At 38.5% G+C, this 225,812-nt stretch overlaps 13 protein-coding genes, 3 non-coding genes and 1 pseudogene across 30 annotated transcripts; 11 read left to right on the forward strand and 6 right to left on the reverse strand.

Moving 5' to 3' along the window:
• The first annotated feature begins 1,526 nt into the window (after positions 1 to 1,526).
• On the forward strand, positions 1,527 to 1,598 carry trnah-gug (transfer RNA histidin (anticodon GUG)). Its single transcript has one exon. It is a non-coding gene; the product is annotated as a tRNA-His (tRNA).
• Positions 1,599 to 2,018: 420 nt separating this feature from the next.
• On the forward strand, positions 2,019 to 22,533 carry tbc1d25 (TBC1 domain family, member 25). Its single transcript, XM_051654150.1, has 7 exons — positions 2,019 to 2,382; positions 4,995 to 5,104; positions 5,295 to 5,449; positions 9,187 to 9,311; positions 10,645 to 10,833; positions 19,004 to 19,279; positions 19,389 to 22,533. The coding sequence occupies exons 1-7, from the start codon at positions 2,338 to 2,340 to the stop codon at positions 21,105 to 21,107; spliced, it is 2,619 nt and encodes an 872-aa protein (XP_051510110.1). The 5' UTR covers positions 2,019 to 2,337; the 3' UTR covers positions 21,108 to 22,533.
• Positions 22,534 to 25,350: 2,817 nt separating this feature from the next.
• Positions 25,351 to 25,423, reverse strand: trnav-cac (transfer RNA valine (anticodon CAC)). Its single transcript has one exon. It is a non-coding gene; the product is annotated as a tRNA-Val (tRNA).
• A 348-nt stretch (positions 25,424 to 25,771) lies between these two features.
• trnaf-gaa (transfer RNA phenylalanine (anticodon GAA)) lies at positions 25,772 to 25,844 on the reverse strand. The gene has a single exon. It is a non-coding gene; the product is annotated as a tRNA-Phe (tRNA).
• A 4,665-nt stretch (positions 25,845 to 30,509) lies between these two features.
• Positions 30,510 to 47,179, reverse strand: LOC127414612 (properdin-like). Of its 6 annotated transcripts, none has more exons than XM_051652780.1 (13): positions 47,086 to 47,163; positions 46,887 to 46,960; positions 46,657 to 46,722; positions 46,363 to 46,428; positions 45,972 to 46,116; positions 44,812 to 44,978; positions 44,551 to 44,721; positions 44,182 to 44,376; positions 43,829 to 44,002; positions 43,457 to 43,648; positions 42,976 to 43,087; positions 42,623 to 42,745; positions 41,867 to 42,539 (listed from the first exon to the last, which is right to left on the reverse strand). In XM_051652780.1, exons 4-12 carry the CDS (start codon positions 46,415 to 46,417, stop codon positions 42,643 to 42,645), a joined length of 1,314 nt encoding a protein of 437 aa, XP_051508740.1. In that variant the 5' UTR covers positions 46,418 to 46,428; positions 46,657 to 46,722; positions 46,887 to 46,960; positions 47,086 to 47,163; the 3' UTR covers positions 41,867 to 42,539; positions 42,623 to 42,642. The 6 variants fall into 6 exon arrangements, with proteins under 6 accessions (XP_051508744.1, XP_051508739.1, XP_051508742.1 ...); XM_051652781.1 differs by having other exon boundaries at positions 46,657 to 46,713; positions 47,086 to 47,156; XM_051652784.1 differs by lacking the exons at positions 41,867 to 42,539; positions 42,623 to 42,745; positions 42,976 to 43,087; ... (6 more) ...; positions 46,363 to 46,428; positions 46,657 to 46,722 and adding exons at positions 30,510 to 31,967; positions 32,051 to 32,173; positions 32,401 to 32,512; ... (6 more) ...; positions 35,771 to 35,836; positions 36,064 to 36,120 and having other exon boundaries at positions 46,887 to 47,179.
• Positions 47,180 to 54,821: 7,642 nt separating this feature from the next.
• Positions 54,822 to 68,552, forward strand: LOC127414985 (peroxisome proliferator-activated receptor delta-like). Its single transcript, XM_051653414.1, has 8 exons — positions 54,822 to 55,224; positions 58,542 to 58,979; positions 60,106 to 60,257; positions 61,653 to 61,791; positions 61,988 to 62,187; positions 62,478 to 62,681; positions 65,957 to 66,200; positions 66,989 to 68,552. The coding sequence occupies exons 2-8, from the start codon at positions 58,598 to 58,600 to the stop codon at positions 67,234 to 67,236; spliced, it is 1,569 nt and encodes a 522-aa protein (XP_051509374.1). The 5' UTR covers positions 54,822 to 55,224; positions 58,542 to 58,597; the 3' UTR covers positions 67,237 to 68,552.
• A 1,603-nt stretch (positions 68,553 to 70,155) lies between these two features.
• Positions 70,156 to 74,188, forward strand: mkrn4 (makorin, ring finger protein, 4). The gene is made up of 8 exons (XM_051653845.1): positions 70,156 to 70,322; positions 70,786 to 70,917; positions 71,004 to 71,281; positions 71,357 to 71,490; positions 71,590 to 71,831; positions 71,924 to 72,034; positions 72,118 to 72,232; positions 73,422 to 74,188. Exons 1-8 carry the CDS (start codon positions 70,252 to 70,254, stop codon positions 73,536 to 73,538), a joined length of 1,200 nt encoding a protein of 399 aa, XP_051509805.1. The 5' UTR covers positions 70,156 to 70,251; the 3' UTR covers positions 73,539 to 74,188.
• A 1,706-nt stretch (positions 74,189 to 75,894) lies between these two features.
• LOC127415385 (uncharacterized) lies at positions 75,895 to 85,719 on the forward strand (annotated as a pseudogene).
• Positions 85,720 to 86,789: 1,070 nt separating this feature from the next.
• LOC127415386 (60S ribosomal protein L10a-like) lies at positions 86,790 to 88,983 on the forward strand. The gene is made up of 6 exons (XM_051654101.1): positions 86,790 to 86,818; positions 87,333 to 87,404; positions 87,519 to 87,599; positions 88,012 to 88,160; positions 88,424 to 88,596; positions 88,760 to 88,983. The coding sequence occupies exons 1-6, from the start codon at positions 86,790 to 86,792 to the stop codon at positions 88,928 to 88,930; spliced, it is 675 nt and encodes a 224-aa protein (XP_051510061.1). The 3' UTR covers positions 88,931 to 88,983.
• A 136-nt stretch (positions 88,984 to 89,119) lies between these two features.
• On the forward strand, positions 89,120 to 96,896 carry si:ch211-163l21.11 (inositol 1,4,5-triphosphate receptor associated 2). 3 transcript variants are annotated; one of them, XM_051652480.1, is made up of 13 exons: positions 89,120 to 90,715; positions 91,312 to 91,378; positions 91,464 to 91,530; positions 91,944 to 91,971; positions 92,245 to 92,385; positions 92,499 to 92,630; positions 94,234 to 94,381; positions 94,467 to 94,510; positions 95,295 to 95,345; positions 95,464 to 95,585; positions 95,992 to 96,126; positions 96,509 to 96,634; positions 96,751 to 96,896. In XM_051652480.1, the coding sequence occupies exons 1-13, from the start codon at positions 90,713 to 90,715 to the stop codon at positions 96,881 to 96,883; spliced, it is 1,197 nt and encodes a 398-aa protein (XP_051508440.1). In that variant the 5' UTR covers positions 89,120 to 90,712; the 3' UTR covers positions 96,884 to 96,896. The 3 variants fall into 3 exon arrangements, 1 of the variants encoding a protein (XP_051508440.1); XR_007892802.1 differs by lacking the exon at positions 95,464 to 95,585 and having other exon boundaries at positions 95,992 to 96,634; positions 96,751 to 96,771; XR_007892801.1 differs by lacking the exons at positions 95,464 to 95,585; positions 96,751 to 96,896 and having other exon boundaries at positions 96,509 to 96,632.
• Positions 96,897 to 99,171: 2,275 nt separating this feature from the next.
• On the reverse strand, positions 99,172 to 122,470 carry inavaa (innate immunity activator a). Of its 2 annotated transcripts, none has more exons than XM_051652476.1 (10): positions 122,378 to 122,470; positions 112,085 to 112,203; positions 106,577 to 106,710; positions 103,878 to 104,000; positions 103,385 to 103,616; positions 103,167 to 103,220; positions 102,438 to 102,663; positions 101,920 to 102,075; positions 99,488 to 100,193; positions 99,172 to 99,306 (listed from the first exon to the last, which is right to left on the reverse strand). In XM_051652476.1, the coding sequence occupies exons 2-10, from the start codon at positions 112,137 to 112,139 to the stop codon at positions 99,214 to 99,216; spliced, it is 1,779 nt and encodes a 592-aa protein (XP_051508436.1). In that variant the 5' UTR covers positions 112,140 to 112,203; positions 122,378 to 122,470; the 3' UTR covers positions 99,172 to 99,213. The 2 variants fall into 2 exon arrangements, with proteins under 2 accessions (XP_051508436.1, XP_051508435.1); XM_051652475.1 differs by having other exon boundaries at positions 101,920 to 102,078.
• A 1,437-nt stretch (positions 122,471 to 123,907) lies between these two features.
• On the reverse strand, positions 123,908 to 137,464 carry zgc:195245 (uncharacterized protein LOC565483 homolog). Its single transcript, XM_051654102.1, has 7 exons — positions 137,417 to 137,464; positions 133,890 to 133,905; positions 129,046 to 129,097; positions 126,796 to 126,830; positions 126,471 to 126,615; positions 124,990 to 125,134; positions 123,908 to 124,015 (listed from the first exon to the last, which is right to left on the reverse strand). The coding sequence occupies exons 1-7, from the start codon at positions 137,462 to 137,464 to the stop codon at positions 123,908 to 123,910; spliced, it is 549 nt and encodes a 182-aa protein (XP_051510062.1).
• Positions 137,465 to 138,555: 1,091 nt separating this feature from the next.
• cfap276 (cilia and flagella associated protein 276) lies at positions 138,556 to 145,686 on the reverse strand. Of its 5 annotated transcripts, none has more exons than XM_051652489.1 (6): positions 143,132 to 145,686; positions 141,718 to 141,823; positions 141,418 to 141,534; positions 140,989 to 141,038; positions 138,801 to 138,916; positions 138,556 to 138,654 (listed from the first exon to the last, which is right to left on the reverse strand). In XM_051652489.1, exons 1-6 carry the CDS (start codon positions 143,155 to 143,157, stop codon positions 138,584 to 138,586), a joined length of 486 nt encoding a protein of 161 aa, XP_051508449.1. In that variant the 5' UTR covers positions 143,158 to 145,686; the 3' UTR covers positions 138,556 to 138,583. The 5 variants fall into 5 exon arrangements, with proteins under 5 accessions (XP_051508449.1, XP_051508446.1, XP_051508448.1 ...); XM_051652486.1 differs by having other exon boundaries at positions 140,989 to 141,104; positions 143,132 to 145,684; XM_051652488.1 differs by having other exon boundaries at positions 138,801 to 138,964; positions 143,132 to 145,681.
• Positions 145,687 to 146,662: 976 nt separating this feature from the next.
• elapor1 (endosome-lysosome associated apoptosis and autophagy regulator 1) lies at positions 146,663 to 153,431 on the forward strand. Its single transcript, XM_051654103.1, is given in 15 exon segments — positions 146,663 to 146,931; positions 147,371 to 147,413; positions 147,415 to 147,527; positions 147,530 to 147,545; positions 147,816 to 147,960; positions 148,045 to 148,125; positions 148,202 to 148,307; positions 148,439 to 148,588; positions 149,084 to 149,193; positions 150,028 to 150,073; positions 151,438 to 151,468; positions 151,470 to 151,529; positions 151,695 to 151,796; positions 153,286 to 153,354; positions 153,356 to 153,431. Coding segments are annotated over 15 exon segments (1,371 nt in total). The 5' UTR covers positions 146,663 to 146,708.
• Positions 152,810 to 171,952, forward strand: si:ch211-163l21.10 (basal body-orientation factor 1). Its single transcript, XM_051652490.1, has 5 exons — positions 152,810 to 153,466; positions 154,341 to 154,511; positions 154,820 to 154,985; positions 170,801 to 170,865; positions 171,783 to 171,952. Exons 3-5 carry the CDS (start codon positions 154,845 to 154,847, stop codon positions 171,877 to 171,879), a joined length of 303 nt encoding a protein of 100 aa, XP_051508450.1. The 5' UTR covers positions 152,810 to 153,466; positions 154,341 to 154,511; positions 154,820 to 154,844; the 3' UTR covers positions 171,880 to 171,952.
• Positions 171,953 to 173,606: 1,654 nt separating this feature from the next.
• mapk14a (mitogen-activated protein kinase 14a) lies at positions 173,607 to 199,783 on the forward strand. Of its 2 annotated transcripts, none has more exons than XM_051652482.1 (12): positions 173,607 to 174,015; positions 176,272 to 176,401; positions 178,211 to 178,269; positions 187,545 to 187,656; positions 187,771 to 187,800; positions 190,118 to 190,165; positions 190,297 to 190,411; positions 192,396 to 192,467; positions 194,390 to 194,469; positions 197,710 to 197,788; positions 198,376 to 198,549; positions 198,789 to 199,783. In XM_051652482.1, exons 1-12 carry the CDS (start codon positions 173,897 to 173,899, stop codon positions 198,854 to 198,856), a joined length of 1,086 nt encoding a protein of 361 aa, XP_051508442.1. In that variant the 5' UTR covers positions 173,607 to 173,896; the 3' UTR covers positions 198,857 to 199,783. The 2 variants fall into 2 exon arrangements, with proteins under 2 accessions (XP_051508442.1, XP_051508441.1); XM_051652481.1 differs by lacking the exon at positions 194,390 to 194,469 and adding an exon at positions 193,826 to 193,905 and having other exon boundaries at positions 173,608 to 174,015.
• Positions 199,784 to 200,264: 481 nt separating this feature from the next.
• Positions 200,265 to 224,790, forward strand: srpk1a (SRSF protein kinase 1a). 2 transcript variants are annotated; one of them, XM_051652473.1, is made up of 16 exons: positions 200,265 to 200,332; positions 201,009 to 201,063; positions 203,175 to 203,302; positions 203,668 to 203,776; positions 203,909 to 203,996; positions 204,189 to 204,276; positions 204,525 to 204,631; positions 206,141 to 206,306; positions 207,821 to 207,846; positions 208,254 to 208,470; positions 210,231 to 210,563; positions 211,784 to 211,884; positions 213,184 to 213,291; positions 213,395 to 213,464; positions 220,550 to 220,642; positions 223,010 to 224,790. In XM_051652473.1, the coding sequence occupies exons 1-16, from the start codon at positions 200,320 to 200,322 to the stop codon at positions 223,192 to 223,194; spliced, it is 1,887 nt and encodes a 628-aa protein (XP_051508433.1). In that variant the 5' UTR covers positions 200,265 to 200,319; the 3' UTR covers positions 223,195 to 224,790. The 2 variants fall into 2 exon arrangements, with proteins under 2 accessions (XP_051508433.1, XP_051508434.1); XM_051652474.1 differs by lacking the exons at positions 220,550 to 220,642; positions 223,010 to 224,790 and adding an exon at positions 219,808 to 220,537.
• The last annotated feature ends 1,022 nt before the right edge of the window (positions 224,791 to 225,812 follow it).

The raw sequence follows: 225,812 nt of genomic DNA on the forward strand, positions 1-225,812 counted from the left end.
AACGCCATTTTTCATTTTACCATTTACCATTTTTCAGTCACATGTCCTCAGCTGACAGCTTCATTGAATTCTACCCGCTCAACACCAGTTTCATGTACAACAGTAAAGAGAAGACTCAGGGGTGCAGGCCTTATGGGAAGAATTGCAAAGAAAAAGACACTTTTGAAACAGAAAAACAAAAAGAAAAGGTTAGAGTGGGCAAAGAAACACAGACATTGGACAACAGATAATTGGAAAAGAGTGTTATGGATCTTAACCCCATTGAGCTTTTGTGGGATCACAAAATTAATTTAATAAATTCACAGTATGCCCACCTCTTCAGACACTACTACACCACTGGCTATTACTTGCTATATTTTTGACTCTTAGTAAAAACAAATAGGCTGGTTGTCTTCAACTCTTTGAGAGCTTTCCAACAACATATGACACTGATTACAATAATATGTACAGTGCATTTTTTTTTTTTTTTTTTTAATAAATGATCAAAACGGAGCACTTCTGATTTGTCTGCAGATTTCAAAGCACTTGTTCAGTTTTGGTCATAATGCCTTCATGCATTGTAAAGTAGAGCTTCTAAGCTTTCAAACGATACCTATTTTGTTTTGGTCAAGACTGTAGTTTTTAATATTTTGACAATTTATTTTTTCTCAAGGGCCCATCCGAGCTTAAAGGTCTTTACCACAACTTTCACACCTTCCCACGTGGACCGGTGTTAGAGTTCATGTTATATTGTAGTGGAGGTCTTTATATTATGTTTACTTAATTGTTGCAGGGCATATCACAGATCATTTCTGTTTGCAGGTATACTTCTTGTTCTTCTTTGTCTTATACTTTAAATTTTTCCATTGACTTACTTTATTAGACGAGACAAGACTCTGTTCTATTAGTTTCAGGACTTAGTCCACGGGTATATCTTTAGAATGATTTACTCAATATACATATCTAATCAAACGTTTCATTTCTGTATTATTGCATTTATTCAATGTTTTATTTGATTTTTATTTGATTTATTGGTTTACAAAATTAAAGTTGTTATTCCTTCAACAAATCATCTGATTTATTGCAGTTATTTCCATCTGCTGGATCATCATGCATCAATATGTATGTACAGAATATTTACTATGCTTTGGCAATGTAAACTTCTTTTTCTTGAGTCTAGACAGAGAGAGAGACGCGGAAGAGCCGATTTACTGGCGCAGATTCTGGAATTACAGTTAACAAAATATTGTTTATTGATTTAATTTTTTCATCTGTATGGACTGATTACATAATGTTAACTGGTTTTAACAAATCAGTGAACTCATTATTTTTTAGCCACTTTATTCTTAAACTTAACGCTCTAACAGTTCTGTTAGCATGCAATATAGTTACCATATTTTTATTTTTTTTAACCACATTTAAGACTTCTTGTATTTTAAGATATTTAAAACTTTTTATAGCTTTAAATATTGAAGTACATTTGCCCGTAGCCTATGTACCATCATGCTGACTGAATCCTTCGTTGTATGTCAACTGCTGAGTTGCATGCCGTGATCGTATAGTGGTTAGTACTCTGCGTTGTGGCCGCAGCAACCCCGGTTCGAATCCGGGTCACGGCAGATAAATAAGGCAGAAGTATTTTGTTTATGCCATTTACAATTAAACACATCTGACATATATTACATTAAAATATTTATTTATGTAGTAAAAGTGTTTGTTTGCGTAAAAATATTTCCTTTAACATATCTAATGGTATGAGACTGATTGCATGTATTAGCGTATAGCATTTCAACTATTTGATTTAAGGGAGGAATTCGTTTTTGTTTTTTTTAAATGCAAAAACGACAGCATTTTTCTTCTTACAGCCGCTGCATTTCTCTTCATTAAAGTGCATTTTGTGTTGCACATCATATATTCCCTCATAAGTCCAATGATGTAATGCAAATGTGACGTCATATCCTGTTTTTCAAAGTGGGTCGAGGCAGCAGTGGTCCGATTTCACCTCGAAAGGCTTCGCTGTGGCAGCTGCAAAGGCAATGTTCTCTAGTAGTCCATGTTTTATTAAATAAAGTTATGCATATTGGTAACTCCCCGAAGTACTGCGATACAATTGTTAAGTTTCTACATACTAGCTGTCGTTAAAATATTTTATTCATTGGGGCTTTTATTTTGAAATTTGTCAGCAGGGTATTGTTTATGAGTGTCTTACTAACGTAATTTTCACCGTACCTGCCGAAGCAGTAACAGAAGGCAAAACGGGTACCCGCATCCATTGTTATTTATTTCACTTTATCTCCTGGATGACGACAACTCATCTCTGAACAGAAAACCCCCCTCCACCAAAGCGGACTACCCACCATGTCGGCTGAGGAGGAGAGGGGGGTAGTTCGTGTCAAAGTCAAGGTGAGAAATTGGGGGGTTTGAGCGGCGTGTTGACTGGAGAGACCCCAATCACACGCAGAGCAACACAGCAGGATGGAAACAGTTACTCACAGCAGACCAGACAGTCCAGCAGACATTGTTGCTTTCATCTCGTGGAGCGTTTATCAGCCCTATACTTCCTTTTCATCAATGTGCTTACATGACGTCTTTGTTGTTTACACATCGTGACTGCCTTATAAGTGCATTCTCTTCATAATGTATCGTGGTCATATTGTCTGCATTCTTAAATGACATGTTATTATAATCATTTATGTAGATATTTACTAAAAAAGCGCTTTATGTGAGTTTGGTAATATTGTTTTGCTCACATAAGGAAGTTATATATAATGTAGCCACTATATTTGTTCGACAGAATAGTGTGTGTGTGTGTGTGTGTGTGTGTGTGTGTGTGTGTGTGTGTGTGTGTATGTGTGTGTATGTATTCGTTTCAGTTGGTGGAGTCGGTTACGTCGTTAAGATAAACAATAAGTGAGTTAAATTTAAACAAAGACCTATGATTATTGTGAGTCATATGTGCGCTTAAGCGTCACATGATCAACCAGCCTGCCACGAAGTGTCTCACTTGATTTCCAGTCATTTCTCAGAGGTACAGTGTACTTTTATGAATAAATAAAGCCACGTGGCCAATGTAGCTATAAGTCGAATGTATTATTTCAAATGTTGTCATCCGAGGAACGACATAAATGATCTGGGGGCCCGGATAGTACACGCTGAGTACAACGGGGCTAAAGGCACTTTTGATGTAATTTTTTTCTATCAAAACAATAAACAGCAAAAAAAAAAACAAACACAGTACTTTCCTAAACACCTGTTTGTCACAATACACTACAAAAATGTATAGAGTTTGATTTTGAGGACATTTGATCTAATATTTTATCATTGAAATGTTGCGAATTTATGTAGCAAATGAGAATCCCTGAAATGATCACATTTATTTTGAGACCAATTTTTTCTGTCTTTTTCAGTTTTGTTCAAGGTGATTAAATCAATAGTTTTTTAATAACTGTCCAATAAGTGAAAGGATAGTATTTGGGGTATAAAGCGCCCCCTGTTGCAGGGGCTTAAGGCCCCTATAAAACTCTGTTTTTCTTATTTGGGGAGATTAGATTTGTTATGAAGTCTGTTCAAAGTGGGTTCACATTGATTGATCCAATCAAAATCAAGATTAATTTGTTTGTAGAATACTTGAGATGTTATAAAATGCCAAATGTGATTGAAAGTAACAGGAAATGTTGCACCCTTTTTCCGAAGTGGTTATTTTGAATAAGCATTATCTTAATTTGTTCCTCAATAAAAGCATCTTAAAGTTGAAAATGTTTACCCTAAAACTACTGTCCCTATATTTACACAATATCACAATAACACCCCTGGGGGCCTCAAGTTTGGGGTAAAAGGCTCCTTTGCCACCTTTAAGAAAAACAACAAAAAAATGTTTTAATCCAGACAACCTTCCGTTATTATTTATTTTCACATTCAGCAAATGTCTTTGAGACGTTTATGATTTATGTATTTAAATCTGATCTTTTAAAGGTGTTTATGAGATATGAATGCAATGCTTTCCAGATGAAATGCTCTTAAATAGACATCTCTTAGATGTACTTGTTCAACTTATGGCATAATGTTGATTGCAACAAAAATTCGGTTTGTCCCTCATTAAAATAAGCAAAAATCATGGTTACAATATGTAACATGGAAGTGGATGGGGCCACCCCATAAAGGTTGAAATTACACACTGTTTCAAAAATTACCTACACTACATTACCTGTTTACATGACTTATTGTGATAAAATCGCTATAAAATCAGTAACCATGTCTGTGTAAAGTTATGTCCAATATTACACCTTGTGGCTATTATTTTGAAACTGTGTGCCTTTTACGGTAACCATGATTTATTTTTTTTAAAAGGGAAGAGTCAGAACTATTTTTTGTGGTAATCAACGTTATGCCACAAAAGGTGTCAATTGAGCTTAACTTGTATTTAACCTGGAACATTCCTTTAAGAGCAGATGGGTGGTAAACATTTGTTTCTCTAGAGATAAGGATTTTGGTCAATTAATTGAATAAAATCAAAGTGAACTTGTGGTTAACCAAATAACATGGTACTGGCAATGGTCATATAGTTTTGTATAATAAATTGTAGGTTTAGTGTGAACCTCAACAGATGTGCTGCACATGGGACAGATGACCTTGCAGTGCTGTGTTGCAGGTGTTTCAGCTCATGATAGTAAAGTTCAAAGTAATCTGTTTAGCCACAACCAGTTTTCTCAAGGGTTATCAGGTTCAAAGGTAGTGGCAGTTCGACAGAGACTCGACAGGCACAAGTCTTCCTGAATAAAGAAATCATCACCTTATCTGAGAAATTTGCATTTCAAGGGATTTTTTTTAGTGATTTGCATTGTAGCAACCAAAGATTAAGCTAATTCACAAATTGTGCAATATTTTCCTTTCCTCTCTCTCTCTCTCTCTCTCTCTCTCTCTCTCTCTCTCTCTCTCTCTCTCTCTCACATTTTCTCTCTCTCTCCTTTCATTCCCTCTTGCACAAGTCTTAATTTTCTTTGTTTGTGTGCTCACAGAAGTGTGAAGGAGTGTTGCCAGTGGAGTTCCGGTCTTTTGCTGTTGATCCTCAAATAACCTCATTAGAGGTGTTGCAGCATATCCTAATTCGAGCCTTTGAGCTAAATGGGTGTGTGTAATTTCTAAATCATGCTGATTTTACGGTCCATTTAATTAACTGTTTTTTATTTATTTTATTCTTTTAGATCTTTTAATTGAAGTATTTGCTTGATAAACAATCCCATTTTGATGGTTACCCAATAGCATTTACAGATCAATAAATTGCAGCGAATATAAATTATTTCCTCTGGTCCTTGTAGGAAACGAAACTTTGGGATTAGTTACCTGTCCCGTGACCGCGGAGGTGTGGAGGTCTATGTGTCTCTGCTTTCTGACTGGGATTTAGATGCAGCGTTTGTCAGTGCAGCAAAGCCATTTCTCCAGCTCAAGATGGACATCAAAACATCAGAAGACAGTGAGTGAACTGCACATCCTCCTATCTGAAGGGTATTAAATGTCTGCCAGTCACAGTAGATCCTGAAAATCTTCAGCTACTCTGTCTTTCAGGTTGGAGATTTTCCCTCATGAGTTCTCCATTTTAACCATTCATTATCCATGAATCAATAATCATCAATTATAAAAAATAAAAAAAAATTATAATAATTTAAATGATTAATAAACTAATAATATTAATTATTTGTATTGGTGCAAAACAATGCAGTAAATTACAGTTCTAAATAGCAGTTCTTTCCTGCAAGCCCACCAAAGAAAGGTGAGAGGAAAAATTAAATAGATCCAGTCTAGACTTCAATAAAATACAGATTTTTAATTGGCTAGATTTACATTCAAAACTGCACAAGGAGATGAGGTAGGAACAGCAGGTATTTTGCACTGTGATTTTGCAAGTATGTGAAAACATATGGGTGCCTCTTATCAGTTTTATGTGACTATTTGTAAGTGGTTTGGCTAAAAGCAGTTTTATTCAAATGATTATTAAACCAAATGGTTATATATATATCAGCCGCGGGCTGTGCATTTTAAGTCTAGGCCTTAAGTGTGATTCATGTCATTAAGAAAACACAGTTTCACAATGAATAAGACGCCATATTCCTATCATACATTATGTGGCAGTCAACTAGTAATACCAATTGACATTTTAAAAACACGTCCACGCATGAAAGCCAGAACTTGAAACGACACTTAATGTTCAAGCAAGCCTAATTTTAACTGCAGCATGACTGTTTTGTGAAATGAACATCTCCCAAACAGACATTCAAAAATCATAATTTTTCATATGAATCTACCAAGGAGGTCTATAATACCTGGAAAATCGATCTAATAATATTTGCGATTTAAATGTTGCTTGCAATAAATTTCGTTGGTGTGTTTGGCTTCCCATAGTTATGCTGCGTTCCATTCAAGTTGGATGTGGGATATTCCTACTTGATATCTCCAACCATAAATGCATTCCATTCCTCGATATTCGGAACTGCATTTGTGCTTCAGGTGTATGATTATCAAAAGAGATTATAATGTTTTATATACATTTGTTAAACAAGCTTTAATATCATGTAATGTGGAAACAAACTCATTTATCGATATTACTTAATAAAGTGAATGTTTATCACTTACTTTGTATATCTCCCTGAGTGTTGACATGTTTGTGTGACATCATGCCCCTGCATCTCGGAGCTGAGAATTTCTGCACGAGCCTACAAGTTGTAATTCTGACTTCAAGATGCATTCCACTGCACTTTTCCTAGTAGGAAGTTGTAAAATCTGACTTTCCGAGTTGAATGGAACTCAACACTACTTTTCAAAACTTGATCCGACACTGAATGTTCAAGCAGCCTAATTTACACTTAGAAAACTCCTGATGTTGCTATAACAATGCAAAAAGCACTTACCAATTTACTTGAAGTGAAAATCAGTCCTCCTTTCCTGATTAATAAATTAAGCAATCACATGGTCATGCAGAACATCTCCTGTTTGCAAATAAATCAATCTGATTGGCTGATGAATCTGACAGTCTGACTTTAGTTGCTCATTCATTTGCACTGTTGAGGGATTCTGTGGAAATTCTGAAGGCCTGAGGGGGTGGAGCTCAGACTCACACGCTGCTTCAGGCATTTGATTTGTGAAACAGTTGTCACACTTTGCTTGTAAGCATCAAGAAATACATTCTGACTGGATAAACTTTTCTTTTTTCTCTATTTGTTTGTAGATTAATTAAGAGTGGAAAGTGATTAAAAATACATAGGCAAAAAGGTGATTGAGAATGAAAGGATGAAAAATATTTATTTATTTGGCATGTTAGGCCAGCAGAGAAGACTTTGCTGGCCCTGAGAATTCGCCACTGATATATACAGGTGCTGGTCATATAATTAGAATATCATCAAAAAGTTGATTTATTTCACTAATTCCATTCAAAAAGTGAAACTTGTATATTATATTCATTCATTACACACAGACTGATATATTTCAAATGTTTATTTCTTTTAATTTTGATGATTATAACTGACAACTAAGGAAAATCCCAAATTCAGTATCTCAGAAAATTAGAATATTGTGAAAAGGTTCAATATTGAAGACACCTGGTGCCACACTCTAATCAGCTAATTAACTCAAAACACCTGCAAAGGCCTTTAAATGGTCTCTCAGTCTAGTTCTGTACGCTACACAACCATGGGGAAGACTGCTGACTTGACAGTTGTCCAAAAGACGACCATTGACACGTTTCACAAGGAGGGCAAGACACAAAAGGTCATTGCAAAAGAGGCTGGCTGTTCACAGAGCTCTGTGTCCAAGCACATTAATAGAGAGGCGAAGGGAAGGAAAAGATGTGGTAGAAAAAAGTGTACAAGCAATAGGGATAACCGCACCCTGGAGAGGATTGTGAAACAAAACCCATTCAAAAACGTGGGGGAGATTCACAAAGAGTGGACTGCAGCTGGAGTCAGTGCTTCAAGAACCACTACGCACAGACGTATGCAAGACATGGGTTTCAGCTGTCGCATTCCTTGTGTCAAGCCACTCTTGAACAACAGACAGCGTCTGAAGCGTCTCGCCTGGGCTAAAGACAAAAAGGACTGGACTGCTGCTGAGTGGTCCAAAGTTATGTTCTCTGATGAAAGTAAATTTTGCATTTCCTTTGGAAATCAGGGTCCCAGAGTCTGGAGGAAGAGAGGAGAGGCACACAATCCACGTTGCTTGAGGTCCAGTGTAAAGTTTCCACAGTCAGTGATGGTTTGGGGTGCCATATCATCTGCTGGTGTTGGTCCACTGTGTCTGAGGTCCAAGGTCAACGCAGCCGTATACCAGGATGTTTTAGAGCACTTCATGCTTCCTGCTGCTGACCAACTTTATGGAGATGCAGATTTCATTTTCCAACAGGACTTGGCACCTGCACACAGTGCCAAAGCAACCAGTATCTGGTTTAAGGACCATGGTATCCCTGTTCTTAATTGGCCAGCAAACTCGCCTGACCTTAACCCCATAGAAAATCTATGGGGTATTGTGAAGAGGAAGATGCGATATGCCAGACCCAACAATGCAGAAGAGCTGAAGGCCACTATCAGAGCAACCTGGGCTCTCATAACACCCGAGCAGTGCCACAGACTGATCGACTCCATGCCACGCCGCATTGCTGCAGTAATTCAGGCAAAAGGAGCCCCAACTAAGTATTGAGTGCTGTACATGCTCATACTTTTCATGTTCATACTTTTCAGTTGGCCAAGATTTCTAAAAATCCTTTCTTTGTATTGGTCTTAAGTAATATTCTAATTTTCTGAGATACTGAATTTGGGATTTTCCTTAGTTGTCAGTTATAATCATCAAAATTAAAAGAAATAAACATTTGAAATATATCAGTCTGTGAGTAATGAATGAATATAATATACAAGTTTCACTTTTTGAATGGAATTAGTGAAATCAACTTTTTGATGATATTCTAATTATATGACCAGCACCTGTGTGTATATATATATATATGGGTAATTCAAGTTATTCTGAAATTTATTGTATAATAGAGTGCATTTCTTGATTATGCATACTCTTTTCAGTAAGTTGTTTTGTGGTTTTTACAAGCTATCTTTATTGGACAAAAAATATCATTTTAAAATAATATTTTGCATTGACCTTTAATTAGGTCTACGCCTGTCTGCTGTGCTGTTTTCTGTCCTATAATATTCATGTTTCTGTATTCTTTCTAAGGTCCTATACTAGAGGATTGGGACATAATCAGCCCGAAGGATGTAATTGGTTCTGACCAGCTGCAGGGAGAGAAGAGATCGCTGGCATCTGCTGCACTTCCCTTCACACAGTCGCTGCTATCCCAGGTCACTCATGATGTTCTTCACCCTGTCAGCCAGCTGTTTTACCAGCCAGTCTCTGCTGCGTTCAGTCAAGTTCACCATCCGCAGCCTTTATACAGTAATTAATGGCAATTGCCCTCCAAAAATTACAGGCAATAGATATTTCAGGAGTCCTTGGAGGTGTAAGCAGGATTGATCTTTTAAAAAACATTGCATCTTTTGTGCTGATACGACAGACTAAATGGCCCGAAATACTTCTGGAGGAGTTCTAATTCATTCTTTCTTCAGGAGTAAAAAAAAGTTCTAAACAGCTCAGCAATGGTATACTGTTTGTGAACATTCAGACATCTGCCACACCTCTGTGGGAGATGTTTAGAAGTACATTTAAACATGAGGACGCTACATATAAAACCTTAAAAATGTGTTATCAATAGGGAGCCTGGGTAGCTCAGTGAGTAAATACGCTGACTACCACCCCTGGAGTTTGAATCCAGGGCATGCTGAGTGTTTCCAGCCAGGTCACCTAAGCAACCTCCTCGTGGTCACGGTGGGGCACGTGGTGAGTTGTGCGCAGAGGCAACTGAGATTGGTCCTCCGGGATTGAAGCGAGTCACTAGGCCACCACGAGGACTTAGAGCGCATTGGGAATTGGGCATTCCAAATTGGGGAGAAAATAAATAGTTTGGTTATCAATGACTTTATGCCTCATAAGTCTATAAGTAGAATTCACATGAGGTCAGTAAAAAACCACTCGATGATGTTTTAAAGTAATATACTGTAAATACAGTGGAAAATGTTTAATTTGTCTTGTTTACATTCAATTCATGACGCTAATGCACTAACACGCTATATGCGGCCATAATTTTCACCGGTTACACTTTGTTATTGTAATTTATGATGACACTGATACTACTGGAAAGATGGGTGTATAAAAGTGTTGATGTGCTGAATAAAGACAAAAGAATGATGAAAGGCTTACTTTGGGAAAATGTGTTTAGCAGCCGGTAAGAATTTTTCCTAAAAGTTCGCCCCGCGAGCTGTTACGAACCACCGAAATGAATGCAAAAACGCCTTCTTTTTGACCAGATTTTGTTCTAAATGACATCACACACATTAGTTCTTTACTTTCGTATAAAGTATATCGGGGCCTTAACTGATTTACTGATGTGAAGATTTGAGCAATAGATGTAAAAGGTAATATTTGCTGCAATTCACTGAAAGCGATGGTTTATTTAATCTTGTATCAGATATTTGATGCTCTAGTAATGTTTCTTAGCACTACAGATTTTGCTAGAGGTCTGTCTATACAAATAGTGATCATTTCAGTTCCTCACTTTTTACCTTCTCACCCATTCAGGTGGGTCGTACTCTATCACGGGTGCAGCAGGCCTTAAGCTGGTCCTATGGGGAAGAGGTGAAACCATTCAAGCCCCCTTTAAGTGATGCTGAATTCCACAGTTACCTGAATAGTCAAGGTCAGCTGACACGACCAGAAGAACTTAGACTTCGTATCTATCATGGAGGGGTTGAGCCATCCTTACGCAAGGTAACCAGACTACCATACAATTGCTTGACTAAGCTTCCATGAGAAGATGATTAAATCATTGTAATATACCAAGACCTTTCCAAAGGCATTTTTGTAGGATACATTAACATAATATTTTTCATTCGCACCATTCAGTTAATGAAGTGCTTTTTTTAAATGCGATATCCAAAAATGTTAACCACATAGACCGTAGCAGCCAGTGATGTGTCTTAGTACAGTTGAAGTCAGAAGTTTACATACACCTTAGCCACAAACTTAGTTTTTCATAATTCCTGACATTTAATCATAGAAAACATTCCCTGTCTTAGGTCAGTTAGGATCACTAATTTAAAGAATGTGAAATGTCAGAATAATAGTAGAGATAATGATTTATTTCAGCTTTCATTTCTTTCATCACATTCCCAGTGGGTCAGAAGTTTACATACACTTTGTTAGTATTTGGTAGCATTGCTTTTAAATTGTTTAACTTTGGTCAAACATTTTGGGTAGCCTTTCACAAGCTTCTCACAATAAGTTGCTGGAATTTTGGCCCATTCCTCCAGACAGAACTGGTGTAACTGTGTCAGGATTGCAGGCTCCTTGCTCCCACATGCTTTTTCAGTTCTGCCAACAAATTTTCTATCGGATTGAGGTCAGGGCTTTATGGCCACAACTTTGGAGGTATGCTTGGGGTCATTGTCCATTTGGAAGATCCATTTGCGACTGAGCTTTAACTTCCTGGCTGATATCTTGAGATGTTGCTTGAATATATCCACATAATTTTCCTTCCTCATGATGCCATCTATTTTGAGAAGTGTAGCAGTCCTCCTGCAGCAAAGCACCCCCACAACATGATGCTATCACCCCCATGCTCCACGGTTGGGATGGTGTTCTTCGGCTTGCAAGCCTCACCCTTTTTCCACCAAACATAACGATGGTCATAATGGCCAAACTGTTCAGTTGTTCAGTTCATCAGACCAGAGAAGATTTCTCCAAAAAGTAAGATCTTTGTCCTCATGTGCACTTGCAAACTGTAGTCTGGCTTTTTTTTATGGCAGTTTTGGAGCAGTGGCTTCTTCCTTGCTGAGTAGCCTTTCAGGTTATGTCGATATAGGACTCGTTTTACTGTGGATATAGATACTTGTCTTCCTGTTTCCTCCATCTTCACAAGGTCTTTTGCTGTTGTTCTGGTATTGATTTGCACTTTTCGCACCAAACTATGTTCCTCTCTAGCAGAATGCATCTCTTTCCTGTGCGGTATGATGGCTGCGTGGTCCCATGGCGTTTATACTTGTGTACTGTTGTTTGTACAGATGAACGTGGTACCTTCAGGTGTTTGGAAATTGCTCCCAAGGATGAACCAGACTTGTGGAGGTCCACAATTGTTTTGTTTTTTTTTTGTTTTTTTTGAGGTCTTGGCTGATTTCCTTTGATTTTCCCATGATGTCAAGCAAAGAGGCACTGAGTTTGAAGGTAGGCCTAAAATACATCCACAGGTACACCTCTAATTGACTCTAATTAGGCTATCAGAAGCTAATTGGCTAATTGCCTAAAGGCTTAACATCATTTTCTACAATTTTCCAAGATGCTTAAAAGCACAGTTTACTTAGTTTATATAAACTTCTGACCCACTGGAATTGTGATATAGTTAATTAAAAGTGAAACAATCTGTCTGTAAACAATTGTTGGAAAAATTACTCATGTCATGCACAAAGTAGATGTCCTAAACGACTTGCCAAAACTGTAGTTTGCTAATATGAAATCTGTAGAGTGGTTAAATTAGTTTTAATGATTTCAACCAAAGTGTATGTAAACTTCTGACTTCAACTGTATATCAGCTGTAAGAATCTACTGAGAATTTAGAAATGTAGACCTTCAGTTTATATTTATTCAACCCTAGAATGCATATGCAATAGGGCTGGGCAATTATGCAAAGTTTATAAAAAAAATAAAAAAAAATACTGCGATATCCAATTACATCGCCCTCCCAGTTGAGGGATCGGTGAATATTCTTGCTTTATTGATTTTGCTTTAAAAATTCAATTAATTTATTAAAACACAAAAAACTTAAACCAAAGATATTTCTAAATTGCACTTAAAGCAATTAAAATAACGAAGTGGTTGAAAAATCGTATAGGCTATAACCACCCTTCCATTTGCCTTAATGTAAGTATCTGTCTACAACAGTGGAAAATTACTAATATACAGGTGCATCTCAATAAATTAGAATGTCGTGGAAAAGTTCATTTATTTCAGTAATTCAACTCAAATTGTGAAACTCGTTTATTAAATAAATTAAATGCACACAGACTGAAGTAGTTTAAGTCTTTGGTTCTTTTAATTGTGATGATTTTGGCTAACATTTAACAAAAACCCACCAATTCACTATCTCAAAAAATTAGAATATTTTGACATGCCAATCAGCTAATCAACTCAAAACACCTGCAAAGGTTTCCTGAGCCTTCAAAATGGTCTCTCAGTTTGGTTCACTAGGCTACACAATCATGGGGAAGACTGCTGATCTGACAGTTGTCCAGAAGACAATCATTGACACCCTTCACAAGGAGGGTAAGCCACAAACATTCATTGCCAAAGAAGCTGGCTGTTCACAGAGTGCTGTATCCAAGCATGTTAACAAAGTTGAGTGGAAGGAAAAAGTGTGGAAGAAAAAGATGCACAACCAACCGAGAGAACCGCAGCCTTATGATTGTCAAGCAAAATCGATTCAAGAATTTGGGTGAACTTCACAAGGAATGGACTGAGGCTGGGGTCAAGGCATCAAGAGCCACCACACACAGACATGTCAAGGAATATGGCTACAGTTGTCGTATTCCTCTTGTTAAGCCACTCCTGAACCACAGACAACGTCAGAGGCGTCTTACCTGGGCTAAGGAGAAGAAGAACTGGACTGTTGCCCAGTGGTCCAAAGTCCTCTTTTCAGATGAGAGCAAGTTTTGTGTTTCATTTGGAAACCAAGGTCCTAGAGTCTGGAGGAAGGGTGGAGAAGCTCATAGCCCAAGTTGCTTGAAGTCCAGTGTTAAGTTTCCACAGTCTGTGATGATTTGGGGTGCAATGTCATCTGCTGGTGTTGGTCCAGTGTGTTTTTTTTTGAAAACCAGTCACTGCACCCGTTTACCAAGAAATTTGAGCACTTCATGCTTCCTTCTGCTGACCAGCTTTTTAAAGATGCTGATTTCATTTTCCAGCAGGATTTGGCACCTGCCCATACTGCCAAAAGCACCAAAAGTTGGTTAAATGACCATGGTGTTGGTGTGCTTGACTGGCCAGCAAACTCACCAGACCTGAACCCCATAGAGAATCTATGGGGTATTGTCAAGAGGAAAATGAGAAACAAGAGACCAAAAAATGCAGATGAGCTGAAGGCCACTGTCAAAGAAACCTGGGCTTCCATACCACCACAGCAGTGCCACAAACTGATCACCTCCATGCCACGCTGAATTGAGGCAGTAATTAAAGCAAAAGGAGCCCCTACCAAGTATTGAGTACATATACAGTAAATGAACATACTTTCCAGAAGGCCAACAATTCACTAAAAATGTTTTTTTTATTGGTCTTATGATGTATTCTAATTTTTTGAGATAGTGAATTGGTGGGTTTTTGTTAAATGTCAGCCAAAATCATCACAATTAAAAGAACCAAAGACTTAAACTACTTCAGTCTGTGTGCATTGAATTTATTTAAAACGCGAGTTTCACAATTTGAGTTGAATTACTGAAATAAATGAACTTTTCCACGACATTCTAATTTATTGAGATGCACCTGTAAATTAATATCAAAAACACAATTTTAAATGTAAACAATAATAATAATAATAATAATTTAAACATAAATCAATTTTAGGTTCAAGGTGAACTTGTTTAGGTTGTATACATATGTCTAGGATATAAAATGACCCTGCCGAGTTGCGTTCAAAATGCATGTTAAGCCCGAACTGCCCAGTGGAAATAAAGCAAACTAAACTTGCATGTGCTGAGATGGACTGAGGCATTCTTATAGACAACACTATTCTTGCAAACAGCTTTCAGACAACTGAAACAGAAAAGAAAGAGTGATAACCCTTTACATGCACGTGTTCCACGAGACAAGCTCCCGCTGCACACACAAACAAACAGCGCATCACAGACGTGCATCGACGGCTTTTCTTTCACCTGTTCTTCAAAATATAATAAAGTGTGTTTCTTCAAGCACTTGTCTTTGTGTCTAACAGCAGTTATTGTCACATGTCATGAAGTCTTGCATTTAGCCCACCACAGTGGCGAGTAGATGAGGAAAATTACCCACCATGCGCATGATAGAGGCAACCCGCATTTGGTGGGTGCTAATTTCAATATTTGGTGACTTCTCTGCTCCATTGTTTGTAATTTCCGATATTGTCGATCATCGTCTGTCAGTGATTGTCACATTTAGTATTGGGATAATTGTCAGATATTGTCAATATATCATTACATCATCCCTTCGCCCAGCCCTAATATGCAACATTACCCCCATAAAATACATATGTGGATCTAAAGAGACCTAGTTGTCATTGAATGGACGTACAACACATTCTTTCATTGCAGTGTTTGTCATTCACTCACATGTCTAGTTATTGGAGCATAGCCTGACAAAACTTAAGGACAATATATAAATACCAATATATACCTGTTCCTTCTTTATTAGAGGGTTGGGAGGGTTTAAAGAAGTGGCCTCGTGTTGTATGTACAGCCACAAACCACACGTTGTCCATAAACTCTGTAAGGACATCGCGACTTTTGAACACAGTTCACCATCAAGACATATATCTGGTGCTGGGGGCCTTCAGAACATCACCAGTTCAAAGCCTATATGTAGAGGCTAATGAACTATCTCTAGAGCACAGATGTCTCAAATTAACCCTGCAATGCACAACAAAATTAAAGACCAACAAAGGACATCAATCATATCATGCAATCTTCTCACCCCAATTTTCATATCTGTATGAGAGAAAACCAAGGCATATCCATCCTCCTGGCCTACAGATTAAATCTCATCTAGAAAACATAAAAGTTGACTAAGCATACTGGAACGGATATAAACTCAGCAAAAAAAGAAACGTCCTTTTTTCAGGACACTGTATTTTAAAGATAATTTTGTAAAAATTCAAATAACTTTACAGATCTTTATTGTAAAGGGTTTAAACAATGTTTGCTCCATGCTTGTTCAATGAACCATAAACAATTCATGAACATGCACCTGTGGAATGTTCATTAAGACACTAACAGCTTACAGACGGTAGGCAATTAAGGTCACAGTTATAAAAACTTAGGACACTAAAGAGACCTTTCTACTGACTTTGAAAAACACCATAAGAAAGATGCCCAGGGTCCCTGCTCATCTGCGAGAACGTGCCTTAGTATTCTGCATGGTGGCATGAGGACTGCAGATGTGGCCATGGCAATAAATTGCAATGTCTGTACTGTGAGACACCTAAGACAGCACTACAGGGAGACAGGAAGGACAGCTGATCATCCTCGCAGTGGCAGACCACGTGTAACAACACCTGCACAGGATCGGTGCATCCGAATATCACACCTGCGGGTCAGGTACAGGATGGCAACAACAACTGCACGAGTTACACCAGGAACGCACAATCCCTCCATCAGTGCTCAGACTGTCCACAATAGGCTGAGAGAGGCTGGATTGAGAGCTTGTAGGCCTGTTGTAAGGCAGGTCCTTACCAGACATCACTGGCAACAATGTCGCCTATGGGTACAAACCCACCTTCGTTGGACCAGACAGGACTGGCAAAAAGTGCTCTTCACTGATGAGTCGCAGTTTTGTCTCACAAAAGGTGATAGTCGGACTCACGTTTATCATCGAAGTAATGAGTGTTACACCGAGGCCTGTACTCTGGAGCAGGATCGATTTGGAGGTGGAGGGTCCGTCATGGTCTGGGGCAGTATGTCACAGCATCATTGGACTGAGCTTGTTGTCATTGTAGGCAATCTCAATGCTGTACGTTACAGGAAAGATATCCTCCTCCCTCATGTGGTACCTTTACTGCAGGCTCATCCTGACATGACCCTCCAGCATGACAATGCCATCAGCCATACTGCTCGTTCTGTGCATGATTTCCTGCAAGACAGGAATGTCAGTGTTCTGCCATGGCCAGCAAAGAGCCTGGATCTCAATCCCATTGAGCACGTCTGAGACCTATTGGATCAGAGGGTGAGGGCTAGAGCCATTCCCCCCAGAAATGTCCGGGAACTTGCAAGTGCCTTGGTGGAAGAGTGGGGTAACATCTCACAGCAAGAACTGGCAAATCTGGAGCAGTCCAAGAGGAGATGTACTACAGTAGTTAATGCTGCTGGTGGCCACACCAGATACTGAATGTTACTTTTGATTTTGAACCCCCCTTTGTTCAGAGACACATTATTTCATTTCTGTTAGTCACATGTCTGTGAAACTTGTTCAGTTTATGTCTTAGTTGTTGAATCTTTTTATGTTCATACAAATATTTACACATGTTAATTTTGCTGAAAATAAAAGCAGTTGAAATTGAGAGGACATTTCTTTTTTTGCTGAGTTTATTTCTGCAATATCCCACCCTGATATCTCAAAAAAACAAAAATAATCCTAGATTTAACAAGAAACAAAAAATCTGAAACCCATCTGAATGGATACCTTCAACAACTCCTGGATATCAAAGAGATGTTTCCATCACACACACCTATATATACAGATGGATCGAAGTCTGGAGATCATGTGTCGGCTGTATGTGTGATCAATCACCTAAAAAGCGTAATTAGGATCCCCAATCAGAGTTCAATTTTTACAGCAGAGGCCAATGCTTTTATTCTAGCACTGGATCACATTAAAACCTCATGACAGAGATATTTCTTAATAATAATAACAGATTCAAAATCATGCCTTCAAGCTCTTGCACCACTCAAAAATGTAAAGATTTTAACCAAATTGTCAGCTCTGGAGGCACAGAATTTTAATATTTACTTTTGCTGGGTACTGAATGGGATCAATGCATTTCAAACAAATTGCATGAAATCAACCTTGTAGTGGGCAAAAGACACATCTTTAATTTCAGTAATTTGCTGGGATCAGATCATTTACACCTGTTGCCGAATAGGACATTCCAGACTCGCACATACATTGATCAGTCACAACATTAAAACCACCTGCCTAATATTGTGTAGGTCCCCCTCGTGCTGCCAAAACAGCACCAACCCGCATCTCAGAACAGCATTCTGAGATGCTGTTCTTCTCACCACAATTGTACACAGCGGTTATCTGAGTTACTGTAGACTTTTTCAGTTCGAACCAGTCTAGCCATTCTCTGTTGACCTCTCTCATCAACAAGGCATTTCCATCCACAGAACTGCCGCTCACTGGATGTTTTTTATTTTTGGTACCATTCAGAGTAAATTCTAGAGTGTGTTGTGTGTGACAACCCCAGGAGATCAGCCGTTACAGAAATACTCAAACCAGCCCATCTGGCACCAACAATCATCCATGCAATTATCTAATTAGCCAATCGTGTGGCAGCAGTGCATAAAATCATGCAGATACGGATCAGGAGCTTCAGTTAATGTTCACATCAACCATCATAATGGGGGGGAAAATTTGGTCTCAGTGATTTGGAGCGTGGCATGATTTTTTGCTATTTTAGTGGAGTACCCATGTCAGCTGAGCCTTGAGTGTGTGCTTGTCATCTGTGTCACTACATTTTGGTATCAGACACAGTGAAGAAGATCTGCAAAGTTCCCATACTTGTATTCGCCTTTTCAAATTTTCCGATTGGACTGTTATTTCCTTTTAAAGCTAGTCTTTGTCTTTGGATCATTGGAATCCCAACTTAATACCAGCTGTAAATAGAGTATAAAATGACTGCAGCCTGAGCTAGCAAATGCTATAGAATGACTTCTGGCGGAAGTTGCACCCACGTCCGTTTCCCCAGTCAGACCCCCAGGAAAGAAATATTCCCCTAGATTTTTACAAAGTCAGTTCACATGATCAAAGATGCTTAATTGAGGAATTCCTGGAGTGTCAAATCAAAAGACCATTTCATGTTGAAATTATATTCAAAAAGCCATGTCTTTATGGACGCACATATGCATTTTAGTGTTAAATGTTAAATATTGTAAAAATGCTCTTTAGTTTGTCTAATGGTTTCTCCATCTCTGGGATTTCATGACAGGTTGTATGGCGGTATCTCCTTAATGTGTACCCAGATGGTCTTACGGGGCAAGAGAGAATGGACTACATGAAGAGGAAGACGAGGGAGTACGACCAGCTGAAGAGCGAGTGGAAGGCACGTGTCAGCCCTGAGGATCTGGAGTTCATCCGGGGAAATGTTTTGAAGGATGTTCTTAGAACGGACCGAACGCATCCTTACTATGCGGGCTCAGAGGACAGCCCACATCTCACAGCCTTGACAGACCTTCTCACCACCTTTGCTATTACACACCCACAGGTAAGCACACAGTTGTACCCATTGATTATACCAGGCGTGTGTCTGTCATCACACTCCTGTGTAATAAACTGTACATCTGTAATAAACTGTACATGTTCTGCTTTCGCAGGTGTCTTATTGCCAAGGCATGAGTGATATTGCCTCGCCAATTCTCGCCGTCATGGACAACGAAGCTCATGCTTTCATCTGCTTCTGTGGCATTATGAAACGCCTTGAAGGCAACTTCCGCCCTGACGGACAACTCATGTCCATCAAATTCCAGCATCTCAAGTTGCTACTACAGTATTCAGACCCTGAGTTTTATGCCTACCTTGTCTCTAAAGGTGCAGACGACCTGTTTTTCTGTTACCGCTGGTTACTTCTGGAACTGAAGCGGGAGTTTGCTTTTGATGATGCTCTACGAATGCTGGAGGTCACCTGGAGCTCCTTGCCACCTGACCCACCTGAGACAGAGGTGGAGCTTCTTGGGCCACTGCTTGAAACAGATCAGTGCACCAGTTCACAGAATGTTCCTCAGAATTTGGAAATGGAGGAGATGGAGGCAGGAATGGAACAGGCGGAAAGGCAGAGGAGACGCCACATGCTCAGACCATCTCGAGAAGAGGCAGATGGGGGACGTCAACTGGATATAGAGGAGGAGAAGGGGTCCCGGAGGGAAGCCGAGGGAGAGTATAGTATGGATAATGTGGTGAAGAGTAATGTGACAACTCCAGCTCCCCCCTTCGAGAAACAGGCCAGTTTTGGGGACTTTAAGTACTATAGCAGTCGTAACAAGGATAGTTTTGAGGTGAATGAGAATGACTGCTCTGATCCCACATTATCTCAAGTGCAGTTTCAGTCTGCACACTCCACATTGCCATTCTCGGTCCGCCAGTCCACAGAGGAAAGCGAGGAGGACCCTGGAGAGAAAGAACCTCTTATCTTGTCATTTCCAGGGCAGAGAGACTCTCCAAATGGACAGGCAGCTTCTCCAGCATCATCTCATCCTTCCAGTCTGCCAAACTGGAAATCTAGCTCCACTCAGTCACTGGAAGCATCTAATTCTCCATCCAGCTGGAGAACAGCATCTCCTGATGTCCTATCTAAATGCATATCCTCATCATCATGCGGGGAAAAAATAGTGTCTCCTGATAAAGCATCTGGTGGTTTTGCATCCTCACAAGTAGTATTAAATGGAACTGGTAGTCAGTCCCCATCAGTGGTCCCAGGGAAATCATTACTGGCATCTCCATCAGGTTATAATGGTTCGCTTCTCTCTTCCCCAGTTTTAACTTTTGGCAAGTCACCGTCTTTGTCCAAACCATTCTCCAGCAATCTCTCCTCGCCGTGCAAACCCACTGGGATTGACACAAGCTCTCCAAACACTAACAAACCAGAAGGAGGTGGAATTAAACCCTGCTCGCTTCCCCCTCCACAAGAGTTTGGGAAAGGGAATCCCTTTATGCTATTCCTTTGTCTCTCTATCCTACTGGAGCACCGTGATCACATCGTTAAAAACAGCCTGGATTATAATGAGCTGGCCATGCACTTTGACCGCCTTGTCCGTCGCCACAACCTCGGGCGTATTCTGCAGCGAGCTAAATCCCTCTTCGCAGACTACCTGCTGAGTGAGGTATGGGACTCGGAGGAAGGAGATGAGGTCAGCATGGACTCCCCGACTACAGCTGCGGCATCTCCCCAGACGCCCACCACTAGACCCCCTTTCCTCAGTGTACAGCCCTCTCAGGGTACCTTCCCGAATTCAACCTATAATCTGGCTAATACCATTCCCTCCCCAACAACTCCCATAGTTTCTCTCCCTCAGCTTCCTGATTCTGTGCACTGGTAGTTTATCTCCAGCAATCAACTTCAACCACAAACAGATTCGTAATAGACGTTTTACCATACCTTGCCGAGTCACAGCACACCTTTTGTGCTTTACACATGCTTTATGGAACTTGCTTTATGTTTAAAACCAAAGCTGGGTTACTTTCTTATTTTCTTTTTTGCCTTATCTAACCCTCTATTTCATCGTACTGTATCCTTTTTATTGCACTTTATAATTTGTCCTGTGAAAGGGACAGGCCTGTTTGTGTCTCATTTCTCTTTGTAAATAACACTTCGGCACTGCACATTATGAACATGTAAAACCTCTTTATATTAGCCTCACTTATCTGAGACAAAGTAACAAATGTATGCTGTTATTTATTTATGTATGTGCAATCTTGATTTTTGATGAACATGATCTCATCGACTTTCTCTGAGGTTATCACAGCTGTTATGGCAGGAAGGAGAATTTTTACTCAAGTAAAGCTTTTAAAACACCCTTTGAAATTTGTTTGAAATATTGCCAGTGTATTTGGTATCATGATAATTGTCCAGTGTGCTTTATGAAAACCTTAAGCCTTGACCTTTGTATGTACAAAACATTTGACCCGATCCTTTGACTTTCAGTATGAGATGAAGGTGCTGACATGTTATCTAGTGTCCCATCAATGTGAAACCTTCAATTGAAGTAGGACATTTTGAGAGTAGGTAACATTCAGTAACAATCTTGAATTGCTCAGAGCAGTTCTCTGAACTGCTGTTAGGACTCTCCTCTTCTCTAGTGTAGAACAGCTGTTTTACATGTAAGCTGTAGACCTTTGGTAAAGCACCAATCCTACTAGGGTCTACATCTTTTAGATATTTCCCTGCAGTCCTGCATTTATATATTTTAAGTCTCTTGCAGTCTAATAAAGTTGAGGTTAATGTACTGTACATGAACAGACAGTACTGTTAACACTGTTGTGAACGATGGATGTTGATTTGGTTTCACTTATCCTTGCCTTTGTGGGAAAAGTGCCTCATTTCAGTAAATTGAAAATGTTGTCTCTTATTTAGGTATATATAATTTAATTGTGTTAATCTATCATCCACCAAAGGCTTGTCTGTTCATTCGTTGCTATAGCGACTTTGTTTTCAAGAGACAACAGTCAAGGAGGATCCCTGCTGATTAAAACAAAACGGCAGAGTATTATAAGTGTTTGAAGCCTTTAAGCAGACTGCTGTTCGAAGGAAACTTTCTGCACTTGTTCTTTATGTCTTAATACCAAGTGTTCTTTTTCCATTTATTCTTATAAGTACTAAAATTATAATTTATCTGCACATGGACCAAAAAAGGATTTTCCTGGAAAGTGCAACAGTTATGAGTTCATCTCATGAGTGTTATGTTTAAAACATGTATGGTGTATGTTACTATGATTTTGTTTGGTTATTAATGATAGTATTCTTTACTCATACTCCTGGAGAGATTTACTGAATTGAATGCTTGCAATACTCCCAATTTGTACAATAAATTCACTAAATATTGATGGTCTTTGATAAATCACTCTTCTTTTATAAATCTTGCAGCTTTATAAAAATAAACTTTTAAATATTACCCTTCACATAGAGTTTCGTAATTATCAATAAATTAAAAGGTTTGAATTTTCCACTTTCAAAACAAACTGATTAAATGGATAGTGGATGTAACACCTTGGTTTGCCATAAGTCTGCAAGTGGTAATGGTACACTAGCCCTCTAAAACATAAAATGTCTTAATTTACTTTAAAAAATACCAAGCAGCTTTAACTTAATGCCAACATTTGAAGAGGTGTCTGTGGGGAGTTTGGCAGAGTTTAAGGAATATTCCAGGTTCAATACAAGTTAAGCTCAATCAACAGCATTTGTGGCATAAAGTTGATTGAATGACTCGTCCCTCCTTCTCTTCAAAAAAAGTAAAAATCGAAGTTGCAGTGAAGCACTTACAATGGAACTGAATGGGGCCACTAATTGGTTCCATTTAAAGGGAGAAATGTGAAGCTTACAATTTTATAAAAGCACTTACATTAATTCTTCTGTTAAAACTCATGTATTATTTGAGCTGTAAAGTTGTTTAAATCATCTTTTTACAGTCATTTTAAGGTTTGTTGACATTGTCATGGAAACAAAGTTGTAAAATTGGCTTTACCTTTACACAGAAAAGGTTAGTGAGTGATTTTATTACACTAAAATCATTTTAACACACATAGTTTATGTCTTGTGGCTATAATTTTGAAACTGTGAATATTTTAATGTTTACAGATTGGCCCCATTCACTTCCATTGTAAGTGCCTTACTGTAACCCAGATTTGAGCTTTTTTGAAAAGGAGGGACGAGTAAAAATAAATGTTTGTGGTAATCAATATGATGCCACAAATGCTGTCGATTGAGCTTAACTTGTTTTGAACCCAGAATGGACCGTAAGTAGACGCATAGCATGGTAAACTTGAATGGCGGTGAATAAAGGACAACAGCAAATTTAATTTTCGCTTACCCGTTTGCTCCAACAGCAAAAGTAAAAAAATTATGACTATGCTTTCACAGCTTTGCAAAGGAAGATCAAAATATACAGCGCTGGTTAACATCAGTAAGAAGAGAGAAACAGGCCAAATTTTCTGTCACTCCCTCATCGCAGCTATGGTAACTGTTTTTTTTTTAAACATATTCCAGGTTATACATTTACAAAAATTTTACATTTTTTAAATTGGAAACATAAAAAGTTTGCTACATTTACGTTGTTAAAGAAGGCGGAAACGCGTCATAATAGGTCTCTGAAAAGGGTCCATTCCTTTAAAGGTGCTGTAAGTGATTTTAACAGTTCTGGAACTTCCACAAGACAGTTCAGTTAGACACGCCCCCTCTTTTCAAAACACCACTCTTCAAAGATAGCGTTGAGACCCTCACCATAGTACAGAAGTGCGTCTTCTCACGGTTGTCCAACACAAAAATAGCGCCCTCAGCTGACAACTGTCATAAATCTGAATATGGTCTTAAACCTGAATGTTTCGCTTTTACTACTACACTTTGAGAATGTGCCAAATGAATGACAGGCAGACAGTACATCAAAGTCTTCTGATTGGCTGATCTCATAATGTGTCTGTAGCCACAGTCACATTTGTGTTTGCTGTAGATATCTCAGGACACTTATTCAGTGAGAAGGAACATTTTCTGTATCCCATTCCATAAAAATCGCTTACAGCACCTTTAATGTGCTTTGTATTTGATAATATTCTTGGCCACTACATGTCACTAGTCCGTCGTATCGGTGTAAACGTGCCGATTAAAAAAAAGGGGGTTGAAGTGTTGAAAAACGTGTGCGTTTGTTAGCCATCGCAAGCGTTCGTAATCGAGGAGGGAATCCGAGTTTTACCTCGCTAACTGGACGCCTTTTGATTATGTGGTTCTGTGAACAAGCATTTGAAGTAAATATCTGTTTGTCCAAGCTTGGACAAATCGAGAGGTTTAGGCCTAAAGGGAAAACACCTGCTGGTGCGCGAAAAACTTGTTTTTTAATTTTTTGCTGCGTTCTATCAGAGAATATTTTGTTCTGTAACGTTATTTGTTGCTTTTAAGCGTGCTATGGAATTTGATTGTTTAGAAAATAATGTGTTGCTGAAGAAACGTGAAGGTTTTTATTTTGTTATAACGGTGTTATTAATGGTCAGGAAAACTGCGAGTCTTAGAAGCGTTGATGGACTTTTGTAATACCTGATTACTTGATTTAAAAGACTTTAATGCGCAGTGGATAACTTTAAAAGCTAATTTCGACAGCCATTTCGACGTTTTGTTTATTTTGGTAATTTGTTAATTTTGTCATGAAATGCTCGTGTGATATCAGTGACATGAGTGTTTAACAAGCAATTCGGCTATTTAGTTGAGTGACTGTCGTTTGTGTATAATTGTGTTGATTGGTGCCTTCCAGAATGATGTGCTTGTAAATGTGACTCGTATCTCTTTTAAGGTGCACACCTTTGTTAATTAGCCTACCTCTAAAATACATGTAATGTGCTGTTTAAAGATTCAACACAACGATTGTGTTACAAATATGCGCTTTTGACTGTGCAGAAGTCCTGATTAGCACCGTACGGTTGTTGTTTTTAACTAGAGGGCGCTCTTAAATGTACTGGTCAGCGGATTGTACTGGAATGACCAGCTCTCGTGCAGCAGCAGTATTAGTAGAAAGTGGGTTTTGGTGTCTCGCCCCTTTTATCCTGTGTAGTCAAAATAGTTAGGACCGGGAAAAATAAAGTTGTTTCCGCCCGGTTTCGAACCGGGGACCTTTCGCGTGTGAGGCGAACGTGATAACCACTACACTACGGAAACACGTATTATACATCTTATGGTCCGTTTTTGAAAAGCATAGGTCTAGACATATAATGGTGTTTCGTACAATATAGTGATTAAACAAAATTATCGTTATTTTAGAGGTCATATGTATCTGTACGCAGTAGCAATCCCTTTATCAGTAACAAGTAATATTCGTATCTTAAACACCAGCAGTAAACCAGAGAGTACTCATATCTTGTAAATTCTGTAATACGCTTGTGTTCTTCATTGTATGCAAGTAACGGTGTAAGGGGAAATTTTACATTTTAATATTTAAATGGGTTGAATTATGAATTTCGTTGCCATAATATCAGTAGTTATAATTCGTAGAGTGAATGAACAAAATGCCGAAACCCGGGATCGAACCAGGGACCTTTAGATCTTCAGTCTAACGCTCTCCCAACTGAGCTATTTCGGCTGATGAATACCTTTTGGTTGAAATGTGTTTTTTTACAAATGCCGTAATTTGTAGAGAACAGTCAGCCCAAATATGAAATCACAGTTGCATTGATCTAATTTGCATACTTCCATGTCGTTCGAAAACTGTATATCCTTTTTTACTGATCATATCATAAGTAAAACTACTAACTGTTATTATATATATTTAAACACGTACTGGCGGTGTATCATGTGGGTTCCTCTTTTATTAACTGCGGATCAGAAGATTCTATTAAAGACTCCTGGCTATATATATATATATATATATATTTTTTTTTTTTTTTTACAATTTCTAATAGAAGGTATGACTTAATTGCTTTAACCAAATGTTGCAATTGTGGTGGTCATAAAAAAAGAAGAAAAAAACAACAACCATTAGATAGTTTGAGAAAATGTGTATTTAATATACTGGTTATGTCGATTTATTTCTGTTCAAAATTGCTTTACAATAATATGTATTTGTTATGGTATTTGTTTGTTCCAGTTTGTTGTGGTGCAGAAATTCTTCTACAGCAATTTATTATTTTTGCCTTGTGAGTGTTCACCTGCAGAGGGAGATGAAACGTTGCTCAGTTAAAGGAATATTCCCGGGTTCAATACAAGTTAAGCTCATTCGACTGCATTTGTGGTTATGACAATGTTGATTACGACAAATTTTTTTAGACTTGTCCCTCCTTTTCTTACAAAAAATAAAAAACTAAAAAAACTCGAAGTTACAGTGAGGCACAATGGAAGTAAATGGGGTCATTTTTGGAGGGTTTATTTTATAAAAGCACTTGAATTATTCTGTGTACTTGTGTATTATTTGAGCTGTAAAGTTAAATTACGGCATTACGTCGTCATTACAACGAAGTTGTCAAACTGGATATAACTTTACACCGAAAAGCAGCCGCGGGCTGTGCATTTAAAGTCTATGCCTTCAGTGTGATTCATGTCATTAAGAAAACACAGTTTCACAATCAATAAGACGCCATATTCCTATCATACATTACGTGGCAGTCAACTAATAATACCAACTGACATTTTAAAAACATGTCCACGCACTAAAGATAGAACTTGAAAAGACACTTAATGCTCAAGCAAGCCTAATTTTAACTGCAGCATGACTGTTTTGTGAAATGAACGTCTCCCAAACAGATGTAAGGGGGAGGCCACCCACTGGTCCAAGGACGGTATCCAATGGCATGGCTGAAGGTCTCCTGTGTGTTCTGTCTTATCGTGCGTATTAAATAATACTTTGATTATCTGATTTGAGTTCCATGTTTTATTAATCTTATCATTAATTATATTCTTTATTTCATCTGACTCCAATTATGAAAAACCTCGTTGATGTATCTATGCTCTGAATTTAAGTTTTGTATCTTATTATTTTTAGTAATTCTCTCTTCTAGACTGCATTTGTTATTTCAATGTTATTTGGGTCCTGTGCCAGCCAGACGCAGGTCCTTTTACTACAAAACTCATCAGTTTCAGATATTTGTAAGTTTTAGTCTAAGTCCTTACAGGTTCTCAGCTTTATCCGTTTAGTCTTATTTGGTTAAGTTCATATAGATTCTTGACTCACCGTTTAGCCCCAGTCAATTAAGTTCTGTTTTACAGATTCTCGGTCCTACCCTTAGTATTCCCGTTTAATTACATTTACATTTATGCATTTGGCAGACGCCTTTATCCAAAGCGACTTACAGTGCACTTATTACAGGGACAATCCCCCTGGAGCAACCTGGATTTAAAGCGCCTTGCAATGGTGATGGCTGTGGGGATTGAAACTTCTAATTACCAGTTATGTGCTTTAGCCCACTTCGCCGCCACCACCACTCCTAATTCTATTTGGCTAAGTTCTATTATAGATTCTCGGTTTGCCGTTTAGCCTTTTACATACTTAACTAATGGGTTACTTCTGAAGTAGCTTAGTTAAGCCAACTCTGACCATAGATTTGTAGTTAATAAGAAATATACTAGAAAACAGTCCTTTAGAATGAATCATAATGACAATTTATTTTACCAGGTAATAGTAATACATTCAAACAATCCAATTAAAATAATAAATCAAACTCAAATCTATCAGTGAATCAAGCATAATAATATAAATAAAGTTGCATTCTATTCAAACATTTACCAAACATAAGAAATTCAAATTGCAATTACCTGGTAGAGAAAAACTACACACAATGTTTTCTGTGTGGGTCATCTTGCCACAGAGACCCTGAGCTCCTCTGCCACCCTTCCTTAAGTACCAAACGATTCTATTGTTGTTTCAGATGTGTATGTTTGATGTTATTTAGGATTTGGTTTACAATTTAGGGAGTTGTAAGTCGACCTTTGATTGAGTAGGTCGTTTGATGTTTACAAAGAATGCATCTAATCTGCATACAGCATCTGGTCCCTGTGAGAGACTTGTATAGTAGATTTTTATATCAACATGAACTAAAAACATAGAAAAGAACTAACATAGAAAGCCTGGACTTTGTGTGACCCTGGAGAGGGCATATGAGGTTACTAGAAGTGTGGACTTTATGTGACCCAGGAGAGGGCATATGAGGTTACTAAAAGTGCTGATGTTACAAAAAACACTCCGTGTCCTCAGAACAATTGTACTGAGTCATGAGAAAGCTCTGGGAAAGTACAGCAAAGTTAAAAAATTAACACAACCAATAATAAATGAATATTCATGAATTAATGAATTTAAAATGCTATTTTAAAAAAGCCAGGTTCCCAGCATTAAAAAGTAGTCAGAGGCTCTGTTAAATAATGGTGGGAAACAGAATCCATTGGATACAAAAAATATTAAGAGGGCGTTGACATGAGGTAATGCTAGATAACAAACTGTAGAAAAATGGAGGGTTTTGACCTAGATAGTCAGGTCTCAGCTGACATCTCGGGTTTGTTGATTTGGTCAATAAACTCTAACCTTTTGACACCTGGAACTCCTGACTTCGAGAGCTTTCTTACAGAGAGGGGAGAAAAGTCTTCCCCACACTCCACAACACTTGGGAGGGGCATGCCCCAGATAGAATACAGTATTTTACTAAGTTCTTAAATCTTACTTGTGATTTGGCTTTGCTGAAAGGGAATGAGACCGTTTTACCAGTTGCACTGAGACCTCTTGAATGATACCAAACATGTATGATCAAAAAACCTTTTACATTACAGAACAGGAGAAGTCATAACTTAGTTTTTGGTGTCCTTAAAGTGACCTGAGGTGAGAGAGGGAGAGCAGATGTGAGTGTGATTTGTGTTTTATGGACCCTAATCAGTGGGGGGTGTTGTCTCAGGTGGAGATGTTTTCTGTGTTAGAGTTTTATGAGGTTGGTTCTCGCAGAGTTCTTTGACTTTTACCGGAAGTTATGCATACAATTTTGTGCCAGTCTTACACAGACATTCAAAAATCATAATTTTTCATATGAATCTACCAAGGAGGTCTATAATACCTGGAAAAATCTATCTAATAATATTTGCGATTTAAATGTTGCTTGCAATAAATTTCGTTGGTGTGTTTGGCTTCCCATAGTTATGCTGCATTCCATTCAAGTTGGATGTGGGATATTCCTACTTGATATCTCCAACCATAAATGCATTCCATTCCCCGATATTCAGAACTGCAACACTCCCATTAGCTTAGCAGGGGTTTGACTCTCATTAGAGATGTCTCCTAGCAACCCAACTGATAAACAATGTTGCAGCGCTAGCATTTGTGCTTCAGGTGTACGATTATCAAAATAGATTATGTTTTATACACCTGTTTCTGCAGGCGTTTGTTAAACGAGCTTTAATATCACGTAATGTGGAAACGAACTCATTTATCGATATTACTTAATAAAGTGAATGTTTATCACTTACTTTGTATATCTCCCTGAGTGTTGACATGTTTGTGTGACATCATGCCCCTGCATCTCGGAGCTGAGAATTTCTGCACGAGCCTACAAGTTGTAATTCTGACTTAAAGATGCATTCCACTGCACTTTTCCTAGTAGGAAGTTGTAAAATCTGACTTTGAGTTGATTGGAACTCAACACTACTTTTCAAAACTTGATCCGACACTGAATGTTCAAGCAGCCTAATTTACACTTAGAAAACTCCTGATGTTGCTATAACAATGCAAAAAGCACTTACCAATTTACTTGAAGTGAAAATCAGTCCTCCTTTCCTGATTAATAAATTAAGCACTCACACGGTCATGCAGAACATCTCGTGTTTTTAAATCCATAAGGATCTCTTTCTCAACGGCTATACCAGCATTGACAGCTGACTCGTCAGCAAGATCTCGTGCTTTTCGCTCTTGAATTACGTACATCACTTAAAGCATGATTGCGTCACTCAAGGCCAGCTAGAAGGCCTCGACCGGGACATATCCTAAAGACCACACCCACAAAGAACAAATAACTCAATCTGATTGGCTGATGAATCTGACAATCTGACTTTAGTTGCCTATTCATTTGTACTGTACATTCTGAAGGCCTGAGGGGGTGGAGCTCAAACTCACACGCTTCTTCAGGCATTTGATTTGTGAAACAGTTGTCACACTTTGCTTGTAAGCATCAAGGAATAAATTCTGACTGGATAAACTTTTATTTTTTCTCTATTTGTTTGTAGATTAATTAAGAGTGGAAAGTGATTAAAAATACATATGCAAAAAGGTGATTGAGAATGAAAGGATGAAAAATATTTATTTATTTGGCATGTTAGGGCAGCAGAGAAGGCTTTGCTGGCCCTGAGAATTCGCCACTGCAGAAATGGTTTGTAAGCGATTTTTATCACACTAAAATCATGTAAACACGCACATTTTTTACATCTTGTGGTTATACTTTTGAAACTCAGAGTATTTTTAATGTTTAAGGATTGGCCCCATTCACTAATCATTATCATTGTAAGTGTAAATATTCATTTAATAAACTATTCAGCCACTAAAACAGCAGCTGCCACACCAGCTATACATACGTTACAACTTAGCCTAGTTGTGGCATAAATGGGCACTAAGTCACAATTTACACACTACTAAATATTTGAGCATTGCACCATTAAACTTAGGTAGGACGTAACCCGACCAGGCATAACGGATGGAATAAAAAAGCAGACTCATTTTATGACATCAATGAACTCATGTTTTGCGTGACAGGCTTCAATCCTTTCGACATATATGATGATGTTGGCATTTACACTCATTTACATTTACGAGAGAGAGAAAAAAACGTACTTTTAAGCGGCTCTTCAGCATGAAACCGATCTAAAGGTGCAGTTTTCAGGGTGCATCGCCTGGTGTCAAGTTTCAACACATTCAAAATATTTATAGGATATTAAAATGAAAAAATATCTATTTTCCCAGCCTGTTGTATTAGTATTTATTTATCACCCCTTATTTATTTTAGATACAGTTCCTATTTATTGTTATTTACACAGGGCAAATATACTATTTATAAAATGTAGCTACTTTTATTACATATCGTATTTTAATGGGGATATAATTTATTACAGCTGACATTTACGGGTTACAAGGTTTGATCATCAACCATAACAATATCAAACTGAAGTTCACGGCTTTTTAACACTTCTGTGTACAAATTTGAAGGCTTCTTATTGGATCAATACAGGTAAACGTCATATTATGCGACTACGCATTACTTTACGGAGAGCTTACGACCTACTAGCTAAATCTTGCCTTAAGAACAGGTGGTGCAACCAAATTAAGCACTGACTTAGTTACAAACTAACTAGTAGTTACTAAGCCCTTAGTGTAAACTTTACATCCTAACTTATGTGAGAACTTACACACAGCTGGTGCAACCCTACCCAGTTGTTTTTAAACCCCTTATATTCTCCTCTTATACAATTCTGCTACAATGGGTCTCTTAGGGCTAATATTTTATCACATACACTAGATCATATTGCATTATTTTAATACTGTACTTTGGTACTGTAGCAAAGCAGAATTCATAATAAAAGTGCATTAATCAGCATTCCAAAAATATCAATTCATACCATATTACAAAGGCTAATAAAACAGTTCTGTCATAATGTATTTCATAAGACAACAGCTTTGCGTGATGAGGTTCCTCCAGCTGCTGAAGGGGTTATTGAGTATAGCCACTGGTCCTCTTATCTTCAACAGCTGTGGAAATGGTGAATAGGGAATACGTTGTTAAAACCTTTTCCCTTTGAATTCATATACTTCAGATATGAGAATAATATTACCTGAATACTGCAACCTTATCCTAACACTCAGGGACATTTTTACATGCTCTTCTCTGTGTTTCGTTTGGAACATCCTTGCAATCAATAACTGGATTTCCTGAGAAAAACTGGATGTTTTGGACACTTTGGGAGACAACAGAAACAACAGAAAATGTAACTGATTTTCAAACAATGTACAAACTATGCATGTTAGTGGTATTGCAATCTGTGATTTTTGTGTTGCTGTGTGTGTGTGTGTGTATTTGTATGTGTGTGTGTGTGTGTAATATACTAGAGTTCTTTTTGCCCATTTTTAATAGCTACATTTTAAAAGTAATTTTATTTGGGAGCATAATATGTGACTCTCCTACCTGTATGCAGAGATGTCCACAATACACACTCTTTCTCTTGTTTGTTCGGATTTTGACCCACAATTAGGTTTGCAATCACTCCATTTACTCCACTCAGACAAGACGGCATTCACTGATCACAGTGATAGAGAGAAAGAGTCTTATATTAGTTTTTAAAAGCTGACATTACACCTGTGATGGTTTGCATTGCAATATCTAGATTTTGATGGAAATGAAGACCACACCCCATCATCTAATATCAGTATTTAATAAATGCTTGGAGCCTAATGGTGTACAGATTTACACTTAGGCACTTTTGGCTCCAAGCCCTTGCATATACTGTTTGTTTGAAATATGAATGCATTAATCACTCAATTTGTGAAACATTACAACTCCAGATTATATACAATGGAAAAAAGCACAAGTTATGTCATTTTTGACTGAAAGGGAAAAAAGTCCCTTTCTATGCTCCTTGTTCAGGAGGATTTTTCTTTGCACTCACTGTCACAGCCCTCAATATCATAGCAGTTGCCGTGTTGCACAATCTCTCCCTCACAAAAATTTCCCTCGAAATCTCTGCCAGTACAGTCCCTCTCTCTCCTTCGGGTTCCCTCCCTGTTCTTGCAACGGATTGTTCTTTTTGAAGGCGGTTTACATTCACCCCATGGACCCCATTCAGTCCATACCCCATGTGCTGAGAGAGAGAGAGAGAGAGAGAAAACTTGGCACTTTCAGTGTGAAATCTTATTTTTCAAAATGTTAGGATATTAAGCAATCAATTTGCTCAAATGCTTTATCATACATGCATTTTTGTTTAGATCAATCTTTCATTGTGTACTTACTTGGACAGCGGACTGGAACAGTGCAGAGACCAACCTTTTGGTCATCACCTTGGCACTGTTTGCCACCATATTTCGGTTCAGGAGAATCACACATCCTTCTTTGTTTCTGCCGGCCCAGCCCACATGTCACAGAGCAGGCTGTTAATTCTGACCAAGGGCCCCAGTTTCCATCACCTAAGGAAAACATTCATATTTGTGTACTGTCTTTGTTATTGCTATATTTTTAGCAGAGATGTAAAGGTCTGCTTTCTATAGGCTACATAGTTATCAGCCATTGGACAGGCAGGCATTGGGTAGTGTAAAATGTAGTGTTACTTTCAGATAATTGTTTAATTAAAGAAAATACAGTATGTTACGTGCGCAAAAAGGTAGTCCTGTGCAAAGGCGGCTGTCTGTGTCAGAGCCTTCACAGTCTCTGCCACGTGGAACCGTGGATGGACGAGGTTTAGTGCATGTCCTTTTTCTAAGCTCTTTTGGGGGTTGGTGTCCTTCATGAGTACAGGTTCCTCCACAAGGACCCCAGCTTCCCCAATCAGACCACCCACCATGAGCTAGGCATCAAAACAGACCATGTTCTCAATTTTTGGTATCCAAAATCATTTATTTATTTATTTTGTCTTGTCGAAAGCTTTGTAGTTACTGATCATGGATATTGTCATTTAGTCTGCATGAACAGGGCAGTGATTAAATCTAATTGATGATTTCAAAAATAAAGAGAGATAAAAAGCATTCCTTACTTGGACAGACTACTTCAGTTTCGCAATAGGCAGTTTCTTCCGCTTTACCGCTACAGGAGCCCCCACATTGTGGAGGCGGGTTAGAGCATGTTCTTTGCCTTTTTTTAATTCCGTTTTCACATGTGACCGAACATGGCTGCCAATTGTCCCACTCTGTCCAGCCTCCGTCCACTGAATTCACAAATAAATAAAAACATTAGAAACATAACAGAGACCTACTTATGCCTAAATTGTAATATTGAGCTTTGCTGTCCTTTTTACCTGGGCAACATTCCTTTTCCACACATGGTTCAGTTTGAAGACTTCCCAGTTCCTCAGGGTCTGAGCAAGACCCAATTCCGTAACACAAGCGGTGCCTTTGCCTAACTCCCTCTGTGCAAGGCACCGAGCACTTGCCCCAGGAAGACCACTCAGTCCATGCTGCCCGCCTGGAGGTTATCAAATATAAATAAAACTTTCTTAGTGATATTTGAATTATTTTATCTCTGTGATGCTTGGATCAGCTTTTTATGTCTTAAATTATTAATAAATATGGGGCCAGATTGTGGCAGCAGTGCAATGCATAATGTTCACATCAACCATTAAAATGGTGAAAAAATATGATCTCAGTGATTTCGACTGTGGCATGTTTGTTGGTGCCAGACGGGCTGGTTTGAGTATTTCTGTAACTGCTGATCCCCTGGGATTTTCATGCACAACAGTCTCTAGAGTTTACTCAGAATGGTGCCAAAAACAAAAAACATCCAGTGAGCGTCGGTTTTGTGGATGGAAACACCTTGTTGAAGAGAGCGGTCAACAGAGAATGGCCAGACTGGTTGAGCTGACAGAAAGGCTATGGTAACTCAGATAACCACTCTGTACAATTGTAGTGAGCAGAATAGCATCTCAGAATGCACAACACATTGAACCTTGAGGCAGATGGGCTACAACAGCAGGCACTTTATTAGGACCATTGTGTTCCTAATAAAATGCTCAGTGAGTATATTTCCTAATATGGTCACAGTTACTTTGAAATAATTAAGAATAATTAAAATTAGCATATGATAGTATTAATGCATTTAACCCTTTGTTCATGTTTCATGAAGTTAAACATATGCATATACTTTAGTTTCCTTTATAAAATATATCCAGGTCATACTGTAGGTATCTCAGGTTACTTCAAGCTTAAGTGTGTAACCTTTTCAATGTTAAAAGTACCTTCTCCTTTTCCAGCATAATATGCAGAGACAACTATAAGTAAGCCATTCTTAGGTTCGTTTTAGAAGCCTGACAAAGTACATTACTGACTTAACCAGTGGTGTGAGTTTGGTGCAGATATTACTCACATCAGCTTTAACCATGATATATTCCAATGCACAATATATATAAAACGTTAAGTTGAATTAACATTATCACCCCATGTATACATCAATTTAACTTACCTACAGGACTTGCATACTCCATCTGCTGCTATGTAGCCATAGTTGGGGTTCATGCAACATTCATCCTGTTTAACCTCACCCAACAGATCATTACATATTCCAGTGGACAGGGAAAATACTGAGAAACACTGCACTACCTGTGAAACTTCAGAAAGACACAAAACTAATTAAAGAATTAAATATTTATTGAAATAATAGAGAATGACACATTTTTGGTACAGCACAGACAAACTTGTGTATTAGCATTCAACAAAGAAAGGATTGATTCAGTTGTTTCAGAGATTAAATATATTGGATTGTAATATAGTAGTAGGTAAAGGTAAGTTCAGTAGAAGGATGTATAGTATTTATCTAGTTCCAGTGGGCTACATTGTCACTCAAATTTACCAACCTGATTGCTGGACTTGTGTCCCCAGGAGCACAACCACCCACAAGTTCAGATTCATGGTTTGATATCCTAAGATTAAGTGAAAGAAATTAAGTAAACAAAAAAAAAAATGGAAAAAAATCTGACTGGTAAGAATGCAGAATACAGAAGCACTCAAATCGCACACAAATGTGGGTGCAGGTTTTTTGGATAATAGTCTTGATCATCAGGCATTTCATTAAAACGTTTATTATAATATTATTACAAATATTAAGTTCATACATTATGAGTTTAGTATTAGTTTCACTAATACTTACCTTACACGGTTTTCTTCCTCTTCTTATGCTAGTTCCAAGAGACTGACAATGACTGGTCTGCTCAACCTCCCCATACAGTGACTTTCATTTGGAGATAAATTTTTTTTTAACAGTTTATTGTGAAACTTGTTAACCAGCTTCCCTTACAAGAAACATAATTTTGCAAAATTATCATCACTGACCTGTTGTTTTTTAAAAAATAAAACCATTTCAGTTCCACCCTTCAGCATTTCATCACAGCAGTTGCGTAAAGTCCTATAAGTTCAAAACGTTAACGTATTCGGAAGATACACCCAAAAGGTCTCTGCTAATTTCTTTATACGTGTATAACTCACATACATATATTTGTGATTAAAGCCCTATAATACATGAAAATTTAACTCGTCGAAATTCAGAATAAAAACATAACACTTGCGTGATTTGTGCAGATCTGAGTTTTTTCAGGGGTGGTGGGGGAGGAGTCCAGTTTTGCCTCATTTGTTAAACTCCAAATGCAAAGGGGTGCAATCTCCCTGCCCTTGCTGTGTAGATACAGACTCATATTGCAGAAAACAGCTGGTCCAAATTAAAGGGATAGTTCACCCAGAAATGAAAATTCTCTCATCATTTACTCACCCCCATGCCATCCCAGATGTGTATGACTTTCTTTCTTCTGCTGAACACAAACGAAGATCTTAGAAGTATATCTCAGCTCTGTAGGTCCTTTCAATGCAAGTGAATGGTGACTAAGCCTTTGAAGCTCCACAAGACAAAGTCAACATAAAAGTAATCCATAAGACTCCAGTGGTTTAATCAATGTTTTCTGAAGCAATCCAGTTGGTTTTGGGTGAGAACAGACCAAAATAAAACTCATTTTCACTGTACATCTTAGTCTCGAGGCACAATCATGATTTCAAGCTCGATTACACTTCCTAGTGTTTGACATGTGCAGAGTGCTGGATGCCGCTATAGGAAGTGTAATCGAGTTTGAAATCATGATTGCCAAGGAGACTGTTGTCAAGAAAATGTATTTATTAAATATTTCAGTTAATTTGATTATGATTATGCTTTATTCTACCAATAAGAGTAGCGAAAAGCGGGGCACAAACTAAAACTTTTTGGTTTTCTTAAGTTTGTGTAAATGCACTTGGGGTTTAAAGTATTTTTCTTTTTTCACATTATTTTACACAAGTCTGGTACAAATATGTGGTCTTGTTTCCTGAATAGGGTAGAATGAGTACAGTTGTAACACTTTTTGCTTTACTGCACTATTACATAGCAGAATAAACATGCCATTTGTTCACATGAGATACCTTTAATATGACTACTAACAAAATAAAAGCCAAAAAAACCTGCATTCATTGTTCCTATTTTCTACAAGAAGTGTTTGAAGACAAGGAGCCCTTTTGTTACAACTATCCCCATACCAGGTAAACTACCCCGGGACAGCTGTAACACTCATTTGTAAAGTGCTAAATAATGAATTTGTATTGTTCTAATTTGCACACTCTCATGTCGTTCGAAAACTGTATATCCTTTTTTTAATGATCATATCATAAGTAAAACTACTAACTGTTATTATATATATTTAAACACGTACTGGCGGTGTATTATGACATGAAGTTACACTGTATAGTGTCATGTGGGTTCCTCTTTTATCATCAGGCCAGTGGCACAATGAATAACACGTCTAACTGCGGATCAGAAGATTCTATATAAGACTCCTGGCTAGTTCGTTTTATATATATATATATTTAATTTCCTAAAGTTTAACCAGTAGAAGGAATTGCAGACATAATTACATTTTGAAGGAGATGAACCCTCAGAGTGCCAAGCGTTGATATTGATGAAATGTTTCCTTTTCCCCCCTTGTAAGTGTTTTAAGAAGCCACTGATTATAATAAAAAAAAAAAATCTGATTTTTTTTTTTTTTTTTTTTTTTTTACAATTTCTTATAGAAGGTATGATTTAATTGCTTTAACCAAATGTTGCAATTGTGGTGGTCATAAAAAAAGAAGAAAAAACAACAACCATTAAATAGTTTTAGAAAATGTGTATTTAATATACTGGTTATGTCGATTTATTTCTGTTCAAAATTGCTTTACAATAATATGTATTTGTTATGGTATTTGTTTGTTCCAGTTTGTTGTGGTCCAGAAATTCTTCTACAGCAATTTATTATTTTTGCCTTGTGAGTGTTCACCTGCAGAGGGAGATGAAACGTTGCTCAGTTAAAGGAATATTCCCGGGTTCAATACAAGTTAAGCTCATTCGACTGCATTTGTGGTTATGACAATGTTGATTACGACAAATTTTTTTAGACTTGTCCCTCCTTTTCTTACAAAAAAAAGCAAAGAGTCGCGTGGCGCCATGCGAGGGTCGGACGTGTGAACGGTGAGCTCTGCGCACTTTGCTAGTTTTAATACTTTTTATGTCATAAACCGGTGAGATTCGATACACTCTGATTCTTGACTGTTCTAGGAAGACAATATGTCAAATAATTCAAAATCATCGGGCTCTGGAGACATTAAAAGACACTTTCGTGCTCAAGCTGATACCCCTGGCAAGGCCGCAGACCAGGGACTCAATTTGGACAGTGCGGTGAAAGAGAGTCAGCATCAACTGTTGAACATGTAGGCAATGCTGGCGAAGGTCGTTGTTGACTTGGAGGATCTTGCTGTAATACTTCGATCGATCACTGCCATGGAGACGAAATTCACTGAGATGGTTACAAGAGTGTCGGATGTTGAGAAACGGATCGATTATCTGGAGTCATCAGAGAGGGAATTAGCTGCTAATCCTCTAGCGACCAAGATAGACTTGGAGCGTGTTTGGGAAAAGTTAGAAGACCTTGAGAATCATAACCGGTGAAACAACGTCTGAATTGTTGAAATTCCTGAGGACGAGGCAGACAGAGATAGGGATAAATTCCTAGACGGGCTCTCCCGAGTCTGCTCAACATAACAGGCCATAAGCTGAGAGAGACAGGCCCGGATCAATTCTGGTCAAATTTCTGAGATCATCCGATAAAGATCTCATGTTACACGAGGCAAAGAGTGAAGGAAGGCTTTCTTGGAAGAACCGCAACATTTTCTTGTTCCCAGATGTTGCGAATTCGACAAGAGAGAAACGTGATCGATTCAAGGAATGCAAGAAACTTTTACATCAACGGAAGGTCGCTTTTGCACTGATGTTCCCGGCCAAATTATACTAGAATAGATACTAAGGATGGCTGCAAAATATTTACATGCCCACAGCAAGCGATGTCCTTCATAAAGTCAATGGAATGAGTAGGTTATTGTGTGATACTCTCTATGAAGCCGAGTGGGCCTGACTCAATGAACATTCACTTGACTGTCCAAGGAAACTGATCGCCTTCTTTGTTTCTTTTTGTGCTGGTTCCGCCTAGCTGCTGGAGTTTGTTTTGTGGAGGAACACACCTTTGGAACATTTATGTGGATGAATCTACATGTTCTTTGTGCTTATGCCTCCTATTGGCTGGAGTTTGTTTTATAGATTATTTTCTGTTGTGTAATTCTCTCTCACAAAATTTGTATAGAAGCACCGGACTTGAGCAATCCGACGGCAAAGTTGTCACGGGGGCTCTCGTAGTCGTACATGGACTGTCTGAGTTTAGATGGATGGACGCCAGTTACCGCTGTCGTGCACAGGGTTAAGTTCTGTTTGTTTGGTTCTGGGGGAAGTTTGGGGTTTGACTGTTGCACTAATGTCAGAACGTGGTCGTTATAATTTTATTTTTGACACACAATCTATTTGTTCTAATATGTCAAAATGTCAAAGGTTAATATGAGTGAATTGTCTTTCTTCACGTGGAATGTGAATGGGTTGAGGCACCCCACAAAAAGAAGAAAGGTTATTTCTACATAAGAAATATGATATAGTGTTTCTTCAAGAAACACATCTTTCCCCGCAGGAAGCTGAAAAATTTGGGAATATATGGGGTGGACATGTTTTCTTTAGTGCTGGCTCAAGTAAGAACAGGGGAATCGTTACATTGATAAGTAAACATCTACAATTCAAATGTCTCAAACAGATTAAAGATAAATTAGGAAGAGTCATTATTGTTTTAGCAGAAATTCAGGGGCATAGGTTGATTTTGGCTAATATTAACACACCTAACACTGATGATCAGGGCTTTTTTATAGATCTTGAAGGGATTTTGCAAGCCACTGGCACCCCTCATGATATAATATTGGGAGGAGACTTTAATCTTTTGATGGACTCAGTCCTTGATCATAGTGAAGCAAAAGTGTGTAAGCCCCCTAGAGCAACAGTGACACTTCACAGGATGTGTAAAAATCTTGGTCTTACAGATATCCAGGGTTGGGAGGGTTACATTTGAAATGTATTCCACTACAGGTTACAGAATACATGCTGTACAATGTAATTTGTAACATATTCTGTTAGATTACTCAAGGTCAGTAATGTATTCTAAATACTTTGGATTACTTCTCCAGCACTGGTAGATTTTTTCACTTGTTTTGACTATAAAACTCTGCTAGTACAGTAAGACAAAATGCATATTAAAAATACATTCTCTGAAAAACCTAAATATCTTATGCAGTGTTGATTCTAAAACAAGATAAATAAAATTGATCTTGTTTTAAGGATTTTTAGATATTTTTACAGGAAAACAATACAAAAATTATTATCAAGAATATGATTTTTGCCCAAATATCAAAGGTCTTACTAGAAAAAAATAAATTATGATCTAACGTGAATTTTCTTGATAAAAAATATGATCGTGCCTGGTAACATGTGCATGTAAAATGGCAATAAATAGCATTTTAGCTTAGCATAAAGCTGACAATTTACACAAGGTTTATTTCTTCTGCTCCAAACTTCAAACGTACTTCTCTGTCTGCTCGTATGAATGTAACACATCATAAGAAAGTGTTTATGGTGTGTGGAGATGGGGAGGGTGGCAGCTTTCGAGGAGGTGGCAAGTAGAAGGCTGGGTATGGGGAATTGTTTGTTAGGAAATGGGGCAATTATTTAGTGTTTTTGGGGGACTCTCGGGGAGGGGTTGTGGAGAGAGAAGTTTAGTTTATGTATGTTTATTATATATATATATTTTTTTCTTTTTTCCCCTTTGTGTGTGTGTGTGTGTGTGTGTGTGTGTGTGTGTGTGTGTGTGTGTGTGTGTGTGTATTATGATATGTGACCACAGGGGTGTTCGTTGGGGGTCAGGTGATTGGGGAGGGATATTAGTGGGGGTTAAATGTTAAATGTTGATTCGATATGTATGTGTTGTGTTTTTCTCTGTTGTGTATTTCTGAATCAATAAAAAATGTTAATTGGAAAAAAAATAAATCATAAGTTCATGTTAATGTTCATGTTGATTTTGGCTGACGCAGTCACTAGAGAAAAGGGAAAAAGTTTTTTTTGTGTTTTTTTTTTTTAAATACCGGATTAACTGAATACTAGCCAATTATGACAGCGATTGCTGATGATCTAATATTGATGAATGATGATCTACTGTGATGAATTACTGCTCATAGACTTTATGACAATATTACTTCATAACGTTTATATTGTAATATAAAACAGATGATTGTATGAGTGCATGTTTTGTTTCCAGTATGTGTTTGTGTGAGCTGGAAGCACAGACATTTCAAAACAAGAGTCCCCTGTGTATTTTGGGCTTGTTTATAGTTAAAAGTCACACATTATGCACCAAATCTTATTTTTCTTATTATTATTATTGGTATTTTGGTTGCACAATAAACTGCATCTGTGATTTAATAAAAAGCAAAAAAGCAAAAATCAAAGTTACAGTGAGACACAATGGAAGTAAATGGGGTCATTTTTGGAGGGTTTATTTTATAAAAGCACTTACATGAATACTGTGTACTTGTATATTATTTGAGCTGCAAAGTTAAATTACGGCATTACGTCGTCATTACAACGAAGTTGTGAAACTGGATATAACTTTACACAGAAAAGGTTAGTAAGCGATTATGATCACACTAAAATCATGTTAAAGCACATTCTTTACGTCTTGTGGTTATACTTTTGAAACTGCGATGATTTTAATGTTTAAGGATTGGTCCCATTCACTAATCATTATCACTGTAAGTGTAAATATTCATTTAATAAACTATTCAGCCACTAAAACAGCAGCTGCCGCACAGTGTCCTGTTGTTTTTAAACCCCTTATATTCTCCTCTCATCAAGTGGTTGGGGTGTTACACAATTCTGCTACAATGGGTCTCTTAGGGCTAATATTTTATCACATACACTAGATCATATTGCATTATTTTAATACTGTACTTTGGTACTGTAGCAAAGCAGAATTCATAATAAAAGTGCATTAATCAGCATTTCCAAATGAATCAATTCATACCATATTACAAAGGCTAATAAAACAGTTCTGTCATAATGTATTTCATAAGACAACAGCTTTACGTGATGAGGTTCCTCCAGCTGCTGAAGGGGTTATTGAGTATAGCCACTGGTCCTCTTATCTTCAACAGCTGTGGAAATGGTGAATAGGGAATACGTTGTTACAACCTTTTCCCTTTGAATTCATATACTTGAGATATGAGAATAATATTACCTGAATACTGCAACCTTATCCTAACACTCAGGGACATTTTTACATGCTCTTCTTTGTGTTTCGTTTGGAACATCCTTGCAATCAATAACTGGATTTCCTGAGAAAAACTGGATGTTTTGGACACTTTGGGAGACAACAGAAACAACAGAAAATGTAACTGATTTTCAAACAATGTACAAACTATGCATGTTAGTGGTATTGCAATCTGTGATTTTTGTGTTGCTGTGTGTGTGTGTGTGTATTTGTATGTGTGTGTGTGTGTGTGTAATATACTAGAGTTCTTTTTGCCCATTTTTAATAGCTACATTTTAAAAGTAATTTTCATTTGGGAGCATAATATGTGACTCTCCTACCTGTATGCAGAGATGTCCACAATACACACTCTTTCTCTTGTTTGTTCGGATTTTGACCCACAATTAGGTTTGCAATAACTCCATTTACTCCAATCAGACAAGACGGCATTCACTGATCACAGTGATAGAGAGAAAGAGTCTTATATTAGTTTTTAAAAGCTGACATTACACCTGTGATGGTTTGCATTGCAATATCTAGATTTTGATGGAAATGAAGACCACACCCCATCATCTAATATCAGTATTTAATAAATGCTTGGAGCCTAATGGTGTACAGATTTACACTTAGGCACTTTTGGCTCCAAGCCCTTGCATATACTGTTTGTTTGAAATATGAATGCATTAATCACTCAGTTTGTGAAACATTACAACTCTAGATTATATACAATGGAAAAAAGCGCAAGTTATGTCATTTTGGACTGAAAGGGAAAAAAGTCCCTTTCTATGCTCCTTGTTCAGAAGGATTTTTCTTTGCACTCACTGTCACAGCCCTCAATATCATAGCAGTTGCTGTGTTGCACAATCTCTCCATCACAAAAATTTCCCTCGAAATCTCTGCCAGTACAGTCCCTCTCTCTCCTTCGGGTTCCCTCCCTGTTCTTGCAACGGATTGTTCTTTTTGAAGGCGGTTTACATTCACCCCATGGACCCCATTCAGTCCATACCCCATGTGCTAAGAGAGAGAGAGAGAGAGAGAGAGAGAGAGAGAGAGAGAGAGAACTTGGCACTTTCAATGTGAAATGTTATTTTTCAAAATGTTAGGCAATCTGTCAGGATATTAAGCAATCAATTTGCTCAAATGCTTTATCATACATGCATTTTTGTTTAGATCAATCTTTCATTGTGTACTTACTTGGACAGTGGACTGGAACAGTGCAGAGACCAACCTTTTGGTCATCACCTTGGCACTGTTTGCCACCATATTTCGGTTCAGGAGAATCACACGTCCTTCTTTGTTTCTGCCGGCCCACCCCACATGTCACAGAGCAGGCTGTTAATTCTGACCAAGGGCCCCAGTTTCCATCACCTAAGGAAAAACATTCATATTTATGTACTGTCTTTGTTATTGCTATATTTTTAGCAGAGATGTAAAGGTCTGCTTTCTATAGGCTACATAGTTATCAGCCATTGGGCAGGCTGAAATCTGCAAAAAATGTAGTGTTACTTTCACATAATTGTTTTATTAAAGAAAATACAGTATGTTACGTGGGCAAAAAGGTAGTCCTGTGCAAAGGCGGCTGTCTGTGTCAGAGCCTTCACAGTCTCTGCCACGTGGAACCGTGGATGGACGAGGTTTGGTGCATGTCCTTTTTCTAAGCTCTTTTGGGGGTTGGTGTCCTTCATGAGTACAGGTTCCTCCACAAGGACCCCAGCTTCCCCAATCAGACCACCCACCATGAGCTAGGCATCAAAACAGACCATGTTCTCAATTTTTGGTATCCAAAATCATTTATTTATTTATTTTGTCTTGTCGATACAGATAATGGATTTTGTCATTTAGTCTGCATGAACAGGGCAGTGATTAAATCTAATTGATGATTTCAAAAATAGAGAGAGATAAAAAGCATTCCTTACTTGGACAGACTACTTCAGTTTCGCAAGTGGCAGTTTCTTCCGCTTTACCGCTACAGGAGCCCCCACATTCTGGAGGCGGGTTAGAGCATGTTCTTTGCCTTTTTTTAATTCCGTTTTCACATGTGACCGAACATGGCTGCCAATTGTCCCACTCTGTCCAGCCTCCGTCCACTGAAATCACAAATAAATAAAAACATTAGAAACATAACAGAGACCTACTTATGCCTAAATTGTAATATTGAGCTTTGCTGTCCTTTTTACCTGGGCAACATTCCTTTTCCACACATGGTTCAGTTTGAAGACTTCCCAGTTCCTCAGGGTCTGAGCAAGACCCAATTCCGTAACACAAACGGTGCCTTTGCCTAACTCCCTCTGTGCAAGGCACTGAGCACTTGCCCCAGGAAGACCACTCAGTCCATGCTGCCCGCCTGGAGGTTATCAAATATAAATAAAACTTTCTTAGTGATATTTGAATTATTTTATCTCTGTGATGCTTGGATCAGCTTTTTATGTCTTAAATTATTAATAAATATGGGGCCAGATTGTGGCAGCAGTGCAATGCATAATGTTCACATCAACCATTAAAATGGTGAAAAAATATGATCTCAGTGATTTCGACTGTGGCATGTTTGTTGGTGCCAGACGGGCTGGTTTGAGTATTTCTGTAACTGCTGATCCCCTGGGATTTTCATGCACAACAGTCTCTAGAGTTTACTCAGAATGGTGCCAAAAACAAAAAACATCCAGTGAGCGTCGGTTTTGTGGATGGAAACACCTTGTTGAAGAGAGCGGTCAACAGAGAATGGCCAGACTGGTTGAGCTGACAGAAAGGCTATAGTAACTCAGATAACCACTCTGTACAATTGTAGTGAGCAGAATAGCATCTCAGAATGCACAAAACATCGAACCTTGAGGCAGATGGGCTACAACAGCAGGCACTTTATTAGGACCATTGTGTTCCTAATAAAATGCTCAGTGAGTATATTTCCTAATATGGTCACAGTTACTTTGAAATAATTAAGAATAATTAAAATTAGCATATGATAGTATTAATGCATTTAACCCTTTGTTCATGTTTCATGAAGTTAAACATATGCATATACTTTAGTTTCCTTTATAAAATATATCCAGGTCATACTGTAGGTATCTCAGGTTACTTCAAGCTTAAGTGTGTAACCTTTTCAATGTTAAAAGTACCTTCTCCTTTTCCAGCATAATATGCAGAGACAACTATAAGTAAGCCATTCTTAGGTTCGTTTTAGAAGCCTGACAAAGTACATTACTGACTTAACCAGTGGTGTGAGTTTGGTGCAGATATTACTCACATCAGCTTTAACCATGATATATTCCAATGCACAATATATATAAAACGTTAAGTTGAATTAACATTATCACCCCATGTATACATCAATTTAACTTACCTACAGGACTTGCATACTCCATCTGCTGCTATGTAGCCATAGTTGGGGTTCATGCAACATTCATCCTGTTTAACCTCACCCAACAGATCATTACATATTCCAGTGGACAGGGAAAATACTGAGAAACACTGCACTACCTGTGAAACTTCAGAAAGACACAAAACTAATTAAAGAATTAAATATTTATTGAAATAATAGAGAATGACACATTTTTGGTACAGCACAGACAAACTTGTGTATTAGCATTCAACAAAGAAAGGATTGATTCAGTTGTTTCAGAGATTAAATATATTGGATTGTAATATAGTAGTAGGTAAAGGTAAGTTCAGTAGAAGGATGTATAGTATTTATCTAGTTCCAGTGGGCTACATTGTCACTCAAATTTACCAACCTGATTGCTGGACTTGTGTCCCCAGGAGCACAACCACCCACAAGTTCAGATTCATGGTTTGATATCCTAAGATTAAGTGAAAGAAATTAAGTAAACAAAAAAAAAAAATGGAAAAAAATCTGACTGGTAAGAATGCAGAATACAGAAGCACTCAAATCGCACACAAATGTGGGTGCAGGTTTTTTGGATAATAGTCTTGATCATCAGGCATTTCATTAAAACGTTTATTATAATATTATTACAAATATTAAGTTCATACATTATGAGTTTAGTATTAGTTTCACTAATACTTACCTTACACGGTTTTCTTCCTCTTCTTATGCTAGTTCCAAGAGACTGACAATGACTGGTCTGCTCAACCTCCCCACACAGTGATTTAAAAAAAAAAAAAAAAAAGGAAAAAAAGAAAGAAATTGGAGATTAAAAAAACAGGATTTTTTTTTAAACAGGAATTGTTTATTGTGAAACTTGTTAACCAGCTTCCCTTACAAGAAACATAATTTTGCTAAATTATCATCACTGACCTGCTGTTTAAAAAAAAACAAAAAACGTTTCAGTTCCACCCTTCAGCATTTCATCACAGCAGTTGCGTAAAGTCCTATAAGTTCAAAACGTTAACGTATTCGGAAGATACACCCAAAAGGTCTCTGCTAATTTCTTCATACGTGTATAACTCACATACATATATTTGTGATTAAAGCCCTATAATACATGAAAATTTACCTCGTCGAAATTCAGAATAAAAACATAACACTTGCGTGATTTGTGCAGATCTGAGTTTTTTCAGGGGTGGTGGGGGAGGAGTCCAGTTTTGCCTCATTTGTTAAACTCCAAACGCAAAGGGGTGCAATCTCCCTGCCCTTGCTGTGTAGATACAGACTCATATTGCAGAAAACAGCTGGTCCAAATTAAAGGGATAGTTCACCCAGAAATGAAAATTCTCTCATCATTTACTCACCCCCATGCCATCCCAGATGTGTATGACTTTCTTTCTTCTGCTGAACACAAACGAAGATCTTAGAAGTATATCTCAGCTCTGTAGGTCCTTTCAATGCAAGTGAATGGTGACTAAGCCTTTGAAGCTCCAAAAACTCTAGGCACGATCATGATTTCAAGCTCTATTACACTTCCTAGTGCTTGACCCATGCCCAGAGCTAGATACCGCTATAGGAAGTGTAATAGAGATTGAAATCATGATTGCCAAGGAGACTGTTGTCAAAAAAATTTATTTATTAAATATTTCAGTTAATTTGATTATGATTATGCTTTATTCTACCAATAAGAGTAGCGAAAAGCGGGGCACAAACTAAAACGTTTTGGTTTTCTTAAGTTTGTGTAAATGCACTTGGGGTTCAAAGTATTTTTCTTTGTTCGCATTATTTTACACAAGTCTGGTACAAATATGTGGTCTTGTTTCCTGAATAGGGTAGAATGATTACAGTTGTAACACTTTTTGCTTTACTGCACTATTACATAGCAGAATAAACATGCCATTTGTTCACATGAGATACCTTTAATATGACTACTAACAAAATAAAAGCCAAAAAAACTTGCATACATTGTTCCTATTTTCTACAAGTAGTGTTTGAAGACAAGTTGTTACACAATGTTTCATCTGTCCCCCTTTGATTACCTTGCATGTTTGCCTGATTTTCTCCATGACCTTACATCCTCGGATGTCCCAAAATGTATTTCTTGAAGTTAGACAATCAATAATTACAACAAGCAAAGTTTCCTTTCATGGTCATTCAGAAATAATGATTTATTCACAATGAAAATAAGTAAGAAAATGAAGAAAAAAAAAATTACCCCTCAAAACTGATGTTCTCTAATAATTTCTCATCAGTGTGGACTATGTTCTTCAAATTTCCCACACAGAAAGAGGATGCTAATGTGAATTTGCATACAGAAGATTAAAGTTCAAACTTGCATTAGGATAGAAATATTCAGTGTTTCAACTGTCCCTCTGTTCCAACATACTCGCCTTACCCTACAGCAAATACTTTTTAACCATCTACCTGGAAAGAAGTGACGTTAAATGTTACAATGTGCCCCATAGGCAGGCACGTTCTAACAGGTGAGGGTCACATTGTAACATGATCATATTACAGCTTAAAATCCCCCTCTAACAACTGTAACTGATCTATTTAAAACAAATAGAAGATAAACCAAAATATTATGTCAATAAAAGCCATTTATTGTCTTTGTCATATATATAAATAATTTACTATTAATTTTACAACAAAGCCACAACTTTGCCAAAAAGATGCAAGGATTGATGACACAACACACACACACACACACACACACACACATAAAGGGAAATTATGTAAATTACATATCTGACTGCATGGAATTGCGTATATTTTGTTCTAATTGGGGCACTTTGTAAAGCAGATTTTCCCCCAAAATATGCACAGAAAAAAAATAAATAAAAAAAAATAACAATACATCAAAACATGATACATGCAAGAAATTTGTTTGCATATAGCTGGAAGGGTAGCACTCTCGACATCATATAAGGAGAAGAAGAAAGAGGAGGAGAAACTGCCTGAAACTTCACTGATCCTCATGCGTATCGAGTTTATGATTTTTTAGTGCAAACCAACTAAATGTTCAGTCTGTTCATCCCACATAGATATCATTTGGCTTAAGAAGACTTGAAAAATAGTACTCAATACACTCAATTGTATGGAAAACAGCAGCTTGGACATTCTGCTAAATATCACATTTTGTTATGTATGATTACATTTTGTTTTACTTTGTATTGCAAAGTCCATTAAGCTTAATTTATTTGACTTAAAGGGATAGTTCACCCAAAAATGAAAATTGCCTCATCATTTACTCACCCTCATGCCATACCAGATGTGTATGACTTACTTTCTTCTGCAGAACACAAATAAAGATTTAAAAAAAAATATGTCAGTTCTGTTGGTCCATACAATACAAGTGAATGTTGACCATAATGTTTAAGCTCTAAAAGGACATAAAGGAAGCATAAAAGTCTCCAGTGGTTAAATCCATATATTCAGAAGCAATATGGTAAGTGTGAGTGAGAAACAGATAAATATTTAAGTCCTTTTTTACTATCAGTCTCCACTTTCACATTCTTCTTCTTTTGTTTTTGACAATTTGCATTCTTTGTGCATATCACCACCTTCTGGGCAAGGAGGAAAGTTGATAGTAAAAAAGGAATTAAATATTGATCTGTTACACACCTACGCTTATCATATCACTCCTGAAGATCTGGATTTAACCACTGGAGTCGTATGGATTACTTTTATGCTGATTTTATGTCCTTTTGGAGCTTCAAATATCTGGTCACCATTCACTTGCATTGCATGGACCTACAGACTTGAGATATTCTTCTAAAAATCTTCATTTGTGTTCTGCAGAAGAAAGAAAGTCATACACACCTAGAATGGCATGAGGGTAAATGATCAGAGAATTTTCATTTTTGGGTTAACTATTCCTTTAAGGCTCCAGTTTACTGGCCCCATCTACAGGAACATGTGAAACTTACAACTATTTTATGGTCATTTAATTGCTTTTATTTTAAGCTAATGGTAGCTATTACTAACACATTAAATTAAAACTACTTGATTTACATTTAATTTAGTAGTCTACTCAGAATAGTACACAGAAGTAATATACTATACTGTGCATCAGACATTTAATTTTGTGTATCACTTGCTAACTAATACTTTATTCAGTTAGCTAAACAATATTGTAAAACATATATTTACACCTACGTGAATTTACCGATCGTTAGGCTTTAAACAGTGTTGCAAAACGTATAAGATTTTGTTATAAAAAGTATTCTACAACATAAAAGTAATCATCATTCATTTTCGTTCATGATCATGCAATCATCATTCAATCAGTGTACAATGATTGTTACCCCACAGAACATAACCATTTGTTGAGAGAACCATTGATTTGAATGGACCAGCCTGTTTCGAAACAATTTAAAGTCGCGGGAAATAATATTTGTTTTGAATGTGACATGATTTAAACAGCCTCGTTAATTTTCATCGTTTGTAAACTGACTGAATCTAACCACCTTACATTACGTAACATCCATATGGAAAGCCAAGAGGGTAGCAGTATTGGTATCGCCGTATTAAGCTTTGAAACGCCGTTTTCTAAACCCCGTAAGGCGTTAAGTAAACGGCGTTAGGCGTTACATAAACGCCGTGCGCCGTCACGCGTTAAGTTAACGCGTGTTATTTTAGCGCCTCACGTAACTTAATTAGCGCATTCATTTGCTCATGTACATAACTCCTCCTCTATCGCGTTTGAGGTATTTACGGCAAGTCGGAGGATTCAAATCATTAACGGCAACGATTTATTTTGTTTCACAGTGCAAACGCGCATTAAATGACTGCACCTGACTTTTGTTGACAGATAATCCAGGACCTGATGTCCTTCTGTCATCACTTAATAGGTAAGGATTTTGTCTCCGCTGTCCAGAACTGTTTATTCAACTACTCACGCAGAATTTGACTCAGGGTTCGAGTTCAGGTTTAACAGCTAGGTGACTATCTAAGCTGGCTATTGGTTAGTGATTACAAACTCCTGACAAGTTTTGTGTGTGTGTGTGGCAAGTATTGGAAAAGTATTGATGTACTCATTCTCATAACTATTTTTACATTTTCAGAATTGAAACCATGCATAGGAGTCTGGAGTGGGCAATGGGGAGGTTTATAAATGCTCAGGCTGCAGATTAAATAGTCCATGGGAAAACAGAGTTTATTCAGATGGTTCAGAATTTAGACAGGAGAGCACATGAAGGAAAATGACATCACACTGAAATGAAACTCATTCAAAGATTAAAATAAAAAATATTTTCTTGTTGGGGTTGTTCTGAATAGTAATTATTGAGACAATCATAATATCATTCATAAATCATATAGTTCATGGAATAATTGTTTAGTTTGCTTTGCTACTCACTCAATACATTAAAACAAAGCATAGCAGAATAATATTTCTTCAGATGGATCTGGGTATCGACCGCCATTGGTTAGTAGTGGATCACAGGGTGCACCATCTTATGCCATTACTCAGAGTCAGCTGTCATTTCAGAGGTGTTGCAGTTTTACAGTACCGCAGATGTTCTCCACACATCTTTATCTACAAATGATGATTAGGGTAAACTGTGATTGTATTACATACACTGTAAAAAGTGGTAACCTGCAATGTTTACTTGCTCTTCATTCATGATCTAACCCATAACATTTGTTCTTTTAATTAATTAATTGTAATTTAATTAATTTAATTAACTGTATTTATTTATCACACATTATACATTTGCACATATACAGTGAAATTCTTTTTTTTTTCACATATCCCAGCTAAGCTGGGGTCAGAGTGCAGCCAATGTTCTGTTGGTGTAACAATGTATTGAGGTTGATTCGGTCATGTTAAGTCATATTTTTGAGTTTAATAAAACAAATTAATTTTCATTTTACTACATGCACACATTTTAGGTTAACAATTTTTTGTCAATAAACAAATATTTATACAACAGCTAGTTCCAGTCCTCTAATCTGATTCACACACTTGAATATTTAGTTTTTGCATCATATAAAATTGAAATAAAACAAAAGTTAACATTTCTCTTGTAAAATCACTTAAAAAGGGCAATCTTAAAATCTGCATTTTGCTTATTACTGCCCTGATGAAGCATTGACAGATATCTACTTACTGTAGATTACACAAAACAAAATAACTGCATTTACACAAATTATCCTGTTCAAAGGTTTATATCCCTTTGATTCTTAATTTTGTGTGTTGCTTCCTCGATCAGTGACTGTTTGTGTCTTTTAGGATAGTTGTGTGCGAGTCCTTGATTTGTCCTGAGCATTGAATCTGCCCACAAAAATCCATAATGGACTGCATATTCTTTGGTTTCCCAGCACCTTCTGCAAACTGTAGTTCTTCTCAAAAATTACTTGTCCACTAAAGACAATTAAAGCACTGAAACATAACTATTTCAAAAGGCACAAACATTCATTGATTCTCAATAAGGCAACACACTACATTAAAAAACAAGTGGATGTTATCTGAGCCGTAGCCTTGTGGGCAATGATCCGACATGGTACAGATGAATCACGGGTGACCTGATTTCAAATCCAGGGTCGTGAGGTCCTTTCCTGATCCCATGCCCTCTCATCTCCCCTGTCATTTTCTGTCTCCTCTATACTTTCCCTAATAATTATTTGTGGGATTTATGTACATATCTGTTATGCAGCTTATAAAGGGCATTACTACAGTACATTAAAATGTTCTCATATCTCTAATATTTATATAAATTATGAAAGATGTGTTTAAACTTATGCTATTGACTGTAAATAAAATGTTTAGTACTTCTGGAAAAATATGTTTGAAATGATTTTTGACCATAGTCAAAGCAGTAGTCTAGAAAAAAAGTTTGATACTACAAGATACTAATCACTTTCTTGTTGTAACCCAGACCCCCACTCACATGACAGATAAGCTTGCCAAATAAAGTATGTTTAAAATGGTATTGTTTGGTTTTGCATCATGCTACATCCACGCTGATACTGAAGTCTGAGATCATTGTTGTATCAGACAGCAAAACCAAAAAATTATTGAATGTACATTGGATTACTCATTTCAATTTTATGTGATGCAAAAACTAAATATTCAAGTGTATGAATCAGATTAGAGGACTGGAACTAGCTGTTGTATCAATATTTTTTTACTGACAAAAAATTGTTAACCTAAAATGTGTGCATGTAGTAAAATGAAAATGAATTCATTTTATTAAACTAAAAAATATGACTTAACATGACTGAATCAGCCTCAATACATTGTTACACCAACAGAACAAATGTTATGGGTTAGATCATGAATGAAGAGCAAGTAAACATTGCAGGTTACCACTTTTTACAGTGTATGTAATACAATCACAACTTACCCTAATCATCTTTTGATTGTAGATAAAGATGTGTGGAGAACATCTGCCATCTGTGGTACTGTAAAACTGCAACACCTCTGAATTGACAGCTGACTCCGAGTAATGGCATAAGATGGTGCACCCTGTGATCCACCAATGGCGGTCGATACCCAGATCCATCTGAAGAAATATTATTCTGCTATGCTTCGTTTTAGTCTATTGAGTAAGTAGCAAAGCAAACTAAACAATTATTCCATGAACTATATGATTTTTGAATGATATTATGATTGTCTTAATAATTACTATTCAGAACAACCCCAACAAGAAAATATTTTTTATTTTAATCTTTGAATGAGTTTCATTTCAGTGTGATGTCATTTTCCTTCATGTGCTCTCCTGTCTAAATTCTGAACCATCTGAATAAACTCTGTTTTCCCATGGACTATTTAATCTGCAGCCTGAGCATTTATAAACCTCCCCCTTGCCCACTCCAGACTCCTATGCATGGTTTCAATTCTGAAAATATAAAAATAGTTATGAGAATGAGTACATCAATGCTTTTCCAATACTTGCCACACACACACAAAACTTGTCAGGAGTTTGTAATCACTAACCAATAGCCAGTTTAGATAGTCACCTAGCTGTTAAACCTGAACTCGAACCCTGAGTCAAATTCTGCGTGAGTAGTTGAATAAACAGTTCTGGACAGCGGAGACAAAATCCTTACCTATTAAGTGATGACAGAAGGACATCAGGTCCTGGATTATCTGTCAACAAAAGTCAGGTGCAGTCATTTAATGCGCGTTTGCACTGTGAAACAAAATAAATCGTTGCCGTTAATGATTTGAATCCTCCGACTTGCCGTAGATACCTCAAACGCGATAGAGGAGGAGTTATGTACATGAGCAAATGAATGCGCTAATTAAGTTACGTGAGGCGCTAAAATAACACGCGTTAACTTAACGCGTGACGGCGCACGCCGTTTACTTAACGCCTTACGGCGTTTAGAAAACGGCGTTTCAAAGCTTAATACAGCGATACAAAACACGTGAATTCTGACCCTCTTGGCTTTCCATACATTCACGCCATGTGTTACGTGTGCTGTGGTTTTGCTGTCAACCACACAAACGCCTGTAAAAACCTGGAAAGAACAGCAAGATTGAACTACACGCCTGGATTTGAGCAGCCATTGGACGGATACATGCCACGTGACAAGATCATAAGTCAAACCGCGGTGTGGAAAATGTATTGCACTCAAATTCACTCAGCTGACAAATTTTATAGTGTTGGGCCTTCTGCGCGTATTTATTTTACTCTGACTGCGCTGTCTTACACATCTGGCATTCTTGAAGGTTGTTATAGATGTTGTGGTCAAAGGAGTTCGCTCATTTGACTTGCCCCAGTCGATGACTTTAGGCCGAGGAGCGCCCCCTGAAGGCGAATTATACACACACACACACACACACACACACACACACGCAGCTATTCTAGTTAATTTATTTCTGTCCTCCCTGACAACCGAGTAATCAAAGTGAATGGAGTTACTAGACCAGATTGAGCAAAAGTTAGTGCTAGAATACCAGTGCGTTGGCCATCGTCTGCTCCGTTTTAAAAGGATTTTCCAGCAAAGTGGATACAACATACATTTTGGAGGCAGAAACCTATATTTCTTATTTTAAACATACCTGACAGTAATTGTTTTGGCAAGGATATTTTTCAGCGTGGGCAAAAAAATAAGGAAAATATTTTAGCACTAAGCTAGCTGGTGCTAATATCAGGCTAGCATGTGTGGGATGAGATACATGGGGACACCGTGATGGTTAAACTGATATAAACCGACGGACTATGAGCTCTTCAGAGTCTAAAATCCACTTATCGCCACACACGAAGACTATATTCATTCCCGTTTGGAAACTTCGGAACTAGCCCATAAAACCAAGGTAATCCAAAACTGCTAGTTAGGCAATATTCAGCAGTTATACTTAACTGATAACAAACAGTAGGGGTTCACATCAGGTTAAATATATGCTGTTGTCTGCCGAATGGTTAATGTTACCGTGTCAAGAAACGTTTGTTGTCATGTTTTTCTCAGTGATATTTGGTGTGCCTGTCAGCCAAGCTCATCTCATTCTGACTAGCTTTTTGGCTAATTTGTATTATTAATATGGTTCATTACAAATTTGTCAAGGTTCCATTAACAATGTGTTTATCACATTTATGTAATTACTTTTGGTGCTTGATTAGCTGTATCCTATATCCACAATCTAGGAAAACTATTCCACAGCTAACTATTAACATACAGTAAGACCAGGACTTCCAGGATACATTAGTCAGCACATTCTACATAGAACAGCTATTTTGACTTTGTTTTGCAATAACATTCTTATTTCCAAAGGTTCAAACACTGGTGACCGGTTACTAACAGTAACATAATATTAGGGCAAATTTGAGCACTGCAATGCCTGCAGCTGTCATATCAAGTACACTGTTTTCTGGATCAAACAGACAGTGTAATTGTTAAAAGACTGAAGAAAGCTTTAAAAGAGAGAGAGAAAGAGAGACTAGGTTATAGCTTGTTGCACATCTTAAAGTTCATAGTACTGCAAACAATGTTTTAAAAAAGTTTGTGATTTTGCTACATGTAAGAGTATTAAGTACCTTGACCTTGTGTTCACAGGGGTCAGGCAACTTTCACTTTAATAATATAGGTTACAAACTAGTATTTGGCAACATTTGTCTCACAAAGGTATAGCTTGCCATTGCGTAATTTTATAGTGGCTTTAACTTGCACCTTGTAATAATACTCCTAGTGTCTTTAACTATTCACAACATCTATGAAGCAACTGAAAGTGTCCAGACACTGGAATGTGTGTCTGTCAAAACCTACGCACTGTGACTCATTTAAGTTCCTCTGTGCGGGTAGGCTCTTGCATGCAACCTCGGTACAAAGTAGACAACCTGAGAACCTGCACGACTGGTTGCTGACAAGTCTCAACAGTAGCTCAAAGCTTTTGTTATCGGTCCATTTACTGTATGTCAGTTAACGTAAAGCCTATTAATATATATGGTAGGCTTGGTCTTTTTCCAAGCTCCCCTTTGTGGTACAGTAACAACTAAAATGTCTCGTTGAATTAAATTTCATTGTCTTTGTTATGGGTTAGTCAGAGCCTAATGTTACCACTGGGCTGGGTAATCCTCTTGTCAGGATTCAAGGATTACTAACACAGTCTGTTTGGCGGTGGTCACCATCTTCCACATGACCAGATACTCCCACATCTGTTATCAATGTCTTCCACACTGAGAAGAACCAAGGACTTGACCGTATTCAACCAATGAGCCCACTTCCCCTGTGCGCTTCATCTTGCTTAATGCATGTTGACGGTACGGGACCAGTACACAGATTACTCATGAATTGTGAACTCTAATTCTGCACATTCAGTTGTTTTAATACGTTCTATGAACACCTTGACTGGTAATGTACACGCTTTACCACATGAAACACAATCTACACTCACTCAGCACTTTCTAAGGAAGACCAGTACACCTATTTTTTTATGCAATTATCAATCAGCCAATCATGCGGCAGCAGTGCAATGCATAAAATCATTCAGATATAGGTCAAGAGCTTCAGTTAATGTGATCTCAGTGATTTAGACCGTGGCATGATTGTTGGTGCCAGACAGGCTGGTTTGAGTATTTCTGTAACTGCTGATCTCCTGGGATTTTCATGCACAACAGTCTCTAGAGTTTACTCAGATTGGGGCCAAAAACAAAAAAACATCCAGTGAGTGGCAGTTCTGTGGACCGAAATGCCTTGTTGACGAGAGAGGTGAACGGAGAATGGCCAGACTGGTTCGAGCTGACAGAAAGGCTTCGGTAACACAGATAACCACTCTTTGTAACTGTAGTGAGAAGAATAGCATCTCAGAATGTACAACACATCGAACCTTGAGGCAGATGGGCTACAACAGCAGAAGAACACATTGAGCACTTTATTAGGACTATAGTGTTCCTAATAAAGTGCTCAGTGAATGTATCTTGGCCTTTGTGTGGACAGGTTATGGTTTAACTTGTTTGCTCATGCAAATAGGTAATAGAACATTTTTCTTGTCAATGTTTTTATTTCAATGACATGGCAATTTTAAAGCCAATCCGGTTTATTTTATGTGACCCTCAATTTATATGCATCCTATGTGTACACAGTGACTAAATGCATGTGCACTCATTAAAGGTGCACTCATTCAAACGCAATAATTTCAAGTGACCGATGCCACTGTAGAAATTCACTATTCACAGTCAGCCATGAATCATTTAATCCATGAATTAAAGTGTCCAATAACAGGGCGGTTACTGAGATAAAATTAGTTGTGTTCGGCTGGTCATGTGATCCTAAGATGGCAGTCACCATGAGGAGACCCTCTCAGTGTAGAATAAAGCAGGTTTTATAAGGTTACTGATATGATTAGGAATTTCATCTTATTTAAGAGTACATGATTTTAGACATATGTTTCAAAATTACCCTTAATTTCTTTAGGAGTAAAACCATGAATGAGAAAAAAATTATTGAGTGTACCTTTAAATCGGAATGTGCACACTATTTGCACTTTTCTTTGTTTTATTTTCTTTGATGCATCATACTTTTTGGCCATCTGATCAGGTTTAAGGACATTTGATTATGTAAGCTTTGTTACAAAAAAGTATTTTGGTTTGTCTTCATCTAATAGACATACCACCTTTTCACTGAAGCTTTCTTTGCTGGGTTATCTTATCTTTTAAAGTAAACAAGCAAGCAGAGCCTTAATTGATTTATCACCTCTCATATTGTGTAGACTAAATATACCACTGACCTGAAATCACTGACGGCATGTTTTGCGTCTGACTGACTCAAAAAGATAAAGGCCACGTAGTGGGAAGTGGTGAATTAATAAATAGCCAAATAGAGAAAGAGAAATGCATGTGCCAGATAGCTAAGACAATAGTTAGTTAGCCACTTCAGTTGCAGATTCTCTACATTTGTGTATCTTTTTCCTTTATGCACAACATTTGAAGTATAGAAGTCGTTTTTGAGCATTTGAGCCAAATTATTCATATTTCATTCAGCTAATAATTTTCAATATCATACCTTGCATATGGACTGTCAAAAAGCCCTTATATTGGATAAAACGTGGGATCATTATGATGACGGTCTTGTTTCGATACAGTAGTTTGACATTCTATTACAATAAATGACTTCTCTTTTCTTCTCTTTTCTCTGAAGAGTGGCAATGTCACGTGATGGATGGTTATGAGTTTTAGCGGCCAGACAGGAGAACCATGGAACAGGTTGAGCAACCTACCTCAGAAATTAAATGTGACAGCCCTGTAGCCCAAAGTCATGTGACAGTGACAGGAATTATGGAGGGCCAGCCCTCTCCACGGCCGGACTTGAACTCTACACAGATTCTTGAAGTCACAACATGGATAGCTACTCAGGAGGCTGAGTCTGCATCCTCGGATTGTGGAGGTATGTCAGATCTGCAGGAGCCGGGCTCAGCATCAGCTGAGGAGGGCAGTGAGGCATCTGATGCTATAGGAATAGAGGCCTCACCTGGCAGCAAGGGATCATGGGGGGTGAATCTACAGAATGGAGATGGAGCAGAGCAGGAGAGTTCTCAACAGAAAGGCAATGCTCCCATAACAGCTCAGACTTTTTCAGGTAAAATGTCTTAAAATGTGCTTCGGCACATCAGAGCCAGTAGTAGTATGATATGCCATTTATGGCATTATTCTGACTTTCTCACATGCATGCAATAGTTCTACTTCTCATATTCAAACACAAAGCTATTGCATTTAAATGGCTGGGCTTTATCAGGTGATGGCATTAGCCTATCCTCTGTGTTTATTCTTACTATACACCTCTACATATAATATAGAAATAGTTTCTATTAGGGGTGCACTCATACAAAATTTGTGTTCCGATACCATTTATTTACAACACCATCTGCTGATACTAATAGTTCTGCGGTTCTGCTTTTTTATGCTACCATGTTTCAATTAACTGATACTTAATTACACAACTTCATAAGAAATTTAAATAACTATTCTATATGTCACTCGGTTTCTGGAAAAATGGTCATAGTATAAACAAAATACTGAAACAAAAACCACATTATTAACTCACATTAACATTCTTAGCTCGCATTATCTCAATTCTGAATGGCCTCCTGTTAGGTTCACATTAAATTGGCAAGATTTCTTAACTCACATTAACGCAATTCTGAATGATGAAGTAGCCTCCACTTTAGCTTTAACAAACTCATCATATTCCTTGCTGTGTCAAGCTTTTAGGTGAGAAGTCACAGTAGTTTTAACAGTAGTTCCACCTCGTAAAATCTTTGCTGTCATTGGCACCTTATTCAAATTAATTCCACAGAAGAGACGTTTTTTTTCACACACAACACAAGTTGTAGACTAATTATTTTCCATGCCTTTTTACAGGAAATAATCAGCCTTGATTATCAGCTGTTTTTAAACAGATGGCCGATGTCCGATAGTTCAGATAATTGTTTAAATCAGCCAATACAGATGTTTGGCCAATACATTGGTGCATGTCTAGTTCCCAACATACACAACTATGGTAAAGCCACTTTTATCCCTTTAAAACCACCAAACAAATTCTGTTAGAAAGTTCTACAGATGGTGGTACCAGCTCCTGATTTGGTAGCACTGAGGTGGGGGGCCTTAAAAATGAAAAATTATAGGACATAAGCCAGTAATAGTAGTGTTATCATTCTCATACGAGACTTCGGTAAAAGTAGTCTCTGTCTTTGTTTCTTTCTCAGATCCGTTACAGGTTCCCTCCCTCTCATTGTCTGACCAGTTACAGCTGGGTCGGGATGACCCTAGCAGTTTGGGCCTAAATGTTGAATGCCGCATATGTGGAGATAAAGCCTCTGGATTTCATTATGGAGTTCATGCTTGTGAAGGCTGCAAGGTAATTTTGCTGAGCTTGCAACTACTGCAGTCACAGTTATTCTAAAGCAAACATTCACGTACCATACTACTGTAGGCCAAGAACCAGTTTATTCATTTTCAACCTTTTTTAACTTTCTAAGACCTGGATGAGATTGCTGTGTGAATTTTCCATTTCCCTTTATGATTTGTAACTAGTAGGACCTTAATACCATGAAAACAAAGCGATTTCTTGGAACAGCAAATATTTTGCCTAAAAAATGTATGTCCTCATATGGGGACAGTGGGTCTATGTTTTGGAATTTTCAATACCAAGTTATAGAAAATCAGCTTAGTGTTTTTCTCTTCTTTGGCTACAAAATTTTAATGTTCTCTCATTGCATTGTCAAACAAACAAGTAGTAGCCAGTGCTGTAGCGTTTGAAAAATCCAAAATTATCTTCAGTTCTGAATCAAAGTAATTGTCAGTATAGTCCAATGACTGCCAACCATGTTGGAATCAAAATTAACTTAATCAATTCTGAATCTGTGTTCTGTTCAACATAGTACAATGACTGCCAATCTTGTCGTTCGGTGCAAAATGTCTTCTGCAGCCTGAAATTGAACTTCTTTCTAACCTGATGTCTGGAATGAATGCACTTGGCTGCATAGGAAATCTATAGGCAGCTGTGTTGCTCCCAAATCTGTTAATGGCTTAACCTACAGCATTTTAAATAAATGCACCGATCTCAGAATAAGGCAGCATTTGTCAGCTTTCAGACGCAGCCTTTGACTACCAATAGTGATCACGCCCACTGACATCATCATGAACAGTGTGCTGGTTTGTGATAAATCATTGGAATTTTCAAATCGGCACATCAGATGAAACTTGATGTTACTCTTTTGACGCAAACTGGTTTAAACTTAATTAGGTTTCTTATCAGATGCACTTTTGTTTGATCTGCTCACATAGAAGCATTTCACTGAAATTAGCACCATCTTGTTTTGTCATGTTACATCATGCTTTGATAATTTAATTGAACCCTTAAATGAAAGCCTAGAGTCTCCTGATATGAGGTCAGTCTGTTGAAATGAATTTAAATTATGTATACGGTATACAGAAAAGCCAAAATTAAATGTCCTCATATGAGGACGCGGGGTTGCACAAGGTTTAATACAAATGAAATCACTGGAGTTCCTAATGCTTGATATGAGGTCAGTCGGTTGAATTGAATTTCAGTTATGTATAGGGTGTACAGAAAAGCCAAAATTAAATGTCCTCATATGAGGACGCAGGGTTGCACAAGGTTTAATACAAATGAAATCACTGGAGTTCCTAATGCTAGAAGTTGCACTTCTGTGATGAAATAATTCAGCAATCTATGAGCATGTGTGCCTTGCTCTTTTCCAGTTACTTTAAAAAAAAAATTTTTTTATAGGGATTTTTCCGACGCACAATTCGCATGAAGCTGGAGTACGAGCGGTGTGAACGTGCCTGTAAAGTCCAGAAAAAAAACCGGAACAAATGCCAGTACTGTCGTTTCCAGAAGTGCCTGGCACTAGGCATGTCCCACGATGGTGAGCAGCCCACATACATGCAAACACAATTTAAAGCATCCATGAAGGGCAGCTTAGAATTTTACCACTCGCTTTGCATGCACTAAAATGTGAGGTCTTCATATGCGACCATAAATTGCTGCTTGCATTTTGAATGTGTGCTGGGTTATGTTGTTGCACAAAATAAACTAAGCTTGTTTTTATTTCTCTCCCTTAGCGATCAGGTACGGACGTATGCCAGAAGCAGAGAAGAAAAAGCTAGTGGCAGGGCTCCTTGCTGGGGAGAACCTGCAAAGCTCTGGGGGGGGTGACCTCAAAACCCTGGCCAAGCATGTCAACACGGCCTACCTGAGGAACCTCAACATGACTAAGAAGAAAGCACGGAGCATTTTGACGGGCAAGACTAGCTGCACAGCGGTATGCATTTAGTTTTTAATGAGATGCCCCAGACAATTTCAGTTTTATCATGGTTTATTGCAGCTTGGTTAAGTTCAGTGTGGTATTGTTTAACTGGGTTGCTGGAGGAGCTTTTACAGTTTTACAATGTAATATCAATTTGCAAAAGCACTTTCCTTGGCAGCGAGGGTCACCATTTTTTATTGTGTACCTTTGGTTGCCATAGCTAGTCAAATAAAAAGTTGTGTTTTCATGATTGATCTGCTGCTTTTTTCAATCCTTTATTAATCAGATTCTCATTTTATCACCAGCCATTTGTGATCCATGATATGGACTCACTATGGCAGGCAGAAAACGGGCTGGTCTGGAACCAACTTAATGGAGCGCCACCAAACAAGGAGATTGGGGTACATGTCTTCTACCGCTGCCAGTGCACAACAGTGGAAACTGTACGAGAACTCACAGAGTTTGCCAAAAACATCCCTGGCTTTGTGAATCTCTTTCTTAACGATCAGGTGAGAAACATCCGGGTATACTGTGACATCTCCCAAAATTGGTGACCATCGCTGAATCCTTGATAAACATCGGTGCTAGTTGCCAAATTAGACTTGTGGTCTGAATTTTGTAATCAATAATCTGTTGTCAGTTCTATTCATTGTATATGTTTGTAAATAGAGGTCAAATGATAGTGGATTTTGCAGATACTGATAACTAAGGTGGTGGAAAAGGCCGATAAACCAATTAATGAGCCAATAGTTTGTTCAGATAGATTTATAGAATGATCAAAGATTCTTCATCATTCTTTACTATGATGGACATTTACATTGAGGCTACAAGAGTCCAAAATGAATTAAATCCCAAAAGCAGTTTAGTGTGCTAGCAAAATACTAACAAGAATTTTAAACGAGCCTGAAATACACCAGGGAATTTTATTTTAAAAATGACAGATACTTGACTCAGTTACAATGCCCTATACTGTATGTAAATATTTAATAAATTAAAGATTTTTGTTGCCGACAGTATATATTCTCCAGATGAAGAGTTTTGTGTATATACAGTTGAAGTCAGAAGTTTACATACACTTAGGTTGAAGTCATTAAAACTCATTTTTTAACCACTCATCAGATTTCATATTAGCATACTATAGTTCTGGCAAGTCGTTTAGGACATCTACTTTGTGCATGACACGAGTCATTTTTCCAACAATTGTTTACAGACAGATTATTTCACTTTTAATTGACTATATCACAATTCCAGTGGGTCAGAAGTTTACATACACAATACAAGTTAACTTTGCCTTTAAGCAGCTTGGAAAATTCCAGAAAATGATGTCAAGCCTTTAGGCAATTAGCCGATTAGCTTCTGATAGACTAATTGGAGTCAATTGGAGGTGTACCTGTGGATGAATTTTAAGGCCTACCTTCAAACTCAGTGCCTCTTTGCTTGACATCATGGGAAAATTAAAAGAAATCAGCCAAGACCTCAGAAAAAAAATTGTGGACCTCCACAAGTCTGGTTCATCCTTGGGAGCAATTTCCAAACACGTGAATGTACCACATTCATCTGTACAAACAATAGTACCCAAGTATAAACGCCATGGGACCATGCAGCCATCATACCACTCAGGAAGGAGACGTATTCTGTCTCCTAGTGATGAACGTAGCTTGGTGCGAAAAGTGCAAATCAATCCCAGAATAACAGCAAAGGACCTTGTGAAGATGCTGGAGGAAACAGGTAGACAAGTATCTATATCCACAGTAAAATGAGTCCTATATCGACATAACCTGAAAAGCTGCTCAGCAAGGATGGAGTCACTGCTCCAAAACCACCATAAAAAAGCCAGACTATAGTTTGCAAGTGCACATGGGGACAAAGATCTTACTTTTTGGAGAAATGTTCTCTGGTCTTATGAAACAAAAATGGAACTGTTTGGCCATAATGACCATTGTTATGTTTGGAGGAAAAAGGGTGAGGCTTGCAAGCCAAAGAACACCATCACAACCGTGAAGCATGGGGGTGGCAGCATTATGTTGTGGGGGTGCTTTGCTGAAGGAGGGACTGGTGCACTTCACAAAATAGATGGCATCATGAGGAAGGAAAATTATATGGATATATTGAAGCAACATCTCAAGATATCAGCCAGGAAGTTAAAGCTCGGTCGCAAATGGGTCTTCCAAATGGACAATGACCTCGAGGATACCTCCAAAGTTGTGGAAAAATGGCTTAAGGGCAACAAAGTCAAGGTATTGGAGTGGACATCACAAAGCCCTGACCTCAATCTGATAGAAAATTTGTGGGCAGAAATGAAAAAGCGTGTTTGAGCAAGGAGGCCTTCAAACCTGACTCAGTTACACCAGTTCTGTCTGGAGGAATGGGCCAAAATTCCAGCAACATATTGTGAGAAGCTTGTGGAAGGTTACCTGAAACATTTGACCCAAGTTAAACAATTTAAAGGCAATGCTACCAAATACTAACTAAGTGTATGTAAACTTCTGACCCACTGGGAATGTGATGAAAGAAGTAAATGCTGAAATAAATCATTCTCTCTACTATTATTCTGACATTTCACATTCTTAAAATAAAGAAGTGATCCTAACTGACCTAAGACAGGGAATGTTTTCTACGATTAAATGTCAGGAATTGTGAGTTTAAATGTTGGCTAAGGTGTATGTCATTTAGCAGACGCTTTTATCCAAACCGACTTTCAAATAAGACACATAGCAAGCAATTTGTCATACAAAGTTTTACAACATCTGCAGTATAGGACTGCCAAGTTCTCACAGTGGCTAGAGTAGTAAAGATGTTAGCACAGAAGAGACAGACAAGGAATTTATTTTTATTTATTTTTTACATTAAGTGTATCTTGAGTGCAGTGGTAAGTACAGTTAGTGTGGGTTGGTTAAGTGCTCATGGAACAGATGTGTTTTCAGCTGGTTCTTGAATGTTGAGAAGGTAACAACAGATCGTGTGGAGGTTGGAAGCTCATTCTACCACAGAGGAGCCGAGAAAGTGAACGATCGTGAAATAGACTTTGAGTCTCTTTGTGATGGGACCACCAAGCATTGCTCATTCATAGACTGCAGAGAGCGAGTTGGAGCATAGACTTGAAGAAGTGAATTAAAGTAAGAGGATGAGGTTCCTTTGGCTGTCCTGAAAGCCAGAGTCAAAGCCTTAAATTTGATGTGGGCAGCTACAGGTAGCCAGCGGAGTGAAATCAAGAGTGGGGTGACATGAGCCCTTTTTGGCTGATTGAAGGCCAGATGCGCTGCTGCATTCTGGCTTAATTGTGTTAGCTGGAAGGCCACCCAACAGAGCATTGCAGTAGTCCAGTCTTGAAATGGCCAGAGTTTGGACCTGGAGCTGTGTAGCATATTCAGACAGGAAAGGTCTGATTTTCTTGATGTAGTAAAGCGTGAATCTGCAAGACCGGGCAGTTGATGAGATGTGTGCAGTGAAATTAAGCTAGTCATCTACCACCACTCCCAGGTTCCAGGCTGTTCTGGTTGGTGTTAGTGTAATTGTACCAAGATGAAAAGTGAGGTTGTGGTCAACAGATGGGTTGGCTAAGGTCACAAGGAGTTCTGTCTTGGCAAGGTTGAGCTGAAGGTGTCGTTCCTTCATACAGGCCAAAGTGTCCGAGAGGCAGGCAGAGATACGAGCTGAGACAGTAGGGTCATCAGGCTGGAACGACAGGTATGTAAATTCTGACTTCATCTGTATATGTGTGTGTGTGTGTGTGTGTCTTTGAGTAATCAATTAGGTATTGACACACATTCTCTTCATTTCTCAGGTAACGCTGTTAAAATATGGAGTTCATGAGGCCATATTTGCGATGCTCCCATCTCTCATGAATAAAGACGGGCTGCTGGTGGCCAATGGGAAGGGCTTTGTGACGAGAGAGTTCCTGCGTAGTCTGCGCAAACCTTTCAGTGAGATCATGGAGCCCAAGTTTGAGTTTGCGGTCAAATTCAATGCTCTGGAGCTCGATGACAGTGACCTTGCTCTGTTTGTGGCAGCCATCATATTGTGTGGAGGTAAGGGCTTGGGTCTTTGAGGCCACATCCACACTAAAACTTTTTCATTTGGAAACGCATTAATTTTGCTAAGTTTAGGCCTTTCATCCACACTGAGATGGTGTTTTTGTCCATTGAAAACTGAGCTTTTCGCAAAATGCTCTCCAAAGTGGATACATTTGAAAACGTCGTCTTTGTTGTAGTGTGGACAGGGAAAATGGAGATATTCAAAAACGATGCAAGTTTGTTGTCATGTTATCCATTCAACCAAAAAAAAAATCAAGATGGTGGCCCATGTTGTTGTGCCTGCTGTCCACAATGATAGCATTGTTAAAGATAAATGTTACTTTGTACAACCTTCACATTCCATTCCTTTAAAGGCGACGGGAAGTTGTCGCGGAATTGCTTTCCAGCGGCAGAACACGAGGACAATTGCGTTTCAGACCATACATGGAAATGACGCAGGGCTACGCTTCTTACATTTTTCTGCATTTGCAGTAAGGGGATTTAAGTGTTGTCAGAGGTATCAGTGTGGATGAGCAGCTTTTGAAAAATGGCAGTGTGGACAAAGAGCATTTCGAAAAGGAAAACAGTTTTTTTTGTTTGTTATTCATACAATTTACATCTACAAAAGAATCTGACTTTGTTTTTGGTTTGTTTTGAAAATAAAACAAACTAAGCTTTTACTAAGTACTCATTAACCAAAACAACAGGAAAACACTCTTAGTTTTGTTTATACTAGATGTAAATAGTTTTATTTTTTTATTTTATTTTTTTAAGTAGCTGAGGATTGTCTCTCTTTGCTCTAGATCGTCCTGGACTGATGAACGTGACACAGGTAGAGCAGATCCAGGATGGTATCTTGCAAGCTCTGGACCAGCATCTTCAGGTACACCACCCCGACTCTACTCATCTCTTTCCCAAACTACTTCAGAAGATGGCTGACCTAAGACAACTGGTCACAGAGAATGCCCAACTTGTTCAAATGATCAAAAAGACTGAATCTGAGACCTCCCTCCACCCGCTTTTACAAGAGATCTACAAAGACATGTACTGAACACAAGACTTAAGTTATGCTTTCATTGACTTGACAGGAGTATGAACTCCAGAATTCCCTCCTGAATGGAGAGAATGCACACATCTAAATGGGGCTGGTGGTGCCATGGGATTTTTTTTAAATGAATTTTGTAAAGGACTTTTACAAATATTGAGTTTGATTACTGACTTTTTCTGAGATTGTGAAGCGTTTTTTATTTAAACTCAAATCTGTTCTTATATACAGGACATTAGACAGTTATCATCTAGTTATCATTTACTACTACTGTCATCATGTTGTTCTTCATTTGCTTGATGAGGGCTAACACCTTTAGAAGTTGTCTTTTTCATCATAATTTTGTTTTGAAAGTACTTTAAAGTGATATATAGTATGTATATGTTTTTTTTATTTTTTTTATTTTTTTTTTAAGACGGAGCACAAAGCAGCTCAGAGCACAGTCTAGCTCTTAAAATACCACTTATGGATGTGTTTTGTGTTTGTAGGGCTTTTATTTTTGTGATTATTTTACTTCCCCTCTTGATTCTGTTTGATTAGGCACTTTTACTTAAGTAAAAGATATACTCCACACAAAACTTCACAGCAGACAGTTATATTATTATAGAAATTGTGTTACTTTGTTGAGGATGTTGTGTTCAGTGTCAGCTGCTACAAATATATATTTGTATTGAAACTAAGGACAAATCTGTTTATTAATTTACTTGGTATTCATGCAGACTTTAACTCTTCCTTTGACATAAACCTTTAACAGTGTGAAAACACCATCTTTTCAGTTGTATGGAAGGAAATGTTGGCTCACTTTGTTCATAATATACATGTAAACTGTTATGATGTGCTGAGCCCTTTTTTATGCATTAGTAAGATAATGATGCTTGTATTAAAGCATTCTGTCAGTTATAAGCTTAAGGTTGAATTTACTGAATTAAGACATGACATCAGTTATATTTCATTGTCTACTTAATAAACAGCTGTATTAAGAATGTCTTCCATAAATATATTGAAATTTCACTGCTTAGGAGTTTTTAGTGGGCAAGAGAAATGGCAATTAGAAAATATTGATTGAATGTGTTCTGTGGATTTGTATTAAAAAAAAACAAGCAGGCTATGGTTACATTCAGACTACAACATTATGCACATAAATGTAAAATTAATTCTCAATCAGTTTTATTAACAAGAAAAGTGTCATGGTGCATCGATTAGTAATTTGGGCATTTCCAAAACGGGTCTTGTCACAAAACAGTCCTGAAAAACTGGGGGTTCAATGCAAACATGTTGAAAAATATGCCAACACTGAATTAAATGAACTGATGTGAAACACATCTACCATTCAAAAAAGATATCTGAGATGTTATTTTATAGCTGAAATTTGCTATTCTGATTTGTTTAGTCTATCAGTGATGTATGGTCAAACTTGTTACTGTGAAAGAGACATGAAATTACAACTAGCATACTGTACTAAAGCTTATTCCCATGCCATCCTGGACATGTTTTATTATCATAGTTGCATCTTAGTAAAAAAATCCACCAATATCTTTCTAACTTTCCAGTCTAAGCCATCTTTGAGGTCAAGATGCACAGGTGTTATAAGTCGTTTAATATTTTTATAGATCTTAGTAAAACAGTTCCAGACACTATACAGTATTGTGTGATTTATCAAAAGCTTCACACATGCCAATATTTCACAAGCATTTTGCAGTCATATTAATGGGAATGTTCATCCAAAAATGAACATTTACTCACCCTCATGCCATCCCAGATGTGTATGACTTTCTTCTGCTGAAATACATCTCAGATATACAGATATTTTCAGAAGAGTATCTTAAAAAGCGATACGATAAGTGCGGGTGAAACACAGATCAACATTTTAAGTCCTTTTTTAACCATAAATCTGTCAAAATGTGAAAGTGGAGATTTATAGTAAAAAAGGACTTAAATGTTGATCTGTTTCTCACCCACGCTTATCCTATCACTTCTAAAGATATTGATTAAACCACTTGTGTCTTATGGATTGCTTTTATGTGGCTTTTATGTGATTTTTGGAGCTTCAAAGTTCTGGTCACCTTTCACTTGCATTGTAAGGACCAACAGAGCTGAAATATTCTTCTAAAAATCCTCGTTTGTGTTCTGCAGAAGAAAGAAAGTCATTCACATCTGGGATGGCATGAGGGTGAGTAAATGATTAGAGAATTTTCATTTTTGGGTGAACTATCCCTTTAGATTGTTGTAAGTCAAGTCATTTGATTTGTATAGAACTTTTCACAACACTCATCGTTTCAAAGCAGCTTCTATTATGCTGGAATGTCTTGCAGTTCTCATTGAGCAGTTTAAATGAAAACGTGATTGAAAATAATGCTTTAAAAATTCTGTGACCTTTTAGAATTAATCAAACCAAATTAAATGTGAACATTTGGTAATTATTTATATAGATAGGCCTATATTTGATTATTTAACATTAAACGAAAATAACACATATAAAATACTATTTTATATGAATAATCCTGGATATAAAAAAAAGTGTATAAAAATGTTGCCAGTAAAAACAAATGCATGCCTGTCTTATCGCAGGTCAAAATGGGGAGGCCCCGCCCAACAATTATAAAAGTGTGCATTTCATTAGGCCATTCATCAGGCAAAGAGGGTCAAGCAACAAGATGGAGAGGGACGCACATTCCTCCAAATACTCAGGTGGCAACAGTGCAATATGTAGGTGGGTATGTTTATCAGCTGTTTACATATGCAGATTAGTGATATGGACTGTTGCAATCCCACCAGGCAAACAATTTTGCCAATAATGTATTAAATAAACGAAATCAAGGTCTGGCAACACATGTGCTAGTTTTCTATAGATGCCATGCTTTGAAGTCAGTTTTTCTTTCGAAACGTAAGTTTCCCACGGGCGGCCCTGGTTGGTCAGCACGCGCTCTGCGTGACGTGGGACTCCTTCACTCTCTCAAACACTCTTATCCGTTTACTCGCTCCGCCAGCCATATAAAAAACAGTTTTTAGAGGCTTTATAAAATGGATCGGTATAGTAGACCGTATAGACGATCGAAAAAAGGCGGCTTGAATGTGGAAAGAGAAATCTGCTGGTATTTTGTGCTTTTTATTGGATCAGAAGTTTGTTTTCAACTCCGATCATCTGTTTTAAAGTGACTTTTCCTGCTTCGTTTCTCGCGCAGATGTTTACATCCGGTTATGACACAAAGTCGTTCTAGTTTTAGTAGAGAGACTAGTGCAGTTACGAACTTTATGGCTTTAAATGCGAACTTTTATCGCAGATTAGTGGGGGAAAATACCGTGGCAAAATTTCTTCGCTTTTGAATGTCTAAAGTCTTACGGTTTCCGTGTATCGCTGTCGTCAATAACAACACGAACGGGTCCCTTGAGGGCTCAACTTTTGTTTTATCATATATTTATATATTAATCCGAAGTTTGATTTAATCGGAGGTTTAACATCAAGTTACAGTCCGTATCCTTTTCGAGAACTTGTGAAATGCCTGTGCTGCATTTAACAACAAATGTTATGTAATGGGCATGTTACTGTGTTTACAGGCAGTTCATCAATGGATGTTGCCGCTATGGTCAAAGCTGTTACTATCTGCATGAGTTTCCTGCAGTACAACCATTCCAGGTTCAGTGCAGGTACTTCCAGAAAGGTGGTTGTTGGTTTGGGGATCGTTGCAGGTAAAGAGCCAGCTGGTTTTAAGTTCGAGCAGTGGTTTGTCAAATGATGTTGAATTGTTAATTCGCTCCCCTGTTTCAAATTGCAGGTATCTCCATGTTCCTCAAGGAGCTGAAGGGTCTTCAGAGAGCAGCAGGCGTGGTTCAGCACCTGCAGTGTACCCCCCTCCGTTGGCAGGCCGTGCTATGGCAGACCGTCGGGGATCTGAGCCCTCTCTTCCAGCTCAAGGGGCATATAGTCTGAATCGGAGAGGTTCTGAACCCCTGGTCACAAGTGTGAGCGTGTTACAACAGAATTTCGAACGCTTAACCACAGGCATTGCAGAAGAGGAAGAGTTTGGAATTGATGATGCACCTCCCCAGCATGGTATAATAATTTGTACTTTATTTTAATTAGAAGTTGGCAACAAAGATTTGTTTACCACATTTTCCCTTTCCTCAGGTGCATTAAGGCATATGCAACAAAACAACGCTACCTATTCCAATCCTTTACGCAACGGTAGTTCAGCAAGCTCTCTGCCTGGTGCAGCACCTGCTGAAGTCCATAAAGTAACCATGTCTAAAGCGGAAACAAAGGTCTGTATGTGTATTGAAAATCGCAGGCATTTCAATAGCTGCTATACATTGATTTTGGGTCTCAATGGCCAGGGTTTAAGTCATGTTATTGGATTATAGGCAACCAGTCTGACAGAGAGACCGGATCAGGGTGGTGCTGCAGTTTCGACTGGGCAGCAAAACTCTGGGATCTTTGACCAAAGCAAAGATGTGGTCTGTGGCATCTGCATGGACAAGATTTCTGAGAAATCCACTGCACAGGAGCGCCGTTATGGCATCCTACCCAACTGTAATCATGCTTTCTGTATTAGCTGCATTGTTACCTGGCGAAAGACGAAAGACTTCCAAGAGGATGTCATCAAGTGAGTTTTCTCCATGTTTTATTTTTGTCTTCTTTTTTTTTTTTTCCTGTTCCCTTGTGCTTGTGTAATGCATTTTATTTTTCAAAAAACAGGGGCTGTCCACAGTGCAGAGTAAAATCCTCCTTTTACATTCCCAGCAAGCACTGGGTCAGTGATGGGGAGGAAAAGGCATCACTGATAGCCTCTTTTAAAGAGAAGAGCAGGTTAGAATTGTTTATTTGTGGGTTTAGGTCTTTTACAGTTTGTTTGGCTTTTTAAATTAACTATGAAATTCTTTGTTCTTTAGTAAATTAAAGTGCATGTTCTTCATGCGTCATGGATGCTGCCCCTTTAAGTCAGAGTGTATCTACAGTCATGATGGGCCCCCCGTCACACACCGTAGCAGGCGCTCTGCACCCAGGGTAACACTTGTTTGTCCACATCCTTTTTACCATTCTTTCTTGAACTTGCATTTTGTATATCCCATGTTTGTAAGCGGTGCATAATACACTCACTGACCACTTTATTTGGAAAATGTGATTCATGTGATTATCTGATTGGCCAATTGTGTGGCAGCAGTGCAATCCATAATCATGCAGATATGGGTCAGGAGCTTCAGTTAATGTTCACATCAACCATCAGAATGGGGAAAATGTGGTCTCCGTGATTTCAACTGTGGCATTATTGTTGGTGCCAGATGGGCTGGTTTGAGTATTTCTGTAACAGCTGATCTATGGGATTTTCACACACAACAGTCTCTAGAGTTTACTTAGAATGGTGCCAAAAACAAAAAAACATCCAGTGAGTGGCAGTTCTGCTGACAAATGTATTGTTGATGAGAGAGGTCAATAGTGAATGGCCAGACTGGTTCGAGCTGACAAATGCTACTGTAACTCTGATAATTGCTCTGTACAACTGTATCAGAATCAGCTTTATTGCCAAGTATGCCTACAAATACAAGGAATTTGTCTTGGTGACAGGAGCTTCCAGTGCACTACAATACAGCAACAAGACAGAGATAATAATTAAAAAATAAATAAAATAGAATAAAATAAAAATTGAATAGAAAATAGTGTGTATATATAGAATACACAAGACAAAAATGCATACACGTATACATATACACTTGCGTAGTGCAAATTTAAATACAAATCTGTTATATACAGTGCAAGGGAATGTAATGGCAGAAGAGGTAGGATGTGTTGGATAAATATAAAAAGACTAAACTGTGAATTGCACATAATTTTTGCTCAATGGAGCAGTTTTAACTGTTCATGATGGAGAGCCTGAGAGACTGTAGTGAGCAGAATAGCATCTCGGAATGCACAACATGTCAAACCTTGAGGCGGATGGGCTACAACAGCAAAAGACCACGTCGGGTTCCACTTCTGTCAGCCAAGAACAGAAAGCTGAGGATGACGTGGAAATATAGACGTTATTTTAATTCATTGAGCAGGGAGAAACTTTTTTTTTTTTTTTTTAATAGAAAGTAATTAGTAATGTGATTTTTCTCATTAAGGATTGAGTAGTGTACTGTTATTTGTTTTAGATAAGTAATTTGAAGTGGATTGCTGTTTGTTACTTACCCAACAAAATGTATCATCTTTTCAGAACACCGTTGAGGTGCTGGAGGATTTGGACATTGATGGCATCCAACTTTGGAGCTACATTTTTGCCCTAACTCTGTTGGATGACGAAGATGATGACCTTCTGGATTTTCTTGACTAAAGACCTTCTTGAGCCATGTATATATCAGCTTATCAATCTTGAGTGAGCTTGGGTTATTTTCTGCACTGAAATCTAATTGTCCCTTTTTAGGGTTGGCTTGATTTTAGGTACCCCTCCATGTATGGCTAATTGTTTAGCCGTGTAGACTTGTGTGAGTGACTGTGTTTTGTGTATGTGAGTGAAAGTCTTTTGCCTTAAGTTTGTGAAAGAGGTTGAAAAATAAGTTTTGAACATTCAGATCTCAGTAAATGGAGTCTGAATCTTCAGGTTTTTGTGGGATGGGGACCAGAGCAAAAAAAAAAAAAAAAAGTGTAAGTTGATACATTGCATGGTTCACTTATTTCAGCTTGCTTTTTTTCACTTATTGATCATTTAATACTTCCAACTGTGCTGCTTCCTGATTGTTGGACCCTCTTGTCTGATACCTTTATATGAACTCTGATTTTAATTATTTGTTACTAGTGCTTAGTTTATATTGTGTCAGTATTCAGCCAAACACTAAATGTGCAACCTGTTGGCAGGCTTTTGATATACTGTTCTCTTTAGCAGTGTTAACAGGTGTTAGTTGTACTTGATGCCATATTTTATTACTTTTAGTACATGTTTGTATTCACTTAAAGAGAGGTGAAAATAAAAAATGTTCCACTGTTTGCCTCTCTTGATCCTCTTAGTCCTTATTTTGTAAAGTGTGCTACAATATAAGTCATGTTATTCATGAAGAGGAGTACTTTTATAAGGGGTGGGTTGCATACGAGTTGTCTAAAATCTGATGGCATGATGCATTTGATTCATGATAATATGATCTCTGAATAATACGTTTAATTGATATGGCTAGTCGCATGAATTATCAAATCTTAATTCCACTCTAAACCTGTAGGAGTCAGTAATGTACCAGTGTTGGTTCAGTGTTTGTGTAACGCTACAAAGAACCCAATCGAAAAATGTAACTTGTACACTTGTCTGAGTTTTCAACAGTGTTCTGTCAGTGTTTGAAAATATTTGTTACCATATACACTATATTGCCAAAAGTATTCGCTCATCTGCCTTTAGACGCATATGAACTTAAGTGACATCCCATTCTTAATCCATAGGGTTTAATATGACGTCGGCCCACCCTTTACAGCTATAACAGCTTCAACTCTTCTGGGAAGGCTTTCCACAAGGTTTAGGAGTGTGTTTATGGGAATTTGACCATTCTTCCAGAAGCGCATTTGTGAGGTCAGACACTGATGTTGGACGAGAAGGCCTGGCTCGCAGTCTTCGCTCTAATTCATCCCAAAGGTGCTCTATCGGGTTGAGGTCAGAACTCTGTGCAGGCCAGTCAAGTTCTTCCACACCAAACTCGCTCATCCATGTCTTTATGGACCTTGCTTTGTGCACTGGTGTGCAGTCATGTTGGAACAGGAAGGGGCCATCCCCAAACTGTTCCCACAAAGTTGGGAGCATGGAATTGTCCAAAATCTCTTGGTATGCTGAAGCATTCAGAGTTCCTTTCACTGGAACTAAGGGGCCAAGCCCAGCTCCTGAAAAACAACCCCACACCATAATCCCCCCTCCACCAAACTTCACAGTTGGCACAATGCCGTCAGACAAGTACCGTTCTCCTGGCAACCACCAAACCCAGACTCGTCCATCAGATTGCCAGATGGAGAAGCGTGATTCGTCACTCCAGAGAACGCGTCTCCACTGCTCTAGAGTCCAGTGGCGGCGTGCTTTACACCACTGCATCCGACGCTTTGCATTGCACTTGATGTATGGCTTGGATGCAGCTGCTCGGCCATGGAAACCCATTCCATGAAGCTCTCTATGCACTGTTCTTGAGCTAATCTGAAGGCCACATGAACTTTGGAGGTCTGTAGCGATCGACTCTGCAGAAAGTTGGCGACCTCTGCGCACTATGCGCCTCAGCATCCGCTGACCCCGCTCTGTCATTTTACGTGGCCTACCACTTCGTGGCTGAGTTGCTGTCATTCCCAATCACTTCCACTTTGTTATAATACCACTGACAGTTGACTGTGGAATATTTACTAGCGAGGAAATTTCACGACTGGACTTGTTGCACAGGTGGCATCCTATCACAGTACCACGCTGGAATTCACTGAGCTCCTGAGAGCGGCCCATTCTTTCACAAATGTTTGTAGAAGCAGTCTGCATGCCTAGGTGCTTCATTTTATACACCTGTGGCCATGGAAGTGATTGGAACACCTGAATTCAATTATTTGGATGGGTGAGCGAATACATTTGGCAATATAGTGTATTTAGGAACTAATATCTTTTGGAACGACAACATCGTTGATGTCTATTCGCGACGTTCTTCTGTCAAATAACTGACCCCAATGCTTGCTCTAAGCAACTGATGGATCTAAAAGCCACGTTGCACCGATTTGACGGACGATCGCGGTTGCTGGTTCACGCTCTGCTCTGATCTGCTCTCAGGGGCCTCCGGTGCGAGCAATGCACAGACCGTTTAGATTAAACTCTCATTCCGTTTTGGAGGCTCTGTGCCAGCAGGAAGCCTGTGTGAATGCGGACGCTCTAGTTTCGTAAGTAGACTGTTAAAAAAACAAAGCTATTGGTAACAGAGATAATGAATCACAAGAGAAAAGTATATACATTTTTTTTTTTTTTAAACAAAATAATCATCCCACTCATTTTTGTTTTCACCAAAACTCGTGGTATGGATGTAACAGCACCATGAATGGATAACATTGTTGGATGGCTTTTAAAGGTGCACTTTCCTCCTGAAAAATTTTAGGCTAGTTTTGAAAAATATATATAAAAATCATGACCACTCACATGAGATGAAAACTTATAAAAGCTGTTTCATTCTATGGGGAGAGTGTCCCCTTATGGGGCGGCCATGTTTGAATCACATGGCCAGCCGAATAGTGTTTGCTTAAAGGGATAATTCACCCAAAAATGAAAAATCTCTCATCATTTACTCACCCTCATGTCATCAGACTTTCTTTTTGCAGAACACAAATAATGATTTTTAGAATAATCTTACCTCTTATCTCAACAAAAACTTTGGAGCTCCAAAAAGCACATAAAGGTAATCAATAAGACTCCAGTGGTTTAATCCATGTTTTCTGAAGTGATCCAATCTGTTTTGGGTGAGAACAGACCAAAATATAACTCCTTTTTCACAATAAATCTTGACAGCAGTCTCCTAGGCGATCATGATTTCAAGCTTGATTACACTTCCTAGTGCAATCTAGCACTCTGCGTATGCACCAATCACTAAGAACTGTAATTGAGCTTGAAATCATGATCATGCCTAGAGACTGCAGTCACAAGATGTACAGTGAAAAAGTCTGTTCTCAGCCAAAACCAACTGGATGTCTTCAGAAGACATTGGTTAAACCACAGGAGTCTTATGGATTACTTTTATGCTGCTTTTTTGTACTTTTTGGAGCTTCAATGTTTTCGTACCCATTCACATGCATTGTAGGAACCTACAGAGCTGAGATGTTTTTCTAAAAATCTTCATTTGTGTTCTGCAGAAGAAAGAAAGTCATGCGCATCTAAGAAGGCATGAGGGTGGGTGAGTAAATGATGAGAGAATTTTCATTTTTGGTTGAACATTCCCTTTAATCTCAGTAACCGCCCTGTTATTGGACACTTTCACTCATGGATTAAAATAATCTTGACTGATTTTGGATTATAGTAAATTTCTTCAATGGCATCAGTAACTGAAAATTATAAAGTCTGAATGATGCTACATCCATACCTGTCAGTGTACATTCAAGACGACTTCCATATTGACCAGCACAATATAAAACCAAAAATTACTGAGTGCACCTTTAAAGATCGGTCCATTGTAGTGGGCACCTCTGCTTTAAATAATTCCTTGCCGTTGTTTTACAGGAAACCTTTTGTGTACCTGTTTTCTGAGGAATTCAAACGGCTTTCTGCATCTTATTCACTCTGGGCTGCCCAGAGACAGTATTCTTCAGCTTCTTCAATGTCTGACTCAGGACCATAGGGAAAATCAGTGGGTTTGTGCTTTAATCAAACAGCTCCATAGAGACATTGAGGGCACTTGGAAAGACACCCTTCTCACTTCAAAATGTACAGAGAAATTAAAGAGTCTCTGTGAGAGATTTCAGGATACAAATGCAAAGGGAAGATGGGCGTCTTGTTTTGAGGAGCTTAGAAAAGAGGGTCAGCAGGCTGATAATCAAACTGTCTTCTCAGTTCTTTCTCAGAAAAAGTGAGAGCATGGATCATGATGTGCAGTTGAAGTCAGAAGTTTACATACACTTAGGTTGAAGTCATTAAAACATCTCAGTTACATACATAACCTCTGTTGCCTGAGACAATGGGAACGAGACATTGCATTTATTACATTTACATTTATGCATTTGGCAGACACTGATTACAGGGACAATCCCCCTGGAGCAACCTGGAGTTAAGTGCCTTGCTCAAGGACACAATGGTGGTGGCTGTGGGGATTGAACCAACAACCTTCCGCTTATCAGTTCAGTGCTTTAGTCCACTACACCACCACTCCATTTTTATTAATGCATATGGGAGTGTCTTCTTGCACGACCTAGTTGAAACCTCTAATATTCTAATATTGGCTATGGTGTTTGAGCCCCGCCTGTTTTGGCGCAAAACTGTCCGCTATAAAAACAGGTGCACAAACACAAACAGAGCGAGGTGGGCGCTGGTACGGCTGCATCCGTTTGGGCCACGGCTTGTGTGGCCTCACCGGTGGCTCGGCGGCAGCTGGTGCCATCGCTGAGGCAACAGGTATGGGGCTTTTAGTCGGGCACTGCCTCGAAACAGAGCGAGGGCGAACCGGCTGTGATGTACTCCGTTTGGGCATAAAGTGTCTCATAGCCTGTGACTGCTGCTGAGTCACGACGTAACGCTCAGCAAACATATTCATAAAGCCACCAAAGAGGCCGGCTGGAAACACTGGAGCATCCAACAGAGTGGCTTTTTTCCTATCACTTATTTCTGTGAGGGTCAGCCATATATGTCATTCCAGAACTTCCAGGTTGCCCATGGACATGCCGATGGCCTGCGCAGTGACTTTCATGGCACGCAGCGCTTAGTCTGTAGCGGTGTGGAGCTCTTTGAATGTCTCTGGATCGAAGCCTTACTCGTCCATTTGCTTGAGTAGCTTGGCTTGAAATACCTGGAGCACTGCCATCTCGTGGAGTGCTGAACCAACTCCTGCTGCTGAATAAGCTTTTCCAGCCAGTGCGGACATTTGTCGACACGGCTTGGAAGGATGTATGGGGCGTGATTTCCACGCCCTGTTATTTGCCGGGTAGAGGTGTGCCGCTACCACCTCCTCCACAGGGGGTAGTTGGGCATAACCGTTTTTTTCCCCATGATCCACATTAGAAAGGATGGCATCAATGCACGAGCGTGCTGAGAAGGGCGCGCGCCAGGACATAGACTGTTTGTTATGAACTTCGGGGAAGAATGTGACAGATTTGTGTTTTTGCCAGAACGTGGCCGCTTGACGGCATCCGCACTGCAGGAACAATTCATCGAGGCGAGACTGTTCAGGTTCCTCTGGGGGAGACCACTCAAGGTTAAGCTCTTCGACCACCCTTGTAAGGATGCGGAGTCCCTGTCAGTGGTGCATGTACGCTCCTCACCCTCACTGGGGGAGGGGTGGCAGCATCATCCACTGACCACTTGCCTGATGCAGCGAGAGACATGACATCATCATTATCATCCCCAGTGTCAGAACCAGTGAACGAGATGAGGCCGCGTGCTCTTTCAGAGGGCCGGAGCTCGTCTCGCACATAGCATATTGGAAAACATGCGCTTCGTGGAGACTGAGGGGCTCACGGGGTGTGTGCCAGCATGAGGACCACCTTAGATTCATCCTGCTCGAACTTGCGGCACCGTGGGAGGCACGTTAGGCTGAATTGTCCCTCAGAACGAGGGCGATTCGCAAGGGAAGCTTCTTGAGACTCATGCCCTCACAGTGTCTGCTTGAGAGCTGACTCTGCATGGGCGTGGCCCAGACAGTAAACGCAGCTCTCATACTGATCTGATGGCGGGATGTGCCTCTCGCACAAGGAACACTTACGGTCTTTAAAAAGACGTGAACACGTAAGTGACTCTTTTAGATATATCAATATATAAATAAATATATATTTATATTTATATCACACAGTATACAATACACAATATACAATTGCTTTGTAATGATACACAACACCTGCCGAAGGGCTGCGGGGAATCAGGATGCTGAGGCCTGTTCACCAGTGAAGCATCGAGCGGCAAGGCAGAGTGATGTTCGCCGGAGCACTGCAGGGGAGCGGAGAGTCTTCTCGTTGCCGTGAAGATTCCACCCGCTGAGTCGTGTATATCAACGGCGAACAAGAGGGCTTCTAGACAAGAGATGATTGCTGTCTTGAAGGAAGAAATTCTGAGGAAATGGTGTGCACCTGTTTTTATAGTGGACAGTTTCGCACCAAAACAGGCGGGGCTCAAACACCATAGCCAATATTAGAATATTGGCGTTATTGTAGAGAGGTTTCAACTAGGTCGTGTAAGAAGGCACTCCCATATGTGCTAATAAACGCAATGTTAAGTGTACTGAGTCGTAAAGGAACACATTTTTTAACCACTCCACAGATTTAATATTAGCAAACTATAGTTTTGGCAAGTTGTCTAGGACATCTACTTTGTGCATGACATGAGTAATTATTTTCAACAATTGTTTACAGACAGATTGTTTCACGTTTATTTGACTATATCACAATTCCAGTGGGTCAGAAGTTTACATACACTAAGTTAAATGTGCCTTTAAGCAGCTTGGAAAATTCCAGAAAATGATGTCAAACCTTTAGAAAATTAGCCAATTAGCTTCTGATAGGAGGTGTACTGAATTGGATGTGTACCTGTGGATGTATTTTAAGGCCTACCTTCAAACTCGGTGCCTCTTTGGTTGACATCATAAGAAAATCAAAATAAATCAGCCAAGACCTCAGAAAAACATAGTCTGGTTCATCCTTGGGAGCAATTTCCAAACGCCTGAAGGTACCACGTTCATCTGTACAAACAATAGTATGCAAGTATAAACACCATGGGACCACGCAGCCATCATACTGCTCAGGAAGGAGACACATTCTGTCTCCTAGAGATGAATGTAGTTTGGTGCGAAAAGTGCAAATCAATATCCCAGAACAACAGTAAAGGGCCATGTGAAGATGCTGGAGGAAACGGGTAGACAAGGATCTATATCTACTGTAAAAACAAGTCCTATATCGACATAACCTGAAAGACTACTCAGCAAGGAAGAAACCACTGCTCCAAAACCACCACAAAAAAGCCAGACTATAGTTTGCAAGTGCACATGGGGACAAAGATCTTAGTTTTTGGAGAAATGTCCTCTGGTCTAATGAAACAAAAATGGAACTGTTTGGCCATAATGACCATCAATATGTTTGGAGGAAAAAGGGTGAGGCTTGCAAGCTGAAGAACACCATCCCAGCCGTGAAGCATGGGAGTGGCAGCATCATGTTGTGGGGGTGCTTTGCTGCAGGAGGGACTGGAGCACTTCATAAAATAGATGGCATCATGAGGAAGGAAAATTATGTGGATATACTGAAGCCAAAATTCCAGCAACTTATTGTGAGAAGCTTCTGGAAAGCTACCCAAACATTTGACACAAGTTAAACAATTTAAAGGCAATGATACCAAATACTAACAAAGTGAATATAAACTTCTGACCCACTGGGAATATAATGAAATAAATAAATGCTGAAATAAATCATTCTCTCTACTATTATTCTGACATTTCACATTCTTAAAATGAAGTAGTGATCCTAGCTGAACTAAGACAGGGAATGTTTTCTATGATTAAATGTCAGGAATTGTGAAAATCTGAGTTTAAATGTATTTGGCTAAAGTGTATGTAAACTTCTGACTTCAACTGTAGATGGCCAGGAAGACATTCGTGAAAGTAAAAGGGTGAAGATGGATTTCTCACCAATAAAAGAGGATGGGAAGTTGCCTGAAGAAGAAGAATCACAGCTGGACCAAAGTCCTGCATCTGACTCAGAGACACGCTCTGATCTGTTGGGCTCTTCAAAGATCTTGCTAGACCATATAAAGGTAAGGTGGAATTTATTAACAATGTTAATCAAATTGCAGTTAAATTATCTTGATGTGGCCAACATACTCATTATAGATGCAAAAAGCCTATTTTCTACATAAATGTGCAGGATTGCTTCTACAAAACCTTAGCTCTTACAAAATGTAGTTCCATTGAATTTACAGACAGGCCATTCAAATCTCTCTCTTTATGCATAACACCTAAGGAAAGTTTCTGTTGTTCAACATAAAGGATGGTGGATTAATGTTCTTGTGTTTGAATTTATAGAAGAATTGATAATGTTTTGACTTACTTTTTCAGGCCGCTGTTCCTATGATTAAAGAATTACTATATACAGAGTCTGGGGTAAGAGATCCTTGTTGTATTATGTAAATGTAACCGCTATTATCAGCATCCCATTCATATTATTTTGATTCCTGTTTTTATTTCACAGTGGGATGAGAATTCTGTGTCTGCTCTTAAAATATTGCATGAATGTGACCCAGATGAGGTTTGTGTTCGGCTGTTTTCATTTGAAAATGAAACTCTTTTTAGAATTTTTATTTAGCTGTGAAAAGTGAGAACAAGCTTGGTTTTTGTTTTTGTAAACTATTATGTTTATGAAATAATATGGACATACAAAGGGTATTTTACAGATACATTCAGTATAATAACAGAATTAAAAGAATAGTTCACCCAAAAATGAAAATTCTCTCATCATTTACTCACCCTTATGCCATCCCGGATGTCTATGACTTTCTTCCTTCTGCTGAACACAAATGTAGATTTTTTGAAAAATATCTCAGCTCTGTAGGTCCATACAATGCAAGTGAATGGGTGCCAATATTTTGAAGCTCCAACAATCACACAAGTCAGCATAAAAGCAATCCATACTACGGCAGTGGTTAAATCAATGTCTTCAGAAGCGATCTGATGTGGGTGAGAAACACATTAATATTTTTGTCAATTTTCTAGTGTTATAATACTCAAGACCGATATTTTCATATTCTTGGTCTTGTCATAGACTCGTGAGCAATTTGACTCGGTCTTGACTCGAACTCGAACAAGTGTGAACTCAGACTTACATTTATTAATTTGGCAGATGCTTTTATCCAAAGCGACTTACAAAAGAGGAATACATTATAAGCGAATCATCTTAAGGAGACAGTGGTATGAAAAGTGCTGTATTACAAAGTTTATTAAAAGTCCCTTTTAAAAAAATATACAGTGAAAGCTTCAACTTATCTGAGAAACATTTTTGACTGACAATATCAGAGATCTTGACGTTTGTCCCGTATTTCAGTCTGCTGCATAGAATCAGAACTACTGGTGCCCAGTTCACAAATAAATCATTCTGTAGAGTCGGTTTTTTTCAGCGAATTGGCCAAACAGGTTACCAAAATGGTTTGAATCGATTGGCTAGTCAGTCTGATAAGTTCAAACTGCTATCTCACTGATGAATTTGCCGCAGTTTCTCACTCATTAAAACAGCATATGGATATTTTTGAAAAAGGAAAACAAACATTAAGTGAATATTTACCTGCAGTCAACAAAATACTTTTTTGAGAGGTAATTTTGAGAAACGTCCATTGGTGCTGTGTCTTGTTTATAAGGGGCTGTTCACACCAAATGCGTTATTGCATCCATCAGTTTTTCAGTTGTTTTTCTAAGTAAACGTGCTAAACGGATGTATTTGACTGTTGCATTACGTATCGCTGTGTTTTTTCCATCTCATGCAGGAGTGGCACAAATTCTTTTGTCAAGTTAAAAAGAACATCAGCTGTTAAAAACGTGTCTCGAGACACTTGTGTTATACTCTATTCCCTGACAGCACACGTACAACACACATACTATTTGATGAGTGTTTACATCTGGAAGACGTCTATTTTGCGTTGTTTGCTCATTTGCAGTACATCTATAAGACATGTCAGTAAGCATGTCTTGGATGTCAATAATTCATTCATCAAATGTCTTTGAGACGGTTATGATTTAGAATGATTGTAAATCTGATCTTTTTAAGACATTTAGCAGATGTTAGATCCTTTCCAGATGGAGAGATCTAAAACAGACATCTCGGAGACATATGTGTGCTATCTGGGTTTGTTGCACTGCATTTGGCCTGTAGTCTTTTAGAAATGCTTTAGCCATTTGTTACATGAATGCTACACATACTGAAGAAAACATAAAGATACTTCTTGCAATGTCATCAGAATTGAATGGTTTCTGGATTAAAAAAAAAAAAAAAAAAAGTTTCTGTGCATACCCCAAGATGAAATCTTGCAGGCAGAAGTAAGCAGAATTGCTTACTTGACTTACAATGAATGAAATATAGTAGTGCAATTGAGGAAATTATTAACAAATTTAATGTAAATGTTTATATTCACTTTCTGCATAAACATTGTCATATTTAATACATTATTGTTAGGTTTTTAGGCCCATTTTGTAAAGCAGAAATGTTTACTTGACTTGAATGGAATATAATAGTATACATGAGCCAGTTTTACGGAAGGGACAAAGAGGTATCAGGGTTTTTTTTTTCCCCACCTGATTTCAAAGTTATTATGTATATACTATATTATATTTTAAGATCTTTATATACTTAATCTCTTTGATCTAGTTTAATCTTTTTGATTAATCTGATTTTCTTTAGGAAGTGCTCAGGCAGAGTTACTGTGTAGACTGGTAGAAGATTGCTTTGAGCCACATGACAGGCTTCTTGTATTCCGGTTCATCAGAATTTCCCAATTCAGCTTTTAAAAAAAGATGGGGCCCCTGTTATTTCTGAAATATAGTATGATTGGTATATTAAACACTTTTTTTTAACTGACAAAAATGTCTCCCAGATTCATAGGACAATACTTGAAGTTTCCTGGGATGGTGGTGTGTTATCAGTCATCCATGCATTTCTGGATTCAAAGGTTCTTCTAAAATCTTTTTAGAAATGCAGCCTTGTACATTAAAGAATGTTTAAGTTCTATGTTAATGGTTTTTATGCATTTAATTTGAGTTGTTGTTTTTCTTCAAAGCTTGAAATGAGTGAGAATTTCTCTCTTTACCAACCAACTCTGCAGCCAGTCTCCACATTTCAGCAAATCATTGAAGTTTGCCAAGATGATGCTGAGCATCTTGACCAAGTATCAGTCACATGTGAGTAAAATAAATAATAATCAAATTATTATTGTAAGTTATTCATAAATCATTGGTACTTAAAAACTAATGTTATTGTTTACTGTATTATCTATAAAGTTTCAATTATGAATAAACACTGATATTATAGTGTTATGGTTAAATCCCCAGTCTAGGTTGGGTTAAACCATAACAAAAGTAAATTAGTCGTTTATATGAATAAAGGAATCCTGGACCCCCACCTCCCTACAAAAGCTCCCAAAAGTAGCTAACAACTTTAAGCTTTACAATAATACCAATTAACACCTTTATACAACACTCAATAGTTGTACAACAAGTCACAAAACACAAAGTAGCTCAGCACATCTGAAACAGAGAATGGCGTTTCCCAACAGCTTTTATACCCACAGCTCACAGCCAGACCAATCCAGGCACCTCTCTTTAGCAGTCTCACCTGGTAGTCATTAGAGTTATAGATCCAGTGAGAGAGGAGACAGAAAACAGGGAAAACACATGCACACAAAATAATTTCCCACTCCAAAATACACAACCAAAACAAATGATATAAAATGTGCACTTGATAACATCTTAGGATGTAAAAATATTAACTTTATTATAATAAAGTATCTTTACATGTTAAAGTATTTATTAACATGTTTATATTAGTGGGGAAACTGTATTACATTACATATTATAACAATACTTGTGTTTTTGTGTGTGTGTGTGTGTGTGTGTGTGTGTGTGTGTGTGTGTGTGTTTATGTTTCAGGTGAATGCTGCATGCCACCACACACTTTCCAGTTTCCTGTCTTTCCATGAGACTTTTCATAAAAAATCCCTCCAGGTTGCATTAAAATGGATTTCCATTTCCATTTAGAATATTCTTATAGTTAAATTGTGCATGCTATGGATTTCAGTTGATTCTGTTGTATTATTTTGTAAATATATTTTCTGAATTTAATATAAAAACTGTTATCAAAGTATAAAGGTGTAACTCTCCAATATCAATATTTATTAAAGAAATATTAAACTGAAAGAAATGTCTGATTATTTTTTCAATGCCCTGCACTGAACATATTTGAATGCTTGGAGATTAATTATTGTGAGTTATTGAATTTATACATTTACAAATGTAGATGTATTTGATGTAATTACACATACCAAACCCACAGTGTTTTGACACATTCAAAAACAGGACATTAAAGGGATGGTTCACCCCAAAATTAAAATTCTCTCATCATTTACTTTCCTTCATGCCATCCCAGATGTGTATGACTTTCTTCTGCTGAACACAAACAATGATTTTTACAAGAATATTTCAGTTCTGTAGTTCCATACAATGCAAGGGAATGGTGTTGGCCAGACCTTTCAAGCTCCAAAAATCACAAAGTCAGCATGAAAGTAATCCCCATGACTTCAGTGGTTTAATCCATGTCTTCTGAAGATATTCAATCACTTTGGGTGAGAAACAGATCAATATTTAAATCCTTTTTTACTATAAATCTACATTTTCACTCGTATGGATTACTTTTATGCTGCCATTATGTGATTTTTGGAGCTTGAAAGGTCTTGTCACCATTCACTTGCATAGACCTTATTCACAGTAGCACCATCTTAGATTTTTAACAGGAATGAAAATGAGGCAGTTTTCAATGGCATGCATGGTATAAAGCTGTATAAAGCTCTTAGATTCCATTAGATTTTTCAGAACTGATGTTGATGATTTTTTGTCTACTGAATGTTCTCGAAAAGATGTTTTTTCAAATTTTGTCCACAGAATGATCCAGAAACAATTTAAACTGCATTACAACCCATTGAAGAGACTGTACATCTTTCCCACTGCTGTGAATACAGTCTTTTGTAAGGACCTACATAGCTAAGATATTCTTCTAAAAAAATCTTCGTTTGTGTTCAGCAGAAGAAAGAAAATTATCTGGGATGGCATGAGGGTGAGTAAATGATAGAATTTTCATTTTTGGGTGAACTATCCCTTTAAAGGATATTTTGGACATTAAAAACGTCTTTCCTAGTAGCTTGTCTTTTGCCACAACAACTATGGCGGCTCCGGAAGTCCATCTTTCACTGTGAGGCGCATATATTTAGCGCAACTTCCCCTTGCACTTCCTTTTTCGAGCTCCGTGTGAGAGGATAGAGATCTCGGCAAAATGAGGCATGTGAAAACTTTCAAATAATCTTGTATATAATATATTAGGATTTTAAATATTTTTATTTTAATGTTTAACAGTTATTTATGCAAATATATTGCGTAACGGACACTATAGTGAATTGTCTTTGATGACCATGATCCGCCGTTTGAAGCGTAGTAGATCGCGTGAAATGCAATCCAATGTAATCTGAAGATTATTTAACATAATCTGAAGTTGTAGCTGTTTTGTCGCTTACTATTCATACGTAATATCAGTAATATGGGTATATTGAAGTAAAAAAAATATTTTAGGGGGCATATTAGTGATGTGTTCACCGACAGGTCTGCTAACGCAGTCATCGCGACTTGACATCAAAGGCGATACTTATGAGCCAAGTGAATGAGCACCAGCGGCCTGTATGCAGTTAACACCGTTTTATTCTCTTTTACAGCAAGGTCTCAAGAGACACGCTGTACGAGTCGGTTCGGGAGGTTCAGGCTGGCTCCAGGGCCAAGAGGAGAAAGTAAGGGTTTTGACACAGTATGGCAGACATTTTAGTGAAAAGCCTAGTGCATACTAAAGATATAGCTGTTACTTAATACAAAAGTGTTGTTGATTTTTTTTTTTCTATTTGTAGGTTTCTTGAGACCGTTGAACTGCAGATCAGCTTGAAGAACTACGATCCCCAGAAGGACAAGCGTTTCTCAGGCACTGTCAGGTTCGGACCTTTACTATATCACCCAGCCTTCTCTCTGTCTGCCCTTTGCTTTGCCTGAACTAAACTCCAGCTCTCTTGTCATTGATAATTTAGCCCACTTTATTAAACCATATGAGTGGGCAGGTCAAGGGCAGACATTGGAGAACAGCCCCGGGTAGTCTGTCTGAACCACATTTGAGTTGGTGAAGCAGACGGACCACTACCCTGGGTCTTAAAACATGAGGGGAGGCGAAAGGTGAGGCGTTTACGCTGTCATACCTAAGCCGACCATTTTTGTTGTATTCCTGTACTATCTACACATGATGCCAGCTGAGGTGGCATGGGTAAGATTCTTCTGTTCTGCCTCGTATGGGGTCAAAAGGGGTCTCTTATACCTATGTTGTCAGTCAATATTGTTCGTTGACCCTTGTAGGCTGAAGACTACCCCACGCCCCAAGTTCTCAGTGTGCGTCCTTGGTGACCAGCAGCATTGTGATGAAGCCAAGGCAGCAGGTCTCCCACACATGGACATTGAGGCTCTCAAAAAGCTCAACAAGAACAAGAAACTGGTTAAGAAGCTGGGTGAGTTTCCTCAAGATGCTGAACTCGGATAGTGTTTTGTTTGAAGGTGCTCTCTTTAGGTAGTTCATTGAAACATATGTTGTAATTTACTCTCAAACCCATATGGCTGACTGACTTCCATGGAACACAAAAGATGATGTTAGGCAAAATGACAGTCTTATTCACCACTCATTTTCGTTGAATGGAGTATAGACACAGTGAAAGTGCTTAGAGCTTCAATATAGCACTTATATTGAAACATTTTCTTGTTGGTTCTGCTTCAGCAAAGAAGTACGATGCTTTCCTAGCCTCTGAGTCCCTGATCAAGCAGATCCCTCGTATCCTGGGCCCTGGTCTCAACAAAGCAGGAAAGTTTCCGTCTCTGCTCACCCACAACGAGAACCTGGGCACCAAGGTGGACGAGGTGAAATCCACCATCAAATTCCAGATGAAAAAGGTATGTACATAAGTGTTCTCTTTACTGCATAGTATTAGTGTTTTACAATACTTTCTTGGGGAGTATATGGGAAGCCCTAAAATTGTGTATATACAAGATGTGTACATGCTTATTTTCAAGACCTTTATTAAAAGGTAATAACCTTTGTCCCTGTCATTGTCAGGTTTTGTGTTTGGCTGTGGCCGTTGGTCACGTCAAGATGACTGAGGAAGAGCTGGTCTACAACATCCACTTGGCTGTGAATTTCTTGGTGTCTCTGCTGAAGAAGAACTGGCAGAATGTCAGAGCACTCTACATCAAGAGCACCATGGGAAAGCCACAGCGCCTCTATTAAGGGACTCTGGCACTCACTTTTCTACAATAAATGTGGAGTTGATCCAAATCTCATCTGTTTGTCTCTTTCTTTCTTCTAAGTCAATGACCCTATAAATAAATATGCTAAATATATGCCTCTGTTTGATCAAAATGTTATTGCATTGTCAAATTACTCTGCTTTTATGCTTGTCAAATGCGCTGCTCCTCACTTGTTAACCAAATTAAAGGAATGTTCCGGGCAGGGATGCAAACTACTTACCTTTCAGCTAAAGTCACCTTTTCTTAAGCTAATTTTCCCAAGTTGTTAGGTAAAATTTTCCTTAAAATCACTTGAAAGGGTTACTTTAAGCGTAAACAAAATCATTACAACAAACAAATCAACATAAATTATAAATCTGGGACACCTGCTAGGACTTTCTCACTTTTTTTCCATCGCTCATGAGTTTGCATCCCTGGTTATGGGTTCAATACAAGTTAAGCTGTATCGACCACCTTTGTGGCATGATGGTAATTACCCCAAAAAAATTTGATTTGTTCCTCCTTTAAAATAAATTGAAGTTACAGTTTTAGGCACTTACAATGGAAGTGAAATGAGGCAATTTTTTTTTTGAGGGTTTAAAGGCGGAAATGTAAAGCTTATTTCATAAAAACAAAGTAATTCTTCTGTTAAAACTTGTGGTTAATTTGTGCTGTGAAGTTCTTTAAATTGCCGTTTTAGTCACGTTTGTGACTGTCATTACGACAAAGTTGTAAAATTGGGTAACTTTACACGGAAAAGGTCAATAAGTGATTTTATCACACTAAAATTATGTTAACGCATGTTTACATCTTGCGGCTATATTTTTTTAAACTGATTATTTGAACATTTACTGATTGGCCCCATTCACATTCATTATAAGTGCCTCACTACTGTTACCCAGATTTTTTTTTTTTTTTTTACATAAAGAAAATGGACATGGGGCCTTTATGTGTATCTTACCTTTTGGAACGTTCTTCATGTTGGGAGTGTGCCTATTTTGCTTTATAGTGCTACCTATGTAAGCCAATAACCAGGTTTTGGTTTCCTTTTATTATATTAGGTTTGTACAGAGGAAATACTATTCCTTCACTGAGCAGATATTATTAAGAGGTGACAATCACCTTTCCAGACTCCTACTTGTGTGTGTATTCTGAGTCTCAGCTGAAAAACTTATGATGTCATTACAGTAAATGTGCTTCCTCATCACCTAAGCTGTCACAGAGTCATACCTCATCACTCAAAGGGGCCACTGACCCAACTAAACTCATGATATGTCTGGATGATGTGTTGAAGTTTTTGTGTAACTTGTGTAGACATTATCCAATGTTATTTCACTTATCCATTATTTGATTTATACCAAAAAAGTAAACTGTAATGTTTGCAAGGCCACAAGAACTATACTGAACAAAAATATGAACGCAACATGCAACAATTTCAAAGATTTTACTGAGTAACAGTTCATTTAAGGAAATCAGTCAGTTGAAATAAATTCATTAGGCCCTAATCTTGCGTATGGAAAATTTCTGGGATCTTTTATTTCAGCTCATGAAACATGGGACCAACACTTTACATGTTGCGTTTATATTTTTAAGTGTATATATTTTCTCTCAATCCTGGCTATGTCATACTAGTTTAATATGTGGCAGTGGGAGAGCAGTCACATGTCTAAAATGAGCTCATTGGCCTTTGCAGTGTTCTTGTTCGTCTATCTCTTAACGAGATTATGTTGAACTTGTAAGCAGCAAGGGGACAGGTGAAGAACTAGAATTCACAGCAAACGTCATGGTAAGCAAGCCTGTGTTTTCATTCCATAGACTTTGATTTATATGCATTGTGTACTGAATACATACTCAATATTTGCTACATTGTTTTAATAAATGACCAGTAGAGTCAGGGCAATAAGTCGTGGTTGGAGTAAAATAGCTGTTAATGTTGCTTTTGAAGGAATTTGTCCAGAAAAAAATATATGTAGAATTAACATTTAACTGTAAATTAAATTAACAGATTTAACATAAAGCCTTTTCTATGTAAAACTTTGATACTGCAGTGTTTTATGTCCATTCTCCATTGTGAATTTTGTACTGTATAGTGGTGAGATATAATTCTCTTGAGTGGCACTGCAAAGTATTCTCTCTTGATATATTTTTTTCCAGCTGACACTGAAATCAGTCCATTCTTAATTCTTTTGCATCATGGAAACAAGTTGAGTAATGTTCCTAAACTAAATGGGCTATGATGCCTTTATTTTCAACCATATTTAACTGATTGAACATTTTCACTAAAACTCAGTTTACATTACAAGGTAAAACAGTCCTCTCTAAATCTATAAATCTTGTGGTTTAAAATGTATGCATTTTGTCTAAACAATAATGAATGGTTAGGCCTGTGAAGACCAACAAGTGCTCAGCAGCAACAGAACAGAAAACAGCGAGAATGGCTCAGAGGAAGGTACCACCTCAACACAATATTCTGATTATTTAATTAAAAGGGTATATTAAATAATTAAGAAGTGATTTTTTCTTTCTTTCTTCAGAGTCAAGACAAGAGGACCAAATGGCCTGGGAGGAGCTGTCCATTATGGAGAGGCTCAGTTCCAACAGGTGTTTTATTTTTTTATTTTTTTAGGCAATATAGACCCTTTCTCTTTTTTGCCCACAGTCATCTTTTCAAATATACAATCCTTGCCTGCTGAAACACATGCTACATGGACTACTCCAGCTATCTTTGTACTTATAAACATAGAAGAGTCACAAGATTTGAAGTGTCTTGGAGTGTTATTTTGCAAAGCACTTCCTGCTGTACTGTGGTAACATTTCAGTCAACTTATTCATTTAGTCAAAATCATTTATTAATAAATTATGCTTTATGTTGTTATAAAAAGTTATTATTTTTTTTTATAAGGATGTTTTGTTTTATTAGGAGATTATCAATGGTATGTGGACCTTGGATATCCAAATTTGATTGCTTTGTAGACATTGATTATTATAATGTCTGTTATTTCTCTCCATCATAGTGTTGACATGACGGAGGAAGAATTAGAGGTCAGCTCTAAATAATTAACAATAAACTGATAAATATTCTCCCCATTAACTTAATGTGATGTTTTGAAGAGTATCAGTTGGTCTTTTAAGTGTACCTTTAGTAAAAAAAATGTCCTTCTCTTTTTATCCTAGTAAATGTATTTTTGTAGCTGACCATATTCAAATGAATTCAGTCATGTGTTTCCCATTTTTTTGCACTTGGTAGTAGGGTTTGCTTACTTTCCTTTGTACAGTACTATAGATATAGTGATCATATTCTTGCTGTTGTCACAGACTGCTTTCTCTCAGCTGTCCCTGGCTTTCCGCTGTGACCAGTACACCCTGTGCCAGAGACTGGAGGCTGAGGAACATGCACGGGACAAGGCTGAGGACAACCTCAAACTGGAAGTGGAAAGAGGCATGGAAATGCTTGAGGTGCGGTCTTGGAATAGCCAGTCTTGGAATAGCCTTTCTGGTTTGCTTACTGGCATTTTTCTGTTAGAAATCATCCTTTGCCATTTTTTATGCATGTTTCTCTTTTTCACTAGACTCTTAAGGGAATGTGTTTAGACATCAAGCGGGCCAGGCTTCTCCAGCAACTTGAGCTGTGTCTTAGCATAATTGGGGGCACCATTGGACGAATCTCCAGCACAGCAGAAGTTCTTGGGGCTGTGCATAAGGTATTGGACAGTACTCTGGTTAGAAAAGCATGAGAACATTACAGCAAGTCTCCATAGGTTGGTGTTGATTGAATAGATCTAAACCACACTAACTATCAATATATGAGTGTTTCTTGAACTTTTAAGCAGTGTGGACTTTTAGAAAGTAAAGTCTCGTTAAAACATTTTGTACACTTTCACAATTTTTTTAGTTTGTCTACTAAAAATATCCAACAGTGTACATGCATCACAGGACATTTGTAATTTTTGAAATTTTTTCTGAAAGTCATGAAAATGTGTCATTTCCACCACATCTCAAATTGTGTATTGGGTTTAACAGAATTCTGTGGTGGAAATGATGGTGAAGGACATTACAATTTTAACGTTTTTGGAATTGTTAAATAATATTTTCACACTAATATTTTGTAATTTGTCAAAATTACAGCATTTGAAATGATGCCCAATTTGACTACCACCTCTGGAGTCATGAGTTCGAATCCAGGGTGTGCAGAGTGACTCCAGCCAGGTCTCCTAAGCAACCAAATTGGCCCGGTTGCTAGGGAGGGTAGAGTCACATGGGGTAAACTCCTCGTGGTTGCGATTAGTGGTTCTCACTCTCAATGGGGCACCTGGTGAGTTGTGTGTGGATCGCGGAGAGTAGCATGAGCCTCCACATGCGGAGTCTCATGCACAATGAGCCACGTGATAAGATGCGCAGATTGACGGTCTCAGACGCAGAGGCAACTGAGACTTGTCCTTCGCCACCCGGATTGAGGTGATTAACCTGCTACCACGAGGACCTACTAAGTAGTGGGAATTGGGCATTCAAATTGGGAATAAAGGGGATTAAAAAAAAGAAAAAAGAAATTATGCCCAATTAAAATAACATTTTAACAGTACATAAAGTAACATTTACTTTGACTTTTCTTTGTATTTTTTAAACATCACTTGTCTCATGGTTAACGAGAACAGTCACTAACTTTTGAAAAAATTTATTAGGGGCATTATTGTTTGATGTGATGAAAAGGACATCACAACTGTGGAACAGTCGTAATAAAAAAAATAAAAAATAAAAAATAAATGGCTATATCGTCTGACCGGGGGTGGAACCGCCCCTGCACACATATACAGTATTTGGGCCAATGTAACATTTAGACTAAGGCATTATTGTTTTTTGTACAATACTGTGCAACAGTTTTAGGCCATCAAAAACAATGCCAATAATAAGTTTGATTTATCAATTACCATCATAAAGTTTAAAAAAGTAGGCACACTTGCGCACAGCTATTTAAGTTTGTTGGCAGATAGGTTGTTCCAAGCATCTTGGAGAACTTACAACAGTTCTGTTTAGGCTGTCTCAATTGCTTCTGTCTGCTCATTTATTCGCAGACTGACTCAATGATGTTGAGATCAGAGCTCTGTGGGGGCCATACCACCTTTGCAGGACTCCTTGTTCTACTTCTATTCTATACTGTTTGGAAATCTAAAATTAATATTTTGTATTATAATAACATCTTAAGACAAATGTTTTTGTGAAACATCAAATGTGCCTTAGACTTTTGCACAGCACTGTATCCTAGGAAAGCAGCCTTGTAATGTTAACAGACAGTTCATGTGTGTGTAGGAGGCCAAAGTGAGCCGTGCAGTGGAGCTGATGGTGGCTCATGTAGAGAATCTAAAGTGTCGTCATGAGAGAAACAGTGCTGAACTGGAGGAGATAAAGAAACAGGTGGAGAAAAGTAGCATAAAGGAACAGGCATGTGAGCAGAGAGGTAAGTCAACACACTCATTTGTTTCATGGTATAAAGTTTTTGTAGATCCACTTGCATTTTAAGGGGAAATTGTGTCTTACTGCAGAGGAAATTGAAGCAACTGAAAAGATGGAAAAGGAATCACAAAAGGTATTGATTAGTTGTGTGTTAAAAAATATATATATATATATTTTTGTTTGTCTTTTTTTTTGTTTTTATTTTCAAAAGTTTAAAAAAAAAAAAATTAATTCATGCAGATACACTCACTGAGCACTTTATCAGGAACAATATGATCCTAATAATGTGCCTGACATGGTCTTCTGCTTCTGTAGTACATCCGCCTCAAGATTCGACATGTTGTGCATTCTGAGATGCTATTCTGCTCACTACAATCGTACAGAGTGGATTTCTGAGTTACCGTAGCCTTTCTGTCAGCTCGAACCAGTCTGGCCATTCTCTGTTGACCTCTCTCATCAACAAGGCGTTTCCGTCCACAGAACTGCTGCTCACTGAATGTTTTTTGTTTTTGGTACCATTCTGAGTAAACTCTAGAGACTGTTGTGTGGGAAAATCTCATGAGATCAGCAGTTACAGTAATACTCAAACCAGCACGTCTGGCCCCAACAATCATGCCATGGTTGAAATCATTGAGATCACATTTTCTCCCCACTCTGATGGTTGGTGTGAACATTAACTGAAGCTCCTGACCTGTATCTGCATGATTGTATGCATTGCACTGCTGCCAGACGGGCTGGCTGATTAGTCACATGAATAAGTAGGTGTACAGGCGTTCCTAATAAAGTGCTCAGTGAGTGTATGTTGATAATTTATAGATCAATTGTGAATAATGTGTTCAATATCTTTGTAATTCAGGGGTATTTATTGGTCATCATATTGATTATACATGTCTCTCTTTCTTCTGTCTCACTCCCAGCCACATTTACGGCGTAGAATCAGCATAAATGTCATCTCAAAGCAAGACCAGGTCAGCGCTTAAAAAGTCTCATCCATTCAATTACTCTTTAATCACAGTCAATAAACATATGACAATATCAGTCTACATTAAGTTAAACTGTACCTGTGGTTTATTTTGTAAAAAAAAGAGACAAAAAGTAAAGGAGCCACAAGCCACAACATTTTCAGTGTCCAATGATAACAATGAAGTGAGAGAATCAAGCACAAACAAACCAGACCAAACAGAAGATTGCCTTCAAATGGACAGAAGGTAATTTGGATACATTTATAAAGTCAACATGAAATCAAAAATGACCCTTGACTCCAGGTCTTATTGCACACTCCATTGTTATTCCAAGAAAATGCATAAGAAAATAAAAGGTTTGTCTTTTAATTCTTCCATCAGAATGTAATAACTTGCTTCACCTCTGAAACAACTGTCCTTTTCGTATAACGTGACCAGTCCGTTTTAATTTTCAACCCCTCCTAATAGAAACCACTTTTCATGATCCAATTCCTTATGGATGAAATCAAGTATTGCCCTGTTTTTCACATTGAATATCACGTTTCACTTGGAAATATGTCACATTACAGAAGTTATATGGGTTGAAAACCGTGTGGTATACTGTGATTCAGGGACCATATCCAAAGAAACAGCATATCCAACATTTCTTTAGGCAAGTATTTCCAGAGGAGAATTCCTTACAGACTGCTGACAATAAAGCACCAAAGGAGACATCCTCTCTTGCGTCTGCTCAAACTCATTCTAAACAAATCCCAAGATATGAGACAGACCCACACTGTGTAAACAAGTAAGCAACCTTATACATAGACACACGCATATTCCTGTTGAAAGTCATGGAGAAACTCTTTTGAGAAGAAATTCTTACAAAAGCATTGCAAATCATATTAATACTTTAATGTAAGCTTAAAGACATCTATAAACCATATGCATTTGATTTACACGTATGCATTTGGGATGTACATTTATCAGGCCATGTGTTCCCAGGGAATTAAACCTATGACCATGGTGTTGCTAGCGCTATTCTCTAACAGTTGAGCTACATGATGCTAATGACATTTGATGCTAATTAATTACATTTGATGCTAATATTCAGAAATCTTAAATGTCTGCTACAGTCAAATAGTTTTTAACTACTACTTTTAACTATTTCATATTTATTAAAATACCAGAAATGCCAGTTCACCAGTAGCATTACATCATCAAAGGAGGAAAGCAGCAGGCCTGGAGCGTAGCCACGCCTGGCTTAAGAGATCAGAGAGCTACCTCAGAAACTGCGATAGATGTGTCATTAGCTTGTAAGTTACATCAGTATTCATTCATACTGTTTTTTCAGTCATTTACTAATTTTGTTACTGAAGTATTAATTCATCCATTTACTTATCACTTTTGTACTATGTGACTCCATCTGCAGACAGCGCCCCCTGATGCAGTGGCTGTATCACTGTCGCTGGCTAATTCTTGTCATCTATCTCATAGTTCTTTGCTCAGTTATAATATTAGCCATTTTAGTGTGGTTTCTGCAAACTCCTGTATTATGGATGTGAAGGAATATATGAGAATAATCATAGATATATCATTGTTTTTTTTTTTGAACAGATGGTTCAAGTATCTTTGAATCAGATGATAACTTTTGGTTACCTTTTGTTAAATGTTTTAACTTTGTCTTAGAGCTAACTATTTCATATATAAAAAATTGTGTCTCACAAAATAAATGTGAAATCCAGACCTGTTGCCTAGTGATCTTATATAACACCTCAAGACTATAACTGTGGATCTAGTATTAACACTAAGTTCTCATTGTGTTTTTAAAGATTTCCTGTATCAGTAGCATACACAAAATGAATTATAACTTGATAAAATAAACAAGGAGGGTCAAGTTTTTGGTATAATTTAAAGAAAATGTAATTTGTTTATTATAATATAGATTATGATATATCCTGAGACTCTCATTCTAAGAATCTGCTGATCTGACATCTCAGGGTGGAAAAAAGGTAGCTACGAATTTTTATTGTTCACAATCATGTCATCTGTGACTGAGTACAAATTTGTGTTGATACAACAAAGCAATCAAAAGTTATAGCATTACAAAAATAATTTATCCTAGTGTCCAAAAGCCTCTCCAAACAAATGAACATAATAATTGTACTTAAGAACTAATTACACAACAATGACTAAAGGTATGCTCTCTCTCCAAAGGATGCAGGCATGAGTAACGAGATTTCATTCAGTTCCATTCTGTGTTATTTGAGCCATCGAGTCTTTGCGCCATCATTGTCATGTACTTGGTGCAATCTCCTGGTGGCCATATGTAATTAGAGTGAACGATCCTTCTTTGCCCATATTTCAATGACTTCCACCTCTGGTTGCAGCGATCTGAATCCTAATACGATTGGTTTAGCGCTCCATGATGCTTGACAACATACTACATCATTTCCAATGAAGTCATCTGATCCAGGAAAGCTAATGTTTTTTTTAGACAGATACTGTGGTACATCATGTGTTGTGTGCACATTGTGCTTCACGTAGATTATTTAATGATCTATGTATTTGATTACATTGTGTGTGGGCTCAATTTAAAGATAATAGCCTCCTCTAAGTAATGGTATGTGATATTTTATGTTCCATTTATTTTTTGTAAACTTATAAGCAAAACTGCAGCATATAAGCAACACCTGTTTACATGTAACTAGTATGTCAAAGAGATAAACTTAGCTATTACTCACTATATTTTTGTCTGTGAGTACAACAAATAGGCTGGTTGTATTCTACTCATTGAGGGTTTTCCAATGACATACGACACATGGCTATTTGTTCAGTGTGAGGTTTTTACAAATTACAATAAAATGTGCAGTGCAAAATTATTAATAAATTATCAAAACAGAACACTTATGATTTGTCTGAAAATTTCAAAGCACTTGTTCAGTTTTGATCTTAATGCCTACATGCATTGGAAAGTACAGCTTTGAAGCTTTAAAACGATACCTATTTTGTGTCATATTTTGATAATTATTTTTTTCTTGCCGGGCCCATCCGAGCTTAAAGGGTTAAAACCTTAATCATACAATAAAGACAGCTGAACCTGCACCAAAACGTTTTACATTTTTTTTTTTTTTTTAAACCTCAGGTATAGTTAAACTTCCAAACTATCCATTTATGAAGTTCCTGTGGTTGTAACAAATGTAATGGCATGACACACTAGTATGGATCTGTGGTTATGTTTATTAAAGTGTATTATAAAATAATATAAAATATATTTAATAAGTAGTTAGTATACAAACATGGAGGAAAATATCTGCTTTTGGTATTAAGACTCACAGACATGTAAGATTATTCTTAAAATGAATTATACAGTAGCATAGCAACATTTCTGAGACATTTCAGTAAATTAAAAAAATGTGTTAGGAAAGGGGCAAAATTAATGTAAAAATAATATGCAAACATAAATAAATTAAATAATAATGTATTACATGAGATAATGGGGAAACTAAGACAAAATATTTTAATTCTAATGAATCGTGTACCAGACACAAATACATACAAAATGATGTCACTTTCAAGGCATTCAGTAAAAGTGGGCCACACCCTACTGAAATCAATAAGATTGGAATTATATTATACATTCATCATAAATATCTGGCATGATGCCTTACAAGGAAGTCTTTGACTTTCAATTTAGTCAGGTGTTACAAATGCAGGTGTACGGAACGGAGGCTTACCATAATTCATTGGCTCAGCTACACTTCTTGGTCAAAAGGGCTTGTTGAGAATTAATATAATTTTCACTATGCATCAGTGAGTCCATTGGCTCAATTAATAAAAATAAAGAAGGTATACATTGAGGAGATAGTTTGTGCTCTGTGCAGTTTCTTCCAAGTCACACCTGACTCACAATCTCGGCATCTTCCCCTTCATACCACTGCAGCGGAGTTCCGTCTAAAGCCCTTTGCAGAATCACTTTCTGAGGAACCTGGAAAAAGACAAGTGTGTTAACCCTTAATCTGTGTTTTCTAGTTGGTGTTACTAGTGGCAAGAAAGTACACACTATAGCTTTAACTAAAGCAACAGTTTTAATGAAATGAATGACATTGAATTTATGAAACTATTAGTGACTGACTCATGTATAGAACAAACATGCTTGCAGTCTTTACCTGGTTGTGAGAGGGAATCTGGTGGTAGGGTGGAGGCTCTGGGCACGTAATTCGGATAGATCCTTGCCGTTCAAGTAAGTGAGGCCTGAACGGACCTACATTGTTTTTCTGGTGCCAGGTTTTAAGCTCCCCCGATACCACATGTCGAGGAAGTGCCTGGCCTAGATGACTGGGGTATTCTCTTAGTGATGTAGTGCGGACCACCTTTTTATATGGTGGGGGTGGTTTGAGCATCCGTTTAGGCGATGTAACCTCCACGTGTTGGGGTTTATTTGTGGGTTTGGAGTTACGTGCAGTACCTAGTGGGGAGTTTGGTTCAAGCTGCAGCCTTTCCATGTTGGCTTCCAGTGATGTCCCATTGATAACCTTCACTTGTTTGGGGCTGGACACAAGGTGAGGTAAGTTGTTGTTGTTTTTAGGTGGCCTGTGGGCACTGAGCTGGCTCTGTGGTTGATTTGGGGAAGTGCAGTGGTAGCCATATGGAGGTGGACAAGGTTTGGGTGCCTCGGTGGTCATTTCTCTGCTGGACGAGCTGCTGTAGGAGGAAATGGAAAGCTCAGAGCTGCTGTCATCAGAGCTGCACTGGTACAAACGCTGAACTGAGTAGGCCAAGGCAAAATCTGTCACTCGTCGATGTGGTAACTTGGTCCGGCCCCGCCCCAGGTCTGAGTTGGTCTTGGTCAATTCTGGTTTACTTTTGGTGAGTCTGTTAAAGAGGTCATTGATCATTGAAGTAAATATCACTTCTCTTATTCACCAATGACTGAGCCACTCTAGATTACACAGGGTTTTCACTGCTCACATCATTTTCACATTCACAATCATGTTTACTGCTTGTAAGTTGTAGCATGCAACATCCTGCAAACTAGTGAAATTGAATGTGCCACATCGAAGTACGGCCATCTAATTTGCATAGCCACAAGGTGATAATACAACGAGTGATAATTCAGTGGTTGATGATAATAGAGACGGGACAACATCTGATGGTTAAACGTGAGTGAATGATTATCTGAAGGGAAAAACTTGAGGGTAATGTTTATACTTTGGATAATTGATAATCATTATTTGATGATTAACAGAGGTAATGGTTATACATTTGATTAATTGATAATCATCAAATTATTTACCATTATCAATTATTGTATTACCATTAACCACATTTGTTGCATTTTGTATGCCATAGATATAATGCTGTTTCAGTTATTATATCAATATGCGTTCCAGAATTTTTAAAAAAATGTTTTACTAAGCAAAGACATTCACTCAACCTTATTTCACTTCACAGTTTTGAATCACAATTGCCATAACATTTATATATACACTGATGAGCCAAAACATTATGACCACCTGCCTAATATACTGTTGGTCCTCAGCGTGCCACCAAAACAGTGCAGACCCACCGAGGCATGGACTCTACAAGACCCCTGAAGGTGCTGAAAGAGGTTACTGCCATTATGGAAATTAAGGGGTGTACCTGGTCTGCAACAATGTTTAGGTAGGTGGCACGTGTCAAATTGACATCCACATGAATAGCCAAATCCAGGGTTTCCCAGCAGAACATTGTCCAGAGCATCACACTACCTCCACCAGCTTGTCGTCCTCCCACAATGCATCCTGGTGCCATCACTTCCCCAGGTAAACGGTGCACATGTACACGGATGTAAAAGTGATTTAAAAGAAAACGGGAATCATTGGACCAGGCGACCTTATTCCACTGCTTCAAGGTCCAGTTCTGACGCTCGCGTGCCCATTGTAGGCACTTTTGACAGTGGACGGGTCATCATGTGCACTCTTACCAGTCTGCAGCTACGCAGCCCCATAAGCAGCAGGGTGCAATGCACTGTGTGTTGTGACACATTCCTCCCGTAACCATCATTAAAATTTTCTGTGACTTGTGCCACAGTAGACCTTCTGTCATTTTGGACTAGACGGGATAGCCTTTGTTGCCCTCGTGAATCGATGGGCCTTGGGTGCCCAACATTCTATTGCCAGTTTGTGGTTTGTCCCTCCTTGGACCACTGTCGGTAGGTACTCACCACTGCTGACTGGGAGCACTCCACAAGCCTTGCCGTTTCAGAGATGCTCTGACCCAGTCGTCTGGCCATAACAATTTGGCCCTTGACAAAGTCTCCCAGGTCTTTACTCCTGCCCATTTATCCTGAATTCAACATGTTGACTATGAGAACTGATTGTTCGCTTACCATCTACTCAGACCATGACATGTGGCCTTGTTAGGAGATGATCATCGTTATTCGCTTCACCTGTGAGTGGTCATAATGTTTTGGCTTATCAGTGTATTATACCAATGCCTCATTGACTAGGTAACTGTACAATGTCTAATCATAATGTAGAATTTATAGCAGTCATTAAAGACCAAAAATATTCAGACAATAGTGAAATACTGATGCCTATTAATGTATGGTTTTGTTTACCTGAAGGATTGTGAGAACTGTCGGCGCAGTGGCAGCTCTGGAGTGGAGGGGGTGCTGTTTGGCTGATTGTTCCGCACCGGCAGGCTCTTAAACACAAACTGAGGTGGTGGAGGAAGCTCTGCCGGTCTAATGTCTGTTGGCGAGGCTGTTGGACTGCTGCTGATACAAGGAAAGCCATGTGTGAAAAATCATGAAGATTTTAAAATGATCGATATTTATAAAAAGGACTCAATTATTAGTCTTGGTCGATTTGACCTCAAACCAACATTAGATTCAACAGCACTATTCAGCAACTTCTTTGATTAGAAGAATTAAGTCTGATTAGTTAAGTCATGGCTATGCAAGAGATATTTACATACGAACCATATGCTCTACCAAGTGCCCTTAAAAAGCTCTGAAAACACAGAGCAGTGCCTATAATTTCAGAAACTGAGCTTGCACAGTGATATCAATGTGATACAACTGAAACTAAAACACTCATCAAGTGGCTCCTTCAAGGCTAGAATATCTCACAATACCTTGAGCGGCTGCTGCATGCAGAGAAAGACGCCTTTTGTTTCTGATAGGGTTGGTCCAGGCTGGATTCCTTCCAAGGAGAGTTCTGGATGGGTGAGGGCTCATAGTCCAGATGGGAGCTGGAGCTTGATTGCTTTGGGACATTATTGGGCAAAAGTGTCAGACGCTGGAAACCACTGTCTGTAGAAGACCCCAGAACAGCAAGAGACAAGGGAGTGGTGTCTGAATCTGTTGATTAAGGGACAGTTTTTTTTTTTTACATTAGTGAACAATTCTTAGACAGTTCTGAATAGTATGCTTACTATGCACAGTATGTACATTTTCTGTATGCATAAAATACCTGGATGACCTACTACATTTGCCAAAATATGCATTGAATAATGTATCCCACAATCTAATGCACTTGACTTGCCCTTCCATTTCCATTGTGATGGATGAACTGAAAGCAATCAACACAATCTCTTTCTTGACTATTTGATTAAAATACAAAATGCCAAGACATTCTTACACAAAAACGGGATTAAAAATGCAAAATAACAATTTTTATTTCCAAGATGATAACTGATTTCCAAGATGATCAACTAAGATGAGAAATAATGCCTACTGTCAGCATAGGGTGTATACTGAGCAGTACTTTAGTAATCTAGTTTTCCTTTCTGAACATAGAGATTCGATTTTCACATAGGATACTGATATGCAGAGTTAAAGCTTTTTAACTAGTGCTTATGTACCATCATCCAAGTCAACAGCGTAAGACAGCGAGCTGTCATCTGACATACACATATCTGAAATTGACACACAAATAAGGTTGATTGTTAGTAATTAAAGTCATTGTGATTTCAATAACAAAAATACAGTCATTCTTATATTTAGAGTGCTCAATCCCTCTATTCAAATATAGTTTATTATATGAGAAACAGGGTAACTCAGTGACATTGGATTTGCTGACCTTTTTGCCTGGATGAATAACATGTCTGTGAAGAAACACAGTCATGGTTAATGCAGTGTTTCAGTACAGTATCCTGCAGCTCTTTCAGTTTCTTCTCTTCACGTTTACACTGCAGCAGTCGGCTTTTTCTCACTGGTTTGCTGATGTGCTCCTCGAGGGAGAGCTTTCGGGCTGCCTCATAAATCTGCCGCTGCAGGGCCAGATCAGTCTCCAGTGCATGCAGCTCAGATTCCTAGAGAAAAAGCATTTCAGGGGGTAACCGCATGACTACAAGCAAAGAAATGATGAATTATGTACTAAATTCACTGTGTAAATATCTTTGGCTAGTTGTTTAAACCAATATGTAAGTGGAACGTTTTTAGTAAATGAGTGCCTGGACTATAAATAATACCACTAATCCTGGACACTGTAAAACTAGCCGGGTAGGGTCAAATAACAGCCAGGTACAGCATAGCAATCAAAATAGTCTCTGTGCAGGAAATGGGGTCTGTACCTCGCCATCTTGTGAAATAAAACCCTCATCCAGTTTAAAAGCAGTTCCGATTCGTCGGCGGATCTGCGGAGGCTTCTCGCCAGGCAGTAGAGGGTAATCGGAGGGCAGTTTTCCCGTAAGCTCCTGTTAAAACAAAGACCATTTTTAACACGTGCAACCTTGGAGAATAGCAACAAAGAAAACAGCTTTAGCTTTAGTTTTTAAGTAAATACAAAACATCTTTGAGCAAACAGATGCTCGTCTTTAAATTGTCAAGGTGTCCACAATAGAGGGTTTCTGTAGTGTAATGATTGGGCACTTAAATCTTCTCCCTGCTCACCCAATGGTGAATGACAGACATGTGGGTGAACGTGTTTAGAAGCATCTGTTTCTCTGCCATTTGCTTTAGTGTTTCTATTGAAGACTTCTATTCAGAACAAGAGAAAAGCCTTAGAGCAATCTGATTTACGCTTATGGGCCAGCTGACTGAAGAATTACTAATTTAAGCTGTGATACAATAATTTGTGAAATTTAATTCAGGGGTTTTCAAACTTTTTGATGCCATGGACTCCCAAATATGTTGATTCCCATTGCGAGGGACACCCTTCCTAAAATATAAAGGCAGCTGTATACTTTCATGTATAAAGACCCATTGCTAATGTGAGAGAGAAACAGTAAGCGTGATATAATAAAGACAGAATGTTGTTTGCTAAATTAAATATTTGGTGTTTATGTTATCATTGTACTAAAGCCAAACTAAATTATTAAACATTGTCATACATATTTTTACTTTGTATGTAGATTATATCTATTTTTGTACCCATAATTAATGTTAGATGTCTAAATCTCAGGAGAATAATGTTCAATTCAATGCACATTTATTTGTATTACATTGTTTTTGTAAAAAATATCATCCCAAAGCAGCTTTACAGAGTATATTGTCTTACAACCCCATTGAGAAAGGTAAAGGCAACAGTGGTAAGGAGAAACTATGGCTGTCAATAAAAATAAAAAAACAATTCACAAATAATCTTTAGAAAGCATAAAAGGAGTAATGTCAAATATGTATGCAGTACTGTGAAAACTGTTGAATAGTGAGGATGTCTTCAAAAATAATGACAAATAGTTTTCATTTATCACTTAATGTCACACAAAGTCTAGTAAACATAAAAAAGCAAAATCAATATTCGGTGTGACCACTTTTGCCTTTAAAACAGCACGAATTCTCCTAGGTACACCTGGACACAGTTTTTCTTGGTTGTTGGCAGATAGGATGTTCCATGCTTCTTTGAGAATTCACAGTTCTTCTATCTATTTAGGTCTCAGTTGCTTCTGTCTCTTTATGTAATCTCAGACTGACACAATGTTCAGTGGGGGACTTTGTGGGGGCCATGACATCTGTTGCAGGGCTCCCTGTTCTCCTATTGCAATCTTTTCTATTTGCAAAAGTAATGTTTGGGAGTCTAACATTTATATTTCCTATTGACACACTAAAGCTGAAGATATAAATAACCATCTTAAGACAAATGCTTTTGTGAAACATCTTATGTGCCTAAGACTTTTACACAGTACTGTAAAAAAAAAAATTCTCATCTCCTTTTCTCCCCAATTTGGAAGGCCCAATTACCAATGCGCTCTAAGTCCTTGTGGTGGCGTAGTGACTCGCCTCAATCCGGGTGGCGGAGGACGATTCTCAGTTGCCTCCGCGTCTGAGACCGTCAATCATATTGTTGAGCGCGTTACCATGGAGACATAGCGCGTGTGGAGGCTTCACGCTACTCTCTGTGGCATCCACGCACAACTCACCACGTGCCCCACCGAGAGCAAGAACCACATTATGGTGACCATGAGGAGGTTACTCCATGTGACTCTACCCTCCCTAGCAACCGGGTTAATTTGGTTGCTTAGGAGACCTGGCTGGAGTCAGTCAGCACGCCCTGGATTTGAACTCGCGACTCCAGGGGTGGTAGTCAGCGTCAATACTCGCTGAGCTACCCAGGCCCCTCTATATTACCTTTTTAACTTTATTTGTTTTTTTAAATATATTTTTTTACTCACTATACTCTTTATTTTCCCGTGAAATTTTCCATGCACCACTTAGCACCCTCTCGGACCCCAGTTTGAAAACCCCTGATCTAATTTATGCTTCATTACATGGAATATAATTGTTTTATTTGATATAAATGTTTTATCTTAATTATTGCATTAAATATATATGTTTTATCTGATTAAAATGAATTATGTATTGTTCGTGTAGTAGGCAAATTAAAAACAAAAACATTTGATATGTAAATGTTCAGACAGGCAGCAAAAATCTAATTTTTTGGTTTATCCGACACAAATCAGTTTAGTTAAGCAAAAAACAAAACAATAAAACAAATAAAATTCAATTTTACAAATCTGATCCAATACATACATATGGTTTGAATGTGTTTCAGCCTAAAGGTCAGATTAGATAAAGTGTTTACAGATGAGTCCCAATTCACTAATTTCTGCTTAGATGTGGTATTCACTTTGTATTGAATGGTGAATGAATGGACGAATGTGTATTTACAGTAATGCATCCGTCACTTGTGTTATTTAATTTGATCAGTTCAGATATAAGCAGATGCAAAAAAAATTGATTTCCGTCCCACGGTCCTAAAGATCAAATGTAATCATCAGTGCCTTAAGACTGCTTGCTTTTAAGGAAGTGTTTCAGCAAGGATGGAGTCACTCACAGCCTCTCTGATGCAGAGTTTCTTCAGCTCCAGGACACACAGCTCCAGTCTGTCTTCCAGGGCCTGCTGCTTCTGTCTCATAGCACGTGTATGAGTGCTCAGATTCTTCACTGGGGATGTGGGACTGTCCAGGCCTGAACAACAGGGGAGGTTTCATTACACCAGGGCAAACACATTTAGGGCACATTTTTATTTTCAATCAAAATATTTTGCCGGACCTGTGGCTTAGTGGTTACTGCACATGCTCTGACATGTTGAGCTGTTGTGTCCATGGGTTTGTGTCCTGGCTTGCATAATTTCCAGACCACATTACCACCTTGTCTCCCCATCATCTCTGTCCTCTCTATAATATCTCTGTAATTAAAAATGGCCACAAGGCCAATTTAAAAATTAAAAGACATTTAACCCTTCTGTGGTCTTGCAGAGCTTTCGGACCCATTTAGAAATATTTTAAAAACTGGTCAAAATGACCTGCAAGACCACAGGAGGGATAAAATCTAATTTTAAGAAAAGACTCTCATTTAAAACTATATATTAAGCTGGAAATCTTCACCAGTGTTCCTTCTTTCTTACACTGACAAAAAAATGTTCTCACATGTTGAATACTGATGTCACAGCCTGGTTTATTTTGTATGTTTTGTTATTTTCTCTCCCTAGCGTCTCACAGGAGCAGCCAGCATGCATGATCGGTGTTTCTATGGGAGCATTGTTCTCAGGGGAACGCTGATCATGCCACTGATTAGCGTGCTGAGCAACACCTGTTCTCCTCTAATTCACTCCCTTCTTAAGCTCTTCGTGTTCTCAGTATCTTTGCTAGATTGTTGTTTGCTGTTAAGGAACTAACCTCACTTTCTCTGCCTAGTTGGTCCTGTCTGGTGTAGCTGTTGGTTGCCTGCATGTCGGGTGTGTGGTTGCCTTCCATTTTGCTGCGTGTCAGCGGATCTTTCACGGAGGATACTTCTCTGCTCATGTGTCGAGAGTGTGGATGCTTTCCAGTTTGCTGCATGTCAGCGGATCTTCCATGGAGGATACTTCGTCTCTGCCCATGTGTCAGGAGTGTGGATGCTTTCCAGTGTGCTGCGTGTCAGCTGGTCTTACACAGAGGATTCCACAACTCAGTGACTGTTCATATTTATTGTAAATAAATCCTCTGAACTGTTCCTCTGCATTTGGGTCTGTTTGTCTCGCTGGCGCACGTTACAGAACAATCAAGCCAAGTATGGACCCAGCAGAGTAATCCTCTGTTCGCTCCGCATTCTCTCAGCAGGGAGCTTTTCCGGGATATCAACAGGATCAAATCTCCGCATCTAACCGGGCTCTGGAGATGATGGCTTCGCAGCTCGCTGAGCTCCCCTCTGTTGTGCAGCAGCTCCGCCTACCTCCCAATGCTGGATGCTCAGAGGCTCTTATTCCCCCTCCAGCCCCGTATTCAGGTGAGACTGAATCCTGTAGCGCATTCCTTTCACAATGTTCCCTGTTCTTCATGTTACAGCCCTCTACTTTTGCATTGGATACGATGAAGGTGGCTTGTGTGATTACAATTCTCACCGGAAGGGCTGGTGAATGGGGCACTGCCATGTGGGTCATTCAGAAATCCCTGCTGCGCTTGATCACACTTTTTCCACGGAGCTCCACCGAGTTTTTGATTGCTCAGCTCAAGGTTGGGAGGCGGCCAGGGTCTTATCTGGACTGTCTCAAGGAGATCAACGAGTCTCAGATTATGCGATCGAGTTTCGCACCCAGGCTGCTTCTTGTGAGTGGAACGACCACACCATCTGGGATCATTTTCTGCATGGGCTTTCCGATGATATCCTGGACGAGATTTACTCTGGATTTGCCCCCTCACTTCGATTATTTGGTGGATCTGGCTATCCGAATCAATCAACGCTTTACCCTACACCGTCGCCACCATCGACGGCGCTCTTCACTTACCAGGGTGGCTGATCCTCCTACCCGGTCTTCTTCTCCAGCCAGGTTACCAGAATCACTGCCCAACACCGACCCCAAATCGGAAGAACTCAAATCCCACGTAGAGAGAAACAGCGACGCCTCATCAATGGACTATGCTTTCATTGTGCTCGGTCTGATCATCTCTTTGCTTCTTGTCCAGTAAAGAGACACTGGTCGTCAGTAGGAATGGCGTTAATGGCAAGCGCAACACCACTGGACAAAACCCCTGGACTTTGGACACTTCTCCTGACCCGGCTGCAGTATGGATCTGCCTGTCACACGGTTTCTGCCTTGGTTGATTCCAGAGCTGAAGGGAACTTTATAAATTTCGACTTGGCTTCTAAATGCAGCTTCCTATGGTCCAGTTGGATAAACCCATCACACCCACACCCTCAGTGGCACGCCGCTGTCCGTCATCACTCAATCCACAAAGCCGGTCGCCTTCATCTCTGGGAATCATACGGAGCAGTTGTCCTTTTATCTCCATCGGCACCGGTAGTGTTGGGGTGTCCTTGGTTGGTAACACACAACCCACACATAGACTGGTCAACTAACACTGTTCTTGCTTGGAGTCCTTATTGTCTGTTGCACTGTCTTAACTCTGCTGTTTCCCCTGTCCAGTCTTGTGTTTCATTGCAGGATGAACCGGCAGACTTATCCAGAGCACTGTTGATGTGCCATGACTTCAGGGTGGTGTTCAGCCGATCTCGCACCATGACCCTTTCTCCTCATCTCCCGTATGACTGTGTGACTGAAATGCTTCCTGGCACCTCGCTGCCTCAGGGACGGCTATATTCGCTCTCGGCTCCCGAGAGGGAGGCCATGAACAGGTATATCAATGATTCTCTGGCAGCCAGTTTCACCTGCCCTTCCTCGTCACCAGTAGAGGTGGAGTTCTTCTTTGTGGAGAAGAAGGATGGCTCGCTTAGATCCTGTATAGATTATCGGTGAAGAATCTCTATCTTTTGCCGTTGATGTCCTCAGCCTTCGAACTCTTGCAGGGAGCATCTGTCTTTATGAAGTTGGACTTATGCAACGCTTGTCACCTTGTCCGGATTAGGAAGGGGGATGAGTGGAAGATGGCTTTTAACACCCATAGGGGGCACTTTGAATATTTGGTTATGCCTTTCGGATTGGTCAGCCCCCCCGCCGTCTTCCAGGGGCTTGTAAACGACATGCTTAGAGACCTGGTTGATCATTTTGTGTTTGTCTATCTTGATGGTATTCTGATCTTCTCCCAGAATATCCAGGACCATGTTCAGCATGTCAGGCAGGTGCTTCAGCAACTGCTAGAGAATCGGCTGTTCTTCAAGGCGGAGAAGTGAGCTTTTCATGCACAGTCGGTTCCGTTCCTGGGGTTCATTGTTTCATCCAAGGGAGTGCGCATGGACCCGGCTAAGGTTAAAGCCGTCTCCAATTGGCCAACCCCAGATTCTCGCAAGGCATTGCAGAGGTTTCTGGGGTTCACTAATTTTTATCGGAGGTTTATTAGGAACTACAGCACCTCTGACGGACCTCACCTCCACACGCACTGACTTTTGTTGGTCCACGTGAGCTGAAGCTGTGTTTTCTAAATTAAAGAAGCTTTTTTCTACCGCACCCATTCTTGTAACTCCCGACCCTGCAAGTCAGTTCGTGGTGGAGGTGGATGCATCTGAGATTGGTGTCGGAGCTTTTTGAGGTCGAGACCTCCACCGTCCCACCACTCGTGTTCTACCATTCTACTTGCCACTCACGTGGTGGCCGTGGTATCCTGGGAGGTGGAGACTATTTTTCCGCGATCTTTTCGGACGCATGTACTACAGTGGGGTCACTCATCCAACGTCGCTTGGCATCCAGGGGTGACACGCACCCAGACGCTCATTAGACAGCGATTCTAGTGGCCATCCCTAGCGCAGGACGTACATCGATTCGTAGCCACTTGCCCTGTTTGTGCAAATAATAAGACATCCTATGAACCCCCAGCTGGGCTCCTCCAACCACTGCCTGTCCCTTCGAGACCCTGGTTGCAAATAGCCATGGATTTCGTAACTGGTCTCCCCCCCTCTCGTAGCAACACATAGTCGTTTTGACTGTAGTGGACCGGTTCTCGAAGGTGGCTCATTTCATTCCCCTCCCCAAATTACCTTCAGCGAGGGAGACAGCAGTAGTAGTCATTAACCACGTCTTCTGCATTCATGGCCATTTGTGTCACGTTTTTGGGCAGAATTCTGTCGACAGCTGGGGGCTACAGTGAGTTTGTCCTCTGGGTTTCATCCACAGACAAATGGGCAAGCGGAGTGGATGAATCAGGAGCTGGAAAAGGCCCTGTCACGGCTCCGGTTAGTTTGCCAGTTTGTTTTGTATGTTTTGTTTTTTCTCTCCCTCATGTCTTGCAGGCACGACCGGCATGCATGATCAGTGTTTACATGGGAACATTGTGCCACTGATTAGTGTGCCGAGCAACACCTGTTCTCCTCTAAATCACTCCCTTCTTAAGTCCTTCGTGTTCTCAGCATCTTTGCTAGATTGTTGTTTGTTGTTAAGGAACTAACCTTACTCTCTCTTCCTAGTTGGTCCTGTCTCGTGTATGTGTTGGTTGCCTGTGTGACGGGTGTGTGGTTGTCTTCCAGTTTGCTGCATGTAAGCGGATCTTTCATGGAGGATACTTTGTCTCTGCCCACGGAGGATTCCACAACTCAGTGACTGTTCATATTTATTATAAATCCTTTGAACTTTTCCTCAGCATTTGGGTCTCGCTGACACACGTTATCACTGAAATGCCCACTTCTAAATATTAGTTGTAATTTACCATTAACATACACTGTAATAAATTGCCATGATTTTATTAGATTTAACAGTAATTTGTCACAATAAAATACTGTTTTCAATATTTTACTGTAAAATCAATGCAGGCTAGGTCAATTTCTGTCACAACACAACAAATTACTGTGAAAATATCGCACTGCATTATGGGAAAATTGTGTTTCGTGTGAAGTCACCATTATGGTGTTTAGTGTTCCCTTTGGATGGGACCTTATCTTATTTATTTCTAATAAAATTTCTCCCAGTTGGTGCAATTGTGTTTAAGAACACAATTTATTGTACTGTAATGTATGGAGAAAACAGTCAATTTAGTGGTTGACTTTATGTTGGCCCATGACGTATAAACTACACCATATGATGCATTTGAAAGTAAAGAAATAGTATCATTTTAAATGAACAATGAGGAAGGGATGTTTGCAAAGCTATGCTGTAATGTGGTTGTTATTATCGCTCATTAACTATTTATCATGAGTTGTCAATCTGGCATGCTCAACGATGGTGACATTTAACATTGTAGATAAAAAAATTACAGATGAGCATTGTGATTCTACAATACAGCACTGCTACATTACAGTAATTTCTTGGTCCTGTTCACTGTGAAGTCACAGTATACAGTTGTCTTTTAATTGTAATAAATTGTAGAAATACTACTGTAAAATATACTGTGAAAGTCATGCAACTAGTAGTCAGGAATTTACTGTAAACTCACACTAAAATTATTTACAGTGTAAGAATGAAATCATAATCACTCACCAGAGTTTAAAATGATCCCGCTGTCAGAGTCACTGTTCTCCTCTTTACAGTCCATGTTTATATTTATAATTCTTTAGATTTTCTTTTGAAAATATCCCAGATGATTCTCCAGATGTGACCTGGAAAAAAGAAAATATTAAAATCTGTTGTTTGATTACAAGCACTCTCCATTTATTTAGTCCGACAACCACTAGGTAAATTTGCCTTCCAAATAGTGGCTTGTGGCCGTGCGATTATGTAAAAGTCAACCTCCTGAGGAGAATTCTGCAGGCACCTCAGTGTCTCCTCCACATCTGAGGATTACAGACAAAGCAACTGGTCGTTTTGCCTCGTCCACCCCTATTTTAGTCTATAATCAGTATGCATGCACACCCCCAAATCTCTGAATGCCTCAAAACACAATAGCCATACGCCCGCAGTTGACCGCACACATGCGGGGGTCTTATCCACCCCACACAGCTCCATGGTGACCTGGATCACTATGACCGAGCAGGCGTGTGTGAATTGTGATGGAGTGTGTTTAGGAGAAAACTAGATGCCCCAGAAGTCAACAGATGGCAGAAGGGACTCTCCCCACTCCAAGGCTGCACCTGTTCTTTAAGACCCCCTCCCTTTCTTTCAGCGTCCATTTGATGAACCTTTGAAGTGAAACAATGTCTCCATGCTGACTTGGCCTCAGGCAGGAGATGATGATAACTCAGATATCCATGCATGGCAAGGTTTCTCTTATTACAATGAATGAATAAAACGTACAGGCAAAGTTATTCTTCTGTTACTGGGCTGTTAAGTTTTGTAAGAAGTAACATTTGGGGATCTCAGCGATCTCATCATCTCCACAATTGTGGTGTCTTAAATTTCACAGGCCTCTAAAGGAAGACATGCTTCTGTGACATTCACATTGGAAAGTTCTGTCATATTATTGTAAATGACCATGTTAATGCATTAAGTTTGATACACAAATTTGATTCACTTACAGATCATGTTAGATTCAACAGGAATCAAACAGGTTGGAAACTTGCATCTAAGTTTACCTTATTGACCATAATCACTCTACTTTAACATTCAAATAGTTTACAAAGGATTCTTTCATATCCAGTTACATGATTTGAGGATGATATTATCTTGTCTTATGACAGATTATCTGCAACACTGCTTTTTTTTTTTATGCACAAAAAAGTCAGGTGTAATTTTAATTTCCCGAGAGAGACAAGGCAAGATACTGTCGCACAGATGAGACCAGAGACCTTGTTATATCTAATGAAAAAAAGTGTCATGCAAAAAAATATGTGAGACACCAAAGATATTTTTTATTCTTTTTTGTTAAGCTAGTAAATAAATAGTTTTTATTGCCTTTGGCACTAATTATATCATTTCTACTCTTCTTTGTGTGTGTTTTTGTTGAAAATTAAATTTTAAATAGTTATTTTTTCAAAAGCACTTATAACAAGCACTTTGTATATAATATATTTGTGATATAATATATATATATATATATATATATACATATACATATATATATATATATATATATATATATATATATATATATATATATATATATATATACACATATACATATACATATACATATATATATATATATATATATATATATATATATATATATATATATATATACACACACACACACACACACACACACACACACACACACACACACACATACACACACACATACAAGGTTGGAGAATAACGGAATACATGTAACGGGATTATGTATTTAAAATTCAAAATATAAGTAACTGTATTCCACTACAGTTACAATTTAAATTTGAAGGTAATTGAAGGTAATTAGAATACAGTTACATTTAAAAAGTATTTTGATTACTGAAGAGATTACTTTGCATTTTATTGTCATTTGTTTCATTTAATATTTATTACTTTCAGATAAAAAACATTTATACATATAAATGATGTGATCCAAAGTGCATTTGAACAGTGGTGAAACACTTTCTTATGATGTGTTACATTCATACGAGCAGACAGAGAAGTAAGTTTGAAGTTTGGAGCAGAAGAAATAGAAATAAACCCTGTGTAAATTGTCAGCTTTACTCTAAGCTAAAATGCTATTCCTAGCCATTTTACATGCACATGGCACAATCATATTTGTTTTATCAAGAAAATTCATGTTGTATCATAATTTCTTTTTTTCTAGTAAGACCTTTGATATTAGGGCAAAAATCATATTCTTGATAATTTTTGTACTGTTTCCCTGTAAAAATATCTAAAAATCCTTAAAACAAGATCAGTTTGATTTATATTGTTTTAGAAACATCAATGCATAAGATATTTATGTTTTTCAGAGAATGTATTTTTAACGTGTATTTTGTCTTACTGTACTGGCAGAGTTTTTATAGTCAAAACAAGTGAAAAAATCTACCAGTGCTGAAGAAATAATCAAAAGTATTTAGAATACGTTACTGACCTTGAGTAATCTAACGGAATACGTTACAAATTAAATTTTACAGCATGTATTCTGTAATCTGTAGTGGAATACATTTCAAAAGTAACCCTCCCAACCCTGTATATATATATATATATATATATATATATATATATATATATTGTGGAGATCTTGGCTGGCTGATTTCTTTTGATTTTCCCATCATGTCAAGCAAAGAGGCACTGAGTTTGAAGGTAGGCCTTAAAATACATCCACAGGTACACTTCCAATTGACTGCAATTAACCTATCAGAAGCTAATTAGCTAAAGGCTTGACATCATTTTCTGGAATTTTCACAGTTAACTTAATGTAAATTTATGACCCACTGGAATTGTGATATAGTCAGTTAAAAAGTGAAACAATCTGTCTGTAAACAATTGTTGGAAAAATTATTCGTGTCATGCACAAAGTAGATGTCCTAAAAGACTTGCCAAAACTATAGTTTGCGAACATGAAATCTGTGGAGTAGTTAAAAAATGAGTTTTAATGACTTCAGCCTAAGTGTATGTAAACTTCTGACTTCAACTGTGTGTGTATGTGTGTGTGTGTGTATGTATATATATATATATATATATATATATATTTATTATACATACACACACACACACACACACACACACACACTACTGGTCAAAAATTTTGAAACACTTATTATATTCTTTTTAATTCACATTTTAGATTAATAGTAAAGTCATTAAAACTATGGAATATCATAAATGGAACTATGGGAATTATGTTGTGACTAAACAAAATCCAAAAGAAATCAAAACTGTGATATATTTTAGCATCTTCAAAGTAGTCACCATTTGCCTAGAATTTGCAGACATGTACTCTTGACATTTTCTCAACCAACTTCTTCAGGTATCACCCTGGGATGCTTTTTAAACAGTATTGAAGGAGTTCCCATCTATGCTGGGCACTTATTGGCTGCTTTTCTTTATTATTTGGTCCAAGACATCAATTTCAAAAACTTTTTTTTTTAAATTAAATTTTAGTTTTGTAATGAAATAAATTAATATGGTGGCACAATTATATTTTTGTCTACAAAACTAATTTCAAACATTTAAGCATACGCCTTCAGATCAAAAGATTTTTAAGATCATGAGAAACATTTCAGTTAAGCGTTTCAAAAGTTTTGACCGGTAGTGTGTGTATATATATATATACACACATACATACACACACACACACACACACACACACACACACACACACACACTATATGGTATAAATATTTTATTTATATTTTATACCAACCCGGACCATGACAGTACCGCAAAATAATATACACTGTATTTAAATAAATGCTATTTTCAGCTGAAATCTAGATGACCAACCACATCAATAGTGACAAAATCCCTGCTAATGAGTCAGCATGGATCCTTATCATCACTCTTCCTGAGAAGTGATAAACTTTGTTCATATGAGAAAATTGGACAGGATGTGATTGTGGAGCTCCTAAAGGCTCTAACCTCATTCAATAGAGATGTGGCTTAGCACAATACAAACCAGCCTGCTCCATCAGACACTCCAATGACTGAAAAAATACCATCAAATCCCTGTTTCAACATCCCAGTGTGGTCAGTGTTCTGAGAGGACGGTATCTGCTGATACAATAAACCTCAGCCAGAAAGAGAGAGCAAAAAGAAACTACTGCAATAATTTTATGTAAAAATGTTACAGTGAAAAAACTTCAATAATATATTTAACAAGACAATATATGTAATTTTATTGTAAAATAAAAAATATATATTTTTTTATATGTAAAAAGCATGATTTTACTGTATAATTAATGGTAAAAATGTATATTGTGTTTAACAAGAGAATACACTCGTATCCGGTAAACTATTGTTAAAATTATGGTGAAAACCATAATTACGGCAACTGACATGAGTATGCCACAAGTGAATGACCCTCATGGTCAGCCAGGAGGGGAACACTCAGAATATATGAACTATGGTCATACAGTATGGAACCCAGTTGGAAAGGAAGTTTATTTATAATAAAGTGCCTGTAACTTTGGGAACACAATGGTCCGAATGCAGGCGGTTGTGTAAAGTGACAGGGAGCCCGTACTTAAAAAGAGGGGCATAAGTACATATTTGGCCAATAAAATAGCAAGCGCTCTAGACAGAGAGGACTTGTTTTGAGAGACATTATGTCTAGGTTGTAAAACCTTGTGAATATGTTTTGAGAAGACCATCCTGCTGCAAAACATATGTCTTGTAAGGACACACTGTTCGTCCATGCCCATGAAGAGGCCACGCTTCTAATTGAGTGTACTTTAACAACAATTGGGCAATTCGCACTCTGTGACTCATAAGCCAGGGTGACCGTATCAATGATTCAGTGAGAAAGTCTTTGCTTGGAGATGGACGTTCCTTTCGTGCATCGTCCATAGCACACAAAGAGTTGGTCAGACAGTCTGAACTAGCATGTGCGCTCAACGTATGTGTGTAGCACTCGCAAAGGCCATAACAAATTCAAGGACTGTTCCTCATCCGAATTAAATGGAGGAGGGAAAAAGCCTTGAAGGTGAACCACCAGCGCCAACACGTATTACTGAGGCCAAAGCCAGCATTTATGTGGTATTAAGAGAAAGCACACGTAATTCAACATAGTCCAGAGGCTTGAAGGGAGGCCCAGAAAGCACTTTTAGGACCAAGTTAGGTCCCAAGTCGGGGCTGTAGCCGGGCGAGGGGGATTTAGCTGCCCCATCCCCTAGGAATTATGATTAAATCATGTTTTTCTATAGAGGTGCCGGATTCAGGTGCGCGATACGCAGATATAATCACCACATAAACTTTGAGCATAGACAAAGTGAGCCCTGCGTCCAATCACTCATAAGAAATGTACGAATTTCAGGTATGGGGCAGTTCACTGGGTCTTGCCATGTGAAAAGCACCAATTAGTGAACACATTCCATTTCAGTGCGAAAAAGCGTATCGTGGATGGCGCTCAAGCCTGTAATATGGTGTTCATAACCAACCAAGCCAATTCTGGCTCGTCCGCTGTGCTTCGTTCAAAGGCCACACGTGTAGGCTTCACAGCTCTGGCTGGGGATGCCAATCCGTGCCTTGTGTTTGAGAGAGAAGATCTTTCTTCAGCTGTATTTCCCATGGAAGCCCGTCCAGTATTTCTATCATCTCCAGAAACCAGGACTGACTGGGCCATTTTGGCACAATTAACAGAACTGTTTTCATGTCCAGTCGGACTTTGCTAATGACAGAATGGAGGCGGCGCACCGGGGGAAACGCATATTTGCATTTCGCCGGCCATACGTGGGCCAGCACGTCATGGCGACATATATAGGCCACTACTGTTGTGTTGTCCGAACTAATCAGAATGTGGTGATTCATAATATCGGAATGAAAAGCTCTCAAAGCTAGAAAGACAGCCAATAGCTCTAGGTGGTTGACATGTCACAGCCGTTTCGCACTTGACCAGGTTTCGAAAGTAGGGCGTCTATTACACACCGTACCCCAACCTGTGTTGGATGCATTTGTGATCAGCATTTTCCTTCTGAAAACTTGACCCAGCATAACACCCTGTTGGTAGTTGTCCATGGTGCTAGAGCAGCCAGACAATGGCTAGTCACCGCAATGCGCCTGAAAATGAAATGACTTCAGTGGTAATGTTTTTTCAGTTTGAACTGAAACAGACACCGAAGGATGGTCTGTACGCACTCGTTCATGAGGTGTGCATGCATGAACACCTGAAAAGGAGATTTACTGGCTGGGGAAAAGTGTGCTTTTCGCCCAGTTGACATTAGATCAGATTTTCCATATGGACAAGCAACAAGTCTCTGTGTTCGCGCAGTAATGCCTCTGATTGGCTAGTAATAACCAATCACTGAGGTAATTCAAAACATACACACCGTTCATTTTCAATGGGGTGAGCGCCGCATCGATACATTTCGTGAACGTGCAGGGAGCCAGAGACAGACTGAAATGGAGGACTTTAAATTGATATGCAGTTCCCTCGAACACAAATCTGAAAAGCCGCCTGTAACGCAGTGCAATTGGTACATGAAGTACACGTCCTTCAGATCTATTGACGCAAATCAGTCCTGAGGACGGAAGATTATTTCGGCTCACAACACCGGCACGTCTTCGGATGGAAATGTGGAAGACAGAACACTGAAAAAGTGTGAAAAAGCTCTTTATTGAAAAAGTGTGAGCATCTCGTGCATGCGCAATGAGCGCTGTACTCTTTTTGCAATCTTTGTATATTCATACATGATATAATGCGCCGCTCACCATTGGGAAGCAGTTGTGCATAATGTGTAAGCTTTGAAGTGGGAAAGCCCTTTATTGAAAAAGTGTGAGCGTCTCATGCATGTGCAATGAGCGCAGTACTCTTTTTGCAAACTTTGTATATTCATACATGATATAATGCGCCGCTCACCATTGGGAAGCAGTTGTGCATAATGTGCAAACTTTATTGCATGTGATTAATGTGAGACACAGAAAACATATTGAACAACATTCTGAACAACAATATTCCTAAGATCCTGCCCACTGACTCGTGCATGTCGACGGCGAAGTAGTAGAGGGCTTCTAGTCGAGAGATGAATCGCTGTCATGAAAGAAGAAAATTCTGAGGAATGGTGTTTGCGGACCTGCTTTTATAGCGGAGAGCTTCGTGCCTAAAAGGGTGGGGCTCAAACACCATAGCCAATATTAGAATATTGGCATTATTGTAGAAGGGTTTCAACTAGGTCTTTTAGAAGGACACTCCCCATGTGCGTCAGCAAGGACGCAATGTCAAGTGTACCGAGTTGTAAGGGAACTACCACAGTACATTCCTTAACACCTGTTTGTCACTATACACTGCAAAATATTTCTGATTCATTAGATCTTTGTGTGCAATGACTAAAGTTTGATTTTGATGCAATTTGATCTAATTTTTTATCTTTTTTTAAATGTTGCATATGTATGTACTGTAGCTAATGAAAATCACTGAAATTAACATTTATTTGGAGACAAAATACTTCAATTTTGTTCAAGGTCATTACATCAAAGGTTTTTAAATAACTGTCCGGTAAGTGAAAGGATGGTATTTGGGGTAAAAAGCCCCCTGTTGCAGGGGTTAAAGACCCCCATAAAACACATTGGTTTAAGTGGGGCGAATGGATTTGTTCTGAAAAAATTTTCAAAGTGGGCTCACATTGACTGATCAAATCACAATGGAGATTAATTAGTTTATAAAATACTTGAGATGTTATGAAATGCCAAATGTGTTTGAAATTAAAAGGAAATTGTGCACCCTTTTCTGAAGTAGTTGTTTTGAGTAAGCATCATCTAAATGTATTACTAAAAAAGGCATCTTGCTGTCTCTGAATTATTTGCATTAGTTGACTAATTTTGCACTATATCTTTTGCCCCTATATGTACACTATCACTAAAACCCCCCTATAGGGGGCTTTTACCCCAAGTGTATGGGCCTTTTACCCCAAGTCTTGGGTAAAAGGCTCCCTCACCACCTTTTTTTAAAAACTGAATTTTAATCAAAACAACTTTCCATTATTATTTTCACAAAAATTATGTTGCTCCATCAATATTCAATGAAAATACATTTTTTCATGGATAAATTTTCTGACCAGAAAAAAAAAAAAAAAAAAAAAGCTAATTTTCCATAAGGTGTGCCTTAAACCCCGTTGTACACTATATTTTATGGAAATAGTTGTTTAGTTTTATTTTGATATAAGTTATGTACATTGTGGTGTTCTATGTTATGTAGTTAAAATTTATTGCAATATTTTAGTGTCACATGTTGCCCTGAAGGTGTTTGGAACACTGTGAACTGTCTCTACATGTGTATAAATGTTCGCTCCTGGAACGGCCCCTCTTGATGAACTTAGTTTTCATGTGGCCTTCTGTGGTTAGCTTACTACAGTGTTTAACAACACATTTAAAGTGAAATAACTCCAGAAGTTTAATAAACTAAGTTATTATAATGTAATAATATAAATGGTAGTGTACTGTAAAATATACAGGCATCAAAATAAAATCCTGTTATGCCTGAAACAAGGTCATTGTTTACGGTGAATTTCTAGTAACCACAGAAGCCAGTAATTTTCCTTAAATTTAACTTTATTATTTATTTTTTATACAGTGTACGTTTTATTAAAGGGATATTTCACCTAAAAATTACAATTATGTCCTTATTTACTCACCTTCATGCTGTTCCAAACCTGTATGACTTTCTTCTGTATGGAACACAATAGATGTTACACAGAATGTTAGTCTCAGACACCATTCACTTCATCATATGGGGAAAAAAAATAAAAATAATATATATATATAAAGTGATTGGTGACTGAGGCTAACATCCTGTCTAACATCCCCTTGTGTGTTCCATGAAAGTCTTACGGGTTTAAAACAACATGAGGATGAGTAAATGGTCACAAAATATTTATTTTCGGGTTAAGTTAAACCCACAAACTGCACTTGCAGTGAACTCATTTGTCCAGTCTTAATTACAAAGCTCTTCAAGTTCAGATGAGCAGACAGGACGTATTCTTCTCGACAGTAGAAGGATAACACTACAGATCCACCCATCCTCTCAGCACAGTCAAGCGTAAAGATGAGATATCAGCGAATCATGCTGTTCTCTGCATCTCCTCCAGATTCTCCAACACCCTTTCCCATGAGCCATTAGAGCTGTGATCTATAGGAATGCCTTCCCAGCCCATTTCATTACCACTGTGGCCAGGTCTGGAATTCCCAGAGAGGACCAGAGCTTGGAAACTCTGACAGGAGACTTGAATGGGACCCAGAATGCATGTGGAGCCTATTATTATAGGGATGCTGAATCGGGTGGATGCAGATGTTATAAAGCAACTGAATTTACTGTGTGACTTTTTTCCCCCACAGCTGGTGCAAAGCCAAAAATGAGTTGAATGCTAATGAAGCCATGCAAAGCATGGTGGAGAAAGCGAGAACAGAGAAAGAATTGAAAGGAGAGAAATGGAATCACCAAATGCCGCTCAATGCAGATGAATGGATGAAACACAAACTATATTACAAAAAGACCATCACAGATGAAAACACATTAGCAAAATTAATGAGAGTAAAAGTTATCTGTCTGTGTTAAGTACACACACCCATGATCCTGGCCAATCTGTGTCCAAGCACAAAGCCAATTAGGTTAAAATGTGCCAAATGATCTGCATGTCTCTGGGTAGTACAAACGCTGATAAGGGTGATCCTTTTCCTTAGGCAAAGTTTGACTTCAAAATTCATTACTAACTGATGCAGTTAGAATGGCTAAACCGATCTGGATCAATACTAAACTTTTGCAAGCACTAAGTAGAAAAAAAAAAGTGCTTTACAGATATTTACAGATACAGCATTTAATAGAAAATGTTCCTATTCTGAAAGCCTGAAGCATATAAATCACCTGTTTACATTGTGGAAAGCAGTAGTAATCCACCTATCCAACCATAATAAAATCATGCAATCAATATCAAAGCCTCAGGGCACACAAATGTCATGCGATCCTATTTTCTTAAACTGATAATCTATATGATTTGCATGTTTTAAATAAGAACTGGATTACCTAACAAAGCAGTACTTAAACTGCACTACCTCCAGTGAAATGATCAGCGTTGCAATGTTTACTTCTAAATGTCTATTGTTTGCTACCATAATAAGGTTGAGGAGCAATACATATTTAAACAAGCCAATGTTTACAAACGTTGTGTATAGGCTATGCCTTACCCTTAATATAATTCCCATAGCATGCCATACTTTCATATACCACAAAAACAGGTGTAAGAAAATAAACGGCCTCTAGGTAAATTGTTACCATCTTCATTATCATACCTTTCTTTGCAGTATCCAGGCCACGCCGTTACTCCATTCCTGCAGATAAGCGTGTGCCGGTGGACTGTACAGTGATGGGTTGCGGCTGTAAAGGGTTTTTTACTCAAACTGGGCGAAAGCTACTGGTCTGTACCATACCGTGTCTGTGTGGGGGAAGCGTAACATTTAACCGTAACAATCCTCAGTTTGTATTTACAGGATAACATACATATTCACATTAACAGAAGCCACCATGTACTCTTTAGTGAGGCAAACAGTCAACTAACGCTTCAATCAAGTTCAGAGGATCAAAACACGAACGTACCACTGCAATTCTACCCTATCCCTACACGCTTTTTAAGCGTGCGTGATCTTTTGAAGGCAGCTCACGCTTCTTCACCAGTAGGCGTGTTCAATTATGAATAGAGCCAGCGGGAGAAACCCAAGACAACACAAGTCTAACAAGAGGCGGGTGAACGGGACAGCTGGTGAATAGTCCTCTGGACTTTATTAATAGTGTCTAAAATGACACACTGCCACAATTTTATTGTTTTGCTGCGTGGCACCATGCCCGATACGATCTAAAACCAAGTTGCTGCTGAAAGATACTATTTGACGTTACTGTAATCCGTACAACATAGCTCGAGTCTCTTCTGAGGGGCTGTTCAGACCGAACTCGCACTCGTGCCCAAAAAAAAAAAAACAAAAAAAAAACCTAGACACAGCGCAACGCATATTAGAACGGATATGCCTCGAGACGGGATTTTTACAATTTCACGTTCTTTTAAACCTTACACGACGTCCGTGTAGCTCGTTTACACCGATAAACATAAAACAAAATAATAATAATAATAATAATAAAAAAAAAATAATAAAAACATTACGGACGGACAAAATAAAAAAAGTTTGTGTGTGAACGGCCCCTTACAAACATTCCTTTGTCGTTCTCATTTACCTCCTGTTTTTATTTTGCTTATAAAAGCGGGCTGCGCCAGATGGTCAGCTTTCACTCCCCGTGCCTCTCCATGAATTTAAAAATCAGCTAATTAAACGTGTCTTTATTTACATATGAAAAGAAGTCCATGGAGATTTCTCTCCAGACCGAAAGAGTGCAGATTTTGCAGAAGTGCCACCTGTAAGTGCAAAGGCGGCCAGAATCAAATTTCTAGTGCGAGAAAAAACAAATTAGTTAAATGATAATACTGCTGAATGTAACCCATCATGAGGTTGTGAATAATATTGCAAGGTAGCCTATACATTCCAAGGAGGAGGTTTTTGAACACTAAAAGGTATACACAATGAATTGTGATCTTATTTTTATTTATTGTTGATAATTTTGGTAAAAATCAACGAAGTGAGCACAATATAATACAAGACATTGATAGCTTTAATTTAACTCAAAGTTTACTGCACACTATTGTAACAATCTTTTAATATAAGGCTACATTAACTGCATGAAATGCATGCCACATTACAAAATACAAGACTTTTTTTTTCTCATCAATGAAACGGGTTGTAAAAATGGCAAGGCACATCCTCCCCACTCATCCTTCAGTCGTTTTGTTCAATAATCTGTATGCGTCGCAGATTTTCTTTCACTCGTACAAATTCTGGAACATTCTTCTGGTCTTCTATACGCCTCTGTTCCTCCATCTCATACTGTAAAAACATTATACTATGTAAAGAGTATTAATATTTGTAATTGTCATGGTTACTGTATGAAATTAAATGGATAGTTCACCCAAACTACTGTCTCTCTGTTACCATTCACTGTCAATGCATTTTTTCCATTCAATAAAAGTGAATGGCGTTTCTAACATCTTTTGGGTTCCATAGAAGAAGAAAAAAAATCATACATGTTGGGAACAACATTAAAGGGAGTAAATATTGACAGTTTGTGTTTTTGGGTAAACTTCCCCTTTAAAAGGGATGGTTCACCCAAAAATGAAAGTTCTCACCATTTACTCACACTCATGCCATCCCAGGTGTATGACTTTCTTCTGCAGAACACAAAGAATTTTAGAAGAATATCACAGCTCTGTAGGTCCATACAGTGCAAGTGAGTGGTGACCAACACTTTCAAGTTTCAAACATCACAGCCTAAAAGTAATCCATAAGACTCCAATGGTTAAATCCATATTTTCAGAAGCGATATGATAGGTGTGGGTGAGAAACAGATAATATTCAAGTCCTTTTTTTACTATAAATCTCCATTTTCACATTCTAAAAAGTGAAGATTTATAATAAAAATGGAAAATATTGATCTGTTTCTCACCCAAAGTGATTGCAACATTTCAGAAGACATACAGTATATTAAACCACTGGAGTCTTACGGATTAATTTAATAAATTGTGACTTTTGAAGCTTGAAAGCTTTGGTCACCATTCATTTGCATTGTATGGACCTACAAAGTCTAAAAAGTACTTTTAATAATTTTCCATGTTTCCATTATTTCCAAAACCCTAAAAAGGAAAACAGATGTCCGAACAACAGCCCTCTACCCACAATCAAAACGTATTACCACACAATTATCTGTTTACCAAAGAACCAAAATGTACCACCATACATCTTGCAAAACCTTGACCTCTCTTTTAGTGATCAGAAACATTATTTTGATAGAGAGTGATCAGTACCTCCTGTAGTTTCTGCTGTCTCTTGCGGAGCTCCTGTTCCAGGTCAGAAGGAGGTTGGAGGGCGAGTTCCTCTTCCCTATTCAGGTCAAGTCTCCTCTGCTGTAATACACAATGCAATTCTGGTTTCTCTTCCAACAACAGACCTCTGAGAAAGAAAGAAAAAAAAAAACAAACCTCAGGAGGGGCCTTTAGCTTAGTTGGAGTTGGCTAACCTGTTTGAATTTGGCTTATTTTGATTTTATTCTTAGCAAAAATGTACACTACCAAACACTTTAATTTTAAAGCATATTTATTTTTTCATTTAGATCAGGGCTCTTCAAATCCACTAATGGAAGGCCACCATTCTGCCAACTTAAACTCCAACCTTAATCAAACACACCTGAACAAGCTAATGCTGTGGTCACACTAGGGTTTGAGCATGCCAAATTACTTTGGACCCCGCAACACTGCAAACCATGCAGCTTTGAAGTTAGTGTTCTTTGAGTTCAGCCAAACATTTACATTTTTCCATTTAACATACCCTTTAATCAAAGCGACTTACAAATGAGAAAAATACTAACAGAAGCTATTAATTTAAGATTTAGAGAGGTCAATCGGTGATGTTTGGATCCCTTTTTGATAGACAAAGACTACGCAAATTTGCAGGTCAGAATTAACCAAATTTTAACTTTGGTACACAGAGAAAGATACTTTTTCGTATAAGCTTCTTCGTTTCCAATCTTATGCGTTTACATGTGTATGAATCGAAGTGAATGAAGCTCAAATTCAAGTGTGATTGCACTTAGGTCTTCAGGGTTACTTTAAAATTACAGGCAAGTGTGTATGAGAGCAGGACAGGAACTAAGCACTGCAGGATGGTGGCCCTTCAGGAGCAGATTTGAAGGGTGCTTCTCATTTCTTTAATTGTGCATCCTTGTTTCCTTGCTCCTCCGTCCGAGACCATGACCCGGAAACCGATGAAAGTCTGCCATCATTAAGGACGTATCAATTCACTAAATGCACCGCAACGAGGCGAGGACGGAGGAAAGAGGAAGCTTCCCGAGGATGCTTGAGCCAGGAAGCACTGGAACATCCTAAGTAAGTATTTTTGTTGAAGCACCTGATGCACACATAACTTCTCCCCTTTTACATCTGGTACAATAGTTTTAATTTCCCCTTTACGGTTTAAATAAATCATAATTGTCACATACTTCAACAGTGCATCTTGAATTATTTTAATTTATGAATACATTAATAAAGTTTCAATGACAAATGGAAAGCACACGAGGTACTGCAGCTGTGCAGAAACGGCGCTTTGAAGTGACTTGCGAGTGAGCAGGACATTCTAATTTACAAATACATCTTACTTTAATTCCCCTGTCCTCGTTTCCTTGTTTCCTAAGAGGGTGGAGCTAGGAAGCAAGGAAAGGAAACGAGGATGCAAAATTTTAGAAAATGCAAAGCATCTGAAAAGTCCTGCTATAGATCCTACTCTCCCTCACTTCATATGGCCGAGTAGAAGCTCCTTATGGAGATTCTGGTGATTGGGAGACTCGCTGGGTGAGCCATACAGTTTCTTAAACTGAAGACCTTCCTCTCCACTGTCTGAGCTCTGCTGGGATGCAGGAGAATGACACGCATATTTCTCTACAGGGAGAAAACAAACATTTAGTCTCAACTATGAGTCAGTAACAAATCATGGGTTATTTATGCACATTAACATTTTAGTTTACATGAGATGAAAGTCTAAGATGTATAAAAATATGTAGTTTAACAGATTAAATATATAATGCAATGTGAATTTAAGTCAGATCATAGTGTCTGTACCTTCTCTGTGATGTCTAAATCCAGGCCGCTGGACAAAAGGACAAGATTGTTAATACCAACATTTTACCAAATTAATACACATGTATAAAATAGATGTAACCAGATCAAATCTCTGTGGACTGAGATGAAACCTGCTTGGTCTCCAAACTGATGTCAGCTTGATGTACAAACACAAAAGAACTATTTTCCATTTCATATGCAACGAATGATTAAAAGATTGTAAGTAAACCTGGATTTCCTTAGTCCTTAAGATTTGCATATTAAAAACACACTAGAGGAAGACCTAGTATCATTAGTCGTGAAAATTTCCTGTAATCAGTGTGAATATGGATCAATAAATTATGCAAGATCAAATTCAGTTGGAAAAAATAGCCTGCCTTTTGCAAATTATTTTCTCTAGTCATAAAAAGGAACTACCCACATTTAGGAATAAAGTAAATCTCTAAATTTCATAACCAAAAAAAAAAACACAATATAAATACAATTGTTCCTTGGGTGACTCAGTGGAACCCCACTGTTTTAAAATAGTCTGCTCTTTTAGAATATACTTGCTGTTCAAATGATATCATGCACCTCAGCTTTGGAATTAGCGATGGACTATCAGTAAGCAGTAAGGGTTAAGTGTTTTTAGATGAAAGCTTTGACCTAGGCAACATCGTTGCCATTAATTTTATGGTCATTAATGTTCTCTATGTTATTGTTTTATGCACTTATAATTAGTGGTCGACCGATATATCACCGAAGCCGATAAATTGTCCGACATTCTGACTTTGTGTCGGCCGATAAATGTTCCTCTTTGACCGATTTGTTTCTTGAGGGCGACCGAGACATGTAAACGTGCAGTCATGGTTTGTGTTGTTACGTGCCATCATGTTACTACAATAAGACTAGCACGCAACACAATGTCATTTAAACTGTTTGAGCTCATAATGTTAAAGTGCTCGCCTGTTTCATTCTCCCTCTCTCTCTCCTAAACAGTTCCCTGTAACTTTTTTTTTTTTGTCTTGTCTAATGACAAAAAGGCAAATATCAAACTAATATAAATCTTCCTCTGAAACACGTATTTTGGGGTGACCAGACATCCCCATTTCCGGGGACAGTCCCCGACTGGAGCGGTCCCCAGAAGTGTCCCCGTTTTTACTGCGCGTTCAAAACAGTCTGCAAAGTGAAACACATGGCAAGAAAGTCGCTATTGAAGCCTACCGGCAACAAGGTTAATCGTGTGCAGTTTATTTTTACCAACAGAGGGGGCTGCTCCCTATAGCAGCTTTAAGTCATTCATCTTCCTTTACGGATTACTTGCTCGTGCCAGTTTTACCATTAAGAACTGACCAGGGAACAAGCGCAATTGAAAAGAAACATAATCGTTATCAGCTTGAGGTGAGGCACATACTAGCTAAGTTATATTGTTATGTATTATATAAAATGTATGCATTTATAATAAAACATTAATAACATGGAATAAATAAAATGTATAAAAAGTATCTGCAAAGAACCACGCTAAATGCAAGTCAACACATTACAGCATAGATTACTTTGCGCTTTGCTAGGAAACAAGTGACTGAAAAGAAGCATCATAATGCGTTGAGCTGATCAAAATAAAAGGTATAATTAAGAAAAACAGGTCCATGGGATATACAATGAGATAACGGATAGAACAGTTAGGTGAAATAGGTGTAATAATAATTACACATGTTGTCACCCTATTCTATACCTACATTTTTGCATGAAATGAATACCAGAGGCGCTAAAACAATGAGGGAGAGGAACGTGCACGCGCCACTGACAGGCGGATGCTCCGCGTCCTTATAAGGGTGGTCGAAGAGATTCACCTTGAGTGGTCTTCCCCAAGAGAAACCTGAACAGTCTCGCCTCGATAAATGGTTCCTGCAGTCCGGACGCTGTCAAATGGCAGTGTTCTGCAAATCTGCCCCATTCTTCCCTGAAGTTCATAATGAACTAAGTCCTGGCGCGCGCCCTTCTCGGCGCGCTCGCACAGTGACGCCATCCTCTTTAATGTGGATCATGGGGAAGAAAATGGTTATGTCCAATTACCACCTGTGGAGGAGCCGGTAGTGGCACACCTCTGCCCAGCGAGTAACAGGGCGGGGAAGTCACGCCCCATACATCCTTCAAAAACAGTGTCGACATATGTCCGCACTGGTGGGAAAAGCTTACTCAGCAGGACAAGCTGGATCAGCACTCCACACAATGGCAGTGCTCCAGGTATTTCAAGCCAAGCTCCTCAGGCAAACGGACGAGCACTGCTTCGATCCAGAGACATTCAAAGAGCTCCGAACTGCTACAGACTTAGCGCTGCATACCACGAAAGTCACTGCGCAAGCCATCGGCAAGTCCTTGGGCAATCTGGCAGTTCTGGATTGACATATATGGCTGACCCTCACAGAAATGGGTGATAAGGAAAAAGCCACTTTTTGGATGCTCCAGTGACTCCAGCCGGCCTCTTTGTTGGCTCTGTGAATAAGTTTGCTGAGCATTACGTTGCGGCTCAGCAGCAGTCACAGGCTATGAGACACTTTATGCCCAAACGGAGTATATCACAGCCGGTTCGCCCTCGCTCCGTTTCGAGCCAGAGCCCGACTAAAAGCCCCATACCTGCTACCTCACTGGCACCTGCGTATCAGCATGCGCAGCAAAAGCGCTCCTGCCGAGCACAACCCTTTGATGCAGATTTTCAACACCACCGACTCTAGAAGCATGTGGCAGTGAATTAATATCACGGACTTCAAAGGGAATAAAAACTCCGCCATGAACACCGATGCCTCTCTCCCGGATGAGCTTAATATTTTTATGCTCATTTCGAGGGAAATAACACTGCCCTCGCGGAGAGAGCTCTCACTGCCGAAGGTAGAGGTTAGTTCACTCTCCATCTCTGTAGCGGATGTAACCGGATCCTTCTGACGGGTGAATATCCGTAAAAGGCGCGGGTCCAGATGGCATTCCGGGCTGCGTCAGAGTGTGCGTGAACCAACTGGCTGGTGTTTTTGCGGAGATTTTCAACCTCCCCCTCTCCTTGTCTGTGGTCCCCACATGCTTTAAAACATCCACCATTGTGCCTGTACCAAAGCAATCCAAAATCACTTGCTTAAATAACTGGCGTCCTGTTGCTCTGACCCCCCATCATCAGCAAATGCTTTGAGAGACTAATCAGAGATTACATCTGCTCTGTGCTGCCTGCCTCAATGCAGTTTGCTGCAGTATGCAAACTCTCCACTGATGATGCCATTGCATCGACACTACACACTGCTCTCTCCCACCTGGAAAAAAGGAACACGTGAGAATGCTGTTTGTAGACTACAGCTCAGCATTCAACACCATAGTGCCCTCCAAGCTTGATGTGAAACTCCGGGCTCTGTGCTTAAACAGCTCACTGTGCAGCTGGATCCTGGACTTCCTGTCAAGCAGACTCCAGGTGGTTAGAATGGGCAGCAACATCTCATTACTGACCCCCAACTCTGGAGCCCTGCAGGGCTGTGTTCTAAGCCCACTCCTGTATTCCCTGTACACACAACTGTGTGGCAACACATAGCTCCAGTGCCATCATTCGTTTGCTGGATACGACGGTGGTAGGTCTGATCACTCACAATGATGAAACAGCCTACAGATAGGAGCACAACCTCTCCCTCAACATCAGTAAGACCAAGGAGCTTGTGGTAGACTTCAGGAGAAAAGACAGAGAACACAGCCCCATCAATGGAGCACCGGTGGAGAGGATCAGCAGCTTCAAGTTCCTCGGTGTCCACATCACAGAGGAACTCACGTGGTCCGTCCACACTGAGGCCGTTGTGAAGGCTCACCAGTGCCTCTTCTTCCCGAGACGGCTGAGGAAGTTTGGAATGAACCACCACATCCTCACACGGTTCTACACCAGCACTGTAGAGAGCATCCTGACAGGCTGCATCACTGCCTGGTACAGCAACAGCACTGCCCTCAACCGCAAAGCCCTGCAAAGGGTGGTGCGAACTGCCAGACACATCGGAGGTGAGCTTCCCTCCCTCCAGGACATATATACCAGGCGGTGTGTGAAAAAAGCTCAGAGGATCAGAGACTCCAGCCACCCGAGCTATGGGCTGCTTTCACTGCTACCATCAGGTAGGCGGTATCGCAGCATCAGGACCTGCACCAACCGACTTCATGACAGCTTCTTCCCCCAAGCAATCAGACTTTTGAACCTTGATCGCTCACGATCAATATACATCAGCACTGCACTTTATTAGTCTTACACTGGACTGTCAAATTATAATTCTCTTTACACACTGGCAACTGACTATCAGACAGCCTGAATGTCAATACAGCACAATACAACCTACTCTCTATTTTATATATACTATTTTTATTGTATACTGTGTATTCTATATTGTGTGTATTGTATACTGTACATTATATTATTTGTATATTGTGATGTAATTGTATATAATATGTAAATTGTGTTGTGTAAATCTGATGTTTATTGTAAATTGGTATATGTCTCATCACTGTCATGACTGCTATGTTGCTCAGAACTGCACCCAAGACTTTCAACCACTGTTGCACTCGTGTATATGGTTGTGACAATAAAGGGATTTGATTTTGGAAAGCAGAGCACGCAGTTCCCTCTGGGTCTGCTCCAAAAAAGTCACGATTGGAGACACAAAACACTGTTCCCCATCTACCCACTACTGTTTGCCGGGAAAGGAATATTGTTGTTCACAATATTGTTTCTGTGTCTTGCTCTCAAATAAATGCAATCAAAAAATGCAATGAATGCAAAAAATACAGTACTGTTGCAAATGCACGAGATGCTCATATATATTCTCAGTAAAGAGCCCTTTTCCTCTTCAAAGCACACACATTATGCACAACCGCTTTCCTATAGTAAGCATCGCATCATGTCATACAGTGAGCAAACCAAATTGTCCTCGGTCCCATTACGTGGACGTGTGGCGAGCCCTAACGGGTATTTCAGAATGGGTGCAAAAAACGATCGAACATGGTTATACGATCCAATTTGTTTCAACAGCATTCCATCTTCCACGGTTTCACTCGAGGACGCGGCAGTGTTACGAGTCGAAATACAATCTCATCGTGGAAAAACACAAGAGATGCGCCAAATTTTCAAGCACAAAAAGGGTTTTACAGCCGTTATTTTGTTGTTCCAAAGAAAGATGGCGGACTTCGGTCAATCCTGGATCCGAGACATTTAAATTGCGCACAAAAAGTGCCCATTCAAAATGATTACTCAGAAACTGATCTTATTGCATGTATGCCCACACGATTGGTTTGCGTCAATAGACCTGAAGGATGCGTACTTTCATATCCAAATTGTATGACATCACAGGATGTTTTTGAGATTACGCTGTTCCCTCGAATGCAATCAATTCAAAGTCCTGCCCTTTGGACTGTCTCCGTCTCCTCGCACAAAGTGCATAGATGTGGTTCTCACCCCTCTGAGACAGAGCGGCGTGCGCATCTTGAACTACCTCGACGATTGGCCGTTACTGGCACAATTAGAGGCTCGGTTATGCTAGCACAGAGACTTACTGCTTCAGCATCTAAACAGTTTGGGCCTCAGTGTGAACTGAGCGAAGAGCATGCTCTACCCCCCAGAAAAAAAAAAAACACACTCTCTTTTTGGGAATCTGCCTTGACTCAGAGCAGGTGTGCGCACCTCATGAGCGAGCGCGTTCAGGCTACAGTGTCTGCCTCAGTTCAGACTGGGTAGAACACTTCCACTGAAGCCATTCAGAAAACATTGGGATTTATGGCGGCGACATCTGCGCTATCAGCTGTATTTCTAGCCTCAAAGGCTTTTCAGTCAGAAATAGCAAACTGTCATGTCCTGGTTCACTCAGACAACATGACAGTTGTGGCATATATAAACCGCCAAGGCAGATTTCAGGAGACCTCAACCAGTATTGAGGATTTGGGAAATATTCGGAAAGCGGAAAATCGATCCATTTGCCTCAGTGGATAATTCCCACTGTCCCCTCTGGTACTCGGAGTCCCAAGCCCCACTGGGAACAGACGCAAGGACACACAAATGGCCAGCGAAATGCAAATATGCGTTTCCCCAGTATGCCTGATTCTCTCCGTCATATGCAAAGTCCAAGATGACAAGGAAACGATTCTATTAGTTGCGCCGAAATGGCCCAACCAGCCATGTTTTCCAGAAATTATGGAGATGCTCTACAGCTCACCATGGGAAATACAGCTTTGGGGGATCTCCTCTCTCAGGTGCAAGGCATAATCTGGCATCCCCAACCCCAGCTGTGGAACCTGCATGTGTGGCCCCTGAATGAGGTGCACTACACATGGCAGAACTGACGTGTTCAGTCATGAACACCATTTTACAGGCCAGAGCACCATCCACGAGACGCCTCTACGTGCTAAAATGGAAGGTGTTCACTGATTGGTGTCTCTTACAGGGCAAGGACCCAGTAAACTGCCCCATATATGAAATTCTAATATTTCTTCAAGAGTGATTAGACGCAGGACTCACCCCGTCACTGCTCAGTGTATGTGGCAACTATATCTGCATATCATGCACATGAAGCCAGTGCCTCTATAGACAAGCATGATTTAATCATAAAGTTCCTTAAGGGAGCAAGGCAATTAAACACACCTCGGCCGGCTACAGTCCCGACATGGGACTTATCTTTAGTCCTAAAAGCTCACAGGGCCCCCCCTTCGAGCCTTTGGATTCTGTTGATTTGCGCATGCTCTCCGTTAAGACCGCACTACTACTGGATCTGACCTCAGTAAAACAGGTAGTGCATGCAGATCACCTATCAGTCGACAATTCATGTCTGGAGGTTGGACCCGGTCTTTCAAGAGCCACTGTCAAACCCAGGAAAGGCTATGTACCCAAGGTCCTAACCACGCCCTTTAAAGCGCAAGTGGTTCACCTTCAGGCTTTCTTCCCTCCTCCATTTAATTTGGATGGAACAATCATTGCATTTGTTATGCCCTGTGAGGGCACTACATGCATACGTTGAGCATACTTGCCAGTTCAGACTGTCTGATCAGCTCTTTATATGCTATGGAGGATGCGTGAAAGGAATGTCCATCTCCAAGCAAAGGCTCTTTCACTGGACTGTCGATGGAATTGCCCTGGCTTATGAGTTGCAGGGTAAGACTTGACCAACTGGTGTTAAAGCACACTCAACTAGAGGCATGGCCTCCTCATGGGCATGGACGAATGGTGTGTCCTTACAAGACATGTTTTGCAGCAGGATGGTCCTCTCAAAACACATTTGCAAGGTTTTACAACCTAGACGTAACGTCTCTTTCTTCACAAGTCCTCTGTTTAGAGCACTTGCTATTCATTGGCCAAATTATATAACGCGCGCGCGCACACACACACACTCGCACACATGCCCTTCCGCAAGGCACTCCCCATGAGTTACTACGCAATGTCTCATTTCCTTCGTCTCAGGGAACTGAGGTTATGTAGGTAACTGAGACATTAAAATTCACCATACAGTCCATAAAGCGATTTCACGAACCATACTGCACGTTCCATTTGAAAACAACGGTCCAAATTAATTATTTTATTACGTCTCCATATATGCCTATTAATAGTTATTGAAGTGAATAGAGCCAAAAAAAAAAAAAAAGTGCGATTTGTTTTTCCATCAGCATGGAAGCTGTCTAGACTGAAGTACGCTTCTCACGCTAGTATTTGGACAGGAGAAACTGACCAGCAGTTACAGAAAAACTTCAACTTTATCACGGAGTGGCAATCGGACGCAATAAGCAGTGGATTGAGCGAGCTATATACAAGTGCAATTAAACGCTGATTTTTATATTTCCATTGATTTTCCACTCATGCCTGACAAGCAATTTTGGGAGTGAAAATGTCACTTGGGGAGGCACTGCCCACTAATGGCCATCCCTGGTGATGACTACATCCATTGACTGCAGTTGGGCGTTCTAATTTTCCCCCATTCATTTTAATAGAAGTGGCCCGTCTCTGCTAAATAGTCTCTGGTTCAACTTCAAAAGTAAAAGCTATAAGTAAATGTCTTATTCACTATGCACTGTATGTACAATTGGTTTGATTCTATATTTTTTTGGAGAAAAATGCAATTGCTAATATGGACATGCCATCTATGGTTGCTGGACTACAGTGTGTACTGTTATTTCCTTCCTAATATTAATTTCTTCATGTGCAAATAAATAAAAATTTGATGACTATAAAAAAATCAGAAGAAACTGCTATACCATTTAAAATACAATTAAGTTAAAGTTTTGTGTGAAATGTGCACCTGTATATACCAACTATAGTGCTAAATAGTTTATTTATTTATTTTTTAGCAATTTTATGTTTGTTATTTACTATATTAAATTGTTATATCAGCATTGTATCGGCCATTAAAAAAAACCCATAACTTAAACTGAACTTGATGTCTCAGCATTTTGATCTATAAACGTCATTGCTGTTAGATTTAATATTCATTTCATTTATGTAATGTTTAATGCTCTTTTTAAAAATGTCATAAGTTTTATGAGGCTGTTTTTGTTAGTAATAAAAGAGAATGGAATACATTTTCTTCCTCTTTGTACTTTTGCTAAAATTATCCTCAAATGCATGGGACAATAAAACAGAATTAGGTTGAAAGTAATTGGATTATATTACCCCAAAAATTTAATCTGAGAATACATCACTGATTGCTTTTGTCATGTAATTTGTAATCAGTACCTTATTACAATTCACAAGTAATCCACCCAGCACTGTTCCATCAAGGTCCTCTCACTTTCAACTGCTTTTATTTTCAGCAAACTTGTAAATATTTGTATGGAACATAAAAGATTCAACTACTAAAGACATATACTGAAATTTCACAGACATGGAATAATGTGTCCCTGAAAAAAGGGGGGGTCAAAATCAAAAGTAACAGTCAGTATCTGGTGTGGCCATCAGCTGCATTAACTACTGTAGTGCATCTCCTCCTCATGGACTGCACCATATTTGCCAGTTCTTGCTGTGAGATGTTACCCCACTCTTCCTCCAAGGCACTTGCAAGTTCCCGGACATTTCTGGGGAGAATGGCCCTAGCCCTCACCCTCTGATCAAACAGGTCCCAGACATGCTCAATGGGATTGAGGTCCAGGCTCTTCACTGGCCATGGCAGAACACTGACATTCCTGTCTTGCAGGAAATAATGCACAGAACGAGCAGTATGGCTGGTGGCATTGTAATACTGGAGGGTCATGTCAGGATGAACCTTCAGGAAGGGTACCACATGAGGGAGGAAGATGTCTTCCCTGTAACGCACAGCGTTGAGATTGCCTGCAATGACAATAAGCTCAGTCCGATGATGCTGTGACACACCGCCCCAGACCATGACGGACCCTCCACCTCCAAATCGATCCCGCTCCAGAGTACAGGCCTTGGTGTAATGCTCATTCCTTCGATGATAAACGCGAGTCTGACCATCACCCCTGGTGAGACAAAACCACGACTCATCAGTGAAGAGCACTTTTGCCAGTCCTGTCTAGTCCAGTGAAGATGGGTTTGTGCCCATAGGAGACATTGTTGCCGGTGATGTCTGATAAGGACCTACCTTACAACAGGCCTATAAGCCCTCAGTCCAGCCTCTCTCAGCCTATTGCAGACAGTCTGAGCACTGATGGAGGGACTGAGTTCCTGGTGTATCTCGGGCAGTTGTTGTTGCCATCCTGTACCTGTCCCACAGGTGTGATATTCGGATGCACTGATCTTGTGCAGGTGTTGTTACATGTGGTCTGCCACTGCGAGGACGATCAGCTGTCCTTCCTGTCTCCCTGTAGCGCTGTCTTAGGTGTCTCACAGACATTGCAATTTATTGCCCTGGCCACATCTGCAGTCCTCATGCCTCCATGCAGCATGCCTAAGGCACGTTCACGCAGATGAGCAGGGACCCTGGGCATCATTCTTTTGGAGTCAGTAGAAAGGTCTCTTCAGTGTCCTAAGTTTTTATAACTGTGACCAATTGCCTACCATCTGCAAGCTGTTAGTGTCTTAACGACTGTTCCACAGGTGCACGTTCATTAATTGTTTATGGTTCATTGAACATGCATGGAAAACATTGTTTAAACCCTTTACAATAAAGATCTGTAAAGTTATTTGGATTTTTACCAAATTAAAAATACAGTGTCCTGAAAAAGGGACATTTCTTTTTTTTTTGCTGAGTTTAGATTTAACCACTGGAGTCTTATGGATTACTTTTATGCTGCCTTTATGTGCTGTTCGGATCTTAAACATTTTAGTACCCATTCAATTGCAAATCTTTTTTTTTTTTTTCAGCAGAAAAAAAAAAGAAAGTAATACACACCTGGGATGGCATGAGGGCAAGTAAATTGTTCATTTTTAGGTGAACTATTCCTTTAAAAGAGATGTCTTAGAAGGCTGAAACAGTTTAAAGCAGTTTTTCCAAGTGTTCCCCTTGCTTCAAGGGACCCTTTCAAGTGAGGTTTCATTCAAAAGGAACAACAAAGAAATAACTGGACACCATAAACATTCAATAACCACTGCTCTTCAAAACACAATTTAATTAAACTAGACAGCCATAATGATTTACTCTCTCTACCAAGCATCAGCAGTCATTAATGGTTCATAATCGACCACAAATAAACTCACCTCACCACATACAGTTGACTGCTTTCTTGCTGTGTTTAAGTCCACCATTGTTCGACTGGTGTGTGGAGACTGTACATTGCGTTGAAGCTCATTACGCCATTCAAGATTAACCTACACGAGGCACGCAGGATGCCAGATTATCTAATTACATAGACATCAAAGCTGATTTTAATTGCCTTTTTTTGAATGGAGACATGAACTCTTGATCTCTTTATTTCTTAAGTTAGAAATGAGAATATCTACATTAATTCTGCACAGCTAGTCGTTTTATTAAAATACACTAAAAGCTTGTTAAAAGTTATTATTTATTAACAAATGTGACAGTCTGCTTTGGACATGTAGGCCTGCAATTTTCAGGGGAAAAATATTTGCAAACAGATTGATTCTTCCACAATTAAACCAGGTTTAAACCTTATTGGGGTTAAATTGTTAATCCGTCCTACTTTACAAAATGCTATTACGTAACAATAAGAAAATATTGTGAAGTATGCAGTATGCTGTTTACTGATACCTAAAATACCTTACCACAAGCGACCACAAGAGGGTAGTGTAGTTTTTTAGGGTGGTTGAAATGTTTCCCACGATGTAACAGTCCTACTTAATGACGTCAACCAGGATGTGAGCGATCATTTGAATGTCGTGTGTGGAGTGCTTGTGAGTATGCGAGAGTGATTGCTTGCTTGCTTGAATGTTTGTGTTTTGTGAGTGTGTGTGTGATCTTATTTGATCTGATCCAAGTTTTGCCCTACTTGGATTTAGAGATGATAATAGCCGACTCGAGAGCTTCTGTAGCGATGATCGTGAGGCATTTTCACATGACTCGGGGCAGCCACAATTGAATTTGTGGTAAGAAATGATGAATCGATCAGATATACTAGAGCAGGCAGGGTGCTGAGTTTCGGCCCAGTGTTTCCTGTTTGTTCAGTGAGTATGCAGGCGATTCTGATCTCTCCAAAACTTCTAAAATTGAGTCCCTGAGGTCAGTGTTGAGCATCACAGAAAAATGTGTGAGTTAATGTTTTAAACCGTGTAGCTTTTGTCTTGGAAAGCTACCTGCGTTGTTTTTTGTTGTTGTTTTTTTTTTCAAGCCCGTGGCAGTGCAACTATGTTTTAAAACAATCAAACTGTAAGTACGTGTAGTACATGTGGTCATCTCATTTTATTGCATTACAAGGTGTAAAATCCGCCATCATGCTTCCTTGAATAACCTCGGTTTGTAGAGGCGGTGTGGTGAGACTCTGTAAATTAAAGAAAAAACTGTGAACTCATTGTATGTAAAGAGAGGCCATGTTGCTGTTTATAAAACTTTTTTTTTTTTTAAAGCACATAATTGTTTCAAATCCAGATTTTACTGACTTGAACAAAGTCATTACACAATCCTCACCAATTGTGCCTTTAATGCTGTATATAGAAGCTTTCTGGGAGTCGACCCACACTTTCATTCCTTTGTTTTCATTCTCACACACTGGAGTTTCCAATTGTTCTCTGTTTTTCAGTGTCCTGAGTGAGAAAACATCAAGGTGGCTGAGAGATTCAGCCTTACGGAGTCTTTAGAAAAAAAAAAAAAAAGAAATAACAGACTTTGTGTATGCAGTTTATCCTGTTTTTACTGTTTTATGTACTTTTAGCTAAACAAATTCAGGCCCGATAGCAAACGTACATCTCCAAGATGTCTGTTTTAGATCTTTTCACCTGGAAAGAATCACAGTCTAATTAACATCTGCTAAACATCTAGAAAAGATCAGATTTACAAACAGTCTAAATCATAAACGTCTCAGACATCTGAATGTCTTATTGATATCTGAGACATTTTTTAACATGCGACTTGCAGATGAGCAAACAACGCAAAAAATTATGTCTTCCAGGTCAGATGTAAACACACACATTGTCTGGGTGATGTACGTGTGCTAGGGTTGCCACCCATACAGGATTTTTCAGGATCTTCCCTGTTTTTGGCCAGCTCTCCTGGAACATTTTTATTCCATTCCGGGATGCAAAACGTTCCGTAATTTAAATCTTTTCCTGACATGTTCACACATATGAACCCTTGTTTGTAAGAACACTATGCAGTGAGAATCAAACACATTCTCATATGAAAGTCATTCATTTTAGTGAACTGGTTTTTTGGATGATTGAGATTTTTCACTTTTGTGTGAACAATCCTTTAAACTTCTGTCTACTTAACTATAATGCATTAATATTCTGGAAAACATGTTTTTATAAAGGAATGTCTTTCCTTTTTCATGTAAGATCTCTTAGGTTTATAATGGCCAACACACAAAAAAAAGAGCCTATTTTTTAAGATTTACGTATTTCAATTTAATAAATTTCCATCAAAAATTTAATTTTGTGATCCTTAACAAAATTAAATTAGTGAAACTTGAAATATCCAATTTATTTTTAGTTAATTTGTTTAAAGATTTGATGGAAATTTGTTATGAAATTAAAATGTAAATATTGACATGCATATTGTAAATATTGAAAAAAGAATGCGATTGAATTTTTATGCACGTTTGATTTCCTTTGGTTAAAATGTACGAATGTGTGCTTTTTTTTTTTTTACTTTATACATATAAGTTTTTTGTTTAATATAACACAATTCATTTTGATGGAATTTTATGAAATTTAAACACGTATCTTAAAAATAGGCTAAATAGTATTAATGTTATTGTTTGATTGAATTATATGCTATATATGTGGTAATTTCCATATCAAACAAGGAGTAAACAACCATAAATGTTTTATTTCTTGTATGATGGCCAGCAATATGTTTTTCAGTCATTGATCTGGTGACCAGGAATTTTACAGGGCCAAGGTGGCAACCCTAGTGCTATCAGGTGGGTTTGTTTAAAGTAATAGTTCACCCAAAAATTATAATTCTCTCATCATTTACTCACCCTCATGCTATCCCAGATGTGTATGACTTTCTTTCTTCAGCAGAACACAAATGAAGATTTTTAGAAGAATATCTCAGCTCTGTATGTCCAGACAATGAAAGTGCATAGGTGCCAATATTTTGAAGCTCCAAAAATTACATAACTCAGCATAAAGGTAATCCATACGAGTCCAGTGTTTAAATCAAAGTCTTCACAAGCGATCTGATGGGTGTGGGTGAGAAATGCATCAATATTTTAGTCAGTTTTAACTAAGTTCTCCACCCTGCTTTGTCAATCTCCACTTTACCTTTCACATTCTTGTGTTTTCGGTAATTCACATTCTTCATGCATACACTCCCTACTGGGCAGAGAGAAGAAGTTCTAGCAAAAATGTACTTATATTGATATGTTTCTCACCCACACCTATCATCTCACTTCTGAAGATATGGATTTAAACATTGGAATCTTATGGATTACTTTTATTCTTCTTTTATGTTCTTTTTGGAGTGTAAAAATGTTAGCACCCATTCACTTGCATTGTAAGGACATACAGAGCTGAGATATTCTAAAAATCATAGTTTATGTTCAGCAGATGAAAAAAGGCGTATACATCTGGGATGGCATTAGGGTGAGTGAATTATGAGAATTTTCATTTTTGGGTGAACTATTACTTTAATATGTTAGAGACTTGCTTACGCATGGTTCTCGGCAACAGTTTCCCTCTGTGTCAGGGTTTGGCTCTTGTTCTGAAATAATCCAAGATGGTTATCATATGTTGATTTTAGATGAATGTCCAGACTGTCCTTTGGTGCCTTGTAACAATTATAGAAGTCAATGGATAGCAAAACCTTTATTTCCAGTGATTTTAATAAGAATTTGGATGATACAAGTAAATCACAGGCAATAAACCTTATTCACAGCAGTGCCATCAAATGACAGGCGCTGTGTAAACAATCAAAAAGCTCCTAGACCACATTTAATTTTCCACAACTCACCCAAACAGCCTCGTTGTCATTCCCGTCTAAAATCAAATATGGCGCTCCTGTAAATAAGGTCTATGGTTTGTTCATACATATATATAAAACCATTAAACTAAAATCTTCCTTTGAGGGCAAATCAACTCACTGTAATATCACGATAGAAGATATTTCGACGGGAACTAGCCATTGTTCCCGTGTTATGGAGTCTCCTCCAAGGTTCATCATTTTGGGCGAGATGAGCTGGCTTGTCATAGGGCAGTTTCTGGTCATTTTCCACAAACGAGACCAAAAGAAGTGAGAAAAATATAAATAAAATATAGGCATTAAGGTAACCAGAAAAAACAAAACAAACAAAAAAAAACTTTATTATGAGAGAACTAGATCTGTAATCTTGTAGGCTATCCTGTTCCACTGAAACCAGGCCAATTTTCAAGTTTAAAATTACCTGAATTTCCTTACTCCCATTGAAAGTATGGTCGTTCTCAAATCTTGGAAATGGAAAAGGATCTCGTTCTCGTGGCATATTCAAACAAGTTTTCCAGCTCAGTGTTCTGGAATGTTACAGATCGATGGTTTAGGATATTTTTTCTAGCAACATTGTTGTCCCTCCCACCGTTGCTAAGAGACCACCTTTGCGCGTCAGTTGCTAGTTTTTGGATGTAAACTTTTACATTAACAGAGTTTATTAACGGGTTTAATGCAATTTCACTATTGTGCGTATAGACGCTAATAAGGAACGTGCACGTTAATATGGCGTTTTTATGTTGGCTATTAAAATTACTTAGTGTTTTCCCAATTGTAGATAAACAGAGACCTCCTATTCTCATTCCTGTAACGTTACTCAAACCACCTGACAGATGGTTCTGACCACCTGTCTTCTTGTTACTCATAAAAGTCTATCAGAAAATAATCTACCGCTTTGTTTTACAATTGTTGAATGTTTTCAATCTCAACTTAAGTTAAATGCATATAAAATAGAACTCCATCTAAAAGAAACCGACCAATAGGAGAGCTCAGCTAGTTTAGTATGTGCAAACAAAGAGTCTCACTGCTTTCCTGTTCTGTTACACGCCTTGACAGGGAATAAAACTTCTGGAACAACAATTTTTAAGCCATGTACTTTTTCACTGTTAGTACGCAAGGCGTTATTGTCATATTGGGACTCCTTTTATTTATAGCGGAGGGAACGGAATTACCCAGCTGCAAAGAGGTAGGTTGCAAAAACAGTTTGTCACTTTTTTGCGCATTAGACAGATGTACCGAGACTGCAATACAATAGGCTAGTCTTCAAAAAAAAAAAATAAAAAATAGTCTGGCTGCTTCCATGTAATAAAAGCACATAATTTATTGACTGGCAAACTGTAGCCCACTGGCAGAACCCACATTGACATAATTATGTCGATCCTTTATGGGCCTATTGGTGATGGAATATTGATCACTATAAACACAAACATTATCATAAAACTATGAAGTTTGGAGGGTTACCCCGCTTGGACAGTACTAACTCTTGTGTGTAAAATAAAGTGTTGATGTCAACCTGCTTTACAGAGCATGCGTTGAATGAATTTCTTCAGAATACACTTGCATAAGAAACTTTTTTATTAACCATGTTGATCATAATAATCAACAACAGTGTTACAGGATGGTCATGTAATTGTTAGAACATTGTTCAGTCACAAGATACATGTATGTATTCAAGATCACATGATGTCATGTTACAAGACTTCTATGTCTAGAATCAGCCACTTCTGTGAGGTATACACTATTTTAGATCCATAAATGGAAATGCACTCAACATAGTTTGTCCACAGTTTAGAAACTGAATGACAGAGTTAAATCAATCACCATTTTGTACTCACATTGAGAATGGGATTGGACTCATCATCAGACGAAGAAGAGGTCAGGTGCTACAGTGTCAAGCAACCTTTACAAATTAAGTCTCACATGATGCCATTTTGCAAACAAGGGCAAACCACTGCACAAATAGATTTAAAAGGAAATGAAGTGATGCAGTCTGGATGCATTCATAGCCAACAATCGAGCTCTTGCATCAGCGTTACCTTTAAGTACACTTGCACAAAATGATAAAAGAGGTTTGGAGTTTTACTAGTTATGGTTTAATTTATTCCCTCAAGATGGTCATGTTTGAATAAGAGTTAGCATATTCGTGGAAATGGGACACCCAAGTATGTTATAAAATCCATTAAAGCTTGTCCATTGTCGTTTGATAACTTTGTGAAAAAGAGTATGTGCCATTATGACAAAGGACTTTCCTATTAATAATTCACATATTGGAATATTTCTAATCTGCAGTTTTACCAAATGCCTCATATTGCATTTTTTGGTACTGGCAGTGACACACAAACATTGGATTGCACACATCATTAGATCTATACAATTTTTGTTGTTGTTTTGTGTGCAGAAAACAGACTGGTTCGCTTGTTTATTGGCTTGCTCAAAATCTGACCAGTAACCTGACAATCTGTATGACTGATGTAATCTAGTGACATTATTTTGACAGAGACTCACACAAACAGAATTTGGGCTCTTATAGATATTTCTTCACATTGGTTTAAAAATTAATAGTGTATTTTTTATTTGGGTGTTAAAATAACATAATTTGTAATGACTTCACATTGATACTAAATCCTTTTATCCAAATGAAAGAGGATGAAGAGACCTTTCCACTCACCCTGTGGAAAACAACAACAACAACAACAAGGACTGCTCATGTTTTTTATTTTTATTAATTTTTTTGGTGTAAGATATTCATCAGTTAATCTGGCCTGCAAGAGACACCATAGAAACAAATGTCACTCTGTTCAGTGGCCTTGGTTTATATATACTTATATGGATGTGGGGATTACGGTGTGGACTGCCTGTCCAGGACATATTAACTTATTTCTTTCTATGAACATAATAAATGTAGCTGAACTAACGCAAACACTTAGAGTGCACGGTCACTTGTCCTCTAATAGTGAGGTTTTGTTAACGATTAATCTGTTTTATCCCACATGGACCATTCATCTTTGCTCTGTTAAGTGTCACCTGTCAGGTGGTGCTCAGATACTTTAATTTAGATAGGCTCATGTTCCTTGTCAGCTGCCCAGTTTTTTCTCTCCAGGGGACCAGTCAACACATACAAACCCACTAAACATTTGCCTATTTAAGCAACACCTTACAAAGACATCTGTCATGAACTCAGAATCCCAGCAGTCACAACAGCATTCAAATATGGCCACCCCGGACTCAAATTCCCATGCACCACCTCGATCTCAATCACCAGATTTCTGATCAGCCACAACTGCACATCATTACTACAGCAATCACTGCACCCTTTATAAGAGAATTTGTCACATTCAGTCCTTGCAAAGTATATGCTCAATTTCCTAGTGTTTGACATTACTAAGCTTACTTAATTCTGACTGATTCTCTGTTGTTATACTTTTGCCTGTTTGTTGACCATGAGTTTGTCTCTAGCCTGTTTATGTCTGTTTGCCGATTGCCTGACCTTCTGCCTGTACTTACTGTTGGATTTTTGCCTTATCTTCATTAAAACTGTCCTACTGCACTTGCATCCTCCTCTCCTGGTGATTTATCTGACAGAATACTTTGCCAATTCTCATGGATGCAGCAGGCGACATGGATTGAAAACAAGCCTTCACTTATCATGGACAGTTAATGAAACAACAACACCACCTCACTGATCTCAATGCCAAGGTTGATCTCATCACATAAACTATCTCTGCATTACCTCCACCACATGGATCATCGCTAATAACCCACCCATGCCCAACAAATTCTCAGTGCAAAGGCTTTTACTACAATGCTCCTTGAATTTCTCCAGTCAAGAAGGATTGTCTGAACCTAACAAGATTGCACATTTTATGAATTGCTCACTGGGAAAGCATTATTGTGGGCATCTGCCGTATGGGGAAAGAGGAGAATCGGTTTCCTCGTATCAGCACTTCACTGAATTATTTAAACGTGTGTTCGATCATTCATCTGATGGCAGAGAAATGGGGGAGAAACTCTTAGACCTCACTCAAGGAAATCGCCGTGTGTCTGATTATGCCTTGGAGTTCAGAACAATCTCCGCAGGAAGCGGTTTTAATGACAAGGTGCTAAAGTCCATATTTCGTCGAGGTTTAAACCCAGAGATATTAACAGAGCTAGCGTGCAGAGATGAACAACTTTCCCTTGACTCATTGATTTATCCATTCGTCTTGATCTTCTGCTGTTAAATCGTCCTTTGCCTATCGTCAAGAAAACACTACCTCCCAACAAAACCATGGAACCCATGCAAATTGGACATGCACGATTAAATGAAGCTGTTGGTCAGAACTCCACACAGCCACCTTGTGACACTCAATTTGAAATGACTGACCTCTGGTCTATCATCTGTCATTTGTTGGATGCAGAGGAAAGGTGGCTTCAGTCCAATAAGATGAAGAAAATTATCTGCAAAAATGTAGTGAGTACTTTTCAAGGAGAAAAAAGTACTATTTTTTTTTTGTTTTGTTTTTTTCCTTTGGAAATGTAATTAAGTAAAAGTGCAAGTATTACGTTTACATTGCACTTGAGTAAAGTACAAATCCCCAAAAATAACTTAAACATAATACTTAAGTATTTTTACACAATTACTTTACACCCCTGACTTTGCAATACTCTGTTTCAAGTAAATTTTACCCACTTTTTGTTTGTACATTTTGCTCAATGTAGCACTAGTACTGGCATTTTAATGCTTTTTTAATACACTTAATCATGTACCATATGACACACAGAAGCCTTCCACTGGGTAGTGATAGGTAATATCCTTGCTTTAATGGTTTAAGCAGCATGAGTTTGAGTTGCACATGCAGACCTCAGCACTTTGTACATAAAAGACAATGACGGTAACAATCAACAGATTTTTTTTTTTTTTATCATGAATGGGTAATTTTGAGTCTAAAATTTAATTAAAACTTCACAAAACAAAAAGTTACCAAATGTAAGAACAAAATCAACAATATAATTGATGTAAATCAACTTGCAAACAGTGAAACTATGCAAGCTCATTCATTATTCAAGCCTAGTGCATGCTGGGAAAACCATCTTCAAAAAGTTACATTTACTTTTACCTGTGAAATTTACTCATTAGCAAATAAACATGACAAGGTTTTCTACTTTAGGATTGATACATGATGATGCATAACAAAACAATGATAAATAATATTTATAAGCTAGAGCATTAAGTTTTACATGTTTGTATTGAGTACAAATGTAGAACTTCATATTTTCAAGTTCACACTTTAACTTATGTAATGTAGAAAGTATTTAATCTTTTTTGCTATATTCACCACAAAATCTTTTTTTTTTTTTTTTTTTTTTGTGCTGGCAGAAATATCCAATTAAGGTAACAATTGCAGGTTGCCACTTTGTACAGTGTACCAAAGTATGCTAATTTTTCCTTCTACAAAACTTCAAGGTCCTAGTTTAAAACCAAATGTCAAACAAGTGTTTATTGTTAAAGTAATTGTAGGTGTGTTGTTGTTGCAGTCAGATTACCATTTTGAGTACACAGATTGTGATGTTTTGGGCTCTCGATGGAGAGTTGCGATACCCAACAAGCCAGACACCTGTTCTGGTTTACCTGATCCAGTCAAAGGCACCCAGTGCAGTGAGTATTTTTAACACTCACACAACTTCATATCTACTGCTTGCATTCTATTGCATATCTATTGCTTTACTGCATTCATACATTTGGCAGACACTTTTATTCAAAGGGACTTGCAGTGCACTGAAGATATACACTCACTGAGAACTTTATTAGGAACACTATGGTCCTAATAAAGTGCCGGACGTGGTCTTCTGCTGTTGTAGCCCATCTGCCTCAAGGTTTGACATGTTGTGTATAGGAACATTTAGCAACTAAATGCATAAATTACTTATAGAACTGTCTGTTACTTTCCAAACCTATCAAGATATCAGATATCAAAACAATGTGATATTATTAGAGGGAACATGTGAAATTCTCCTCTGCCACACACTTTATTGTATTCACTGGATGCTAACAGTATTGTTTTTCTCTAACCTTAAACTGCTCTCCGCATTGACAGCGTTCACCTGTAATGAGGGGGAATTTCTGGACATGAGGACTCGAGTGTCAGAAATGTGTCGCAAGTACCTGTTCTCTTGGGACAGGTGTGGCCTTCGATGAGTGGGACAGTTTGCCGTCTGGCTTTATCAGCCATGGCATCAACATGAATATTGGTGACACACTAATTGCTCCAAGTGAGTGACTCGTATATATCTATGGAGAAATTAGAACAGCTGCTTTTTGCATATGCAGTGGTGCTTGTGTTATTAGAATTCAAGATCAAGTGTCTGGATGAGCTATTCAACATTCACTCAAATGTAACTGAAATCGCATGCACAAGTACAAGAGTGCTTGACGAGTCAGGACCTTGAGTTAAATTTGAATTATATTAAACTGGAGATTAGACATTCTTGGAAATTTGGTTTAATGGACACCCATTATGTGTGTCTCTTGCTTCCATGCAGTTCAGCATGGATCCTGAAAGGTGATTACATTGCATTTAACACAGATTAGTGTACTTCAACTCTGTCATATGCCGTGAGTCTAAAACCTGGTTCTGTGTCCTTCCACTACCTCTATCCAGACAACAATATCTTTTTTGAATTCTATGTGAGTACTGCAGCTTCAGCCATGTCATTATTTCCTCTGTTCAATGAACTGTATTAGAGAAAATAATGGCAATGTGTGTTACAGGTTCGGAATGATCAGTGCCAGTCTACAGACTCTCAGTGTCGCTGGATGAAGATATCAGAAAGTGACTGGGATTATCACTATGTAAGTATGCAGATTAGTATGGACAGCAGACATGGAAGCCTCAGGGCTGATTTTTTTTTCTGTGCTGTCTGAGCAGGTGCAGCTGAGTAGTGGGAACAATGTCTTGTACTGAAGAACTACAGGTTTCACTCTGGCTGCAAACACTGCCAAACCAGTTCTGCTGAAGAACATTGCCATCTCAGGTTTGAATCCATCACAAATTGTTTGTACACCTCAAATGAACATGGAATATATTGTGCATGTTGGAAATGTTCTTTAAATACAGGTGAAAACTAAAAGTATTTTTCTACTAAAAATGACCTTGTCTCTATAGGGGTTTCTTACACGTCTGAGTGTTTTCACTGTAAGCCTGGTACATATAGTGATAAACCAGGTGCTGCCCATTGTATCCCATGCCCTGCTAATACTTACTCTAATAAAGGAGCCACAGTGTGCCAACCATGTGAGGCAGACAAATATTCAGGTGAGCATTTTCAGAGAGTAATGACAATAAATATGAATTTAGTTCTTTATCACCAGTGGTCATTTTGCAGAAACAACCTACACTGAAAAGATTATTAGTAAGATTTACTTTTTAAGTAAATTGTAATGGTATACAGTTAAGGAAATTCTACTTAAAGGTGCTATAAGCATTTTTGTAATGGAAAGGTATGCAAAAAATTTTCCTACTCCCTGAAATATATTCATGAAATAAGTGTCGTGAGAAATCTCAACGGTCTCTGTAACAGCTTTAGAGCCTGTAAACTACAAACAAAAAATGTGTCCGCAGGCTGTGGTCTCTGATGCTTTCTGCCTGCCAATCATTTTGCACGTTCTCATAATATTGTAGCTGCAGCAAATTATTCAGGCTTAATGACATATTTATACTATGCTGTCCATAACAGTTGTCAGTTGAGAGCACTATTTTGCTGCTGTTGTTTTCAACAACTGCTTCTGCTTGGTGTTGGTCTCAATAAAGCTAATTTGGTACCTTTTGAACTGGGGGTTTTGGAAAGAGGGGACGTGGCTAATCCAACGGCTCAGTTTGTGGACATTCCAGAATGGCTAAAATCGCTTACAACACCTTTTAACTTCATGACATAATATTGATGAAAGCAAGTGAGTAACTTTCACTTACAAATCAGATGAACGTTTTATTGGAACATTTCAACATTTTGTTTTAAACACAAATTTGATCATGTACAACATGACATGCATATAGTGAGTCTTCACAGGACTGCTTATAGCATATGCTGTGTAGTCTATTAGACAGCCCCACCTGCCGTTAGAAATAAGATACAGTGCTGCACATGAACACGTCAACAGTTGGTGCACAAAACACGATGACGGTAACAGTCAACTGATCTTTTTTTTTTTTTTTTTTTTTTGATCATGAATGGTTATTTTGAGTGGAAAATGAACTTCAGTTTTACAAAACAAGAAGTTACCAAATGTAACAAAATCAACAAAAACTGTGTAAATAAACTTGCAAACAATGCAACCATGCAAGCTCATTAATTATCCAAGCCCGGTGCATGCTGGGAAAACCAGCTTGAGAAGTTACATAAAATGTACTTATTTTGTTTACTAGTGAAATTTACTCAATAGTGAATAAATGACAATTAATTTAGGATTTATACATGATGATGCATTATAAAGATAACAAACAATCATAAATGATATTTACTTTTAAGCTAGAGCATTCATTTTTACATGGTTGAATAGAGTACAAATGTAGAATTTACTTAATAATTAATAACTTCAATGTAGAAAGTACTTACGCTATATTTACTTCACAAAATTATTTATTTTTTAGTGGCGGCCACAAGTTTAACAGTTGCTAGTATTATTTGCTCCTTTGTGCTCCATGCCATTACACCATTATCGTAGCTCAAAGTTGTATTATATTTCCATTTTATTTAGCTGATAGTCTACTACTTCCCTGTGGAAGGCTTCTGTGTGTCATATGGTACATGATTAAGTGTTCTAAAAAAAGCATCAAAATGCCAGAACACTATTAAAGCATGGCTTGATTCAGTGCTACATTGCGTAAATTGAGTAAAATGTACAAATAAAGTGAGTTATTTCCAACATGCATGTATTATTTAGGTGCAGTTTAGCCAAATACAGAAATTACCCTGAACTTTGTTAATTGTTATTTTATAATTACATATGAAAGAGGCTTGATTGTTGCACTTCCATATCTGTTTCAATATATTCAGAGCATTTTGAGGTCAGACTAACAAAATATGAAGCATTTTAGTATAATGTATCACTTAGCATTTGGGCAAAGGTATTGTTTTGTGATGATGGTTGGTGAATCTCATTGAATGTTACATCTGCATAGATGTGATCGAGCATTTGAATGTAATCTAGGGATGGGCGGATCGATCCTAAAGTATAGAAACTTCCGATACTGATGTTGTATCAAAAATATCGATCCTCACACAAAAATATCGATTCTAAAAAAAATTTTTTAACTAGGGATATTATTTGGTTACCATGAACAAGAACAATAATCTTCAAAGTGAAATAAAAAGGATTAGGCTATATTAGCAATTACTTGAGCAGGATGGGAACTATTTCTTCTTACGCTCATCTTAACATGCTTGAATTCTGAAAGACACAAGCAGACGAGCGCTTGCGCCGCCACAACGCTCGCTCAAAGAGGGAGCAATGCCATGCTGAGGTAATGAGAGAAAAACAGAGATACTGCTTCTGGAGTAAATTCACACTAAATAAAAACATATCTAAAGGTGACATTTATTATAATGTGTTTATGTGACTTTGTTACAGGTTTATTTAAAAGTTGTTAGAATTTTGATAATTTTCTGTATTTGTTGTTAATAAATAATAATATTAATAATAAACTCTAACCATGGTTTCACATAAGTAATATTGTAGTAACAATGACTGTTACTACAATTTTTTTGGTGGAAACCATGGTTTTACTACAATAACCAAGTCAAACATTAACCATGGTTAATTTTGTGGTAATTATGGTTTAACTAAATACCATGGTTAAACTATGGCTACTGTGGTAAAATCATGGTTAATTTATTTAAGGGTAAACAAAGCAGAATTCCAATAATTTTGTTTAGGCTCATAAATGTAAAAAAAATAATGACTTGAATTATGACTAAAATAATATTTAAAATTACCCATTTTATCCCAAATTCATAGAGGTATCATATTGGTATCGACGATATTGGACTTGATATTGTTATCGGACTGAAAAGAAAATAAGTGGTATCGCCCATCCCTAAAGTGAAGAAAAACCGTTTTGAATTTTATTCTAATTCTATTTTTATGGCAGTAACACTTCATATTCAGGTGTGACAACTGAATCCAAACTGGATGATTTTATCTTTGGACGGCAACTTCCCCACTGAATCAGAGCTACTGGATGTTATATTCTACTACAGGTGAGACAACCTGTGTCCAATGAATTGAGCTAAACACTCAGTTTATTAATGTGCTTTTATTATTTATGTAGTATTATTTTAAGACCTTAGCTTGATGTCTCACATTTACTACTTCAGCTTGATCTATTATATTATGTTCTTTTTTTCCATTAATGGTGTCAACAGATCTAGACAAACAACGAAAGCATGTAAAAATGGAAGATCGACCTCCATCAGGCTCCAATGTGATCCCACAGTAACATTGAAAGACCATGTTTCCTTACCAAGGTACACTGTGAAAACTGTTTTTCACATTTGGGGTTATGTTTAGCAGTGTTGGGGAAGTTACAAAAAGTAACTACTTTTCCAAAAATTTTAATCAGATTACTGATTACTTCAATTTATTTAATTTACTTTTAAAGGGATAGTTCACCCAAAAATGAAAATTCTCTCATAATTTACTCACTCTCATGCCATCCCAGATGTGTATGACTTTCTTTCTTCTGCAGAACACAAAGATTTTTAAAAGGATATCTCAGCTCTGTAGGTCAATACAATGCAAGTGAATGATTACCTGAACTCCAAAAGCTCCAAAAAGGAAATAAAGTCAGCATAAAAGTAATCCGTCTGACTCCAGTGGTTTAATTAATGTCTTCAGAAGTGATCCAGTTGGTTTTGGGTGAGAACAGACTGTACGTCTTGACAGCAGTCTCCTTGGTGATCTTGATTACACTTCCTATAGCACCATCTAGCGCTCTGTGCATGTGTCAAGCACTAGGAAGTGTAATCGAGCTTGAAATCATGATCATGCCTAGAGACTGCAATAGCAAGATGTACAGTGAAAAAAAGGGTTAGATTTTGGTCTGTTCTCACCCAAAACCCATTGGATCACTTCAGAAGACATTGATTAAACCACTTAAGATTTATGGATTACTTTTATGCTGACTTTATCTCCTTTTTGGAGCTTTGAGTAATGGTCACCATTCACTTGCATTGTATGGACCTACAGAGCTGAGATATTCTTCTAAAAATCTTGCTTGTGTTCAGCAGAAGAAAGTAATACACATCTGGGATGGCATGAATGTGAGTAATTGATGAGCCAATTTTCCTTTTTTTGGTGAACTATCCCTTTAAGTTACTTTCTAAAACAGGTCACAAATGTTTTTGTTTTTCTGCTCAACAAATTCATAATAATGTCTTTTTTTCTCCTTGTTCACTGTCACAGAAATGCAAACAGACGTAAATAAGAATATATGAATTCACATTTTAACTGTATTGCATATTAAATAATATTTTTTGAAATATTTGTAACCCAAGTAATGTACTTTAAAGTAATTACATTTATTGAAATTCAGTAACTGTAATCTGATTACAAGAAATTTAAAATTTAATGTATCACACTATTTGTGCCTGAAATTAGATTACAGTAACATTACTTTGTAATCCGATTACACCAATCATTGTTAAGGATACATATAAAATTGTATAGAGTGTAGTGCACTGTGGACATGGAGGACAGTTCCAACAAAAATAGAAATGGAAACAAAACAGTAGCAGATATTTCTGTGTACACTTGAATTTAAGCGTACAATGAATGGTGTTTTTTGGACAGCTCTACTAGACTATTGGTTTTAAATTGCTGACATGACATCTTGTGGTGAGTGAGAGAAACTGCAGCTCAATAATGCAGTATTCCTACTTGGAAACAGAGTATGGAGGATACTGTCAGTATCTCTGTTTATTAATTTACTTTTCTCTGAATTTGTGTTTTGTGCAGTAACTGCACAGAGGGCACCTGTGATGGCTGCTCCTTCCATTTCTTGTGGTGCTCCCAGCATGCCTGTCCTCTGTTCTGAGAGGAACTATAAAGAGATTGTGAGTGCCTGTATCCAAAGAATTCAGGTGTATCGACTCACAACATAATAAACCTCATAATGACTGAAGGAGAATGACTCCAGGTCAGGTTTAATTCATACAAATACATAGTTTCCCCTCTGATTGATTTAATTTCACAATTATTTTTAGACAAATTCTGTCCATTTTGTTTTATTAGGATCACTTTAAACTATTCGGAGTGACTATTTGCACTAGGTGTAAATAGTACACAATGTGTACGTGGCTATTTGCACTCCAGTAGTCTGTTGGAAACACAGAAATTAAAGACAAACTGCACCCCCCAGTGTTACTGCACTGGCATAGCTTCTAAAGACGGTGTAAATGTGCTATTTTTTTTTTTTTTAAATCGGCGGACCCGGGTTCGTTTCCCCCTTTTGCTCCACTTATTCCCATCCTGTTTACAGTCTCTACGTTTAATATTACCTTTAATACTACTTATAATAATGAATAAAATTATGAAATGTCGATTGCCTCGCAATGATTTGGTCCCGGTAAAGGTCAGGTAGTTGAGACAAAGGTTTGCTCCAAGTAAAATTATCCATGGTTTTACTATAGTAATATTGTAGTGACCATGTTTTTTTTGGTGGAAGCTATAGTTTATTGCAATTAACCATGGTGTTACTACAGTAATATGGTGTTAATAAGGTAACCATGTTTCATTTTGTGGTCACCATGGTAATACAATGGTTACTGTAGTAAAACCATGGTTAATTTTTGTAAAGTAAGGTTAGGGTTAGGTTTAAAGGTGGGGGTTGGTGTAGGGTGTCTGTGGGACTTTAAATAAACTCAAACACATTGTAGGGATATTGTATGTTAGTATTTAATAAGGGGTGTAAATAGCATCTAACACTATTTGCACTTAGTGTGAATATGCTTTTTGTTATTTAAACTTAGTGCAAATAGCCTGAGCCTAAATTCTCCATCCATTATCTACAGCCGCTTATCCTATGCAGGGTTGTGGGTAGTGCTGGAGCCTATCTCAGCTGTCTCGGGGCCTAAACTATTTTGAAGAAATCCATCCATCCATCTTCTATAGCCGCTTGACCTATGTATGTGTGGCAGCAGCCTCTGAGGTGCACGGGCGGGGTGTCGCTGCCCCCACAGAAGGTCAGTGCCTGTGTGACTCTGGACTTCTGGCTCAGGTTTGGCGTTTCCATTGGAACTGTGGCCACTGTGTGCTCATTACCCTTAGCTGCTACTTCTGGAAAAGGACACGCAAGTGTCTCAGAGGGACATTAGTGTAGTTTTCAATGTAATTATTGAAGGAAAATGAGTATATGAGAATCAAACCATATTATTTGGTCAACTAATTCAGTTCATAAAGTCTTAAAGTTCTGTATATTAATGATTTTTATATCAATTAATAGTGGGGGAAAAATCCCAAAACACAAACTTTAACAGTCCTCTCTCTGTAGGCTGCAGTACAAGTACTCTAAGCTAATGATGACTACAAGAGATAAGGAGTGTGAACTCCCAGCTGCAGATAGCTATGCCATCATGGAAGGAGAAGATGCAGAGGATGACCTCATCTACCTCTCAAAGAAATCATTTTTCACTAAGACCAAGTCATATTCAAGAGAGGTGAGGTCACAGAAGATGGCAACACAAATAGACAATCCAGTCATTTCTAGTTATATATTCCCATTTTAGTGTTTTAAATGTATCTTGCCTTAACAGCATATAGACATTTAATCACAAAATGTTGCTCTTTAGCAGAGAACATCAGACGGCTTTGACTCAGTTCACCTAAAATCTTCAGCTACACAGGAGATGGACATGAGCTAGAGCCTTTTAGATTCAAGGACCACCAGCAGGACATGTTTGACAAAATTCAGTGACTGAAAAATCTTGACATTCACATGACTTTCTTACTGAGATGACACTATTGCATCATAACTGGTATTACCAGATGGACTAGAGAAGCTCGATAAATGATGCAACAATATTGCACAATAAGTGCCTGCTCAAGAGCACTCCATAATCCTTTTGTTGGTCTCCATCGGGTGTCCACTGGATTCAGCAAATCCAGGCTTAAGATGCAGACTGGAGGCAAGATTGGCATGATGGCATTTTAAAAAAAAAACCAGATTTCTCAATGTCAGCCTGTACAAGCATATTTTGCACATCTGTTTAAGCTCTTTTTTTGGCATTGTTAGTGTTATGATAATTGTAGCTAAAGTCATATATATAATGATAATCATATAATGATAATTATGATGTGTTGCCACTTTCTCCCATATTGATGTCTTACAACCTTTTTTTCAGTGTCTTTATTGTATTTTAGGAAACATTTTTTATTTTTATTGCATTAAAGTAATGCCTACTTGACAGTGTCAGTTGTTTACCAGACCCAACTAAATTCGTTAAACACCTTTATAGTATTCCAACTTTTATTTTGTTGCTTCAGTTGTACAGCTCAGCTGCTCTGACAGACTATTTCCATAGTAACTACTGTAAACTCAGTGTAAAGCCACTGAAATAACCCTCATCTGCTCTAGAGAAAAGATGCAAGGGGAAAGGTTTAGGATGAAAAATATGTCTGCGTCCAAAATCCATACTTAAATTAGATAATTGATAGTACAATGTCGAGGGCGTCGAAGAAAGACACATGTTTTCCTCTAATTTTCTTTACAATATACATTTTCCCAGAAAAGGTAAGAAGGCAGGCAAGCAAGCAGGAATCTAAAGTCAGCAACGGTTAGTTTGGACAAAGCAAAACCTGAGTGTTCAAAACGTCACACAAATACCTCTGAACCCTCAACCAAAACTCCTGGATCTTAACACACCCCCAAAAGACATGGGTAATGTCTCCAACTTCTGACTGGCATCGCCAGCAAGTGGGTGTGTCTTTAAGACCAAGCCTATATAATCTAGAGGGGGTCCAATAAAATCTATGTAAAATCTTAAATTGCATAAGGCGAACCCTTGCATCTCTAGATACAGACTTGACATTTTTAAGAATCTTAGTCCACACTCCATCCTCCAATACCAAATTCAAATCTTTTTCCCATACTCTCTTGAGAGAAGTCAAGGCTTCATCCCCCAGACTCTGAATTAGTAGGGAGTAATACACTGATGCTTCATGGCCTTTTCGAAAAGCAGCAATCCACTCCCAAAAATAGTGCAGAGTAGGTGGCGAAGCTGTAAATACTTATAAAACTGAGATCTGGTAATGCCAAAATGTTGAACCAAATTTTCGAAAGATCTCAATACTCCACCCTCATGTAGGTCACCAAGTGCATTAACCCCCCTCACAATCCACTCTGACCAGCAGAAAGGGGACTTATTAATACATAGTTTAGGGTTCTGCCATATGCTCGAGGCAACATTTAAATAAATATCAGAATTAAACACTCTGGACACTTTTGTCCATATCGAGTGCAAATGCAAAATAACGGGATGCGACTTAACCTCTCCGGCTAGTTTAATCGAAAGGCTATGCAGTGGCGAGATAGGGGCAAGAACTTCCTTTTCAATACAAAACCAGGGAGGGGCCCTCTCAGGTGGAAGCGACCAATGAGCCAAATATCTAAGACCGAACGCATAATAATAAAACAAAATCTTGGGTAGGCCTAGCCCTCCTCTGTCAATTGGCCTATGTAACTTACTGAAATTTAACATGGGGCGCTTACCATTCCAAATAAAGGACTTCGCTATGCTATCAAATTGCTTGAAATAAGAGAGGGGGACATCTACAGGGAGAGACTGAAGCAGGTAGTTTAATTTTGGAATACAATTCATTTTAATAACATTAACTTTCCCAATCATCGATAAATGTAATGAAGCCCACCTGCTGACATCGCTCGAAAACCTTTTTATTAAGGGATCAAAATTAACTCTAACTAAATCAGACAAATTTGCTGGGAATAAAATCCCCAAATACTTAATGCCCTGTTTGGGCCACTGGAAAGCGCCCGGCTGGAAAGCCGTTTCTGGGCAGTATGCTGTCAGCGCCAAAGCTTCGGATTTAGACCAATTGACTTTGTATCCTGAGAACTTGGAAAAGGAATTAATAATTCTGTGGAGGCAAGGCATAGATCTAGTAGGTTCAGAGACAAATAATAAAATGTCATCTGCATAAAGCAGAAGCTTATGCGTCACACCTCCCGCCACCACCCCTGGAAACTCATCCTCCTTTCTTATCACTGCTGCTAATGGTTCCAGGGCAAGACAGAACAATAATGGGGAAAGAGGGGAACCCTGTCGAGTGCTCCTATCCAGAGTAAAATAATCTGAAATTAATCCATTTGTTTGTACCGCTGCTACAGGGTGTTTATAAAGTAACTTAATCCATCCAATAAATGTACTCCTGAACCCATACATTTCCAAAATCTTAAAAAGATAATCCCATTCTACCATATCAAACGCCTTTTCGGCATCAAGTGAGATGGCAGCAACCGGAGTCTGATCATCCACCACTGACCACATGATATTGATGAGACGCCTGATGTTATCAGAAGAGCTACGGCCCCGAATAAATCCCACCTGATTTATATGTATAAGAGATGTCATAACCTTACTTAATCGGTTAGCCAAAATTTTTGACAATATTTTTACATCTAGTTGGATCAGGGAGATTGGACGGTAACTTTTACACTCGCTTGGACCTTTGTCCTTTTTAAGAATCAGACTGATCCGGGCTTGTGTCATGGTTGGAGGAAGCTTTCCATTCTTTAATGATTCCGTATAAACCTCTAACAAAAGTGAGGCCAATTCTGTAGCATAGGATCTAAAAAATTCTGCGGCAAAACCATCTGGCCCCGGAGCCTTCCCAGTAGGTAGGGACTTAATTACCTCGTTAAGCTCCTCCAAGGTTATCTCTGAATCAAGAGAGTTTTTTTGCTCAGTCGTCAGTTTAGGGAGATCTAATGGTTCCACAAAGTTTCTAATATCTTCATCAGTAGATGAAGACATGGAACTATAAAGATCAATATAGAATTCTTTAAAGGCATTATTAATATCAATGGCTGAGGTAAATAATAATTTAATAATTTAATAATTTATTTCACCACCAGCAGATTTCACTGAGGGAATGGTAGAAAAAGACTCTCTCTGCTTTATATATCTAACCAAAAGCTTCCCTGCTTTGTCACCCGACTCAAAGTATGACTGTCTTGCCCTGAATAACCAAAACTCCACTTTCCGCGACAAAATAGTATTATATCTATATTTCAATCGGGTTAATTCTCTGAGGCCATCAGATGACATTCGGCGCTTCAGCTTTGCCTCGGCACTTTTAATATTTCCTTCCAACTCCACAAGTTCTCGTGCTTTGGATTTTTTGATGAATGAGGCATACTGTATGATCCGGCCCCTAAGAACCGCCTTAAGTGCCTCCCAAGCCACGCCCACAGAGGATACTGAGGACCAGTTGGTCTCCATATAAACATTGATTTCAGTCTTTAACATTTGTTGGAAATCAGGATTTTGTAAAAGGGACACATTAAGGAGCCAACTATATGATTTCTTTTTCTCTATATGTGGCATCACCTCTAAACTCATCAGGGCGTGATCTGAGACTAAAATGTTTCCAGTTGAACAATCAACAACAGATGAAATAAGGGATTTGGATATCAAAAAAAAATCTATTCTAGAATAAATCTTATGGACTGATGAAAAAAATGTATAGTCCCTACCGGATGGGTTCAAAAGTCTCCAAATATCTGAAAGACCAAGATTTTTACACATCCTGTGAAGTGTCAATGTTGCTCTAGGAGGTTTACACACTTTAGCTTCACTATGATCAAGGACTGAATCCATCAAAAGATTAAAGTCTCCTCCCAATATTATATCATGAGGGGTGCCAGCGGTTTGCAACATCCCTTCAAGATCTATAAAAAAGCCCTGATCATCAACGTTAGGTGCGTAAATATTAGCCAAAATCAGACTTTGCCCTTGAATTTCAGCTAAAACAATAATTACTCTTCCTAATTTATCTTTAATCTGTTTGAGAAATTTGAATACTAAATGTTTATTAATCAATATAATGACTCCCTTGCTCTTAATTGAGCCAACACTAAAGGAAACATGCCCAGCCCATATCTTCCCAAATTTTTCAGCTTCCTGCGGGGAGAGATGTGTTTCTTGAAGAAACACTATATCATATTTCTTACATTTAAGAAAAGTAATAACCTTCCTTCTTTTTATGGGGTGCCCCAACCCATTCACATTCCATGTGGAGAGAGACAACTTATTCATATTAACATTTGACATATTGATATAATAAAAATAAAAAGTGACATCCCATTCTTAATCCATAGGGTTTAATATGACGTCGGCCCACCCTTTGCAGCTATAACAGCTTCAACTCATCTGGGAAGGCTTTCCACAAGGTTTAGGAGTGTGTTTATGGGAATTTTTGACCATTCTTCCAGAAGCGCATTTGTGAGGTCAGACACTGATGTTGGACGAGAAGGCCTGGCTCGCAGTCTTCGCTCTAATTCATCCCAAAGGTGCTCTATCGGGTTGAGGTCAGGACTCTGTGCAGGCCAGTCAAGTTCTTCCACACCAAACTCGCTCATCCATGTCTTTATGGACCTTGCTTTGTGCACTGGTGTGCAGTCATGTTGGAACAGGAAGGGGCCATCCCCAAACTGTTCCCACAAAGTTGGGAGCATGGAATTGTCCAAAATCTCTTGATATACTGAAGCATTCAGAATTCCTTTCACTGGAACTAAGGGGCCAAGCCCAGCTCCTGAAAAACAACCCCACACCATAATCCCCCCTCCACCAAACTTCACAGTTGGCACAATGCAGTCAGACAAGTACCGTTCTCCTGGCAACCGCCAAACCCAGACTCGTCCATCAGATTGCCAGATGGAGAAGTGTGATTCGTCACTCCAGAGAACGCGTCTCCACTGCTCTAGAGTCCAGTGGCAGCGTGCTTTACACCACTGCATTCGACGCTTTGCATTGCACTTGGTGATGTATGGCTTGGATGCAGCTGCTCGGCCCTGGAAACCCATTCCATGAAGCTCTCTACGCACTGTTCTTGAGCTAATCTGAAGGCCACATGAACTTTGGAGGTCTGTAGCGATTGACTCTGCAGAAAGTTGGCGACCTCTGCGCACTATGCGCCTCAGCATCCGCTGACCCCGCTCTGTCATTTTACGTGGCCTACCACTTCGTGGCTGAGTTGCTGTCATTCCCAATCGCTTCCACGTTGTTATAATATCACTGACAGTTGACTGTGGAATATTTAGTAGGGAGGAAATTTCACGACTGGACTTGTTGCACAGGTGGCATCCTATCACCTAGTACCACGCTGGAATTCACTGAGCTCCTGAGAGCGGCCCATTCTTTCACAAATATTTGTAGAAGCAGTCTGCATGCCTAGGTGCTTCATTTTATACACCTGTGGCCATGGAAGTGATTGGAACACCTGAATTCAATTATTTGGATGGGTGAGCGAATACTTTTGGCAATATAGTGTATATTAAACAACTGGAGTCATGTGGATTCTTTTTATGCTGCCTTTATTATTCTAAAAATCTGGAATTAAGCATCTATGTAGGAATCGAAATAGACTGTAAGATATAGGTAAAATATTTGGAATAGTTTTTCCATCAGATATACAAAATCTATGTAAACAATTTTAGATATATTAAACCATATATGCCACTAAAAATACACATTGCAACAATCAGTGACGTCTTCTTCCATACTGATTCACCTTGAAAAAGAAGCCGAGCAGAAGATCACTCAGCTTGCAGAGCGGGCACATCAAGAGTCCATTGTGTGAGCAAATTTCTTTCAATCCCTTCATTCCAATTACAAACAATTTTTACTTTGCAAATTGTGATGTGGTCACTCTACCAATGATTGCTTATGCAATAACATGCATAAGTACAGTACATGCATATGAAAGACTCTTAAATGTATATGATTTGTATTTGTTACTGTGTATATGTATGAGTCACATCTTCAGTTCTGGTGGCTCTCAACAGGCAGTTGGGTAAAGCATCGCACACTGTGTTTAAGAAAAATGTGCCACTGAATGAGGCCCTGAGTTATCATGAAAGAGGCGGAAGAACTGAGGACAAATGCCGCCTTAACGCCTTAACAGAGAAGAACACTTCCCTTGTTCTGCAGAAGGTGCCTTCAGTGCATATAATAAAATATGGAATGTATTTTAATATTTGAGATTAAGAGCTATGACACAAGAAAAGATGATCAATGTAATATACTGAAACTACAACTGCGCTAGTTTGCAATGTCTGTAGGAGACAAATTAACTGATGAGTAAGAAAGGCAATTCCCAGTTAAGAGCCCAACAAAATGAGATCTCAGAGCTACGGCTAAATTGGTCACACCTGAGCAAGCTCTGGGCATTATGGCTGGGGAGTTTGAGCAGGAGAAAGAAGAGGTAGAACAGTGCGATATAGTCAGCATGCAGGCCAACATCAGAGACCTTGAGAGGCTGGAAATGCTTCTAGCTGCCCACGAGGAGTTTAGCCAAGTGAAACGGCTAATACAAAGCATCATTGAGCAGCGCAAAGAGCTTGAGCTCTCCTTTCATGAAGCTCTTGACAATGTGAAGAAAGAAATAAGAACACAACAACAGATTTACAAGTTAGTTGTAATTATGCAAGCTGAACAGTGGTCCAATTTAACGATTCATTATTTTAGTGCTTTGTAACTTCAGTATTTGGAAAAAATACTCAAATGGTTCAAATTAACTTCACATTGTACACATTTGAAGTGCTTCTTGCACATAAAGATGATTGTGTGTGTGCAGACAGGAGACTCTTAAGGCATATAATCACTCATTAAGAGAATCTCTAATCAATTTGATTGTGATAATGGTCTTTAAATCTCGACATAACAAACAACTTTTAAGCAATGGCTAAGGCTTGCATGACAAGTTAGTAACAATAATGTTGTGCCATTTAATAGGAGTAACTTGAAGAGCTCCAATTTGGACATTTCCGATCTGACCTGGGAGCAGAAAGAGAGACTGCTCAAGCTGCTCTTTGCTAAACTGAATGGCCAAAAAATTATGTAAGAATTAAAGAGATAGTTTTCCCAAAATGATGATTTTTGGGTAAACTACCCCTTTAACAGTGACTTCATACAATTTTTTTTATTGTAGTTTAGGAACAAATATTAAAGAACTATTGTGTGTCCCTATTTAAATGCATATACATGTTCTCAAAATGTTGTTTATTGAAACAGACTGCTTAAAATGACAGTTCCAAGTTCAAGGAGAAAACAATCTTTAGAAACTTTTAGTAGCCCTTTCTGATTAACACATTTATTGATTCACAAAATTGACGAAGAAAATTAAAACATATATTCACAGAATCAACATTTAACACACGAGTATACACACATAAAAAAAGAAGAAAAAAAAGAATAATAATAACACACATTTAAAACTATACTTCTCTATCCACTGCCCCTCCCTGAGAGCCCTCCAAGGAGGCCAAATAGCTGCCCCATGTTCTATCAAATAAATCTAATATAAACCCAGCCTTCTACATGACATTTCCTCGAACCCCATCTCTGTGCACCACTCTTGAAATGAGGGTGCACCACCCGACTTCCATCCCCTTAGAACAATCTGTCTGCCGATCATAACACTGGCTAGGACCCAATTTTTTATGTGTTTATCCCCTATATTAATGACCGCCCCATTGCCTAAAATACAGAGTCTAGGGCAAAATGAAATTTGAGTACCCAATATGTCAAACATAAAACTCTGAACCCTCAACCAAAATTCTTGGATCTTAACACACCACCAAAAACCATGGGTTGTGTCCCCATCTTCTGATTGGCATCGCCAGCAGGTGGGTGTGTCTTTCAGACCAAGTCTATACAATCTAGTGGGGGTCCATTAGAATCAATGTAAAATCTTAAATTGCATAAGATGCACCCTTGCATCTCTAGATGTAGACTTGATGTTTTTTTAGAATCCTAGCCCACACTCCCTCCTCCAAAACCAAGTATAAATCTTTCTCCCATAATCTCTTGAGAAGTTGAAGCTCCATCCCCCAGACTCTGAATTAGCAGGGAGTAATACACTGATGCCTCATGACCTTTTCCAAAAGCAGTAATCACCACTCCCAGAGTATCTGCCACTTTAGGGGGGTGTATGGTACTCCCAAAAATAGCACAAAGCAGGTGGCGCAGCTGTAAATACCTAAAGAATTGAGATCTGGGAATCCCAAAATGTTGAACCATATTTTCAAAGGATCTCAACACTCCACTCTCATATAGGTCACCTAGCGTATTAACCTCCCTCTCAATCCACTCTGTCCAGCAGAAAGGAGACTTATTAATACATAGTTTTGGATTCAACCATATGCTTAAGACTACATTTATTTAAATGTCCGAATTAAACTCTCTGGACACTTTTGTCCATACCGAGTGCAAATGCGAGATAACGAGAGAACCAATTAGTTTAGTGGAAAGGCTTTTCAATGGCAAAATAGAGGCAAGAACTTCCTGTTCAATACAAAACCAGGGAGAGGCTCTCTCAGGTGGAAGTGACCAATGAGCCAAATGTCTGAGACTGAATGCATAATAATAAAAAAAAATTCTTGGGTAGGCCTAGCCCACCTTTGTCAGTCGGCCAATGCAATTTACTGAAATGTAAACTGGGACTTTACCATTCCAAATGAAGGACTTTGCTATGCTATCAAATTGCTTGAAATAAGAGAGGGGGACATCTATAGGGAGAGACTGTAGCAGGTAGTTGAATTTTGGAATACAATTCATTTTAATAACATTAACCTTCCCAATCATAGATAAATGTAATGAAGCCCACCTGCCCACATCGCTCAAAGCTTTTTATTAAGGGGTCAAAATTAACTAATTAAATCACACAAATTTGCTGGGAATAAAATCCCCAAATACTTAATGCCCTGTTTGAGCCACTGGAAGGCACCCAGCTGAAAATCTGAAAATCTGCCCAGCTTCGGATTTAGAACAATTAACTCTGTATCCTGAGAATTTAGAAAAGGAATTAATAATTCTGTGGAGGCAAGGTATGGATCTATTGGGGTCAGAGACAAATAATAAAATATCATCTGCATAAAGCAAAATCTTATGCGCCACACCTCCCGCCATCACCCCTGGAAAATCATCCTCCTTTCTTATTGTGGCTGCTAATGGTTCCAGGGCAAGACAGAACAATAATGGGTAAAGAGGGCAACCCTGCCAGGTGCCCCAATCCAGAGTAAAATAATTTGAAATTAATCCATTTGTTTGTACCACCGCTACTGGATAAATTAATCCATCCAATAAAAGTATTCCCGAACCCGTACATTTCCAAAATCTTAAAAAGATAATCCCATTCTACCATATCAAACGCCTTTTCGGCATCAAGTGAGATGGCAGCGACTGGAGTCTGATCATTCGTCACTGACCACATGATATTGATGAAATGCCTAATGTTATCAGAAGAGCTACGGCCCTGAATAAACCCCACCTGATCTATATGTATAAGAGATGTCATATCTTCTTTTATACAGAATTGTTGACAATATTTTAACATCTAGCTGGATCAGGGAAATTGGATGGTAACTCTTACATTTGCTTGGATCTTTGTCCTTTTTAAGAATCAGACTGATTCAGGCTTGTGTCATGGTGGGTGTAAGCTTTCCATTCTTTAATGATTCCGTTTAAACTTCTAGCAAAAGTGGAGCCAGTTCTGTAGCATAAGATCTAAAAAAATGCAGTGGCAAAGCCATTTGGCCCCAGAGCCTTGCCTGTAGGCAAGGCCTTAATTACCTCGCCAAGCTCCTCTAAGTTTATCTCAGAATCAAGAGAATTATTTTGCTCAGACGTCAGTTTAGGAAGTTCTAATGGTTCCACAAAGTTTCTAATATCTTCATCGAAGTAGACGAAGACGTGGAACTATAGAGATCAAGATAGAATTCTTTAAAAGCATTATTAATATCAATTGCCGAGGTAAATATTTCACCACCAGCAGATTTCACTGAGGAAATGGTAGAAAAAGACTCTCTCTGTTTTATATATCTAGCCAGAAGTTTTCCTGCTTTGTCCCCCAACTCAAAGTATGACTGTCTTTCCCTGAATAGACAAAAATCCACCTTCTGCAACAAAATAGTATTATATCTGTATTTCAATTGGGTCAATTCTCTGAGACCATTAGACGACATTCGGTGCTGCAGCTCTGCCTTGGCACTTTTAATATTCCCTTCCAATTTCACGAGTTCTTGTGCTTTGGATTTTTTTGGTGAATGAGGCATACTGTATGATCTGGCCCCTAAGAACCGCCTAAAGTGCCTCTCAAGCCACGCACACAGAGGATACTGAGAACCAGTTGGTCTCCATATAGACACTGATTTCAGCCTTTAGCATTTGTTGGAATTCAGGATTTTGCAAAAGGGATACATCAAAATGGCAACTATATGATTTCTTTTTCTCTGTATGTGGCAACACCTCTAGACACACCAGGGCATGATCTGAGACTAAAATGTTTCCAATTGAGCAATCAACAACAGATGAAATGAGGGACTTATATATAAAAACTATTCTAGAGTAAGTCTTATAGACTGATGAAAACAATGTATAGTCCCTACCAGATGGGTTCAAAAGTCTCCAAATATCTGCAAGACCAAGATTTTTACACATCCTGTGAAGCGTCAATGTTGCTCTAGGGGGCTTGCACACTTTTGCTTCACTATGATCAAGGACTGAGTCCATCAATAGATTAAAGTCTCCTCCCAATATTATATCATGAAGGGTGCCAGCGGCTTGCAACATCCCTTCAAGATCTATAAAAAAGCCCTTATCATCCGCGTTAGGTGCATAAATATTAGCCGAAATAAGACTTTGCCCCTGAATTTCAGCTGAAACAATTATTTATCTTTACTCTGTTTGAGACATTTGAATTGTAGATGTTTACTTATCAGTGTAATCAGGGATGGGCAGTATTTCAGATACAAGTATTTAAAATACAACATACTATTTTGTACTTTGTATTTTAAAGTCTTTGAAAAAATCAAATGTAATTTGTGTCTAAATACATTTAAGTTTGGTATTTGTGTATTTTCGAAATATATAAAATACTTTGTGCCAGTCAACCTCTTTATTGGGCTGCTGATTTCCTGTATCAGCTAGTCCAGTCATGCCCCCCAACCCCAACTTTCATGCACAGGAGTTGCAGATATCAGAGAGAACGGCACCATCTAGCATTGGGTGAGCAAATTTTCTGTGTTCCTGCAAGGAAATATGTAGTAAGAAAAGGTGAGGATGTGATGGTTGATTCTACTTGTTGCAAAAAACATAATTGCTGGCAACTGTTATTTATTTACCATCAAAATATTGAGGTAGCTACCATAGTTCTCGCTAGGGATGGGCACGAGTACTCGAGTACTCGGGTACTAGGACGTGGCAGCAATGATCGATGGTGATCATGCATGATGTGGCTTTTCACTTAATTCGAAATTTAGTGACAATAACCTGACGACTTGACACAAACGTGTCAAAGAGGAACTTATTTTAAATTTTGAGATTGATAAGGTTGTGGTTTTGAGGTGTACACTGATTGTCAGAGATGTCTTATAGCAACCAAACTGATATACGGCGCTGTAATGCTGTCGTTACACTCTTTTGACTGTTTTGAACACCTGTTTCTGCAAAATGTTTGCTAAACACGTTTTTATTATCATTTAATGTAAGAACTTTGACTCATTAATGGATATTATTTAATAAAAGTGAATGTTTGTCAATGACTGTAAACCTCCCTGCCCTTGGTGCTGCAATGTTTGCATGACGTAACACACACCTGCATCTCGACGAAATGGGAGATGAAGATTTCCGCGCGAGTTTCCTAGTTAGAAGTCTGACATAATGTATCATTCCATTGCACATTAGAGTTGAATGGAACGCTTCATGAATCATCACAGCAGCAACAACACGGAGTATCGCGGCTTTCCCCACAGGAGCGAACATTTGGGGAGACACACACACACCAGGCGTGTGGCAGTGGACTCAACGCACTGAAGCATTTATATACAGCAGGCGAGTGTTTCAAACTGCAAGACAGAGCGCAGCTAAATGGAACAGAATGCAGTGTCTTCAAAACTTAACTTCAACTTAACACGCATATTAAAAACGCGATGGTTATGGCGTCTCCTGTTAAGCCAACTGTGATTTGAAAATAGACTGTTCAGACAGTTAATAAAAAACCTTGTGCACGCTTACTAAGATTACTACGGTAACCTGAAGGAAGACCAGACAGACGCGCGTTGTGCACATACTTTCATTGAGTTGGGCAGCAAATCTTCACAAAATGACAATATATGATGCATTATATTTTGATTATGTAATCTTTTGTACATTTTGTAACAGATTATTTTATAACAGCCTATAATTATGAATAGATGATACACTGGAACAACAAAACGCAATGCAGCAGCCAAATACATTTGTCAGACATGTTATTATTTATACAGTTATGTACATGTCATTGCCCCTCGAGTACTCCGAGTATTTAGTCTGAGTACTCAAGTAGACAAAATGACCATAACTAATTCTTGCCAGCCAATGCAATGTGTGTCAACAGTGACGAAATCAAAACTAGTGGGAGGTGTTAATCACTTGACTGTCGAGATTCCCTGCTGAGTTAAAAGACAGAAAAAACACATCCGTTTGAAAAAATAATTCTGTCACTGAGGCAGGGTCTTGTGTTCTGGCCAAGTGACCAATGAGGTTCTTCTTATACTGAAGAACTGACAAGACATGAAGCTGATGTGAATGTTTTCATCACACTCAGATTCTGTCACCAAGCTTTTTCGTGCACTAAAATGAGCCAAAACAGTCTGTTTTTATTGGATGCATTTCTTTACTCACTGAAAGCTGCATGTTGACATGCATTCTACGACAAGCCTCGATTGGATAAATAAACAATCACACACTTTCACAAGGAAAAGTACTCCATCTTCATCACTTCTTTTGTGTTGCGGCAGAAAAGACACAGGAAGAGAAAGAGAGAGAGCTCCGTGAATGTGAGAACAGGTACTTTTCAATGCAGAAATGAAGCAAAAGCAACTAATGACGGATAAAAATAACCACAACTTAAATGTTCAATTTTTGGTCCGTTTTAATATATAACCTTGTGAAAGCCGACTGTACCTGCATTTGGATGAGAAGCTTATTGCTCTTTGGAGTCAACAAGTATGTTTTTATTACATATCTAATGTCATATCATGACAGACTATTAAAAGAAAAACATTTCTGGCCAGATCTTTCCACAACGTGACTATAAATGTGTAAAACTTTTTACATTTAATAGTTAGGTCTTATTTTATTTTTTATATGGTAAACATAAGCTTATATAATACCTAATAATGGTACTTCATTGAATGGAAAATTTTACATGTATGTTGTGTATTTTCAAGATATAAAACACTGTATTTTATTTTGATGCATTTAAACTGAGGTATTTTGTAATTTTATGTTAAATACATTTTCATGTATTTGTGCCCATCACTAAGTGCAATAACTCCCATGCTCTTACTAGAGCCAGCACTATAAAAAAAAAATGCCCACCCCATATCTTTCCAAATTTTTCCGCTTCCTGCGGAGAAAGGTGTGTTTATTGAAGAAACACTATATCATATTTCTTACACTTAAGAAATAAGTGCAATGGCCCCAACCCATTCACATTCCACATGGAGAGAGACAATCCACTCATATTAACAATTTACATTTTTACATATAAGAAAAAATAGAGTGTGTCAAAAACAAGATTATAAAGACCACATTCCAACACTGGTGCGATCATTAAAACCCGAACATCCCCCGGAACAAAACAAACAGAAAAAAGAAAAACATGAGCATTAACCCTGCAACAGTGCCAACTGGCATACATCCCTCCAATCTCAAAAAAGTCCATGTATGCCTACGAGGACCCCCGCGACAACTTTGCCGTTGGATTGCTCAAGTCCAGTGTTTCTATACAAATTTTGTGAGACAGAATTACACAGCAAAAGATAATCTATCAAACTCCAGCCAATAGGTGGAATAAACACAAAGAGCATGTAGATTCATCCACAAAACTGTCCCGAAGGTGTGCCACTCTGCAAAATAAACTCCAAAGAAGAACCAGCACCAAAAAACAAAACAAAACAAAGCTCCGTTTCCTCAAACAGTCAAGTGAATGATCAGTGAGCCGGTCCATTCGGCTGCAACGCGAGTATCACAAAATGACTTACTACTTTGTCTTTATGAAGGACATCGCTTGCTGTGGATATGTGAATGTTTTACGGCCCTCCTTAGCATCTACTCTCAATTTGGCTGGGAATATCAGTGCAAAAGTGACCTTCCGTTGAAGTAAAAGTTTCTTGCATTCCTTGAATCGATCATGTATCTCTCTTGTCGAATTCAAAGTCTGGGAAAAAGAAAATGCTGTGGTTCTTCCAAGAAAGCCTTCCTTTACTCCTTGCCTCGCGTAACACAAGATCTTTATCGGATGATTTCAGAAATTTGGCCAGAATTGATCAGGGCCTGTCTCCCTCCACGGATCTCTGTGCTGTAACCCTGTGAGCTCGCTCGATTTCCAGCTTATTGCCTGCTATGTCGAGCAGATTTAGAAGGAGCCCATCCAGGAATTTCACCATATCCCGGCCCTCTTCGCCTCAGGAATTCCGACAATACGGACATTATTCCACCGGCTATGGTTCTCCATGTCCTCCAACTTCTCCAAGACACGCTCCAAATCCCCCTTGGTTGCTAGCGGATTAGCAGATAATTCAGTCTCCGATGACTCCAGATAATCGATCCGTTTCTCGACATCCCCCACTCTTGTAACCTTCTCAGAGAACTTCGCCTCCATGGTAGTGATCGATCGACGTATCACAGCCAGATCCTCCAAGTCAGCAACGACCTTCGATGGCATTGCCGACATGCCACGCAATTCTCGCCGCATTTCCCGCATTTCTCCAACCAAATTGAGTCCCTGGCTCACGGCCCTTTCGGAGGTATCAGCTTGAGCATGTAAGTGTCTTTTAATGTCTCCAGAGCCTGAGGATTTTGAATTCTTTGTCATATTGTCCTTCTAGAACAGTTATGAAACAGAGTGTATCGAATCTCATCGGTTTATATCATTAAGTGTTAAAACTAGCAAACTGCACAGAGCTCGCCGTTCACACGTCCGATCCTCGCATGGCATCACATGACTCTCCATCTTTTAGTAGCCCGACATGTTGTCATATGTGAAATTACAATCATATTTTGCAATCCTACAAATCTGGCTGCCTCTTCCCCCTCTGGCAGTTCAAATGCTCATGGTTCATTTCAGCATAAAGTGAAAGTGCCCTGGATACTGTCAAGACATATAATGTAACACAGTACTACACGGCCTTCACTCTGTGCTCTCTAAATTTAAAAATATTTACTGTTTTTTTTTCTATACCCCCTACCAGAAAACCGGCCCCTCAGCTCTACCAGCCACTTCCTCTGATGAGATCCAGGTTAGCAGCGATACAGGGTAAGGCCCCAGCGTCATGAGATGACCATAAAAGGAATATTCTGGGTTCAATACAAGTTAAGCTCAATCAACAGCATTTGTGGCATAATGTTGATTACCACAAAAATTAATTTCGACTTGTCCCTCTTTTTCTTTATAAAACAAACAAACAAACATCTGGGTTACAGTGAGGCACTTACAATGGAAGTGAATGGGGCCAATCTGTAAATGTTAAAATACTCACTGTTTCAAAAGTATAGCCACAAGACATAAACAATGTACGTTATAACATGATTTGACGATGAAGACATCACTTACTAACCTTTTCTGTGTTAAGTTATATCCAATTTAACTTCGTTGCCATGATGACATAACACCCTAAACCGACAACAAAAACAAAGATTTAAACAACTTTACTGATTAAATAATAAATTAGTTTTAACAGAAGATTTAAGTGCTTTTATAAAATAAGCTTCACATTTCGGCCTTTAAACCCTCCAAAAATTGGCCCCATTCACTTCCATTGTAAGTGCCTTACTGTAACCTCGTTTTTTGCTTCTTCTTTTTTTTTTTTTTTTTAAGAAAACAAGATATGATTTAAAATAATGCAATCATTGGTTGAGTCAATGTTGTTTGTTGGGCTGGGGGGCTGCTCAAACAATTTTTATAGAGCCACAGAGACACCGTGTTTACAGTTTCTGAGAAAACTACTCTACAAATGGCTTATTATAGTTGTCTCTGAATATTAAACTGGGAAAGGAGAAAGTGTTTTAACACCAAAAAAGTGCTTCAGTTTTAACATATTCTTTTGCAAAGTGCTTCCTTTTTAAGTTGCATATTTGCATTTGGATAATTCTGAATAATAATTATATTGTTATTGTGTTGTCTTTTAAGCTATGCCTCCCCATAATTATAATCAATCAATCTGTCTTTCCCAGGTTTACAGAGAAACACAGCCTGACCTTTATAACCCAGATGCCAGTGGTCAATATGACCTCTGACTCCTGTGTTCTGCCAACCATCAAGAGCATCTGACTGTATAATTCATACAGCACTGTATATTATTCAAATTATAAAAGAAAAACCATCCAAGAAAAAGTATAATGGATTTTCGGCTCATTAAAAATGAATAAATACATTAAGATCAAGATATTATTAAAATAGCTAAGCTCAGTTTGTGGTCTGTATTGATGATAGTTCAGAATACTTTCTATGTTTTCCAACTTCTGTTACTATGCAAAATAAATAAAAAAAATAAAAATGTGCATCTGTATGTTCTGTTGTCATTGTGAACTGAAAAGTTCAAATTACTCAAAACCTTTTATAATTTCTTGAGTTTGACCCTAACCCTAACAATGGCTGAGATTTACACTTGTGGCCAAAAGTTTGGAATAATGTACAGATTTTGCTCTTATGGAAAGAAATTGGTACTTTAATTCACCTGAAGTGGCATTCAACTGATCACAATGTATAGTCAGGACATTAATAACGTGAAAAATGACCATTACAATTTGAAAAAAAATTCAGAACTTCTTAAATTACTTAAAAGAATAATAAAAAAAATCCTCCACGTGCAGCAATGACAGCTTTGCAGATCCTTGGCATTCTAGCTGTCAGTTTGTCCAGATACTCAGGTGACATTTCACCACATAGATGTGGCTGTCTTGTTGGGCACTTCTCACGCACCTTACAGTCTAGCTGATCCCACAAAAGTTTAATGAGGTAAGATCCATAACATTCCTTTTCCAATTATCTGTTGTCCAATGTCTGTGATTCTTTGCCCACTCTAAACTTTTCATTTTGTTTTTCTGTGGCTTTTTCTTTGCATTTCTTCCCATAAGGCCTGCACCCCTGAGTCTTCTCTTTACTGTTGTACATGAAACTGGTGTTGAGCGGGTAGAATTCAATGAAGCTGTCAGCTGAGGACATGTGAGACATCTATTTCTCAAATTAGAGACTCTGATGTACTTATCCTCTTGTTTAGTTGTACATCTGGCCTTCCACATCTCTTTCTGTCCTTGTTAGAGCCAGTTGTTCTTTGAAGACTGTAGTGTACACCTTTGTATGAAATCTTCAGTTTTTTGGCAATTTCAAGTATTGTATAGCTTTCAATCCTCAAAACAATGATTGACTGAGTTTCTAGAGAAAGCTGTTTCTTTTTTGCCATTTTTGACCCAATATTGACCTTAAGACATGCCAGTCTAATGCATACTGTGGCAACTCAAAAACAAAGACAATGTTAAGCTTCATTTAACGAACCAAATAGCTTTCAACAGTGTTTGATATAATGGCAAGTGATTTTCTAGTACCAAATTAGCAATTTAGCATGATTATTCAAGGTGTTGGAGTGATGGTTGCTGGAAATGAGGCCTGTCTAGATTTGATCAAAAATGACCTTTTTCAAATAGTGATGGTGCTGTTTTTTACATCAGTAATGTCCTGACTATACGTTGTGATCAGTTGAATGTCACTTTGGTGAATTAAAGTACCAATTTCCTTTGAAACAGCAAAATCTGTACATTATTCCAAACTTTTGGCCACCAGTGTACATATATGTTGTATATATTTAATATAGAAGATGTATTATAATTTGTTATTATGTTTTCCTGGTATTTCTCTGATTATGTTGTCGATCTGTGGTCTGCGTTGTATAATATTAAAATTCTTTTACACATCCTTCCTGCTGTGTTGTTTTTAAATGATCCATCTACGTGTGCATGTGTGTTGCAGGGGGCGCGCTTGCGAGCTTAGTTTGCTTTTCTGTGACTTTCATATGCAACAGGGTGAGACACAGACGGGATAGTGCTTGATATTACCGCGAGCCGGAACTTCCGAACAGTTACATTCAACGATTATTATAACAGCTGGCATGAATTAAACATTGGCGTTGATCGTTTTTAAGCGTCCGCGTGCATGGCCGATTTTATCGGTCATTTATTACGTACTTCATACCTTTTTTAACTGTTACAAGTCAAGTTAAATGCTTTGAATCGTAGGCGACTCAGGGAAAGCAGAAGTCTCTCAACTCGCCTCGGGGGCTCGTTCTGCAGGCATGTCGCAGAAAGACAGACCCACTTTCTATCGACAGGATGTCAACAAGACGATCTGGGAGGTCCCTTTACGCTATCAGAACTTGTCTCCCGTCGGTTCGGGTGCATACGGATCTGTTTGGTAAATATAAATATGTTGTTTTCAAAGGCGGAACGCTGTGTCCCATTCATTCTTACAGGCCCGCACAGCGTTGCACTGCCTAAGCAAACTTTCTAATAAGACCAAAGTCCCTTGTCTGTTATACAAGAGATATTGATAGTAGATTGATGGCCGGTTAGAAGTGTTTGTAGTGTTGCAAATAGTTTTAACTTATGTGATTATGCTTTTGTAATGGCCTTCATGCATGCATACCACTTCAGTTTCAAAGTGATGGTGCTTTGCGGTGGATTGGCTGCGTGTTCATACAATGATGCACTTATGATTTTGTGGCACACATTTAAACCGATTCAGCATAAACAGGTGAACGCCATTTTTGCTGTAGATTGCAGTGTTTGTGTATGACATAGTAGCATTTATTCGCCCTGTTCTGTGGTGTTGTGTGGTCTTAATGCGGACGTCTGGTGGGGTCTGTCTTGAGTGATACACCATGGCTGTGCCTCAACCTGGTGAGCTGCCTACATAGAAAGCAGTTTTGGGCAAAAAACTGCTGTCTTATTAGGGGCCGTTCACACCGAACGCGTCCTTGCGCTGTAAAAAGCTAGACGCAGGTGTCTCAAGACACGTTTTTACATGTTGAAGTACTTTTAAAGGAATATTCTAGGTTCAATACAAGTTAAGTTCAAACGAAAGCATTTGTGGCATAAGGTTTTTTTGTTTTTGTTTTTGTGGAAATCAAAAGAGCAAAAATCTGGGTTACAGTGAGGCACTTACAATGGAAGTGATTGGGGCCAATCCGTAAACTTTAAAAATACTCACAGTTTACGAAATATAGCCACAGGATGTAAACAAAATGGGTGTTAACATAATATTAGTTTGATAAAATCACATACTACCTTTTCTGTGTTAAGTTATTCCCAGTTTTACAACTTCACTGCCATGACGGCGTAACACCGTAACCCTAAAACGATATAAAAACTATGATTAAACAACTTTACAGCTCAAATAATATATATATTTTTTTAACAGAATAATGAATGTAAGTGATTTTATACAATTATAAGCTTCACATTTCTGCCTTTAAACCCACCAAAAATTGTCCCCATTCACTTCCATTGTACCTCAAGTGCCTCACTGTAATCTCAATTTTTGTTCGGTGTAAACATTCTCTTTAGTCTGCAGCTCACTAGGATTTAAAACACAGTCCTTGAGTCAGCTGCTTGTAATTTTACAATGGTTGTCAGTGATTCATGGAACTTAATTTCTTGTTTGCGGGTAGTAACACAAAGGATGAGGTGCAACACTAAGCAGGGCTTATCTTATTTTGCTATATCTTAATCTCATGATTGATTCCTCTGGATTGCTCTAATTTTTGTGTTTAATTGTGATGATGTTGGTGGTTTGTGCTGAGAGTTCCTCACACAGTTGGACATGTGAGATGTGACCAATTTTTGTCCAGTCATATTTGTAAACAATACCCAAGTATTACCTCACTCATTAATGTTTGCTAAAGATTTCAGAAAGGTGTCTTATCTATATTAAACAGCCAGGCTCATGTTTTAATAACTCTTTTTTTACTCCTGGGTAGACCTGTTGTATATGCACAAAAGTGACTGTTAGAAGTTTTTGATGCTAGGCGACTGTGCTGTCTGAATGATTTTTCACAGGGCCCTTATTGTGTCCATGTAATTGAATATGTGACGAACCGATTGCACAGGGTTTGAAGTAGCAGGCTCATCTCTTAGTCTGTGCAGTGTATTCTGCTTCATATTATTCAAATAAAGAGCACTAGGATTTAGTTTGATAAGATCTATTACTGCAGGTCTCTGGGCCAAGTAGCTATAGGATGTAAAATTTGTGGTGTCTGAAAATTAAGATTACATCTTAACAGTGTGATGATAAATTGACAACCTTCCTTTTCCACACAGTTTGGCTTATAGCCTGTCTGACAAATGCTTGAACATGTACATTTTGTTCTTTCAAAGGTACTTTTGTTGCAGTAGGTTTCACACTTTATTTCCTCCTTTAGTTTATTTAGCCTTTATGGTGTTTCTCCACGAGGAAGTGAGAATCTGGCCGATTTTTGTTACGTGTGCTTAAATCTAGGGGCAGAAACATGCAATTCAGTGCCTTCAAAGCGTATGCTGACTCCTACCTTTAACCGGCTTTAACTTTGTGCACAATGTCCTGTTGCAGCATGTTTGAGTTCCAGTTGTGCAACAAAGCAGTGTTTTATGCAAAGTGTGCCAGCATTGAACTATGTCTTCCTGTGTGTTTCAGCTCAGCGTATGATGAAAAGACAGGGTTGAAGGTCGCTGTAAAGAAGCTGTCAAGGCCGTTTCAATCCATCATCCATGCCAAAAGGACCTACCGGGAATTACGGCTACTCAAGCACATGAAACATGAGAATGTGAGTTTGGATCCCAGATATTAGCAAATCCAAAAGGGCCTGCTGTATATGCAGAGGGGTGGCGGTAGCCTAATTGTCACCCAAAATGAAAATGGTAATCATTTGCTCAACTTCATGAAACACAAAAGAAGAAACATTGCTGAATGTTCAGTGCTCTTTTTCATAATTGGGACTTGGGCTTTTAATTTCTGAAGATTTTGCCATAATTCTGTCTGTCAGTACAGATTAATACAGATTATAATTTTTCTTTCACTTTAAATGCTACTATGTGTAATTTTATCCATGTTAAAATACTTTCTCCTATCCAAGTTTAATGTGCAGGACAACTATAAGAAAGCCATTCACACTGCAGGTTAATTTTCCCATAAATTAAGGATGGGGCTCTGTGGCACTTTAAAAATCACTTTGTTTGTTTGAATTGCTCAACCATTGACTGAATAGTCCGAGGCGGAGATAGTGTTTGGGAAACCTATTTGGAAACATTATTTTTCCAATTTTGTTTGCTGCCATTAATGATGCAGAAATTACTCACTGCACCCTTAATTTCTTAATCCCATTTTGGTTTTCCTGTCTGACAGGCAATTCTAGAACTTTATCCATGAGCCATTTTACATGCACACCAATATGCTGATAAAACCTAAAAATCATCTTATTTAAAAAATCAGACAAGGCAAAAAAAAAAAAAAAAAAACGTTTACATGACATTTTAAATAGCTAGTTATTCTCTGCTTTTGACGTGAAACTGTGAAGAGACTTGGGCACACTGGATAAGCCTGTAAGAATGGCGGTAAATGTGTTTACATGCGACGTGAAATCGGGGTAATGGGCAAAAATAGACTCGTGTCGATCAGTTTATTCTTAGCCGTTTATGAGTTTACTGCGATACAGGAAAGCGTTTAATGCGTTTACATGACCACACACGTTGTTGGCTTATTAAGCATAATCAGTGTAAGAATGTGCATGTAAACATATTTAGTGGTGGTGGTTTTAATCGGAGACACAGTTGTCATATTAATTGAGAGACACAACTTCTTGGAGAGCGTTTTTGTGTGATTTATATCTTGCTGTGCTTAAGAGATTAATAGTCAGCACACTAAAACCCTCTGCAAGAACTTTCATCTCCTTAATCCTTTAAGTTTAGTCAATTTATGCACTGCTGCTGTTAAAGCCATTACAACAAGGCATTACAAGACTATCGCTGTCGGACATTAAATTCTCAGCTGTGAGTAATGTTCCCATGTTTGAGGTGCTTTAGAGAGATTAAAGTCTTTTGTTGATTGCCTGAAGCTTCTTAAATAAATAGTTGCAGTAAAATATGTTTAAACTGCTTGATGTCATGAGCTAGTTGTTTACCCGTGTTATCTTGCAGTTCTGCGCTTCTGAATGCGCAGTGAGGATCACCTGTTTACATTGAAGTGCGTCATTCAGGATGCGCATAAGCGGTTTTGTGCCACTCTGTATTGATGCCCTTTTCCCCCCCTTTTTTTCCTATGATAGTTTTGTGCAATAAGATGTTATAGTTATTTAGCCTGTTTATTTGTTGCATAACCATTAGTTACCATGTTGAAATGCTGTGCCTAGTATCCATATATCCTTCTGAAATGCATCTGATCGTGGTCACGTGATCATAATCGAGCTCTACATTATTATCTTTAACACAGACTAGTCATTCAAACAACCGACTGACTAGTCAATTATGAAAATTGGTAGTTTTGCACATCCCTATTCTGGTCATGGAATGAAGCATCAAGAAAACACATGCAGTAATACATGATCCTAATTTGCCTTCTTTATACTTTGTGCTTGTAGGTGATCGGCTTGCTGGATGTTTTCACACCTTCCACCTGCCTGGAGGAGTTTAACGATGTGTGAGTCAGACAATTACTTCCTCCCTCTGAGCTGTCAGTCACTGATCATTGATAAAATAAGAGCTAAATTGTTTGTTTTCTTAATGTGCCTCTGCTTCATGCAAGTGTGCAGTCCACCAATATGATGACTCATTAATAATCTGGTTAAACCGAAGGAAGTAGACTAACTTTTAGGATGAGGGCACCACAGGTCACTGTTAGCCACCTAATAGAAAGAAGGCGTCAAGTTACACAGGTACCACGTGTCTATGCAGCAAACGACCAATGTCACGGTGTGACATGACAGCTTGAGGCTGTCTTCAACGGAAGCATTGAAGCTTCATGTCACTTTAGAATATTTACTGACCACAGACCAATCAACTGTGAGCTCGAAGCTTGACTTCAGCATCGGTAAAATGAAAAAGTATTAATGATCGATCGGCCGGCCGAACTACCTTTGTCTGTCTTAGCTGACAAATAGCGGTTCCCTGTCTACCAATCACTGAGGGCGATTTAAAAGATTGTGCTAATAAAACGTGACATCATCCATAGCAACGAGGTCAACTCTGTCTTACTCTTATCTTAAGATTTCCTTACTAAAACTTGCTCTTAGCAGTTTTGTGAATAAGTTTTAAGCAAAAACTTCTATCAAGTATCATGATGACGCCGCGGATGGCCGCCTCAGTGTGGAGCGCTCCTATTCTTTTGTTGTTTTTGTTTGTTTGTCCGGTGTTTAGTAATCTTTTTCCAATCAGTTTTACCAGGGACAAACTGCTGAACATTCATAAATCTTTCCCCGGTTTTTGAATATTCGGATGCTTTGCTGGACATTTTGGTCTGAGGCGCAGCTTTGCTGTTCAAGAGACGCAGGCGAGGGAGACGAGCAGGTGCGCTGGTCAGGCTCTGTCGGCGCGGATTTGAGCAGCGCTGCCGAGCATTCATCTAGCGAATCTCCGCTCTCTTCCTAATGGGCGAACTACATCTCCTCACCTGTACAAACAAGGACTTTTCAACCTCTGCTGCCTTGTGCTTCACAGAAACCTGGCTGAGTGAAGCCATTCCGGACAGCGCGTTACATCTGCCGGGCTTTAAGCTGTTCAGAGCGGATCACATCGCGGATTTAACGGGGAAAACGAGAGGCGGTGGAACATGCTTTTACATCAGTGAAAGTTGGTGTACAGATGTAACGGCGTTAAAGAAAATGTGCTGTTCTAATTTTGAAGCGCTCTTTATTAACTGTAAGCCTTTCTACTCACCGCAGGAGTTTTCCTCGTTTATTCTGATGAGTGTTTATATTGCGCCAAACGCGTGTGTGAATGCAGCGCTGCAACAGCTGGCTGATCAGATCACAGACACGGAACAACAATACCCGGACTCAGTTATTATTATTCTTGGGGATTTCAACAAAGCAAACCTCACACGTGAACTGCCCAAATACAAACAGCACATTACATGCCCAACCAGAGACAGATATATACTGGATCATTGCTACAGAACAAAGTATGCATACAGCTCTGTCCCTAGAGCAGCTTTGGGACTCTCTGATCACTGTCTGGTTCATCTTCTTCCAGCCTACAGACAGAAACTAAAATCTGCCAAGCCTGTAGTAAAGACTGTAAAAAGATGGACCAATGAAGCAGAGCTGGAACTACAAGCCTGTGTTGACTTCACTGACTGGAGTGTTTTTGAGGCTGCTGCCACCGACCTGGACAAGCTCACAGATACTGTGACATCATATATCAGTTTCTGTGAGGATATATGAATTCCTACTAGGACTTATTGAACATTCAACAACGACAAACCATGGTTCACAGCAAAACAAAGGGAGCTTCGTCAGGCCAAAGAGGATGCATACAGAGGTGGGGATAAAGTCTTGTACAATCAGGCCAGGAACACACTGAATAAGGAAATCAGAGTGGCTAAAAAAAGATACTCTGAGAAGCTGAAAAACACGTTTTCAGCTAACGACCCTGCATCAGTGTGGAGTGGCATGAAACAACTTACGAATTACAGGACTCCTGCCTCCAACCCTGTGGTGGACCAACAACTGGCTGATGACCTGAATGTGTTCTACTGTAGATTTGAAAGGCTCAATCTCACATCCCACACCCGCTCTGACCTTCACTTCACACAAACACCAACACCTCCTGCAACCCCCCCTCCTCCCCCCTCCTGCTACTCAACCTGCACTTAAGATCTGTGAAGAGGAAGTGTGCCATGGCTTCCGAATACAAAAGACAAGGAAAGCATTGGGCCCAGATGGTGTTTCACCCGCGTGTCTTAGACCCTGTGCTAACCAGCTGGCCCCATCTTCACACTGATTTTCAATAGATCACTGGAGCAGTGTGAAGTCCCATGCTGCTTCAAATGCTCAATCATCATTCCTGTCCCAAAGAAACTAGTGCCCGACCGATACTGATTTTAGAGAGGGAAAATTCAGATTACAGATATGTGGCCGATATATTACATTTTTGAGCTGGAATGAAAACAGACCTTTTCTATGTGGATTTTTCACCGATTGTGCCTATATATAACTATGCAAAGGTACTCAGAAGGCTGATTTCTTAAATATTTTTTTATCAAAGAATATTTGACGTTATTATACATTGTCAACAAATTCTAGAAATGAACACTGAAAAGATAATAAATTAAAATAAATAGCTTAATAAACATCAGTGTTACTGTTTAGTATCAGTCAAATGCTGACTATATTAATACTGCCGAGTCAAGATATACAGATAAGCAGTGGTGTTGCACCGTATTCTGCTATATACGTTCAGTATTACAACTTTTAAATATTACATTTCATAAATGCAACGACTGGAATTGTTTGGTTGAAGGGGGTACCAAACTGTGAATCCTGAATAAAACAGTTTGGTGAATACATGTTTACTCATTAGCTTCCACTCAGCTGACAGCTAGTTTTCATCCACTTTTCGCGCTATTTTGTTAGACAAAGTGAAAATGCGTAAACATTTTTGCGAAATTTGCCGTCTTCTGCCCGTTTCCATTCAAATGGCCTTTTATTGCTAAAAATGGTGTGTGTGATGACGTCATACCTAAAACACTTCGTCGCACAAGTTTTGGTTTATCACAAAATAAATCTGCCCTTAAGCCTTTTCCATACAGAAATGTGTGTTTATCGCTAATTCGCCTCCCAGATGTCCCTGATCTTTTTCATCTGAAATTTTGGTAAAATGGGGAGAGCATTGAGACAATTCATTGAAATTAGCCAGCTTACTGTCATTTTAATTTCACAAATAAATGCAGTCAGAAGAGGAGGAATTGCAATCAAAAGAGAGCAGTTGCCCTTCTGGTAGGACTGTAATATTGGTCCTGATTTTGCGGCTATCACAGGTCGACACCGGTTCTGACCCGAAAGCGAATCGTCATGGCCAATGTTCAAGCTGGCAACCTGCACCAAGTAGTGGGGAAAATTTTCGGTCTTAGTATAAGGACCATCCATCGATGTGTATATGCTGTGTGCACAGCTATTAAAGAAACATTGATGCGGTGTAATATCAGGGTTTACATATGATACATTCCTGATATTCAGTAGGCTATTTTGAACAATAATCTAATCTAAAGCATCGCCATCACAACTGGATTATGTCCCGCATATTTGTCCAGCAACTTTTAATGACCAACTGAACTTGACTGTCATCTAAAATAAATTTTAGCGTCATAATACAATTTACATTTTCTGAAGAAGCTCAGCAAATGCGATCCGAGGTAAAGTGGGTTATATTTAAAAGTTTTAAAAGGTTCAAAAGCTCGTTTTCTGAAAGTGAACTCCGCATTGGACAAATAGTTCTGATAGTTTATAGTCTTGAAGTTTAGAAAATGTCATTCAGCCGACTTTATTCTTCTACAGAACAGGGTACGGCTAATTTAAGTTTGTGTAAAGAAAAGGCATATATAGGTCTAAAAATATAATTTTTTTCGTTTGGTAATTTATTTAATTTAATACAGGGAATTTTGCCGGCATTTTTTCAAAAGTAAGCTAAACAATAATTTTATAGAATTGGGCTATATTAGTGTTCCAGAAAAGCACAATGAATATTTTCTCCTAGTATTTTGTATTTATTTTAAATTTAAATCATCTTTGTGCACAGAAATTTATTTATTTATTTATTTTTGTATTGTGGGCTAATTCCGTGACTGCTGTCTATTATTTTGAATGGTGTGGAAAAGCAACTTTAATAAATAAACGGATGTCTACCGCGATTTTAAATTAATCGCAAAGAGTGGCCATTCATTTGTTCTCCATGCACGTGTCAATGTGCATGTCTTAATACGAGATATGTGTTGGCACTCCTGGAAGTATCATGTTTGCAAGTGATCGGATCTTTATGCCATTCAGATCAATCCATAATCTCGTACAATAGGGTAAATTCTGTCATGTGACACTACATTTTTGTATTAATGCCAATTTTCTCGACAAAGTGTTTTCAAACCAGTTTTTCACGACATTTGATGTATCGACATAGAGTATATGCGCTAGAGTTAAACGGAAAAATATTATGTGGACACTTGTGAAATTTTAGCAATAATTTGCACTTCCATCAGCTTTATTTTGATGCGCTAAAACTTTTTGCGCAAAAAATCCTTGGATGGAAATGTAGTTACTGAAAGTAGCTATGTGGTTAGCTATAAGCTAGTTGTCACAGAGTAAAAGGACGTTGTTTATTTTACTTTCCAGCATTGTGTCTCACCAACTACGTAACAACATAGCATGAAATCAACACTCACCACACACAATCCACCACCACACCGTTGTCTGCTGTGCTGCAAAAAGATGCTCCGTTTACTGACTGCACTGACAAACTTTAGCTGGCTAACAGTAAACAGACATGACATGGTTGTCAGGGACAATGTTAATGTTATATTAGTTATATTGAAAAGGGAATATGATGGGGTCATTGTTTATTAAGTTTCCAGTATGTATTTCACAAATTGGTTAACTTACAGAGACACCGCTTTACTCAGTCAGCTCTGTAAAGTCGGAGCGCACTCTGCTGGACAAACTACACCATGACACCAATTGTAAAGCATTGTTTTCTGCATTATGTTTTGAAAAAAAGTTTTCATATCAGCGCATATCAGTAAAGTATACGCCAATACCGATATATCGGTGAAAGGCTAATATCGGCCGACAATATCAGCCAGGCACTAAAAGAAACCAAAAATCACAGGACTTAGGGCGACAGATCTGTAGTCATTGATGTCTGTGGTCATGAAATCCTTTCAGAAACTGGTGTTGGCCCACCTGAAGGACATCATTGGACCCTTTCTAGATCCCCTTCAATTTGCTTAGAGCAAACAGGTCTGTGGAGGATGCAGTCAACATGGGATTGCATCATATCCTGCAACATCTGGACAGACCAGGGACATATGCAAGGATCCTTTTTGTGGACTTCTGTTCGGCTTTCAACACATCATCCCAGCTATACTCCAGACTAAATTACACTAACTCTCTGTTCCCACGTCTATCTGTCAGTGGATTACCAGCTTTCTGACGGACAGGCAGCAGCTTGTGAGATGGGAAATTCACTTCCAGCTCCTGTACAATCAGCACTGCTGCCCCCCAGGGATGTGTGCTCTCCCCACTACTCTTCTCCCTCTACACCAATGACTGTATCACCAAGGACCCCTCTGTCAGGCTCCTGAAGTTTGCAGACGACACCACTGTCATCGGCCTCATTCGAGATGACGATGAGTCTGCATACAGAAGGGAGGTTAAACAACTGGCTGTCTGGTGCAGTCAAAACAACCTGGAGCTGAACACGGTCAAAATGGTGGTGATGATTGTGGACTTTGGGAGGAACACCCCAACACTGACCCCCCCTCACCATTCTAAACAGCACTGTGGCAGCAGTGGAGTCATTCAGGTACCTGGGCACTACCATCTCACAGGACCTGAAGTGGGAGACCCACATTGACTCCATTGTGAAAAAGGCCCAGCAGAGGTTGTACTTCCTTCGCCAGCTGAGGAAGTTCAACCTGCCACAGGCGCTGCTGATACAGTTCTACTCAGCAGTCATTGAGTCTGTCCGTTGCACTTCAATAACTGTCTGGTTTGATTCAGCTATGAAATCGGATATCAGAAGACTACAAAGGACAGTTCGTTCTGCTGAGAGGATTATTGGTTGCCCCCTGCTCTCCCTTCAAGAACTATACACTTCCAGAGTGAAGAAAAAGGCTGGAAAAACCACTCTGGACCCCACTCACCCTGCCCACTACCTTTTTGAACTGTTGCCTTCTGGCCGACACTTCAGAGCTCTGAGCACCAGAACCATCAGGCACAGGAACAGTTTTTTCCCTCAGGCTATCCATCTCATGAACAGTTAAAATTGCCCCATTGAGATATAATTATGTGCAATTCACAGTCTAATCTTTTTTATACTTATCCAACACATCAAACCTCTTTTGCCATTCCATTCCCTTGCATTGTATATAACATATTTGTATTTATATTTGCTCTATGTATGTGTATGTGTGTACAGTTGTGATCAAAAGTTTGCATACCCTGGCAGAAATTGTGAAATTTTGGCATTGATTTTGAAAATATGACTCATGCAAAAAAAACTGTCTTTTAAGGATAGTGATCATATGATGCCATTTATTATTACATAGTTGTTTGGCTCCTTTTTAAATCATAATGGGAACAGAAATCACCCAAATGGCCCTGATCAAAAGTTTACATACCCTTGAATGTTTGGCCTTGTTACAGACACACAAGGTGACACACACAGGTTTAAATGGCAATTAAAGGTTAATTTCCCACACCTGTTCCTTTTTAAATTGCAATTAGTGTCTGAAAATTTGAAGTATAACCAAGTGAACAAATACACTTATACAAAATACACTTATATTTAAGATATATTCTCTTAAAGCAAGTCTAAATATCTTATGTTACTTCTCAAGTAAATGTATCTTGTTTTAAGGATTTTTAAACAATTTTAAATGGAAAAAAGTCAAATACACTTTAACAATAGGATTTTTTTTTAGTGAAAGTTTTACTGAATTAAACAATAAAAAGTATGTTTTCCCTTTATTTCAGTGAATGTCATTTAGAGGTATTTTTAAAAGATGATTTTGTCCTGTTTATTGTTAGCAAGCACGTTTAATACAACTTTTTAAGCACAAGCTGAATAGTCGGTTTAGAGCTAATGATTAATCGTTGCAATAATCGTTCTAATAATCGTTAGTTGCAGCCCTAGTGTGTGTGTGTGTGTGTGTGTGTGTGTGTGTGTGTGTGTGTGTATGTATATATATATATATATATATATATATATATATGTGTATATATATTGTGTATTCTATATATACTTTATTTTCAATTCGATTTTTATTTTATTTTTTCTTATTATATTTGTAATTATTTTTAATTATTATCTCTTTCTTGTTGCTGTTTTGTTTTGTTGTGCACTGGAAGCTCCTGTCACCAAGACAAATTCCTTGTATGTGTAAGCATACTTGGCAATAAAGCTGATTCTGATTCTAGCTAGGAACTCTTTGGAGAACTCCTATTGGTAAGAAATCTTTGTGAATATGGGCCCTGATTTAATTTACGCTATCGCCGCCTTTAGTACTGAGGTTTTTACCACTAGAATAACCCAAGAGCATATGTTAAATTGGTGTTCTTCGTTACATGATTATAAAAATGTTTGGGTGAGGTTTTATAGAGCTCGAGGTTTCCACAGAGACAAAGTTATTTGTGATGTCTGGCTCCAGCTGCCATGAGCAAGTAGGGAATGCTGCTGATGATTCAGCCAGCTTGTAAAACCAGATGCTGCAGTGACTTAACATCAGTGCCGCTGCCATAAATAGACCTGACGCACAGTGATGGATGAAGGGCATCCACAATTCTTCTTCTTCTTCCCACCCACCTACTGGAACAAGCAGGCATGTTTGTGCCAGTAGAAGGGGACTTGACTCTACCGGAAAAACATGTGCTCTGGGGGCTTCCTATAAATATAGATATTTCCAGTGCTAGATGACACCCTCTTGCTTAGAGGAGACTGTAATTGTGTGTGTGTGTGTGTGTGTGTGTGTGTTGTGTGTTTTTTGGTATCTGTCTGGTGGCACTGCATCTGCAAGTTTGTGTCTCTGTGTGTGTATAAGTAGTGTATAACAAGTCTTGTATAGTATAAACTTAGGTTGAAATTTGCATAAACGTATAAGGGAATGTGTTTTTGTTAGTTTTTTTTGGGGTCCTGTAACTGGTCACCATTTATAAACACATATTTGCCTTCACTAGTTGTGGTTTTGTGCTGTGACAAATACTTTTTAAAGATACAAATATTCCATGTTATATCTCAGTAAATTGGAGGACATATCATTTGCAGGTATAATAATTGTCAAAAGTGGAACATTTTGTTTAGAATAGTTTTATATTATTGTTATAGTGTGTCTCACAGTAGGACACTGTGGAAACCGCTTGAAATTTAATGTCAGCTACCCATATAGTATTGTATGTTTGTTCATTGCATCTAATGCTGTTTTTCTTTCAGTCTGTGTGGGGGTGGAATATATTTGTTTATTATCTCTTAATGCTGAGTGTGTCTATTGGGTGGTGAGTGTTTCTGGGATTAAGTGGGGCTTACTTTAAATCCTACATTTGGTCGTACCACAGCTGCTCTTTGACCTGTAGCTCCGCCCTCTTGTTAAGTTTCAGTGCTGATGTAGAATGATGTGGGTGACCATAAGGTGTTTAGATGGACAATGTAGTGTAAAAAGTAAATGTTGTAATAAAAATAATTGTTTTTGTGTTGGAATATACTGGGACAGGCCATTCAGGATCAAGTGTTGATACACTTTCACATCAGATAAATAAAAAAATAGATTCAGTGCAGATGAATTAACCCTCATATCTCTTTAAGTCAAGTCAAATTTAATTATTTGAAGGTTGAGTCTTGCTTGTGACATTTCCCAATCCCCTTCCTCTTCTATTCTCTCCATATTTTCCTCTCTCCTCTCTTTTAAGCTCCCTATAAATAAAGCGACAGAAGGCCAAAAATGAAGAGAAAAAGCAGCTGCCCCAGTATATATACAGGAAAAATTATCCAGCACACCTGGATGTTGACAGTAGTTCAGCTCCATAACCAAAATGTGTTAAGAGGATTTGTTACTTTACTACATGAGCACCATCAGCTTTACATGAAATAGCAAACAAGATTAAAAGATTTTATCAGAATAGAACTGAATGTTCACCACAAGCTCTGCTGTCACTTCTAACACCAGGTAAAACAGGCGGCAGAAAAGTAACATTCTTCATGTGTTCTGTTTTGCAGATACCTGGTGACTCATCTAATGGGGGCTGACCTAAATAATATAGTGAAGTGTCAGAAGCTGACTGACGATCATGTTCAGTTCCTTATTTACCAGATCTTGCGGGGACTTAAGGTGAAATTTCACTTTTAAAAACCTGTAACAAACACAGTTTCTTTTTTTTTTTTTTTTTTTTTTTGTCTCGCTTAGAATAACCATTTTCTCTCCATCTGTTTTTGTTTTTACCAGTACATCCATTCAGTAGACATAATTCACAGGGTAAGTATTTTCTCATGCACATGAAATGCGGCCTACAGGAATTTTCCCCCTTAAAAAAATTCAGTATGATTTCAATGTTGCAACATGGAACCAATTTTACTTGGCATTACCATGTTCCATGCTTGGGCTTGCTTGCTTTTGTGTAAGACTTGCTTTTGTAAGCACTATCAGAAAGTAAAATGTTAGTCAGAATTGAATATTTTATTTTAAACTTAATGTCTATGGACACCATCTATGGCATGTTGATTGACCATCACAAAAAATAATTTCTCATATACCTAATTTTATAAAAAATAATCTAAAAAGTGTTTGCAGTAAATTATACTTGCATTGGAAGCGTGATGGGCAAGTGGGCAGCACTGTGAAGTAGTGGTGGGCGATATGACCAAAATCTTATTTCACGATACAAGTAATTTTATATCACGGTAACGATATATATCAAGTAGATATGCAGTAGTAAATTTTTTTTTTTTTTTTTTTAATTAATATAATTTTTTTAATATATTAAATAACCATATTGTACTGCCTATTTTTGGATGATCCAGTCAGTGAATTAATTACTTCCAAATACTTCCTCTTATATAATTTTTATTATTTTTATAAGTTTTATCCCCTTTTCTCCCAATTTGGAATGCCCAATTGCCACTACTTAGTAGGTCCGGGTGGCAGAGGACAAGTCTCAGTTGCCTCCGCTTCTGAGACAGTCAATCCGCGCATCTTATCACGTGGCTCGTTGTGCATGACACCGCGGAGACTCCCAGCACGTGGAGGCTCATGCTACTCTCTGCGATCCACGCACAACTTACCACGTGCCCCATTGAGAGCGAGAACTACTAATCGCAACCATGAGGAGGTTACCCCATGTGACTCTACCCTTCCTGGCAACCGGGCCAATTTGGTTGCTTAGGAGACCTGGCTGGAGTCACTCGGCACACCCTGGATTCGAACTTGTGACTCCAGGGGTGGTAGTCAGCTTCAATACTCGCTGAGCTACTCAGGCCCCACTTCCTCTTATATAATTTTCTCTTTATTTAGAACTTTACAATAGTCCAAGTAAAAAAAATGCCACATTTCAATCTATGTTGTTGACCAAAATTATTATTATAAATTTCACATTATGCCACATTTCAGTCTATGTTGTTGAACAAAATTGTTATTATTAGAAACTTTCTTCAAAAAACTCAAGATCTTCCCAAAGAAATGCAACAGAATATAATGCATAAGTAAAAAAAAAAAATCCAATGAAAATAAATGAAGAAAAATTCATACAGAAAATATCCAAAATTATGTAAACAGTTCTTGCAGAAAGTTAATATTAAATAAATATAAACACTTTTAAAAAAAAATTACCAAATAAATGCATTTAAATCTACGTTAGCAGCAGCCTGCGGAGTGCATCTTTTGGCCTTCATAATATATTATTTTGCTTGTATAATATTATTTTGCTTCAAAAAGTTGCTTGTATTACGAGTGATTATCATCATGCGACAGTTTGAAGATTAAATTTTTCTGCTCTTTGTTGCCGTTTGTGATGTCACACCTGTTTTGTTAACATGTGTCCTCCCGTTCTGTGGAGATGTTTTTTCAGGATTTTTCCTGGGTCAAAAATGATTGAGGAGTGCGAGTGATCCCGCTCTGCCCTCTCCTGTAAATATCGGGTGCTGGACACATATGAAACACAGATAAGCATGTCAGATGAGATGCATATTAAGTGTTTTGAAGTGTGAAATGTGACATGAATGTCATTGAATTTGCTTTGGCGGCTGGCGAATTTTTTTTTTTTTTGCTATAAAAACCCTGTTCAGGTTTTTAAATTATCTTAGTCTGACGAAAGCCCTGCCCACTGATAGATAAGCCCACGCTGCACATGTGGATATTTACGTATCGCAATATACATGATAGCAAAATATCTATCAATTGACACTATATCATTGCCATGATATATATCGTCATATTGCCCAGCCCTACTGTAAATAAACCCACAGAGATTATGTCAGTTACATGTAACTTAAAGTTCATTCACCTAGTAAAGTAGTCCCACCTGAAAAAAACTTTTCGACTTCAAATTTTGAATCACTTTTTTTTTTTTAAATGCTTTAATAAAAATATACATTTTCTATTTCTTTTTACAAAATGAAGGACGAGCTGAAATTATTTCCTGTGATTATCTACAGCATTCCACAAAGGTTATTTATAGACATGAAGTGGTAAATAACTGCAAGATGTTGCGCAACATTTGAACAGTTGGTGGCTGGTTTATTGATTGGTTAAATGATAAAATGGACTTCTAAAGTAATTTTCATTTATTGTTTTCTAGGACTTGAAACCAAGTAATCTGGCAGTAAATGAAGACTGTGAACTTAAGGTGAGTCATTGTTTTTGTTTTGGTTATTGTGATACATTTTCTTAATATATATTTGCTTACTACAGACATGCTACATCCTGTAAATTAAAAGAATGCTTGTCCTCGCACTCTCCCTCCTGCCTTTTCATTAGATCCTTGATTTTGGTCTGGCTCGACACACAGATGATGAGATGACAGGGTATGTGGCCACAAGGTGGTACCGCGCCCCAGAGATCATGCTCAACTGGATGCACTATAACATGACAGGTAATACCACTGTAGCATAATACAACTCTCATCTGATTCAGTAAATAGAATATTGCTAAAAATTAAAAATTAAACTTAAAAAAATTAAGTACAGCAAAAAACAGTGTGTTACTTTTGAGTTTTTCAGAAAGTATTTTTTAGAATGAAAAGTTTTGTGTGAACAGTAAGATTTTACCTTTGTTGGGGCCTGGGTAGCTCAGCGAGTATTGACGCTGACTACCACCCCTGGCAGTCGTGAGTTCGAATCCAGGGTGTGCTGAGTGACTCCAGCCAGGTCTCCTAAGCAACCAAATTGGCCTGGTTGCTAGGGAGGGTAGAGTCACATGGGGTAACTTCCTTATGGTCGCGATTAGTGGTTCTTGCTCTCAATGGGGCGCGTGGTAAGTTGTGCGTGGATCGCGGAGAGTAGCATGAGCCTCCACATGCTGGGAGTCTCCGTGGTGTCTTGCACAGCGAGCCACGTGATAAGATGCGCAGATTGACTGTCTCAGAAGTGGAGGTAACTGAGACGTTTCTTCCGCCACCCGGATTGAGGTGAGTGACCGTGCCACCACGAGGACCTACTAAGTAGTGGGAATTCCAAATTGGGAGAAAAGGGGATAAAAAAACTAAACAAAACAGATTTTACCTTTGTTGAGAAATGCACAGAAGTGAGACTGAACCTCTCATTCAGTCATTGTAGAGAATTTACATTGCAACTGAGGCTTTGAGATGGTGGGAAGATGGCACTGTGGTGCATTTTTAAAATGAAAATTCTGGGATCATTTACTCACCCTCATGTTTTACCAAACCCTTATGACTTTCTTTCTTATGCAAAATACAAAAGGAGATTTTTCAGTAAATATAATGGCCCTTTGTTTAGCTCTAAAAACAGCATTTGTGGCATAATGTTCGTCACCACAAAAATCAATTTTGGCTCGTCTCTTCTTTAAAAAAACAAAACAAAAAAAATCGTGGTTACTGTGAGGCACTTTCAGTACAATGAAACTGAATGGGGCCAATTTATGGAGGGTTGAAAGGCAGAAATGTGAAGATTTTAATTTGACTGAAGCACTTGAATTCTTTTGTTAAAACTCCATGTGCTATTTGAGCTGTAAAGATGTTTATATTGTCATTTTTAAAGTTATTTTAGGGTTTGTTGATATTACATCATGCTAACGAAGTTGTAAAATTGGCTATAACTTTACACAGAAAACACAGAAAAGGTTAGTAAGTGATTTTATCACAGTAAAATCATGTTAACACGCATATTGTTTATGTCTTCTGGCTATTCTTTTGAAACAGTGAGTATTTATGTTTGTTTGCTGTTGGCCCCATTTCACTTCCATTGCAAGTGCCTCACTGGAACCCAGATTTTTTTTTTTAAAGAAAAGGAAGAACGAGTCAAAATAATTTTTGTGGTAATCAATATTATGCCACAAATGCTGTTGATTGCGCTTAACTTGTATTGAACCTGGAATATTCCTTTAATTCCAAATATTTGTAGCTGTATACGTTACCATACATGCAAATGACATGCAACGAATTGGTGAATTGTCATGTGTGTCATCATAATTCATTACAGCCTCAGAAATGGTGCTTGAACGAGAAGTTTCTCTTCTGTGCTTGTCTTCCCTTTAGCCTCCATTTGTATGTTGCAAAATTATCATGATAATAATATGATAATACTATGGTAATAACATTGTATTAATAATATATATGTCTAAAAAATCGAAGTGGCTTGTAAAATTGGGCATTTACTAGCCACTGTGGCTGGTGATCAGAAAAAGTTATGTTATACCCTGCTCACAAGAAAGTAAGTTATACAGGTTTGAAATAGCAAGGGTGGGTAAATTATGATAGAATGTTTATTTATGTTGTGAACTATTCTGTTAAGGCTCTTTTCGACAGTTAATCTGGGTTAGGAAACAGCTGTATTGGTAAAGAGATGGAACACGTGCTCGTTCTCCCCCTGCTGATGTTGTTACTTGGCTTTGTTTTCCAGTGGACATTTGGTCAGTGGGCTGCATTATGGCTGAGCTGTTGACGGGCAGGACTCTGTTCCCTGGCACAGATCGTATCCTTTTCCTCTTGTTTCCCCCTTCCTTACCTTGGATTAATGTTGTTAAAGGAATAGGTCACCCAAAAATGAAAAATCTGTTATTTTCTCTAACTCATGTTGTTCCAAACTCATTGACATTTTGTCCGTGGAACACAAATCCAGATGTTAGAAAGCAAGTCATACGAGTTTGGAACAATATGAGGTAAAATTATTATTACAGAATTTTCATTTTTGGGTGAACTAACCCTTTAACACCACATTATAATCAGTAGTATTTTGTTTCTTTTTTACTTTTTTTTTTTTTCTCTCTCTCCTTTCAGTGTGCATTTTTGCTATGGCAGAAACCCTTTTCCTACACTAAACTTTACCGTCTCCTTTGCCAACTTAAGGCCCACCTTCAGGCTGCACCACATGATGCAGCAGTTTTGGAAGGATATCTGATCCATCATTATGAGCATCCTGCCCTGCAGGAAATGACTTGCCTCTAATCTCTCTTATTCTTCATTTTTTTGTCTTTACTTCCAGCCCAGTGACTCATGTTTTCACATTTTAGCACTTGCAGCTTTGCATATTTGACACTCATGAATGGCTGCTGAATCTTAATGCATCTGGCTCCTCACCCATGGAACATTAATACTTTCCAAATATTTTCCACTCTTAAAGGCAGAGCACACCTGTGAAGGAACTTCTGACTTGCTCTTGCTGGCAAGGCTGAAAATATTTAGCCTCTGCTATTTTTACTAGCTTGCTTTTCTTCCACAGATGTAACCAACGCTTCATTGCTACCTTGTTCTTTTAATACACTTAAAAATTAAGTAAGCATTTCTTGCCACCTCTCTTTAGGATTATCCAAAAGGTGCACTCAGTAATTTGTTTGTTGTGCTAACCAGTATGACATTCATTTTGGACTTATACTGACACCAGTGGAGTGGATGCAGAAGCACGCAAAAGCAGCTGTTTTCTGTTACCAATCCCTCTGTAGATATGTGCTTTTCACAGTCAGCCATGATTGTATTAAAGTGAGTAGAACAACATGGCCCCCATGAGGTGATGCACTCCATGTAAAATAAAACCGATTTTATTAAGCTAAAGCTACTGATATGACTGAAGTCTTCAACACTTGTGTATATGTTTTAAAAAAAAATTTTTTAGTCAATATATATTTAATTATTTGTGTAAAATGGTTTGATGTGGAAAAAACATTATTGAGTGGACCTTTTAATGTGCACCTGTTTTTTTTTTTGTTTTTTTTTTTAACAACATTGTCTGGGATACAGTTTATGAAGTTCAGTCCCCAGGATGTGGTGCTCTTTGATCCATCTATAGTGCCCTTCCTAGAGCTGTGCTAGTTTTCCTTCATATGACTTTGCTAGACATCGATCAGTTGAAGCTCATTATGCATCTTGTTGGAACTCCAGGACCTGAGCTGTTAATGAAAATATCATCGGACTCTGTGAGTTTGAGATGTTCTTTATACTGGGTAGCTAAAAGCATCCGTGTATTGATTTGTAAAGTAACATGCATTGATTATGGCTGTGTTTGATCTCACCGATTTAAATAATATATATTTTCCAGCGTTCTCTAACTAAACTTTGCTTTCAGAATTCACACTTTTAGGTGATAGACAGAGTTTGGGAATCTGAACAATAATGTAAATTTATGTTTGAGATTAACAATTGAAAATGAACAAGCCTGATTTCTTCTAGCTTTGCTGGTGGTAGCTGTGTTTCTTCTTAACTGATTTTTATGCACTTGCTATTCAAAGCATGACATTCTAGTCAGCTGTTTGTGAAGGCAACTTGCATGCAGATTTTCTCTTCTTTCTGTCTTTCTACCTAGAGCAGTGGAGAACCCCAATATAATGTACAGATAACTTCTGATAGATATGCATTACAGCAGTTTTTTTTACCGTGAGCTCCTTGACCTGGCCTTCAAAGATATAAACCAGCTTCAACAGATAATGCGACTGACAGGAACTCCACCTGCCTCTCTAATAAGCAGGATGCCGAGCCACGAGGTGAGCTCGCTGTGGCTCAGTCTCCATGTGCAGAATACCCATCATGCCCTTTAGTTAGCAGCAGACCTGATGAATTCTCATTTTAATGAAAACGCAGATTCCAAAGAATTAAAACAAATCGTTGACATAATATTGATGGTAACATTTTCAATTCGTTGACTTCCTTTTGTTAACATTAGTTATTGCATTAGGTATCATGAACTAACAATGAACAATGTATATATTTTTACAGCATTTATTACACTTTTTAATGTTAGTTAATAAAAATACAATAGTTAATGCACTATGAACTAACAGGAACTAAAAATGATCAAATGTTAACATATACAACTTTTGATTTTAAAATGAATTACTATGTTGAAATTAACATTAACCAAGAGTAATAAATGCTGTAAATGTTTTAAAAGTATATTTGTTGTTAGTTCATGTTAATGTTAACAAATGGAACCTTATTGTAAAGTGTTACCATATTAATAAGAACATTTAAGTAAAATTATTTTGTATGTAGAGTGCATACTGTGACAAGGAAATGTATGTGAACCCTTTGGAATTAGCTGGTTTTCTGCATTAATTGGTCATAAAATGTGATCTCATTTTCATCAAAGTGACAACTACAGACAAAGCACAGTGTGCTTAAGCTAACAACATACAATCAATTATAAAATTTCATGTCTTTTATTGAACAAATCCCATTAAACATTCACAGTGCAGTGGAAAAAGTAAGTGAAACCTAGGATTTAATAGCTGGTCGATCTTCCTTTGGCAGCATTAACCTCAACCAAGCATTTTCTGTAGCAGCAGATTAGACCTGCACAACAGTCAGAAGGAATTTTGGACCATTCTTCCTTACAGAACTCAACCATATTCTTAGGATGTCTGGTGTAAATGGCTCTCTTGAAGTCATTCCACAGCATCTCTGTTGGGTTAAGGTCTGGGCTCTGACTTGGCCACTCCAATTGGATTTTCTTTTTTTGAAGCCATTCTTTGGTGGAGTTATTTTGATGTTTAGGGACATTGTCCTGCTGCATCACCCAACTTCTATTGAGCTTCAGCTGGGGCACAGCAACCCTGTCATTATCCTGTAGGATATCTTGATAAACTTTGGGAATTTATTTTTCCCTCAATGATGACAAGCGGTCCAAGTGCCACAGCAGCCCCAAATCATGATGCTTCCTCCACTGTACTTCACCGTTGGGATGAGGTTATCATGTTGCTATGCTGTGCCCTTTTTTACGCCATACATAGTGCAGCATATTCTTCCCAAACAGTTCAACCTTAGTTTCATCAGCCCACAAAATATTTTCCCAGTAGCGTTGTGGAGTGTCAAGGTGGTCTTTGGCAAATTTCAGGCATGCAGCAATGTGGCTTCCTTCGTGGTGAACTGCCATGGACACCATGCCCATTTAATGTTTTCCGTATAGTAGACTCATGAACAGAGATGTTAACCAGTTCCAATGATTCTTTCAAGTCTTTAGCTGTCACTCTAGGGTTATTATTTTTTTTACCTCACTGAGCAATCTGTGGTGTGCCCTTTGAGTCATCTTGGCTCGATGGCCTCTTCTAGGGAGAGTATCCACAGTACTAAATCATCTCCATTTATAGACAGTTTGTTTAACTGTGGACAGATGAATATCTAAGCTCTTCGAGATAACTTTGTAACCTTTCCAGCTTTATAAAAAGCAACAATTCTTCATCATAGGTCTTCTGAAATTTCTGTTTTGCAAGGAATGGTCCATGTCAGCAGATGCTTCTTGTAAATAGCAAACTCTAAATGTTTGAGTGCTTTTTATAAGTCAAAGTAGCTCTAACTCACACCTGCAATCTTGTTTTATTAATTAGATGCCAGGTTAACCAACTCCTGACTCTTATTAGCTTTTTTGTTGTCTTTAGTCTAGGAGTTCACTTACTTTTTCCACAGCACTGTGAATGTTTAATGGGATGTGTTTAATAAAGACATGAAAGACTATAATTGTTTGTGTGTTGTTAGCTTAAACACATTGTGTTTTGTTTATACTCAAGACTTTAATAAATATGAGATCACATTATATGACCAATTAAATGTGCACTCAGCGATTTTCTGAGAAACACTGTTGATATTCGAACTCAACTGCCAAAACAAACACACCCCTCCCTTCAGTGCATCTTTGGAAGCTCTGACCTCTAAATTCTGTAAGTTGCTGCTGCTAAGATAACTTGCAGAGAAGACGAGACGGTTTTACATACACCGGCTCCAGACACTCACAACTCTCCTGCTACTAAATCTAACATCACAACAACAGCATATATGGTTCTGTGAAACATAGCAAAATTTATGTTACCCACCTATCGAGAAGAAAAAGAGCAACTTCTGCATCTGTCTTTAAGCCTTTTACCTCTTGGAAGTCTCTCTACCACTGAAAAGCCTCACTGATGTTGACGCAGCTCCTAGCCCTCGAGTTTAGAAAGTTTGCATCAGCCAGATTTACCATCGCTCTTCTAATGAATTTCCCTCTTGCTCTGCCCCCACCCACCATCCTGTGCACGCGCAAGAACCACCCCCTGTTGCTGATTGGCTGGAGTAGTGTTGTGTGGATCGGTCTGATCCACTTAGTTTTTGTCACATTTACAGTGCCAGGGCTGTGTACAAATACTGGATTTTTTTTCAGCCCACTCACAGAACGGACAGCTAGCAGACTGTGAGGAGATATTTGCTATTTGAGATTTAAGTGTATTGGATTAGAATTACTGAGTGCCCCTTTAATGGAGAAAACCAGTTAATTCCAAAGGGTTCACATACTTTCTCTTTCCACTGTAAATACTACAATAATAGTAGTAGTTTTTGTAGTAGTTGTAATTGTAATTTATAATAGACTTCACCCAATACCGATTTTCTCCACTTTCTCTGGGGGAAGATTGCTCGAATGCAAGCTGTTATGCAGTTATTCACTGATTTATGTGATCTGAAATCACTGTCTGTCATTGCCAGCACACAAATCTCTGCCCTCTAAAGCTGTTTGTTTGTTGCATTTTTTCAAATACTGCATACTAACACCACAGTTTAATGATTCACAGGGTTAGCCATATATGTGAAAAATACCCAAGCAGTTGTCCTAATGACTGAGTCAAGAATTTCTAACATTCATTCATTGACAGTCATGAACATTACTTTATTACATAGCTCCATCTGTTCTACTGTTAAACTGCTATAGATCATTGTTTAAATATCTGTTTGGTTCACGGCTCACCCATTTATTTCCACAGGCTCGTACTTACATCAACTCACTGGCTCAGATGCCCAAAAGGAATTTTTCGGATGTGTTTGTAGGGGCTAATCCACTAGGTAATCATTTTAAATGGTTTGTGTTTGTATGCAAATGCAGTATATTTGTCTATAGGTAGCATGCAGTATTTTCTTAATGAAATAAATATTGCAATGTACACACTTGTGAATAAGATTCTACAATATCTACTGCTTATGTACCTCTACAGTCTTTAAAGGAATTATATGCATTTTTATTCATGCATACAGTGTATTAATTTATACATATTTATGAAAATATGGTAATATTTAAATGTTTTTTTCACCCCAAAATAAAAATTCTGTCATTGTTCACTTACCCTCATGAGGTTACAACCCTGTATGACTTTCTTTCTTTTATGGAACACAAAAGGAGATGTTTGGCAGAATGTTATCCTCAGTCACCATTTACTTCCATTGCTGCTTTTTCCATACAATAAAATTGAATGGTGACTGAGGCTAACATTCTGTGTAACACCTCTTTTTGTGTTCCATGAAAAAAAGTCAATCATAGGGATTTGTAATAACATGAGGGTGACTGAATTCTGATTTTGTGGGGAACTATCCCTTTAATTTTTAATTATTTTATATTTAATTATAGAAAAAGTTTAATTTTTGTATGTTTATAGCTGTGGATCTTCTGGAAAAGATGCTGGTTTTGGACACTGATAAGCGCATCACGGCTGCGGAGGCTTTGGCGCACCCGTACTTTGCCCAGTACCATGACCCGGATGATGAACCCGAAGCCGAGCCTTTCGATCAGACCTTTGAGAGCCGCGAGCTTGATATTGAAGAGTGGAAACGTAAGTTAATTGAACAGTAGAATTCTGATCTGTTTATGTGGGAAAGGCCAGTTAGTAAAAGGTAAACTTGAAACCATAACTATTCTGTTTTTTTCTCTCTCTCATTCAGCTCATTAGATCAGCTGAGATTATGTATTTTATCAGTTGTGATAAAGCTATTCTGTTTTGATAAGCTGTTTTATGTAGTTAATGTTTGCTGAATTCAGAGCCTTGATTGTTTGTTTTCTGTCGTGTCACAGGTCAGACTTATGAGGAGTTGATAAGTTTTGAGCCGCCAGTCTTTGACGGAGACGAAATGGAATCGTGACCTTTTCCTCTGGATGGCAATCATCCCAACTTTACTACTTTTACAGTAATGCTGTAATTTAGCAGTATTCTAATCAGTCAGTCAGTATGATTCTTCTTTCTGTTGATTTTTAAATGTTGTCTACTGAGTGTGTAAGGGCCAAACAGAAAGAACAGATTACACAGGGAATCTATCCAACAGATGAGTGTTGAACCATTGTCCTCCTTTTTTTCTTTTTGTTTTGGTCAGCTTTATGATGTTCATGCTAGTTCACTTGTAAATGTAATATCTCCCCAAATTTAGTGTTCAGTTGTGCTGTGCTGTTATAATATTTCAGTGAACAATGTATCACGTCTGCAGTATATTTAGGTTTTGTGTCTTTTTGAAATGTTTAAAAAAACATTATTTTCTGTTAATATAATTTTCCAATCAAATATTGAGCATTGTATTTACCAACATGCAGTATGCCCCTCATTAATCAATGTGATAAAGATGGGATTTGATTGGTGTCCCATTGGGTAGGGCTAGTATGAAAATTGTTGCATTGGTATGTTCAAGATATTTGTAAATATAAGTTTCATTCACATAAGGTTTTTCCTTATCTGTTGCTGTTTTATTTCTGGACTTTTTTTTTACATCTTTGTGTATGTTTGTTAAAGAGTGATAGTGTGTGTGTGTGTGTGTAGAGAGAGAGAGAGAGAGAGAATTCATTTGAGGTTGCTATTGTGTTGTATGCGATCTAAAAAGTATGATTCTGACTCAAATAGTTGTTTTGAAAATTTTTATTAATTGAATGTTCAAATATGAGAGTAAGATCTTTATATACTGTTGAGGTGATATTTATGAACATTAAAGGCTACATCTGTCTTTTTTTAGCACCCGTATCAGACATAGAATACATGAAAACACCATTGTTTACTGAAAATAAAGGCCGATATTTTTCAGAAACTTCTGCTGCTTTGTTTTGTTTGCTGTTTTGAAGCACCTAAATAATTAATTTTGTCCTTTTGGAATTCTGTGCACAACTGAGGGTCTGATTTTCTTAAATTAAGTAGTGGACTAAACTGGATTTTATGGTCGAAGGATAGTAAACCTCCTTCAAAGTTTAGTTTCCAAAGTGCCTAACAAACATTTATCACAGTAACTATAGTTCCTGCCAATACAATCGTTTCTATAGTTGTTACCATGGATACATTTTTGTGAGGTTTCCATGGACTAAAATGCGCTTTGTCTTTGTGTGTTGAACTGAAAATTATAATTTGTAAGATGAAAATGTGCACGTCTGGCTCCGAATGAGTTTAAATTAAAACATAAACCTCATTATACGTGTAGTTTCGCAAGTGCAAACGCATGTAAACACGATTTTAACATCTTAACAACGCACACGACACGAACGGACGGTGAACACGCAGCAGTCAAAGACTCGCGTGTCCGGAGGTGCGCGCATGCGCATGGCCAGCCAAGCGGCCAACTAAGGGGCCATCATGGAGAGAAAAGGTAATCGCTTCTTTGACTTACAATATGTACCTTCTTAGAACCGTACAGTATACATATGAGGCAAGGTGACTAATTTACATCCTGCCTCAAATGAGCAGTGCAGTATTAGAGCAGACAAAGGCGCTTTTTGCCTTGTTTTTAGGACTCATATGCTGATGTCTTTAGCGTTAGCATTTAGCCACTAAGACTGCAGCTCAAGTGAGCTGATTTTATTTTCCTTACGCCTCAAAAACATGTTTTATGCTCGTTTTTATATCGCTGTTAAGCGATTTGACAATTTTGTTGTTTTCGACATACGTTAAGGGTGCATGCACGTATTTGGAGGATGAGAGTTAATAGCTTCTGTTTTTCTCTTTTCTGTTCTGGAAACTTCAGGAATGTCTTTCTTTCAGCATCATACTTGCATCCCCGTGTCCTTTATTAAAACTGATTAAAGCATAAATATCATTAAATATCCTCGTCTACACTAATTTAAGTATTAATTCCTTTTAACAATGTTTGTAATCACTTAGCTGTGTATTGTTTATATACATTACATTAGACCATCATCACCAGTCTGTCTGACTCCTGCTGTAATGTCAGGTTATATTTGGATGTCATAAAGCTCACGGGGTTTATTTATGTAACTTTTGTTCTTTTATTGTCCTCTAACTATGAACCTGTTATTTCACTCCAGTTCTGGCACTTCAGGCTAGGAAGAAAAGGGCCAAAGCCAGGAAATCGACCAAAAAGTGAGTTTTCTGCTTCATTCATTTCGTCTGCCACGGGTTTTTCAATTTGGGGATAATTAAAAATGTTTACTCTGAGAATGTTAAGACTAAACCCAAGAAGGACTGGCTATGTGTGCACATTATTGGATAATGCTTAGCAAAACTACACTGCCTGGCCAACAAATAAAAAATAAAAAAAAGTCACCATTTGGATTTAAATAAGCAGACACTTAAGAGCCTATGATTGGATCATTATTGCAGTGATTAAATATGTTTCAGCTGGCAACAATTCTTTTAACCCTAACTGATGCAGTGTGTAGCTTCTCATTTCTTAATCAACCGTGTCGGAAGACGTATCCCGTGGGCTTGGAAAAGATGTTAATGTGTATCAGAAGTGGCAAATTATTGGCCTGCATCAAGCAAAGAAAACGGCTAAGGAGATTACTGAAATCACTGGAATTGGGTTAAGAACTGTCCAACACATTATTAAAACCTGGAAGGATAGTGGTGAACCGTCAGCTTCACAGAAGAAATGTGGTCGGAAAAAAATCTTGAATGATAGTGATCAGAGATCACTAAAACATTTGAAGTCACATCGTAAAAAATCGACAGTAGAACTCACGGCTGTGTGTAATAGTGAAAGAGCATTTCCACACACACAATGCGACGAGAACTTACAGGATTGGGACTAAACAGCTGTGTGGCCACAAGAAAGCCATTTGTTAGTGAGGCTAATTGGAAAAAACGTCTTCAGTTTGCTAGGGAGCATAAAGATTGGACTGGAGCAATGGAAAAAGGTCATGTGGAGTCCAGATTTACCCTATTCCAAAGCGATGGGTGCATCAGGGTAAGAATGGGAAGTGCATGAAGCGATGCACCCGTCATGTGTAGTGCCCACTGTACAAGACTCTGGAGGCAATGTCGTGATCTGGTGTTGCTTCAATTGGTCAGGTCTAGACTCAGCAATGTTATATGGCAATAAAATGAAGTCAGCTGACTACCTAAATGTACTGAATGACCAGGTTATCCCGTCAATGGATTTTTTTCTTTCCTGACGGCACAGGCATATTCCAGGACAACAATGCCAAGATTCATCAGGCTCAAATTGTGAAAGAGTGGTTCAGGGAGCATGAGGAATCATTTTCACACATGAATTGGCCACCACAGAGTCCTGACCTTAACCCCATTGAAAGTCTTTAGGATGTACTGGAGAAGACTTTACGGAGTGGTTCGTCTCTCCTGTCATCAATACAAGATCTCGCCCAAAAATTAATGCAACTCTACATGGAAATAAATGTTGTGACGTTGCATAAGTGTGTTGAAACAATGCCACTACGAATGCGTACTGTAATCAAAGCTAAAGGTGGTCCAACAAAATATTAGAGTATGCAGTTTTTATTTTTTGGCCAGGCAGTGTCTGTTAAGGTTGTAGAAGCCATAAAATTATCTCTTATTTATGTGTTTGCCCTTTTTTTTGTGATTTTTCTTGGAAGTTGCATAATTTCATTGTTGACCATGCCATGCAAACTAACAGATACTCCTGTGGTACAGAATAAGTCATCAAGGATTTGCTCAGATTATTCTGTCTTTAGTTGACAGTTGTTGAAGCATGGCCAGTGTTCACCTCATAATATCTGTTAACATTTTGGCAGTATTATGACATCTCTTTGGAATGCATGAGCTATCAAGTTCCACTCTTTCACTTTAGTCTTTGAAATGATTGATAGGTTAAACCAAGCATGGACAGATGCTAGTCTTGTTGCAAACTTGTTACCATGGGACCAAGCCGTTATAAATAAAAAGCGTGCAACAGTTTTTGTGCAGTAGAAAACAAAATCTGGCTGTGTTGGTGTCTTTAGTATTTAGACTCAAAGCTTATTGTATGCTACCTCTTGACTGATCTTGAAACATTTCATGGGGTTACAAAATAAGACAATGCTTAGAATTGCGTCTTGCATGTGAGCAATGTAAATGGCAGGTTCTGATTTGGCTCTTAATCAGTTTTATATACTGTGTCAAAGAGGCTCTTCAGATGATGTAGGAAGAATCGGCCTATATAGACTTGCTGGAACACAAGAGTGTGCTTTAAAACGTGCCTGTTGACCTAACTGAAATGTACCGTTATCCCTCAGGCCTGCACATCCTCCACGTGGGCCGTCTCAACAGCAGCCTCCTATGGAGACCCAGATACAAGAGCCCGATGAGGAAATCCTCGGCTCCGATGATGAGGAGCAAGAAGATCCTAATGACTATTGCAAAGGTGGGAGACTTGGGTTTGTAAACGGCTTGCTGAAATGGCTTAGAAACTGCGCCTCAGAATGTGTTGCACTTTTAAAGAAGAGGCATTTCCTTGTTATGCACCAGTTTAGTTCTCTTGGTGAAACTACAATGTGTCCCTAGAAGTGCACATAACACAAATTAAATAAAATAAACTAAAAAGTAATTACTACTGTAAAAACAGGAATGCTGTTTTTTATTTATTTGATAATGGCTTGTTTGAAAATGACTAAGTCTGATCTATTGCGTGTTTAATTTCTGAGATTATAAATGCAATGTTACAAAATCAAAGGACAAGGGTTGGGCTTTCCGAATACCAGCTGAAGAATTATTTTTCTATTTGTTTAGGAGGCTATCACCATGTGAAAATAGGGGACCTATTCAATGGTAAATACCATGTGATCCGTAAGCTAGGATGGGGGCACTTCTCCACTGTGTGGCTGGCTTGGGACATCCAGTAAGACTTGAATCATGTTAAATAACAGACAAATTCTAATGTTTTAGATAGGCCTATGCATTCTTGTATACATGCTTTCTACTTTATCTTATTGAATTTTTTTGTTCTCTGTCCCTTTTTTTTTTTTCTCAGAGGGAAGCGGTTTGTAGCAATGAAGGTGGTGAAGAGTGCAGAGCATTACACAGAAACAGCTGTGGATGAAATAAAGCTACTCCGATCTGTGAGTGTTAAGAAAGCATGGGAACTGAAGTAATTTCCTCCTATGTAGATTACCCAGAAAGCAAATATTTAAGCTTTTATTGTAGGCCAGCATATTTTGATTCTTAACCTAAACTGATACATTAATTCATTGCTCAAATGTGTTGATCTTAATGGTAATACCACAATTTTTTTTTTTTTTTTTTTTTTTCAGGTCAGAAATACAGACCCTGATGATCCAAACAGAGAAATGGTTGTGCAGCTGTTGGATGACTTCAAGATCTCAGGGATCAATGGAACTCGTATCCTTCACTGTGATGTATGTGTGTGTGTGAGAGAAATGAGGTTTCTTAAGCAATTTTAAGACACCCCAAATTCTTTGAGGAATTGGGTGCTGATTTTTGATAAGGAGCTGATCTGAGATCAGGACACCAAATCTTTGATTTGCAAAAGAACAGGGCTACTGTGAGGTTTCGGTTTGGGCTTCTCCATTTATTGCTGCCAACATGTTCCATTTTTGAAGCATTTGAACCTTCACTTGACCTTTCAGATGTTTGTATGGTATTCGAAGTGCTGGGGCACCACTTGCTTAAATGGATTATCAAGTCCAACTATCAAGGCTTACCTCTGCCCTGTGTCAAGAGCATCATTCAACAGGTATTACTGCACAATCAGATCAATGTTCACGTTAGGGATGCACCGAAATGTTGGCAGTCGAAAGTTTACGACCAAAAGAGAAAAAATGGCAGAAAAACAAACATGGGGAAAAAGTGTTGTTTATGTTGTACAGTAAAGTCCACATGCCCAGAAGTGAAGTGATCGCTCTCTTGGTCATTAGTAGGGATGCATCGATATGGAAATTTTGGCCAATAAACAATTTATTATATTTGGAGGCCGATAGTAGTGATGGGCATGGGTACTCGGACGTGGCAGCAATGATTGATCATGAAAACGATGATCAGTGGTGTTCATGCATGATGTGACTTTTCACTTCAAAATTAAGTGACAATTACCTGACAACTAAACACAAACTTGTCAAAGAGGGAGCTTATTTTTAATTTTGAGATTGATTACGTTGTGGTTTTAAGGGGTATATTGATTGTCAGAGACTTCTCATAGCAACCAAACTGATATACGACGTTGCAATGCTATTGTTACGATAATCAAAATAGAGTGTAATTAACCGTGTTTTGAACACCTGTCTCTGCAAAACGTTTCCTAAACACGTTTTATTATCATTTAAAGTAAGACTCGTTAATGGATACTATTTAATAAAAGTGAATGTTTGTCACTGACTGTAAACCTCCCTGCCCTGGGCACCGACATGTTTGCGTGACGTAACGCACACCTGCATCTCGACGAAATGGGAGTTGAAGATTTCCGCACGAGTTTCCAAGATAGAAGTCTGACATAAAGTGTCATTCAGTTGCAATTTACCCAGTTGAAATGTGGAAATTCCGACTCTCCGAGTTGAATGGAACGCTTCATGAATCATCACAAGCATAAAGACACAAACTGCTCACACCTTTTAAGAGATCCTTGTCTCATACACAGAAAACACTTATGAGCATCACGTGCTCTTTAGTAGATGACAGCAGGCACAGCGCTAATTCACTTTTTAGTGTGAATCATATACAGACTACATATTTATTTGAATAGTATCCTTTTGCAGTTTAATAATCGCTGTGATTCATGTAGCGACCGGCTTTTCCGGATTGTGAATCTGCTGTCATTACGTCAGAGCAACAGAACACTTCAAAATAAAAGCTCAATTTAAATGAAAAAGGTATGACAGAAATAGATCACTACTGTATAGTTGTGTAATATTTACTGTTACTACTACTAAGTCAATAGTAACTGAAGCAATTTCTCACATCTGTGATGCTCTGTTATGCAGCACTTATAACTCCAATGTTGTATTTAGAATTGTGCTGTGAGGTTCTGTATAAAATCACTTCATTTGATAAAAATAATACAATATCATGTTGAAAATTAATTGTAATACTTTCATTTGATTAAAGTTAATTAATTTATTTAAATACAATTTTGATGATAACATTGAAAGAAACTGCTGATATGGAGTTCAGAAAAAAACAGGTGTCGACTTTGTATTGGCAAGTACTAAAGTAAAAGTATTCATCCCTATTTGTGGACTATATGTCTCAGGTTCTTCAAGGCCTGGATTACCTGCACACCAAGTGTCAAATCATCCACACAGACATTAAGCCGGAGAACATTCTCATGAGCGTTGATGAGCAGTATGTCAGACGGCTGGCTGCAGAAGCAACTCAGTGGCAGAAAGCAGGAGCTCCCCCTCCCTCTGGGTCAGCAGGTACAGCTGCTTACACACGCACACACTCTGGAACATCGTCTCATTTCAGATGTGAACACATGAAGTTTAAATGTTTAAACGACAACTCACAAATTAAAACTTTCCAAACAGCTTCAGGTGATGTTGATCGCAAAGTATGAAAGAATTATATAAAAATGTAAAATAAGTGCAGAAGCACTCTTGTTGTGAAATGAAGCGGAGCCAGAGTTGCCGTTACGCTGAAGCAAAACTTGCGTGTCGAGTGTCTTTAAAGGGAACACCCTGGCATTATATCCTTAATGCATCCTTTAATAAAGTTCAAATAATAAGGAAGCAGGTCATGTAAACAAGTATAAACTCAGAAACTGGCATTTCTCTGCGCGGTCAGCGCCACTTCTGAGTCGCATGAAGAGACCCGATCTAAGGGGGAGAAACTGCACCTGGCTGATGTACACTCTCTGAGGCGGGGACGCTCGTCCCTCGCATGCACACTCGCTGCAGCTAGATTACGTGATGGCCTGCGAGGTATTGAATCATAATATACAGTATGTGTCACTGTGTTTATCGTAAAGGAATAGGCAATAGGCTTAGATGGATCAAAGTGAACAAAAAGGTGAGAGAGGTAGTCTTAGCCCCATGTACTGCAACAAAATACATTTTTGATTTGGCTAGTTTTCCAATATAAATATATAAAACTCCTTTTTAAAACAACTTAAATTTCCTCTAGGAGCTATACTGCAGAAGAAAACATTGTTATCTGAGAATATTGAATATAACAGAAAAATCAATTATTTTAAATGATCTAAAAATCCTTAATAAAAAAAAGATTAATTCACCTGAGAAGCAGCATATAAAATTGCAGAGCTTTCAGAGAATATATCTTGAATATAAGTATATTTTGTCTGCACTGGCAGACATGTAAACATGTGAAAAATACTTAATACACTTATACACAAAATACAATACAAAATACACTTATATTCAAGATACATTCTCTGAAAGCAGTTCTTTATCATATGTTGCCTCAAGTACATTTATCTTAAGGATTTTTAGACTATTTAAAATGGAAAACAAGACAAAAACAATTAACAATAGGATTTTTAGCAGTGAATTTATTTTATTTTATTTTTTTACTGAAAGTATTTTTTCCTTTAACTCAGTGAATGTCATTTAGAGGTATTTTTAAAAGATGATTCTGTCCTCTTCATTTTTAGTAAGCACGTTTAATACAACCTTTTAACTCGAGGCACAAGCTGAATAGTCGGTTAAGAGCTAATGATTAATCGTTGCAATAATCGCCTGAATAGTCCAATAATCGTTCTAGTAATCGTTAGATTAGTCGATTTATCAAAATATCATTAGTTGCAGCCCTAATTACACCACCTTTTCCCTGACACCTCATTTTTTAGCTTGTTCTCTTACTCTAAGCACAACTTGTTGGATCACTTTCACCCTGCAGCATTATTCTTAATGATGATGTTTGCGCTTTGAGCTGTCATTGGCCCAATGTATCATGTTGATCTTTTCTCTTTCAGTGAGCACTGCCCCAGCTCCTAAACAGGTAAATTTTTCCTTGCTCTGTAGCACAATTTCACAATCTTTATTTTTCATTTTTAGTTATTATAATTAGAGCAGTTTTAATAGCTGTAATAAAGGGTAATTTTTATATAATTTTCAATAAAATCATAATAAAATATTGACCTTTTTGAGCAGCTATTTACAGCTTGTTTTTTTTGTTAAAACATTTCTGTTAAAGGAATTCTTCAGTAAAAAATGTTTTTTATTTGTGCTTGTTAATAATAATGTAATTCCTGTGGGTAGAGTTGGCTCCATGTAAGCAGTGCTTTCCACTGAAAGTGTATTTACTGTGAAATCTCTCTGTTCTTTTAACAAACTGATACTAAGTTGTAAATAACCTGGAATGTTCCTTTTTAAGACATTTTTGGTTTTTACCATGCTCTTCCTCAGGTGCCCAAAATGTCAAAAAACAAGAAAAAGAAGCTAAAGAAGAAGCAGAAGCGACAAGCAGAGCTCCTGGAGAAATGCATTATGGACTTGGAGGAGATGGAGATCGGACCTGAGGGCAAAGAGGAAGAGGAGTATGACCCAGAATCTCCCAAATCCCCCTCCTGTGCCCCGCTCAGACAGGCATCACTGCAGGACATCGCTACTGAGGACACAATAAGTTAGTTTCTGTTTGTATGTAAAATGTCTTATAGTATTTGTTAGTCATTGTGATTCAGTTGTACAACCCCAATTCCAAAAAAGTTGGGACAGTATGGAAAATGCTAATAAAAACAAAAATGAGTGATTTGTAAATTATATTCACCCTTTGCTATATTGGAAGCACTACAACTAAACATTCTATGTTTTAACCTGTGAAATATATATATATTTTTATGTATAGTCATTTCAAATCAGATGATTGCAACATGCTCCAAAAAAGTTGGTACAGTCGAGTGTTTAACACTGTGAAACAACCATTTGTTCCAATAACACTTAAGCATTTGGACGCTGAAGACACAAGTTTAAGTTTAGAAAGTGGAATTTTCCTCCATTTATCCATTATCTAGGTCTTTAGCTGCACAGTTGTATGGGGTCTTTGTTGCTGTATGGTGTACTTCATAATGCGCCACACATTTTCAGTTGGAGACAGGTCAGGACTGCAGGCAGGCCAATCCAGCACCCAAACTCTCTGCTTACACAGCCATGCACTAGAAATCTGGGCAATATTTGGTTTGTAGTTGTCCTGCATGAAAATGCAGGGATGTCCCTGGAAAAGATGGTGCTGGATGGCAATATGTTGCTCAAATTTTTACATATCTGTCTGCATTCATGGTGTTCTCACAGATGTGCGAGTTACCCATGCCATGGGCACTTACACACCCCTGGCCCATACAGACACTGGCTTTTGGACCTGACACTAATAACAGCTTGGATGGTCCTTTCCCTCTTTGGCCCGGAGAACACGATAGCTTTGTTTTTCAAAAACCATTTGAAATGTGGACTCTTCAGACCAAAAAACACAGTTCCACTGTTCTGCTTTCCATCTAAGATGAGACAGACCAGAGAAGTCGGCAGCGCTTCTGAACCGTGTTGTATGGCTTCTGCTTTGCATTGTAAAGTCTTAACTTGCATATATGGATACAGCGGCGAGTGTTGTTTACTAACAAAGGTTTACTAAAGTTATCCCAAGCCCATGTTAATGATATCCATTACAGATGAATGCTGTTTTTTTTGTTTTTTAAGACCGTGACGTCTGAGAGATCGGAGATCACACGCATTCAGAAGTGGTTTATGTCTTGCCCTTTACGCACCGAAATTTGACCAGATTCCTTGAATCTTTTAACTATATCGTGCACTGTAGTGGGTGAAATGTCCAAAATCCTTCCAGTTTATCTTTGGGGAACATTGTTCTCAAAGTGCTGGAATATTTGCTGAAGCATATTGGAAAATGGACAAGTCTTGAACGATCCTTGCTCTTGAAGGACTAGGCTGTTTTTGGAGTCTCCTTATACAGTACAATGACACAATTGCCTCACCCATCTCCTGTTTCACATCGCCTTATTTCAACTCGTCAAATTGTTATTAGTCTTAAATTGCCCCTGTCTCAACGTTTTTGGAGCGTGTTGCAATCAACTGATTTAAGATTACTGTACATTTTCAAAACAACAATGAAATTCACAAGGTAAAACATCATATAATGTGTAGTTGAAGTGCTTTCAATATAGCAAATGATGAATATAATTTACAAATCACTCCTTTTTGTTTTTATTAGCATTTTTATACTGTCCCAACTTGTTTGGAATTGGGGTTATAAAAAATGGCTTTAATTAGTGATTGTAATTATACATATCTGTTATTTCATTGTGGATAGATTGCTGAGGCAAGCTTTAACAAATTCCCATTATGTCCCTCTTTTAATCCCTACATCTCTTGTAATAGTGGAGACCAGAGAGAGACTAACTTCAGATGCTTCACTGGAGCTTAACTGTAACGGCTGCCTGCACACCAGTCAAACACAGCCTGAGGAGAACATTCATGGAGACCAGCGACAAGCCCAACTGCAGGAAGACCACCATAATGCAAACGCATGTGCACGGGATGTGACTCAGAGCATGTATGAGTATTGTAATGGGGCAGAGTCCCCAGAAATTGACCAGGCCGCCTACAGTAATGGCACCTCAGGCCAAGAGCAGTTGGAGGAAGGAGAGCTGCACCCTGGGGGGGAAGATCAGCAAACGTCTAGATCCAGAGCTAGAGAACAGAACAAGAACGGTCAGTGAGAGGCATGGGTGGCTTGGTTCATGGACAGAGTTCAAAGGATTTTCAGTTGAAAATGTAGGATTGATTTTGGTCCAAGCTTAACCTATAACTGGCATTGCAATCTTAGTAACTTTGATGTTTTAGGCCAGCTAAAAGGGTTAAGTTCAACTTTATTGTCAGACTCAGAGTCCATTAGCAAACATACAACATTATAACACACTGACTAGATACGATACATACAATAAAAATAGAAAAAAGATATTGCCACTTTTTATAAAAGAAAGTTATACCAATGTTTCCACAGAAGTGACTGTAGTATCGTACAACACTAAGCATAGGATTTGACAGCAGCATAATAATGGCATTCTGAGAATAAACCAGTCGACAGAAGTTTATACATCAGATTTCTCAATAGAGCCTGGAAAGTGTTCACTTGCATTACAAAACAAGTCACTTGCACTACACCACCTAGGTTTTTTAAGCAAGATCCGCCTACAGTCATTATAGGCAACCTGAAGCTTGTGTAGGCTCGCCTTTTTAAACTTAGCCACCACAAGGGAGCAGTGTAGAGAGGAGTGCAATATGCTCTAAAGAGACATATCTTAACATGATCTGAACACATGTAGAATTTTCTTGCCAACATTTTAGCTGGAGCATATAACATACGACGCTACCTATACACATCATCGTCATCATACATTTGATCGGTAATGAAGTGCCCCAGATATTTTGTTTTATACAGTTAGCACAAATTCACAAAAATTCTGACGTAATTTACTCGCCTTCATGTCTTTCCAAAATTTTATTTCTTTGTTCCGTGGAACACAAAAGGAGATGTTAGGCAGAATGTTAGGGACTGACCTGCCTCAGTCACCATTATATTTCATTGTTGGAAAAAAGATGCAATGAAAGTGAATGGTGACAGACTGTTGGTCCCTGCCTGCTCCTTTTTCATAAAGGTATTTAATCTGTTTGTGCTCAATGGAAGAAAATCTTAAGGGTTTGTAACAACATAAGTGTGGGTAAAGGATGGCAGGATTTAATTTTGGGTAAACAATCCATTTAACTGTATGTATTCATGTAGATGGTTTGGTAAACTGTATAATCCATTGCAGAGACTACTGGAAAAAGTTGATTATAAAGCAACATGCTACATGAGGCAGCTCAAACTTGCATCCAAATGCAATACATCTTCATCTTCTATCAGTCATCACATCCTTCCTCTCTTATAGGCAAGTTATCAGCTGGAAGCCTATTGGTCAATCCACTAGATCCACTCAATTCTGACAAGATCAAGGTCAAGATTGCTGACCTGGGCAATGCTTGCTGGGTGGTGAGTCTTAATTTTGCCCTTCAGTTTAAAATGGCATAATTTTAATAGAATCTTAAGCAAAAAAAAAGAAAAAGTACAGCAGTGTCTATATTAATATTACTCTTTTGAATAAGCATTTGTTTGCATATTGAAGTATGCAGCACAACTTTTAGTTTTACACACAAACTTGCTGGAACATCTTGAATGCTTAAGTCATTTTCAGTTTCCTTTTATCCAATTATTTTGATTGAGGGATGCACTGATGTATTGGCTGCCGATATTTATCGGCCAATTATTGACCACATTAAAACCATCGGCATGTCTGTTATTAGCATGAAAACACGGATATGAAAGCTGTTTTATTAGAAACACAATTTGTAAAAACTGTGAATTCAAATGCACAACCCAGAAATAAGTAACAATATATAGAAGGGTTGGCACTCCTAACATGTAATATTTAATGCGTAAAAACCATCATAATAGGATGTGACAGTTGTGAAAGTGATACTTACCTATTGGCTAGATGATGAGGGAAACCATGTAAAACTTTTTTGAAACCAGCAGAAACTGATTGATTGAATTAAGATTGAAATTGCAATATGGTCTTGAGCAGTTACTAAACCTTAAAAGGCTGCGTTTTAAAACAGTCTGCATTCAGCACTTCAGTCAGCACTGTGTGAGCAAATGCCACCATCTAGCGGTGTGGAGGGCATTATTCATGATCTTACACCACTAAAATAAAGAATTTTAAAAGTTTTTTTTTTTTTTTCTCCTTTGGTTAAAACTTATTATTCCATGATGTGGTTGACACAGCCGTGGAATTGCCCAACATATGCATGGTATGAATTTGCAATGTTTTATCATATACAGTACATACATGTAGAATGTGAGTTATGTTGATTTGAACTGCAAAAACCGAACAAATGCAAACATTTTTTAGAAGTACAAAATAACATTTTGTTTTCATATATATCACCATCAAAAGTAGTTAAGTAGTTACAAAAGTAGTATCTTTATCTTTCATTGTGGCTCTTTAAATTGACGTTGACCTGAGTTCAACAGATCCTATCCATGTTTAATGGAAATTATATTTTTGTTAGAACAGTAAAAAAGCTTTTGTACCTCCTTTGTAAATTTTTAAAACATAAATCTAGTTTTAGTAAAACTGATCTGATGACAAGATAAGGTTAGTGGCAAAATATAGTTATCGGTATCAGCTTATAATATTTTGTTAAAATGGAATTGGACAAAAAATGTCATATCGGTGCATTCCTAGTTTTGATATTGAGCTGGTTATCCATATGATTTTCTGTCCTTCAGCACAAGCACTTTACTGAAGACATTCAGACCCGACAGTACCGCTCTCTGGAAGTGCTGCTGGGCTCAGGGTACAGCACACCGGCTGATATATGGAGCACAGCCTGTATGGTGAGAAACAGACCTCACTTAATAAACAGATGAGCCGATTTGAGTGATGCTGTAATAATTCAGGTCTTGACCTTGGATTGGATTGCTCTGCTTCTCTCTTTAGGCGTTTGAGTTGGCCACTGGTGATTACTTGTTTGAGCCCCACTCTGGTGAAGATTACTCCAGAGATGAAGGTATCATGGTTTATTTCTCCTCTCTCTTTCTGCTTACTAGTCACAATTTTCTGACTGAAATCCCATTGTCCCAATGAGGTTTCTTACATTACACATGTTGAAGAAAGTTGTACATTGGCCAATTAATCTGGATTGAACTGCATGGTTTTGATTTGTGCAGATCCTAAACACTTAATGTGGCAATTTACAAAGTCATTTTATTGTCTTTTTTTCTTAACTGAAATGTTTGGATGTTGCAGTGTTTTAAAGGTTGTAGTCCTGTGGTTGTTTCCCTGCTAACAATAAGAGCCTCCTTTTTAATCAGCACAGAGATTGACTGTCCAGTCTCTTGCACTTCCTCTCCACCTCTCTCCCTCTATTTCCAACTCTTTTATTCATTCATCCTTGTTTCGTTTTTTCCTCTTGGGCCTCTATTCTTAATCGTTTCAGTGACATGTAAAGAGTAACATCAACTAAGACAGAAAAAACATCCTTCTGCCTGAGAAATTGAGTGTGTGTGTGTGTGGAAAGAATTTGCCAGGTTAATTTATTACCCATCAGTCAAGTTAAGTTAGCTTTTTCTGGGACATTCTGTCATCTCTGACTTAATTGTGTTTGCATGAGAACGGGAAAAACTGTTTAAACATGATCAGGATTTGCAGGTGCAAACACTGTCAATAGAATGCTACTTTTTAAAATAATACATCCATGAAATCCAATCCAATGGAGTGTTAATCATGACTTGACAAGGAAAAAAGCTACAGAGGTTAAATATGAAAGTTTTGGTAGGACATTGTACACTGAGGTGATTTCACTTTAACAAGGTTCAGTGCTTTTGCAAGGTATTTAACAGAAGTGCATCTGGTGTCAAACTGGAGAGGCAGCCAGAAACCAGTAATTGCATTATACTTTGAACACACTTACTGATTGTTTGTGGTATTGTTTACTGTGTTCTTGTGTAGACCACATTGCACCGATAACAGCTGATGTAATGTTTTTAAACATTGTGTGAACAGAATTGGGTCACACTTTGATCCTCTTCCCTTTTAAATAGTTTCAAGGAGGAAGGCAGTTATTTAATTTTCAGATTGATGTACAAAAGTCTACAGTCATCAAGGTTCTCTACAAGGTTTTACCCACACTGAGCTCTCTTGTTCTCACGGTGACTAACCACTCCATCATTTTGTCTTTCTATCCTTTGGCTTGCTCATTCCATTCTTGCTGTGTTTTCACACAGGGGAAACACCCAGTGTCATGTCTCCTCTGCAGCTATTGCTGTGATCACTTATTTAGCTGTCACTGCAGATATCTTCACCGCTGAGTACAGCGTTGCTGTATGATGATAAAGCGTAAAGATGGCGCAACAAAAATCAGCACACCGTTTCTTGCAATTATACTTTTAATCCAAGCACAAATGTGACATTTCGAGCAGAATTCTCAGATATTTTAGTGGAGTATCTGTGTTAACTACTGCAGATGTGTGTGTGCTTTTGCATTTTGATATCAGGCATACTGAAGAAGTTCAGATGTCTTGTGCATGTACCTGCATGTAAATGGAGAAGTTTAAAACATTTTCAAATGCTTGAACATTGAAACTACCAGTGTAATGTAGTCGAAAGTGGACAAATCTCAAAGTGTTTCGAACCCCATTTTCACCCATATTTAGATGGTCTGAAACGGATGTTAATACCAGGTGCAAATGGGGCCACTGACAAATTTTAATCATCCTGACTAGTGGTCGACCAATATGGTTTTTTTTTTTAATGGCTGATGCCGATATCCAGAGTGCATGGTGGCAGATAGGCCAATACAATGCAGATATATCACACAACTGAATATAGTAAATAACAAACCTAAAATTGCTAAAAACCAAAAACTCTTATTTAGCACTATATTTACTCAATTTTACACAAAACTAAAAAAAGATTGTATTTTAAATGGTAGATAACAGAAATCTGAAGAAACTGCTTAGTCATCAAATTTTATTAATTTATTTGTACATGAAGAAATCATTAAAATATATAAGAAAGAAGGAAATAACAGTGGCATGTCTATATTAGCAATCGCATTTACTCAAAAAACAGTGAATCAAATCAATTGTACATGCAATGCATAGTGAATAAGACATTTACTTGCGCTTTTACCTTGGGCTGCATCCGAAAACGTAGGCAGCTTACTTGCTACTTAGCTTCCTAATCAGTTAATTGTTTAACTGACAGCTGTTTTAAATGAATGGCACTCTTAAGGGAACTGGTCTCTGAACAGTTTGAAAAGCACCTTATTTTCAACCTACCTCTGTATACAGCCTCAGGAGGCAGCATTTTCCTGGTTTTGGACGCAGCCTTGAAGTTGCACTCGTGCTAGTGGGGATCCAGCGCAAGCAGCAGCAATCTCCTCCCAGTTTAAACTACCTGGATCGCCTGCTTTGTTACAGGTCAGACCGTCATGATTTGTGAATGAGAGGAACTTTTGATCCTGAAGTTTTTGATTCTGGCTGATAGTATACACGCTTCAGAGGAATATATTATGAGCGCTCGACGGGAAGAAAACGTCCCTGTTACGTACGTAACCTCGGTTCACTGAGACGAAGGGATTGAGGCATTGCGTTTACTAACGCATATGGGGGAGTGTCCTTCCACACGACCTAGTTGAAACCACTCTACAATAACGCCAATATTCTAATATTGGCTATGGAGTTTCAGCCCTGCCCTTTTAGACACGAAGCTCTTCGCTGTAAAATTCCTCTGAATTTTCTGACAGAGGGACAAGGAGCGCATCGCACGCACCTCAAAAGAACTCCGAGTCATTTAGTGTGGCCAGCATTCGCAATGTCTCATTCCCTTCGTCTCAGGGAACCAACATTACATATGTATTCGAGATGTTAACTTACGACTCGGTACACTTGACATTGCGTTTGACTCATATGGGGAACAGAATCCCATCACGCTGCACTACACGACATAACCTTCCAGAGAGGAAACATGACACCGCAGTCCCATGGGACGGTGACCGACATGAGTATGCCACAAGAGAATGACCCTCATGTTGGGCCAGGAGGGGAGCACTCGGAGTGAATATATGAACAATAGTCATATAGTATGAATTAACCCCTTCATGAACCAAGCCGGGAAGGGAGTTTATGTATAATGAAAGTGCTTGTGACTTTGGTCAATTACAACGGCCTGAATGCAGGCGGTTGTGTAAAATTATGGGGAGCCTGTACTTAAAGGGAGGGGCATAAGTATATGTTCGGCAAATAAAATACAGCTGCTCTAAACAGAGAGGACTTGTGAAGAGAGAGACGTAACGTTTAGGTTGTAAAACCTCGCAAATGTGTTTTGAGAATACCATCCTGCTGCAAAACATATGTCTTGTAAAGATACACCATTCATCCATGCCCATGAGGAGGCCATGCCTCTAGTTGAGCGTGCTTTAACACCAATTGGGCAAGTCTTACCCTGTGACTCATAAGCCAGGGCAATCACATCAACGATCCAGTGAGAAAGTCTTTGCCTGGAGATGAACATTCCTTTCGTGCGTCCTCCATAGCACACAAAGAGCTGATCAGACAGTCTGAAATGGCGGGTGCGCTCATCGTATGTGTGTAGCGCCTGCACAGAGCATACCAAATTCAAGGATTGTTCCTCATCCGAATTAAATGGAGGGAAGAAGTCTTGAAGGTGAACCACCTGCACTCTGAAGGCCGTGGTTAGAACCTTAGGCACATAGCCTTTTCTGGGTTTGACAGTGGCTTTGAAAGACCGAGGCCAAACTCCAGACATGAATTGTCAATTGATAGGCCAGAGCCAGCAGTAGTGCGGTCTTAATGTAGAGCATGGGCAAATCAACAGAGTCCAAAGGCTTGAAGGGGGGCCCTGCGAGCGCTTTTAGGACCAGAGTTAGGTCCCAAGTCGGGACTGTAGCCAGCCGAGATGGATTTAATCGTCGCATACACTTTGAGCGTTGATTGAGTGAGTCCTGCATCTAATCGCTTTTGAAGAAATATGAGAATTTCATGTATGGGGCAGTTTACTGGGTCTTTGAACACATTCCATTTTAGCACATAGAGGTGTCTCGTGGATGGCACTCTGGCCTGTAGAATGGTGTTCATGACTGAATGCATCAGTTCTGGCACATTTAGCATGCTCAGTTCAAAGGCTACACATGTAGGCTTCGCAGCTCTGGCTGGGGATGCAAAACCGTGCCTTGTGTTTGAGAGAGAAGATCTTTCTTCAGCGGTATGTCTCATGGAGGCCCGTCCAGTATTTCTACCATCTCCTGAAACCAGGACTGATTGGGCCATTTCGGCGCAATTAACAGAACTGTTTCCATGTCCACTTGGACTTTGGCAGAATGGAGGCGCACCGGGGGAAGCGCATACTTGTTTCGCCGGCCATACGTGGGCCAGCGCGACATGGCAAAATATATACGCCACAACTGTCATGTTGTCCTAATGAATCGGAATGTGGTGATTCACAATTTTGGAATGAAAAGCTTTCAAAGCTAGAAAGACAGCCAGTAGCTCTAGGCGGTTGACATGTCACGGCTGTTGCGCACCTGTTTCCAGGTGTCGAAAGTCGGGTGTCCATTACACACCGCACCCCAACCTGTGTTGGATGCATTTGTGGTCAGCACTTTCTTTCTGAAACTTGACCCAGCATAACACCCTGTTGGTAGAAGGCTGGCGCTATCCATGGTGCTAGAGCAGCCAGACAGTGGCGAGTTACTGCGATGCACATGAAAATGAAATGACTTGAGTGGTAATGTTTTTTTTTTTTTTCAGTTTGAACTGAAACACCGAAGAATGGTCTGTACGCGCTCGTTCATGAGGTGCGTACGCATTAACTCCTAAAAAGGAGATTTACTGGCTGGGGAAAAGTGTGCTTTTCACCCAGTTGACATTAGACAAGATTTTCCATATGGCAAAGCGACAAGTCTCTGCGTTCACTCAGTAGTGCCTCTGATTGGCTCGTAATAACCAATCGCTGAGGTAGTTCACACACCTTTCATTTTCAGTGGGGCGAGCGCCGCATCGATACATTCCTTGAATGTGCGGGCAGCCAGAGACAGACTGAAATGAAGAACTTTAAATTGATACACAGTTCCCTCGAACGCGAATCTAAAAAGCCGCCTGTAATGTGGTGCAATTGGTACATGAAGTATCCGTCCTTCATATCTATTGACGCAAATCAGTCCTGAGGATGGATGTGTGATCAGATCTGTTTCCGAGTTAACATTTTGAATGAATCGTGTTTTTGCGGCGCACCCAAGGCATAACCGTTTTTTTTTTTCCCCATGATCCACATTAGAGAGGACGTAATCGCTGTGCGGGTGAGCTGAATGGGGCGCGTGCCAGGATTTTGACCGATCGTTATGAACTTCAGGGAAGAAGGGGGCAGATCTATGGGACGCGGTTGCTTGATGGCATCCGGACTGCAGGAACCATTCATCAAGGAGATTCGACTGCCATTGAAAGAACGCGAAGCATCTCCTTGTCAGTGGCATGTATGCGCTCCTCGCCTTCTCTAGGGAAAGGGGCAGTAGTGTCATCCACTGACCACTCGCCTGATGCAGCGAGAGACATGACGACATCATCATCATCATCCCCAGTGTCAGAACCGTGGAACAGGACAAGGCTGTGCAGTGAGGGCAGCTGTCTCCATGAGAACTGACAGTGAATGCAGCTCTCATGCTGATTTGACGGCGGGATGTACCTCTCGCACAAGGAACACTTGTGGAACGACATCTTTAAAAAGACGCGAACATGTAAGTGGCTTTTTTAGTTTATAACGGTCTCGAAGGAGGAAAAATCTGAGGAATGGTGTTTACGCGCCTGCTTTTATAGCGAACAGCGAGCGGTTGTGAGGTTTATTACATCTGTTTAAATGAGATGTGCATATTTGCAGATGGTATATGATATTAGTTTTATTGATATTTACCTTCTCATTAGACAAGTCAGTTAAAAGTTACAGGGAACTGTTGTGGAGAGAGAGGGAGAATGAAACAGATGAGCACTTTAGCATTATGAGCTCAAATGTGTCTGCCGCAGCTCTGATATGCGGACTGTTTAAGTGACAGTGTTGCACTATTATTGTAGTAACTCTGCACGTAACAACAAAACAAACCGTGACTGGTTGTTTACATGTCTCAGTCGCTTCACATGCAAGCAGGCGCTTTTTAGGCAAATTTATCAGCCTCAGCGACATATCGGTCGACCACTAATCCTGACCCACTTTATTGGAGTTTGTACCTTTCAGTCTCTTTTAGGACCTTGTCCATGTTCTTTCTGTTTTACTCCATTCTATGATCCTGTTTTTTTTTTTTTTTTCTCTCTCTCTATCTGATCTCTCTCTCTCTCTCTCAGACCACCTTGCTCTGATTATTGAGCTTTTGGGTCATATCCCCTGTCACTATGCTCTGAGTGGGAAATTCTCACAGGAATATTTTAGCAGGAAAGGTATGCCTGTCAATCAGGTAGAGCCCCACCCTGAGGGAGGAGTGTAAGGGGAGGAGTTGTGATTCTAGCAGCTCCATTGACCGCACATCCTTGTCACACCTACTGGTGTATTTAGAAATTTTCTGAAAATAAACGGTAAAAAAAAAAAAAAAGTTATACATGTTTGAACTACATTCTCAAGTCTGAAGCATTTTCAATATGGCGGACACCAGCTTTGATCATAATTTAAGTGACTCACAAGTAAACTGTCCTCTGTTTCTGCTGATTGGCCCTCAGCACAATAGATGAAGTGTTTACAGCTTCAAAATCAGAGTAGTGTGGCATGACCCTGTTGAATGTGCTTGAAGCACTACCAGGGACTGCAGAAGCTCGAAAACAGACTTCTGCTTCATGCCAGTCCAATTCTTCTCAGAAATTTTAATCTAATGAGTCTCTGATCTCTAAAGAGTTTCAGGCTGTGACTGTTATCTTTGTGCTGTGAGGATATAGCAGCTGCTCCTTCCCTTTCCCCTCTTCTCTCAGGTTGGGTAAATTGCTGTATTAACACTGATCAATTTGTCTTGTTTCATCCACCCTGTCCTCCCCTCCATCTCACAACCCCACTCCCTGCACAACATCCCTGTCTGTGTGTTGCTGTGTGTGATGGTAGACCACATTGCTTTGATCATTGAACTGCTGGGGGCAGTCCCGCGCAAACTCGTACTGACCGGAAAATATTCCAAGGAGTTTTTCACCAAGAAAGGTAACGCAGCCTTTATGAATATCTTATTTGCCATTAAATGGTGCACAGTATAAAAAAAAAAACTGTAGTACCAGACAGCTTTTAAAAGATGGTTTCATTTCAAAAGGTTAAATTACATTATAAGCTGTGTGCATTTAACGAGTGTCCATTAACATATGCGTAAATGTATTTCTAAACTTCTAAAACTAAAGCTTTATGTATTGATTTATCTGTGTATGTTTATATTTAGGAATGTTTTAAAGTCAACATGAAATCATAATTGGCTGTTTTCTTTCTTAATAAACATTTCTGGTCTTAATGTGCACATTAACCAATAGCCCATGCTGCCTATGTGACATTAGCCGAAAAAGAAAGTCATTAGTCTTTCAAGTTATCATGTTTTGATGAGAGATTATAGATTTTATAGATAGCTATTTTGGCATAGATTTAGGCTACTGTTGTATAAAATCAGGCAATTAGTTAAACCTAATGTAATGGGTTGCAGAAATAATAGCAAATAATACATTTCAAGTTTTACAAAATAGGGATACGTAGAGGATCTCAAGGGTGAACATGACTTTCCAAATCCTGTTTGAAAAGCCTCCTTGGTGCTGCCACTGTTTTAGGAGGAGAGTAGTACTCCATTAACAACTGCAAACTTGCATTCAGGTCTGGCTCCATTTCGATATGGAACATTCATTTATAATAATCTATGTTTTCAATAGATAAAATCAACACCCTACATTTTTTTTTTTCTCTCTTGTTGAATATCCTGTTTCACTTAAAGGGATAATTCACCCAAATATGAAAATTCTCTCATCATTTACTTACCCTCATGCCATCCCAGATGTGTACGACTGAGCACAAATGAAGATGTTTAGAAGAATATCTCAGCTCTGAAGGTCCTTAAAATGCAAGTGAATCAATGTTTAGTCAATGTCTTCAGTTGGTTTTGGGTGAGAACTGACCAAAATGTAACTCCTTTTTCACTGTACATCTTGTCGTTGCAGTCTCTAGGCACGATCATGATTTCAAGCTTGATTACACTTCCTAGCGACTGACAAGTGCAGAGTGCTAGATGGCGCTATTGGAAGTGTAATCAAGCTTGAAATCATGATTGCCAAGGAGACTGCTTTCAAGATGTACAGTGAAAAAGGAATTACATTTTGGCCTGTTCTCACCCAAAACAAACGGAATCGGTTCAGAAGCCATTGGTTAAACCACTGGAAGCGTATGGATTACTTTTATGCTGCCTTTTTATATCCTTTTTTAGCTTTTGGAGTTTTGGTCACCTTTCACTTGCATTGTATGGACCTACAGAGCTGAGATATTCTTCTAAAAATATTTGTTTAGCAGAAGAAAAAGTCATACGCATTTTGGATGGCATGAAGGTGAGTAAATGATGAGAGAATTTTCATTTTTGGGTGAATTAACCCTTTATAAAAAGCCCATGCAATTTTGTGAAAAAGGTTGTGGCTGAAGGGTATTGTTTGACACGAGTTGAGTGCCGTATTACTTTTATAATATGGTTACCACAAAAAAATGTTTCTTATGTTTTAGTAAAATCATTAAATGCAAAAGAGCTGTGTCCCAAATGACGCACTATATACTATACACTATGCACTCGGCCATTTAGTGATACAAAAAGTAGCTCAGTGATGAGGTCATAGCTGTGCTCTATCATGACTACAGCACGGCTATTGACTGGCCAGCATCCAGGACCAAAACTATCAGCTTTGTAATTAGGAATATGTCAGATTATGGAAGTAAAATGCATTGTGAATACTGTTTCATGTTGACTTTAAGTGCCTTCTGTGAGGCAGCAAATACTTGTTAATGTTGTTATCACTGTTGTTGCAAAATGTAAAAATATGGTACACAATGTATGTTGTGTACACTAGAGGTCGACCGATTGTGGATTTTGCTGATACCGTTACCTAAGGTGGTGTAAAAGGCTGATAACCGATTTACTGACCGATTGTTTTTAAAATAAAAAAAGTTTGTAAATCAATTTTAAAGTCTCTGTGACGGGGACAGACATAGAAGCTACAAGAGTTCAAAATGAATAAAATCCCAGATGCAGTTTGTGCAGCCAATAATAACAAGAAAAAAGAATTATTTGGGCAAACGTGGGACTTTTTTCTATATAAAATACAGTTTTTATTTCACCTCTACAGGCCGTTGCTATACTGTAGAACCAACCTGTTTTAACTGTTTTAATTCTCCAGCATCTAACACAGAGTAATACAAAATTATCCGATTACAGATAAGAGTTTCAAAAAGCAACTATCGGCACCAATTAATCTGTAAAACCGATATATCGGCTGACCTCTAGTGTACACTACATAAATGTACCTAAATATTTACTAATCAATGTGCTTTCTATAGGTGACCTGAAGCACATTACTAAGCTGAAGCCGTGGGGTTTGATGGATGTACTGATGGATAAATACGAGTGGTCTCGAGAGGAGGCTGAGACCTTCACTGATTTCCTGCTTCCTATGCTGGAGCTCTTGCCAGAGAAAAGAGCCACAGCTGCCGATTGTCTGCAGCACCCTTGGCTTGCCCTCTAGTGTGTTTTCTGCATCACTGCACCTACTTCAGGCCATCTCTCACTAAACTCAAGAGACTGCAACAGATCACTTTCCAATTTTTAGAGCGTATGGGGGTAGTTATTTTTCTTCTGTTAATCTGAGTGGTTTCTAATGCTTGGTTCATCAGAGGAATAGTACATTTGTCCTTTTTGTTCTTGCTTTTTTGTTTGACTGAAAGTGTTGAGAGGTTTTCTTATGGGTCACAACTTCTGTGATCTCTATACCATCTCTCTTATTATGGCAAAGGATGAAATGGTGACCCCAGATATGTCGCTTATTGTCTTGTTTATATACCTGTGTATTTTCAGATGTTATAAAACATAAAAATAGGGGTGTATATAAAAAAGAAAGTTCACTCCACCTGAGAGCTAACTGCTTGGACTGCAGTATGATGCATAGGAAATCCTTTTGTTACGTGTAGTTTCCTGAGTCGGGAAGGAATGGTGGTTTATGGAAAGGGAATTGTTTTGTTTAACTTATGACTGTAGAGTATATAAATTCAAATTATTTCAGTTCTGTCAAGTTCTCCCCACCTGTGTTTCTCTCAACTATGAAAGTGTGTGTGTGTTTGTGTGTGTGTGTGTGTGTGTGTGTGTGTGTGTGTGTGTGTGTGTGTGTATTAGTTCAGTAGGTTTTGATCTTGTCTGTCTCAGATTTGATTTTTAAGAACTAGTCTTCTCTCCCATGAGTTAGTGCATAATTGTGTACAAGATGCTTCCATGCAAAGTGAGTAACTGGTAAGGGCCACAAAAATGAGATTTCTTGCGGGAGAAAAAAGAAACATTTATTGTCTGATAGTGTGTGTGCGAGTGCGTGTGTGTGTGAGCACGCATGTGCACGTGTGTCTGTATATATGTGTACCAAAGAGTTTGCCTTGATCTGTATATTACAGCCATGTACAGTTTTTAAAAGAAATCCTACTATTGCATCTGAGCTAAAATTATTTAGCTGGATAGAAGTGTTTTAATAAAGTATTTGGAGGATGGGTGAACCCATTGTCTGTCTAAATGTTCTCAAATAAAAAACAAATGAACAAATGGAGGTGAATAAACTGGTAACTATTGGTTAACTTTAATGCGCACAGTGCTTTTGGATAGTAAGAAAAATAATATTTGCCATAAATAATGGATGTCATTTAGTGCACAGAAAATTAACAAGAGTGCTAGAAGACAATTTCAGATTTGATCAAATTGTGAGCGGGTCATTTGGAATTGAATTTCCACTTCAGTGTTCAGTCCAGGCTTCATCTGTAAACATGGAAACATTCCATTAGAATTGGGAATTTTGTATTGTATTTTGATTGTAAATGCAATCCAAGAATAAGGTTTATAAAGATGGAAACAAAACTTTAGGATAATTAATTTACAGACAGCCAGTTGGGATTCTTTTGGAGAATTTTACAAACTTTCCTGCTTTCACTTGTGACTTCATGACTTAATAAAGTAATTATGATTTAATCTCAGTTCCTTAAAGGGATATTTCAACCAAAAATGACAATTGTCTCATTTACTCACCCTCTTGCCATCCCAGATGTATATGACTGATTTTCTTTTGCTGAACACAAATAAAGATTTTTAGAAGAATATCTCTGCTCTGTAGGTTCATACAGTGCAATTGAATGATGACCAAAACTCCAAAATCTCCAAAAAGAAGATAAAGTCAACATAAGACTCCAGTGGTTTAATCAATATCTTCTGAAGTGATCCAGTTGATTTTGGGTGAGAACAGACCAAAATATAACTACTTTTTCACTGTACCAGAGTTTCCGCTAAGACATTCTGGTGCTAGCCAACATGTCCAGAAATGATTGAGTTTGCCAGGACAAATTGAAAAAGTGTCTATTTTGCACTGTAAACGCAATGGACTACGCGTAATAATGCAATATAGGCTAATAATGATGCAATCATGTCAAATCAATAATAAACGTTTTTTCATATCTGCTTTTCATTTTAAAAAATGCTGTCATTTAAAAAAAAAATTAACAATGGGGGTAAAATGTTTTTTTTTATATCATATAATATCTCACCTTGGCTAATTTCCTTGGCCTTTTATTTTTGACTATTTTCAACGGACATAAGTCTCTTTTCCACCATCGGGCTGAACGGTTCTGAGCACGGTGAGGAATGGTAACAGTAGCTTTTCCACCTGGGCACGACTCGGTACAGCACGATTAGAAACCGTTCTCGGCCGGAATTCTGAGCACAGTAGACAACCATGCTCAACTGTGCTGGTGGAATGTTTGTAGTGACGTCGCGACTCACGATTGGTCACTTGTCAGTTGCCAGCTTCTCGTTTTTTCTCTGTAGCTGTTAAACACTTCTCAGTCCTTAAACTCTTGCATTACCAAGGTAACGACTGACATATTTTTTGTGTACATTCGAAGTCTGTTTTCAGCACCACAGTAAAAAACAAAAACAAACTGGCCTGGATCGGCACAGAATAGAATGGTTTCGCAACAAGAACAGTTCGGCCCGATGGTGGAAAAGATGCTGTTGTCTCTGACAATGTTTGAATTTGTCAGGATATTTTAATAGTCAAAAAATTTGTAATTACCGGCAAACAGAAACCTTGCACTCTACATCTTGACAGCAGTCTCC

This window comes from Myxocyprinus asiaticus, chromosome 24 (assembly GCF_019703515.2).
Source record: "Myxocyprinus asiaticus isolate MX2 ecotype Aquarium Trade chromosome 24, UBuf_Myxa_2, whole genome shotgun sequence".
Taxonomy (NCBI): Eukaryota; Metazoa; Chordata; class Actinopteri; order Cypriniformes; family Catostomidae; genus Myxocyprinus; species Myxocyprinus asiaticus.

Coding starts and splice junctions, on each gene's coding strand:
- tbc1d25 (XM_051654150.1), top strand. CDS start 2,338: ATGTCGGCTGAGGAGGAGAGGGGGGTAGTTCGTGTCAAAGTCAAG. Junction 2,383..4,994: donor TAGTTCGTGTCAAAGTCAAG/GTGAGAAATTGG, acceptor GTGTGCTCACAG/AAGTGTGAAGGAGTGTTGCC. Junction 5,450..9,186: donor CATCAAAACATCAGAAGACA/GTGAGTGAACTG, acceptor ATTCTTTCTAAG/GTCCTATACTAGAGGATTGG.
- LOC127414612 (XM_051652784.1), bottom strand. CDS start 35,825: ATGAATCTGAACTTGTGGGTGGTTGTGCTCCTGGGGACACAAGTCCAG. Junction 34,130..34,219: donor GGAAAAGGAATGTTGCCCAG/GTAAAAAGGACA, acceptor TTGTGAATTCAG/TGGACGGAGGCTGGACAGAG. Junction 33,773..33,958: donor AACTGAAGTAGTCTGTCCAA/GTAAGGAATGCT, acceptor TTTGATGCCTAG/CTCATGGTGGGTGGTCTGAT.
- LOC127414985 (XM_051653414.1), top strand. CDS start 58,598: ATGGAACAGGTTGAGCAACCTACCTCAGAAATTAAATGTGACAGCCCT. Junction 58,980..60,105: donor AACAGCTCAGACTTTTTCAG/GTAAAATGTCTT, acceptor TTTCTTTCTCAG/ATCCGTTACAGGTTCCCTCC. Junction 61,792..61,987: donor ACTAGGCATGTCCCACGATG/GTGAGCAGCCCA, acceptor TCTCTCCCTTAG/CGATCAGGTACGGACGTATG.
- mkrn4 (XM_051653845.1), top strand. CDS start 70,252: ATGGATCGGTATAGTAGACCGTATAGACGATCGAAAAAAGGCGGCTTG. Junction 71,491..71,589: donor TGTCTAAAGCGGAAACAAAG/GTCTGTATGTGT, acceptor ATTGGATTATAG/GCAACCAGTCTGACAGAGAG. Junction 72,035..72,117: donor TCTTTTAAAGAGAAGAGCAG/GTTAGAATTGTT, acceptor TTTGTTCTTTAG/TAAATTAAAGTGCATGTTCT.
- LOC127415386 (XM_051654101.1), top strand. CDS start 86,790: ATGGCGGCTCCGGAAGTCCATCTTTCACT. Junction 87,600..88,011: donor CGTTTCTCAGGCACTGTCAG/GTTCGGACCTTT, acceptor TGACCCTTGTAG/GCTGAAGACTACCCCACGCC. Junction 88,597..88,759: donor TCAAATTCCAGATGAAAAAG/GTATGTACATAA, acceptor TGTCATTGTCAG/GTTTTGTGTTTGGCTGTGGC.
- si:ch211-163l21.11 (XM_051652480.1), top strand. Junction 91,972..92,244: donor TGACGGAGGAAGAATTAGAG/GTCAGCTCTAAA, acceptor CTGTTGTCACAG/ACTGCTTTCTCTCAGCTGTC. Junction 94,382..94,466: donor ACAGGCATGTGAGCAGAGAG/GTAAGTCAACAC, acceptor GTCTTACTGCAG/AGGAAATTGAAGCAACTGAA.
- inavaa (XM_051652475.1), bottom strand. CDS start 112,139: ATGGACTGTAAAGAGGAGAACAGTGACTCTGACAGCGGGATCATTTTA. Junction 103,617..103,877: donor TTATTTCACAAGATGGCGAG/GTACAGACCCCA, acceptor CTTTTTCTCTAG/GAATCTGAGCTGCATGCACT. Junction 102,664..103,166: donor CGCTGTTGACTTGGATGATG/GTACATAAGCAC, acceptor CTTAATCAACAG/ATTCAGACACCACTCCCTTG.
- zgc:195245 (XM_051654102.1), bottom strand. CDS start 137,464: ATGGTGGACTTAAACACAGCAAGAAAGCAGTCAACTGTATGTGGTGAG. Junction 126,831..129,045: donor AAGCAGTGCTCGTCCGTTTG/CCTGAGGAGCTT, acceptor ATCTTGTCCTTT/TGTCCAGCGGCCTGGATTTA. Junction 124,016..124,989: donor GACAGCAGAAACTACAGGAG/GTACTGATCACT, acceptor ATGTTTTTACAG/TATGAGATGGAGGAACAGAG.
- cfap276 (XM_051652485.1), bottom strand. CDS start 143,157: ATGATGAGTCCAATCCCATTCTCAAT. Junction 141,824..143,131: donor AGTCCAATCCCATTCTCAAT/GTGAGTACAAAA, acceptor GTAACATTCCAG/AACACTGAGCTGGAAAACTT. Junction 141,105..141,417: donor TCTTCTATCGTGATATTACA/GTGAGTTGATTT, acceptor AATTGTTACAAG/GCACCAAAGGACAGTCTGGA.
- si:ch211-163l21.10 (XM_051652490.1), top strand. CDS start 154,845: ATGATGACTACAAGAGATAAGGAGTGTGAACTCCCAGCTGCAGATAGC. Junction 154,986..170,800: donor CCAAGTCATATTCAAGAGAG/GTGAGGTCACAG, acceptor ACCCCCTACCAG/AAAACCGGCCCCTCAGCTCT. Junction 170,866..171,782: donor CAGGTTAGCAGCGATACAGG/GTAAGGCCCCAG, acceptor TGTCTTTCCCAG/GTTTACAGAGAAACACAGCC.
- mapk14a (XM_051652482.1), top strand. CDS start 173,897: ATGTCGCAGAAAGACAGACCCACTTTCTATCGACAGGATGTCAACAAG. Junction 174,016..176,271: donor GGTGCATACGGATCTGTTTG/GTAAATATAAAT, acceptor TGTGTGTTTCAG/CTCAGCGTATGATGAAAAGA. Junction 187,657..187,770: donor AGATCTTGCGGGGACTTAAG/GTGAAATTTCAC, acceptor TGTTTTTACCAG/TACATCCATTCAGTAGACAT.
- srpk1a (XM_051652473.1), top strand. Junction 203,303..203,667: donor TCCTAATGACTATTGCAAAG/GTGGGAGACTTG, acceptor CTATTTGTTTAG/GAGGCTATCACCATGTGAAA. Junction 220,643..223,009: donor GGAGTTTTTCACCAAGAAAG/GTAACGCAGCCT, acceptor TGCTTTCTATAG/GTGACCTGAAGCACATTACT.